Source organism: Drosophila miranda, chromosome XL (assembly GCF_003369915.1).
Source record: "Drosophila miranda strain MSH22 chromosome XL, D.miranda_PacBio2.1, whole genome shotgun sequence".
NCBI classification, from domain to species: Eukaryota; Metazoa; Arthropoda; class Insecta; order Diptera; family Drosophilidae; genus Drosophila; species Drosophila miranda.
In genome coordinates, this window is record NC_046673.1 from 17,908,279 (window position 1) to 18,152,717 (window position 244,439).

Here is a 244,439-nt window from a genome sequence, read left to right on the forward strand (position 1 = left end):
CGTGTGCTCGTTCTGTGAGGAGAGCGACCTCCGCTGCTTTCCCGATGGCAAAAACTTCTGCCTGGAATATGCTGCATTGGTCCGGTAGCTTATACGACAGCCTTATCTCAGGGTCTGTACAGTATAGGCCCGCTCATACTCCTCCGTCCATCTTGGAGCCGTCTGTGTATATATTGAGGTGCTCAGTTTGGTCCCTTCCAATTTTCCAGTCTTCAGGTCCCAAAGATGTTGTTGTTTTGACGTCAAGGCAAGTTTGGGGGGTCATGTAATCAGTTGATCTGGTCATTTCCCTGCCGATTGAACTATGCCCGTATCCTTGTGGCGATAGATTTCCTGATGCTATGAGGCGTTGTGCTGCCTTTCCCGCAATCAGGCGAGCGTGAATGTCCAGGGGGTCGATTCCGAGTACAGTTTCGAGTGCTTTTGTTGGGGTTGACCTCAGCGCCCCTGTAATACAGAGCAGAGCCTGTCGCTGAGTCTTTTCCATAAGCTAATGGTATGTCTTCTTTTCAGTAGCCTGCCACCACACTAAGGCTCCATACAGCAGAGTTGGTCGCACCACCGAGATGTAGATCCAGTGCATTAGAGCAGGTGACAGGCCCCATGTGCTGCTGAGCATCTTCTTGGATGCATAAAGCGCAATGGTAGCCTTCTTCACCCTTTCCACTACATTGGGCCTCCATGCCAGCTTGCTGTCCAGTACTGTGCCTAGGTATTTCACCTGTGATTTTGGAGTCAGCCTAGTTTGGTCAATTTTCGGGGGGGTCCATATCGGTACCTTGTACCTCTTGGTAAAGAGGATGAGGTCCGTCTTGTCCGCGTTGATACTGAGTCCTACCTCTTCCGCCCACTCACGTATCTCCCTGAGTGTACGTTCCATTAAGGAGCTGAGGGTCGATGGACATACACCCGTAATAAGTATGCTTATGTCGTCTGCATAAGCTGTTATCTTTGGGGCCTTCCTTTCAAATCTCTTTATGAGGTCGTCGACCACCAGATTCCACAGTAGTGGCGACAGGACTCCACCCTGAGGTGTGCCTCTGTGTGCCCCCTTTACCATGGAAGCAGTGCCCCACTCCGATTGCACCCGTCTACAACTTAGGAGATTTTTGATCCAGACGTTGATTGCAGGGTGTATGTTATTCGCTTCTAGGCGACTTGTTATTGCGGTTGTGGCCACGTTGTTGAATGCTCCTGAGATGTCCACAAATGCTCCCAAAGCATACTTTTTGTTGTGAAGGGCGCTCTCGATGGTGGCTACTAGCGAGTGTAGTGCCGTCTCCACTGATTTCCCTTTAGTGTAGGCGTGTTGGTTTGTTGACATCAGTCCCTCTACCTCATTCCTGATGTGCAAATCCAACAGCTTTTCTAGTGTTTTTAGTATAAAGGAGGTAAGGCTTATCGGTCTGTAATCCTTGGGACTCACATGGCTGCACTTTCCTGCCTTAGGGAGGAAGACAACTCTCGAGGTTCTCCATTGGATGGGGATATAGCCCGTACTTAGGCATGCTGAGTATATTGCGAGGAGCCATGGGGTAATAACCTCTTTGGTCAACTGCACCATGGCTGGGAATATCCCGTCCAGTCCTGGTGCTTTTATGCCCGCGAAGGAGTCTATGGCCCAGTGGATTCTCTTAGTGGTTAACAGACCTATTGGAGGGTGCTGTTCCTCGGTTGCTAGGTCCTGATGCTCCTTGGCGTCAGTGACCTCGGTGCATCCAGGGAAGTGCGCCTCCATTAGTGCTGTTAGGGCTTCTTTACTGCCCTCTGTCCACTGTCCGTTGTCTAGTTTTAGTTGGCTCTGTACTGTGGGCTGCTTTGAAAGCAGCTTCCGAAGCCTAGCGGTTTCGGGCACTTTCTCGATGTTGGAGCAGAAGTTTCTCCACGAGTTCCTTTGTGCCTTACGTATTTCCTTCTTGTAGCTCCTAAGTAGGATTTTATATTCCTCATTGACAATCTCTTCGTTCGCTTGTTTGGCGATCTTGAAGAATTCCTTGAGGTTGTTCCTTTGGAGAGAGAGATCTCGGTTCCACCTCCTTGGCTTGGACCTCCTCTTCGTTCTCGAGGGTTTGCACGATGCATGGTAGGCGTTCAGTAACTCGTTGGATAGGGTCTTTAGGGACTTCTCTATATCCTCCGCGGATTTCACTGAGCCCGGATTCGCGAGCTTCGAAGTAACTGTCTTTTTAAACTTTGCCCAGTTTGTGTTCCGTGGGTTTCTATAGACTGTTGTCTTCGAAGGGTGTTTGAATTCGCACTTGAACTGAATGTACTTATGGTCTGAGAAGGATGGTCTTTCGAGGACCCTCCAGCTAGATACCGTAGTACTGTTTCCCGTTGCAAGTGTTAGGTCTAGCACGTTGGATGAGGTCGGACCTACGAAGGTGTGCTCCTCCCCAACGTTTGCTATATATAGATTAGTTGCTAGTATAAAGTCTAAGAGTGACTCACCTCTGTCATTGATGTCGGTGCTTCCCCACACATTGTGGTGGGCATTGGCGTCCGTTCCGATGACGAGTTGATAGTTTTTGGTGCCGGCTTCTGTCACCAGGCTCCTGAGTTCGTCGGGTGGTGCGGGTCTGTCGTGAGCCATGTAGCAGGAAGCCACCAGAAGGCGCTTTTCCTCACTTTCCAGCATCACAACCGTCAGGTCATCCGTGCTGTAATGAGACATAAGGTAAGCATGGATTCCCTTTCGTACGAGTACGACGGTTCTGTTCCTGCTTACCGATGTTGAGTAGAACAGGTTATGATTTGAGGACTTTAGTCCGGCCACTGAATTGCCTGTCGCAATCCAGGGCTCCTGGACTAGAGCTATGTCGGCGAGCCCTTGCTCCATGGCGATGAGGAGCTCCGCCGACGCTACCTTGCTTTTATGCAAGTTGAGCTGCAGCACACTCAGCATGGGTGGCTGGCTCACTTGCACCTGACGGGTTGACTACCAGCGTCAGGTCACCGTCTTCCTCTTCTTCGTCTTCAAGCGCAAGACCCTGGGCGGCCTCCACGATGGACTCGAGACCTAAGTCCTTTTCCACCTCGCCTGCCTGCAGGGTATGCGCGTCCTTGTCCTCAGGGTGGCGCTTTTTGAGGCGCAGGTAGACGCTACCCATGCCCCACGCCATCTTCCCGAACTTGGGGTATAGCAGATCCTCTGCTTCCTTGTTTATTTGGAGGGTCACACATTGGCCCCCCTCGTTGGGTAGTGGGCTACCAATGTGTAGGATCCTCCAATCGGCCGTTGGCACGTCCGCGTTTTGCCGCTGAAGGAGCTCCAGCGCTCGGTCCCCCTGGATTGTGATGGGGAAGAGTACCTTCGCCTTAGGCTTGGACGGGATAAGCTCCCGGTCCACAACCTCCAGCTTGGCCCCCTCCCACATCGCCTCCAGTTGGCAGACCGTACGCGTCAGCCACCTTAGGGTTGGATCATCATTGCACTTCAGGATCTTAACCCCATTTACCCACCCAGCACCATCGAACGTGGGCATTGGGGCGCGGGGTCTTCCTCCAACACCAGCTTCCACTGTGCCGCTGACATCTTGCCGTTTTCCTCGCTGCGGTCGATGAGTGCCACGATCAGATGTCGTTTGGTCACATCGCTGACCTTCGCTTTCGGCTTCGTTGGCTTCTTGGCCGATTTCGGTGGAGGGGCTGCACTCTTGCGCCCGCGTTGCCGCTTGCTCGCTGGAGTGTCCTTAATGGCACTCTCAGTGAAGCGTTGCCTCTTGGTGGCCATCATCTCCTCCACCTTATTGGCATATTCGCCATTCGACGCCCTCATCTGTGGCATCTGAGCATAATGTAGCCGACCCTCCTCTACTCTCTGCTCGGCCCAGGCTAGCTTGACCTTCTCCTCCTGGGAGATGTCTGCTTTACCTTGCAGCCGGCTTTTGATGTTGAGGGCCGCTTTGTATTGCGCTTTGGCCTTCATCCCCTCCTTGGAACGCTTCGGCCCTTCCCTACGCAGGGAGCTGGTGCCTGGTTCCGGCGAGCGGAGAAGGCTCTCTTCATCCGTCCTGCTTAGAGAGAGCAAGCTCTCCAGATCCGTGTCTGTATCGACTACGGCATCTGTGCGGCTCAACTTGCAGGCTACGGAGTGAGTTGTTTTTGTTGTTGTTGTTGTGACAGTAGCTTTACAACTGACCTGGCCTGCTCCCGCCAAGTCTGAGGTGTGACCGCTGGCGACACGCAGAGAGGACTGCTCCTCCCCGTGCCCGCCGGTGGTAGCAGTCACGCTTTCCACCGACGTTTGGGTTGACATCCCAACCCGTGCTTGCTCCTTCTTCGACTCCATAGTTGGCCCGAGGGTCCATACTGGTTAATATTTTTCGGGGGGACCGTTCGTTTTAGGCCTGACCGCCAGGCACCTCTAGCCATGGCCCTGGTTCGGTTCCACCGACTTTGAATCGGGAAGACGCCGGACCATAGCCTTAGCTAGACACTGCATTACCCCGGACAGAGCAAGCGACAGTGCATTACCCTTGTCCGGGGTAATGCAGTGTCCATTGCCCAGCCGGCACCCTCGTGGAGGGTTCAGCTAGAGGATTTTCGCCAGCCTATTAATAATAAAAAAAAAATACAACAAAAAAAAAAAATATACAAAAAAAAAAAAAACGTAACTTGAAAGGCATTTCAATCGATAACAATTGTATTCTGACAGAAGACAGTTTTTCTAGACACCTTATCGGCAACGTAGCAGACACATACAAATATTAGTGCGCATATTATTTCAAAACAAAATTTTCGGTTCCCAAAAATGATTAAGGATTTCGAGTACGAGTACAATCGAAAGCAGAAAGTTTGGGATCCCAACGAAAGACACACACGCGAAGACACACTAACAGAGGGCATTGTGGGCCTAGCTGGCATTGTGGGCGTGACGGCGATTGTGACTGGTTTGGTATCGACGCGTGGAAAGCTGAAATCAGCCGCCTCAAAGGTACGTTCCAATATCGCTAAGATTTTTGGTCGGCCACCAGCCGCACCCAAGCCAGGACCTCGTGCACCACGGCCACTGCTGCGAACCCTGAATCCATTGTGCACCTCTTCATATGACAAAAAGGCCAGCACAGCGTCTGGTAACGAGCCCAAACAGCCATTGAAATTGACTGCAAGCACATTTGATCGACAAGCTCCTGCGGCCGAGGCCGAGGCCGGAGAACAGTTGACTGAAGAAAAAGCAGAAGCAGAAGCTACAAAAGCAACGAATTCGCTACTGGCCCGCTACCTGTACGCATCTGTTGACCAGTATCCAAAGCATCCAATTGATTTGTCGGAAGGTTGTGCTAAAGCTAAGCGAACCACCGCCCTACGGTTCAGGAGTATTGTGGCACCAGAAGAGCAGCCCCTAGCACCCGTAACCGACAGCAGTACCCGCTCAAGTCCGTGTGGCAGCGCCCAACTAGCGTCATTGAAATTAGCTGCAAGCCATTTTGATCGACAAGCTCCTGCACCCGAAGCAGAAGAGACCATAACTGAAGAAGAAGCGGTGGTTGCAAAAGGATCGGATTCGCTACTGAACCGCTACCTGAACGCATCAGTTGGCCAGTATCCAAAGCATCCAATTGATTGGTCGGAAGGTTGTGCTAAAGCTAAGCGAACCACCGCAATACGGCTCGGGAGTATTGAAGCAGAGCAAGCCCCACTTCCAGTGCCCGAAAATAGTATCCCCTTGCCCACGACAGAAGTTGTAAATTTGTTTAAAAAATCGAACTTAGTAGCAGCTGAAATAAGTCGATTGGAAACATCTACGAATTTGGAACAATTTGCTGAGACACAGCGACCAACAGTGACGGCTGAAACGTTGGAGTTAACAGTGCCTGGAACAGTGGAAGTAACAGAAATAAAAAAAGTCACCACTGGAAACGCGGACATAGCAGCTACCTGTGTAAAAGCCGACATAACAGATCCCACTGTAAACGAACATATAACAGCCCCCGCTGTAAAAGCGGGCATAACAGTCCCCACTGTAAACGCCGACATAACAGCGTCCGCTGTAAAAGCAGATATAACAACGGCCGCTGTAAAAGCAGATATAACAGCCCCGCTGTAAAATCAGATATAACAGCTACCGCTGGAAACGCGAAAATAACAGCTACCTCTGAAGAAGCAGACATAACAACTACCGCTGAAAAAGCGAATAAAACAGCTATCGCTGGAAAAGAACACATAACAGAAAGCTCGAAGTTATCAGAGCGCGTTCAATAACAGACAAAGAGAATAAGCAACAGACCAACACAACACCAACACCAACAGCAACAGCCACAGACCGGACACGAACGACAACGATCGGAAGAGCAGCCGATCGTTTCATGATGACGAATTTCAATAAACAGCAATAAAGAGAGAAGAAAGCAACATCCAGCAGCAGAGTAAGAGCACTGTCATGTCAGACAAGAAGAGCACAAGACCGGAAGAGAAACCACAGCGCGAATCATTGTACGTGGGCAGGGGGTCAAGGCAAATCGGTAAGAGAGAAGATCCAACGGAGCCACCAACACCGCTCCCACCCCCGACACCCGAAGAGAAATTCCTGAAGAGAAAAGCACCGCGAGAGCCAAAGCCTGCCCCCAAGAACGATGATGAGCAACCAGCGTCAACGCTGACACGGCCACGAGTTGGCTCCAGCCGAGTGGGCAGCTCCGTGCTGATAGGGGCCCCCGATGAACTGCTCGAGGCATACGAGCAGGCGGTGCTGGAGGCCGAGGCCGAGGCCGAAGCCGAGGAGGAGAGCCAGCAGAGAGAGAACGAGCGTCGTGAATCGCAGCGACGCGGCCGCGTCCGGAAGCTCAGTCCACTCTCGACGCTCGAAGCCGTGCGTGACGGCCTCTTATTCATATTCGGCAAATTCCTAAGACTCGTACGGCGCCTCGACATGCATGGAGGCGGAACCGGGAACAACATCAACTTTGTGGAGGGGCTCATCGACTTCCTGGCGGGCTCTTTGGGTGCGTATACACACGGCGCTGCCGACACAATGGGGCCAATATCAACTCCTCTTGATCTCTTAGGCGGGGCCGCACAGGTGTACGTCTCGCAGCCGCTGGACACTGTCAAGGTGAAGCTGCAGACCTTCCCGGAGGCCTACAAAGGAATGTTCGACTGTTTCGTGAGCACGTATCGAAAGGATGGTATATTCCGGGGCCTCTATGCGGGCTCCCTGCCCGCCGTGGTGGCCAATGTGGCCGAGAATTCGGTGCTCTTTGCCGCCTACGGAGGATGCCAGAAGTTTGTCGCATTCATGGTCAACAAGGAGACAACCAGCCAGCTGACGACCACCCAAAATGCCTGTGCCGGCTCCCTGGCCGCCTGCTTCTCCACGCTCACCCTCTGCCCCACGGAGCTGATCAAATGCAAGCTCCAGGCCCTGCGCGAAATGAAGCACTTCATTGAGCCCAGTCATCCTCAGGATATGCGTACGCCCTGGTCCCTCACGCGGTACATCTGGCGCACGGAAGGTGAGTGCTGGGGCCAGCCCCCACGTACAGCCACACGTCTTTTTGCTGTTGTCCCGCGGCGACACTCGAGTTCAGTTCCCCCGATTAGATTATCTTAGCGTGGCTTTTCAGCAATCAAGCAATTCCTCTCCATAATTCAGCATTATCGCATCGCAATGTGATGTCCGATATGGACAACAAACCCGACACGACACTCCCCTCCACATGGCTCGACGTGATCGCTATGGCGTTGCCAGACAAATCTCTTTGGCGGTTTGTTTTTCAAAATTGTTCTTCACATTCGAAATATTTGAAATTCTTGTCAAAATAATGCTAGCAATTCCATTTGGGGCACAAGAGCACACTGTATCCAAAAAGTTATATTTCCGCCTTTAAGAGAGTTTTTTCAAATCAATTTTCGTTCAGTACAAAGACAATTTCCAAATGGAGACAAAATGTTCCCAAATAGATTCTCAAATGACATACACATCTCATAAAATGATTAAAAAACGGATAGAATGGTAGTGAAAGCTGTTTATAAACTCCCTAACCTTCCAACCGACCTGTGTTCGGAATTAAATCTAGAAAACTGGAAGCGAAAGCCCTTCTCTGTACAATTTTTAGAATCTTATTAGAGTATATTAATGGTAGATTAAAGCTTCCGTATCGCTTCAATCTAATCGAAGCTGAATGGGTTGCTTGTTGTTTTCTGAATAATTTTTCTTAAACAAAAAGAAAAGGCGAAAGAACGCAAAATATTTACTACGCAGCTTTTGTATACAGCGAATTATGAATTACTTGATATTTGATAAGAATATTCTCAGCCTCGTTGGCGGGTTCGGGGCAACAGGGGGAACATGCCACGCATAATGACCTAGCACAAGAGCGAGCGAGAGGAAGATAGGGGAAGTTTGTGGATAATACAAATAGTTGAGAGCGCCCCGCCCCGCCCCAATCAGTTGTCAAGTGGAAAGTTACTGAATCATCTGCTCTCCCTTCCTGCTGGCAGCTGACAGATCAATAGAGGGATTTTGGGGCGGGGGGACGCATGCAACGATTCGGTTTGACTGTTGATTGATGCTCCGTCCTTATCGCGGCCATGTAACGTAGTAATTTCCATAAATAGTGAACGAACGGAATGGCCTTCTCACGTGCCAATCTGTTTCCTTTTCCTCTCTGCTGCCAGTCTCCCATTGCATCAGTTATTTTCCACGCACAGTCCATTAATTGGTTTTAATCTCCTCCACGCGCGCACACAGGCTTGCGCGGCTTCTATCGCGGCTTGAGCTCGACATTCATGCGTGAGATGCCCGGCTATTTCTTCTTCTTTGGCAGCTACGAGGGCACCAGAGAATTTCTGCGCAGGTAAGAGACCAGCAAAACGATACCGGCAACCTGCAACCAGCAACCATTATATTAATTTTTGCATCTCTGCAGGAACAATGAAACCAAGGACGAGATCGGACCATTGCGCACTATGGTGGCCGGGGCCATTGGCGGCGTCTGCCTGTGGACCTCCACGTTTCCCGCCGACGTGATCAAGAGCCGCATCCAGGTGAAGAACCTCAACGCCAGCATGTACGCCGTCGGTCGTGAGATTGTACAACGCGAGGGCGTCCTCGCACTCTATCGCGGCCTGCTGCCCTCCGTTCTCCGCACCATACCGGCCACGGCCACGCTCTTCGTCGTCTACGAGTACACCAAGCGAGCGCTACATGGCACCCTCTAGTGACGCGTGGGCCGCGGGCGGTCTTCGTCGTCGCCGTCGTCATCATTCAACAACTCTGCCATAACTCTGTCACGCATATTTTTTTGTTTCGTTTAGTTAGATAATTTTTAGATATTAGTGGCCTGTCTGTGTACATTATTCAGATATCATATGACTGACTATATATCCAAGCTGTTGTAATCGATATTGATTTTCTGCTGTATGGGTTGCCAATCTGCTCCTGGTCTTAGATTCTGGCCGCCTGGCGTAGACGACGCTTGAGGAAGTCCTGACGATCCGCGGATGTCTCCAGTTCACGCCATTCGTGCCAATAGATCTACGGAAAGCCAATGGGTATTATATGGTATATGTAGATTAAGGGTTGATGGAAGAACATGTACATATATAGAAAATATAAGATCAATTCGATTGGACCAAAGATGTGCAACAGATATGTTGTTCACAGCAGAAATATAATCTTCACTTAAGATCCTAGGTTAGGGATAGGTAGAGGGGGGAGGGCGATCGATGGGAAGGTCAGGATCAAGGGTAAGCCCAGAACAGACAGCTCCACCGTCTTCTTCTCTTCCTCATCGCTACGGCTAAGCCAAAAATCATTGTAGGGGCTACCCATCGGATAACCATGTCCTGTCAGGGAACGTGTGACTGCACTGCACCTTTTTCTGCGGTGATTGCAGTGCTTAGGGGTGCGATTTTTTGTGATATTCGGTCATGTTTGCCCAGTTATGCGACATCGTGGCACTATTGGCCACCTGTTGGCCTTGCATCGGATTACGAAGACTAAATCCGTGATTCTGTAGAATCCCCGTATCTGTATGGCTGCTTTGTAGGGACTTTTTGGAACTTATGTTAGAGCCACTCACCACCACCGGCTGATGGCCCAATTGCTTGAGCTGTTTCAGCTTCATCGCCAGCTGTCCCGTATGCCGGTCCTTGTCCCGTATCACATTGTTCCAGCCGGCAACCACCACGATCACGGTGGCCAGATGCTCATCGTGCTCCCTGTCAGCGCCGAGCAGATGCCGCCTGGTGAGGATCACGCCGCTGTAGTCCTGCGGACAGTCCGCAGCGACGGGGAGTGCACGCTGCTGACGGCGATCATAGCAGAGGACCAGATCACAGCGCTCGTACTGGGGCAGGATGTGCTTGAAGCTGAGGTGCCGGTAGAGGTCGGAAGCCGCGTCCCGGATGTCCACCAGAATGCGATCGGTCTTATTCAGCTTAAAGCGTCCCTCCCGATCGGGTATGTACTGCGTGTAGAGCTTTCCCATCTGCTGGAGCTGCTTTTCGGTGAGTAGGGAGCCCTTGTACACATCTCCGCCCAGCAGACGGGCACATCCATCCAGGTGGAAGTACTCCCGACCGGGCAGGCCGCCGCGGTAGGCATGTTGAAGAAAGCGTGGCTCGAGGGCCACTCCGAGCAGCTCTGCATCGTAGACACCCCGCATGGTGAGGAACTGGAGGCAGTTGCTGAAGCAGCGTGGGTACCGCATGATCTCGTCCAGGCGTTGGCGCATCAGATCGGGCAGCCGCTCGGCGAGGCGCCTTTCCACACCGGACTCACTCTCCAGGTTGAACAGGGCCATGACCAGGCCTATGCGCTCCATGTCCTTGAGGCGGGCCTGGTCCAGCTCCTTCTCGAAACGCTGGAGGATGCGTTCGATGAGCCGGTCATCACAGGTCTGCAGCTCGCAGCCGAGCAGAGCCATGTGGAGGCAGGCCAGCAGGGAGACGCGCTCCACCTGCGGCTCCAGGGCGCGAAGCAGCCGGATCAGCGGCTCCACCTGCGGCAGCTTGCTGCTGTAGCGCAGAACTTTTAACAGGGACACCAGCGTGATGTCCTCCACGGTGTCCAGCTCTCTGGTTAGTCTAGCGAAGAGCTGGTCGAGCAGCTCGGGATTCCGAATCTGCGTCTGGGTCTTAAAGAAGCCCATGGCCATGACGCCCAGCTCCTGGAGCGTCATCTGATCGATACAGCGGGCCAGATTCATCTCAAAGTCGAACATCTCGAAGACGGGGCGCCGCAGCAGATTGCAGAGGAACATGGACTGGACCAGCTGCTCCGGCGGCAGCTTTCGCACCTTGCGGCCCAGTTTCTTGAGGGCCAGCCACACGCACTCCCCGATCCTGGCCAGACCAAGCTGGTACCAGGCATCACTCACCAGCAGCAGCTGCCCCGTGGGCCAACGTTCGATCCTTCGACAGCACTCAATATCCAGTGTGTTCCACAACTCCATGTAGTTTCGTGTCTTGGTCGATTCTGGTGTCGGCAGCTGGCCCAAGGCCCGCAGTGTGTCCAGCAGCTGGTCGTCGGACAGATGGTGCATCTGCTCGCAGTATATGCGGGCAAACGCATCGAACTGTGGTTCACTGATCTGCGTGTCCGTACCCGCACAATGCTGGACGAGGGCCAGGAAGTTCGCGTGCAGAGCGTCGGGACTGAGGTTCCTGTTCGGCTCCAGATAGCCATCCGTGGTGGCCTCCTGCAAGGGGATGTCGGTGGGCCTTAGGATTTGATAGGGTTTCAGGGACTCTGCCAGAATGCTGTGGGCGAACTGATTCTCCTTGTCCGCGAAGATTTTCGCCGGTAAAATCACGGATGTGCGTATGTTACGGTACAGAAGTCGGGGTGCCTGGCGCCCTACACTACGGCAGAGGCAATTGACGCGTGTCCACATGATTCTACACAAATTAATGGCTTCTATTCATTTATCCTGAGCTTTGTTCTTTTAAAGCGCGTTATGAAAATAGGAGGAACAGAAATAGAAGCGAAGGAAAATCAGCTGTTTTTGGAGGAGCTGCCACATCGCTGGAAAGATAATACATTTTTATTCATTCAAAGGAAAACTACAAATCATATAGAGAATGGAAAAAATATTAAATTTTCATAAGCAGCTAAGAGATTACTTTTATATTTCATTGAATTGAATCCACTAAATACTTGATTTAACTATAAATGCTATCGGATTCAACAGATTGATTATGTTAGGGCTGCCACATCACTAGAAAAATATGGTTTAAGCGATTATCTTAGTTTTGACCCAAAAAGAAAAACCTTTTGAAAACAAGACACCTCACACCACCCAATCCACTTTTTCTCCAACTCTTCATCACCAAAAAGCATTTCAAAGCGTTTGAAGCGTTTAATATTTTTTTAAGGCTTCCACTTAGCTAGAAAACGCGTTAGGAAATTCAAAAAGGCGATATCCACAAGCGAAACGACTATCGCTTAGATTCCCTTATTCCTTGATTTTAATCTAAAAACTGGTTGCAAGACGTGAAAGAAAAGTGTAAAGAGGACCAATTTCGCATGATTTCGTTGAAATAAAATTACGTAACAGATCCAAGTCGATATTTTCCAACACTTTAACGATTAAGTGTACGAAATTGGTAAAAATAAATCGGAATGATTGCCAGACTGTTGACGGAAACAGCTGTTTAATATTGTAGTTGTGTGCAGCAGGAGACGCGTCGTTTACCTCGAGCTCAATTTTACAATAATGCTCTCGTTCAGGTAAAACTAAGTTATATTTTCTTTTGTTCGGGCTATCTAGTGGTTACCAGAAAAGATATTCGCTGGCTCATAAATAAGGTAAGTGCTTATAAACAAAACAGTACATACACGCATATGCAGGCCCAGCCCATTTGGCATTTGCAACCGATCCTACAAGGCCTATCTATACCCTCTAGTACCAGGCAACTAGTTCCGCACTGGTGCCGCACTAGCTACCATTCTCACCTCCCTGGTTCCAGATCGATTACCCGCAATGTATTTCAGCGGAGAATTTAATGCATGTCCTAGGGCGGAACCACCCCTGGTTCCCGCTCGATTACCCTTCGATTACCCGTAGCTAGTTGCTCAGGAGGTAGTTCCGAACTAGTTACCAGTAGAAAGCCAGACATACATACATATAATCATGGATTTCCATCAGCTGTTTTTGATTTCCATGCAGTTTCGCATACTAAGTCGCAACAGTGCTCAAAATCACACTTCCACGACTTGGTTTAACGAGTTTTTCCTCAAAAGTCTAGTCCCAAACATTTATACTGGGACTACGGCATGCGTCTTGCCGGAAAAAGAAAGATGAAGAAAGGGCTGATTAATAAAAAACGGGAAAGTATAAAGTGGTGAAAGTGGATGCGTGTAACGTCCAGAAGGAAGCGTTTCCGACCCCATAAAGTATATACAGTATGTACATATGTATATTCTTGATCAGCATCAATGGCGTCTGTCCGTCCCTATGAGCGCCTAGTTTTCAAAGACTATAAGAGCTAGAGCAACGACATTTTGTATCCAGACTTCTGTGATATCGAACTTGCACAAGTGTATTTCAAAACTTCACCCCGCCCCCTTCCGCCCCCACAAAGGATGAAAATCGGTGGCATCCACAATTTTAAAGATACGAAAAAACCAAAAACGCAGAATCGTAGAGAATGACTATTTATTCTAGACTGCAGAGTCTGGACCTGCCCGTATCATTATTATAGCCAGAATGAAGAACACAGTTTCATTTTCTCACGCTCTGTCTCTTTCTAACACACAAGTTTCATGGTCGGCTTTGCCTATCGCTAAAAGTGAGCGACTAGATCTCAGAGACTATAAAAGCTAGAGCAATTAAATTTAGTATCCCCACTCCTGTGATATCGAACCAGCACAAGTGTATTTTAAAATTTCGCCCCACCCCCTTCCGCCCCCACAAAGGATGAAAATCGGTGGCATCCACAATTTTAAAGATACGAAAAAACCAAAAACGCAGAATCGTAGAGAATGACTATTTCTTCTAGACTGCAGAGTCTGGACCTGCCCGTATCATTATTATAGCCAGAATGAAGAACACAGTTTCATTTTCTCACGCTCTGTCTCTTTCTAACACACAAGTTTCATGGTCGGCTTTGCCTATCGCTAAAAGTGAGCGACTAGATCTCAGAGACTATAAAAGCTAGAGCAATTAAATTTAGTATCCCCACTCCTGTGATATCGAACCAGCACAAGTGTATTTTAAAATTTCGCCCCACCCCCTTCTGCCCCCGCAAAAGACGAAAATCTGTGGCATCTACAATTTTGAAGATACGGGAAAATTAAAAATGCACAATCATAGAGAATGACCACATTGCCATTGTTATTGTAACCAAAAGGGACAAATCAATTTGCAGTAGCTACGCAGCGACCGATGACACGTTCTGACTGATTTTCTGTCTCTCTCGCACGCACTCTTTGTCGTGTCGTCAAAGCGCCGTCTGGCGGAAGAGAGCCATACTGACTATGTATCGGGTATAAATGTAGAGTTGCGGTCGCAGCAGCAACTCACATCGTTCCCCCTCGTTTTTTTGTATTTCCCTTTTTTCAATTCTCACGCCAACACCACCCTTTTTATCTCGCTCCCTTCCGTCAGATCTCGCACACTGCACGAAGAATAGCGTGAGTGTGTGCGTCGCCACTGCAATTTAGTTTGTTCCGTCTGGCTATAATAATGATCCGATCTGATCCAGACTCGTCAATCTGGTAGATATGGTCATTCTCTATGATTCTGCGTTTTTGCTTTTCTCGACTCGGTTATTTATGCTGATGAAGAATATATGTATATACTTAATGGGGTCGGAAACGCTTCCTTCTGGACGTTACACACATCGACTTTCACCACAAATGTAAAATATATCCCTATACTTTTCGAGTAACGGGTATAATAAAACAACCGCGACTCCGTTGTTCGTCAATGCTTCGGACAATGCTAAGTCCGTCCCAGAATTCAACAACAATATACACAGTCTTTGTCGAGCTGCAGAAAAGAATTGACTTTCGGTCCGAAAACGCAAAGGTCCCAAGAATCCGGTCCAAGGTTGGATCCGGTCTTAATGCCCTTCTCACATTAGACTTTTCTAACTTACTAGCTGAAAGAACAGTAGCAGCCTTATGGGAAAATCATGCAGTGAGAACGAGAGAAACATATGCATCAGCATTTCTTTCCAGTTGAGCTGGGAGCAGCGATGCGGCAGAGATTATAAATTGTTCCCCTTTTAGATACAATTTTTCCGACTTACTGGCTGCGTCCCTGCATCATCCCTGATACGATCGAAGCTTTAAGCGTAAAAATAGTATGCCCCTTAATCTTATTACATGCTGGATTTTTGGCTTATACCGATATGACTTGTCCGGTCTTCAATTTCTGGCCCAAGCTTTTTCGAGACCTTGACTAGAAATCAAGTTCGCCACAACGATAAATTTTTGCTAGTGTTTGTGGTGTGTTGGGTCACCAACAGGAACAGCTGATTCCAATAATATCGTTTCTTTGCTGCTGCGCTGCCACCCAGATCGACTAAGAATCCAGTCCCAGAACCCCCAAATTAGGTATGCAAAAAAAATCAAATTTAGTTTAGTTTTTACTAAATTGAATTTCGATTCAACTAATTAACCCATCTCTCTTGAAATAATTGTATTTGTTGGGACTGGCTAAAGCATACATATATTTCTCTCGCTCACACTGCATGATTTTCCTATACCATTTTTGTCTGTTGTCACTGCCTTGCATTGAAATGTAGCGCAGAAGCAGGTGACTGAAGCAGATGTTTTTCTGCCAGGCGGTGCTGCCAGACCGCTTGAATAAGTAGAATATCGATTAATTTATGTACATATATCGATATATGTATATTGCTCTGCTGTGCATGCCCCAAGCGAGAAATTTCAATGCTAGCGATGGGCGATTGTTGTTGTTCCGTTGATGGAAATTCGCTTAAATCAAAATTAATGAATTAAATTCTGACCGACTATACACTTTTTAGAAAGAGATTTCGTTAGTGTTGAAATGCTGCTGCCAAAACACGTCTCTGTCTTTTGCCCATGCCCTTGACAGCGACTGCCAATGCGCCATCGGAACGGATTCGGGTTAAAATGCCAAAGAGATCTGCGGCTATTCCCAAGCGTCGGACGCGAGGAGCGATGAACCAGCCAGTGCTTGGGACAAGCGATCGCATCGATTTGAAACCGGAAGAGGAACAGGATAATATTCTCAGTATGGACGGTAAACGCAATGAAAACGGTTAGTTAGCAAGCAGCTATTAAAGCCGCTCTTCCGTCTCTTGCAGGAGACGAATTTGCCGATCTGACGGGGTATGACTATGTGATGAGTCTCGACTCGAGTCCAGATGGCAGCTGCGTGGAAGTTAGCTGCATCACCATCGACCCCACCACTAACGCGACAGCCACGGCAGCTGGTACCTCGTCCAGGGACACCACTACCACTTGCAGAAAACGACTAGAGAGATTTTTGGAGCAGCGACAGCTGATCAAGGCGGTGCGCAAACGACGAGTCCTCTATGATAGCAAGAGTGCGCGCTTCCAGGACAGGGACTTCAAGAATGATGTGTGGCGTAGCATTGCCAGACGCCTATCCATGGAGGTGGAAGACTGCGTTGATATGTGGACCGAGCTGCGCTTCAAATTCCAGTGCCATAAGCGTGACATGTACAACTATAAGCGGAAAATTGTCCAGCGTCGTCCGCCCGGCAGCCGCCCCTTTATGTTGCACGAGGAGGAGATGCTGTTCCTGTACCCGCACGTGACCAGCGATCCGTTGCAGCGGAAGCAGAGCGTAGCCGAGTCTGTCAGCGCTCCAGAGACTGAGTGCGCTGTTTTGCCGGTGGATACCGCACAGCCAGTGACCATTATCGATTTGGATCTGGACGGAGACAGTTACCGGATAACGCGCGATATACGTCAGCTAATCCGTGCCGTAAAGTCCTATCCCCAACTGTACGATACGGCCCATTCCAGCTATAACGATTACCGCCATCGCGGCCTCATCTGGGGCGCCATATCCAATGAGCTGCGGGAAAAGGCCACCAAACTGATGAAATCCTGGCTCGTGCTGCAGACGCGCTACGAGTGGGAGGTGAACCAAGGCCCTGACGAAGCCTCCGAGCTGATGAAATTGATGATTTTCTTAATACCACACGTGCCCCAGATGAAAGATTCGGTGTACAAGACTTCTCAGTACCTGGCAACCGCCTGGCACGATCCCATCGAGCAGTTTCGCAGTGTGATGTCTCTGATCAATATGCTGAAGAGCAATCCAGAGCTGGTCCAGCTCACCGATGAGTATTTGCACCACAAGGCAAAGCCGGTGGCATATCACGAGCTCTGGCAGAAGGTCGCTTACCAGGTGGTGAGCACACCCCAAAGCTGTGAGGTCACCTGGCTGGTGTTGCGCTCCTTTCACAGCGAACTGGTTGAGATGCGGCTGGCCGGCTATAAGCTGCAGGATAAATGGTTCTTCGAGAGTACCATCACCACGATATACAGGACGGTTGTGGAGCGCGCCGTGAACCGCGAGGGCCAGAAGAAGAACATTGGCCTCGATCCGAATATGCGATCGCCCATGGCCACTGTTGCCCTGCTGGACAGTATGACGGACGATACACAAAAATCACAAAAGCCAGCACCACGTATGCCGCTGGCTATTGTCTATCCGTCCGCTGCTGTAAAAGCCGTCTTTCATACTCCAACCCAAACCATTGGCTCCAGTAGCAGCAGCAGCAGCAGCACCACCACTAAAACCCCTACAAACCTAAGCATCAGCTCAGTCAGCAGCAGTAGCAGCAGCAGCAGCAGCAGCAGCAGCACCACCACCACTAAAACCCCTACAAACCTAAGCATCAGCTCAGTCAGCAGCAGTAGCAGCAGCAGCAGCAGCAGCACCACCACTAAAACCCCTACAAACCTAAGCATCAGCTTAGTCAGCAGCAGTATCAGCAGCAGCAGCAGCAGCAGCGCCATCACCACCACCAGCACCACCACAATGGCCACAGCCTCTATAGCCACAAGTTCAGTGAGCACTTCCTGCCCCCCAAGCACCGGGAATGATGGCTTGAAGTGCATGAACGTCTCGAAAACGAGGGTGTCCATTCCGTCGGTTAAGATGCCACCAAGGACTGTACCGGCTGTACAGGATGGGAGTCCAGGGCCTAAAGTACTTGTGGTTCGTTGCAGTCTGCCGATGCCGTCTCAAGCACCCGGATATGGGATACGACCTGGACCTGCTCCTCCTGCTTCCCCTGCTCCTGCTCCTCCTGCTTCCCCTGCTCCTGCTCCTGCTCCTGCTCCTGCTCCTCCTGCTTCCCCTGCTCCTGCTCCTTCTCCTGCTGCTGCTCCTCCTCCTGCTGCCATTAGCTTACCATTAACAAATCCGGCTGATGTTGCCGGTCCAGCAAAAAATGGAAAAAGTACAGGTACCCTGACAGCGACGACATCGATTAGTCCAAAAAAAGAAGCAGCAGCTTCAAGCGGAGCCTTGAAAAGAAAGCGACCGTTGACCAGTGGCAATTACAGCAGCAGCATCGATAGTATTGGCAGCCAGTCCTCGGCCAGCGAAAACGAAACGGAAACCGCATCGGAGTCGAATGATGTGCAATTGCCGGCAATAGCAAACACCCGGCTGCAAATGCAGATCATTAGCAACATTAAAGTGGAGTTTGTGGAGGATTCGGTAGATGGCCACTCGCTGAATATTTATGGCGGGGCCCTGACCAACCGCTACACACTGAATATGGCGCGTGTGGGCGCACTTATTCGAGAGGTGATGGGAATACCGATCCTGCACAGCAGCCATCCGAAGTTGGCGAACAAGAAATCCGAATTTTGGGGCAGTGTGGCCAGGAAATTCTCCATGCCAGGTATACCTTTTGACCTTTTGACCTTTGAGTCCATGCAGTCACGGCACTTTTCCATTATCATTTTTCTAGCCGATGCCTGTCGCGCCATTTGGAAATTCCTGAGCGAAAACATCAGCCTGTTCCCGGTGATCGCGCCCATGCCGAAGCTGATGGGCTCCCACAAGGGCTACAACAAGAATTGGGAGAAATCCGATCGCCTATTCAGAAAATTCGAAGAGGTTGCCCGCAAGAATGAATGGCGTAAGGTCAAGGACCAGCTGCCCCTACTCATGATGCACTTCCGCATGTACGAGCATCTGTACTTGGACATGCGTAGGCCGCGGCCCGGCGAGACGCCTCAGCCGCCACGCGAATACACCCAAGAGGAGCGCGACGATGTATGGCGGGTGGCCAAGACAAGGTTTCCCCAGAGTAAGTGGGATTTTCTGTGCCCCTCTATTCTTTGAGAAAAATAACATATTTGTGCCCTTCAGTCAATCATCAGGAAGTCTGGTCCACATTTAAGTATGCCTTTCGCAATTACATGGACGACCTGGAGATAGGCATTGAGAATCCATGGCCACGCCTGTGGTGGACGGCTTTCGATCAGCTCAGATTCCTTGTGAATGTACGCTATCATCCGCTGGAGCCGTACTACTATATAATCCACAACAAGATCAGGGAGGAGGTGAAGCGTTGCAGTATTTATGAAAAGATGATAGCACAGCCCTTGCAGTCCAAGTTTTCGGCGCACATTGACTGGGAGACATTGCCCTGGGATACCGAAGAGGCCAAGCGTTTGCTGACGGGTAAACTGAGAGTGGAAAAAGTCTTGCCCGAAAATTCTGCTCCAGCTCCAGCTGCGCCTCCTGGTTCACCCCGGTCGCTTCTTCTTCCTCGTCCGACTCCCAAAGTATTTGACGACACGACAATGCCTGATGTTAAAATCAATGGGCTGCAGCAGTTGGCCACGGCAGTCCATACTTCGCCAAAATTGAAACGTGTAACGGAGCGACACCTGCCGATGATATCAGCCTTTGAGGTGACCAGTACTCTGCGGCGATGTCCCAACACCTACCGCCAAGCCACCACCTTCGAGAAGCGCACTGCCTGGATGCAAGCCTCCACAGAACTGAATGCCACAGGTATGTAAACGCAATTGAGACCCCACAAAATGTCAAACTACATATACTACATCCGCCCTCCCCCCCTTCAACCTTTGCAGTGACTGATTGCCGCTTGAGCTTTCAGCACGCGCTACGCGAATCGCTTATCCTGAAAATCACTGATCCACACAAGCAGTGCCAGATGGGGCAGAACTATTATCGCCACATGAATGAGATCTACAAGGAGGTGAAGCCACCGACACAGCCCGTCAGTGCCGGTCAGCTGTTGGTGCGAACGCCCCAGCAGCTCAACCAGACACTGGCCGAACCACCCCCACAGGATAAGCAGTTGACGAAACGCTTCTTGCCCGAAATATCGCTGAACAGCTGCAGTCCCCGTCTGACGCTCAAGAACTGGTCCTATGCCGTTGTTAGTTTCAGTCCTGAAAGCCAGTCAAAGCTGATACAAAGACTGTCCACTATGTTTGCCAAACATGCGCAGGCATCGAAAGAGGCGAAAGCCAGAAGCGAATCCAGCAAATAAAATATTCATCATGTTTATGTTATTGCTACAGTATAGCAATTTATCTATAAGTTCTATGTTCTATGAAGTTATCAAAATTTATATTTATTTATAAGATGTACGTACATTTATCGCCAACCATAATCCGCCTTTAGTGCACTTTAAAAAACCTCCATTATCTGTAAAAAGATTTAAAGCAATATCTTTACTTTTAGCTCAAACGGCATCAGAGATTTCTATAGTTTATATCCAAAAATTTCAAAAAGCGAGCAATAATAAAGCTTTGTTGAACAAACCATCGAATAATCATGTATACATATACATAAATTGAGTACTTAATGAGTAGGCTATTAACAAGACCATTTTAATTCAATTTCAAAGAAATTTGTTTTTAATTCTGTATTTTTGTTCTTTGTCTGTTGTTTATAAACAATTGTTTTTGGGACACCCTAGCTCTAGGAACTAACAAACAATTTTGATAGCCACCCTGTCCCACCTTGTTGGGACACCCTAACTCTGGTTATGGTAATAAAATAGTTCGACATAGTTTCTGTTCGTTTAATGATAGTTTTCCCACCGCCCTGCCGCCCCCGTCATGTCGATGGTGCCGCCCACTTTTATGGGCATCCACGAGGACATCAAAGTAAGCCCCCCACAAATTGGGAGCTAGGACAACGGCCATATGATGTGTGATTGAAGGGATGATTGTCCTGCGCTGGCGCTAAGCGCAGGATCAACTGTAATTCGAATTTAATTGGATGCAGAAAAACGATGTGTAGTGGAAAATACAAGCAACGCAAAGCAAGGAAATTTGATTGGGTTTTCACCAACAGCAACCGCCGTTGTTGGTGTTCTTTGGGCCCGCCGAACCAGCCAGGCGGATACTGCCAGTGTCCTGGAGGACCTGCTCCGGGTCTGGCTTCAGGTAAACCGTGTAGGTGTTAGAGCATTTGGCCTTGTAGATTTCGTATATCTTCAGCGACAGAGTGGCAAAGATTTGGTCAACATTGACGCCGCTTCTGGCGGAGGCCTCACAGAAGGCGAGTCCCTTGCCGTCGGCAAAGGTTATTCCCTCCAATTGGCTGATCTTGCGGCTCTCCAGGTCTTCGCACTTGTTGCCCACGAGGACAATGCTCACGTCCTGCTTGCCGAACGTTTCGATCTCGTCCAGCCAGCCTGGCAAGCTCTTGAAGCTGGATGGATTTGTGGCGTCGTAGACCAACAGAATGCCGTGCACCTCCCGGTAGTAGGAGGGCAGCAGCGGACGGAAGCGCTTCTCCCCGGAGGCATCCCAGATGAGCAGCTGCACAACCTCGCCGGCCACCTCAATGTAGTGTATCCCCAACTCCACGCCCACGGAGCTGTGGTAGTTGGCCGTGAAGCGTCCGCCCATGAAGCGCTGCAGCAGGCTGGTCTTGCCCACGCCTGAATCCCCCAACAAGAGTAGCTTGAAGTGCATCTTGAAATCGGCCCTCGTATCCACAAAGGAGTTCCAGTCTTAGATTTCAGTTCAGGCACCGGAACGTTCGCAAGAGCTCAGACGAAAGGGAACGCTCGAAATGTACTGAAGTGAGAATCGGAGCTGGTGTCGAATGTCCGGAAAAATGTATGTCAAACGTAACATGGATTCATGATTATCTTACATCTATCTAAAGGTGTCTCTAGCATAGAATATTAATGAACCAAAGGACGGTTTAATAGTATGGGCCTCGATCCGAAGTTTCGCTCTACATTTCAGATCTTGTGGCTTTTATTTTTAGGGCCTCTTTCCGGGCAACAACGAAGGCGTATACCCAGGTATTAATCTTCAGGTCTGTCTGCATACTCGATACGATACTCGAAGACTATAGGGGGGTATGTTAGATGTGGCCTGTGTAAAACCCAGCAGGAAGCGCTGCCGACCCCATAAAGTAGGTACATATATAATTTCTCGATCAGCATCAATAGTCGAGTCGATATAGCCATGTGGGTCTGTCCGTCTTGCCTGACGCCTAGTTCTCAGGGAGGGCAGACTCGACTAGAGCCCAGTCCCCTTCCGAAGGATTAAGCTACAATAAAACCGAAAACTTATAATCAGACAAAATGACAAGAAACTGGATCAGATCGGATCATTATTATAGCCAGAAGGAACAAATCAATTTGCAATGATTACCCACGCGCTTACTTCACTCTCTCTCTCTCTCACACACTCTTCCTCGTGCAGTGTGCGCCGTCTGGCGGAGGGGAGCGAGGTAGCAAACTGACTGAGTATCGGGTATGTAAACGTTCCGGCTCGCTGTATTTTGAATGAATCCAAGCATATCCGACAAGCATATTACATAAACATAAATTAGGACGGCACTTGTCAACATTTAAGTATTTAAATTACTAATATTTAGTGCTCACAATTCAAATTGAACTTGTGTACTATGTATTTATCATTTAATCTCTAACTATTTGGTATTATAATTCGAAATTATTTGTAAAATGTGGCCCTCCTTCGCCTCTATAAATCGCTCGACTCGAATGTGAAAATTCTGCTTGATTTTATCGGATATCGGATGGTTTTCCCTACAAAATACTAGACTCCCAAGAGTGTACCTCTAGAATGGAGAAGTCTTGAAAGGTCTTGAAAGTCTTCCCCTCGGGATCCGCCGAAATACTAGTTAAAGGGCATTAAGGGCCGTTAGCCTAACGTAACACAGATATGTACTTGTAGCCAACTGTTTCCTGTAAATGTCCATAAAGATTAACATTAAACGGCCAGTGGGGGCGGGGCCGGGGCCGGGGGCTGAGGCGAGGTCGAAAGTTCAAAATGCTCCAGGACCCCGCGGACTGCCGTCATAATCATTGCCGCATCTGATGGCGATGGCAATAACGTTTGCTCTGGGTGATTAACGCAATTAAACAGGTGCTCAAAATGATGTTTCCAGTGGATTAGCCTAGCCCCCCCTTGTACGAGCTGTACGGGAGGAGGCTTAGCGTCGGGAGTCGAGTCCGAACGACTTGGGGGATGGGATTGGTGGCGGGAGGATGAGGGATGGCAATGTCTACGTCCGCTAATAAGGGACACATTAGCAACATGCGCCACACGTTCGCATTATTTCTGGGCAGAAGAATGGGTGGTTTCGGTGGCTCTCGGTTGGTGGAATGGTGGATGATGGAGTGGATGGTGGTTGGATGGGGATGACGTTAAAATTCCATTAGCATCAAACTGGATGCTGGAGCTTGACCTGGAACGACGGCCCGTCTTGATGCTGGATGGATGGATGGATGGTTGGATGGTTGGGCACCGTAATGGTTGCTCAGGTGTTCGTGGGTATCTGTAGCCGCTGTGGAGGTTCCATTGTTGACTACTCTGTCCCTTGCACTTGTGCAATTGCCTCCAAATGGTTCACATGACCTCTCCGCACACCGCATACCACGTAATGAGGCACTTGCTCGGAGGGATTTACAATTTCAGTTGTTGTAAGACGCTTTCAAAGTGGGTAAACGGATGGATACCCTGGATAGCCTTACTGGAGACCTTTTTTATATCGAAAGTTTCAGGATCAACTTACAGATGTATCTCTCATCATCCTCTAGAACTGCTCCAGATTGCAGCCCTGGAAATCAATGTATTTCCTTACACTTTACGCGTATATTCGGCACCAAGTAGTCCATTTTAATGAACATATATTTATTTTTTTATACTCAGACCTAATTTAGCTTCCATTTTGCTTGATCCAGCGCCAGCGTTCAACCAGCCGAGGGGGGCTTCCGCACGACTCGCAACAACTAACGCTTTAGCTCAATCCTCCTTCATTTCGCTCCTTCATTTTTCTTTTACGATGCCACTTTTCTCTGAGTGTATGCACATACACTCCGTATTCTGATCGACTGCTGGACCATCAACTTTTGAGCCCAGACTCAGCTTCTGCTACCCTGTAACATAGCTGCTGAGATGGCTGGAGGGAGGCTCATTCAGCGACTACAAAAACTGCTAATTGAAGAGTTTTTTTGTTGCGGCCTGGAGTTGTTTTTTTGTGCGTTTCATTTGTTATTCCCATGTTTTATTGTTAAGAAACACAAAGCATAAAAACAAAAACCAAAAAACCCAACAAACAATAAAAACGCAAACTATTTAATGACAGAAACCCACACAAACGGCCCAGAATCGGATTCAGAATGGGTCTCAGAGTCTCAGCATAGTTCAATGGATTGCTACTGGGACACAGACCAGAAACAAGTACGTATCAAAGGCGTATAAATGTCGAGGAATACGACCATAAGATACCCATTATGCCTGTACTTTGATGGTGAAGTGAAAGTGGAATAGAAAGAACCTTTTGGATCGTAATTCTCCATGGAATTGGGTTTCGTTTTTGACTCAAACTGAGCCAAAAAGCCTGTACTTGTAAAACTACTAACCTTCAAACATTGGCTAAACCTTTCTTTACTTTTTTTTCATAGATGGAGACTAAGAATCGGATATCTTGATGTTGAGGAACGTGTGCCGCGACGCAAAACATTCCGATTGGCTTTGGCTGGATAAATATAATAATAATCATATAATGAGAGAACTGTATCTCCAATTTTCTCCGATTTGGGTTGACAGCAAGAGAGAGTGCCAGAGAGAGATCCGCATCCCGACAGCAGATTAGTGTGGAATTCTCTCCACTGTTGAATGAGGGCATACCTTTCTACCACTACAGGGTATTCAGCACAATAAAAAGAGAACACGCCCCGCTTTCGGGGACGAGTAAAAAGTAAACAGAAAAGCCATTAACGGTTGCAGCAACAAAAGCTCTTATTGTTGCTGTTGTTGGTGGTTTTTTATATTGGAATTGTCGCTGGAATTGTGCATGGAAAAAACAATTACAATTTCGCAAAAACAAAGATAATTTGCGAATGAGATCGACGACACGATACAAAGGCAAGAGGAAGAGGGTAAAAGGAAGCCCTTGAGAGAGGGAGAGGAGCCCTGGAACGATCAGCTGGAAAAGCAAAAGTTAGAGCGGGAATGACCGCCTCACCTTATTCAAATACGCCTTGGGGAACAGAGCAAAACAGGGTGATCCGCGAATCGGTTATCCTGAATCGGTAATGGACTGTGGCCCTGGTACTCCTAAGCGGTTAGAGGGAGCACCATCCCTCGCTCTCGCTCTCTCCCAGCGAGACGCTATGTATTATAGGAAAATTCTTTCTCATATTACCCCTGGAATGTCCCAAAGTAGTTCCAAAAGTCTCAAATGGTTGGGTTACCTTCGCGTTCAAAATATTCTGTAGATCACTTTTGGTACATTTAATTTCAATACAATCATCGATAACCTTCCGCATTCGAAGCCAATCAAAAGTATTATTGAGGTCAATGCCAGAAAGCCGAGCACGTTGCATCAACCCAAAAATATGTCAGTGCAAAGTGTCAACAGTTATCGGCGTACGGCCTGAAGTGCTGACCCCCCAAAATCGGTGGCAATTGGGCAGGGGCTGCCTGGGCCTGACCCGACGCACTGACCCAGTAAACGTGCGTAATCCACAAAAAAAACAGAAACCCACGAAATGCAAGAAAAAGAGAGAAAAATCAAAACAAATCTGGTTTCCGACGTGACTTGTTTATTACGCCTAACGAACTTTCTATGGGAAGGGCCGCCACTTGGCACTTGGATAATTTTGGGTACTGCATCCCAGTATTCAGAGTACCGGCCAGACACATACAATAGATATTGATGAAAGCAAATAACAGCTTCCGCCGGCCTCTTCTTCCTATGGAAACAACAATCCAAATTCGGATCTATGGCTTGGTGGGAGATGCCTACAGACATCGACATTCTAAGAAATAGAATCCTTAGGTAGGCCCTCTGTTTCCACCGATTATAACAGATTCCAGGGGTGAGTACTAGTCTAAAGTCATAAAAAACAAGAAGTATGCAGCTTTTTCTCATACTTACATCCCATTCTTGTAGAAATACTCCATTTGGAAGACTGGAAGTATCTGAAAAACAGTTTTGAAAGCTGTAAGGCGCGGCACTACTATTTCCATGAACACTACTGTATGGTCAGGTCAACGAAGAGCTTCTTCTAGTATTGTTAATGAACATCGAAATCTTAGAAGGCATAGTATCGTATTGATCAATTTCTGCGGAATACTTCACTGAATTTCCTCTGCCTAGAAAAATCTGCTCAGAACATTTCACTTTCAACAGATTTTCCCTTGTGTACTTCATAACTCTGGAACCACAGTGCGCCAATCGGTTCGTACTCATCCCGTAATGCTGCCTGGCTGATTTGATATCCTTCCAGAAGGTATTACTATTATGGGGAGATGTTTGGCCTGCATCTTCGATTCCATAAGACATGCCGGGAGCAGTCTTTCACAATTAGAATCACATCATAGAATCACATCATGCCACTATGTGGCAATGGATCTCTGCAAGGGTATCAAAAGCTTCGCCCTTTGAGGCTCGTTTCGCTCACTTGTTGTTGCTGCTATTATCGCACACACTGCCGCTGCTGCTGCTGCTGCTCTGTCTCGGTTCTTCGTTTTGTCTGCGCTTCGTTTCGTTACTTTTGCTTTGCCGTTTCGGGCTTCAGTTCGAGTTCGCACTCGGAGTAGCTGCGCCGCGCCGTGGACCGTCGTTTTTGTCGTTGTCGTGTTGTCGTCACTGACGCAGCCGCAGTCGTTGCCTATCTCAGTCGCTGCGCCGCCGCGCCGCTCCGCGCCGCTCCGCGCCGCTCCGCGCCGGCCGAAAGAAACCGAAACCGAAACGGTCATTATTAATTCGTACGTAGTCGCCGTCGCAGTCGCAGTCGCAGTCATAGTCGCGATCGCCGTTTTGCGGTTGCGGTCGCAGTCGCCTGTCGTATGTAGTTTTCCCTCTCCATCCCATAAGAACCGTTGCAGGCAGGCCGGCGTTTCGTAGTTTGTCGCAGAAGAAGATTTTCCCCCGCGTCGGTCGCGCTTAATTAAATACTCTTATTTTTTTTCTCCCCCCCTGATTATTTTGTGTTGTGTTGTTCCGACAACCCAATTATATATAGCTTTAATTGTTTAATAGCAGCAGCAGCAGCAACAACAGCAACACAAAGAGCAAAACGAAGTAAAGTTAAGTGCGAAAAGTAAAGTAAAGTGAAGTTTCAGTGAGTGAGTGTGAGTGCGCGAAACAATTGGAGCCGCCCCTGCCCCCACAATCCGATCGCCCAGAGGGCTACTGTCCTGTCTAGTACCTGGTGCCGCCTCTATCGGCAAGTTCAAGTTCAAAGAGGGCAGAGAGGAGAGAAGAGGATAGCCACAGGCAGAGCTTCTTTACCGGTAAGCATACACTCAAATTGACAGCGCCCACAACTCTACGTGAGTGGGCTGGCCGACTGGCCGTCTCCTCTTTCATTCTCTGTCCCGTCCCGTCTTTGGATGGCGCTCTCTCTCTCTCTCCCTCTCTCTGGTATGCGTGCGTGTGTGCGTCTCTGTTGCTGTCTCTTTTACTTTTTGCGTGCATTGCACCTTTTTGGGCCGTATTCCCTTTTGTGTCGTCTTTCGCTTTCAATGCATTTTGACACTGGGAATATGGCTAATCGTTCTGGCATTTTGCATTCTCCGCGGCCGTCACCTCTACCGCTACACCGCCCTGCGCACATTCCTTCCACCGTTGTCACATCCTACTCTCCCTCTGCCCCAGCACTCTCTGACATGGATTCGCATGCGCCCGCACCTGATGATAAAACACCAACAATGGTTTTGGCGTACCATCCCGACTAGAGGATGCCCTGTGATCTGAAATTATGGAGAGTACCTCCACCAGTTCTCAAACATCTGTGGTTTTCACATGTGGTAGTCGAAAACAGTACACCCCTGAGATCCCACAAGTGCTGGGTATCCCCAAACATTGCTACGGATTGCCGCTAATCAGCCACTGCCATCTCTCTCTCTCTCTCTGTCATTCTCTCTTTGTCTCGCCTGGTTTGGGAGTACCTACCCTCTACTACTGGGCTCTGCTTATCTCCCCGAATTTGCCGAATCGAAAGAGTCCAAATTACTCGAGATGCTCCTCTACAAACCCGATGACTGCCCCGTCTGATAAGTCCATAAGTACCTACATATGTGTGCGTGCGTGTGCTTACCGCCATTAGTTCTGTGCGATATGGTCTTTCTCATGCAATTTTCTGTTGTCATAGTACTTCTTTCCTATTATCTCTAGCCTTATCAATGGGTTGCGCTCGTTCCCCTGCAGGTAGCAGCCGTACATTCTGGTTCTGTGTTTAGTCCCGATAGCGATCGTGGCCGCTAACTAATGACCACAAGACATTTGTTTACACACAGATATTTATGTACATGTGCAATCTTTTGTGGTTTTCTGGGATCCATTCTGGGATTTCTGCAAACTCTGCTCAAAGCTTAAACAAATCTGTACAAAGAAATCTCTCATAAGACCCAATATATACGACATATATTTGGATAAGATATTAAACATAAAATTAAGTCTCAGCACAGTGAATCATTGCGATTTTTTTACGAAAAATAATTGTTTGTCATAAATTCCACATTTTTCTATTAGATTAAAATATTTTTAAAGGCTTAATTTGAAGGCATTATTTTTGTAAAATTTTTTTAAACGATAAAAAGCCCTCTGTGTTTGTCGGTCAAGGGTCCACCCTTAGGTTGTAATTCTGCGAAAATGTCGAAATTACACTGAGAGATAACGCCTCAAAGAATCAGCAATATTCGAAATGATCTGCAAAGAAAGATGTAATTCAGACCATCTTTGGGTCCATTTTTAACTGATTTTCTCCTGGCGAAACGCTGTAATTACTGATGATCTCCCAATGATTCCGTATGAAATTCGGTGATATTCGGCAGCCCTAAAGCCATGATCTCAGCCATCGCCCACATTCGAATGCCTGCATTCGGCGCTGATCCATCGATGGATCCAATCCACAATGTGGGAGCCGCACTTTTGGTTTTGTTTTGGGGGCTGTGTGTGTGTCGACCAAAGCAACTGTTCCAATAGAAAGCCAGTTAACAAAAGCCACGCTCCGGTTCGAGGCCAGGGCCTGGGAAGACGATCAGCGATCGACGATCCAGCGATCGATCCATCGATCGGGTCTTGTCTGGTCTGGTCTGGTCGTCAGCGTCTAAATATAGATTTCGACCATATTTGTTCGGCAAATATTGGCAATGAGTGTGCGGCAGCCCGAACCTGCCTCAATTCCGTCTCACTCTCTGTATCTGTATCTGCGGTCGCTGCTGCACGTGTTGTTGCTGTGTGGTGGCACCCCACGCGACAATATTCCAGCTCATTTTTTTGTGAGAGGCGGAAGAAGCATGTTTTTTTATACAAGAATTCTCCAGAATATATATATAGTCTGTAAATGAAGCATTAAGGGATTTATCAGGCTACCAAAGGATTAAAGACCACAACAAATATTGATGTTTGAATCTTCTTCCATTTTTCGCGCCTGCTTGACGAATCTTTATCTGTGGGATGGCTCCCTGCCCCTGCCCCTGCCCATCCCCTTCCTTAATAACTTGTAATCTATTTGTCAATATTTTGCCTGTTGCTGCTCTTTAAACATTGTGCGCACAGTATCTGTATCTGTATCTGTATCCCTGTGTGTGTGTGTGTAGGGCGAGAAGTATCTATATCTATATTTGCTTCTTCTGGCCTTCTCGCAGCTCCCTGTACCCTGTCCACCGCCTCTTCCTGGTTGTGTGTCTGCTGCTGCATCCACATTTCAGACATTCAGACAATGCCCGCGTATTCATAAACAAGGCCTCCGTCCATCCGTCCATCCGCTACGCCTGTCCATCCATCCGTGTGTGCCCGTACCCGTGCTCCTGTGGCTGCCACATACATATATATATTTTTTTTTTCAGCAAGTTGGTGCCACTTCTTGCCTTGGCTGCCGTTGCCAAGCGATCGCTTGCTTGCTGCAAACAAAAAAAAACAAAAAAAAATTCATTTTGGTTTTCTTTCTGTTTGTCTCTCCTTCGCTGTCCTGTCTCTCTCTCTCTCTCTCTCTCTCTCTCTCTTCTGCCTGTCTTTTCCACTAATTGTATTGCATTTGTTTGTTGGCTTTTCATGACAGTAGATATTCTGTGGTCTTGTTGGGTTTCTCCGCCTTCTCGAAAGTAAAAGTCTGACTAGAGTAGATATGGAATACAGTAGTGCCCGGAAAACGACTCCACAGGTACAAAGATCCCCTAAGCGATTGGATGGCAATTATATCTATCTCTACCTGTATCTGTAAGATATTTCATGTCGAAAAATCAGAGCTCACAATTATATTTTAAGACATTAAAAATAATCAAATTTAAAAAAAAGATGAATTAAACAAAATTTTAGACGTTTTTTAATTAAAATAAATTATTGTAAAACTCTACCTTTTTGGTCTGTTAATTTTTTAACTAAAAAAAAATTTATAAAAATAAAATTTTTTAAAATGTAATAAGTTTGGTATAAAACATTTTTATTTTAAATTTGTATATCTGAAATTATTCATTTTCTTAAAAATTAAATTTTAAATTTCTTTAAAAAATTTGTACATCTTAAATAATATTTGAAATTTTTAATTTTTTATAAATTTAATTTTACATTTTTATTAAAAAAATAATTAATTTTTTTTTTGAATTTAGTAAAATAAAAATATGATAAGGTTTTTTTTGTTTTTAAGTTTTATTATTTTAATATTATTAAATAGAATCTATAAAATTATTATTAAAAATTGCAATCTTTTCGAGCCCTGCAAAAATCCCATACAATAAACAACACTCAGAAGACCTGACCTTTGGCAACACAATTTGCATTGACTTCAGATACGGATACAAATACAGATACAGATACACGCGTGCAGTGGATACGGACAGATACACAAGTGTGAGATACAGTATCTGATAGTCAACATTAATTGAAGAGGCCTTCAGTGACGCAAATGACGCCCCAAATGCAATTGCTGCAGCAGCACATAGATTGACGGAGACTCGAGTGGCTCTCGATTCGATTCGATTCGATGGACGCCAATCTCCTTTGATTGGGGAAAAGGGCAGCACGAGTGTCATATCAATTGATTTATGGCGTTGATGGAGAGAGATGGATTCAATTGAGTGGCTGGCCAGAATGCGAATCACCTTCAGCCTCAATTCCCCAATTGATTGCCGGACGACGACGGCGACGGCGACGATCATCACATATCATCGTTCAGATGTGGAAGGCCTGTGTGCGTGCTTATCATTCAATTTACAGAAAATTCTCGTTTCTCGCTTCTCGTTTCTGTGTCACAAGAAGAAACGAGGCATCTCCTCAGTCGGCGATAAGTCCAAGAAAAGATAACGCCCGACCCCGAAATCTCAAGCAGAGGAAGATGCTGCTTGTATCTGTATCTGTAGCGGAATGGGACAGCTGCTCTGCTGCTGCTCAAACTAAAACTCATTTCAATTTCACGCTGTTATTTAACCTTAACATAAATTCAATAAATAACCAGAGAAGAGATCAAAACGAAGATCAGACGAAACATTCATTAGACCTGAAATTGATACAAGCCGTTCGTTCGTTCGTTCGTTCATTCGGATGGGATCGCCCTCGAAATATTGATATTGATATTGATTATTGATATTTTCATGCCACAAACACGACGAGTATTTCTCTCTGTTGTGTTGCGCTCCGATGCCTCTTGCCAACAATTTATGGCCCGATCAAGTAGATCCACAAAAGATATTCCAAAATGCCGAATACATTCTGTGATGATAAGCGAATGAGTCTTTGGGGTTTTAGATTGTAAAGCAAGTTCCTGGCTCTCCACTCGAAAGAGCCCTCTGAACGGCTACTAGATTTCACAGCAAAAGCTGAAAACATATTTTCCTATTAAGGAAAGTATTTCTAACAGATGGCCATCGAATAAAGCGTTACCTGGCAACAAACGATTGTTTTTTTTCTTAATGAAAGTCGAGTGAAAAATGCAAATATAATCGGAAAATTAGTGGCAATCCCGGTATTTATAGCCATAGAAAAAACTTATAAATACAATATCTGTAGTTTTCCTATAGAAAGAAACTTTTTTTTACTTACATTTAGATACTAATAAGATATATATCGTATTTAAAATTACAATATTTAATATTTTTAATTAAAAAAGGTCCCTAAAATAAATCTTTTTTATATATGTATAAATTTGCATATTTCATATCTAAATGAAATATTTTCATTATAAGATTAAAAATAGTTCCTAGAAATTTAATTTATATTTTTTTTTTAATATTTATATTAAATAAGTGCTGTATTTTAAATTTTAAATTTTAAATATTTCTAAGCGAATTTCCTGTAATTCCCAAGATTTGATTTAAACATGGGTGTATTTCTTTTTACTATGCCATTGTTTTTCTCAGTGTATGCTTTTTTTTGTTATTAGGTTCATAGTCGCAGCTTCAAATCCTCTCAAATGCTGAGGCGTAGCCAGGGGCTTGGCAAAGATTTTTGTTTTGAGCAGAGAGTCTTCCAAGGTTTCTGGGGGCACAATCGATCAAAAGAGCTGTCTTCTGGTCCAGGCATTAATTTTGACCGAGGGAAAGAGGTCTGTGTGGGCGTGCCGTTGGTGGTTTGGATGGGAATTGATTGGCATGGATGGGATGACACTCTATTGAGTGTTTTGATCTCCAATCAGTTATCGGAATCCTTCACCAGTTACTGGCAAAAGGATAGGCAAGGGTATGCTGTTTTTGAGCAAGGGCAGATGGCTTGCATTTACAAGGAAATGAGTCCAACACAAAGAATCCATTCCGTTTGATCTGGGCGATCAAGGGCTTATTACAACTCTTAATACAAAAGCCTATGCTTTTATTTCTATTACAGAGAAAACATTTAGTGCTGTTAAGCGCACACAATCCTCTGTTATTTGCAGCAACCGATGTGTCGATCGGGTTGCGTCCGCTGTTTGCACGCAAACGCAAGGTGTTGTTGCACTGGATAATTATTTCAAAGCTAAATTCGTGGTTGGGTTGAAAGAAAATTCTTTAAAAAAAAACAACAGCTCGATTTCCCTGGTAAATGTGTCCCTTATATGTTAATGCATCAATAAGTCATCTGTTTTTATTCAATCTGCAATTAAGATGCGTTTTGTTTTCATTTCTGCGAAAACCAATGAAAACCGGATGGGGGACACCGGTGGACAGCCGCCTCCTGGCCTTTGTTCTTGCATTTTGATGATGTTTCATGTATTTCCCCTCGCGGGCTGCCCTCGCAGTTGTCATTATCTTTCGATGTGGATTTCGTAGAGAGAGAACTGAACTTTTTTTCAACCTCAGCAAAAATACGGGTGTGTGGTCGGCACGGATCTTAGAACTTGGGCCCCAATTTGCTGAGTAGCCCCTGTCTTTCTTCTGTGTTCCTTGAATCGGTTTATCGATCTTTGGAGCAGTGATTCATAATTTTAAAGATGGCCAATCTCGTAGAAAGATAGCACAAATGATCAATCCGGTCAAAGAAGGCCTGGCTCCAAGCAAAGGCTCAACAAATACACGGTAGCTGTTGAGGTGAAAGATGAGGTTGAGGCTTCGTTTCGTTGAGGACCAAGATCAAAATAAAGCTTGAGAATAATTGACTTATGTTCCGAATCATGAATTACTCAACCAAAGCCGATCCCACATACTCGATCCCCAAAGAGACGCAGCGATACATCTAGTAGATAGAGAATCCCATTTGAAGGCATCTTCCCCATTTGATCAACAATTTATTCAAGCCAAATAAATGAATACGAGACTTCGGCTCGTTTTGTATGCATTTAAAGCTTTTGTAATGAGCTGCTTCTGCGGCGACTGCGTGACATTTTTTTTTTTTCACGCTTCTCGTTTGATGGCCACCGATTTTTCGGTTGTTTTTTGTTGGTGCGGGAAATGTTGTCGCGAGTCGAATGCATTTCAACCTTAAAGCCGCGTATCTCGTATCTGAACTGTTCACAATTTCATTTGCAATTCAACTTCCGTCAACCGTCAGCCATACACACCGTGTGGAATTTCGAGGCAACAAACAAGAAAGGAGGAAGGCTTCGGACATCAGCGACCGAAGCGTTGATACCCTATGATTGAAATTTAACATATTGAAAAGATGGGACTGACTAGCATTTAGTATACACTCAGAGAAAAGTGGCAGGGTAAAAGGAAACACACAGATATTAATATTAAAATAAATATTTTTTTATAAAAACATGCGGAAATTAAAGTGAACTCACTTTGATTTAAACATAAAATATCAATAAAAAAAAAATAAGAAGTAAAAAATAAATTTTAAAAATATAAATTAAAAAATAAATTAAAAAATAAAAATCAAGAAAAAAATAAAAACAAAAATTTATTTAAGTCATTTTTCATTTATTTAATCCAAGTATTTAAAACTTAAAAATCAAAATAATATGTTAAATAATTACTTTAAATATTAAATATAATTAATTTTAAAAGCTAAAAATATTTTTTTGAAATATGAAATATATTTTAAACAAAATTTTCATATAAATACCAAAATGTAGGTAAAAAAATTTTCACTTTCGGAGTGGAGGCTCAAGGCTTTTTTTTCTCTGGCTGAAGCCGTTCGCTTAGGGGAAATTTCTGGAACAAATACAGTATATGAAATATTTTTCTGTTTTCTGTTAAATGCGGATCAAAAATATATCAACAAAAAAAAAGAGTTTCTGATCTGATTAAAACGACCATACCCTTTTCAAGGGGAACACCCAGAGATACTATAACCAGCTTCAAAATAGTATCCGAAAGATACGACAGATACGACAGATACGAATGAAATGAAATGAAATGGTTATGTAAATGCAGAAACTGAAATGAAAATGTAATTAATGAGCATAAAATGCGGAAAATTGTGGGGAAAATATACGTGAAACGAGTTTTTCCATTTGTCAACATCTACATCATCATCGTGTGCGTAGAGACGGGGGGAGGGGGGGCCTGGGACATTGTCAAATAAAGTTGGGGCCCCACAAAATGTTTGGACAGAGCCAGAAAGAGCCAAGCAATTGCTCTGCACGGGGTTTTAATTAAAAAAATACTTATGTATGAATGTGCGACGAGTGTATCTGCAAGATACATTCAACATTCACTTTTTTTCGTGCCTTTTTTTTTTGGTTTGTTTTTTGTTTCTGTTTTGCTTGCTGCATGTCCGCACATTTGACGGTTTCTCTTCCATTTCCACCATTTTATTATTCCATTTGTTTGCCTGGAAAACACCGCCCCATCTCACGATTCTGCGATACTTTCGATTGACATAGATCCTCGGAATGGGAGTCATTCCCTCTAGACCCCAGATGGAACCCATGGTGCCATGGACATGTCATTCACTTGAAATTCAACATAGATTATGCCCAAAAGGGAGCAGGGCTTACATTTCATCTTCGGTGTCTGGTTCAAACCATTTCTTATATATTTCTGGACCCATTACAGAGATATCCTAGACTGTTTGCAGAAAGAGTGCTACAGAAAATAATATAAGATGGTATTTGTCAGAGTCTATGGCCTTTTCCTTAACGAAGTCTCCCCTGGATTCTGTCCAGCCTTAGCCTTCGTTCAACCTCAATAGTGATCTCATTATTGTCATAACTTCTATGCATATTTAATCTACACTTTATTGTATTTTCTTTATTTTGAAACGCCTTTTGCTGCCCACTTGTGTTGTCATTTGCATCGCCAGAAACCTATAACTCTTTCACAATTTGTTTCAACCCACAGAGCCCGAGAGCACGTACCACGTACTACCGCAGTCCTCAGCCTCAGCCTCATCCTCGGATCTGGCGGGCCAGTCCGCGCCTGTCCGGTCGGAACCATCACCTGTCGCATGAGCAAATCGTGAACGTTAATTAAATGTCAACAGATCCAGCGACAAAGGAGCCAGGCGGGTCGCTGGAGAACGGGGTCCGAGAAGCCAAATGAATTCGAATTGAAATTGAAATTGAGAATCCGTCGGCGAAGAGTCGCGCAACAACAAAATTGCGAAATTGTGGGCAAAATATTTGCATGATTGTCAAATAAATCAAAAGTTTCAAGAAAGCGAAGCAGCCAAGTCACAAAGAAGCGGCGAGATTGGCAAAGAAGCGGCGAGATTGGCAAAGAAGCAACGAGAGAAGAAGGATAGTCACAGCGAGTAGAAGCAGCGAGAGAAGGACAAAGCAGCGAGCCAATCGAATAAGCAGCGGGAGATGTAGCAAAGAACTAAAACGAGAAGAGCAGACAACCAGCGAGAGACGTAGACAGGCCTCCAGAACAGCGAGAACCAGCGAGAGGCTGAGATAAATTCGAAGCAACAACAAGAAGGCAAAGAAGCAGCAGTAAAATGGTTAACGCCGTAATGGATGCCATTGCGGTAAGTAAAAGGGGGAAATAACAAAGAGCAAGACGTCCGCGTCGCTTATTAAATTAAATTTAAAATATAATAAAATTTAATTTTATTTTTGTTGAATTTTTTTCTCCAAATTGTTTTATGAGATTTAAATTGAAAGTGCTCGCTCTCGCTCTCCCTCTCCCTCTCGCTCTCCATTCCCTTCCTCATTTGCTAATAATCCCACTTCCTCTCCATTTCAATCCCTTTCTGCCCTACCTCCTCGCTCCCCACTCGCGTATATTGCCAATTGAAGTTTTGTTTGCACTTCAAACACAAGAAACTCTGCGGTTGGGTTTCCATTTTATTTTCAATTTTTTAGCCCCCTGGTTATTTGATACCCTGCCCTTAAAGAAGGCTAGATGGGTTTTTTGAGGTAAGTACCCAAAATGCGTCGAGGTCTTGTCACCCTTTTATCGATGGTCGCCCATGGGGAGCTATGGATGCGCCTTGTCATGAATATATCGCCCAATATATCGAATTTTTCACATATAAGTTCTTGTGAATGAATTGTCGACCGTGATATCAGCGATGGCTAGTCCACCCGTGAATTCGTCGAGGATTTGTCCGCCATGGGGAACTAGGAACTAGCTACCGTCACGAATATCACAAAGAATATCCTATCGAAGATATAATATCGCTTTTAAATTTCAATGTCCAATATGTCCAAACCCCAAATCGTAAGAAAAATCGATATCGAAACGTAAATATCGCCTTCCTGTATCGATAACCAGCGCCACGTGGCATCAATTTCTACCCAAAATTCCCCCTGCTATAAGGAAGGGCATTCGATGCCTCGGCCATTGATTTTAGTTTTCATTTCTTGTCTGTTTTTTGTCGTTTTTTTTTTTTTTTGGTTTGGTTTTTGCTTGCTTTGCCCACATTTTCAATTTGAATCTGTTTGCTGTGGCAATTGCTCAATTGGCTGGCGGCTCGTCTATGGCTCTGTCTCCCTTGTCTGACCGTCTCTCTGGCTGTCTGTGCCTCTAGTTGTGTGTCTGTTTGCCTGGGAGTGTGGCTCTGGCATTATTACATGCTAATCCATATGTTTAAGTTTTTTCTTTTCTTCCACAAACTCCATTGAGGCGTATACGTGATGCCGATTCGATTAGGAGATGAGGATGAGATGAGATGATGCACAAAGCCATTTTTGGCCTGGAATTTATGCATTATTTATTTTTTTATAAATTATAGAAATATTTAAAAATTAGCAACAAAATTTCCCATAAGCGAATAGCACACAATACCTTCAAACAGCGGCCGTGTGCCTTGTGTGGGATTTGGGATCGGAAGATCTATCGGAAGAATTCTATACAGAATTCGGATGTGACATTCAAATGAAAGAAATTTCCAATTCCCTCTCCATATGCTTGGATTTTTTGTTTGCCTTAGAACTCCCTCCAGAAAGCCTCCCCTCCAGACTGTTGCCAGTCTTTCCAGATTCCCAGATTCTCCACTCGTTTTCCACTTCAGTTTTCGTGCAGCATTTGCCTACAGTTTGCCAATTTCTGCGCCAAAAGAAATATTTATAAATACACAGAAAAACAACACAAGAAACAAAAAAAACAAAAAGGAACTCAAAACGAAGTGGAGATCAAATTAGCACAGAGCGTGGGAGCCGGTTTGTTGTGTTTGCTGGGGCTGGGGGCTGGGGGCTGCTTTTTGGCACTTGGCTTGGGAACACGGGTTAACCATGTTGCATATGAGGCAGGGCAGGGGCTAGCCACAAACCCGTTATTATTGCATTAGCCAAGACAAGACAGTGGAGCGCGTAATTATTGGAGATCGCCACAGTCACAGATCCGCGACAGAGCCACAGCCACAGCCAAGGCCTGCCACCGGCGCGCCGGAAGTTAAGACCAGTTGTGGCAGGTACAGCGGTACCCCACCCAAAACACCCCACACCCAACACCCCACACTCCAATCCGATGCATGCCCCACCACCGCTAGCCGAATGTTTGTGTAACGGAAATTCCTCCGCAAAGAGACACGAAACGACACGAACGACACCGAAGGCTAAGTCCAAGTGGCCTCTCTCTGGGCCATGATTTTGCGAATCAAGTGATTCCCATGAGCTGTCGCCACTTGAGACATCCGTTCATTAACCCAGAATCGAGCTGGAGATTTGCATGCCACTGCAGAGAGGGGGAGAGAGCTTCATAGAACTTAAATACCAATCAATCGCATTGATTGGTCTGATTTTCAATCAAATCGCTGATCGTTTTCATGGCATTTCAAGTTGTAGACTTGCTGCTTGGTTCTGAGTTGCAGTTTGATTGGACAGTAAGTAAAGCTGGACAAGCAGCGAGTAAAAAAGCAGCGAGAGTGGAAGAGAAACCAGGAAAAAAATAACAAAAGAAACCTATGGAGTACAGCGAGAAAGTGCAGAGCAGAAAAACAACCAGCGAGAGGAGAAAGTAAGAAAACTGAAGATATAAAAGAAGCAGCTTCAGATCAGAATCCCAGAAATGAAGAAAAACCAGCGAGAGACAAAGAGAAAAAAGCACAAATAATCAGCGAGAAAAAAGATTTAAAAAAACACTCTCGGTATTTATTACCAGAAACCACATTGAAGAACCTCGCTTCTCTCGCTGCTTTCTTATTTCTCTGTCTCGCTGATGTTTTCTTTTCGCTTTGTCTCTCACATCTTTTCTTCTTGATTTCCACTCGTTGCTCGTCACTAATGTTTTTTCTGCCAGCCACTCGCTAGTTCTTTAGCTACGAATAAAATGACGCCAGAAGCTATGAAAAAATCTCATTTATAATAGAAAAGTGTCCAAAAATTTATCCCTGTACGAGTAACGTGTAACGAGAGATTTTTCTTGGGTTCGAAAGTACTTCGAAGGCGGTTCTGAAACCCCATCTGGACACATTGGGCTTTGAACTTGTGATTGATTTATTGTTTAGCTTCTCACTAGATACCGCCCTGTGTGTTCTGTCTGTGCTACATCTCTCATTCATTTCCATTATTGCAGCTGCTCAGCTCTTTGGCCAGCGATCTGGATGTAATGCTGAACGATCTTCGGTCAGCGCCGAGCCATGCAACAGCGAATCAGCAGCAGCCGCTGCAACAGCCACAGCAACAGCCACAGCATCAGCTCCAATCAAGGCAACTGCTGCAACCGCTGCATCATTGGCAAAGCATTAGCAATAATAATCTGCCACACCCACTGAAGACAATCCGATCCGCACCTCCGACAATAGCCACACCAAACTGCCCTCAGAATAATCGCCGTCGGGTGGCACCCAAGCCCTTGCCCCGGCCACCGCGACGCTCACGTCCGGCCATCGCCAATGCAGCGGTGGCGACGGCGGCAAGGGAGCCTGATGATGCCGAGGAGGATACGGATGCCAGCGATTTGGCCAATATGACATCACCGTTGAGCGCCAGTGCGGCGGCCACACGGATAATGGGCCTCTCCCCGGAGGTGAAGAAGGTGCAACGCCTGCCGCTTTGGTGCCATCCCAATGCGCCTCCATCGGTGCAACCGCGTCCCCAGCGACGTCCCAGCCAGCGCCATCATCATCATGGGTAAGTCATCATCTTATGCCATCCCATTCCATTGTTCTTCATAAGAAAGGAACGCCTCTACAGGTGGCAATGGTCTGTGAACAGTTTATGCTCCGCTGAGCGCTTCATGGGAATGCCAGTGGCATGCATGGCTGACAGCCAAAAGCACTAAAGTCATGGCCAGAATGTGAACTGTGGAGAGAGCAATGCGTTGGGCAACGAACGAGGTCACCATTTCGGTGCAAAAACTCCTGTCCCAGTGGACAATGGGTTGGAGATCCATCTGATCAGTGGGCAAGAGGAAGAGCGTATTGGTGGGAAATAATAAGGGGAAGGGATTGTACTAATCGTTAAAACCGTATGCTTAGGACCAGAGTTGTTTTCACAAGAAAATCGCTCGGATATTTTGTAGGTAGCGATCAGATTTAGAAAATACAATGAATATATTAAAGAACCACCAAAAGATGAAGGATTTAGCATTAAGAAGTTGAGTTTGCAAACCATTCAGGTCCTCGGAGGTGTTTAACAAATAGATCGGGGTCACCAGACGTCATCGGCGGCGGTAGAAGGACAAGAGACGTTGGCTAACATTTGACAAGGGTCGGGTCGGGTCGGGTCGGTCGTCTCTAGCCCGCACTGCTCGATCATGGGGCTTGAACATTTCAAGCTTAACCTTTTCATCAGCCCCCCACACCCACGCCCACACCCACACCCACACCCAGAATCAGAATCAGAACCAGAAAAAGCCACTCCCAGCCGACTACAGCCATTTGCAGTGACAGTCAAGTTGTGGCCACCAGACAAACTACAAGATACAACTAAAATGCGTAACAGGGATACGCCGGGTATGTACATATTTAGATATTTTTGTAATACCATATAAGCGCAATATGTTTAGCATATAAATTATGAGACCCCAGCGCCGAAACCGACTCTATCGACCCTCATTGTGGGTCGTGTGTGTGTGTGTAGGCGTCAAGACATTCTAGATATTGAGGAAAATCCAACCCCCCTTCCGCCCCAACCAATGGCCAAAATGAAGTGTTATATTTTATGTGGCAATGCCGGCGGAATGCCCCAAGAAACAACAGCCGACAAATGTCCGGGAGATGACAGAAACCAAAGACAAATACAATGCTCCATAAACTTGAGTAAATATGAATATGTCTGCCCCCCCCCCCCCCCCCCCCCCCCCCCCCCCCTGGACTGAGAGAGGGTTGAAGGGTTTCTTGCTGACAGCCGGAACCGTCCATCCCCCTCCCCCGAAAGCCTGCTGGTTGCTGGTACAAAGGGTTGTGGGGTGGGTGTGTGTGGGTTTAGCTATTTATTAAATTTGTTTACCCCCCAAACACACACACACACACACACACACACACACACACACACAAGTAGCGTATCCCAAAATGGAATGGTGTTTTTGGGCTTTGGTCTAGGGATGAGGTTACACGAGGCTGGGAATGAGGATGAGGCCAAGAACATGAGCTGCGTAACTAATTTGCCTAAAGTGCACGATGCCTCATCAACATCAGCTACAACGACCACAGCGCACAGTGGCATGCAACACAGAGATATGGTGACGATGCCTGTCGAAGAGTGATATTTCCGCAGGGTTTCCTGCTGGTTGTTGCATTCGTTTCAACCCGTCAAGCAGCTCCTCGCTAGACTCGACTACTGCCGAACCATACTTCCTTCAAAGGCCACCATTGCCTGCGACTTGATGACATTATGCCAGGTGGTACGCTCCCGCAAAGCGCTCTCCTTTCGGGTCTTATTTGGCTCGTTCTGCGCTCCCTCTCTCTGGCATGAAACATGGCTTTCAAGTGATACTCAGCGTAAAATAAGACCCGAAAGAGAGTTGGCGGACCACCCTGTATAGCCTGTCGCGCGCTCTCCTCTTCTGATCCCCTTTAATCCTCTCTGAGCAAGTCAACGGCCATCAAACGGAGACCAAAATACACAGAGAATAATATTGGGAGCCAAGGCCTTCCTCTTAGTTTTCCGGATTTTTGTGGCACCATTTTCGAACCCGTTTCGTGGCACTGTGGCTGGCGCTGGCTGGCACCACAAAAAGTTTTTCGTGCCACCAAAGTGTTTTTGCGGCGGCCCCATTCTTGCCCTCTCGACACTGAAAATTGATGATGTCTAGGAGCAGGGCATCATCACCATCCTTATCATCATCAGGGGCTTGATGATTGTCACAAAGTTTATGCAATTCGAGAGCGTTTTAAGTTTTTGACGCAGTCAACGAGGAGGTGGCTCCTTCTGCGACAGGTGTTTGCTTTATTAACTGTAGACATAACCTCCTCCCTCTATGAGAAGCAGAAACACTGCTAATGCGGCTGACATGTAAACAGATTAACATAATTAATTTATTTGGCTCCTGTCGCGCTAATGTCATCGCCTACTGCCTCAGCGGGGAGGAGGACTCGTTAAGGAGGACTCTATGGAAGGCAACGAAGGCAAAAATCAATCTAAGTGTGGCTCGAAAGGGCTCGAAATATGGCTCGATAGGGAGCCACTTTCCTTTGCCACAAACACCTCGATACTGAGGGACCTTTGACCTGGAGGGTGCCTCCATTCCCTTTCTATCTATACCCACACAAGAAGGCTATGGCAGAAATGTATCCCATGGTTTGAGATTGAGATCATGAATGGCCCCTCATTAAGATATTTGTGAGATCCCCGCTCCCTCTCTCTCGCCGCGAATCGATTGCCAGATGGAATGATTGATCATTTTTGCCTTTTCTCTCGCTGATAGACAGAGCCACGAAAGAGATCTCTTTTGTGTTTATATCAATCATATTTAGTCTGTCTGTCAGTCAGTCAGAGGCGTGCCCAGAGGCCATGAAACACGAACAGATTCCAATGCCAACGCGTTGTGCCTCTCTACGGCTCAAATTTCGCCAAACTCGTGCTCTCGTATTCCATTTACTGTCCACCGTCCACTGTCCACCCACTCATTAGCCAAGTTCTCACTTATTCATCGCACATTTGCCACACGAACGGTGCTCTAAATTTCCCCAGACAATAGACAATGACCAAAGACACAAGACATAAAAAACTGAAACCCAGAAGAGAGCCCAAAGAAATATGTAAGCCCCCCGAACCTTGAGATACCCTTTCGAGAGCATCCTTTTGGGGTGCGATTCAGTAACTTGTTTGATCAAGAAGCTGGCCAGGAGAAAAACATACGAAAACTAAACAAAAAGTAAAAAGGGAAATCGAACAACGGGGACAACATCTAAAATAACATTCAATTTTCTCGCCTGGAACGTTTGGCAACTGAATCGAATGGAAGCGAACGCGGAAGAGCCCCGGGAAGGGGCAGCAAGGATCCCCGATTCCAAGACGATGATGGCCCTTCAGGGAATTATGTTTTTTGGCGCTTGGATATATTTTTTCTACATTGTTGTGTTTTACAAATATGAAACACAATCCGTCAATGAGCTGTAAATCGGATTAAATATAATATATATATATATATTATAGATATTGTGGGTCTTCAATGGAAAGTCGGCATGCCTTCTGGCAGGGCATTAAGAGCTGTGGATGGGGTTGGGGCTGGTGGATGGTGGAAGAAACTTTTCAGTGACGTAAATTGCATATTAAATTTTACATTTTTCATATTTATGCAGCCGCCGTAAAGGCAGTCGTAAAGTGAAAGTGACTCGGTCGTTGGGGACGCTGTGGAGTCCAGGAGGACCTCGAGGAGGACAAACAACATTTCAATTTACGAAAATATTCATTATGCTCAAGTGGCACACGAGGAGAGGAGTCGCGCTAAACGGAAGCGGAAACGTGCCACAGCAGGCAAAAGGTGACCCCCCCTCGTACCCCTCGTTCCCCTGCCCCGAGAGCCACTCATTTGGCCATTGTCAGGCGGTGTTTTCTTCATTGTCGCTGTCGCTGTCGCCTGCCTTGTGCATTGTGAAAACTTTCCATAAAGTTATGAAAAGTCATTCAAGTGCAGAGGAGGACGGAGGACTGTCTGCCACCCCCTTGGCACCAGTGTCCTGCCCCAGAGCCGGGAGCCCAACGACTTTGGAGCACTTTGTGCCCCCGCCAAAAAAAAACTGAGTAAACTCTAAGCTAAACAATAAAGCCGTCAAAAACGTGCAGCCACGACAAGGATAGTGTTGTTGCCGGAGTCTGAGAGAGAGAGAGAGAGAGAGAGAGAGGTCCCTGTACTCCCGTGCTCCTTGGCTCCTGTCACCTCCATCAAAATTTTGATCTAAGCTGCAACGACAAGTGGTTTGAAGTGCCTGCCTGAAGGGTATTCAGGGCATTCTCAATCGATTGGTCGCTCATAAATAAATGAGTTCCGCCTTAGAGCCATGAATATTCCCTCGTAAGTCACCAGCCATCAGTTTAAGGAGGAGTTCTAGTGAAAAGGCATCAAAATCAATTAAAAACTATTGAGTGTTTGAGCTAAAATAGCTAAAATATCATATTACCAATCGCCGAGCCTAGACTCAAGTACACTCAGAAAAAAGAGGCTTTCAAATTGTAATATTTACGATTTTCCAATAGATTTGCACCGAGGATCGAAAAAATAACATTTCAATGAACATATTAGGCTTCAAATTTAATACTAATAAACCCATATTATATTTCGATTAAAAAGGGGTCGCTTAAGTCCAAAACATAGGCGCTGCAGAGCTTCGGGAAGCCATGCTTTTGATGTACAAAAAAGATAGAATAAAAACATTTCCACCAGGTTTTTTTAGGCGATTCAATAGCATTTTATGAGCTCTATGTTTAGTACAAAAGATATGGGGTTTAGCCAATTTTAAGTGTCCATTATGATAGCCACAAACATGGAAAAATTTGCGAACTGGAACCGAATATTCTAAAGCAGTTTATTTGTTTTAAAGAGAGGATTATTGTAGGTTTTTATGGAGTATTTACGGCATAAATTATCTCTATGGGTGTTTTGTTTCCTCAGTTGGTTTTTCAAAGAGACTTTGAGGGAAAACTTTTAGCAAGAATCATATTTCTTATAGGAGAAAATATACCCAAAAAGTGATCTTCTGATTCCATTTTACACTACACCGACTCTAGTCCTGGCAAATGGTAAAAATCCGCGGGGGAACAGTCTAGAAAGAAAAGAGATCACCCCCATTAGCCCAGCTCTAGTCGAAAATCAATGTGGGGTGTCATGCACACGCATGTATATTGTTTTGCTGGGCAATTCTTTGCCCGAAGCGAAGGTGGCGGCAAAAAAGGACATCAATGATTCGTCTTGGGAGAAGTTTTGTGTGTAGCTTTCTCTCTCTCTCTCTCTTGCTCTCTCAGACTTCTGCCACATTTTCTCTCATTGTGTCTCCTTGGGTTTTGAGGCTTAAGTGGAGCTTTCGCCATTACGTTCGACTCCTTGGCAGCTGTGTTTCCTTTAAGCTCATTAACTTGCCGTGCAACACCGTCATGTTGCATGCCCCGTGCCAACACCTGCCGCACGGACCAGACCGGCTTTAATGTCATTGCCAGGACATACACACAGAGTCTGGCATCCGTGGCACTTCAAGTCCACAACCACTCCCCCTCCTCGTCCCCCTACCCCTCCCCCTCCCACGATGCGTTCATGCGTGCCACGCTCCTCGCCGCTCGCTCGTTCCATGGCCTGCAGTAAATAATTGTTGGCCAAAAGGTTGTTGAAACATTTAATAAAACCAATATAAATCATAACAAACACTTAGCCTGACAACAACCACAACCGACAAACGGAGAGGAGGCGGCAGACGACAGACGGCAGTCGAGGACATGTGGCACGGGGGCAACGGCAATGGCAACGGCAACAAAGCGGAACTAAAATTCCAAAACGTTGCCCATTTCTGGCCGCAAAAACTTCAACCAATGCGAGCAGGAAAATTCCGCACCGACCTACGGACACCGGGAGGTGGTACTCGTCCCTCCGTCCGTCCCTCCGTCCGCCCAATGACAGGCGTATGAGCCAAGAGGCAGGGACAAGGGACAGCCGGGAGAGAGATCTCTCTGCATTGCTACGCGTGAACGCACCTTTGGCCGAGACTCTCGCTCTCTCTCTCTCTCTCTCTCTCTCGCTCGCTCGCTCTCTGTCTGCATGCCCAGACACCGCACTGTGGTCGAATGTTCTATGAAAACAGCTGCAAGTACATACCTTTCAAGAACTATACATACAAAATATACTGTATCAAAGGACGTATACTCCTGCGTTGCGAATTTAATTTTTGTGGATTTAGTTTTCAAGAATTTAACTTCTTAGAATTTAATTTTCTAGAGATTTAATTTTTCCAGAATTTAATTTTCTATAATTTAATTTTCCAGAATTTAATTTTCTAGAATTAAATTTTCTAGATTTTAATTTCCTAGAATTCAATTTTCTAGCATTTAATTTCCTGGAATTTAACTTCCTAAGATTTCATTTAATTTTCAAAAATTTGATTTTACAGGATTTAATTTTCTCGAATTTAATTTTCTAAAGATTTAATTTCGTAGAATTTAATTTTCTAGAATTTAATTTTGCAGAATTTAATTTTCTTGAATTTAAATTTCTAGAATTTAATTTTTTAGAATTTGTTTTCCTAGAGATTTAATTTCGTAGAATTTAATTTTCTAGAATTTAATTTCCTAGAATTTAATTTCTTCCAAAATTAAATTTTTTTTGAATTTAATTTTTAAGAATTAAAATTTCTATAGATTTTGTATGATTATGTTTTTCTCCCTGGGGCTGCTTCTTCCTCTCCTAATTTCATCGTACAAATTCCTGAATCTCCCCCAAAGGATGGTCTCTGTTGGTGCCAATCGTTTATGAGAAATTTGTACAGCGAAAAGGCCACAAACGAAAACTTTCTTCTAAATTTCTTTAGAATTTTTGTGGAATAAATACCATATATATTTGAAGCTCCATTTATTTTTTTTCTATTATGATACCCTGTGGCAGTGACCCCGGGTGGCACTGTGCCTGGGGCAGGCTTTGTCGCCTTCTACATAGTTTCATGTCCGTGTCCGTGTCGGTGTCCGTGTCGGTGTCGTCAGCAGCAGTTTCCCCATGGCAACATCTAGCAGCAGCGGCAGCACCAACAAAAATGCGCAAAAAATTAATTGCTCCGCATAAATCAAAAGACTTTGCTATCCGGACAACGTCCCCACTTTGCCTCCACACACACACACACACCAGACACACACACAAGCACTGCCCCAACCCCACTGTGGCTGCCCAGTACCGTGCATCTCCTTTGCGGGTTCTCTGTGGCACTTGTTACTATTTCTGATTTCCATCAGCACTATCCTAAGGCATCAGATCTTAAGATGCAATTTGAAGCTTCATTGTTTCTGCTTTTGCGTCGCGGCATCAAGGCCACATTTTGTAGAGGCAGCGGGGGGGCAGGGGTGAGGTCCAATCACCCCCAAAGCGAACAACAGCTGTTCTCCCATACCCATCGATGGCCGGAAGTTTTTGGCATCGAAACACGCCAGAGAGGAGAAGCACAGGGAGCCGTAAACAAGACGCGGCCCCATCCACCAGCCACACGCGAGTATCTCCCATGGAAGGCACCCACCCACCCGATTCCGCATCGACATCGACATCATCATCATTAACGGCCATCGCTTAAAGAGATGCCTGATGAATGTGTTTTTTATGACTGTCGAGAGCGCCTCTAGAGCGCATCGCCAGCGCTGTTGCCGCACTTCAATCGAAGGTGTTTGTCAAAATTTAGTTTTAATTTCAAATTATTCCATTTAAAGTTTAAGAAAAAAGGAAAAACCTGCCCTTCGCTGAGGTTCCCACTCAGGAAATAAAGAAAAAGTTGTCCTGATTAAATTCCATGGTAGAAAACTTCATATGTGGCTTGATATATCTTCAGGTAAGCTGTTTTTGAAAAGATCTTGCGGGTTTATTGCTAGTTCTAAGTATGGAGATGTGCTTTCTCGTTTCCGGAAAGCTTGGACGGAAGGAATACCCCAGAGGTTGTCGAATCAGGCCCGGCCTAAATGACGACCAGTTCCAAGCAAGCTTTTCTCTGCCTCTAAAGAAGGTTCACAGTGCACTAACGCACATTCCAGTGGAAAAGTCCAGCCATGGTCTGCCACAGAACTCCATTAAACCAGTGTCCATAAGATTCTGGCTGGGATAAACCATTTAGGGGTCTCCTAAGTAAACATATCATGGAGTTCTGCCATGGAAAGAACAACATAAACAGCAGGAATCCCCTACTGATTGATTGTATCGAGCCGAATGCTACCCCTCTGTATCTGTATCTTTTGGTAAAACTGGAGCAGAAAGCAGACCGCGATCTCTCTTAATATTGCTCTCGATTGTGATGAAAGATGACAAAAAAACAAAGAGAGAGAGAGTGAGAGTGACAGCTAGCTGTGTGCCAAGTAGGTGTTGCCAGATCTCACGGCATTGCCATATACAAATTCAATCAGAGATGTCTTTGCACTTGCACACCTTTCACATGCTCTAACTGAATGCTCTAAATTGTCGATCTATTTGTTGCTCCTCATAAACTATAGCTTTTTATGCGGATCATAATTTTCTAGCAGTTTCCCCCGAAGCACTTGGCCAAGGCCGTTAACCGTTGGCCTCTCTGATTGCTGTTGCGCCCTGGACACTAAATAATAGTCCAAACAAAAGTCAGAGACGGAGACGGAGTCGGAGAGCATATCACGCATACGTCAGAGGGTGCCGCCGTGTCGCTCATAAAAAGTAACCATGCATAAAGCGACTCTCAGACCCGAGACCCGAGATCCGAGACCAGAGGCCAGAGTGACACGAGGAGTTCATAAATAATGCTCTAGCGATTTATCAGCCAGAGACAGTTGTAGTTGCAGTTGCAGTTGCAGACTCTGAAGCGAAACACCCAAACACAGACCTCAAAAAATAGAAACACCAACTCCCAAAAGCCGCGACTATTCAAATGCAATTTGGCAATAGTTGTAAAGCCTGTAAAACCATGGGGGGACAAATTCCAGACCGAAACTGGTCTGAGTTCGTTACGGTCTGTGTCTGTATCTGTGTCTGGCTCTGACCCGGCCCACGATCTGTCTGTTTGTTTAGCCCCGTTAAGCCTCACACTAATTACACTTGCGCTTTTTACAAATCCAGCACACACACACAGACACAGCATTTTTCTTAGTCTGGCCACAAAAAAAAACGAAAACGAAACCTCCAACATATATTCATTTTCATGGTCAAAGTGTCAGGTCGAATGGGAATGAGAATGAATGACCAGGACCGGGACCAGGACCAGGCCCAGGCCCAGAATGCGCTACCCTAAATGTGAGTTAGGACTCCCCCAAGCTGGAGGGTACAGACTGTCTGTCTGTGGCTTGCAAATCTTGATTTAATTTCCGGCTTTTAAGCTGAACCTCAAAATAGTTGTGGCCCCATTAGGCTGGCCATTCTGGCGCTCCATTCTCCATGTTTCTGTGTGGCAATTAAAAGCTTGTTGCGTTGGGTTTTCTATTGATAATTTTTAGTTGAAACAATTGAATTTGAACTGGAGCTAACTGAACCAGCTATAACAAGGGATCGCACAACGTGTAGGGCGTCTGCCTTGTTATAGCGATGGCTTAACGACTGAAGCACCTTCTGGCTAAAACATGAAATGATATTGACCGTGTGTGTGTGTGTGTGATTTGTGGGCCTTTAGTCGCGCTTGAAATCCCTCAGGCGCTCACTGACAACATTCTCCAGCTCCTGGACAGCCCCTAGATCTAGTTCCTGCAGCATACACAATACGGCTGTTAGAATATTTTTTTGTCCACGACGCCTGTTGTTGCCCCCCGATGGATAATTGACCAACGGCTGTGGCGACTCCATGTTGCTGTATTGCCAGCTGTGGGTGGAGAGAGAGAGAGAGAGAGAGAGGGAAAGTTAATCCTTCACCCTTCTTCGATCAGAGAGGGTAGCCCTTACTAATCGTGTTCGCGTGTCTGCCATTGTGGTGGTGGCAGTGGGCCATTCCTCAGTCTAGGTGCTTGATGCGGACGACGCGGCTGCTGGCTGCGGCCGTACGATTGCCGGGACATCTGAAGCTGCATCTGATCGTGCACCCGCTGCAACTGCAACTGCTGCTGCTGCTGCTGCTGCTGCTGGTTGCAGTTCCAAGCCTCGAAACCTCTGGAGCTCTGACCAAAGTCCGACGACTGGTAGCTGGCAGCCACGGACACGATGGACGACAGGCGTGCCAGGCTCCTTCCATGATACTCCCCAGAGGCGATGGAGCCAATCGGAGTATGGCTACGGTTCGGTTTAAGTGCCATCGAAGGAGCAGCTGGTGCTGGTGGTGGTAGCTCCTGGTTCTGGTGTCCGGCTGTGAATGGCACAAACTGTACCAATTGTGCCAGCTGTTCCCCCTTCTGGGCACTCAAGCCGCGCCGCTGCTGTTCATCGGACTGCTGAAAGGCGTCCACGGGGTGCAAGGATTCCTCTGGTGGCCTCTGCAAGGCATTTCTGAGCTCCTCCGGAGTTACATCAACGCGATCTATTTTTTGCAGCTTTGGAAAAGTGCGGAGCAGGATATTTCGATACCTGCGAAGAGAGGCCACTCGTTAGGGGGGAGCACTTGTTGGGGGGAGAGTACTCGTTAGGGGAGAGTACTCGTTCAGGAAGAGTAGTCGTTAAAAGAGAGCACTCGTTAGGGGAGAGTACACTCGTTAAGGGAGACCACTCGTTAACAGACAGCGGACTCGTTCAGGGAGACCACTCGTTAAGAGAGACCACTCGTTAGCGGACAGCACTCGTTCAGGGAGACCACTCGTTAAGAGAGACCACTCGTTAGCGGACAGCACTCGTTCAGGGATAATTGGTTAGTTGGATGGTGTACAGTACTTACTCTGCACCAGCACAATTTGCACAAGGATTGGCCTCCAGGGCCAATACCTTGAGATTGTGCAGGTCCCTCAGGTGCTTAATCTCATTGATGTCCTCAATCAGATTCGATCGCAGGTACAGCTGCTGCAGCTTAGTGCAGCCAGCGAATACCTCCAGTGACTTGATCGCGTTCACCGACAGAGCGACTATCTCCAAGTTGGGCATGCTTTGGACAATGGAAACGTCCGTCAGGTCGCAGTTGACGAAATTTAAGTTCACAACTCTTTCGAGAGCAGACTCGCGGGTCTTGTCCAAAACCATTTCCTCTAGTAGAACCCTCATGTTTTGTTTTTGTGTTTTACAGATAAATCTCAACAAAAAGCCGAAAAAAAAATGTTTTTTTTCCAAAACATTTGCTTGTCCGAGAATATGACCGTTTGAGAGACGAAAGTACTGTGATATTGAAGCCTAGACTTACTAGATCTATGAAAATATACTAAAATACACAACCAAAATATTTATAACAAGAAGGCCATGACCAGTAGAGGCTTGAAATTTCTCCTAGGCAAACAGCCACGAGTGAACTCCATGCTCTGTGGACAGTGTACTCGTTCCTTTAAGCCCAAACGAAAGCATTACGTTTTCATGGACCGAATAACCCAGCAGCCATCTATCCCAGACTTTATGACTCTCTCTCTCTGTCTCTTTGTCAATGGAATGCAGAGGACACAAAGGGGGACTGCCACCTTTGGGCCACTCTATTATTTATTTATAGAGAAAGTTGGCAGGGCGTGAGGCCGTGAGGTCCCTTTGCTGCTTGGCCGCCCCTTCATTGTGTGACAAATGAATTTGGGTCAAAAGTTGTGCAAATTAAAAAAAACAAACCAACGAACAAAGAAAGTATCCAAGCGGTGGCTCCTCCATGTGTGTGGGGATATGTCAAAGTTCCTTCAAACACCTTCAGACCGAAAGATTCGTCTCGGCTTTGACCCACGCCCGAATGACATTCAACTGGTCGAACAAATTGCAGTTTTATTTCCATTCACGTAGTTCCCCGACCCCACCACACACATGGGTGGAATGTGAGTGGGAGGGCATCCCGAAAAATGTTACAAAAGATTTACGCCTCCGCCTCTGCAACCATCCCATCCCCCATTCCCCATTCCCCGTTCGTGGGCAATACCATTATTTTTTCAGTTTTCTGGTTTGAGTAATGGATTAGATTTTTACTCACTTGTTTTTTGGGGCAGCACAGATAGTGCTGGGGCTGTATCTCCCTTTCCCCGGCCCGGAGAAAGGGTACGGGAATAGAGTTTAAAAGAACTTTGTAACCGGTAAGAGAGTGAAAGCATCTTTAAAGGCCCAACAGACCTTAAAGGACTCTAGATACAAGGCCAATGGACAACATTCTGAGAGACAAAGTGTTGGTTGAACAAGCTTTAAGGGAACCCAAAAACTTATCACGAGAAATGGTAGGATATTTGAGGAGGGTACCAGCGAAATATTGAATATGTCGCTCATCCAAAAGTACTGATTGGTGCTATGGACAAAGAATATGCTTTCCAATGCAGCCCACACCAGTACCTCCTCTGATTCCACTTCCATCTGATCGAATCTTCCGCTATATGCCATATCCGCCAGTGTACCATCGAAACGCCCATTGGAAGGAGCATTCCACATCTGTTTACGCCCTAAAACTTCTGCCATTAGGCTCTTAAATTGGTTGTCTGTTGAACAGATTTCTTGAGCTACGGGAGACACTGCTCACATTTTTGTGCACCTTTGACTGGTGGCAACTACAGCCACATTGCCGCATAGCTCGGCGAAAGGCTCAGCTCTGAGCTCTGCAAATTTGGTAGTACAGAGACGGTAAAACACCTGTTCGGCGCCTGTCCAGCTGTCAGCAGAAGAAGGCTATAATAGCTGGGCATGCCCTTCCTAAACGACATTTCAGAGATGCCTACATTGTGTCCCAGGAAGATCGCAAACTGTAAGAGCTCCTGGATGGGCAGCGGTACCACAAGAGCCCGAAACCGGCCCTGTGACAGGCTCCTAGCAAGCCTGGCAGCCGCCTAATATACACCTTTGATTGGCCCTAAAGAAGTTCTAACAAAACCACCGAAATTCTTAATTTAAGAATGTCATCTCTTGGCCTACTTTCATGTGGGGTTTCTCCAAACCAAACACTTGACCCTTCACTGGATCGTAGTAGCTCTAACTCGTTTTGTCAATTGTGTGGAAGTTGTTTGCCAGTTGAAAACATTATTCAGTTCGAGACGCACTTCAGTAAATAATATAGATTTTGCAGGTTTTTGAGCATTGTGAGTGTGATTTTTTTTCGGAAATATTTTCAACGATAGGCGGTGAGTGTTCAAAAATGTAAGTGTTGTAAAAAGGAACCGGGTTTTTCTGTCTCGAGTGTGAAAATTGTGTAACTCAAATTCCCGCTTACAGTTCTTTGCCGTTTCCTTCGTTCGTTCAGTCGTTACTTCGCTGTGTTCTCGCTGGATTGTACTCGTTGCGAGTCTCCAAAAAAGGTACATTCTCTCGCATTTTTGATCATTTTTTACTGTTCGGTTCTAATTCTGGGCTTCCATTAGTTTTGTTTGTTGAAGATGATCAAAACTGTGGTGATGCGTGCGGCTGCCGTCTCAATGACGGTCTACTTCACCAATTACGTTGGTTTTTGGGGCACTCCGGGGGACTCCGAACGACTGGTCAAGTCGATAGGTGTGCCTGTCGACGCCATGGTCAAGTGGTTGGCCCCAACGGACTGGCAGGAGAAGAATATCTACAATGATGGCGTCAAGAAGAGTTTTGCGTTCATTTCTCAACTGCCCGAATACATATCGCGGGCCAATCGACGGCTGGCCTATAGCTTCTGTGACTTATCGCATCCAGAAGTGTGGATGTGTCTGGCAATGCAAGATCTAAACCCCTTTGCCAAAAGAGGCCTTGATTCTGAAGCTTCAATTGAGGAAGCTGATGAGAAGCCAGGGCCGGCAGCGGGCGTCGATGTGGACGATGTGAAGGCCGTGAAAGAGTTCAACGACCTGTCCTACTTAAATATGTGGGAGTATTGGAAGCAGCAGTTGCAGGCTTCCGTTCAAAAAACCAAATAATGACTACGATTTCCCACGAACCAATTCAAAAAATACTCCAAATTTTCAATGCAATTTTAAATTCTGAAAAAAAAATCTCTTTATAATTCAATATAGGTATTATTAAACTCTTTCGAACAGCCTTCCTGGTCTCTAGCTTTCCTTCCTTCCTTCCTTCCATTCTTTGCCAGACACACGGCAAACAGTGTCGTCAGCAGTCGACAGTCAACAGTCTATTAAAATGCCAGTCGAGCCGCCAGTCGCATCTACAGTCAAAGCCAAGCCGTGCGAAAAAGGATGTCCCATCCCCGAACCCAAACCCACACCCATACCATCCCCATTCCGCCTTTAACCAAACCGAAGCGAATCCAATCCCATTCCAATAGAGGATTCTCGGGATGTACTGTGAGGGGGTGGGGGGCCGAACATGCGTTTTAATGTGACCCTTGCGGGGTCATAAAAATGTTTGGGGGTTTCTTACCTTTTCCTAACACACTTGTAGGCCATTTTTGTATACTACTACAGGGTACACGTCGAAGCAGTACGGTATACTCGTCACTTCGGTAACGGCCCACTCTCGATAGATCCCTGAAGTACACTGGAGTACAGGGTATCTTGACGCCTCAATCCTCCACTTGTATCACTTTTTCTTGCTCTTGGGATTTTTCCTGCTATTGTTCTTCGTTCAGGACTACGTTTAGACGGGTGATTCGTGGTTTTTCCTTTGGTTTTTGTCGATTGATTTTGATCCGCTTTTATTGTCGAATGATAAACATCGCTGTCGATGGCACTTTACAGGGCAGGACAGGGCAGGGCAGTGGGACTGGGACTGTGGGCCATAAAAACTTTGGTCTACAGGTGCGGTAGCGAATCCGAGAGGTGGAAAGTGGATGAGTGTTTTGCATGGAATTACCTCTATGAATACAGCTCCAAGCAATCAGTAATTGTTTTTACTCTAAAGAAGGTCTTATTGCCATCTGATTAATAACCAAACCGACTTTTTGCTGATGAACTTGGGGCTTCAAGAGTATCGGGTATACCGAGCATCGGGTACAACGAGTATCGGAGATAACTAGTATCAAGTATAAGGAGTTATCAGGAATCGTTAGGGGTACAACGAGTTTAGGGTATAACGAGTATTGGGTATAACGAGTATTGAGTATAACTAGTCCAACGAGTATCGGGTTTAAAGAGTTCAGGATATAAAGAGATTAGGGTATAACGAGTATCAGTCTTAGCGAGTTTTGGGTATAACGAGTATCGAGTATAATACTCTTCGACTACCGGGTATAGGAAATGGCTTTGATGCCGGGGGTTTTTATTTTTTGACCATTGGCTAGTGCTATTTTTCTTGAATTTCTTGACCCAAATTCCCTTTCAATTCTTTGCGGGCTTCCTTCATTCAATTCCCTTTCAATTCTTTCCGATTGTGTGTGTGTCCAACAAACATAATCCGCGTTGTATCTATTTACATATTTATCTGCATTTTGCGGAGGATTTATTTCTGTGTGTGACTCCTGATAAAAGGATACTCCTGGCAGCAGGAGTGCTACGTGCCGCATCTTTTGGCTGACTCTTTAACCGCTTATGCCCTTAGATTTATAGTCAAGGATTTTATTTATGTCGCCTCCTACTTTCTTGCACCATTTTTCATGCGGTTTAGCATACAAAGTGTCTGGCATGGACGAGGGACGGGCGGGCGGGGGGTGACTCGGGCTCTTTTAAACGTTGCATAAAATCAATTTCCCAGCAAAACTTCAAGACATTTGGTTTGATGATGAGGTAAAAGTGTTGCAAGTTTATGTTGAATGGCCATGGAAATGGCAGTCACAGCTGGCGGCGCCCCCAAAAGAATGGGGAAGCTCGGGCTCCCCCGTCAAGAGGGTGGCGTCGGTGGCGGTGGCACATTTGGCGCCCACTCGTGCCATGTCTTGCATATTTAAGTTTCGCCCAACCCCCCATTGTCTTGCGGCTCCAACTTCTGCCATGTCCATGATGTTTCCGTTTTAGTTGTTTTCCTTGTTACCTGAATACTGGATACTGGATACTGGGTATCCTGCCTTCATTAGCAGTCCTTGGTCGCCCTCTCTCTTTTGAATCTATATTTTGCTACTGCATTCATTTCCGTTCACTTTCAATTCACTTCCTGTCTGTCTTCCTGTCTTCCTGTCCTTCTGTCTGTCTGAATCCCTTTATTAATGAACAGCCACTTGATGCCCGGATCTCCACTTCATTCCGGATCCGCTTCCCAAGCGCTCCTCAAGGAGCAGCCAATTAGGACAAATGCGTGTGCCTGTCTGTGTGAATATTTTGTGCTAATTTCCGTTTAATTGTTTAATATGTTGTTTGCATTTTCTATTAGCACATCTTTCCGGCATGCTCATTGTTCTGGCAATTATTAGCAATCCCCTCCTTTTGAGATTACACTCCGGCACGGCAGTGGAGGCTACTAATCGAGTTAATAGTCGAAAATTAACTGCCAACTCTTGATGAGGGTACACCCAACCACCGCCACAATAAAGAGCGAGTGCTTTTTGGGGGGAAGAATGGGTACCCATTCGACTCCAGGTACAACCACTTTCCCATAAGCGAACGACTTAAAGCCTTTACTCTCTGACACCGAGTGAATCAGCTGATCCCTCGAAATTCACTCGTTGCAGAGAACCAACGAGAATCCAGAAACAAAATACACGCTTGTAAGAGCTGCTGGAAAGAAAACATCCAATAAAAAACATATCTAAAAGATGAATACTAAGAATTCACATGCCAGGATTTCGTTGCCATCTTTCGGTGAAAGCAGAAGGCATCTCGATGGCAAATCCCCGAGGGAGTGACCTCCGCCCACCTTCTCCTCCGCTGTGTGGATCTCTCTCTCTCTTCTGCACTAATTTAAATCATTTTAATGGCCAAATACCCCAGCAGCCAGGGCCCAACTAATTCTCGCACAACTCCTAAGACACGGCAAATCCCGAATGCCATAAATGCGGCGCTGGGGCTTAGCAATGGCACCGAAAGGGAAACAGAAAGCAAACCAAACCGCGAAACCATCTTTGGAGGATGGTTTGCTCCCAGCCTTGCCTTGGAAGTTGGCAAACAGACAATGAAAACCGCAGGCTCCATTCGCAGGCTTCTTTCTGTGGACTCCAACCATCCACTGGATGCAAGGAATTCAACTTTCAATTGTTCGCTTTCGCCTGCTTCTGCTTCTGTTCCTGCTCCTGTTTCGGGTGTTTCCATTTCCATTTCCATCTCCCTCTCCATTTCCGCTTTTCTTTTTGAAAGTCGTAATAGAATAAAGTTTGCACCATGGGAATTTCGACTGTTGTTTTTCCAGCTCCCAACGCTCTCCCACCTGACCCACCACCCATTTAGACAGACAAAAGTACATAGATCTTATGTTTCGTTGTTGCTTAGGAGCGTCCTTAGCTTGTTTCCAGCTTGTAATCCACTCAGCCCCTGACAGACAGACACTGCCGCACTCCTTAGGCCTCCCGCTCTTTTGGGATAAAGGTAATCCCAGGCAGGACTCGAAATTGTGAGGGGTTTTCAGAGTTTGAGATCATTAGATGTTCTTGGAATACACAGACAGAAAAGATAATTGGTAGATCTCATTGCTGGCTGTAAAGAATGTTTGTAAGATACATCGTTTAGATACGACATTTAGCTTGTTTTCCACGAAAGATACTCAGAGGAATCAATGACGTGGATGGCGTCTTGTGATGCGGCAGCGCCCCTCGGCTCGGTTGGGCTTCGTTTCTGTTTTTGTAGAACAGATACAAGATTTAGATTGATTTCCGCGAAAGATATTCAAATGTATCTATGACGTGGCTGGCGTCTTGTGATGCGGCAGCGCCCCTCGGCTCGGTTGGGCTTCGTTTCTGTTTTTGTAGAACACATTTGTATGTTTTATTTAGATTGATTTCCGCGAAAGATACTCAGAGGAATCAATGACGTGGATGGCGTCTTGTGATGCGGCAGCGCCCCTCGGTTCGGTTGGGCTTCGTTTCTATCGGGTTTTCGGATCTGGAATTGATTTCAAGCGAAGATATCATTTAATTCTTATTGAATTGAGTCTCCATTCCCTTTCTTTTCCTTTAGAGCATTCCTTAGTCGATTCCTGCGCCCCTTTTGGCCCCTCTCTCTCTCTCGTTTCTGGTTTAAAATTCTGATGGGGAGGAGTACGAGTATCTGCTCACCTACTTACGATGCCGGCTGTCGGCTGTGTCGTCTGTGTCGCCCGTTCTGTTGTCTGGGGTGTCTGCTTATTGCTTTTATTTATTCACTAGACATAACTCCAATCCAATCCCCCTTCCCCTCTCTGGTAGAGTAGTCATGTTTTTGATTTGTTGTGGCCCGACGGCGTTTTAGCAGTCGCAGGTGTTGCCTTCCTTTCCTCTCTCCCTCCCTCTCTCTCTCACTCTTTGGTGTTTATGACAAAAAGTTTGGAGTTTTATGCCAGTGCCGGGAAAAGTATGCAAAAATATGGCCTGCCCTGCCGCCTGTGGGGCATAAAAAACGCCGCCCTAAAGTAGGCAACGATACATTTTTATTTGCCCATAATGTTGCCCGTTATAGTACGGGGTATCAAGTGGTAACACGAGGGGTATTTGGCTCAGGCAGAAGGGGAAAATAATGGATATGAAATGTACAAGATAATCCCCTGGAAATATACCTTTCTCCCTTTGTTTCCTCTCCTGTTTTTCCCCACAATTAGCAGATTTATTCTTAATAAATAAATAAATAAAAGGTTCATTAGCAGATTTATTCTTAATAAATAAATAAATAAAAGGTTCAAGGACCGAAGCCGAAGAACGATCTTTGCTTTCCAATTCCACAAATGTGGCTGTTCTTCGAGTAAATTTATGGGATATTATAGGTATTACTGCCTGCAGATCTGGGATAAAAGTCGCAATTTTTTAAAACCAATTAAAAAAAGTTTTTCCAAACAATTAATGAAAAATTCGTTGAAATCTTTTATTTTATTTTAATATTTATTTAATAATTATAAAAAAAAAATTCCAAGGAATTTGTAAACCTGCTTAAGAAGGGGTATCTTCTAGTCGCTTTACTTTGTAGACATGTAGACATCCTTCTGACATGTTTTTATATGTTTTCTACGAGGGGCAGTAAAACAGCAGCAGAGAATCGAATGGAAATGGCAATGCCGTAGGAGGAGGGAAAAGGAGAGGAAAAGAGGAGGGTGGTGGAGGATTGTCAATCAATGTATGGCCACCGGTCATTGATGGGATTTTGATTTGCTTGTCAGGCGGCGACGATGTCCACCTCCTGGCAAAAGCCAGCGATTAGGCTGCCGCCGCCGTTGGCCATAAAACTAATCAAGTTTAAATGCGATGCTGCCCCATAAATGTTAAGCTGCTTAAATGGACCATGCCCCATGCCCCATGCCCCATGCCACACACGCACACACACACACACGCACAACCCACAGGAGAACTAATTAAGTAATTACTTTTCGCTCATTAAACGAAAACGGAAGAGAAATTCAACTTCAATTTGACTTGATGCTGTCTCTTTGGACCTCGCCCTCTGTCCATCAGCCTCGCACTTCAGCCTTTTTGCCCTTTGCCCTACGCCAGAACTTTTTTTTGGGGTGGATGGGGGGGGGGGGGGGGGGGGGGGGGGGGGGGGGGGGGGGGGGGGGGGGGGGGGGGGGGGGGTAGAAGTTTTGATGCTCATGTATCGATTGAATCGACGACGCTGAAATATTAATGATGGAAGGAACCAGAACCGCTACGGGTAGTAGTCCGGACCCCGTACACGTTTCAGAGCCGACGGAAACAGGAGAATGGCTTAAAAGCTACGGGGAAGCCACACTGGGAGAGAGAGAGTGAGCTTTCAACTTTAAAACTTAAGGGAAAAGCTTCGAAATAGAAAAAATACTCAGGTACCACACATATCCTTTGAAATCTGTCTTTTTGGAAAGTTCTCTTTTGCAAAAAATTAATTGAAAGCCCTTTGAATGTCTGCAAGCTTAAAAATTAGTGTAAACAAATCTTGATAAAAAGTCATCGATGTTAAAACTATTTATGAAAAACATTCAGTGTGATATACTAAGGAGAAGAGTCTCCCCCTGATGTGGGTTATTCTTTCCAGCTCCAACCCCAATCCCTTGATCGGTAAGGCATTCCTGCAAAGGCACAAAAACTTAATGAAAAAATGTACCCCCCAATATCTATGCCGATGGTAGTGCCACCTGATGCGACAAAAGCTTGCCCCCAGTGCCACAAAAACACACAAAAAGTGGAAAAAGGGGAGCAGGGCAAAGAGTGTTGGCAAAATATCAGACACCATAATTAACTTGCTCATAACGCGGCGGCAACAAAGGACGACAACGAAAAGGATATACAAGTACGAGCCAGGGGGGAGGAGGGGGGAGGGGGGACACGCAGACGCCAGATGCTGCCGGTGGCGCTACACAAAAGGGGCAGCATTGCGTGCCACTAGCACTGGATAATTTTTAGTTCATTTTTTTTGTTGTCGCAGTCATTACTCCTTGATAATATCAAGGGTATATTGTGTTCTTGATGTGTTTAAAAAAAAAAGTCATGCACACGACATGTATTTTGCATTTTTCACTTGTGCATCTGATTGACGAAGAACCAAAGTCGCTTACACCATAAATTGTGCCACTAGTAACATTTTTCACGTGCCTTCTGAGAATCGGGTATCCCTTAGTCGGAATAAGCCCTCGAAGCACCATACCTTTTTTGATTCCTGTATTTTGGCGGCAGACGCTGCTGAAAAAGCCGTGCAGTGAAGTGCTTTAAAAAGATAAAAGCCATTTATCACGCATGCACACTCCACACTCCGCAAGGGGGGAAACTGGGGGAATTGCCTTCCCCACAGACAGGTGCACGAAGACGGTGGAGAGGGACGAGAGACGGCAGACGGGAGCGTTCTCATTGAACAGAGTAATCCTCTCAAGGAACGCTTCAAATCCAATGGAATTTCACTCAAGCCACACCAGGAATGCCCTTACTCTGCAGAGAATGCGGGGAATGCCTTAAAAGACTTGGGTACTGGTATTCTTCGAAGGTTGATTCCTCCTTACACAATAATATTCTCAATGACTGATCCAACATCTAATAATCCACTTTTGATGAAAGTCGTCATCGTATCATCATGGAATGAGCTGGAATTCTTATGGCCTTCTTATAATCTTTAATCAACGGAAATATAAAACAACAAATTTCTGTCTATCCATTAAGCTTTAAATGGATTTCGACCTATAATAAATATGCCCAATAAATTGGCCACAAACGTATCCGAGCATGGGCTTCTACATATGTGCTCTAACCATATCCATGTACCCCCAAAATCGTAGGGTAGCCAAAGAATTATTAAGCCAAGACATCGTTGTTTTTTGTGGGCAGAAAAAGGCCTCCAGAAGTCCTCCACTCCCACGGAGGCACCACCGCGTGGGTGTTAAGCCGATCAACAGCCATTAGGTCTGGTCTCTGCCCGACCACAAATACGCACACACACACACATACACCCAGAGAAATGCCTTGACTAAAACTAACAAAAAATAACCTACATTAAAATTACCATTAAAATTTAAGAAATTTTCTTTCTAAAAATGATGAATTTCCAACATTTTTTTTACTTGAACGAAAAGAAGGAACTAACTCCTTTTTTGGGCTGAAATTTGGGCAATATTTTTCTCTGAGTGTACAGTCTCTCCACTCCATCTCTCTCTTACAACTAACGGTCATATCAGGCATATAATTTCCGGCCTAAAAGCATGCAACAGTTTTGCCCACAGTCTGCCCTTTTGGCCAGTTTTTCCGGGCACTTTTCAGCTTTTGGTTTTTCAATGCACGTAGCAAAAGTTAGCCAAAGCCATAAAGCAGTTTTTTTTTGTTTTTTTTTTCTTTCTGGCAATTCAATTTGTAGGAATTTTTGTTATGTTTCTTGAATGGGTTTTGCGGCTCTTCTCTCGGGCTGTGTATCGCAAATAAGCAAAAGGAAAAGGGGACCATTGTGGACGGCTATTACGACCCGTTCTACAGAGACTAAGATCGAAGGAAAACCAAATACTCAGTAGCAAAAATTGAGGGATAAGATTGCTCTTTAAGTGTTTTTAAAGGCATCCTTGGGTCTCTCTCCGGTTCGCAAGACCAGGTGTTCAAAGAGCCAAACTATTGCCATTCTGTTGTATCTGAAGTTTCCAGCCTTTTCCGGGCAAACATTTCCTTTCATCCGAAGAATTCCTAATAGTGGAAGAAAATTTTTCGAGCGCTGTACACGGATGGACGGCTGCGACGCGGCGTTCGTTTTTATCGCATTCGCGTGTCTGACATGCATGCCTCACTGAGGCGGCATCCACCACGCCCCTGTCCCGCCGCCACTTTCCCAGAGAGACAGCACGCAACAGCAAAACAAGGCTGAAAATTGCTACTTTGTCTCGGGGCAGAAATGTGGACTACTGGGTTAATATGTCTATCACTTTTATATGGCCAGTTGACGAGGCTAATACGATGCACACCCACCCACCCAGCGGCACGAGGCCCCCCCAAAAGCAACGCCAACATAAGTTTAAGATTCATTGATTTATGATAATAAATAATATTACAAAATATAAATATATACAATGCCGAACGTCGAACTATTCAGTTTACTGAAATATTAATTTTATCCCATAACTTAATCAATTTTCTATAATATTTCAACGAAAAATGTTCTAAAATTTGTTCTCATTCGAGCTTGAAAAAGATTATATAATTGTGGTAGGAGCTTAGATTAATAAACCACAAATGTACGGCCACTCTGAGAAAAATACCAAAGATACGGGCACATAAAAAGTAGGTAGATCGACGCTCGATCATTGGAAATGGCGCAGGAGTAGAATAAAGACGATCCAATTCTGCCGTTAATATTGTCGTCATAAACTGATTGAAGCCTTACAAATTTAAACCCAATTTCGATTAACTTTGATGCGAAAACCTACCACACAAAGTCCACAAAGACTTCCACAGTCTCTGACATATGTATTTATCTACAAAAAAGAGATCCCAGAATTTTTAAAGCAGAATTTTTCATAAATTTCTAAAAAATATGGTATAAAGATAGTAGAGTTTTTTGTTGTAATTCAAGCTCAAAATCGATTTTTTTTTATCGTTTTTAATATAGATTTTTAGTTCATTTGTTGTTGTTTTTTGAAATTTTTTTTTTTTAAGTGGAAAATATGTACTTTTTTGTACACATGTGTACTGCTACCTTTCGTGGCCACTTTTAAGGGAAAAACGAATTGATCACAGGAGATACATATATAGAATAAATGTTATATATATTTACAAACAGTTAATGGAATGTTATTGTGGAGATCTAGTAGGGAGATCCAGTGGAGGACACCTTTAAAGTCTTCTTTTTCTTGGCGTCTTGGTAATTAGACTTCTGGGTAAGACATTAGAGTGAGCACCAAGGCGTTGCAAAACATCGCTCTTTTTCGGAACCTTTAGGTCCCTCGTTCGAAGTCGCTGTTTCGTATATACTTTGGAGCCTTACCTATTCGCCCTAGGATTCTATTTAAATTAGTTTTTGGCGATATTTTGAAATGGAATACAGGACTACGTACTTTATTAGAAGTACTATGAAAGTGTTATACAAAGTGCAGTTTTTCATACTTTATTCCCTTCAATTAAAGACAATTCTTGGTACCCAAATATGGCTTTTTTTTGCTCTGGCCAGTCCTTAAGGTGTGACCGTTTTAGCCCAAGTAAATGGTAACACTCAAATTGGTTAAAGTTGGTTTTTATTGGCGCGTTTAATGCGAAAACGATATTGCCTGTCATTCATGGATTAGTGTCTGTCATGCAATGACTGAAGGGGGGGGTGGGGGTTGTTTTCTGGTGGTATGTTCTGCCGCTCTTTCTTTCAGTCTATTGTAGTTTCACCTTACCGCATTTCTCTCCGACATTTCTCTGGTTACACTTGTTGTCGCCGTCGCCGTGGCCGTCGCTTCTCTTATTGGATTATGCGCTTTCTCTTTCACACATTTCCGCATTTTCCGCAACTGGAAAAGGCCAATGGACAGCAGCAAAAAGCAGAAAAACCAGACGCGGCAAAAATGCGAATCAAGAGAGAAAATCGCTGGAGAGATGCGAATAAGAAAAAAATAAAAATAAAATAAACAAAAAGCCGGTCAAGCGGGCTCCGGTCTCTACGGCCTCTCCGCGGCTCTGAAATAGTTAAGTCCCCAATTGGATTTCCATCAACAACAGCATTGTTGTTGTTTTAATTAATTTGCATTTGTTGTTGCTGGACGCTGATCGATTTAATTGGCAGTCCTCCTAATTGAAGTTGATTGAACCGTCCCCTGTGCCTCATGGAAATGCCAATAGTTCGAGTGAGACGTGTGAAGGGATCAGCGATGTGTGGGGAATGGGAGAGGGATAGAGTCCTTACCTCATCCTTCAGTCGCCTTGTAGAGGTACCAAAAACTCCACTTCTTTGATGGTTTTCCCGATGAAAATGCTCTGGAAAATGCCTAGGGATTTCTGGGAGCGAGCTGCACCTTCAATAAATGCGCCCTGAATGCAGAATCAGCGTTATCTTCCTTTCGTGCGCAGGCGTCTAACGCTTGACGCTGTCTCTCTGCTCTCCCAAGGCCCACACACTTGCTCTCGCTCTAGCGCTCGCTCTTTTTCTTTCGCTCTCCCTGTTTGTGTGTCTCCTTGGCGCTCTCTGACTCTCTCCCACTTTCTGCGCCTCCTTGGTGCTCTCTAACTCTCTCCCGGTGCCTCCTTGGCGCTCTCTGACTCTCTCCCTTTTTCTGCGCCTCCTTGGCGCTCTCTAACTCTCTTCTAGTTCCTCCTTGACGCTCTCTTTCTCTCTCCCGCTCCTCGTACCTCTTTGGCGCTCTCTAACTCTCTCTCTCTCGTGTCTCCTTGGCGCTCTCTAACTCTCTCTCTCTCGTGTCTCCTTGCCGCTCTTTATTGAGTTTCTTTTGTGCGCCAATAAGACTCTGGAAGCACACGGCGCCGGCGGCAGCGACAGCCTGGAAGCGCACAGTGGTACAAGGTATGCACAGAAATTAGAGTTTGGAGACTAACAAAATAAATTTTGCTAGACCCAGAATGTATCCAAATCCTAAGCCCATCAACAAATTTTAAAATTTTTTTACGGAATCTAGCAGTTAGGATCTTTCTCTATAGTTTTGTTTAAACCAGGCCCTACTAAGAGCACTTTATGCCCAAAACATATGCTATTACCAAAAAAAAAGCTTAAATACAAGCCTTTAGATAGTGGTTTTTCTGCCCAAGAAATTCTTAAAATTTTTAAAGTAAAACCTACCACGGTGCCCCTCTGTTAGTGGCTGCGGCAGCGGCCTCGGCCTCGCCATGTGCCGGCCCCCTCTTTGGGGGCCTCGACGTCGTTGTCGGCGTCGCCGCTGCGTCAGTCCTCAGCAAACTTTCGATGCGAACGCGCGCCCCATCTTCAACGGTCGCTGTCGTCGCAGTCGCAGTCGCAGTCGTCGATCTTCGTGGAGGTACAAAACGCCTCGTATCGTCTCGTGTGTCGTGTGTGTGTGCGTGTGTGTGTGTGTGCGTGTGTGTGTGTGTGCGTGTGTGTGTGTGTGCAAGCGCGATCCATTAAAAGGTGTGACCATTGCCCTGCGATTTGTCCCCACTTTCCTGGAGAGTCCAGTGATTCATTCGCGTTTCGCGAAAAATCGAAATTATACTTCTTCACCCTCCCCCGCCACAAGTTTTTTTTTCCTTTTCTTTCGTTGGTTGATCTTCTGGTTGTTCTGCTTCCATGATCTTCTTGTTGTGCCTCGCTCCGACTCCGACTCTGGCTCTGCCTTTTCTCTATGTATTCGTAACGCTCTTGTGATTGTGATTGTGCTGTAACCCTGGCAAACGATTAACGGTAAACTAAGCAAGACGAAAGATCTTTGGCCGAAGCTTTTGATACCCTTAACCCGCTCGATATACGATATACGTTACAAGTGTATATCGCTTTGCGTACGATAGTTCTACAGATCTTCCAGAAATTTAGTGGCTAAAAAATTGAAGCACTAGTTCTTGAGGCAGTGGTAATGCTTCCACCATATTCCCCCTCTTTAAAAACTGAAATAAAATCATTAACATGATATCTTCCGCAAGAGAAAGAATACCTTTTGTTCTTCTGCCACAGACTCTGTTCAATCGTACTACCCTCTTTCAGGGTATGATGTGACCATGATGACTCTGACAATAAAAAAAAGCACTTTTATTTTTGACAAACGACGCAACAAATCGTTAAAACAAAAAAACAGCAAAACGACAAAGCAACTGAAAAGCAAATGAAATTGCAATTTATTTAATTTTGTTTTTTTGTTGTAGTTCTAGGGTCATTGGCATTAAATTAAGCAAACAACTGAACAGAAGCCAAAACAAAAACAAATTAAAAAGAAAAAGAAATGAGTTGAAGAAGGGAATGGAATGGCAGTTGCTCCAATTGTTGATCTCGCTGGAGTGGGAGTGGTTCTGCGAAGAGCATTCCCCCGGCACGGGGATCCATTAATCATGCAAAATGAGTTTCGGAAGAAGCGTAGAACGACAGCTTCTGGTATTTTCTAAGCTAAAATAACTCATGATGGATGGGTGGGCTTAGGCTCCAGTGATATTGAAACTTTAAAGATCTTTTTCCTTGAAGAGTTCCATCAAAACTAAATCCTTTGATGTGCCCCTAGTTGCCTCCACAATCCATCTTCTAAGCCGTTTCTGGTTTCTGATACTGGTTGATCATATTTGTATTAGTCATGATTATTATTGCCATTTCCAGTTTACTGCCTGCAGATCCTGTTCTTCTGGGCCTCTTCTTCTCTGCCTGAAGAACCGATCCTCTGCTTCTGTGAAGAATATGCGTCTTCATGACTCGTTTCTGCAACTTCTAGTCGAGCATCAATTTGCGGTGTCATGCACACGATATGTATGTTGTTTTTATACAATGGATCGTGTTCTTCTGTGCCTCAATATCCTCTGCCTCTTCTTCTCTGCCTTAAGATCCGATCCTCTGCTTCTTCTCTGTCTTAAGATCCGATCCTCTGCTTCTTCTCTGCCTTAAGATCCGATCTTTTGCTTCTTCTCTGCCTTAAGATCCGATCCTCTGCTTCTTCTCTGCCTTAAGATCCGATGCTCTGCTTCTTCTCTGCCTTAAGATCCCATCCTCTGCTTCTCTTTAGCAGCATTCGCTTGGAAACCCACCTCTGGCATAGATAGACCATCATTTTCTTCTTTATGCCTGTCTCCGACTTCTCTTTGTTCCTCCCTCCATCTGGATCTCCTCTCCGTGATCTCCTATGCCTAAGGCCAAGTCAGATAAGACACAAATTAGTCATAATATACAGAGTGCAGATACATATGTATATCGGCTGACGCGTCGCGTATCGAGAAATTGTTTAGTATTTTTATTTTTGCATTTTGTTTCCAGTGTCTGTGCATTATTAAGTGAAAAAGGCGGAAAACCCGGCGAAAAATATACCAATAAAAATAAATAAATACAAGAGCCACCAAGTTCTTGAATCGGCTGCCCCCGGCGTCGCCCCATGTGTGTGGGCGTCCGCCTGCTCCGGGGTCTATCTTCCCTGCACACATGTATGCACACATGTCTATATATGGCGTATATATCTTCTGATTAGTTTAATTAAAGCGTATTTCAATTGGCGCTGTGCCGCAGTGCTGCGCAGTTGTTGTTGCACAACATTTCCTGCCGCCGCACATTGAAAAGGAGGAACGGAACGGAACGATGACGACCAGCAGCCTTGCAAGACAGATACTGGACAAGTTCTTTCCATTTCGGTGAGTGTCAGCAGCCTCCGAGAGGCGACAGGAGCACCCAATGCAAAAATGCAAAAATGCCAAAATGCCAAAAATAAATATGGGTCAGGCAGGCGTCGACAATACTCCTTTACTCCCTCTCCAAACGCCCCAAGTGCCTGGTTGGCTATTTTCGGTTTTTGTTGGGGGGGCCATAAAAACAAAGATGAAGTCGCTGCGAAGCATAGCCCCCGGGGTGTAACGAACCCACAAATACCCTTTAAGATCGAGTCAAAACGAGGCATTTAGGGCCTTACCTATAAAGTATATATCATTCCAGATACATGAACCATATACTCATTAGTATCCAAGGAATTATGGTTAATGATATGGAATCACAGCCTTTTCTTTTATTGGTTTGTTTTTGGAAAGAAACAAAAGACTTTTCACAGAAAAAATTTCTCTGGGGCTTCCAGATATACTCCTATGGCAAGAAGAGTTCCATCTCTCTGGGGCATCCAGATATACTCCTATGGCAAGAAGAGTTCCATATCTATGGGGCTTCCAGATATACTCCTATGGCAAGAAGAGTTCCATATCTATGGGGCTTCCAGATATACTCCTATGGAAAGAGGAGTTCTATCTCTCTGAGGCATCCAGATATACTCCTATGGCAAGAAGAGTTCCATATCTATGGGGCTTCCAGATATACTCCTATGGCAAGAAGAGTTCCATATCTATGGGGCTTCCAGATATACTCCTATGGAAAGAGGAGTTCCATCTCTCTGGGGCATCCAGATATACTCCTATGGCAAGAAGAGTTCCATATCTATGGGGCTTCCAGATATACTCCTATTAAAAGAGGAGTTCCATTCGGGTGAGCAATCTCCATTCTGTGTGTCACTTTGTATGCGAATGGACAGGAAATGCAGACAGCGCTCAACTAGAGCAACGATCGATCGTGATCGCAGAGAGACAGAGACACATAGAGAGAGAAAGGGAGAAGAAGGAAGCGCTTCAACTCGGATAATTGACAAAGATGAATGGAGGATGAATACAGAACCGGAATGTGGTCTCTTCCATCGATTCTTGTCTTGAGACTTAGATGGAGTATGACCTTTTAGGAGAGAATCCTCTCTTCTTGGTTAGGAAAGTGTTTTATAGATCTACTTTGAGGTATTCCCCAAAGCAATCCTTGGATTCTAAAGACCCAAAATATGGACAATAACGATCTTTGAACCAACTTTTTTTAAACTATGAAATGATCTTTTTGAAAGATCTTATTTATCAGAAGTACAGTAAACCTTTTGCTCTCGACATTTAGATGTTCTTCGGAGAGAGAAGATTGCCCCCTCTCTCCTCTCTTTTATTAGTTTCTTTGTCTTGTGTTTACTTTCGTTTGCAGCTGTTTTTTGGGGGGCGTCGCCGACACGTGAAAAATAAACACTTTGGAGGCGACCAAACGGTCGCAGCTGTTTCTTCTCTCCCTCTCTCTCTCTCTCTCTCTCTCTTGAAAGTTTTCTCTGATTTCCTTCTATGAATCGCGGGGAATCTTGGGCCCTCTGCCTGGCGGCAATCCTTTGGCCCTAATAAACATATTTTCTCATTTGCAAAACTCTCGTTTTTCCCCCCCGAAAGCGCTTTTATCGCATGGCTATAATTGTCTTCATAACAATAACACTTTTGACATTAACAACAATGAGGAAAGCGGCGGGAAAGCGGCGGGAAAACGGGCATGCGGGCTGGCGGGGCGGAAAGCTGAAGGGGGAAAATGGCCCAAAGCATTATGACAACAACAATGTCATAATTTTCCACAATAAAAAGTGTTTTTGTTGATTAAATGGCACAGAAGAGTGGAAAAGCGGCAAAGCGGAATGAGAGGGAGGATTGGTGTGGCATGGTGGCATGGTGGCATGGTGGCATGTGGGGGGGGCGGTGGGGGCCTCCGTCTGCTAATTTGCCATTTTTTTGGAAAATGCATAAAAAAGGGAAAACGGGAAAATGCCCCCTCTTTTGAGTCGTTTCTTTGCTTTTCTGGTGTGAAATACCAGAAATGGAATTGCCCATAATTTTATTGCCTTCGTTTAATGTTTTGTTGGCGCTGCCGGATGGAGCGTATAGAGGAGGACGAGAGGTGGCACGAACAAGATGTTGCAGCGCGATCGAACACGCTCTGATACGAGTCCAGGGACGATCCTATAGGGTACAACAAGTTCCAACACGACTCAAGGGCGATCCCATACGATACAACACGACTCAAGACGATCCTTTACGATACAACACGTTCCAGCAGGACTCAAGGGCGATCCTATACGATACAACACGTTCCAACACGACTCAAGGACGATCCTACACGATAAAACACGACGCAGCCAGACTCATGACGATCTGTGACGATGAAGCACTACTCCACAGGATCAAACACTTACAGCTAGTACCCTGGATTTCTGCAGCTTTGCTCAAGAATCATTAGCATCAGATTCAGGCTCCTCTGGAATGTGCAGAACGTTCACTTGTGACTGGCAATCAGCTGATTTTCGGTTTTCCTACCAGCCACTGGTTGTGCTTGTATACCTTTTCGGATCTATCTACAGCTATCTCGATCTGTATCTATCTGTCAGTGGAAATCGTGTTGCCGAAGGTCAGGGTCTTTAGAGTTTCAGATACAGTTACAAATATCTACCTACACAAAAGCTACCTCCCCTTAGAGCCACAAAACTCATCTGATCTTACGCCACATCGATATTTTGTTGAATTCCTTGGTCCTTGGTTCGTTTCATTCAAAGGGAATGTATCCGATCGCTTAGGGGAAATTATGTGTGTCTCAAGGGATAGGGGAGTAGTGCCATTTTTTCTACATTTTTCACTTGTTTTCCAATAGCTACCAGGATTATTCCTTACACTAGATGTCTCCTCAGGTAATCCTCTGCCCAAATGCAGCTTTTGCTTCGAGGGTTTGCCCCTTGAGGCATCCATCGCTTGGACCCAAAACCTTTTGGGGGGCGACTCCCTTGCCCGCTCCATTCCTGGCGGCCAATTCTTTGAAATGCCAGAGAGAGAAAGTTTCGCGAATTTTGTGGCCATTTCCTTCTTTTTTTGTCAGTCTGCATTTCCCATAAAACGTATGCAACATGTGTGTGTGAGATACAATGTTGCATGTGGCACCAGATGTTGATGAACACTCTGTTTGATCATCATATGAGAGTGGGTTTCCACAAAGATTTCATCATCATTTTCTTTGGTCAACGGTTGAATGGTCTCTGGGAAAAACTGTCGGGGGGAAAAACTCTATTGCCCATGATTATTTGTTTATTTTCTCTCTCTCTCTCTATCTCTCTCTCTCTCTCCCTCTGTCTCCTCTCTTTATAACACTCTCTTTTCCCTTTACCAATTTGCTGGCAGCCATGGCTCTGGTCTCTTTTTGGTTCCTGTGGCAACTTTCGCTTGGAAATTTATTAATTTATCCTCGGGGAGCAATAGTTCGATGCCCCACCCCCCTCCCCCCCTCCTGACAGGTCAGCACTTGCTCCTCCTGTCCACCGCAGGACCTTCAGATACTTTTTTTCCTTTTTTGCGGGGGCGGTCTCTTGTTTCTTGCTTCTGTTTCAACTTCAAATGCTGTTAAGATACTTTTTTCCCTGTTGTTGTTTGTTTCTGTTTTCCCTACTCCTCAAGTGTATGGATGGATGGGGGAGTGTGTGGTCGGGGGGGTGTCCAAAAGGACGGTAGCATTATTTAATTACAGGACTACAGTTGTCCTGGATATTGTTTTTTTTTTTTGTTGTTTTCTGTCGCGCAAGTCGTAAAAATATTTTTAAGCTCAAGGGGCATGGGGCAGAGTTCGTGGATGTCCTGCCAATTGCTTGACCCCATCAATGGCCTCTGGGAGCCTCAAAACAATTTTCGAGAATTTTTACGAAAAACTTTTTAATTATTTGAAGCAAGTGTTTTTTGGTTTTTTTTTCTTTGGTCGTGGAAATTCAATTAATGTCAATTTTTTTTCTTTTTCTTCTCTTTGCAGGTGAGTTTTTCTATCGGTCTATCGGTGGATAAGGTGAATCGAAAGGGATTCGCTGAAGCTAAAAGAAATCGAAAAGTGTATCGAATTTACAGTGATATCGTGCGTTTATCGAACGGTAATCGATGGCGGTTCAGCTCTAAAAATTAGCCAGTAATCGGTTATCGATAAATCGAATACTGATTGTACGTAAGTGATCGATAAAAACTGTCTATTTATTAATTTATCGCTTTTTGGTGAAGGAGCCACCAAAATAGGAGCTCATCGATTGAAGTGAAGCACAGAATACATCAGTGGATAATTCTTTTTACGTAAATTAGGTACTAAACTATCGATTAATTATCGAACAGCAAACGAATGCATTCGTTGGGATATTCAAATAATTAAAGAATATTTTTTAATTTGGATTCTAATTTGGACTATTGCCATACCCAATAATTATGTGTAATTGAATACATGATGTGGGCTATCGTTTATCGTTTAATAATCGATAATTCAGAGATCGGCTCATTGGATATCCCCCCCATCATTCTCATGTTATCCACTGCCTTATCTTTTCACTCCAATTTGAGAGACACACACTGTTTGTTCATGTGTGTCCATGTTGCAGGCATCATCTTGTATGACAAGTGCAGTCGGATTTTTGGATTTTCCTCAAGATTCGCCTCGAGTTATATACACACAGACATTTTCCTTATTTCTTTTGTTGCTTTCCAAACATTTCTCGTTTCTCGGTTCTCCGATTTGACAGTTTGTTTACAATACGAGAATATGCTGCCAGAGGGTGGAGTGTGGGAGTGGGAGTGGAGTCTCCACTGCGTCTGGCAGCTCCTCCATGCCGCATGCGGGCGTGGTGGGTGGTGGGCTCTTGTCATCGCCGGACGTGGGGGGCGGGGGCCGGGGGCCGGGAAGCTGCCTGCCCAATTATGTCAGAAAAAGGCAAACTCAAGTGCAGATGTGAACTTTGGTCTGGAATCTCTACAGACCACAAGCGAATGGAGGAGGGCTGCAATTCCTCCACTACTTTATCCCCCCCATTGAAACGATTTAATTTTCAATTTGATTTAATTGGATTAAACATTTTGTTATGACATTTATACCTATCTTTTTACTCGTCAAAGTATGATTGATTAGGATTTTAGGTACCAATTCTTCGCAGAAAAGTTTCTGATTTTCAGATCCGATTTTTATGAGAGTTTATCAAAGACCAGGGTGAAAATACCAGAAAATATCACAAATAATACATAGAAATACCATAAAATACCAGAATACATACTTAAGATATCAGAAACTACCTGAATATACATTTAAATACCAGACAATAACAGAAGAAATACAGAAAATATCAGAATAAATACACAAAAATACCATATATGACCAGAATATAATGAAAAGTTAAATAAAATACCTACATAAATAGAATAAATACCAATGGCACCTTAAAGATACTATAAACTACTCAATAAAAACCAGAAAAATACCAAAAAAATACTAGAAAATACATTTAAATAAGGAATTGAACAGCCCATTTGTATGATTCCCCAGGCAGAAACGCCTAACCGACCGAGAGGCGCTGCCGCATGGCGCGCGACATGCGATGAAAGCGCTTAATGAGCATAATATTTGCACAACAATGCCAGACGGGGCCATGCCATTTCTATTGCCTCTTTTGGAGACCGACCATTTCATGGCCATTAAAATATCTTTGCGGTGGCATTTGCTTCTGCAATTGTTCTCCTCCAGAATCGTCGCTCTCATTTGGTGTTGCTGTTGTTGCTGCTGTTAATAATTAATCATTTGGCCTTAAAAACCAAAAACCAGAAACGCAAACCCCAGAAATATGCACATTATGTGGTCTAAAAGTCCAAGTCAGAGCCGTCGGAAGAAGGGATAGGGAGTGGGAGATGGAATGCGTGTCCCATGGAAAACCCCCCCGGAAAAGGCAGAACAGAAACCGATATAAATTGCATTATGGGCAAATTAATTGTTTTTACCGGCCATGCTGGAGGTGGGGGGGGAGGCATGGGGATGCCCAAACATTAATAGCCAACCCCGGGAACCGAAATCAAACCCTCCCCCCTCCTGGCAGCGAGCGAGAGGCAGAGAGCGAAGGCCCAAGGACATTAATAAGGCCCAAAGGATGTGGTGACATTAATTGCACAACGTAGGCCGGGGGACACTGGCCGTGGAATAAGGGGTAGTCGGGGGGAGGGGGGAGGGCGGTTACAGCCATTACATTTCCATATAAATATTTATCGCCTGGTGATAATGCCTCCAGGGATGGAGATTCGATTCATAGTCGAAGGCGTGTGAGGAGATTGTGTCTGCGGGAGAGAGAGAGAGAGAGCCTGTCGATAGTTTTTCAATTTATGTTGGGGGTCGAATAACGGCATAAACCGTGTGCTGCTCATGCCCCTTAGTTCTATTGCATTTTCTCATGCCACGTTGACACGTGACTGGAAAACCTATCCAACCTCTCTCTCTCTCTCTCTCTCCCCCTCCTCTTTTCCGTCTTGCAAATTATAATTTAAGCAAAGCCTTTTACCCCCCACCCACTGCCAAAAACATCTGTCTAAGCAGAAAGCTGTGCTCAAAAGCTCATTCATTATATTAATTAATAATTGTGCGAGCATTAATTCTGATTTATTTGTCGCAAAAACCCTCCACGGAATGCGATTGCGCAATTTGTCAACTGGGCAAAGGATGCGGGACAAAACATTCCTGCCCCTACGCCCTGCAGTCAGAAAATACAAAAAACAAAACACAAGAAAAGCAAAAGCAAAAGCAACAGCTGGTCGATCTCTCCCTCCCACAGCTGGTGTATCTCTGCCCGCTCTCTCTCTCTCCCACTAGCAACCCATCCCACTCTCTCTCTCTCTCTCGCTCTGCTTCCCCGCAACCTGCTTGATCGGTCGAGGCCATGCTTCAATGTAAAAGAATACCGCAACAAGAGAAAGAACAAGAAGAACAGTGGGCCAGCATCGACGAAGCGAAAAACAAAGGCGGCGGCGCAACAATAAAAACAAAACGATCAAGACACACAAAACGCAGGCAGGAAGATGGTCGAAGCTGTCGATACCCTTGCGAGTCCAATGGAAAGTCGATGTGGTATAAGAATTCCAAAAGTCATCAAAAGCTAATATCCCCACTACAAGTGTAAAACAACAACAGAAAGCAACTTTTGTGTAGCTTTGCGCGGGGGTGGGTGGCGGGGAATGCGTAGGGCTCTCCCACGTTCAAGTTGCCATGACAATGCCCACACACAAACACAAACACACACACAGGCGAACAGAAATACGTTCCACTTCCTTGGCAAGCTGGCGATCGGCTCTGTTGTGTTGCTCGCTTTGTTTTGTCGCTCGCTCGTTCTCTTGTCTTCTCTCTTGCGCTGGCGCGCCCCCTCGCACACGCTTCGTTGAGCTTTTTGGCCAACGACAGCGACGTCGCTGCATTCGTTACACTCAACAACATACGAAACGAGTGAACATTTAAAGAGCAAACTAAAGTGGATGCCATAAAATGCAGTGAACAGCAAAAAAAAAGGTTTGTTCAACGGTGTACGCATAAAAATGCATGGGATCCAAGCGAGTCGTCAAGCAATGTAAAAGGGGGTCGAGGCAGTAAGGTGAAGTACCGCACCGATCGCGCGGCCTCGCCTTGCTTGTGGCCTGCCTGTCCCTCTTTTGCTTCTTCTTTTAATACACACACAGACTTCTTCGTTTTCTTGCACACACCCCACACCCCCTCATTCGTAACAGTCATCAATGCGCGCTGCCTCTGTCACTGTTTTTGGGTGCGTTTGCAGTGCGTCTTTTAATAGTTGTGTGTGGATGCCGCGTTTAATGTGGCTGCTGTCGAAAATGGTGGGTGGGGGAGGGCTATGTGGCTCGAGGCCTGCATTGCAGTTGACCAAAAACAATGCAACAGCTTTGTTGCTGCTGCTGCTGTGTTTTTTTTTTGTTTTGTTTTTGTTTGTGATTCTGATCAAACCGCAATGCGATCTCTTTCCCTCTCTCACACACACAAACAGTCCACATGTTTATTTCCCCTGTGAAACCCCCCCCCTTCATTTGCGCAATTTACTTGCATGCAGTCGCGGAGTCCACAGCTTTATGCTGTAACTGTATATGTGGGCAGCATCCACTGCCAACGCAGCGCCAGCAAACTCGTTCCACATCGACAGCATCAACAGAGGCGCACCACATGTTTCAGTGCCGCACAGTGGAGCCTTCGGCCATGGCAACTTGCTAAATTAACAACATCTGAGTGTTATTAGAATCATACATGACATCGTTTACCTGAAAGATGGGAGTATGCGCATAGAAATAAAGCAATTGATGCGTACATTCCACTAAAAATTTGATTTTCTTAAAGTTTCCATTGGAATTCTCTATCAGATGCGTATTTAACATGCATTCAAAGTTAATTACTTCACCCACTGTGCGACGGCCCACACAGCACACGTAGTGCGAGACAGACAGAGATAGCGATAACCAGAGAGCGGTCAACTCAGAGAGAGCGAGCGTAAGCATATCAGAGAGCAGGGTATACTACAACGAAGGTTTGGTATCCATCTGACACTTTTGTATGGTCTGTAGTGCCATCACCTCTCTCAATGTCTACTATCCGAGAAATAAATGGTAGGGCTTTAGCCATTCTCCCCTTTTCTTTTGAGTTTTCTGCTGAAGAAACACACGTGCGCATTAGCATGTACATGTGTATATGTCGTGTCACTGAAATCGGTCACGAAACGGTGAGCTCTCTTGCACTGCCTTACCTTATCATAAATGTGCCCTGCGCTTGAGAGAGCTTCAGATTCAGCCAACCGGCTGTGCTTACTCCCTTACGCCTGGGCTCTCCCGCTTTTGGGGCTGCTGCTGCTGCTGCTACTCTGGGGCTTTGCCATGTCGCTGCCGCTGTCGCTGTCGCTGCCACTGTCTCTTTTGCGCCGTCGATTCGTTCGGTTCGTTCGTCCGCGCGGTTTCTACGCTCAATTTTCGATGCGATTTCGCGAATTTAGTGTTGTAAGTCTCGTTCGCGGCATTTTTTTTGCTATTCTTTTTGTTATTGTTATTTGTTAACATGTGTTTGTGTCTTTTAATGCGCCAGTGTGTGTGTGTGTTTATGTGTGCAAGAAGCAAACGATAAGGGAACCCAGTCAAAAACAAACAACAAACTAAATGCCAAATAAAAACTCAATTTTTAATTATTTTATGATTAAAAAAAGCTTTTCGTTTCTATGCGTGTATGTGTGTGTGTGTGGAGCATTTATTTTATTTGAATTCTCTTCAAAATGTAAAAAGAAAAACAAACATAATATCAAAGAAAAACAAAAGAAGTAGAGGATGAAAATAACAACAAAAATGGGCAAAACGCGGCTTTTGCTACGCTGCCGTTGCCGCTGCTCCCCGTCGCTGGCGCTGCCGCTGCCTCTGTTTTGTTTGTGTTTTCGTTTGTTTTTTGGCGCTGCTCGAAGCGGTTTTTGTATTTTACGATACCCTGTATGTTTGTTCCCTGTCGGGGTATATGAGTGCCCGTTGAGGCTCCCAGGGAATGTCCTCCGATCAATCTCTTAATCTTGGATTGATTTCCAAACAAAGGGTACCCCTTGAGTCGCAATTTCAACTATTTTTCTCTTGATGTTTGTTTTGGTTTCAGTTTCCATTTTGCAGCACACGAATTTTCGCAATAAATGCAAATTAAGCTACAAAAAACGTTTCGTCGTTTAGGATTTCTTTTTGGTTCATTTTTCATTTATTTGTTGTTATTATTTTGTGTGCTTGCTGGCCCGCGGCGGAATGTGTGTCGTACATTGTTCGGTGGGGACGGTGGGGGGAGGCACGGCACTGACTCACCTCCGAGTCAGTCAAAGATTCTTCGGAATTATCGCAACTATCTTTGGGCGCGAGAACAAAAAAGATCCCCCCCCCATATATGGTTACTCTTTTGTGCTCTGTGGCTTTGCGATTTGGGAATTTCTTTGTTATTTGAGAGGGTGCTCTTCAAGAGTACTATAATACCCACCATATAAGCCATTTTATCCACATATTTGGGCTTTATTTTATGTGCAATTATCAACCAAATGGGAAATAGATCCATGAGAGATCCGTTTTACTCCACTTTCATTCTTGGAAATTTATTCGTTTTTGATAATTCCCAAAAGCTTTACTTTTCTCGACTTTCCTTGGAAAAATCAGAGCCCCTTCAGAGGGAGACAACATTTCTTCATATTCATAATAAGTATTTTCGTATAGGCCACAAATAGATGTGTACGAGTGTATCGGAACTTAATATTCTCTGGGGGCACTCTTTCCTCTCTGCCCTCTCCCTCTATCTCTCCCAATGCGAGGGGATCATTAGCAAATCAATTTTCAACAACAAATGTGACAACACTTTGGGGTCTGTAGAGGGAAGTGCCAACATGTGCAACACCCCCCCCCCCCCCCCCCACACTCGCTTTTCCTACCCTTTCGCTACATCTCTTCTCGTGTTTCTCTCTTTTCTCTTCACTTGCCAACAGTTTAATGGTGCACAACGAGGGGGGGAGAGGGAGAGAGAATGAGAGAGAAGTTGCTGTTGTTTTTTTTTACTGCGGATGGACAGGGGGAAACGCTGGACCACTTGCGGCAAATTTGTATTAACTGTAAATGAAGAAAACACATGAGATATCGGGAAGACAGCAACAACAAAAAAAAACCACACAAACACATGCAAAATGCAGTTAGCCAGTTAGCGGTTTTTCTGCTGCTCTTCAGAGACGGCAAAAGTCGCTAGTGTGCGAATGGTGCTAGAATTTGGGGCTGCAAAAGTCGCAGAGGCTAGAATTTGAGGCTGCAAAAGTCGCAGAGGCTAGAATTTGAGGCAGTAAAAGTCCTAAATACCTGAATTTAATGCTTCAAAAGTCGCTAACAAAACGCTGAAGCGATTTTTTATATTCTTCCAATCAAAGAAGGAAAAGCTCTCCAAAAAGACACTGAAGCGATGTTCGATCCTGCAAATGCTTCAGGCTGCAAAGACCTCTAAAAGCGGTATTCATTCCTCTAGGAATTTAAGACTGCAAAAGCAGCTAAAGAATCGCTGGGTCTGCAAAAGTCGCGTAGGAAACGCACTCAAATGCACTCGGACAGCCTTTCAAACGCGGTTTTTAACGCTATCAAAACGCTCGTAAAGCGCAATAGCAACTCTTTCAGCTCTCAAAAGCCCTTAAGGGAAAAAAAACAATTTTGAAAGTATTTTGGTTGATTTTTTTTTTTTCGTTGAAACGCTCGAATGAATTTTTCATTTTATTTGCATAGGGCCAGTGGCAGTGGCAGAGGAAATGCAAGAGCGGCAGCGGGGCCGGCAGCGGCGCCGGCAGCAGTTGTCATGGCAACAACAATTTTGATTGAATCGAGTGGTGATTGAGTGCGCTGAATGAATGATTGAGTGTGCAATCTGCTTTTAAATATTTCCTGTAAAATTAATGAAAAATTTTGCTTTTATTTTCAACAAAAAAAAAAACCCTCTTCAAATAAAAAGTGCCAACTATGAAAATGCCAGTGAAAATGTGCTTAATCATGCACAAGGTTGCATTTTAAACAATTTACAAAAAACATTTCCGCCGCCAAAGGTACGTGTCGTCTGCGAGAAAGCAGGAACGAGAGTAAGCGAGAGAGAGAGAGAGAGAGAGGGAGAGAACAACACACAAGAAAAAAAGCCAAAAACTTTTTCTCATGTAAGTAGAGAAAAAAAAAAACACGAAAATTATTATGCTATCAACTCAAAAGAAGGAAAAACTGCACTCAAAAATGAAGAAAAAAGTTTAACACTCTTTTGTGGCACTCTTTGGGGGAAGTAGAAGGTGCTGTGGCACTCTTTGGGGGAAGATCATAAAAGGTAGGCAATGCTGTAGAAGCAATGCCCGTCTTCTGAGGGGAGAGAATACCAGAAAGAGGATCCTCAAGAAGCAATGCCCGAAAACCCCCCACAGGTGTATGTTCCCTATGTATTTACAGGGTATCCATCAATGGAGTGTTTTGACCTCTGCCAGTCGCGACCTGAAAAACCGATAAGAAGGAAATAATTTTCTTGGGAAACTTCTCTAAGAGGGAGCCCTGCCATCGATGAAGCAACGACGCTGACAATTTGTTTGTAATTTGTTTGTTTGTCGCCCCATGCCCCCCCCGGTCCCCGCCCCCTTTTGTATGCCTCATTCCTTATCTATCAATTCGCTGAGCACACAGATGGAATGGAAGTGATTTCTTGAAAGTAAATCGTTGGGGCAGCCGCGGGGCAAAACTCTCTGAAAAGTCAACAAAAGTCCATAATATTGCAGTTCCTTATCTGTGGCCTTTGGGGGAGGGGGGGGAAGGCAGTTTTTGGACTTTCGTTTTCGTCGGCCCACACCTGCTGCCGGTCTTATCGCCCCACCCCTACCCCCACTCTCTCCCACTTGGAGTCGCCACCAATCGAAGATTACGAAAGGGAATTTCTCGTTTATCGTTTATATTTCATGGAATCGTTTAAGTAATCGTAATTGTCGTTCATTTAACTTGTTCTTTTTTTTTTCTTTTTTTTTTTTTTTGGGGGGGGGGAGCATCAATTTTGAAATTGTTTGAATAATCATTTTCTATGACTTTCAATTGGAATCGAATCAAGAATGAAATCTGAAACGATAAAGCTGGAAAATAACGGATAAATAAATATATGATATTTCAATTAATTTTATCCATTTTTGGGACTAGGGTTTACAAATATTTTACTCCGAATTATATGTAAGAGGCGCCGCCCCTGCCTCATCGGATGTTGTCTGAATATTTGCCATAAATAATTATACAAATAATATACAGATATATTTTTGCAGTTTTTGTAGTTTTTATAGTTTTTAGTTCTGCTAATACGCGCTTTTACTGCATTTAATAAGCTATCGGTGTATTAAATAAGCTGGGCGTTGTATGTAATTAGCTGTTTTTTTGTATGAAATAAGCTGTGAGTGTGTGTGTTTTGTATATATAGGTGTATGTAATAAGCTGTGTGTGGTATATAGGTGTATGAAATAAGCTGTCTCTGTTGGATATATGTAGGTGTATGTAATAGGCTGTCTCTGTTGGATATAGGTGTATGTAATAAGCTGTGTATTGCATTTAGGTGTATGTAATAAGCTGAGCGTATACATATATGCCTGCAATAAGCTCTGTGTGTGTGGGTGTGGAGGAGTGTGCATACAATAAATTGAATAATAATAAAACCCAACAAAAAAATGTACCCAAAATCAATGAAGAAATTCCATTTATGGGCCGTACTCTTCCGATCGAGATAGAGAGAGAGAAATCTCTTGGTGCAATGCAACAAGCCGGATGGTGGAAGGCAGAAAGGGGAAAAATTGAAGACGGATTGACCAAGAGAAACGGAGATAAAGAGGAATAGGGCTAGAATACAGCTCAATTCTTTCATTTTTGCATTTATTCTTTTACTTTTTGGCTTCCACATCCGTTCGTTTTGGGAGAATTTTGCGTGCTTTTTCTTTCTCTTTCTTTTGCTTTCGAACAAGACGATGACGCGCCACAAATTGCCGGAGTATTGCGCTTAATGGGGGGGGGGGACGAAAAAGAGCTGATGATTTGCAACGGCGACGGTTGTCGTTGGCAACATTTAATCAAAGCGAAGAAAGAAGAAACGCAACGCAACGAAAACGAAGCCAAGTGGAAGGGAAGCCAAAAGACAAAGCAAACTTCTTATTCTTTTTGTTGTTGTTTTTGTGTGATGCTAATGATAGTTCCAGGCCAGACCCCAGTCCCATATCCCCAAAAGATACACAATTGTTGGGGGGTTAAATCTATCTTTGACGGATGTGTGTGTGTGTGTGTGTGTGTGTGTGGGATGATGCCACCCTCAGCGAAAAAAGGGCATACAAATTGAGCAATAAACAGAATGCACTTTGATTTCTACTTGAATGTATTCAATATTTCAATATTTTATCTAAAAATAATAGTCAAATATTTAAGAATAAATAGAATCGATTTAATTTGTTCGAAATATATTTATTTTGTATAGTATTTATTTTCATATTATTTTATTTTAAATATTTAATTTAAAAATAAAAGTAAAACGTTTAGAATATATAAATAAATCAAATCAATTCAATTTGTATGAAGTATATTTTTTCTCTTTTAAATATGAAATATATTTCTAATTGTTTTATTTTCAATATTTAATCTAAAATTAAAAATAAAAACATTTTAATAAAAAAAAAATCAATTCAATTTATAGGAATCTTATTTTTCGTTTAAATATAAAATATATTTCAATTAATATATATTTTTATATTTTATTTATTTTAAACGTTCAGTCGAAAAACAAAAAAATTCAAACAAATAGAATCAATTATAGCAAATATTTTTCTCTTTTATATATGAATTATATTTCCATTAATATATATTTTCTTATTATTTTAATTTAAATATTTTATTTAAAAATAAAAAATAAAACGTTTTAAAATCAATTAAATTTGTAGGAAGTATATTTTGTCTTTCAAACATGAAATATATATTCAATAATTGGTATACATTTTCATATTATTTTATTTGATTTTAGCTTCTTTATTTATCGTGCTTTTGAGGCAATGCATGACCATCTGGCTCCCTCCTTCAGATCAGATTCTGGTTGGGGCTTAACTGGAACGGCTCCGATGTCTTGGCGCACTGGAGGCGTGCGGCCTCGACGGCTTTGTGGTTAACGATGAACGTGAAGGTCAGGCCGCATATCTTCACCAGCATGTTGTCCTCGAGCCGTGTCGTGTGGCCGGTTAGCAGGGGCTGGCCCTGCACAAAGATGGTCCGCTTGCCGGCATTGGCCACGAGGATGATGCCGTCGTCGCGCAGCCGAATGGTGCCCTGGAGACGGGACACCTTCTCGGCGGCACCCTCCAGCCCGAGGTCAATGTCCACCCTCCAGGCGGAACCCTCATTGCCGTCCCGGCCGAAAGTGACCTCCGGATGCTGGATCAGAAAGCGCACCCGATGGCCGCACAAGCAGGCAATCGTGTTGCTGTCCAGCTCCCGGGGACCGCGGCCGCAGTCGACCAGGACGGACCGACGGGACAGTTCGTTCTCCAGCAAACGGATCGAACGCCTGTTCCGGCGGCTCCGGAGCTCCAGCTCGGCCTCCAGCTCGGCCTCCAGCCACTCGTCGACGGGCTGGTGGACATCGACATTGAAGGCCTCCTCCTCGGCCTCGGAGAAGCTCTGCAGATGGAGCGGCTCTTCGCCTGCCGGCGGGATCTCCTGGTCGGGCAGCAGCATATACCTCCGGAGATCCCGCCAGTACGTTTGCAGATAGTGGGCCGTGCGTTCACGCAAAAAGACGGCCGCATTCTGATCGATCAGCTCCTGAAACCGCCCCAGTGTGGGCGACTCCGTGCTCTTGACCCTCATGATGACTTCCTCCTCCTCCGGACTGAGTACCGCCTGGCCCCTGACGCTGGCCACCGTCTCCGGGTGGAGCTTCTCGATGCGCGACATGGCCGTCTTCGAATCCTTGGACGAGTAGAGCAGCGCCAGCCAGCGCCGATGGACCTCCTTCAGGGAGAACGCGCACGAGAATTTGCACACACTATGCACGATCTTGATGTCGTTCACCCGGTCCATGGCCGTCAGCAGGGACAGGTCGTCGATCGGCATCCAGCGGTTGGTCTTTCGGCTCTTCTTGCCTCCCGCCCTGGCGCGTGGCGTCATTTTCTTTATGGGACGCAGCTCCATCACTTTTTCATCGGATAAATCCATATCCTCGCGCTTGAATTTCGACAGCGACATTTTCCACACAAGATCCAAAAACAAAGAGCAACAAATTATCGCCAATAGCTTCGCAGCGGATTGCCTTTTCCAATTTGGTTTTATGCAACTTTTTTTTGCGTTTCTCTTAGAACTGACGCTCTTTTTTCTGCTGACCAATGCCAAAACAGTGCTGTAAAGAACGGCAAAACGTTTTAGTGTTGTTGGATTGTCAAATATTAAGTCTCTCTCGCTCTCTCTCTCGCTCTCTCTCTCGCTCTCTCTCTCACTCTCTCTCTCGCTCTCCGACTTTATTCGCTTTATTGAATGCAAAAACGCTTTAAGGGCCTTGTATTATCGGACGAAATAAACTTTAAAATGTCTCCTTCAATAGCTTTAGGTTTTTCGGTCTTTGGACGGTTTCCATGGGTGTTTTTTTTCATTACACAAAGAAATTGAAAGCAGGCCAGAGTTATTTTGGCGAAAAAAGGGTATCCAGAACAATCCAGAACGCTTGTCCCTTCGAGAGCCGCAAGAGAGAGGGAGGGAAAGAGAGAGAGATAGTGGATGGTCCTCACCACAGCGGATGGCGTCACTTGTTAACGAATTTTCAGCTTGCATTTGCGTTCCACCCCAAAAATACTGACCTTGAATTGTGGAAAACCTTTGAAAAGTTGATTGCAAATTTCTGTAAGTTTTTTTTTGCACGATTTTAGCAAATTTTTGGTTGCGACTGAACGACACGTCGTCTCTGCCATGAAATGTCAAACAGAAAGAAAGTGTGGCCAGGTCCAGGGTCTCCTTTTAAACACCAAACCGGTATTTACTTTGTCAACACTAGACTTCAAAGTGGAAAATACATTTATGCATAGATTTTTTGTTTCGAGGATTCCAAGGCGCAACCTTTGATGGATTCCCCCCCTCCCTTTTGTGCCATTTGGTGGCAGAAAATGTTCATTTTCCTTGGACTAAATGAAGCGTTTAATACACTCCCCCCCATTGGGAATCCTACTCTCTTGGGGGCGTGGGGCCACATAAAAATATATACAAATTGATTATAATCTTTCTCTTCCTCGCGGGGAAAGGCCAGCATTAAAATTGAAAGTTAAACTTTTGCTGTTGTGGGGTAGGGGTGGGGGGGAGTTGGGCGTGTGTGCGGTGGACCGGGAAAAATGGCTGTGAAAATGAGAAAATCTCAGAGAAAAGAAATGTCAACGAGCGTGAAAATTGAATTGCGGGATCCGCAGGAGGGTCGCGGGCGGCGGGCGGAGGGCAATAAAATTAAACGAACGGCAACGGCACACACTCGATGGAGGGGGGGGCCACAAACACAGATCCTGGGTGTCCGTTCGTTTAGGGGAAATTTTACTGAAATATTGATATGCCCCGCCCCCCCGCCCTCTATGGGTGCCATGCTCTGGCTATGCCCCACCGTATTTAGAGCGACGTTGCCGCATTTCTATTATGCTGCCTGCCCCTTGAATTATGCCGCCAACTGCCGATTGATTTGCTGTTAAGTGGCGCAAACAAAGGGGGGGAGGGGGATGGGGCCAGGCAAGAGTTCCCTGGTTACCTGGCAACAGTTGGTTGTGGCCGCAGTTTTTGTTGTTGTTGCCACATACATAATTTCATTGTTTTCATAAAGATATTTGTGGCAACTCCAGAGCCCAGGCCCCAGCATAAAATTGTTTCCCTCAATGGAATTTTGGCCAACAAAAATCAATTCAGAATCGAATATTCTGCAGAGTTACAGAATATATTTTAGTCTATTATTATCTGGTTTTAATTTATAATTATTTAAAGAAATATTGTAAAAAAATGCCAGGTCTTTCATGGGCCATTTGCTTATGGGAAATTCGTGCTGCACAAGGCTACAGGGTATTCAAAGCTGCGACCATCATTTAATTTTGGTTTATTTTGTTTCTTTTCTTTTGATACGTTTTTTTTGTTGTATGTGAAAGTGGCATGTCTTGGGGTTAGGCCTGAAAAAATGAGGCAACTGCAGTCGTTCATGCGGCACATGGCGCTTGGTGGCTGAAGCTTGAAGCCTGGCCTAGTAACAGACTTTGGCAGGGGCGAAGAAATGAGTATTTTTTAGTATTTTTTAGTGTTGAGCAAGAGAAAGGTTCCATTGTTGAACACTGCATGAGGCATTGCTCAACACTGGAATGTCACTCTGACGCATTGGCGAGAGAGAGAGAGAGAGCGAGAGAGCGAGAAAATGCCAGTCATGCCAAAGCTTCGATATGGCACAAGTCCTGGCCTTTAGACTCTATTTTTACAGAGCTAAACTGTACCTTCCTTCTTTCTTTCGTTGTTTTGAGTCGTCCATTACTGCCATTAGTGTTGCATAGCGGCTCTAAGTGCAATAAACGGTCTGTTTAGCACTGAAATAACCATTGAAGCATGCTGCCAGCCAAGGAGCCGACGAACCGCTTTAAAGTATCTTGTTTCCATCCTCCTGCCACATCCATCCTCCGGCAACTCAATTACACATATTCGCCTCTCGAGGCATGTCCTAGCGCACGCTTCAGATGGATGCAGATGCTGCCTCCACAAATGACCACAAAATGATGGCTAGGCGGCGGCTATGGCTCCAGCCACTACCGGTTATGCTCCAATTTGGCTTCGAGGCTTCGGGGCTTCGGAGCTCATAATCATCTAAACGCATCATTACAAAAGCGAATACCGAATACCGAACAGCGGACAGCTAGTTCTCTGGGGCTCTGGCTCTGCCTCCGATGATGCCCCACTGCCTGCTACGAATGTGTCTGCGTCTGTGTCTGTCTCTGGTGTGGCATGGTGTGGTGTTGCCTCGGGTGGAAATTTGCTGGTGCATTTGGAGCCGTTTCAAGTGGAGAAAATAAACCTATAAAATAAATGATACCCATTAATCACAAAAAATCAAAGAAGAATCTAAAAATAATGCGATTTATGGCTAGTTTTTAGATTTACATCAAGCTATAATCGATTTTTGTGTGTCAAATTTTTTTTTTTTTACTAAGAAATAAAAATAAAAACCCATCAATTATTTTTTAACTTGAAATAAAAATATATAAAAATTCACATTAGAATTTTTTTTTAGCAAGAAATGCAATAAAAAAAACGATACGAAAATAAATTAAATCACGAACTAAAAATAAATTAAAATTGACATTAGTAATTTTTTAACTTAAAAATAATAAAAATACATAGAAATTCACATGAGGAATTTTTTAGCAAGAAATAAAAAAAAAACAACAGGTATTAAAAATAAATTAAAATTCACATTGGAAATTTTTTACCTACAAATAAAAATACATACAAATTCACCTTAAGAAATTTTTTTAGGAAGAAATAAAATAAAAAAAAAAAACAAATAAGAAATAAATTCAAATTCTCATTAAAAAAATTGTTCAAGAAAAATAAATAAGAACACGAATAAAAAATGACAATTCATATTAGGAATTTTTTATCTAGACATAAAAAAATTAAAAATATCACATGAGGGTTTTTTTTTAGCAAGAAATGCAATAAAAAACCACTAATAAAAAATATATTAAAATTTACATTAGGAATTTTTTCACCAAAAACTAAAAAAAAACCGCAAAGAAAAAAGAGATAAGAAAATCTGTCCAGGAATTTTTCTCCAAATAAATAAAAAATTTATATACAGAATTTAAAAAAGGAAAATTTTCCATTGATTTATCGATATGCCGATTGATTCCTTGATATTTAAAAACTGTTTAATTTCTACTCCGAGGATTAGTCCCGGCCCCAACAGATTTATAGAGATGAAAGCCAGCTGGGGCTGGCGTGTATACCCTTTAGATGCCACACAATTGCTGTGGCATCATCATCGGCAGCAGGCAGGCAGGCAGGCAGGCAGCATCATTGTGAGGGCGTTGCTCATTAAATTTCCGCTCTCTTTGGAAAATGAAGTGGCTTTTCCAGTGCATCCGCCTGCCGCCTGCCGACTGCTGCTCCTGCCTTTGGCTTTGGCTTTGGTTCTGCTCTGCAAACTCATAAAATAACTGTAATTGTTTGTAGCTGCAGCGGCGTTGCCACACTTCATGGCGGGAGTGGACCTTTCGGCTTACTTGTTGCCACAGAGTCACGTTTTTTTGTTGTTGCTCCCTGCCACACAGAAATCTTTGAGCCATGGAGGCAGCACCTGCCATCTGCCACCTGCCGCTGCCAGTAAATGGCCAAAATTTTCTGGTTCATTGTGCAGGCATTCAAACTGTAATCAGATACTCATCGCCCTGCCCCCCCCTTGTGGATGGTTGCTGCCTCTTCTCTGTGTCTGTGTGGGTGAAAGACGCGCCTTAAAAAAGAGATACTCCTCACGGTGCAAAAAACCACAGAGATTTGCGATTTATTTAAGGGATTTTGGGCTGAAAAAAATACCTCATCAAATCATTCGAAATCTTTGGGACTTTGTCGGGTGCTACTTGTGGAAAGTATCCTTGTTGGTCCTTGATAAGGGCTCCTAATCATTAATTTGGGTAAGCGAAAGGGGCTGGGACCCATTTATATTTGGGCAGTAAAAATCCTTCGATAATCTGCCTTTTTTGAACACCAATCGAATGGATCTTTCACATTCCGTTCTTCTCATTTGGAAGCCTGCCCCGCTCCCCAATCGAGAACTGATCCAACGACAGCCTTTACTTTATTTTGCGGCAAGCTGTAGGGAGAGAGAGACACGATCTGTGGCACATTCCTCACTATGTGTGGCGCTCACCATCGCGCCTCTCGTTTTGTCAGCTATTTATGTTGTTGTTGTTGTTGTTGTTGAACTTTTACAATAAGTGGCTGTGGCACGGGGCACTGGCCAGCGATGGTGGTGCGGGCGGCGGGTGTCGATTGGAAGGTTAGTGAGCAGGGGTAGCCCCCAGAGGGGGGCGGTTGGGGGTTAGATAATTATTGCAAAATCGCAACGACGACTTTTCGAGTGTGGATTGTGGATTGTATTTGTGTATCTGTTTGTGGATTGTTTTTCTGAATGTATCTGCGTCTTTTTTTTGTGTGTGGATTTTCTATTCATTTGTTGGTGGATTGTATCTTTATGTGTGTGGACTATATTTGTGTCTGCTTGTGGGACATATGTCTGCATATGTATGTGTGTATGGCTTAGCTTTTTGTGGACTGCATTTGTATCTGTTAGTGGCTAGTATATGCATTTGTATGTGAATCGTATGTGCCACTGTTTGTGGATTGTATGTGCATATATTTGTGGATTTTATATGTATTTGTCGAGCCTTCTTTTTTATTGCATATCTCGCCCTCTGATTTCCATTTAATGCTCCATAAAAATAACAACAAAACATAATAAAAAAACTAAATGAAAATCCGCATTAATTCCATGTTAAACACTTCTCCCGAAGCCACTAAAAATCTAGCAATAAAAACATATTTTTAGAGGGGCAACCAAAAAAAAAAAAGCAGAATAGAAACAGAAACAGAAAGCAAAGATATAGATAGACAGAATTAAATTTTGTAGCGATTTAATTGCCAGATACACATGTAGATACCCATTCTAACGGTGCGGCCCATCGATTTGACCCAGAGACACCAGACACCAGACCCCCAGATACCAGGGTTGATCCCAGAGAGCGCAGACCCCCGAAAAGATCAATGTATTCCCGCAGCGACATTTATGCTAATTTCTTTTCGCATTTAATTTGGAGATACATTCAGTCGCCCATTCATTCGTTCATTCATTCATTCACGTGTGTTTTCTATGCAAATCGCACAAAGAATTCAACGCGAAAGTGTCGAATGTTATAAATCAAACATGTAGATACATAGATACATACGATACACGGGAGTGTGCGTGGGAAACACCACGGATCTGCAAGTTCCGCATCAGAAACATCTGTGGGATGTTGTTTGTGGCAGATTGAAACGAGATCGATGTATCTAAAGGCGAAGATATTCGAGTTCTAAATAATAGATCAGTCCAGAGATGCATTTGTAAGTCGATACCTTCCACATAGAAGGCTGGAATATCAGTCTTTTCCTGGTAAATAGTTTCCCTGAATTTAGCTAAATTCCCCACCCAATAGATACATCGTTTGAGTATCTTTTGCCAGTGAGGCTTGTCTCGACGTACAATATATTCGTATGTGTGGTATTCCTCTTTAATTATAGGGCTCCTCCCTCTCTAGCCCTCTCTTTTTCTCTCCCTCACTCTCTGTCTGTCTTTCCAATTAGAACTTCAGTGACGTCAGCCCCCTCCCCCCTCCCCCTCCTCGTTCTTCTCAATCTCATTATTCGGTTACTTCTTGTGATCTTTTGTGCTGCCTTTCGTCGTTTCGTTTCGTTTCGTTTGGAGCACAAAGAAGACGGTCGATCGGTCGACCTCTTTTCTCTTCTACATGTTAATTCCCCCCATACTCCCCCTTCCCCCACCATGCCTTCCTTCAAAGAGAGATACCCTGTAAGTGGCAGTGGCTTTGAGATCGATTCACGAAAGCTGTCTATCTGTATCCTTTTGCTTGTGGGAAATTTGTATCTCAACCTGATGGTAGCTCTACAATCGGAGTATCTGGTGGGGGCAGGGGGAGGGGATTGTTTCTGCATATATTCTGCCGCTCTGGAGAGAGACCGAGAGAGGTACCGTTGCTCTGTTGTGCTGCCGCCTGAATGGCATCCACTTGCGTTCCACGAGGGCGCAGCGTAAAAGTTGCTGAACAGGTTTAGTTTTTTTCTCCCCCTCTCTGTTCAGCTGCTGCTGCCGTTGTTGCACTTTCATATTTTCATTGTATCCTACGGTCAGCTTTTGCAACGGGCAACTAACGAATTTAGTTGCGCTGCATTTTTTCGTAGGCCACTAGCCGCCCCGCCTCGCCCCGCCACGCCCCTCTCGGCCCCGCGCCGGACGAGACCGCGCGTATCGTATCATAAATATCTCAACGCCTCTGTTTAGTGGCGTGTGTTTTGCTTTTCTATCTGGCGGGGCGCCTTTCACCTACACGTCTGCGAGTATCTGCCAGATGCAGATACAAATTGTGTAAGCGTGGAATTTCATTTCATTTCGTTTCCTTTTTTTCGGCTTTTTCAGCCATTAGCCAAAAAAGCCAGCCATAAAAATATTTCACAGATATGTAGATAGAAACTCCAGAGAGTTCATGGATTGTTTAGGGCGTTACACTGACTTTGCGCGAAAGATACTTTTTGTTCAAAGACATATATTTGAAAGATATTGTATCTTTTATATGTACATATCTGAGAATTCCAAAAAGATACTTTTTTTTGAAAAGACATTTAAAAGATACATTGATGTCAGCAGATATTGTATCTTTTATATGTATATGAAAAGTGCTAAAGATACTTTTTTCAAAGACATATATTTGAAAGATACATTGATGGCAGCAGTTATTGTATCTGAGAATTGCTAAAAGATACTTTTTTGTTCAAATACATATTTGAAAGATACATTGATGGCATCAGATAGTTTATCTTTTATATGTATCAAAAAATTGCTAAAAGATACTTTTTGGATCTGATATCTGATGGATATCATTATCATTATTTGACTCTCAAAAAGGCCACTACATATTAGATCTATTAGATGTTTCTGCCAAAAGTATCTGCAAGATACTCGTACTTATTCCCATCCAAAACCCCTAAACATCAAGGGGATTGGCGCCCATCTAAAAAGCATCTCAAAGATGGACAAAACCACCTTGAAGGGGGTTCGTATCTCTTCGTATAATGAAAATGTATCTGTTGGACAAAAGATACCCGCATAGCGGATACCATATACCAGATCACCCACATCCACTCAAAAGTTCATTTTGGACACCTCATAGGCCGCACACGCCACACACGCCGCACACATGTATCTCATGGTTGCCCACACTAATTTGTATCTTTTAGATACTTGCCAAAGTCACCATCAAGCCGATTTGGTAAATATTTCATTGAATGCTCCTCATTTCCGTCGCACACTCGCATCTGACGGATACGAACTCTTTCTGGCGTTTTTTTTTCAGTTCACAAATCAACAAAAAAAAAAACGTTTGAAATCCCAGGCAACAAATTAAAAATTCATAAAAAAAGTAATATACAGATACCCCCCACCCCCCCAGCGGACAAAATAAAAAACCAAAATTTACATTTACATAATTTATAGACCCCTCTCCGTGTGTGTGTGTGTGTGTGTGTGTGTGTGTATTTATTTATTTCGATAGAAAACATTGTTGTTGGATTCTTGAGCTGCCACAACGTCTGGTCATGGACATGGCGTGGGTGTGGGCGTGGTATGCGTGTGGGTGGTTGAGGGCGGCAGGGGCCTTGAGCTGAGCGATCAGCCCTCCTCCCCCACAACCTCCTCCTCCTTCAATCTCAATGAGGCACAACCGAGCGGTGTCGAAATCAATTTGGCTAATGTTGTCACAACAGAAAGCAGTCGCCAGAGAGCGGGAGAGCAGGAGAGCAAGAGAGCAGAGGGGCGGTGGAGCAGGAGAGCAAAAGAGCAGGCGAGCAGTGGAGCGAGAGAGCAGGCGAGTGGTGGAGCAGGAGAGTCCACAGCTTCGAGATAAACTCCACACAAAGAGGAGTCAAAAAACAATCAAAGAGCAGCAAATTCTGAGCCAGGCACGCCGCAAACGCATTCATTGCAATGCGAAATCAATTACACCAAAGCCAAGCGAATGGAAGGGCAGCGAAGGGGAAAGGGGAACGGAATGGTTGCGACTGATACCACAGAATAGAATGCTGGAGGAGGTGGACAGAGCCCCCCCTCCGCGTTGGTGGCTGGTTGGCTGGTGGAACACGTCGCGCACGTGCCGAGCGCACCGCCGATAATTTGTAGTAACAAGGCAGACAAAAAGCAACCACCAAAGTGGAAGAACCCCCCACAGAGATACAGATAGAGGGGAAGCTGGGTGAGGGTTGAGGGAGAGACACAACCCCCCACGAAATTGAAAAATTACTAAACGCAAAAAAGAGCGCGCGGAACGTGAAGCAAAACATGAATGGGAAATAAATAATACAAAAATAAACACAAACTATGAGATGGATAACTCTCGGACAAAAAAGAGCACTAAAAAAGGGAGATACTAAATTGTTTTTACTTGAAGTCGAACGTCTGTAAGCTGCATTTTTTATATTTCGAACTTGAACGGGGGAGCGATGGCGTTCAGGGAGCACATTTCTTAAGAACCTTTCCCAGTGATCGACAGAGGAACTACTGAGCGACAGAGGAGCTACAGACAGAGGAACGACAGAGGAACGACAGAGGAACGACAGAGAAACGACAGAGGAACGACAGAGGAACGACAGAGGAACTACTGAGCGACAGAGGAACTACTGAGCGACAGAGGAGCTACAGACAGAGGAACGACAGAGGAACGACAGGGGAACGACAGAGGAACGACAGAGGAACGACAGAGGAACGACAGAGGAACTACTGAGCGACAGAGGAAGGACAGAAGAAGGACAGGGGAACGACAGAGGAACGACAGAGGAACGACAGAGGAACGACAGAGGAACGACAGAGGAACGACAGAGGAACGACAGAAGAACGACAGAGGAACGACAGAGGAACGACAGAGGAACAACAGAGGAACTACTGAGCGACAGAGGAACGACAGAGCAGCGAGAGAGGAACGACAGAGCAGCGAGAGAGGAACGACAGAGGAACCACAGAGGAACGACAGAGGAACTACTGAATGACAGAGGAACGACAAAGGAACCACAGAGGGTCGCTGGTCGCAGCCGAATGGCTGGTCCGCTCTCTCAACGCGCTCGCTTTTCGGGTCTTATTTAGCTCGGTACAACAGCTAACTTCGTTCTTCACTCTCCCGCATCAAACATCGCTCTCAGTGGTGCTGAGCGAGAGACGAATCACCCCTTGTTATTCCTTAAGCCTCCTCCCCAGTGATCGAAAGAGGGTTCGACAGAGGGCAGACGAAAGTCACAACGCGCTCTCTTTTTCGGGTCTTATTTTGCTTGGTTCCCCAGTGATCGACAGAGGGTTCCACAGAGAGTCGGTCGCAGCAATGAAGGACAGAAGGAACAGCCGACAGAGGGAGATCGAGAGAGCGGAAGAGCGAAGTTGTCGTCCATGAAAGGCAGATCGAAAGCACATGACAATTTCGAGGGCACCACGCGAGTGGAAAAACATCAGCGAAATGTAAGAACGGGAGCCAGCCGCCCCGCTGTCCATCTTCGACATATTACATATTAAAAAAACAACAAACAAAAACAAAAACAAGTGAAAATAGTCTGCCCGGTGAAGTGTTGGGACTATGGGATACCTCTTGTCTCTTGTGGATTCATTTGTTCGTAGAGACCACAGCATACCCGAGCCGCTCCACGACAAACGGGGTATGAAAATATTATTATTTTGACTTTTGAACAGAAACTGGAAGCAGCAGCAGTGGGGCTGTGGGGGAGGCAAAGCTCAAAGTTTATTGCATTCCACTTAAGTCGATGGAGTGTGTGGGGGAGGAGGTGGAGGGGGGCGGGGGGAAGTGGGAGAAAGGGTAGTCCAAAGAGGAGGGAGTGACAAAGAGGGAGATGAATGATTGCAGGGCATTCGACATTAGAAAACATTTCTATATGTGTGCGTGTTTTTCGTTGTGTAAGCGATAAGCACTCATTCCCTTATTCACTCACACAATCCAATCCACTCGCTTGCCCTCAAATGAATCACACACACTCGCACTCACACGGAGTGGAGTGGAGTGGAGTATTCATGGGATTGCCCTAATGGTTTCAGAGATGAAAGATGCACTTATGTACATGTATTCCTCTAACACACTCAATGCACATCCGTATGTATTGCCTAAGGATCGAAGAGTGGCGAAAAGCATTCATTTGATTCATCAACTGCTAAAAACTATGATTAATACATACATAGGCTAGTATCTGGGATTATGATGGGGGAAATACATAGAAAGATCTAATCAAAAATGAATCACATAGGAAACCAGAGGACGGGCATCTTTTGAATCATCTTTTTAATGATGAATGAATTGGTTATTTGCCATGAATATCTCAAAAGTTTGAGTAAGTTTTTCGGCCCACTCGAGCCCAAGAATTGTACAAAAACAACATACATGGCGTGTGCATGAAACCGCACATTGATGCCCGACTCGAGTTCCGATGTGGAACCACTTTGCTGGCGGTCTTTTTGTTGTCTGGTTTTGGCCTTGAAATCGATCACTATTCCATATGCCACAGAGCACACACGGCTACTATCCCTCTCTCTCTCTCTCTCTCCATAAAATTCGCTATAAAAACCGCCAACCGCCAACCGCCAGCCGTCAAGCTTCAGCTGGCAGCAAGCCCAAAATCTCAATGAATATCTGTCTCGCATAAAGCGATTGGCGAGTGGCGTTCCCTGTCACGAATATACGGCCACGAATATCTATGGTATATCTATTTAGGGTAGAAAAAAGTGCCTCAACGATTTCCATATTTGGTTGACAATTTGTTGACAATTGCGTTTCACACTTTGCATAATAATCAGAGAGAGAGAGAGACGAGACGGAATGAAGAGAACTACCAACTACCAGCAAACTACTCTCGAGAGCAGTTAAAGAGGAGCAGACAATTTATGGAAATATATTTACAAGAAAATTCTGTTGGCAAATGAATCAGAATCGAAGAATCGGAGAATCGGAGATGCAGAGAGAGTCCGCATCACATATGTATGGAATAACTTTTGAAATCGCTTCTGTCTGGCTGTAATCGAAACGCTTCGCAGCACGAACATACATGCATTGCCTTCATTTGATTGTAATTGTTGTCGTTGCCTGTCAAGTGATTCAGGTAATTGCAAAATGCGGCATATCAAACCGAAACCCCCTGCCCACAGCTGCTCCCATAATAACCGACAATAACCACATCGCATCGCATCGGATAGCATCGCATTGCGGATTCGTGAAAGTATCAATTATACTCTGGAACTCTGGAATCACTTAGCATTCAAATTGCAATGTTTTATGAATCGAAAATGCGATTAAATGGGAAAGTACATGCATTTGTGGGCGTGGAAGAGGAGAGAGGAATGATGTCCATTCGCTTATGCGAAATTTGTGCAGCGTCAAAGAATAATACAGTATGTTTTAGAGTTTTATGATTCCGGGGTACGTTTAAAGTGTGAAAGGAACTGTGGAATGGACTGTGGAATGGACTGTGATACGAGCTATGGAATGAGCTGTGGAAGGAACTATGGAATGAGCTGTGGAATGAGCCATAGAATGAGCTATGGATTGAACTATAGAATGGTCTATGGAATGAGCTATGGAACGAACTTTGGGATGAACTATGGAATGAACAATGGAATGAACTGTGGAATGAACTATGGTATGAACTGTGGAATGAACTATAGAATGGACTATGGAATGAACTATGGAATGAGCTATGGAATGACCTATGGAATGAACTATGGAATGAGCTATGAAATGTCCTATGGAATGAACTGTAGAATGGACTATGGAATGAGCTATAGAATGAGCCATGGAATGAGCTATGGAATGAAATCCAATGGCCTGTTTCATATTCAAGAAACAAAATCATTTTGCAATTCCAGTGGTTTGTCCTCTTTCGTGGTTGTTCTGTCTACTCTCTGTGTATTTGTTTTGCCTTCCGTTTGGCATTGGGGCAAAACTCTTGACGATAAGCGGAAGCGCTCGGCGACAAATCTCCAAGAATTGGACATTATTTGGTTAACCGAATGATGAAACATGCACACATTGGACTTCCCCTGTGTGTGAGAGAGAGAGAGAGAGAGAAACAACAAATAAATAAATTGAAAATTCACTCGACCACAAAAGACGACGCAAAATGGACCGAATGTACCATGCCCCATGGCTTTTAATGGGGTTTCTTTTCGAACAACAAACAAAATGGGGAAAAAAACCATAGCTGCAATCGTTGCTTATCGTCAGAAATTGTTACTGAATGAATATACTTTTGTTGTACTTATTCTGGACTTTAAATAACACAATTGATCTTTTAGATCAATGATCTTTCGATCAGATACATTTGGATTTGCCCCTAGAAGTCGTTTACTAAAATCGCAAGTCGTTAGTCGTATTTTGAACTGGGACTCTGGTAGAATCTTGCCAATCCTATAGACCTGCCTTCATTGCAGCATCGCAGAACATTTGATGGGGCATAAACTCCTTCTCGGAGTGGACTTTGAGGTTCTATTTATCCGCTTATCCCTATGTAGGCCCAGCATGAACCTTTTAGGGCTATATCCCTGTGTTCAGGGACTTGAGAGTGGGACTAAGAGAATCATTCGTTATGCTCGAAACAGTCATGAGAGCTGTGGATTCTAGAGTATCTTGTCTTTTGGCATCCGCTGTCTCTGTCGCTTGTGTGGAGAAATGCATAATAATTTTGTTCCACAAAACGAAATGCGATACTTCCACACAGAATGTCAAAACAGAACAGAACAGAAGACACCAAGCACTCAAGCAATATTATTATTGAAAATTCATAATACAACAAACTGTTGCCCACTGTGGAATGTTGTATGCCCTATATTTACCCTGGATGTCCCATGTATCTTAATGTTGAGGCACGTGTTCCTTTATTCTTCTTACATCTAAGAATGGTCACATTTTGAAGCTCCTGGCCAATGGACCAATGGATGCTTGAAGGGTATGGGGGAAGGGGATGGTGACAGATGGCAGGTGTTGCCCCGCTGTGACAATGTTTTGGCTTGGCATTTTATTGGTAATAACATTTTAAGGAGCCCTGCACCGAGTGTGGGGCTCATCGGATATGCAAGGTATTAAATGTCGGAATCAATAAAAGAGATTGACACATGTGTGTTTGTGTGTTCCTTCATGAGTTGTACGAGTTGGTAGCATCATAATTTTCGATTCGATTTCATTCCGTGACACTCGTTCTCTAATCCAAAGCGAATTTACAGCACGAGAATGTCGCACGAGACGGCCACAATCGGAGAAGGAGGAGTAGGAGGAGTAGGAGGAGCTCCATCGGTGGTGGAGTGCAGCGATGCCTCCACCAAGGTGGAGGTGATTGTCTACACAAAGTCGGACAAGACTCTTAAACAGAATATGAACGCCAAGGACGAGACGCTCAGGAAGCGCACATCCCTGATCATTGTGCCACAGCAGGTGGACGGAGACGATGATGATCCCAATCAGAATCAGATGCAGATACAGACCCATGCCAATGCCACATCTAAGGAGGAGGAACTGCTGCTGGAGAATGGCAATCGCAATTCGATTGCCAGCATGGACAGCAATCAGTCATCGGCCTCCAGTTCAAGGACCAGCAGCAACAGCAGCAGCAGCAGCACCACTTCGGAGGATGCCCATGCCGCCTATGAGGATCTACAGAACGGCAACGCTGGCCCACCCGGTCCACGCTCCATCTCCAGCGCATCCTCCTCCGAGTCCACCTCCTGCTCCAGCTCTGTGGACTACTCCCTGCGGGAGCAGCTCAAGAACTTTGCCAATCGCGGCGAGGATGTCACCGAACGGCAGTCGCTGCCCTCCAATGCTGGTCTCCAGCTGTTGAAGGGCATCCCGCCGGGCGCCCTGCACTACGATGCTCTGCTCAGTCCCCAGGAGGCGCCCCTGGGCAGGCGGTACGCCGAAGTGTCGCAATTCAAGGCACACGGCAAGGCGAGGTAAGTCTCCCTTAATCCCAAGGCGTATCCAGGGTCAAATGGCACCTTACACTCATATTTATGTGTTTTTCTTGTTCCTATCCACTGTTCCACTAAGATTGAAAGAGAATCGTAACTCTTGAAGAACTGAATTTCATAGATATACCGTACCATACATCATATACAGTCATGCATTTGTGTTTCATTCCGCCGTTCCACTACGATCGGCCAGTAAATTGATATCTAGGAGAGTAAAACTTCAAAAAGAAATCGTTCAAGAAACTATTCACACATATGTATGTACATAGCTATTGTATGTTCCATTCCCCCGTTCCACCAAGATATAGGGATAAATTCCCCTCTTAAAGAAATTAACTTAAAAAGTAGCCCCAAGAAATCCACTATTGTGTATTTGATGTTCCATTCCACCGTTCCACTTTGATTACAACGTACGTTTCTCCCTTTAAGAGTATAACTCCAAAGGGAAACCTTCTAAAACTTATGTTCCATTCCACTATTCCAACACGATTGAGAGGGAATTGCCTCCCCCTCCCAAATAGCTCAACTTCAAAAATAGCTCTTCCAAAAATCATTTTCGTCTCGAGACCGAGTGGCGAAAGATCTTTTCTGATGAAAGATAAAAGGTGACCTAGTCTCCGGCCGGCCGGCCGGCCTCTCTGCCGCTCATCGATGACATCCACTTCAGGTTATGTGCAACCACAAAGCACTTGGCTGCCACTCCCCCAGTCGCCACTCGAGCGGTTCGTTCCACTCGCAGTCGTTTCATTGTTCGGCGGCAAACGATGTCAACTGCTTGCTCAAGTCTGCCAAGAGTGCTGCCTGCCACATCACACAGCAGGCATCCCTGCAGACACGACACCCCGGGGCACATCTTTGGGGGGCTGCACATGCTGCACATGCATAATACACAACTTAATTAGTATTACTACTTTATGGCACCCTCGAGAGGGAGAGAGAGGGGGAGGGAGAGCCCAGGACGACACCCAAAACGAGTCGTCTACTGAGTAAAAATCTAATAATGGTACATTCCACACACGCATTTCCACATTGCCACATTACCATATCAAAAACGGTTTGAGCTTTGCTTGTGTGCCCGTGGGGCACAGACAAGGCCGCCCTTCCCCTGGCACTTCATCAGGAATGCAGCAGTCTCTCTCTTCCATGAACTCTGAACGTTCTGAACTCTTGTGCACTCTGCCTTTCCGATGTGTCAGCTGTCAAATGAGGAGAACGGAAGCACTCTTTTGGCAGCCATCGACAACTATGTGAAACTTTTTGAAAGCTGTCACAACTAATTTGCATACACAGAGTGCCCTCGACTCTATCCAGACCAACACTGGGGTATCCCCCCCATCACTGTAATCCTCTACAATCCAACCGCATCCGCATCCGCATCCTGGCAGGCGAGACCCACCCGCATGCGAGTACTATGTACTTTTCTGTTTTGTTTTCTACTTTGATTTAGAACCAAGCATTTTCATCTTTTATTGTGAAAGAGAACGAGCAAATATTCATGGGAAACTTTTCGGGGACAACTCGGGGATGGATGGACGGGTGAAGCGAAACATCCTGTGTGTCCAGGACCAAACCTCACTTCCCAGTGGACTTGAACTTTTGCATTTGTTTCGAGACTAATAATTGAGTTTGCTCTCGTCGCCCCAAGATTGGGGAGGAGGCGCGATAAAGATAAAAAATATATTTCAAGATTAAAATAAAGTCGTCGTAATCTAATCATAACTCAAAATCTTCTCGGCAATGCATTCGGTTATCAGTGGAAGCTGATCTTTCCTCCGAATAGAGGCCATCAATCAAAGTACAGTTGCTTACAAAAGTGAACTCGTGAACTAGTTCCTAAGCTAGATAGTTCCTCAACGAATCTTGGCCTTCAGACAGCAGCAGGAAAACATTTGAGGGCACTCCGATGGCAGTCGCCACTTAGGTGGCAGTGGGAGCGCCTGTTGTGGGGGGCGGCATAATTTCCATATTAAGTGGCGCCCCCGAAAAGTAGGCCGCACAGACTTCCATTTGGCGCTTTGCTGTTTGTTTTTCGGGGCCTGCCCCAAAATCTAGTGCCTTGTCAAGTGTTTTATTATCCCTGCTGCATGTGGCTGATTCGATGTCCTGTTTGTTCGTTCTGTTTCGTGTTAATTTGACATGATTATGTCAGAATGTTTGTCGAAACAGCGCATTCCTTTTCCCTCCCTCTGTGATCCATCAACAGACCGGGTGGTCGGTCGTCCTTCATCTTTTTTTCCGGCCTGGATTGGACTGGAGGAGGAGGCGGCAGCAGTGTCCTTGAGGCGCACAAGGAGTTTCTTTCTCTCTTTTTTTCTTTTCCTTTTCTGTTGCCGTTTCTTGTGCGGGGAAAATTCATTAATAACATTTTGTGTGGGGTCCTGTCGTATAAATATTGTTAAAATGGCGTAAAATTGCCCGCTTTCGAGGCGTCACTCTATGACGATGCGAGTCCTGTGCTTCCTGCTTCCTGCTGCCTGCTGAAGAAACAAAATGTGTCGCAAATTAACCTTTTGACAGCTGACTTCTCACTGACAAATGGGTGGCTCCCAGGCGAAACGGAATAGTCCTTTAAGGCAATCGATGGCCTGGCCACTTGTGGAACAGAAAGGAAAAAGAAAAACGGAGGTTGACACTGAAGTTTGACAGCCAACAAAATAAGGGGCGGGGGTGAATATTTAAAGAAATTTACCAGATCGATTTATGTGTCTGGAGGGTTGGAAAATAATGAAACCAATTCCAGCTGTTCGCCTGCGGAGTTCTGGATAAAATATACCACAATATACACTTTTTATTTTCCACTAGAAAACATTTTTTTTTTTTTTCTGATATTTATATAATAAAAAATAAAAAAACAACCATTTTTTTGCATTGGCTTATTATTTTTGAATATTACTTTAATCAATATTTGTTACATACCAAACAGTCCATGAAAAAAGGAATAAAATATGTATTGATGCCATAAAAGGGATAAATTAAATTTGAAATATTACTTAATTAATTAAAAATTAGTTTGTTTTTACTATTTAATCTATTTCATATTTACGAGTATTTATTTTTAATACTTTATTTATTATTTACGTGTACTATTTTATTTTATCTAATTTATTTTTTAATATTTCAATTTATTTATTTTTTTACTATTTAATTTATTTATTTTTACCAAATAATTTTTTTATTTTTTACAATTTAATTTATTTATTTGTACTATATTTATTTATGTTTCACTATTTTATATGTTTATTTCAACTAAATAATTTATTTTTTTACTGTATAATTTTTAAAATTCATTTTTACCAAATAGACACCGTTTTAGCGACTGCTGATCGTTTTTTGTGTGTGAAATGAGTTAAAGCTTCGATAAATGCTATCGATAATTATCGCTACATTAATCGTGTTAATCGTATACAATTTTCTATCGAAAATAAAGACGTTTTGCACTCTTTCGGGTTGATTTGAATATAAAATATTGAAAAATCGATTGATTCTTAATTTGACAGCTACGAAACGCACTGTACTGCTTTCCATTAAGGAGAATAAATCCAAATTCCTTTACTAATTTCCCATTTTCCCATTGATTTATTGCAGAACAAGTGAACCGCTATCATCGGTGGCCATTGGGGGGCTCACAGCCACACCACAGACCAACGCAGAGTCGTTGATTGGCGGAGAGTCTGGCCACACTGCCAGCACCAACAGCACCACCAACAACAACAATAACAATAACATAAATAGCAGCAATAACAATCACAATGGCCAACAGTCACAAAAGACCCAACAGCAGCAGCAGCAGCAGCAGTCGAGCCTTCAGAACGGAGTAGGAACCGGTGGCTCCATGACGGCGTCGGCGGCGGACTCCTCGAACCAGAACGGAGACAGTCGCAGCCACCGGCACAGCAGCAGCCTGGAGCCGACAACGGACATCGACGATGCGGTGGACATGGCCCATGGCGGCGGTGTCTTCGAAGACGACACAGAGGCCCTGTTGCCCAAGTGCTCGCGCCAGTCCCGAGATGAGCTCAGTCAGGTGAGTGTCCGCTAAGTGGTTCTAGAGACCCAAAATATATGGGATATATAAGGCTTGAGATCTTGGTAAAGCCCCAAAGCTTATGAGCCACTTCTAGTAGAATCCCTGTCAAAATTTCCCATCAACGAAAGGACATATTCCACAATCGAACATCGATGGCTCTTTCTAGGGTTTTTCCTGGATTCAAATATGGGCAAGCCTCTCATTTCAAATGGGTCTTTGCCAACCCCATTTTGTGGTCTATGGCAAAGACTAGGTTCTTCTGGAAAATCTGATATTTATAGAGCAAACTCGAATCATTATTTAATGGGACACAAGAGGATGATATGATATGGCCACTATTCCCCAGCCAAAGTCAGACTGGGGCTCATTTTTCTGTAATCTTGGATAATGGCAACTAATTTTGGGGAGGTTTAGGGAGGGCTGTGGATGCGGTGGACCCATGGTTATTTGTCGAGCCTTAATTCGAGCCGCTTTCCACATGTGGCAGTGTGGCTGTGGCAGTGGCAGTGGCAGTGTCACACTCTAAGTGCCAATTACGCAGCCTGCCGATGGGCCCGTCTCTGGGGTGGTTCTCTCCATTCATTCGCATTCACATTCACACTCATTCATTCATAATTTGCTACGTGTTGCCCGGCTGGGCCTCAAGAAGAGAATGGGGAGTGGGAATGGTGGGATTTGGTTTACTCCAACCAAAAGATACCCACTAGCAGAATTATTTAATGCTTTTGGCACTCTTTGATTAAAAGTAAAGGTAAGTATTGGTTTTATACAGGAATGTAGCAAATAAGATGGTTCTGTTTTTCACATTTCACATGATAGCATCGATATTTGCCTCTCCGACAGAGGGCACACACTGGACGTGGAAGAGGGAGAGAGCGGGTGGCTACACCCTATAATATTGAGCCGATCTCAACCCAATTCGACAATCTGGTAGATATGGTCGTTCTCTATGATTCTGCGGCTTTGTTTTTATGGATTCAGTGGGATATCTCAGGAGCCAGTGATGGCTATAGCGACGGGGGTTGCCTGTCTTATAAACCAAGGATCTGCCATCTTTATGGTAACCATAGCTTCGTTTACAGCTCCGTTCTTCCTGCTGGTCCAACGCCAGCCAATCCATTCCCAACCCATCCCTCAGTGTTTCGTTCTTCATTATGGAAGATTGTTCGTGCGTGCCAATAAGAGCTTTTACCAGGCTTTTCTTCTTCATTAATAACTGTGAATCCTTTTACGTTGTGGGCGTGTGGGGCAGAACAGCCCTCTGTCTGTCTCTGTCTGTCTCCGTCTCTCTCTCTCTGGCTAATGGCTTGTAATTTCCTTGAGGGCAAAAGAGTTTTTGACAAGTCAATTTGTTAGTTAATTTGATATGCGTTGCTATGCATTCAGGCTCCATTTGAAGCTAAGAGTGGAGTGCAGTCATGCGTTCTAATTGCTTCATAATTTCCATACATACCACTTGTGCCAGGGCTTGAGCTCGAATTTGGCAACGTTGCCGAACTTCTGAACGAGAATGGGGCGCAGGGCTCTGCCAATCTGCTCAAATATGTTGGCAATAAAATCTTAATACGGCGAGACGACACACAAACAAGTTCAAAGTCGAAAAACTTGTCTGTGGGTGTGTGGAAACCACAATTGAAGTGACCAAAGGAGATTGCCAAGCCCGGCAGTGGCAGTGGCCAGTGGCCAGTGGAGACATGTGTTGCACTTCCTGTTGCACGCTCGCCTGCCTTGTCGTATTGATTCCACTCCAGACAGAGACAGAGGCCTCCTCCATTCCACATTCCTCGTTTTTTGGGCCATTTATGAATATTCAATAAAAGCAGCAAGAGGACAGCGGACAACGGACAGCTGTGGAAGGTGGCGATAAAAATGTCTGCCCTGGTCGCAAGTGTTGTCGGACAGACAGCCCTAAAAACACGACACACGTGCAACATATGAACGGTGGCAGGCGGTGGCCAGGACACGACAGAACCGACTCTCTGCCTCGTCTGCTGCATACAAAAGTTTTTATCGCCAGTCGCTGATCAGCAGCCAGGAGCCAACCAATGCTCCTGCTGCTGTCCTGGAACTTTATTACTTTCATTATGCTTTATCCCTGCTGGCAATGCTGTCGTACCATCGGCCGCCTTTGGACCATAAACAACTTTGGGCTCTAATCTCCCCCTGGCCTCGGGCCATGTCGAGTGGACAGCACTCATCCTGCCACCTGGTTTCCTTTTCTTTTTTTTTTGGGGTGGGGGCGGGCGAAGCAACTGTTTGTACAGGTGCACACACGTTTTTGCTAATTGCAGCGGTATTAGTGAGGCTTTGTCAGCGGCTTAGAGAGCATTGCCAATCCCCCCTTTTTTGTTTGACGTGACTGTACTTTGAGCCGCTTGTTCTATTAGGGTTTTTATGACCTGCTTCCGAAGGGGTTACTGTGTTCATGCAAGGCGGATTTAAGGGTAAACCATTTGGGAAATATTTATGTTGAATCGACTTCAGGAAGAGGTTTCAATCGGGAGCCAGGGCAGGGGTACCTCATGTTTGAATTTGAATGCATGACGGTGGGGTCATAGCACCAATCAGCACTTTCGGATGATCGGAATATTCAATATTTGGCTTGTACTCGAAGGCGAGATGAATCCTTTGTTGATTTCGTTCATTTGGAGCCTCTTGCAGTTGAGATTAACGCAATACCGACATGCTCACACGCACATTTTCGTCATTCTGTGGTCGTCACCCTCTTGCTTTATTCCTACGACGGCCCAATGCCATTGTACCCTGTAACACCTACACAAATTGAGCAAATGTGCCAAATAGAAGCATACAAAAATACTGAAAATCCGATGGCAAAAATGTGGATCGTAATACGAGAGTTCATAATACTTTACGACCTTCCGTTGGGGAGGAATAGAACCACCAGCACCGTGAAACGAGATTTGTATGTATTAGATTAAGTCTTTAGAATATTTTCATACACAAAAAGTGCAAGTATTACACCTCTGGGGCCGTTTGCTTATGGGAAATCTTGTAATTGTAATTACATTTTAATGATTTGGGAGTTCAATTGTCAAAGAATTCTTTATAACCTTGCAATTTTGTAGCTGCTTAAACTGTATGCTCGATTTTGTTGTAGCCTTCCCATCCGAGTGTCTGTCCGGCTAACCGAACAAGGAATCCAGCAAGCCGGACAACACGATGCCGCCAAGTGCCAGCAAGAGGCCGCTGGCAATGCCCTTGTAGAGGAGCATGCAGGTCTCCAGTCGTTGGCCCTCCTGCGCGTTGTATGCCAGCATCTGGTCGGGGGTCATCTCCCGAAAAATCGACTCTCCGTTGGCCAAATGCTCCAACTCGAAATCGGTCAGCAGGGTCAACGGGTTTTTGTCCTTGTACTCCTTGATCCACATCTGTATGATGGTCTCTTTGTTCATTGATATTTTCGTCTTGATCAGCTTCTTGAGCGACTCTCCATCGTTGCGATCCAGGCTCTCCTTTTGCTCTGCGATAATCTGCTGCAGGAAATATTGTGCATTGTCCAGAGTGGTTCCCTGTGTCTGCGCCACCAACTGTTGCAGGAATTGTGGTGCATAACGCACATTCAACTTCTTTTCTCTGATCAATTCGAGAATAGCGATTCTGCCTTTACGAATCAACAGATCTTTTTTAAGCTTTTCCCTCTCCCCATCAGCGTCAGTCAGGGCTTGAACGCTGTCCGCCTGTTGCCATATAATGGATTCTTCGTCAGAAGACCACTCCTTGCTATTTTCACGCCTTTCAATGCCATTTTCTTGAACATATTCATCCTTCTTCATGGCTTTCTCAGGCACTTCCAGGTCATAGTCCTTCTCCGCTTTGGCATGTGGCATTTCCAGATCCTGTCTTTTCTCTGCCCCACAAATGTCTTTGGGGAAGGCTTCTTCATCTTCTATCTCATCCACAAACGTTTCTTCATCGGATTCTGCTTCCATTTCCTGCTTCAATGCTTCTTCCCGAATTTCCTTGTAGGACTGATTATCCTGCTCATTGACGTTGATTATTTCTTCGTAGGACTTCTGTCCACTGTAGAAATCCTTTCTACTCATCGCCTGCCTTTGCGATTGCAGGAATTACTCGTATGAATGATAAGAAAGATGCCACAAACCTGCTTAAACCATCTTCAGGTTGCTTCGGGGATATTTTCAGTACATCTATCGGTTCTCATACCCCCCTAGTATGAATTTCAAATCGAACGACAGAACATCGTAAACAGAAAAATCATGGCATATTTTAACTTCAACTTTTCAGGTAAAATGTTTGCCGATATGTTTGTCCATCCTGGGTGGGGTCCTGTCCTGTCGAGCGACCCAAAAAAACCGCAGCAATCAGGCTTGAAAGGTTGTACATGCAATATTTTTACCTGTCAGAGGCAATGAGGCGTCTGGATGAGAGCCACGTCCAAAACATGATTGTCCATGTCCTGCGGTGGAGACAACCTGCCTTTTTTCATGCCCCGCCTTACCGGCTCTCCACTCTCCACTCTCGAGCTGTGGCACACACTAATGAAGTGTGTCCTGGAATTTCGTTGTTCATTTGCTTTAGCTTCGTGTGAAAAGTGGTACCGGACGACTGGCAGGAGGAGTCCTGCGACACCCGTCAGGGCTCTTCCATCTCCGGTTTCAATTTTGCTCCCTTTTCTGATGGCACCGGACGCATCTCTGGTGTCTGTGTGACTCCGCCTAATGGCTTTGACTTTTTGACAGCATCAGGCTGTGTACCCTTCTGTATGTCCCTCTGTCCTCACTCCCAGTCTCCCACTGGACTCTGTCCGTCGCCGTCTCCGTCTTCGTCGTCTTGGGTCTCTGGACTGCTGGCCATCGGGCATTTAATGGCATATTTTATGTGCCGGCTTATTACTTGAGCTGAATGTTTATTGCATTTGCCATTTGTCCGTTTTGGGACATTGCAATTGCACTGTTGGCCATTTTCACTTGTTAATTATGCACTAACACCGCACACTGAGCGAAACAAGTGGCGATTAGATCATGAATCGTGCAACGTGCCATCAAATGTGGGAGGCCTGGCAGGGATGTGCCATGGCAATCGCAGGATCTTTGAAACATTGCAGCGAATTCCTATTCTTCCACTGATTTAAAGCCAGATTTGTATGCATTTCTGATGGTAAATGGTAACGTTCCATTGCCAAAATTCCCCGTTCCAATGTAAGCGCCATACTGACTGAGTATCGGGCATACATTTTAGTTCCTCCTCGTTAATAATAAATAATATTATTATCTTTATCCAATGATCCAATTCCATATTTCGCATTCTGTTTTCCAAGGTTAAGTTTTCACTGTTCCCGTTCCATTGTTCTCCACTTTCCAAGCTTATTTTTCAGCCTCTCGTAGAGCATTGATCAGTTTTCTAATGATCCATTACCATTGGTTCCAACCAACCAATCTTCATTATCAATGGTTGCACTCCATTCGCAGCCTTTGCTTCTTCAAGGTTAAGTTTTAGTTGTTAATGTTTCATTCCTAATATTTCTCTTCCTCTAATATTCAATCCTTGTCATTTCATTTTCCATTTCCATTGTTTCCACCCATAAAATATTGATTATTATTGGTTCCACTCTATTCCCCATTCCAATATTTACATTTCGCTGTTCCATGTCCATTCGTTACTTTACTATACTATACTATTCGTCCTTTACTATATTTGTGATATCTGTACCATGTTTCGAGTGCGACTCTCTCAGTGCATCTTTTTGGTTGCATTTCGGGTGCAACGTTGCCGAATTTCCATTCGTCTTCGCGAGGGGGGGGGGGGGAGGAGGAGGAGGGTAGGCCGGAGGCTTTGGCTTTCCGTTAATTATGCATTCATAGTGCGGCGGCTGCACTGGCACTGGCGCTGGGCATCAAATCGACAACATGGCGCTTCAATTAGCCCATTCGTCTCGCTCTCATAACGGAGGGGAACGGCGTCGTAGAACCGTTAGAATCAGCATGTGCTGACAGCTGTAACTGTTTTCTGCACACACTACTCGACTCTTGCCATTCGCCCCGTGCCTCTCGCCACTCGCATCTCCCCACTCGCCTCTCGCCACTCGCCACTCGCCTCTCCCCACTCGCCTCTCGCCTCTCGCCACTCGCCTCGCAAAATTTTGGAATAGGAGGATGTCACAGTCGGCACAGACAGAGAACTCTCTGTCTCTCCTCCATCTGTCCTTCCGTCTGTCTGTGGGTCCCCAGGACTCTCTGTTGTTGCCATTGCGGTTGGGCCCCACATTTGTTCCCCGTTTTTGAGGCACAGTCCCGCTGTGCTGCCACTGCTGTTGCTGCCATTAAATGTAATTCTCTGTGGTTTTTATGGTTTTTTAAAACATTCAACAACATTTTACGTGGCTGCTATTTATCTTTTATTTCCACGGATGTTGCACAGGGACTCCCGTCCTCTGGTCTGCTCTGCTCAGCTCTGCTCTCCTCTGTCCCATCCTGTCGCGCTGTTGCACGTTTTGTTGCGGCGCTGCGTCAGGCAATAATTCAGTCTCGAGTGCAATTTGCCCGCATGCACACATCGCTAGAGAGATGGATAGATATATAGATATACTCTTGAATGGATATATATAGAAAGAGAGCAGGACACGTGCAGGGCTCACCTTTCGTCAAACTAACGGCAAGGAAGGCTGCCTGCTTGCCTCTGGGCCCCACTATGGGGTCTACACAGAAGTCGAAGTCCAACACCGAAAAGGGATCACTCCGCTTGGATTCAAGTGAAGGAAGGTCCAAAATACCAGAAAAAGCAGCAGCACAGCGGGACAGGGCCTCATAAAGGGAACCCATTGGCTCTATAGAAGGGGATCAAATGGGTTTTTGGGCAGTTTTTCAGTTGAAAACATAAGGGATATTCGTGGTCAAGGATTCTAATATCGATTTCAGGGAACCCTGGGGCCATATTTTAATGTGATTCAATTTTGAATTTTTTTATATTACATATTTCTTATAGATTATATTTATAACCAAATAAAAAATGGTATTACAAATAACAAGAAAAACAAAACAAATTTAATAAATTTTTGTGGATTTTAATTGATTTAAAATTATAGGCTTTAAGTTTTAAGGATTTAAAAAAAAAAAATTATATAGAGTACAAATCATTTGGAAATATGTGCCTGTTTCACGGAGGTCATTTTAGTTTTATTTTCGATTTAAAATCATTCAAATCTTTGCCTAAAGCAGGGCAGCTTTTGAAGTATCTTAAAAATAATCGAACACCCTCTAGAGATCATTGGGAGGGTCGTTTAATCAAGAGAATTCTATGGACCAACTTAATTTAAAAATTCCCAATTTATGTATTCAATTTATTTTTGTGCACTAATATCCAACGAGCCGACAAAGGCCACAAAATAATTATGCAATTTGTTGCACAGTGTAGGCGGAAGCTGTGTGTGGGCGTGGGGGCGGGTGTGTGTGATTTTTATGAAATTAATTTCACGCTTGGACCCTGGACCCTGGCCCCTTGCCCCTGGCCCCTGGATGTCATCGATAAGAGATGCTTTATGCAGCAGGGACTTTGATCCCTCATCCTTTTCGCACCCCGTGACACACGGCGACGTTGGGGGGGGGGAGGGATGGCTGCTGCTGCTGCTGCTCATATGACCCGTTATCTGGCGGATCAGGCGGAAACAGGAAACGTGGCTGTTTTTTTTTTGGGAGGGGGAGGAATACAAATCCCTTTCAAAATTGATGCCCTGATAGCCTTGAAAGCTCTGGTTCTGGCTCTGGCACCCACTCTCCCTCTCCCCCTCTCTCTTTCTGTCTTTTTTAAGCTTTAAATTATTTCTTTATTTACGGGTGATTTAAGGAAAGTCTCCGTCACGCTATAAACCCACACATTACCCTTTCATATACAAATGTACTCCACTGTTTGATTAAATTGTTTCGGAAGTTTGCCATTTGCTGAAGGATCTTTCACTTAAGCGCTGAGTGGCGTGTCCATTAGGTATAAAGAACTTTTGAGGAGTTTCAAAGATGGTTTTGTTTCCCCTGAAATCTCGTACTCGGGAAGCACAAATCAAACATTATTTGAGGGGTAAATGGGAGGGGATAGGTACTGAAACTGCAACTGGAACCCAACCCAATCCAAAGTGTGCGCCAAAGACAGGCCCAGAATTTTCTCAGCCCTTAAAAGAATCTCTCGATGCGACTTCTGGTAGTGCAAGAGTCCTCCAGATGCTGTGAAATGGACCATCCTGTCTGAATGCCAATTCCCTGCACTCTACAGAAGGAGATCTCAGTAGGTCTTGGGAAATGGGAGCCACAAAATCCGTCCATTGGAGGTTGGCTTCAAAAAAATTCTTTATAAAAAATATCAAAAGCTAAATATCCTTTGTAATTGTGTCAGTTGTATGTTAAAGCATCAATAAATCAACTATATTTATTCGATCTGCAATTAAGAAAGTCCAGTACGAACCGGCGACTGCCTGTGGAGTATCTGCTAAGCGGTGGATAGAGATACAAGTACAAGATGGAGATACAAGTAGATAAGTTCCCCTTCATCTCCCACTCTGTCATTCCGTACCCCTTTTGCTGTATTTATAAACCCTTTTTTCCATCTGTTTTCCTCCGACACTTGTGCTCCCAGAAGTCAAATCTAGTTTAAGGTAACAGCCAAAGCCGGCTTGCAGAGTCTTCTGACCACAATAAATGCCAGATCCAATAGGAATTAATTCTAATTTGAAGCATCGCCAACGAAAAAAGAGGGCGACTAGCATCTTTCTTGGCCTTCTTCTTGGCTCATTTCGTGGCAGAAGCAGTAGTTTTGTTGTTTGTCGCATTTGACAAATTGTCATTGCCTGCTTTTGGGCGGCAGCGAATAAATAGTTGCTCCCCAGCTTCCCTGCCACGCGTTTTTCCTGGTTTCTTGTGTAATTTATTAAATGCCAGTAGCTGGCAACGAAAGGACTCCTTCCAGGATGCAATGTGTGAACAGGGACAGGCTGGGAATTTTTATATTGCCATTGAATTTTGGCCAAAAGTATTTCCACCAATATTGGCAGGAATCGAGACACCCCAGACATCGACAGAGTCAGAGTCAGAGCCAGACAATTGTTTGCCAATATTTTTAGCGGAAAGGTGGAAAGGTCTTGAGACTGGGACTGGGACTTTCAACAGCTGCCAGAACGGAAGCCGAAAATACTTTCTTCGTCTGTCTACTGTCTGCAGTCTGCAGTCTACAGTCTCGTGGCTGCTTCCGCTGGCCGTGAAAGTGTTGGCCCTGGGTCTGGGCCAGGAGTGGCTGTCCATTGTTGCGCCAAATTTAAAGTCGCAAAAGGCAAAACCCCCACCTCCCACCCCCCACCCCCAACACATGAGGACACCAGGCAACACAGCAACCCTCATTTGTGGCACTCAAAAATGCAGCCCGGCTACTCAGAAGTTGTATTTTTTTTAAGGTTTCTTTGGGGGTTGCTCCTGTGAGTGAGCAGAGAACTAATCCCAACTTAATAAGAATCGTTTTTGGAGCCGGAAATAGATATCAAGATCGAAAGGGAATGCAGCAGCGCCCCTCGGTCGGGTTGGTTGCCAATTTGCACATGACTTTGAGAATTAACTACTGGATAAACCATCAAATTAATGACTTTTGAACGTCTGCCAAAGCACAGAGCACTGAACAACGATGCCAAACAGTTTCTAACCCAGTCGCTAGTGGGGGGTTTTTGGGGCCCTCCACTCGAGGGTGGGGGGGCAACGGCACCCAAAAAAGGGACCGCACCGCACTGATGTAATAAGCAATACTTAGGACCTAATGCAGGGTATAAAATATGCGCAGCATTTACCTCACACACACACAGCCCTCTCGGTCCCAGGACACACTCAAGGGTTGTGCTGCCTGCCTGCTGCCTGCTGCCTCCTGCAGTGCGCGCTTTCTTTTGCCGCTGCTGTGATTTTTGATTTAAGCATAATTTCGCAACATTTCCCAGACCCGAACCCAAACCCGAAACCCCGCTGTGAGCTTTGAAAAATTTCAAACATTTCTTCAAGGGATTTGCGCAATTTTCCCTTTTTTTTTTTTGTTCTTCTTTTTATTTTTTGCGCTGTCCTGCCCTGCCCCATGTCTCCATCATCTGCTGTCTGCTGGGGTCTTCTCTCGCATTTAAATGGTTGGCAAATAAACAGGCGAACATTTTGCATTTACATTTCCATTTCATTGCGTTTTGTCTTGAGACGACTCCTGTCTGGGATGTCTGGGGTCTCTCTTTCTCTGCTTCTGTGTGGCAGCAGCTTCTTGGTTTCATTTCCTGTCGTTGTGTCAACTCTGCGTATGATTAATGCGTCAGAAAAGGGACGCAGACAGCTGCGAATGTAACCGAAACCCGTGCAACTTGATCTCCACTCCACTTCACTCTGCCGTCCAACCGCTCCTTTGCTTTTGCTTAATAAATGACATCAAAAATTAAATATCGCTGCCGGCACCGTAAATCAAATTTACACACGGCCCCCTCTAGTAGCCGTGGACGTAACCCATCCGTCTATCTAGATAGATGTAGATGTAGATGTTGTATCGTATCATCGGAAAAGGTGAGTCAGGCAACCCAATCTGACACTCGGCCAGAAATAACTCAATTAGTGACCCTTTTTTTGCCGCCTTATTTTTTGTTTTTTATTTCTTATGAACCCGCGGGGGGGGGGGGGGGGGTGTTATCCATGGCCATGACGCTGTTGTGGTGGTAACGAGCGAGCCACTTGACTTTTTGCCACAGCCCCTCGACAGGCACTTGGAGTTTCTACCAACGCCCTGCCCTGCCCTGCCCAGCCCTGCAGGGCCATCATGAGGCCACAAAAAATAGTACATTTTCTATAAATAAAGCAATGGTGGGATCCGGCCAAATTTATATATAAGGAACCCACAAAAAAAAACCCCCAATAAAACACACATTTCCATATCATATTTTCTGCATATAATCTACCTGCATCTAATCTATCTATCTATCTATCTGCATATATCCATCTATCTATAATCTATACAGAAGATTAATTTAATTCTTAAATTACTTTAAACATTTTGCATTAAATTGTATTAAAGCTATTAATATACTAAATTTGTATATATATATATTTTTCTTATTTATATATTTTTCTTTTTATATATTTATTTATTTATATATATATTTTATTTATATATATTTTTTATTTATATATTTTTTTTATTTGTATATATTTTGTATTTGTATATTTTTTTTATTTATATATTTTTCTTATTTATATATTTTTCTTATTTATATATTTTTTTTTTTATAAGAAAAATGTTTCACGATAAAAGTTCATCCGCAAAAAAAAAAAATAATAATAATATAGTAATTAGAATAGTTTAAAAAAAGGTATAAATAATTTTTGGGCAAACAAAAAATTCCATAAAATTATGAACACTGAAATCGGGCCAAGAATTCTAAGCCCCTCTGGCCCCTTAATCCCGTGCTTAGGCTCCGAAAGTCCATCTCAGCAGCACTTCAAATGTGCCATAAAATACGTATGTTTTATGTTTTGAAGATCGGCTTCCAATATAAGAAAATATTGGTATTTTCCTCAGGCAGAAATTCGCTGTAAAAATGTCACATAAGCGAGTGGATTCCATTCCAACATTAACCATTTATCTGACAGATACAGGCTCTCTTTGGGCATCTCCCTCTCCAACTTGTGTGGTATTTATTTTCGAATAATTTTCATTTGCATAGGCATTCGCCTTGGCATTCCATAAAATTATGAACACTGAAATCGGGCCAAGAATTCTAAGCCCCTCTGGCCCCTTAATCCCGTGCTTAGGCTCCGAAAGTCCATCTCAGCAGCACTTCAAATGTGCCATAAAATACGTATGTTTTATGTTTTGAAGATCGGCTTCCAATATAAGAAAATATTGGTATTTTCCTCAGGCAGAAATTCGCTGTAAAAATGTCACATAAGCGAGTGGATTCCATTCCAACATTAACCATTTATCTGACAGATACAGGCTCTCTTTGGGCATCTCCCTCTCCAACTTGTGTGGTATTTATTTTCGAATAATTTTCATTTGCATAGGCATTCGCCTTGGCATCAATTTTTGGCATCGCTAACGCTCTGCAAACATCATCATGGCATGACAGAGGGTGCCACAACACACTCCCCTCCCATTCCCACTCTACTCGCAGTCTGCACTTTTGATGCGGCACAAAAGTATGCTACGATATGACTGCTGTGCCACACACTCCACTCCCGCAACCACCCAGCCAGAGAGTGAGAGAAAGAGAGAGATAACTTCAAAGCCAGCCCACGGCAATTTTCAATTAAAAACGCCTATGCCACTGCCACTGCTGCTGCTTTGTGGATGCCTCTTCTACAGCAGCAGAATTTTTCTGTGCCCTTCTACCCACCGTGTACCCCGTTATGGGGCGGGGAGTACACACCTACGAAGGCCTGGGGAAGGCATTTCATTCCAAGACTGTGATCCAAGGAAGGGGTATCTTATAGTCGCTTCATCTCTGTTTTTCGCCTTGTTTGCTGTCGTCCCGGCCTGCGGCTACTGCTGCTGCCGCTCCTTCTCTTGCTACAAGTTTCGGTAGGCAGGCAGGACCTGGCCCTGGGCCTTTGCCGCTTTTAAAGTTGCGTCCCGTAACAATTTTTGATGCTCTGACATGGAATCGCACTCAAAAGGAATATGGAGGCATGGTGTAATGTGAGTGTGTGCATGATGGATGGAGGATGTTACAAAATATGGCCAATGGCAATGTGTCAAGTGTTGGCAAAAGTGCTGTCCCTGGATTGCAGCCAGCTGCTTGGAGGAACTTCATTTCAGTTCCCTGAGCCCTGAAAATGGGCTTAAAGCAAGGCTTTTAACAGTTGCGATTGGATGGAAGAGGAGGTCCTTAACATGTGAGAACGTTCTTTGGTTTTCCAGAAGTAAAAAACGATCGCCCTTTATTCAAACCCAACCGATAGGAGCACATATCGACACTTTCAGCTTTCAAAAATGACAAATAACAAATATTCCGCTCATCCGAAAGTGATGATTGGGGCTATTGAACCATTGAACGGCATTGCCCGCGGCTCAAACCTGTTTCTGAGCCCCAATGGAAACTCTACGATCTACTCGTGTATCTAATCTATATCCTTTTCTCTATCGCTTACAGTCACGCACATCTCTGGTGTCCAGCTCCGAGGGCGGCATCCTGGCCGAGGGCGAGACCTCCAGCGAGGATGAGCGCGACGAGGAGACCAGTCGCGATTCCAGCGACAATTCGCCGCCCTGCGATCTGGAGCAGACGGAGCGACTGCTTCTCACCCATCCCATGTGGTTCTTGCCGGACCTCCAGCGCTCCGGTGCCGTTCATCTGCTCCAGGGCAAGGAGGAAGGGGTGAGTGTCCGAAAACGCGCTCAATGCGATAATTATTAATTTATTGATTTAGCTTAATGAGACAATTTGCGGACAAACGCAATTTCTGCTGGTCCTGGGGAGTGTGTGACCACATACACGGAAATTTGCACAACAATGAAACCAGGGGGAGGTGGGAGGTGGGAGGTGGGAGAGGGACAACAGACACAAAAAACAGATTCATTCATTCATTCGTTGGATGGAATTTACATAAACAAATTGCAATCAATTAACGAGTCCTGCCCTGATACACGGCTCTGTGGACAAGGGAGAGCGGGAAGATTCATTAATATTGCGACAGGGACAACAATGCGAAGCCCTTTTAATTGTAAATGTATAAAGATAAACAAAGAAATGTGTAGCCAAGAGCCCGGGGTTTAGGGTGAACCCGGTCTGGACTGGAATCACGACTCTGCTTCGCTTGCAAAATTCATTGAAATTTATCTGAGTCGAGCAGCCAATGGCAGACAATAGAGCAGGGAGCCACAAAAGGCGACAAGAGACAAAAGGCAAGCCAAGCCAAGCCAAGCCAAGGATTGGTCAGCCAGGAGACAGGACTGGCTCCACGTCCGTGGCCATGGACTGACCATTTTGCGATTGAAAGCTCTTTTGCATAGACAATTGAAATTACAAAATGTGTGTGTGTGGGGGATGGCTGATGGCTGGAGCAGGTATTGCCTGTTGGGGGGGGAATGTCCAACAAATTGTACAGATTCAATAAGGTGGACACAGCCAGAGAGCCTCAGAGAGAGACTGAGCCAGCAATTATAACGTGTTTAAGCAGTTTGAGGTAAAACTCATTAAGGTACCAACATTCTCCATTTCTCAAAAGCCTGGCCAGCCCTCAGCCTGAGCCTCAAACTCTGCTTTTGCCCCTTTGTGGGAAGGGCACGGAAACGCAGCAGAGTCAGAGGCATTCCATGCCGTTCATTGTTAATAGAAAAGATGCCTTATAATACCCAAAAAACTAATCGATAAACGCTTGATTGAATAGCAATCAGGGGAACAATGGAAACAAAACGAAAAACAGAAGGGAGTGAAAGGAAGGAACGTATATTTCTATGCAGGAAAAAGATGTTGTTGACAATTTTTGGAACAGTGGAATGGAACAAGTAACAGATTACGCGCCGCACGGCGTCGCTTCATCAAGTGCTGGCATGCCTTCGTCTTCGTCCTGCCAGGGTACATCAGACGAGATGGCAAATGGCACGCGCGCCACTCGTTTCAATGGAAATCTGGCTCGTATTCCTCTTTTTTTTTTTGTTTTTTGTACCGGTTTCTGCAATTTTCAATTGTCGAACGCGTCGTAACAATGGCTCATTGATTGCAATGCAACTTCCTCGTTACTCTTTCTTCCCTTTGATCCTATTGTGTGGGGGGTTTGGGAGACACAAAGTTTTTCGCCAACTTTTGCATTTTGCTGGCTGCTCTTTCAGTGCGTTTCCCCCTCGTACAAATCTGTCTGTTGTGCCGCTCTTTGCATCTCCCTTGAACTCCATCTCTCTCGCTCTCTCTATATATATATCTGGCTCTGTTTCTTGCTCTGCCTCTTGCATTGTTGCTAATTGCATGCGTCGACGTCGACGTTGGCAATTATACGGCGAACGCGTCTGAAAGCTCCTTTAAATCCCCATTAAGGATGCTGGACACACAGCAGCCATGTGGCCCAGTGCTCCTCGCCCGCCTATTTTCATTTGTTTATGCGTTTAATAAAAAGCCATTTAATTGAAATTGAAGTAGAGACGGGAAACGGGAAACGGGAGACCCCCCATTGAACGATTGAACGATTGAATCTCTCCCCACCGAGGGTTACTCTTTTTATGTGTAAATGTTTGTAATTAAAAATCAATCAATATGCTTGGAACTACGACTGAATCGAACGCTGGACAGAACAGAAGCAAACCGAAGCGAACCACTGCTGCTACAGAGAGAGAAAAATTTAGGAGCTTTGTGGAAGAAAATAAGATTTTGTTTTGAATTTGAAACAAGACGAATGGAACACGGTATGAAATAACCAAATAGGAACGCTTGGAAACTGAACAACGAGAGGAGAGTTCTCAAATTGGAATGCAATGGAATGGAATGCCATATCTACACAAATACCAAACGGATGACTGGAAATACCAGAATAATACCGGAATACTCGATTCTTATAATTCGGAATTTCTTGTAGTGTCCCCCCCCCACTCCGCCGCACTGCCTGGCCTGCTGCATGCAACAACAGAGAGAGTCCAGCGCGTAACCTGAACCATTTGCCTGCCTGGTATTTTAATTACTTGTTGTGTCCAGCCTTCCGCCTTCCGTTTCCCCTCATCGAAATCGAACCTGAAAGCTGAACAGATTTTTCCCCTGCTTTTTTTCCAATAGACTCTCCCATTAATCATAAATGCTGAGGGGGGCGGGGGCGAGCAGGAGGCATGGTCACATGTGCGTATGCTTCGCATTTCCATCTCCATTTACTGGCCATGCCCCCCACGTAAAATACTTTTTCTGTTCCATCTGGCAGCGGGATTTGTTATGCCGACCACAGAATGTAATTAGCAGCAAATGTCGAGCCCTGAAACACTCTCTCTCCCTCTCTCTGGCTGATGGACCCAATCGATGTCCGGCAGGAGATGTGTAAATGGAGCGAGTGGGGGCTGGGCTGAGTCAACAGCTGGGGCAATCATTAGATGTCTAGGGCGATTACTGCGAGGTCCGTCCGGTGGGGGGATGCCACCTGTACAGTAAACGATGAAGCATTGAATACTCGCCACAAGGTGCCTGTATTGGAGCCAGGGATCGGAATAGATATTTAGATATCACAGATATTTGATGCGAAACTCTTGAAAGTCAATCAATGTCATGCGGAAGCGCTCCTCGGTCTATCGGAATGACTCTCGGCACGATGTTTCAGGCATTGTCTTACGATTCTATCAGCTCAAATTTAACCGAAGATTGTACATATATCCCCCAACAAAATAAAGGATGGATCCCATTGTTAGGTGTACTTGTACTTTGTGGACTTATGGCAAGTATTCGCCTATTATTATGCCCCATACGATCAAGACGAATGTTCTCTGTATTTCTCTTTGTCATCTCCATTTTCTCAAAGATGCATCTGCCCATCTTCAGTGCCCATTCCAGACTAGACCTTAGAGGAGTACAAATTATATCACCAGATATCAGCCTTTTGCTCTCTTCTTTTAGTCGAGACACGTTCTTTCTATCGGTGTGCGATATATATTGTTTATGGACTCATGGGATATGTTTTCTCGACTTCGAATTAAGGTCCCAAATAGACCAATCTGTCGAAAAAACAATGCGGCTTTCGCGAGGCCCAACAAAGCAAGCATAACAGGGTGCTGTTACGCGCACAAAACGTGCTGTTAAGCGCAAGACACAGGGTTGATTTGACTATTGCATCAGCTGTTCGTGAAGCTTTATTTACTGTGAAGTCTGTCTTCTCTTCTTGACAATCTTTTTGTCGAGCAGAAAAATGCATCCATCCAAAATGCATTACGAGATCTGTCGCTCGTTTCGAATAAGCCCCAAATCGTTTCTTGATTCCCAGCCTTATCCAATAGATCCCCTGCTGCCTCATATTCAAAATTCCGCATGATTTATCGGTTAGCCTTTTCCAACTCCATTCATTGCATTCACATATTCATTGCGTATTCGATACGAGTGTTTGACCAGAACATCCTTTAATCCTGCATCGAATGTTTTGTTTTGATATTTTTCGTAGTGTTTCGTTTTGGAACTTCTTTGACTGCATTTGATTTATGAGTTCCGTATCGAGGCCCAAATGAAGTTGTTAAGCTGCAGTGGCAGGGCACCGCATTGACATGCTTAAATGGCCAATAGACATGGCCAAAAGCAGAGCGAGAGAGGGAGAGCGCAAGGCGGAACCGAGTTAAATTGAATCTTTTTTTTTTTTTTTGCGGCTGCGGCTTTTGGAATTTCCTCTGTTTGGCATGTGTTTCAATGTCACCCCAAAAAGGTCTCAGCTTACATGGCAAAAAGTCAGACATTGTTAAATAAAAAAGGAGAGGGAAAGGAGAGCCCGGGACCGGGGACGAGGGACCAGGGAGACAGACAGTAGCCACATAGGCGCAGACAGTTTTTATTTATCACCCAAGCGCACATCAGGAGATGAAAAAGGAGAACATTTCTATATGGGATTCCATGGGATTCTATGGTATGCGGGTGCCAGGTGGCAGTGGCTGGCACTGTGTCCGTGTCTGTGTCTGGGGCAGGGGCAGGGGCAAATGGCCCATCAACAACAGGCACAACAGTCAGTCAGTTAGCCAGCTGATGAGACGATAAGGGCAGCAGACAGCCAAAGGATGAGTGGCAGGCCGCAGCCTCCATGCCATGCATCGATGTGGCCAAAATTATATTAGCAGCCCCCCACCCCCCCCAGACACTGAGAGAGCTTAAAGACCTACTTGAATGTCAATCGACTATGAATAAATGTTTCGCAATGCATAGAAGGTGTTTTTCCATCTTTGATTCGAATGAAACATTCAGTTCCTTCATTTATTAAAGTCTCAACAAAATTATATTATTATCCAAAAGAATAGATCAAAAATATATATAAAAATCATTGGATAAGAGATTTTTCTCTCAAGTCTTGTTCTTTCGTTCCATTTCCATAGTTCCATACAACATATTGTCAGCTAATCAGCTGTTCTCATGACGCCAGACGCAATAACGCAATCGATATCGATAGTAATCGAGTTCTGCCATCGATTTGTATTTTTTGTTGCAGTTTTTTGGAGGTACCGCTCTGCTGCAGATAATACGATTGTCGCTGCTATTGTTAGGACCTCAAAAGAAGAGTCTAGACATGCCTAAAATCCAAGCCTAACAATGAGGAAGGAGGCACATCGCTAGACCCACGGAGAGAGTGTTGCACAAGTGTTATTTTGGGACTATTTTGGGATAAGTGTTGCTTCCGCCTCACGACCCATAAATTGTCTACTTTTTGTGATTTTGCGACTTCATTTTAGAGATCGGTTTCCTCCGAAAAAGTGGGAATGGAATCCACAAACCCTTCTGTCTCTCTCTCTCTTGCCATGCTGTGTGTGCCTCATGGCGTATACGCAATGGACAGCAGCGGGGGCACTGCCACATTGCACTAATGAATTATTAACAAAAATCCATAATTGACAGCCGTTTGTCAAATGAGTTTAATGCACTTTCCCCGAGTTTCTGGCGAGAGGAACGCACCATCCAGCAAGGGGAAATCGGCTTATGGCGGCCGTCATCGTCCACTCTTGAACTGTGAAACGAAAGCCGCTTAGTGGAGAGGCAAGCTGCAAGGCGGGGGTGGGGGGCGGGGCACGGCATGGCTGTTTGAGGCACCACAAAATGGCCAAATGAGTGCGGATGAAGCGTCATTGTTGTTGGACACCAAATTCAATTTTCTATGCAAAGCAAAGACAAAAGACACCCAAAAATGAATCTCAATGAGAAAGAAGAAACTGACAACTCTCTCTCCCTCTCTCCCTCTCTTGGTCTTTGTCTCTGTCTCGTTTTTGCTCCGTTTTTTATGCATCCCGCGGAGCTGCGTTGGGGGGCATTCCTCGAGGGGACACGCTCCTCGCATTACCAATTTGAATAAAATATGAGATTTTTATTATATGGCAATGAAGCGACCTCCTCCTTCTCTCTCCCCTCTTCTAATGACCAGCCAATGGCCAGATAATGGCCGGGTCCATGCCAAGGCATAATTTCGTTATTTTATGCAAGTTTCTATTGGAATACCCTGGACTAGCGGGGCATGCCCATTTTTGTAGCCAAAGCTGACAGGGATTTCCCCCCCCAGCACTCCCGCCAGGCCATCAGATCTTCGATTTGATCTTGAGTGTAATAATCATAAGGATCCCAAACTGTTTCTGGAACCAGACCTAAAACGAGTGCAGGGTCTCTGGCACTTGCCAGATATTTCCCTCTCGGTCCCTCTTGGGCTTACAAGACCTGTCGTTAGCCCTAGATCTATTTGGAATGCCTCTAGTCCTTCGATATACGAATAGCAAAGGGTATCTAGTAGTCGACGCCTGGGCCTGGAGGCCATCCCTTATTGTGTCCGAACCCCACAGAAACCGCCGACACTCATTAGGCGGCTATCGCCGTTCCCCCCGGGGCCCAAGGGGCTTTCGAGGGGGGGAGTAGAGGGTCTCATTATACCGCTTCGTGTTGGGTTTCAGTGGCGGTACTTTGCTGCGTTTTTCAATGCTCCCGTGACCCCAGAAAGTAGGCAAATTTTCTTGTCTTTAAATAAAAGACAAAAACATTGAATCAGGGAATGACCAGCAAAGGCAGAAAAACATCTAGAAGATGGACTATAATACTGGTAAGTATTTCCAGTGATTTTTGTACCCCAAGATATGCACAAAAGTTTGCCAGAAATTGAGATACTTTGGGCTGCTGCAGGCCTCAGGCCTCATGGACTCTCAGCCGCTTCTTGAGCGGCTGCATCGGACAGAGATATCACACTTGTGAAGGCCTACACTCCTCTTTCCTCCTTCTAAGGTCGAGGCCTCCACACCACTCTCCTTCTTCTTAGGTCGAGGCCTCTACATCACTCCACTCTCTCTCCCTCTGAAGCACCAGCTAATCCCGTCGCACGGGGCATCCCTGCACTCGAAAAGGATCAGAGACCATTGGCCACCACAGGCACTTTGGGCATTTGAAATCCCAAAAGACCCTACACACAGAGAGACACGCACAGCCACACAGCCCCACAGCCACAACCCTTGCCACAGCAACGACCGAAGTCATTTCACTCGATTCCACTCGACTGCAGTTGGCTTCCGTTTCGTTTCGTTCCGTGCCGTTCCGTTCCGTGCCGGCCATGACGACCATTATGCTGTCAAGATTTGTTGTCAAGCATTTTGATGGCCCCCTGATTGATAGACGGCATTGCACTGTGCTGTGTATACTCGTGTATATATATGGAGGATAGAGGAGTAACTGTTTGAAGCATGATTTGATGATTATAGACTAGACTTGGCGCTTGAGCGACTCTAGGCAGTCAGCCAGCAAGCCCGCAATGAGTCTATTTGCGGGCCAAAACTTGATTACAAACGATTCACGGCCCAGACAACCAGCTGGTTGCCAGCAACGGCAACGACGGCTGCACTTTCGACCACAAAACTGGGCAAAAATGGAGTCAGAGAGGCACAGACACAGACACAGACACAGACAGCCAGCAGCTGCGACACGTTGCGCATTGTGTGTGTGTGTGTGTGAGGGCTAAAAGGGGTGTTTCTGGCCAAGAAAATGGTCCCAGTTCCCGTATAGAGAGAGGGGTCGAGAGGACACTGCGGACATTTCTGGGGAAAATGCAGGCCCCAAGGCACGCGACGAGAAATGGAAACCGGAAATGTTGTTGCCTGCCCTGCCCCCGCCCCCGCCCCCGCCCCTCCTCTTGTGTATCAATGCCACACATCGCGTATACCCTGCCACAAGTGACAATTGCTGAGGGGAATGGGTGGGACGTGGTGGGGGGGTCCAACATCCCGGAAATGGGTGCAAATGCGACGAATCGTTTTTATTTTGGATATGTTTCTATCTCTCTCTCTCCGTGTGTTGCTGTTGTTGTTGTGTCTGATTTGCAACGCCGCAGGGAATCCTCGCCGAAGTCTCGGCTCAGATGGATATCCTCCAAGTGTTGGGGTCGCCCCAGAGGTGGAGTGAGGTGCGAACATTACGCGGCATGTGCTGGCCATTGCACAATAATTTACATGCAATTAAATGCAAAATAAATGCAAAGAGATAAATGATTATACGGCAGCAGAGAGCGAGGGAGAGCGAGAGAGAGTGAGTGAAAGTGGGAGAAAGGCAAATGGAAATATCTAAAAAAAAAAAAGCTTTAAAAACAAGTTCAGCAAACAGAAATAAATTCCTAAATTAAAACAACAAAAATTTAAAAAAAATGTATCTAGGATTTTTTTTTGTTTTTAACTCTAAACTTTTTATTTTTGATCCCTGATATTAATCTTGGAAATATCTCGCAGCCATCAAACGATTATTAAAACAAAATTTGCAAGAGAATTTAAAAATTAAAAGTTTTAAAACTTAAATTGTACTTAAATGTTCTTTAGAAATCAAACAAGATCCAACAAGTTTTCGATCAGTTTTTAGAAGTCAAAACCAGCTCGAAACGAGTATCCCTTGGGGCGTATCTATTCCTACAACGAATGGTACGAATCATACGGAAACCCTCTGATCCGGAAGCGATTCTTTCGATTTACTTAAGAATTTATAGACGTATGAATATAACTAGATAAAAACTAACACTATTCCGACTAGAAATCTCCTGATTTTTTGGTAAATAACTTGAAGACCTTCCTAATCAGTTGCTGCTTGAAGTCTACCAGTATTTATTGGACTTATTGGACGAATAGGCTGCCTCATCTCTGCCTCAATTGTGCAAATCCCATGGACATGGAAATTGAAATGCAAGCCGGAAATTAAACCAGGCGACGGCTCTGTGTGTGTTTTGCGGTCACCGAAACCGCATCCATTCGAGGTGATGGGGAAAAGTGCAAGTGGAATGTACGCCAGGACCTGGAACTGGACCCGGACCCGGACCCGGACCCAGAGCTGGCTGGCTGGAGGAGTCAATGAACTGCAGAGTGCAAAAATGCATTTGTAGGCCTTCCTTGTGCCTTCTTATGCGCCAGACGATGCCTAAAAGCATACAAATGGCAAAGAAAAGAGGAGTCCTCTCACATGGAAGCGTCTGCAAAATGGAATGCACATAAAAGGCGTACACCTGTACACCTTGAGGGAAAGGAAGTCGCTTTCAGAGCAACTAAAACCAATGGAAATACTTAAGCACGTCTAACATATAATATAAACGGCTGCATATTGTATATGTATCTTTATAAATGATATATGGGGTGTGTATTCTGTGGCCAAATGCCGTAACGCCTTTTTATTGTTCGGTCACCAAATGAAATTTGTCAATTCGAGCCAATAAAATGCAGGCACTCAGACACATTCATGAATGCCGAACACTCAATCCCACACTGCATACGCACTGCTACAGTGCGTTGCGAAAACTATAAGGCGCTATAGAGAAGACAAGGAAAGGCAGTACAATAAATGTACCCGCAGTAAATATATTTTAAGCCTTTGGAAAGTGAACTTCTGAAGAGATTTATGAGAGGCAGGCACGACAACAGTAAGAAGAAGCAATAAGCCTCGTCATGCACACGAAATGTGCTTTGTTTTTGCATTCTCCGTCTCGAATCGAACAGCAATCCATGTGCTCCGTCACGCACACGACATGTGGTTTGTTTTTTGGTTCTCCGTCTCGAATCGAACCGCAATCCATGTGCCTCGTCATGCACACGACATGTACTTGGTTTTTTGCATTCTCCGTCTCGAATCGAACCGCAATCCATGGGCTCCATGGGCATGCTCTTTGGCACTTTTCGGTCGGTTTCCAAAGAATCTATCTCGGAGCGATGGTAGCAGTATGTGCCCATCATTTAACCTTATTGAAACGCACTGTATCTAACAATTGTATGTTCTCTCCTTCTCTCCCTGTCTCTGTCTCTGTCTGTGTTAGAATCCAAGTATCCTTGGGCAACCTTTGAGCATTATCCTTTGGCTGCCAACGTTTTACTTTCCTTGGAGCCGCTTTCTCCTGCTTTCCATTGGATTTTTCCTTTCCTTTTTTCATTTTTGTTTGTCTACCATCTTGTTAGGGCATTTTTACGGTCATTTTTGTGCCTCCTTCTCTGTTCTTCTGTCTCTCTCTCTGTCTGTCTGTCTGTCTGCCTGTTTCGTGATTTCTATAAATTGCATTTTCCTGATGGTCAAACTCTCGATGGACACGGCTTCCCCTTCAAGCGATGGTGCCTTTGTGACCGCATTATTAAATCAGTATAAAATGCTCGGCACTGGACTGTTGTCTCCTCTGGCTTCCTCTGGCTTCCTCTGGCTTCCTGTGGCCGTAATGGAATCAGAAAGCCACCCGAAAAAGTATGCTTTAAAAACGTTGCAGCTAAATCAAATCAACAATCCAACCCCAAATGTTTAGAGCCCCCCATGAACCCCACTCGATTCATTGTGAAGGAGGGGAATGGTTGGGGGAGGGGTAGGGGTTGGGTTGGGTAATGGGGGCACAGGAATCCCAGAGAATCGTCTTCTTTCAACTGCTTATTGAAAAATTGTGCACCACTCGCACAGAAATCATAAACAACGCCGCAGGGTGCACCCCCTGCAACCCCCGAACCCCCGAATCCCCGGGTGCCCTGGCATTTATTGAAATCTCAAGAAGAGAAAAAAAAAATTATACATACTTCCATAAATACATATATACAGGAGAATAATACGAATACTGTGAGGATGGTGGGCGGGGGGTGGAGTGGTGAGTGGGGAGGGGGTATACTTACACGTATAATTGCATGCTTTTGGGGTTGCTGCGTGGCTGCGAAATTGAAAAGCAAACACAACAATGCACTGCCGGGCGACAGACAAAGAGAGAAAGAGAGACAGAACAAATGGTGGGTGAGGAGAGGAGAGGGGAAAAAGCACTTGAGAAGCTCTCGCCCCGAAAGCATTTCCGTCTTAATTCCTCTTCAATGGCAAGCCGAAGTCGAAGATGTCGAAGAAGCCGAAGATGTCAAAGATGCCGAAGGCCGAGGCTCGTGCCAGCCGATCATTGCGCCAACATTGTGCATGATACAACATGTTCGATCACATTTAGAGCCCGACTCAAGCCCGCCTGAAGCCCGCCTCAAGCTCGCCCGAAGCCTGCCCGAAGCCCGCCTAAAGCCCGCCTAAAGCCCGCATAAAGCCCGCCTAAAGCCCGCCTAAAGCCCGCCTGAAGCCCGCCCGAAGCCCGCCTGAACCCCGCCCGAAGACCGCTTTGCTGATTCAAGATGTACGCTCTAAATATCGCCCTCTGGGAGACTCGTTTCGATCATGCTCTAAGGCGATCATTCGACCAGCACACAGCTGAAAATAGTGCCACAGGAACTACCCGCCAGCATCAGCAGTAGAAAGCATACAGTCCTTTGGAAACTTTGGTTTTGTATTCCTACAAACACATGGCTATCCTTAGAAGAGATTCGAAGCCTCACAGAATCCCAAAAAAGTTAAATTCAGAAGAATCGAACATCCTCGATTACGAACTTCCATGGAACGAAGTTTTCTATATAAAGAACACTGCAATGATATATTCTACGAATTCCCCTTGAGGTTCGCTTCGACTTCGAAGTTCGACTGTAATATTTATTTATTAATTAACAATTATCTGGTAATAATGAAACTTAGATACAAAAGGAGGATAGCAGGAAAGAAGAGAAATTACAAGTTTGTTAAGTTTAGGTGATGGTAAATATTACATGCTATTAGCTTAAGGTATAGTTCAGGGGATAAGGTATAAAAAAGGGAGTTCAAGTTGGGTTTTATGACTCTTAAAGGGTTTACATAGGGCTAAGCGGATTGGCTTATAATACGAACGAAGGAATATCTAGGGAAACAAACAGTTCTTGTACATATAAATCAATAAGTTCAGAACGTAATTAAAAGGTTTCATAGGATGTATAGATACAAGGAAGCAACGAAATTATTGATCAAAGATAGTAAATGCCTACGTATAAATATCGCATTGCAACAAACCATCTGAAGGTGGAATAGTCCAGATGGAACTGAAGGATAACATTTTGGCAATTCGTCTTCGTTTCTGGCTAACTTATTAAAATTGAATCGACGGATTTTGTTGTGGGGGAAAAACTCTTTGTAGGGACATTTTGTGGCTTGAATCAAAATCGGTCCCAGGGTGAATTGGGGGCGATTTTGGATTCGGGAATGGCCATTCTTGGGTCTTTGTGCGTGACTTTAAGTACAATTCTCATTATGAAAAGTTTTCACAGACGATTAGCAGCAGGGCGGGGCGGGGCGGGGCGGGGCGGGACGGGACGGTCTTGGGCACACTTGACCAGGTCTCTCGATGCTCAAGATGCCATCCCTTGGCCGGGCATCCCTTGCCACAGGCCAGCACCAACTTCGCGATTTGTCGCAGCGTCTGCAAAGTTTTTCCAACACGAAGTGGCGCGGAGAGAAGGGAACAGGGAATGCAGACGAAGAGGAAGTCATTGTTGCATGCAATGGAATGCCAACAGGGGGGGTGGGGGCACAGAGGGGCACAGGGAGGGTAGATTTATCATCCATAAGTGGGAATTTATGGGCGAATTGTGAACGCAACATTTAACGCAAAAGACTCACTTAACTGTTGAATAATTCTCTGGATATTACTCACTTTCATTCGGCACTTTTCTGTCCACTTCGCAGACGTTCATTGTGCGCGGCTCCAGTCAGCCGAACACGATGGCCGTGTCGGTGCGCCTGCCCCAGGACACGGGCCCCTACATCGAGCACTATCTGATCCAGTCGCACGACAACGTCCTCAGCCTGGAGAGCTCGCGGTTCACGTTCGCGTCGATACCGGCTCTGATCGCCCACTACGCCCAGTGCTGCGATGAGCTGCCCGTCCAGCTGATGCTGCCGCGGGTGCTGCGGGAGGCCAACAATCGCAAGAAGCTCTCCTCGCTGGCCCTGCTCGGCCAGGAGTTCTGGAGCTACGCCAGCAGTCCCGCCGTCCTGGGTCCGCCCACGCCGGTGGGTCCCGCAAGGGCAACGCCCCAGGACCTGCTGATGATGCTGCTGGACGCCAAGTCGCCGCTCTCCCTCACCGAGACGAGCGGCCTGGGCACGGCCACCTTCTTCAGCGATGCAGCCCCAAAGCCCCCGGCAAACGGTGCGACCGGCAACGGGAACGGGACCGGCAATGGCAACGGAAACGGAAACGGCAGCGTGGGGTTCTTCAGCCAGGCGGGCACTCCGTCGGACACGACAAACTCCAGCATGAGCTCGTTCACCACCAGCGGGGGCCAGCACATGCAGCTGCTTAGCCCCAATTCCGTGGACTCGGTCATTCTGACCATGTCGCCCGTGGAGGGCCAGGGGCCAGCCGGGGGGTATCTGCCGCCAGGCGTGCCGCCGCCAACGCTTGTCTCCAGCCCCCTGGCCGGGCCGGCGGCAGCCGTCGGCCAGCAGCAGATGAGCACCTTCAAGGTGCTGCCCATCGAGACAGGAGGAGCAGGGACAGTCGGGACAGTCGATCAGGTGCGTCCGCAGCGTCCGAAGCCGCCGAACACATTGAATCTCAAGCCGCCGGCGCCACCGCTGCGCTGGTCCAAGCCCCACTCGCCGGATCAGCTGAGTAATGGGAACAGTAACTTCACGGTGACCACCACCGTGACCTTCTCGATGGACAGCGGCAATGGCGGCAGCGTAGGAGGGGGTGGCATCGGTGGCATTGGAGGCAGCACCGGGGGCAAGTTTGTGGAGGTGACTACGCCCGCCTCCAGTAATCCCTTCAACGCTTTGCTCAATGGCCAGGCCGCCACCTTCCAGACGTTCTCCAAGCGCCTGTCGCCAGAGGGCGAGTGCAAGGACACGCTGTCCTCGCAGGGCTCCTCCTCCACCAACGACAGCCGCTGGCAGCTGCACTCGAGCCGCGACTCCAGCCACAGGAAGATCCTCTCGCCGCAGACGCCCAACAGCAGCAGCAGCGGCGGCGGCGGCGGCGGTGGCAAGTCGCGCAAATCACGGGCCAGCAAGGAGTCACAGCACTACAAGGAGTCGGACATACTCGAGAGCCCCCCGCTGCAGTACTGCGCCAGCGCCCTCAGCGACAAGATCAGCGACTACGAGGATGTGTGGTCGCACGATCCCAGCGACAGGGCCAGTCTCTTGACCAGCTTCAAGCCAACGCCCCAGGACCACCCAGGGGTGATGAACCGTCGACCCGATCTGCTGGCCGAGACACGTAAGTGGCGCCCGTCTCTCCGCTCTCTCTCTCTCTCTAACTATCTCCCTCTCCCTCTCTATCCTTAGCCAGCACACCCACAGCCCAAACACTGCCGCATCTGACGCCGTGCGAGGAGGAGACCATCGCCAAGGACAGCAGCCAGCAGCTGTTGCAGTTCTCGGGCGATGCGCCGCCACGCTCTCGGGCCGGCCTGCTTTTGACAAATCTGAGCCTAGCCGGCGGCCAGGCAGCGGTGCCGCCAGCCATGACGCAGTCCCTGACCGAGCCGGCGGACGATGGCGGAGACACGACCCCGACAGCGGCACAGACGCCGGGATCGCGCAGCAAGCAGGGCAGCCCCTTCTACGCGGAGCCGGCGGATGCACTGCGACAGGCGGGCGTGACCAGTGCGGCCACGGCCATATTGCGGCGCCAGCATCGCAGCCAGGTGATGCACGCCAACCAGCGACACTCGGAGCCGCTCAAGGGAGGTCTGGGCGGCACGACGGCCGCTCTGCTGCTGCCCAGCGACCTGGAGAAGCTGGCCGGCAGCCTGGACGAGCTGAAACAGAAGCCGCAGCAGCAGCAGCCAACGACAAAGCGGCCACGCAACCGCATCGATCACTGGCAGCTGGACAGCAGCTGGGAGTTTATGGCCAAGCAGGACACGGCAGGAGAGGCATACGACGCCTCTGTGCACGAGTGGCAGGAGAAGGAGAACTCGCTGGGACGCGAAAGGGATGGGGGCCAGGGCAAGAAGAGGCCGCCGCTGACGGTTCACCAGATCATTGCCAAGCGACTGCCGGACCTCAATCTGCCGGAGCTGGTGCGCTGCTCGACGCCACCGCAGACGATGGCCGCTAACGCTACCGCTACTGCTCCACTACAGCCGCTGGTCCAGGGCCAGGAGAAGGAGGGCAGCGGCAGCCAGAAGTCATTCCAGAGCCAGAACGGCGGGTGTCGCCTCTCCTCGTACGACAATGTCTTCTGCCAGAACTCGATGTTCGGTGGCATCGATTCGGCCCAGTCCGACGATGGCACCATATTCTCAGAGCCCTGGGACTCGTCCCAGTGGGACTCGTTCCTACCCCATGACGGTGAGTGGCTCCCCAGGTGTATCTAAGGCCCCATCTAATCTGCTTCTGCCTCCACAGACACCACCCTCAATTCGGACACCATTCATCTGTCCAAGTGCAGGCCCGCCCTGTCCGAGGACGATACCATTGTCGAGGAACTCAGCAGCACCAAAGACGGCAGCACCAGCAGCTGCAACCAGGACACGCTCAAGGCCAACAGGAACGGTGCTGGACACCACAACCACAACAATTGCAGCGGCAAGGCCACCAGTCGACCCAAAGTGGCCACCATTCTGAGGAATCCGAGCATGCGGGATCGGGATCGTGAAGTGTTATGTGAGTATTTGCTGAGGGTATCAAGCGCAATGCGAAGCGCGGGGGGTTTCTAAGGGTGAGTCGGAAACGTTGCCGGAGAATCAGGGATCACGGACCACGGATCACCCAAGGATACAGCCAGCTGAAGGTGACTCAAACTCGGACCTTTACCCAACACAGCCCTGAGATCCTGCGCATCCTGGGACGAAAGGAAATCTGTCTAAATTCAACGATCTGCTGATCAAAGAATCAGCTAGACCCAGCGCTGAATCGGTTCCCAGAATCCTATCGAAGCGAAACTTTCACTGCCACAAACTGAGCGACCAGTAATTCCTTTTCTCAGCGTCTTCGGTTCCAGATTCGATAGGTTTTTTGGGTGGGCACGTTCTAAACACCAATTAGAATTGAATCCAAAGTTTATGAAATGAAATTGGTTCATGGAACCATCTCGTTAGATCCCTTCTATATTACCAGTTGATATTTGGCTCTTTTCATATTAAAATCTACCTTTCATGATGCTTGATGATCTTCTACAAAGATCTTAATCTGAATAGGTGATGGTTCTGGAAATTCCACCATTCCACATTAAGGAGATAATCTCAAAGCAAATGTGTGTCAATTCAGATTGAAATACTCCTCGATTCAGCTCTAATCGGACCGGACCATCCACGCACCTTCGTCTCGCATTCATCGTCGTCTCGTGTGCGTAATGTACATAGTATATATACGAGTATACAGCATTTAGTATTACGATGATGATGATGACTACACGATCACGCTCAATTGCAATCAGTTGTTATTGTTGCATCATACGCTCCATTCCATACAAAACAGAACAGAACGGAACATCCATGGCCACCATGGACAACTTGAGAAGTTGACTAAACAAAAGCACGAGCCCGCTGATTATAGCCGCTGCTGGCATCGTCATCGTCATCGATTGGATCGATTGAGTGCACGGGGAACACTGGCGGAGCAGCGGAACAGCGGAAAACAAAAACAAACAACAAATGAATGCGTTCTCTTTGACGCACCGATGACTAGGGTTTTCAGATGATGAATATCAGTTGAGGGGGGGTCTCTCCTTCGATATTTCATCGATAGCTCGCATATGCAGATCAGTACTCGGCTGAGTATCGTATTGTCGCGGCACGTGAGCCTTGACCGCGTTGCCGTTGGTACAGTGCAGTACAGTACTGTATGGACCCGCATCGTCAACTCTTTTTTCTGCCCTCCGCTCTGGCCATCGCCTGCCGCCGCCGGTTCCAACTGGAATCCAGCGACGTCGCTGCTTATCACAATGCAGCAGCAGCAGGAGAAGCAGCAGCAGCATCAGTAGCAGCAGACTACAAAGCCTTGCCGAAACTTATCTGCCGCGCAACGACTTTGAGGCCGAACCCAATTCCGATCCCGATGCCGATGCCGATGTCCAGCGATGTCCGCAGTGACTATTTCTGCGTCGCAGTTAGCCCGCCCGCTCTAGCAGAAACCAAACAAAATTTGATAAGTTTTTGTATGTAGAGAGAGAGAGAGAGAGAGAGCGAAAGAGAGTAAGAGTCCGAGAGCGGCGCTGCGCTGCGCTGCTGCAGTTCTGCCCGCGTCTCGCACTTTGGAATGTAAACCGATGCCGCCTTCGTTCGTTTTTATCAGCGTGCGCGATTTTTACCGCGCCGAACATTGAGTGAAGTTCTGTCTGAATGGGATGCGTAATTGATATAGTGTGTGTATATAGTGCACACACGCATCCCTGGCTGATGTGTACACGTGTGTAATGTGGAAGTGGCATCTATTTTTGGGTCACTGTATGGCAAACAGCAACAAAACAAACCATCGTCCAGACAACAAAGGCATCCAAACTGATGAAATGCAAACAGACGGCCGCGCGAAATCTATTTCTGGTTATGGTTCTGGTTTTGGTTCTGGTTATGGTCACATCTTAAAACTCACTCTATGCGGTCCACCCCAATTCACACGTGCTAAAAAGGGCAACAGAGTCGCAGTCGCAGTCGCTACTGCAGTCGCTGTTCTGCTGCCGTTCTGCTGGCGTTTGTAGTGCCATTTGTTTGCTTTTGGGCATTGTAAAAGCCTATAGCCGCGAATTGGGCTGGCAAAGGTGGGAACGCCATGATAAGATATGTAAATCTTTAGGAAAATCTACTAAAAAATAAATCCAGGGGGTTCACTGATCCCACCAAGGTCTCTCCCACTCCAGCAGGAAGACCATGGAATAATGCCTTCCATCTGGGGCTGTACCCTCAACCCTAACCTATAAACCTCCATTTCAAATTTTTAAGGTCTTTCCGAATTGCGCATCAGACACAAGTCCTAAAACGCTGATGCAATTCAAGCGTTCCATTACAACAGAATCGAACTGCATCGAACATAATCGACTCCTAGCGGGCCAGCCAGCGTGTCTGTGCAAAGTAGGGGCCCTGATAAGCCAGACAGAAGTGGCCGACAGATACCAACCTGTTGAGATCTACCCGACACCCTGAAATGGCTCAATCATTGACTGGCACAGGTACTCGGAATGGGCTAAAATATCACTACCTGCAGTCCCTGGCCGAACACGTGTCAGAATGATTGTTTTGGCTTGGATTGTAGTGGGTTTTCGGGCCACTTGGGACTGGGATTCACCCCGGTCGATGGCTCATACTGGGGCTGGGGCCTGCCCCCGATTTCCACTTGAGTCATGGCATCCTCGCCGACGACTCAGAGGCCGTGCGGCGATAGCTTGCGCAACTGTACCTACAAAAGGGGGCTGGAAAGCAACCGGAAATTCCCGGAAAAGGATCAGATCTTGCATAATTTCTACCTGCAAAGGAGATTACAAGAAACTATCCGCGTGCATTCCGAGTATATAGAATGGATATGGGCTGACCGAGCGGGCTGTAGGAGGCTGGCCTTTCGCTATCTTTTGTTCGGTAGACCCGCGGGCAGTGCAGTCCGTGACGGCGCCGTTCCGCTGTCGCAGTCGCGGTCGCTGCCAATGCCGCTGCCGCCGCAGTCGACGTCGTTGCGGTCTTATAAACTAATGCAAATGAAGTTCAGAATTAGTTTTGCATTGGCCGCGTTTAGAGCAGCAGCAACAGCAGAGAACGGAGAAAAGAGAACACAGAGATTGACAATTGAGAAGCGAATCCAGGAGAAATCGATACAGAGGAGCACGCCGCCCGTTATCGATAGACAGAGGCCAAGTTGGAACACAATCGCCAATCGATCCGCATCTGCATCTGCATTCGCGTGTGCCGATGAGAAACCTGCGTTTCCGCCAATTCGTATTAGCTGGCAAAAATCGCTTGAGAATCCATCATGAGCTGGTTCAGAAGATCGTCGCGTGCACAGACCGGGAGCCAATCGGAATCAGATCGGGATCAGGATAAAGATAAGGATAAGGATAAGGACAATGTGAATGGTAAACCAGACATGTCGAAATCGCTGAGCAGCTTGGATGAGCAGCGCATCGAGCGACTGGAGCCGGAGGAGTTCTTTCACGATCCGGACCATGTGCGACACTACAAGGAGGAGGCCATGTTCCTCAGCATCATGGCCGAGTGGGAGATCATCGAGCATCCGCCGCAGGGGAATTACTTTTCCGCGGACTTTGAGGAGGAGCTGCTGCAGCAGAGAACTCAGCCACAGCCACAGTCACAGTCGCAGTCGCAATCAGATCTGCCTGGCTCTGGCTTGGACTCCATAGAAATAAAGGAAAAGCCAGCAAAGCGCAGACGCAAGCGCAAGTTCCTGGAGCTGCTCTTTGTCGACAACATTCAGACGGGGATTGCACTGCCCAGCCAGGGCATGGGACAGGAGCAGGCGTCGCCGAGTTCCGTGCTCTGTAAAAAGTCGAAATATGCCAGCAGCAGCCTGTCCCTCAGCAGCAGCGGCTCCTTGGCGCCCCATGGGCCGGCCGCCACGACGGCCACCTGTCCGCAACAGGTGCTCAAAGACTGCCGCATCAATCGCACACAACTAAAGACTGAGGCACTCGCTGGCTCCATAATGGGGGCCATCGGCAAGTGCCCCAATCCCACGGCGAAGCCGCCCACCGTAACCAGCACCCAAGAGATCAACAGGGACACGGACAGCTGTCATCCTGGAGAGCTCAACACCTGCGATCACTACGACATCAAGCAGTTCTTCCACCTGGACGAGCGGGGCAATATTCTGCTCAACATAACGCACATCGTGGAGTTCCGGGCCTGGGGCTTGGCCCTCCAGGGCCAGAGCCGTCGTCTCTATCGACGCTATCGCCGGGGCTGCGAGTGCGCCGACGAGGACTATTGCCGGAAACGTGGCTGCTGCTATCTCCTGCGCCGCCTGCTCAGGCTACTGTGTGAGCTAATCGTTGGTAAGACAGGGATTCCAGTGGAGGGAGGATTGAGGTTGGGTTCAGGGATGGGCGATGGGCGATGGGCGATGGGCAATGGGCGAGGGGCGAGGCGAACTAATGCCAAATCCTAATCCTTGTAATTGTTTTCTTGCAGGTCACCCCCGCAACAAGATGAACATTCAGAGCAGCGGCCCCGGCGACTCCCTGCGCGCGTACACGCTCCAGCTGGCCCAGGACCCCAGCTCCACCTTCGCCCGCAACATCGAGAACTTCATCAGCTGCACGAAGGAGTCCCGCGAGGCGGCGCCCCAGGTGGTGATGCGCAACATGCGACAGTTCATGAGCGGCATGAAGAACTATCTCGTGAAGCACGGCGAGGGCAAGTTCCATGCCGAGCTGGAGTCGGCCCGCGGCCGACTGAAGGCCGACGAGTTCCTCAACCTGGACGCCATGCTGGAGACGGTGATGCACCAGCTGGTGGTGCTGCCGCTGCGCGAGCACCTCTACGGGATCTTCGTGGACTACTATACGCGCAGCGAGGACATTCAGCTGCTGGTCCAGAACGTTCGCTATGCCTGCGAGCGTGAGGCGGCCGACTTTGGCATCCGGCCCACGGTCACCCCGCCCTCGCAGACAGCCCTGCGACTGATTGCGAACCTGCTGCTGCGCCTGCAGGAGGCGGAGCTGCCGCTGGACAAGCTGGAGCTCTTCCTGTGCGTCATATCGACGGTGTTCGATGCCACGGGCTGTCCCCGCGGCCAGCAGCTGGGTGCCGACGACTTCCTGCCCGTGCTCGTCTATGTGGTGGCCAAGTGCGGCTTTGTTGGGGCCGAGATTGAGGCCGAGTTCATGTGGGGCCTGCTCCAGCCGACGCTGCTCAATGGGGAGCCGGGCTACTACCTCACCGCCCTCTGCAGCGCCGTCCAGGTGCTTAAAACGTTCATGGCCTCCGAGGGCGAGAGCGGCAGCGGATCCCTAGACGTGAGTACACACCTCCCTTCATTTTGAGTGGCTTGAAGCTAATCTCTTCTCTACTTTCTCTCCCTCCACACAGTGGCGCTCCAGCTGCCTGCCCGCCTGCTCCAGCGTGCTGCGGGTGATCATTCCGGATGAATGCAACGGCTCGCTGCAGACCCGAACACTGCCCGTGCGACCGCACACGACCACGCGCGAGGTGTGCCGGATCATTGCCCATAAGGCACGGATCACCAATCCGCAGGACTATGCCCTCTTCAAGCTGGTCGACGGCGAGGAGACGCTCCTCAGCGACGCCGAGTGCCCGCAGGATGCCCGCCTGGCGGCCAAGGGCAAGCACTGTATGCTCGCCTACAAGCGGATCGATGCCAAGATCGCCTGGCCCACCACACAGCCGGCAGGACATTGAATCCAGCATCAGAATCTGAATGTGAATCTGAATCTGAATCAGTATCCTTTCCTGCCCTGCCCTGCCCTGCCCCATCTTGCTCACTAACCAAGCATATTTGATTAATAATTTATTATTATTACATTAAAATATACTTAGTAGCCTGTAAGTAAAGCTAATTAACGCTAATTAATTAGTTAACATTTAATGTGTACTAAACAACAGTATTGAGTTAAGCGTCGTTTTTTTTATCATCATCAACCTCCTCATCCCGGGATCCGGGATCCGGGATCCGGGATCCGAGACCCGGCAACCCATCCCTGTACCAATCCGTTTCTTTTTTTTTGCTAATAAATAAACATACATATATCTATGAAAAATACGAATAAAACATATACATGAATATATATATATATTATATACGAGAAAATATACGATATATAAACACTTAGCGAGTAGAGATCCGAACTGCACAATACAACCGAATGGAATAAAAGTCATCTGAACGAATCTATACTCTATAATCGACCGTATCATATCGGTAAATAAAATAATCACACCCCTACCCCTCACTTACATGTCACTGCCACTGGCATGTGGGGAGGCGCATCCTGGAGACCAAAATCAGAGTTCAATTACAATTACAATCACAATCACAGCAACAATCAATCCAATCCAATCAATCTTGGCATGCACATCGGACCATCAGACTATACACGAAAGGCATTTAGTGGGTTTCTTGAGTCTTTTTTTTCATGTAAGGAAGAACTTAAAAATAAAATAAAATACATACATACATACATATATCGACATATTAACCAATACATTTTAATAGTTATGTACTACTAAAAACATCTATGCTCACAATCCCCTCTATATAAAGGACTATTTTTTTTTTGTATACTTTGTAAAATATGTGACATGTAATCCAAAAATAGCGAACAAACAAAACAAAAATCAATAAAAATAACCAAAAATTATTTCTTATTTCGATATTGTAACTGGAATAAAAGCCAAAGCATACTTTTGGGCTGGCGCAGAAGCCGCTCTATCGGGCAGGCCCAAAAGTAGGCAGCGGCTGCTAGACAGCAGAAGCCACAACACTTTTGTGGCATGCTTTTGGGCGGGCACAATCGATTATTGGGATTTGGATGTAAAATGGAAAGTCTTGTTCGCTGTGAACACGGTTATATCACTAACCATACAGTATATACTCGTAGATGTGCCAGTTCATACACCGAATATGTGCCAAACGAACTTTCTGGACTAGATCCCAGGGACTTCGGCTCCAGCCCAGCAACGCTTTGCTTGTGTTAATACAACATAAATAATATTTCTGAACACAAATATGTGATTGTATATTATGAATGCTGTTGACAGCATCTATGCTTTGCAGATCTACGAGTACTACTGTACGGTTAGTGGCTATATTCTATTACTCCACATGAAAAAAAAAAAAAAAATATATATATATTCTATTATAGACACCGTAACATCCCAAAAGTGGTGCATACCCTTAGGCTGAAAAACAATAAAAACTACGGATACATATCTGTACATATCTCATCCGAAAGTAACAAAAAAAATAAAGTACATCAAAATATAAAATCCACAAACTTTGCCAGGAATAAATTGCAGATACACCTTTTTCTGAATATTTGTAATCCGTGAGATAATTTTTGCCATTTTTTGGCATGAAAAATTTACTTCTTGCCTGGGACACACAATTCCTATCTCTGAAAAAATGTCCAATCTGTTGAATGGAGGTAGTTTCGTATTTGTCAGATACTTGTACATCCATCTTTTCAAATACATAATCCTCAATACATAATCGATTAAGTATTATAGCACTTTTACTTTTTGTCGCTTACGTTTTTTTCATTTACAATATTTCAGACTAGTTGGCATCTTTGAGATACATTTTTACTTATGTTGATCTGCCATATCAATGAAAATTAGTTGGGTATCTGCATCAAACGATCCGGACCGTTCCGTACATGTGGCCTACTCGAACGTACGTACCCGTACTATCCGAAGTACCGCTTATCCAGATCGAAAATGTTATTTAGCTGCACTCCTCGAGTACTCTCTTCGTGGACTCTATAATTAAATTGGCTAGACTTATCGCAATCTGAAACGGCTCCGTCTAAATATGGTGTTTGAGGATTCAAGCAGATTTGGCTTTGTTTTTGTGCGGGACTTTGGTGGGGATCACAGAAGGCAAAGGCTATCGCCGGCCCACCAGTTGGTACTTATGTGAGACGCTAGCCACCATCTGTGGACTTGAGTGGCCCCAGCCCCAGCCGTAGCCCCAGCCGTAGCCCCAGCCGTAGCCCCAGCCCCGCACACAAGTCGAATAACAGTCGACACGAAATCGAACAGACGGCGCGACAGATAACGATAATTGATGATGATAGATTAGCATTAATTATAACATATAGATTGTTCGTACTGCCTAGGGGTCGTGCATAAACCCCGTGTATGCGGATTTATTGTCGCCAGTATTTAATCCTCGGCTCTCCTTTTCTGTGTTTGCCCATTCATGTGCGAGCATGCATGTGTTACTCTCCCAGAAATCAAAAAATAGCTAAATCAAATGTCGCCAGTTAATCAACTAGTATCAGTATCAGTGCTGAATCCGCTTTGTTTTGATGCCAATGCGAATTCGGGGCGATAAGGACCACACACACACACACACGGCGATCGACTGACAGACAGAGAGACTGGATCCAAAATATTTCGCAACGTGTGCAAAAAATGATACCCGAGCACCGTGCCGGAGCAGCATCCAACGTCTTGGGTGCAGACCCAAAGTTCAGACCAATCTCGTGTCCGATCGTGTCTTTTGTTATGTTTGGGCAGTCGATTCCATTGCTTCGATTCGCTATCGTCCTGGCAGTTGTAAATTGTTTCAAACTGGAGTTTGAGCCATCCATAAATTACTTACTGGTTTAATTATAAATAGATAGGTGCGAGTAGGTATACCAGAACCCAATCTGGAGACAGCGTTTATTGCCCGAGTCGTGATCGCTGTGGCTCTCTCTCTCTCTCTGATTTTGATACTCAAGTGCTGGCCTCTTATCAGCTCGTCCCAGCACAGAGACGGCTGTAGAAATGTTGCAATGACGCGATAATAAACAATTATTTGCACGCCGTGCGGCCCCAGTTGCCCGGGCCCCTGGCGACGGACTTGCGGACTTGTGGACAGGGGGATCCGGCCAAAGGGGCGCCCCAAGCACAAGTGGCCCGAACTAGAGACTAGAGACGGGGAGGGGATGGCGGCAGGCTGGGAGAGTTGATAGGTAGGCACAGGGCGGGGACTGTGGGGCGATGTTTTGATTAAACGATCCTAAGTACAGCACGTCAGGCGGAGAGCGAGCGACCGAACAACAGGCAAACAGTAAACAGCGAAAACAAACGATTGTCGAGAGTAAATATATATTGATTATTGCACGGATCAAGTGGGCCGTTTGATAACTTTCCCCAGCCCAGCCCCCACCTCCCCACAACAAGGAGAAACCCACTCCCAATCGAGGGGCAGGTGGGCGGGCATCAGTGTGTCATAAAACATTGGGACGAGTTCCGACGATATACATAAGACTTGAGGCAGTCGTTTGTGAAGTTTGCGAAGTACCCGACTGGTCGAGTCGAGGAGTCTTATCTTCTCTCATTCTAGGAATTTCTTCATCTGACAATAAATCTTTAATGGGATTTCCCTTAGAGCCTGAAGGAGAATGCAATTCCAATGAATGCAACTGACAGATAGCATATTCCCAGAACAGTTTTTTGTGGTCGGCACTCGAACAAAGAACTCTGAATCGATCCGATAAGGCCACGATCGATTGGCAGGACTGAAAACTGTTTGACCCACCCACGCAACCCTCCTACCTTTGGCCCACTCCCAGTCCCAGGCCCAGGCCCAGGCCCAGGCCCAGACCCAGACCCGTGCTCATGATCGCGATCTTGCCTTTGCCCCTGGACTGGAGATGGGGCTATTACGCATACGCCTCGTGCGCACCCAGACAAGAACCGAAGAGAGCGAGAGAGCTGGCCAAAAGTGACAGAGAGCAAACGAACCACAGAGAGAGGTAGAGGTAGAGGTAGAGAGAGAGCGAACGCGGTAAGAGAGAGATCGGGGCCGACCGAATTTCGGATGGACAGCTCCAAGATCAGCTCCAAGCGACGGCAGTTGTCATTTCATTTGGGTTGGGGCGAGCGAGCGAGCGTCACGTTAGCTCAGGGCATCCACGTTCACACATCGCGACGCTGTCGTTATATTCTTGATTGTTTTTCTTCTTATTTGTTTTGTGTGTGCTTCTCTCTGTCTCCGTTGGAAAAGATCATCATCATCGTCATCTTCCGTTGATCTGCGCCGTAGAACAGCATCGCCGATCAGTTCCCTTTGAGATCCGTAAACAAAAAGCAACGCGATCGCGCCGACTAGCCGCACTCGACTCTTTCCAAGTAATCCGCACAGAACGCGCAGAACACACAGAAGGAGGCCCAAGCCCAGCACAGCCATGGAGGTGTACACGTCGGACAGCTCGGACACGGACTCGCGAGAGCAAAAGACCATCGATTTTGGCCGCATGAGTCTCGACCTGGCCACGCTCGAGGATCACCTGACATCGCCGCAAAAGGCCCTGCTGAAGTCCAGCGGCGACATCGAGACCATGCTACTCAACCACAATCGACTGGTGGGCCTGCCCCGGGTGCTGCAGCAGTTCGCCAACCTCAAGGTGCTGGATCTCAGCTCCAATGCGATCACCCAGCTGCCGGACGCCGTCTGCCAGCTGCCGCTGGTCACCCTGATCGCCAAGAACAATCTGCTGACCAACTGCTCGCTGCCCAAGTCGCTGCTGGCCAAGCAGGCTGGCGGTGGCCACGGCCACAGCACCCTCAAGGAGCTCAACCTGAGCGGCAACCAGCTGACCCACTTCCCCGAGCAGGTCACCGAGCTGCGCCACCTCAAGTATCTGTATGTGGGCGGCAACAAGATCACGGGCATCTCGAAGGACATTTGGAAGATGCAAAGGTAAATAAATGCAAATTCTCACGGCCCACGGCCCAACTGAAGCCATACGCGAGGGCGAGGTGAGACGCCACTGTTGCCAGGCGTCTGGTCTGGTCTGGTCTGGTCTGTCCGGTCCCTCCGTCCGTCCGTCCGTCCGTTCGTATAGGAGAGAGAGAGGGGAAAAAGTCCAAACAACTAGTATCAGGCCCGTCCGTATGTTTCGTATGAGAACTGATAACAAACACCCTGAGAGCCCCAAAGCACTTGTGAGTGGAGTGGCGGAGTGGAGTGGAGTGGAGGAGTGGACTAGTCGGGTGGTTGGTGGCATCGTAAAAGCCAAATCTATCAAAAACACGTACTCGACTCGGACCTAAAACGATTTGGTCGAACCATAAATATACGGTACCCCGTATATTAATACAATAATAATAAACAAAAGAAGGCAAAAAAAAAATTCCGAATATCAATGGAAAACAAATTAAAAAATCGAAATTGGAATTAGTTATCAGATTACCCGGACTTTGTGGCGGAATTCGCAAAGTCGGGTGGTTACGGTGGGGGCTCCGGGACTCGGACACGGACCCTGCTTATGAACATGCCACTCCACTCAGAGAACGTACGTGAAGAAGAGCAATGCTGTATGGCGCGTGACGCAAGAGGAGATTCTATAGCGAGGGAGTCATAGTATGGGTGGAGGTCTGTGGTTGAACCATAGAATAAATAGTCCAAAGATCTTTCTGCCATGCCCATGCCAAAGGGTGTATTTATTTGAATTTGAGGCAGTTCTGTCTTTGTCTGAAGCGGAGATGGTAGACGGTGTGTGCCTCACCTTTTACAAATACACTATGCAATCTCTTGCTCTCTGTTAATCAGTCTTTCTCTCTCTGTCTCTGTCGCTGTCTCTCTGTCTTGATTTAAGCAGTGTTGAAATCGATACGTTATGGGACAGATTGGCTTTTGTTTACACTGAAAAAAACAGAAGGCGAGGTTTCAAAGCACCTGGTGGTTTTTCCTTTGTTTGAAACCAAAGAAAGCTCTGAAAGATGATACCGGTTTAGGGGAATAGTTGCGAATAGGGAGGGCTCTGAATACCCAATTTCCATGAACTAATTTTCACCCTTCCTCGCCGCAGCCTGCATGTGCTGTCGTTGGGCGGCAATCTCATCAGCGAGGTACCGGATGCCGTTGGGTCACTCAGCCAGCTGCAGGCCCTAGTCCTGTGCGACAATCTCGTCGAGAACCTGCCGATGAGCATTGCCCGGCTAAAGAACCTCAAGTCGCTGCTGCTGCACAAGAACCGGCTGCGCCACTTGCCCAAGGACATTGTGGCCCTGAAGAACCTAACGGAGGTAGGTCTCCCCGTATTCCCCGCAATATCTGTCCTCTAACCATGGCTCTCCTTTGTTTTCTTCTCCATCCCCTAAACAGTTGAGCCTGCGCGACAATCCGCTGGTGGTGCGCTTCGTCCAGGACATGGCATTGAAGCCCCCAACTTTGCTGGAGCTGGCTGGCCGCATTGTGAAGGCTAGTGGCCAGCGGCCCGGACCCTACGACATTCCCCGGACCCTGGCCGAGTACCTGAACAGCGCCAACTGCTGCGTGAACCCCAACTGCAAGGGCGTGTTCTTCGACAATCGCGTGGAGCACATCAAGTTCGTGGACTTTTGCGGCAAGTACCGCGTGCCGCTGCTGCAGTACCTCTGCTCCTCGAAGTGCATCGAGCATGAGGAGCCGGCGCGCGGATCCAGTGCGAGCACCAGTGCAGCGAGCAGCGCCAATAGCGGGTTCATGATGCGCAAGGTGCTGCTGGGCTAGGCCGAGCGTCCGGCCCGCCCGCCCGCCTGGCCCCTGGCCTGGACCTGGCCCTGGCTGGCAGCAGGAGTGCCATCGGAGCGCCGTCGGTGGCTAGCATCGACCGGAGATCGATATCGGAGACGGAGATCCATTCGGTTTAAGGCCGCGGCCTCGTGCCACCAGCTCTGGCACGGCACCGGCTGTGGAGTTTGGCGGCCGCCGGGCCCGGCCCGTCCCACTGGCTCACTGGCATCCATTGGCTTTATCACGCTATCAAGACAAATTTGATCTAATTTTCTAAATGATTATCGAGTCGTACCGTTCGCTTTGTTGTTGTTCTTTGCTTGCACGTTTGTTTGTTGTTTGCTTGTTGCTATACCCCCTAGCCCCTCCCCTTCCCTATTGCCTATTCCCACCAGACTACTACTATTAACAATCCAATACCAAAGAATCGAAAGAATGCCTTTCATTTCGCTCATCAGAGCAGAATATCAGCGAGAGTTTCTAGAATGCAGAATCTATACCCAAGGGTTCATTTGCCCATGAAAGATACAGTGGTGAACCTGATGATCCAGCACATCTGTATACCAAAGAAGATCGGCAATGGCTGCACTTTAAAGAACATAGAATTTATACCCAAGATCTGGCAGATCTTATACCCCACTGCAGAGCAGAAGATAGTTTACATGGTTTACAGAACGTAGAAATCGGTGATGGTTTTCATTTCGTGCTGAACGATGCTTTACCGCTCTAAATGTAGCGTGTCATCCGGCAGTGCCCCTCTGCCTGGGATACGAATGGTGCCAGTAATGTAGTAAAACAAAAAACAAGTTTCGATATATTCTGTATAGATAGTTTATTTCGTGTTCAAACCGCTCACAACTTCCACGGCTCGTGCTATGAAATGCTCCTAAAACCTCTGGATTACCAGAGCTTAAAAGGAAAACTTTCGGCGCTGGGACACGGGACACAGGGGAAACTCTGCCCACGGGACATAGGACACAGGACACACACACACGTAAAGGAAAGGGTTGAGAGAAAGGGCATGGTATGGTATCCTTCGGAATATCGGATAGCTACGCATATCGCGGTGTATTGGACTAAGAAGTACATATTAAAAATACATATAAATACGACGACGACGACAGATTCTGTGAGCCGGGAGTCAAGAGTTCTGTTACACATGGGAGGAAATACGATACATGATAAATCGATGGTTGGGATGGAATGCTCATCGGCGTCTAGTGTTATTTTGGCCATTCACTTTACTCTTACTACTAATTGGAGGATAGAGACATACTATTTGAGCGACTGAGGAGTGGCAGAGTGTTTTTTAGATGCAGATGTACGAGTAGATGTAGGATCTAGATGTGGTTCGGGGTTGTGGGTTAGGTTTTATCTTATAATGCTAGTTATGTATATGGATTATTACGGATGTATGTAGTTATTAGTCGCTTGGAATTGGCATGGTTTACTGGTCCATCACCTCCTGGCTGGTGTCATCCACCTCCATGGCGGCCATATCATCCTTGACGGCTGCCTCTTCAGTTACCATTTCGCCGCCAGCGGATGCAGCCTCCTCGGACATTACCACCTCCTCCCCGTCGGCCACAGAGGCTGCGGCTGTTTCCTCATCGGCCGGAGTGTCCTCCATCGGCTGATCGTTCAACGCGAGTGCTGGTGGTGTGGCAGCGGTGGCTGCCTCCTTGGTGACTTCTGGCGGTGTTGGTGCGGGCTCATCGTCAGCTATGGCTGACGAGAGAGATTTCGGTGCGGCCTCATCGTCATCGGCATCGGCATCGCCCTCAGCTGGATCAGTTGACTCAACGGGCTCGACGGGCTCTTTGTCAGCTTCAGAAGCTTTCTCGACAGTCTTGTCGGACTTTTTCTTATTATCGATGGACTCCGATGATGGTTCGGCAGTGGCCGGTACCGGTGGCGGCGGCTGCTTCTTGCCAGCGGCCAGTTCGGTCTCAGTCTTTTCAGTATTCCGCTCCTTGACGTCGGCGGTGCCCTCGGCATCATTGGATTGGCCGGGCTTACCAGCTGGTGATGCCTTCTTTGCCGATGATTGTTTGGGATCCGGTGTGGAGGCCGTTTTCGGCTGTCCTTCTTTCTTTTCCTTTTTAGCGGGAGTAGATGTGGATGTCGACTCTTTGTCTGCGTCCCTATCATTATCCTTTTCGGTCTTGGCCTTGGCTTCACCCTTTTTCCCCTCAGCGAGGCCATCGCCTTCATCGGCAGCGGGCTTGGGCTTTGGCTCGACTTTCTTGCCTGTTTTCTCGGCCTTTTCGATCTCCTGCTTCTCAATGATCCTCTCCGGCTGCGGATCGGCAGCATCATCGGCATCGGCATCCTCCTCCTCCTTCTCATCGGCAGTTTCTTTGACGGCTGCCTCAGGAGATAGGCCGGCCTCATCCTCGTCGTCTTCATCTGGACCACCAGTGGGATCACTCTCGGGGGATGCTTCCTCATCGTCGTCCTGCTCCTGCTCCTGCTTTTGCTTGCTGCCGTTGAGAGCCTGCTTGGCAGTCTTCACATCATCCTCATCATCCTCGTCGGGCTCTTCGATCTCGGCTGCCTCCTGGGGTGCATCGGCATCAGTCTCATCCTCGTCGTTCTTCTCATCATCCTCGTCAGCATCATCCTCAGCGTCCTCGGACTTGGCTTTGGTGGCCTGCTCGGACTCGGCGGCCTCATCCTCATCTTCAGCGGCTGCATCGGCATCATCTCCCTCGTACTCCAGCTTGGCCTTCTTCGCCTTGGGCTGGATGGAACCCCCGTCCGAGCGCGGGCAACTGGCCTTGGCGGCACCACCCCCACCGCCGCTACTGGAGCCCTCACCACCGGCCTTGCCGTTGTTGAAGTGAGCCGCCGCCGCCTCGTTCTCCATTTCAATATCGATGTTGACCTCCAGGGAGAGGTCACCATTCACCACAGAGTCCAGGGAGTCGCCGTTCTCGCTTTCCGTGCGTTTACGACCCGGATCAATGGTGCTGACCACTGCAAGATCAAGGACTAGGAGTAAGAGGTGGACGTAAGATCCCAACCTGATTTCGGCATAGCACTTACCCAATATGTTCTTCTCCAGGGCCCGCATGAACTTGTCGATGCGCGAGTACTGCTTCCGAGGATCGATGAGCAGCTCGCAGAGTCGTTGCACGGTAAAGGGAGCCGCATTGAACAGGTCGAGCCGCTCCAGAAGCGACGATTTCATGGTCTCGTAATTGAAGGGGTCCACGTTCGGATAGTTTGGTATCTCTGTGTGTGGTGGAACAACAACACACGGGACATGGGTTATGGGTTGTGTGAAAGTGACCACTGGCTATGGAACCTCGTTACCTTCCAGCCGGGGTGAGTCCTCATTGAAGTGCTTGATCACGCTGAGCAGCTTTTCGCGGAACAGATACTTGAGGCTGGACCACTTGAAGAGGGTGTCCCCAGTCTTGGCCACATACTGCAGATAGTCCTCCAGCTCCTTGGGTATCTCCTTCTGCTTGAGGCGGGTGAAACGCTCTAGGATTTGTAGAATCTCCTCGCTGTTCTCCATAGTGACCATCAAATTATTGAAGGGGGAACTGCAATAATTTGTGAGTTCGACAAAACTGCAGATGAAAAACCGGCCGGCTGGAAAATTTTCCTCGCATTGAGGTAGACACACAAAAATCCGACACCGAAAACCGATTCGACTGGAGTCGCTGTCGCTGTCGAGTCGGGTCGAATGGAGTGGAGTCGGGGTTTTTGCGAATCGGACGCTGGTTTGTAGGTATGCGCCGAATCAGCGGCTGCCACAATGGTGGCGGCACCGGCTGTGGCAGCAACAAGAGTAGAGTGCCAGCCAGCTCGACCGACCGGTGGCAGAAGAGACCCGACCGACTCTCCCCTCAGAGCATCTGCATCTCACTCGGCAGCATTGAGAGCAGATTATTGGTGGAGGACACTTCGTATACAAACAAGTTATGCTGCTGCACTCACACACACCGCACACACTCAGACACACACAAGTAAACACATGCAGATACATGCACATATATGCAGCAAAAAAATCGGCAAACCCTGTCGTCTGAATACGAACGAGTGTGTGCATTGCACTGGCAACTGCCTTCGCTTTTTTTTTGCTCATTTGCCGCTTGTTGCAGTTATTGTTTTTGGCATCTGCGCTTCTGTACTGCCGGCAAACCTACCACTTATCGGTTGCAGCGCTAGAATATTTGTTTCACTCCCCCCGAAACTCACAAAGTGCATTCGCTATTCTCACTTGCACTGCTTGGCTGGGCTGCTGTTGCTGCTGCTGCTTTCTTTCTATCACAATCTTGCTCTTGCTGAATCCTTGGTGAAAAATGAAAAAGTTAGGTTGGGATCAGTGTGACCCGCGGATTTATCGATCTGTATACGGTATACGGTGTGACGTTCACAAATATACCGAAACTACGTCTTCAATTTCAAAATATACCGGAAGCATATTGACATATTATTTGTATCCAAGTTGCTTCATATTCCTCGTTTTTGATATTCGGTTGAACATTACTAGCTAGCTAGCACTCTCAGCCCTGAACAAATAGTTTTACCCGATAATCTAATCAGTTTTATATAAAAGTGGTTAATCTTAAGTACCATCTTTACTGGAATTGTTTATAAAATAATGTCAAATCAACAACCATTTTCACTAAAATTTCCTAACATGGTAACTACTCGCTAGCTAACATTTGCTACATATTAACTACATCTTAATGTAATTACCAAAAGCGACACCTGCCTGACATGCCTTTTATTCAACATTTTTGAACAAATTGAGATTTTGGTGGCAAACGATCAGGAATTCGATGCTGATCACGAATTAGTATTCGATGTGCCCTGGGACATGGCTATAAATGGCTATACGGTTTCTACATTGGTGCATTGGTCAAGAGGGTAAGTCCATAATGCGTCTTAAAATATATTGGAAAATACTATGAAAAGTATAAAACTTACGAGGTGTGTGATCTAGACATGGTGGCAAGAAAATAAGAAAATCCGATAATGTATACGGTCTGACCCTCATTTTACTGATTGTATATTCTTCTTGTAGATCCTAGCCATCTATCCCCTGAATTTAAGAAACACCACGATTTCTTTCACCTGAACTGCGCTAAAATTTGTCAATTTAGTGTTTTTCGGTGGAATATTAATATACCCTTGGTTTACAATGTGTTAATATTTCTCCTTCAAGGATTGGAAACCATATTCCTCGGGACATGAGTCTGGCCCATACAAATTGAATGTTGCCAACGGTAAAAATATCAATACCTTCTAATATATGTATATTTATTCCCCAAATCCATGCGACCTTCACACACAGCGTATTCTTTCCAGCCATAAATTAAATAAAATATTGATTTAATGTAGAACGATATTCAACAGCTTCAAGGTAACTCGTGCTCTGATTTCGAACGAATCTTCATCCCCGTGGCACCAGCCTCTGGTGCACCATGAAGGCAATCGGTATGGCAATAATGCCCAGAAGGATTAAGATTACTTCAGCGACATCCAGCATTGTGCAAATTTAAGTATTTTACGTTCAAGAAAATATATGTTGAACAATGTAATGTCGATGCAACAAGTATCGATAGGCAATACCATTAGTGTCAGTGGTGCCAACTATGCAGAGTAGACGTTCTCTGTAAAACGATCGTGGGGAGAAACACTAATATAAGTTATTAAAATTAAATTATTAATTTTGCGGTAAAATCTGACTACAGATATTGAGCAGCCAGAACGTGGATTTGTATCAAGATTGTACCATAAATACGTATATGCCAATTCAGCATTTGAGCATTGAGAGGGATCAACGGCTCAAAAGGGTCAACGAATATACATACATAGGTAGAAATCCAGTTGATAAAGTGGAAAGAAAGTGGATGATCATATGGACATGGCATCACATTAACGGAGAAGAGAAGTCAATTCCGTATACGGATATGCTTTATTCCTGAGATTTATTTCGGGATTTATTTTCAAGACTTTGTCAGGAATAAAAGCATGGTTTTGGTACGGACTGAAACGCCGTCCTACCAGTATTATCTTTGTGATACCTAATTCCTAACTGAATCCCGGACGATCCAGTGGTTCATATTATAGTACATGAAGCCCCATCTCTATTTCCATCGCCTTGGCAACGACCAAATACCCTTAAGGCAGGCCAGCTTTACAGCTCCAATTAGATGATGATGGTGCTGGACTGCGATGCGTCCCAAGGACGAAGGAAATAAAATGTCTTATAGACTGCTAATACTGCTACTTTGTGTCGTGTATTTAGTGCATTATTTAGTGGACTAACTAGACTAAGATAGAAGCTAGGCTTGGGCATTAGGTGTGCGGCTTGAACTGCGGATTGTGGGAGCGGGCCATCTTGGCGGTGAGCCACTCCTCCGCATGTCGCTGCTTGATGTGCACGTACATGTTGGACCGAGAGCGGCACTCCTTAGGGCAGTGCGGACAGTTGTACAGCTGGAGGCCCGTGTGGATGGCCAGATGCTCGTCCAAGTTGCGCTGCTGCTTGAAGGTCTTTTCGCAGTACGTGCACTGGAAGCTGGTCGTCAGCTTGTGGGCATACTTGATGTGAGCGCGTAGCGCTGTTCTCGAGTTACACGTCTTCGAGCAATGGGGACAGGCCGTGTTGGTGCTGTCGTGGGTGAAGCGGTGCAGCCGCAGACTGTGCTCGTTCTTCAGCCAAACACCGCAGACGGGGCATTGCATGGCAGGTGCAACTACGCCCTGATGCTCGCGCAGATGCCGCTCGAATGAAGGCTTGAACTTGAACTTTTTGCCGCAGATGTCGCACACATGTCGGTGCAGGTCCTCGTGTATGGACTGGATGTGCCGGCGCAGCCGATGGACATTGGCAAAGCTGTGCGACACCAAAGCGAAAGAGAAGGACACAACGGGGGTTAGAATGCGTGATGCTCCCTATCTCACTCTCAGTCTCACTCCCGAGAGTCTGTCTGTCTCGAGCATACTTTTTATGGCATATGTGGCAGATGTGCTCCAGCGTCGCCGTGTCGTGCTTCGCGAGATGGTTGGCCAGGCGTCGCTCACTGCTGAAGGTGCGCTCGCACTTGGAGCAGGGGAACTGCAGCACCTTGTCGAGTTTCTCCACCTTGTTGTGCACCGTCTCGATGTGGGTGGCCAGATAGTCCTGCGAATTGAGAGTCTTCTGGCAGATGGAGCAGCTGTTGGGCAGCACCCAAAAAGAGACATGGGAGGAGCTACACCAACAATACGCACACGCCCCGCGGGCTTTACTCACGTGAAGAGCTTGGGATTGACGTGCTTGCGTATGTGGTCCATCAGCTTGGAAGCGCGTGTGAAGACCTTATTGCAGCACTTAATGTAGAACTCGCGCTGGTGGGCCTCCAGGAAGTGCACCTTCAGCTCGGACAGATACTTGCCGCTGAACTCGCACAGGTCGCAGTCGGCGTTCATGTAGCTGGCAATGACTTCCTCGTACCGCTTAGCCAGCTGGGCCCGCGAGCAGCCCTTGGGCTTGCGCTCGAGCGCTGCCTGCAGCTCGCTCTCCTGCACTTCCGTGGGTATGCGCTGGCCAGGCGCCTTTCTGCGACGCCCTTTGCTGCCCTCGCTATCACCCCGCCCAAGGAGATAATTCAGCTCCTGAGCTCCGAGTGAGCAGGTGTCTTCCCGTGTCTTTGTGGTGCGGGTGTGGGACCTGCGCTTTGGCTTCAGCTTGTCCTGCAGCTTGACCAGCGGCTCATCTGCAAAAGGGGAACCGCTTCAAATGCGGGGGATTCAGATGGGTATCCGGTAAGCTTATGGACTTACCATCCGAGGTGTTTTCTTCGGGGACCGGTTCGCATTCGAACTCGCTGTCCGTCGCCTCGATATGAGAAGGATGCCCGTCTTCCTCGGACAAGTAATCAGTCGGCTGAATTTTGATATCGCCAGGCGGCGCCTGTGGCACCTCGACACTGTCCACATTCACATCTAGAACACTGCCCAGCAGGCTGAGGTTGTGCATATCGAGGGGCTTTTCGTCCATTTCGACTGCCACCAGCGGCAGCTCGTCAATGTTGACGTCCACATCTACCTCGCCCGTCCACTTCATCGCCACACAGTCCACGTCGACGGTGAGGAACTCCTTTTTGAGGGTGCCCTGCTTCTGTTCTACCAGCTGCCAGAAGGTATTGAAATCCTCCAGATGCTCACAGCACTCGGTGCAGACACTCGTCGAGATACTGTCATCGGGCGTGATCTGAAATAGGGCCAGCAGTCAGGAAAATATGGTTTCACTCGCCGCCCACTTGCCTCCAACTGCAGGAATTTGGCAATCATCTTGACCAGAGTCGTCTCCGCCAACGTCTCGTTCGTTTCGAACAGGAATACGGCATTGCTGGGATTTATGGTGCGCAGGCATAGTCTGCAAATCATCTTTGCTGGGAAAATACAACAAGTTAAATGCACTTTTTTGCTGCTGCTGCTGCTGTAAACAACATAATTAGCGATGTAATTTGAAATTAGAGATGGGTGGACTTTCAACTATAATTGTGGGTGGGCAGCCCAGTAATAGTGGTCCGGCAACGCTAGTTCATATCATTTTCCATTTTGTAGATGCAATGCATTCCCAACAATTTAATTAATCAAGCAAAATCATACATTAAATGTTAACAACTCAGGGAATTCACGTAGCTAGATGAAAAATGTTCACCGTGCAGATCGATAGCTATGACTGTGCGCAATCGATAGTTCATGCAGCAGTCATTTATGGTATGGCAACGCCCGCCGCAAAATGGCAAAAAAATAATACATACGATTTAAAACTAATGGACAATTACGTATTACGTGAAAAGAACGCAACATAAATAATCAAAGTTTAATTGAAACGCAGCCTAGTGCAATCAGGCGCCAATTAATAGAGCGTGCGTGCGTGTGTGCTGAAACACCAATAAATAAGCATAAGAAAAGTGATTCAAACGAGTATCCCGAACACTTTGGGCCTCCTCTGATCCGATACCATTTTCCCCATCCATACACTTGCAAAAAAGCGACAGCGACCCATTGCCGAACAGAAGGGGGAGCAAAAGAGCGAAAGAGAGAGTGAGTGCGCTGACAAAGCCAGTCCACAGCCAGCGCAACACAGCGAACGTGCGACGAAGAGGGACATATCGAAACGAAGCCGAGAAGAAACACAAATTTGACTAAACCAAATCCAAATAGAATCGAACATTTGTCAACGCTAGCCGCCTGGCGCGTTTTGTGCATTAAACAAAGGCGTTCAGCGAAACGTGTTTGCACTGCAAAGCATTTCGTTTCGTTGTTTTCATTTTTTTTTGTGCAACCAACACGGCTGGGGCTGAGTAAGCGCCAGAAAGAGTGCAAAAAAAGGAGCCAAGGAGCAACGAACTGTGTTTGCAGTGTGTGCGCTGCGTGTAAAAGGGTAAGCTCTATGTGCCAACTGCCTCGTTCTCTCATACTCGCGTACGCGTATGCGTTTTATTGCTGCTGTCAATTTTCGCACGGGCTGAAAACCCTGAAAATATGGTTGTCAGCTCGTCGGCGAAATTCTTTGGAGTCCATCCTCCTCTCATGTTTTCGGTCAAATACGCATTAAAGGTGTGGGAAAAACAAATATGTGCAGACGTTTTATTGAATATATTATGCGACAAAGCAGCAATATTCTCCTGTTATCTCGCTCTCTCCCACAGGGTTATCCGCCGTTGCAGTAGTCGGCGGTGCCGCAGGTTTACGCCGTATTGATTCTCTTGAACATGCTGTGTATGACACTTGAGTAATTTGTGAGCAATTTGCAAACTAAATTAAGGTGCGTCAGAAGCGTTACTATCAAATAATTTATTAATTTGCCAGGTGTAGAGTTGCACGCCACTCACATTATATGAGGCTGTCAATCTGGTTCGATTTTCTGAGGCGGTGTGGCAACGCTGACCACACGCACGCAATACATGCGAAATGTGTAGCTGTGTGAAACTGAAGAGGAAGAAGCACACGGAAGAAGAAGCAGCGGCAAACTTCATGTTGGATGGTGGAAAGCAAACTGAAACATTTTAAACAAAAGTAAATTAGGGAGCTTGATAAATACGTAATAAATATTGGCTTAATTGTCTGCAAAAGTAAAAAATTAAGGGAGAACAAACACTTTTTCTGCATTTAATTTCTACTTTCCAACCCTCCCTCTTTCGGTCTAACAAACCAAACGCCAAGTGCTGTGTCTGTGTAAGTGCCGTATTTATACGGTACTTTTTAGAATGAGTTTTAAAACTTTTTTTTCCTGATCGTTTGCGTAGGAAAGTGTAACTAAAATATCCAAGTGAAAAATAAAACAAAAAAGAACCGCATACAGCGATTAAATAATAACTAACAAAGCCATCCTCAGCGTCGTACTCGTCTCACTCTATCGCTGCGTTTTTGTGTACGTGTATGTGAACGCGTGTGTTAGTGTGTGTGTGTGTTTTGTGTGCGCGCGTGTATTAGTGTGTCCGCTTATGAATGGTTGTTGTTATTACAAAAAGGAAAAAGAATTGTTGCCAAGCATTTTATTGTTTCGTATGCACATATGTACACCCCCCCCGCCTGTTCCCGCCGGGCCACGCCGCACAAAAGAAACCAAACTAAAAATTGCTTACACTACAAATGTTTGCCACTTTTTATATTTGCCTATTGTTGGCTTTGGAGAGAACTTGTATTGCTGTTGTTGTATTTGTTGTCAGCCATTGTTCGCTCGTTCCCCGCACCCCCACTCCTCTAGCCACCAATTATTACAAGACGCCACCGCAAATACTTCTTTCCAATGCGTTGCCGCTTCGGCTCAGTGTGCTGCTGTGCTGTGTTCTGGCTGTGTGTGCGTTTGTGTGGGTAGCAATCAAAGAGAGCACTGCATACAGCCGTCCCGCTCTGCCTGCCGCCATGCCTTCGGCAGACTCGTTTGCTTGTTCTTTTAATGGAACTGGCGCTAGCCTGCTCACACCAAACATTAGTTGGTTTGAAGAGGTGCGAGAGGGTGGCATCTCGGCATCAGTGAATGCAATGCATTGCCTGAGAGTGTTGGGGGTGGGTGGGTGTAAAGAGAATGGTTTGTCCACCAAAACAAAAGCAACAATGGAAAAATTGCAGTAAACAAATTGTGGCCTAACACTCTCCCTTTTTCGTTCTCCCTCTCTCTCTCTGTCTGTCTCTTGCAGCTCACCAGAAAGACTGAAGCAAGAAGATTGCCCAATCAACGATCCCCAAAGGTAAGACAGAAAGGGAGATATACATATATATTGAGAGAGAGAACGAGAGTGCGAGCACAAGCACAAGCAACAACAACGACAAAGGAGAGCGATAAATCCACATCAACATCCACATTGAGATCCAAATCCAGCGCATTGAGAGAGCGAGGAACGCGGCGGCGGCGTCAAGGAAGCTAACGCTAATGAGGATCTATTGGCAGCATGAGTACACTGGGGGGAAGTAGGGGAGAGCGAAATGCCAAGCCCAAATTCACAGCGTTGGATATAAATCGCATGTACAAGAATAGTCGTGTAAGTACAAATCATATACATATCGATATGCATAAATGTCCCTCTATAGTCCCCATATATGTATATACATACATACATATATATATTTACTGTTTGCTGATTCCTTGACTTCCTCTCCCTCCGCCTTGCGCAGGGTGAATCAAGTGAACCATCAGCACAGAAGAATCAAGTGCCTCGTAAACATGGTATGCAAATCTTGGGAAAAGTGCCGTCCGCTAGGCGACCACCAGCCAATCTGCCATCCCTGAAGGCCGAGACCAACACCAGCAGCAGCAACAATAATTTCCTAGTCTCAGTCGAAGGTGAGTTGAGCGACAGCAGCAGCAGCAGAAGCAGCATCAACAGAAGAGTACTCTCTATATATCCTATATGTATATCCCCTCTTAAATAACAGCAGGATCAGGCTCAGCAGGAGGATCTAATAATAGCCACAACAACACCACTGCCCACAGCGGAGGAGGAGGAGCAGGCGCTGCCGGTAACGGCGGTGGAGGAGCAACAGGAGGCGGTGGAGCCTCAACAACACCTGGCGTAGGAGGAGGTTCACAGCAACTGCAGCAGCAACAGCAGCAGCATCACCACCACCACAACAACAACGTCTCAACGAGCAACGCCGGCAATAAATTCGGCAGCAGCAATAGTAGCACTAGCAACAGCAACAATAACGTCTCCTCCGGGGGCGGCAACAACAGTGCCTCCTCTGGACATAGCCACACTCACAGCGGCGGCGGCGGTGGCGGTGGCCCCGCTAATAGCAACAAAAACTACAAGCTCATCAATAACTCGGCAGGCGGACCGGGGGGCAGCGGAGGAGGAGGATCAGCAGCCGGCGGTGGCCATTCGCTCAACTCACCCAAGTCATGGTCTGCCATAACCACAGGACACGAGAGGGGCCAGCACTTTGGTCGCCAGCCCCAGCATCATTCGCAGCAGCAGCAGCAGGTGGTGCCCCACTACCAGAGTCCGCAATTCCAATACGAGTTCCCCACACTGGACGGCACAGTTGGCAGCGGCGGAAGCGGTGGCGGCGGATCGAGCGGTGCCGGTTCCGGATTGGGGGGAGCGCAGTCGGGCAAGGGACACTACCAGAACCAGGCGCATCACTCGAGCTCAATCCAGCAGAACCATCATCACTCGCATCACTCTCACCATCATCAGCAGCAGCACCAGCACCAGCACCAGCACCAGCAGCAGCATCAACAGTCGTCGCACCATCGGGACTACCACCAGGGCCAGGGACAGGGACGTCAGTATGGCGGGGGATCTCACCACTCGCATCGCGACTACAGAGATGGCAACGACGACGTCGGCGGTGGCGCTGGTGGCATGGATCTGGGCGAGATGAGCCTGCGACCACAGAACGATACGGCCACCTGGCTGCAGCAGCAGGAGAAGGCGGCCAAGAGTGCTGCGGCTGCCGCAGCGGCGGCGGCGGCCAACTCGGACCTGGCGATGGGCCAACAGGGCCAGGGCCACCATCTGATCGCCGGCAACGGCGGCGGCGGTACACCTGGCGGCGGGGGTGGCGGCGGCGGATCAGGGAACGGAGGAGCCGTTCCCCTGCCCATACTTTCACTTATGCCCTCGTTCATGCGCAGCGGTGCCCCAATGCCCACATCGGCGGTGGTTGCCGGCGGCCTGGGCATGGGTGTCGGCGGATCCATGGCCACCACGGTGGCCTCCATTCTTGCGGGCGGCTCCGAATCGGGTCTGCCCACCCACTACCAGAACGGCATCCTTGGGGGACGGGCCGCTTCCCCGGCCGTTGGCGGTTTTCGTGCCGCCAGCGCTATACCGAAGCGTCCTGCGGCCTCTGCCTCGCCCCCACAGGGCATGGGCACTGCGACGCCACCCCAACAGCAGCAGGCGCAGCAGCAGGCGAACGGTGGCGGACGCAAGGAGAAGGACTATGTGGTGGAGCCGGAAGTGGCCCAAATGCAGCGCCCCATTATCCGCGAGGAGGATCTGGAGCGCTTGAATGCGATAGCCAAGGACGACAGCTGGACAAAGCAGGATGATATTGATTATACCAAGAAGTTGACATTCTCGGACGACGAATCCCCCCCAGAGGATCATCTCCATGGCGGCGGCTCTGGCAAACAGCAGCAGCACCAGCAGCAGGGCCATTCCCAGACGCAAGCCTCCACAGCTGCCTCCTCAGTATTGGCTGGCAAGATGGCACCCTCCTCCGTATCCAGCTGGCAGCGTGGCAAGGATAGCAGCGAGCGCGAGTCCCTTCCAGAAGGGTGCATGGACCAGCAGCAGCAGCAGCAGCAACAATCGCAGCAGCAGCAGCAAGACATGCGCCAACAGAACGGACATCGTGGCAGTTCTGGTAATGTTGGGGCACCAGTGGCCGGTGGCATTGCCCTGGACGCCAGTGTCTATGAGCGAGTAAAGCAGCGCAAGGAAGAGGAGGAGCGTCGCGAAATGGAGCGGAAACAGGCGGCGGCCAAAAAGCTGCAGGAGCTCGAAATGAAAATGAACAGCAAGAAGGCAGCAGCGGCGGCTCTGGCCGGCGAGGGACCCGCCTCGTCCTCGGGCTCTGTCTCCTCGAATGAAGCGCAATCCCTTTCCGCACCGCTGGGCAATGTCAGTGAGGATGAGGGCGGAGGCCAGCATCGTCGCCCACGCGGCAGCATCTCCAGCCTGGGCAGCGGTGTGAGTCCCGTGACAACTGGCGGTGGCGGCGGCGGCGTGTCAGGTTCTGGCTCGCCAGCTGGCGGTGAATACGGCCAGAAGGGCGTGTTCCTTACCCACTTTCAATCGAATTTACCACCACGTTTCCAGCGCCAGCAGCAACAACAACAGCAGGCCCAGCAGCAGCAGCAGCAGCCACGCTTGGAGAAGAGCGCCTCGGCCAGCAGTGCTTTCGATAGCAATTCGCGCTACCTGCAGAAGGGTGGCGTGGGATCGGCCAGCGGAGGAGGAGCGGCCGCTGGTACCGTGGCAAGCGGTGGAGGGGGACGTGGGGGCTACGCTCAACGCGGTGCCTCCGGTGGAGGAGGAGGAGGAGCCGCTGGTGGGGGCTACGGACGCAATCGTCACGACAGCTCCAGTGCCCGAGAGGAGCAGGATGCACTGACCATCGAGCAGCAGCAGCAGCGGTTCACCCGGGGACAGCAGGAGTACAGGAGTCAGGTGCAGTCATTGCCGCGGAGCATTTCGGAGAATTCGCATCGCAAAACCAGCGTCTCGTCGTCGACCGGCGGCGAGGAGTGCGCCATCCTGAGCCTGGGCTCGTGCTCCTCCTGGGCCGAGCAGACCGATGCCGAGCAGAAGGTGCACCACAGGCATCGCGACGAGAGCTTCTCCTCCACCCACAGCCACGACTCGTCCGTGCAGATTAAGATCCTGCAGCGTCCGGCCCGTCAGCCCAGCCTCAGCGAAGAGGCCATGGCCCCTGGTGCCGTTGGCGGCCAGCAGCAGAAGCAACTGCTGCCTGCCTCTCCATCGCTGCACAAGCCCGCACCTGCAGAGATCATGCCCACGCAGATCCTGCGCCGCAGCGTGGAGCCGCTGGACAAGTCCGATGACAAGTCAGAGGAGAAGCCCGATGGCGATGGCGACAAGGCCAAGTATCAGCAGCAGCAGGCGGCGTCTGGCAGCAAGCAGCAGCAAGATGAGGACAAGGCGCATCCCAGCGCCGCCGCCGGCAAGCGCCCCAGTGCCAGAGGAGGAGGAGGTGGCGGCGGATCTGTTGGAGGTCGAGGCGGCGGTACACGCAGCTATGCGGCCAGCGCTGGAGGAGGCGGAGCACAAGCAGCATCGGTCGGAAGTGGCAGCTATCGTGGCGGAAATAGGAGCGGCAGCGACTGGGGCAGCCGCAGCAGCGGTGCAGCTGGCAGACGCTACTACGGCAGCGGCGGCGAGCAATCGGAGCACTCGGAGGATGTGGATGAAGACTGCTACAGCAGTGGAGGTGGCGGAGGAGGAGGAGGTGGAGGTGGTACTGGCGCAGCACGTCGACGTCCGGAGGATCCAGCGGGACAGCCGTCGGCCAACAAGGCCGGCTTCTCGCCACGGGGAGAGCCCTCACGACGTGGACGCGGTGGACTTAGCAGCGGTGGTGGTGCCGTCTCAGCGCCTGGGTATCGCCGTCCGGTAGCCGCAGGATCCGGCACCGGATCGGCCGGCAATGCCGGAGGTGCTGGGCGCGCGTACGGACGACTCGGCTACGAGGAGTACGGCAAGCGCAGCTCAGATTCGGAGGCGGATCTGGCGGACAAGAGCAAGCACATGGCCAAGGACGAGAAGGAGGCCTGCGGAGCCGTAGGCGAGGAGAAGGACTGCAAGACTGCCACTTCAGCCCCCAGCCACAGTCACAGCCACAGCCAGCACACTGCCCTGGTCAAGGAGGAGGCGCAAAAGGATTCGCCAGCGCGCATACCTCCCGGACTGGCTGCCACCGCGGCAGGAGGAGCGCCCACGGCCCTGACCAGCGGCGTCGCGACAGGCGGCGTCCCCTCATCGCTGGGCTGCTCAGCCGATCTGCTCGAAAAGAAAAAGGCCGGCGGCGACCCCTCATCCGTCTCTGTCATCGGCGGTCCGTGCGGCAGCAGCGAGAAGGTCATCAAGCTGGCAGCCATCGGCGAGAAATCGCCACTGGTGGCCGTCAGCCTGGGAGTGGGTCCCGGTTCTGCTCCGGGTACAGTGCCCGGTGGCCAGGGAGCTACGCTCCTGATCGACGGTGCCCCCGTCAACACGATCATCTTTGAGAACTCAACGTACAAGCAGCAGCAGGTGCAGCAGCAGCAGGTGCAGCAGCAGCAGGTGCAGCAGCAGCAGCAGCAGGCGGTTGCAGCGGCTGTGGTCATTAAGCCCAACAGCCAGCTCTCGGGAGACTCCACGGTGGACAGCCTTTCCAGTGCCTTGTCCCAGATGAGCTTCGGCGGCAAGTCCGCCACGGGAGCCGGCGAGGAGGCGCAGGACATGAAGCTAGGCTTCACCTTCGGAGATGATCCCTCGCCCCTTAAGGTGGATACCATGGACAAGGCCTCCGCCAGCCAGCAGCATCAGCACCACCAGCAGCAACAACAGCAGCAGGCGGCACAACAGCAGCAGCAGCAGCAGCAGCAAAATAATTCAACGGCCGATCTCAATATGAAGATAGCCAGCGTGAAAAAGGTGTGGGAGTCGGCCACACCGATGTCGGACGGGCCATCGCCCTCGCAGGTGCAGGTGCAACAGCAACAGCAGGCCCTGCCCTTAGGCCAGCAGCAGCAGCAGGCCATGGCCCAGCAGCAGCAACAGCAGCAGCAGCAGTCGCTCGTCCAGCAACAGCCGCTACAGGTCCAGCAGCAGCAGCAGGTGCAACAGCAGCAGGTCCAGCAGCAGCAGCAGGTCCAGCAGCAGCAACAGCAGCAGGCGGTGCAGCAGCAACAATCTGTGCTGCAGCCCCAGGGGGGCGACGATGGCAGCAGCCACATGAGTGCCGCCTCGTTTGTGGCCGCGGCGGTGGCTGCCTCCCAGCAGCACCAGCAGCAGATGCCCCATTATGCGGTCTCAGCGGTGCACATGCAGAGCCACCACCACCAGCAGCAGCAGGCCCAGCACCATCAGCACCATGCGCTGTCCTCGCCGGGGCCCGTTCCCGGTGTGCATGGCTATGGGGGTCATGGATCGCCCTTCGATGGCGGCTCCTTGGACCAGCAGTTCCAGCAGGAGGACTATCCCAGTCCCCAGCAACAGCAGCAGCAGCATCAGAAGGCCAAGCAGCAGAAGTACCTGGGCATGTCTCCGCCCCCCAGCCAACAGCAGCAGCACTCCCAGCAGCAACACTCGCAGCATCAGCAGCACCAGCAGCAACAGCAGCAACCGTTCTACCAGGCGTCGCCGCAGTTCGGTGTCGGCGGCATTCCAACGATTCCCAGCCCGCCGGCCGTGGTGTTCAATTCGTCGCAGATGCCACCGCCGCCGCCACCGTCGCAGGGCGGCAATCTGTATGCTCCATTCCATTCGCTCGATCATTCGAGCCGCTCGCCCGCCTATTCGGCGGCAGCGGCCGCACACAGCTTCCCGGGCCACTATGCGGCAGCAGCGGCGGCGGCGGCGGCAGCCGGTGGCCCCTTCAACGTCAATGCGTACGCCATGCAGACGGCCCATGGCGGCAACATGCCCCAGACGGCGGCCACACCCGACATGTACTCCAATCTGTCGTCGCAGTTCCGTCTGGGCGGCGGACCCGGCGGCCCAACGGTCGGCCCCTTCGGTCAGCCCAACTCGCAGCAGCTGAGCAATCCGAACGCCGCGGTGGCCATCATCTCATCTAACAGCAACTCCATGATGTCCTCGGGAGCAGCCAAGCCGCCTCAATCCAGCCAGCAGCCCATCGGGGCCATAGGCTCCAAGTCGGCGGGCAGCGGCGGTGGCCCCGGCCCCTATGCCACCACCCAGCAGTATATGAATCTTTATCCCGGCCCTCCGCCCCAGCATCCGGGCCAGGGCGGACCCCCGCCGGGCGCCCATCAGCTCCAGTCCAACAGCTACTACTCGAATTCGGCGCCAGGCGGTCCCAGTGGCCCCCAGTTCTATGGTGGACCCCCGCCGCAGGGCAACGGAGGTGCGCAGAGCTACGGCCTGGCCACAGCCGCCGGCATGTACGGGGGCCATCAGGGCGGACCACCCGGCTCCAATGGGCCGCCAGGCGGTCCCCAGTCACAGCACACGATGGGCAATTTCAACACGCAGTTCATGAACTCCCCCTTGCTGACGGCCAGTATCAATCAGTACCGAGGAGGACCCACGCCTGGAGCGGCCTACCTGAAGAGCAGCCAGGGACAGGGCCATATGCAGGACTCGGTAAGGACTACAGCTAGCGACGCAGTCAGATGGCGGCGTAGAAAGAGAATCACCTAAATGTGTGCACGTTCATTACAACACTTATCCATCAAATCCGATCCGCACAGTTCAAGCACCAATCAAGAATCTACAATCAAGAAAAATCCTTCATCGAATTATCAGCCAACTATACCAAGTCTGATTGCTCTAGCTTTAATAGTCTCTGGGATCTGTGGATGACACAGAATATTGTTCTTTGCGGTAGGTGGGGCGAAATTTTGAAATGCACTTGTGCAAGTTCAATATCACGGGAGTGTGGATACCAAATTTGGTTGCTCTAGCTCTTATAGTCTCTGAAATCTAGGCGCTCACTTTTTGCGATAGGCAAAGCCGACCATGAAACGTGTGTGTCAGAGAGAGAGAGACAGCGAGAGAAAATCAAATTGTTTTCTTCACTATGGCTATAATAATAATACGATCTGGTGCAGATTCTGCACCCTAAAAGATATAGTATTATTCTTTTTTGGTGTTCTCGTATCTTTAAAATCGTGGATGCCACAGATTTTCGTCCTTTGTGGGGGCGGGGCGAAGTTTTGAAATATACTTATAACAGTGACATATCACGGAAGTCTGGATACACGGAAGTCGTTGCTCTAGCTCTTATAGTCTCTGAGCACTAGGCGCTCATTGGGACGGACAGACAGACATGGCTCAATCGACTCGACTATTGATGCTGATCAAGAATATATATACTTTATGGGGTCGGAAACGCTTCCTTCTGGACGTTACACACATCCATATTTACCACAAATCTCATTTTGAGTATCGGGTATAAAAAGATATAGTCTTTAATCGCTAATCTATCTGCCTCCTAAATAACCGCCCACCAAACTGTGTCTCTTGTCCTCCCCCTGCAGATGGGCCGACAGTTGAAGAGTCCACTCAGCGCTGACATGAGTCTCGGCCTGGCCAAACAGGTCCAGTCGCAGCCAAGTCCACCGCACCACAAGAACTACGGCGCTGTAAGTGTTGCTTCCTCCACTAACCAGAATGATGCTCACTCTCTCTCTTCCTCTCTTCTCTTCTCTTCATACAGTGGGATCTGCAAAACCAGGTGCTGCAGCAGCAGCAGCAACAGCAGCAACAACAACAGCAGCAGCAGCAGCAACAACAACAACAACAACAACAGCAGCAGCAGCAGCAACAATCTCAGCAGCAACAGCAGCGCCAGCAGCAGGGCGGTAATGGCGGCAACGGACCCAACATGAACGCCCTGGGCGGACGTGGCAGCGGTGCCGTGGGCAGTGGCAGCGGAAACGGTGGCGGTGGCTCTCAGGTGGTTGGCGGCAACGGCAGTGGAGGTGGCAATGGTGGTGGAAACGGTGTTGGCAGCGTTGGACAGAGTAGTGGCAACCAAGGTCGGTACCCCACGCCCATTCAGCGACCCAACAACTATCCGCAACAGCATCCCCAACAGCAGCAGCAACAGCAGCAACAGCAGCAGCGGGATCAGGCGGCAGCAGCAGCGCAGCGCGCCCAAAACATGCGGCAGGTGACCGGCGGCAATGGAGGAGTGGCAGCGCCAACCAGTGCCGGTGGCAATGGCAATGCCCCAGTTGGACCGCCGGGCGGTAACGGCGGTGGCGGTGGCAATGGGGGACCAGGAGGAGCGGTGGGCGGCGGCTCAACCGGCTCCGCGGTCGGCTCGGCGGCGGCGCAGCTGAGCAAACCCTATTATGCCAACAATGCGGCCGGCTCCGGCGGTGGGGCCAATCGCGGGGAGTGGCACGCCAACTGAGTGGGGCAGAATCCTTCGCCCACGCCCACGATCATGCCCACGACCACACTCAATACCACTCCAGCGGACCCCAGCCACAGCCACAATCACAGTCCCCCACCTACAATAGAAGAAAATACACACACACAAACGTGCATACAGGCATAGAGGAAACGGGGAATAGTGGAAGGAATGCGCATCGAAGGAGATCAAGAAAAGCAAATCAAGGAAAGGAAAGCAAAGCAAAGTAAAGGAACGATAACGATAACGAATGTAGGAACTGTTGGAAGCGAAAGCAGAGAGGAGAAATATTTACTTATCCATAAAAATAAACGTTAAGCAAAAAGTAAAAGTAAAAGTAAAAGTAAAAAGTGAAGAAGGAGGCAGCAGGCAGAAGCCAGAAAGCTATCGAAATCGAAAGTTAATAACACAAACTAAAAGAGATACTAGCGCAAGCGTAAGAGAAAATGTGAGAGAATAAAGGGAAAGCAGACGCGGGAGCAGAAGCGACGAAGAGCGAGAGCGAGAGACGAGTAGAGACCTAAAAAAGCTAACAAGAGAAACAGAGCTGCCAAGAATAAGACGGTAAAAGTAAACCGCCAGAGAAGAAAGCAATCGAGAGAAAGGAAAACAAAACAAAACAGTACTCGGTAAGAAAACCCTCAGTAAATGAGAAAGGGGAGAAATGCAAACGCAAAGTGAGAGAAAAGCGTTCAAAGGGAAATTTAGCAACAGCGAAGAGGAGACACACAAAACACAAACCCTTAAGAAAATTAGAGCAGGAATAAAGCATAAATGGCGTTTAGCGAGGAGGAGCCATCGGCAGGAGGATCGGCAGCAGATGTTGATTTGATGATTGTTGGCAGGTCCTCAGGGAAGGGAGGCGGAACGATGACGGAAAATGCAAATCAGAGATAGTAAGAGATAGGTACCCCATCCCCATAAGCAGCCCTGCCCCTCTCCGCAACACCGCCACACCGTCACCGCCGCAACAGATGAAAACGGAAGCAGCAGCAACAGGAGAACAGGAGCCCGAAGGAGCAATAGAAAATGGAGAAATCGCAAGAGAATTACTTATTAAACAAAACACACACACATACACACACACACACAAAACGCATACATTACACAGACACACACAAACACACGAACACGAACTCATATAAAAACATACTTACATAAATAGCGGAGTGTATTTTTTGTCAAACAAACTTACATAATATTACTTTTACGTTTATATACTTATTATTTTTTTGTAGTAGAGTCTCTCTCCCGCAACGCCCCGCCCCGCCCCGGCCCACCCGTCAATGCTCTTCCCCCCCAACTAAATCCCCAAGAAAAACAAAAACCAACAAAAAACTGAACATTTGGCACTGCGTATGCTTTAATTTCTTTATACATAAATACATAATACATATACATAAATATTGTTTAATTTTTTTGCAACACACAAAAAATCCACTAATAATTCTAATTTATGTTTATGCTACAATATAATACATTATATATATATATATATACATATATACAAAACGTAACCCGGGGCTCTATCTACTCTATACAAATCACATCTGAAAGAATGAGCGAGGAACGAAGAACGAAGAAAGTGACGAGAAAGCGAGCACGAGATGATACCTACATACACATATAGAGAATATATAGAGAAACGAAGAGAGAGAGAGAGACAAATGAAAAGCAGGCAAGCTTTTAAGTTTGATTAAGCGCAAAAATAAGTTTAAACAAGTAAAAGCAAACAAAATACATTATAGAAATCTGTATGAACAAAAACAAAAACCGAAAACCGATAACAGAAACCAGAAACAATAACAAAACAGCAATAACAGGCATTATATATGTAGCATTATACAGACATATGAGTAATTCCTGATCCCGATCATTATCGTTATACAAGTTCCCCCGCCACCCCGTCAATATGGCAGCACTGCTAAACGAATAACGGTATCCGTATCCCCCGGTATCCCAGGCTTTAAATTGAAAGTGTTCAGCGCAAATCGCACATGGGTGGCAACGCCGCCACCACCCCCTATCGCAGCCAGACCTGCCAGACATCGCCAGTCAGCAATCGGAAAGAACTGTAATCGAAATGAAGAACGAAACGAACGTTTTATGCTCAAGGGCGCAGTCACGTAAATGAGAGAATTAAAAGTAATGTATGCTGTACGAGAGTGACGTAGCGAGAATGAAATTTAAACAATTTATATAAATGTGTAATTCATTATGTAACTGTAACTTAACAAGGATATGATATGATATGATCTATGTATGGGCATTAACGATACACTCACACACACACACACACACACACACACACACACACACACACACACACAAAACACATACGCATGCATATACAAGAATACGAGTATATATATATTATATATAGAAGCAAAAACGGTTCCAATTTTAATGAAAACAGGATCCCCACACACATACACTCATACAAATTCAAACATACTCTTGCTCGTACAACAGTAATTATAACGATTATAATCGCACACATCCCAGGGCGACGACGACGGTGGGAGAGCCGCAGAGATCTCTTGCTCGCACACCCCACATCCTCCACACACCCCCCCCACACGCGCTCTCAGCGAATACTAAGAAGGGTTCGTTGGAGGGAGATGGGAGATCCCTGTGGCCCGCCCCCGCAGTACACAATCCCAATGCGAATATGTAGTAGAAATATAGACAAAAACCAAAACAAAAATCAAGCAGAATAACTGCGACTGCTCTGCGCACTTTGCTACGCTGCTTCTGTGCTGCGCTGCTGCTGTAAAGCGCAAAAGAGAAAACGCAATAGAAAAAAGCAATGGAATATAGCGGTATATTAAATAGTCCACACACACACAAACACACACACAACCAGACTCAGTCACTCACTCCCACGCACCCGAATGTCACCCTCTCACTCACTCAATCACTCACTCACATACGACCCGCCCCCAAAACGGGGAATTTGCAAAGCCAGGCAAATAGTTTAGTTATTAAAATAACACGGAAAACGAGAAGAAACAGAAGCATAAAGAGAACAAAAGAAATGAAGAGGAAAGCGAAACAGTTAGTGGATAACAGGAGAATATAGGAAGATATAGAAAGAAAACCGAAACCGAAGCAAACGCTTGCTATTATACAATACATGTAAAAGGTAATTACATAGCATATACAATTGATAAATGATATAAACACTAATTTATACCTACAACATATATTTTAAATGCATCAAGAAACCCGTTAGGGCTGATTAACATACAGCTAAACGGTCGAAGGACACGTCAGTCAGGCGAGGAATAGGCCCGGCCAGCAGGCAGATAGGAGAAAAAAGAAGAGTACAGTACATGAAATATTTATACGAAATATATGTAAACCATTTTTACATTCAATTCATTCAAATTAATTTTTAGCAATACTGAAATTTCGATAAAAAAAAAAGAAAACAAACCTGGGGCCCGCCCCAGATCCCCCTTACCCCCCGTGACCTCTCCAACCAATGAACGAGAGGGATCTTTCAATTTCGATCCAAATCTGGGGCCCGCTCCAGATCGATTGCCCTTACCCCTAGCCTCAACCGATGAATGAGGAAAATTTAAAGCAAGTTTGAAATGAAATAAAACTTTAAATAAAATATTTAAAAACAAAACAAAAACCCCAAAAAAAAACAACGAACAAAATTTGTTGAACATGCTGTTTTAAACCTACTCTGTACTTACCAATATGTTTTCCACATTTTACTTCTTTAGGAAAACTCTCTTCCAAAATATAAAATAAAGAAAAGGGACAGAGCATGGGGCATGGGCATTGGTCAAGAGGGCAACAGTACTTCCACATTGAGGTGGAAACATCTGAACATTGGTGGATAATGTTGCATAGTGCATCAAACCCGATGACGAGCATGGATACTCGTGTGAGAGGAGTTCTCGACGGACGGTAAGAATAATGGTTGCACAAGCAAACGCCATATTTTTCGTTAGATGTACAACAGTTCTTGGATCTTTTAATTATAGAAAAGTGCATGAGCGCAAGCTATGAACAATTATCGGTGTATCTATTCGGAGAAGTTTGGTGCTCTGTCTGTTAGGTTGTTCGATCTTCACATAATTCGAGGAGAATGATTAGGGTGGATCCGACTGGTTGCCAGAAGAGTCTATAAATTATGCTTACGAGAATAAATACAATCTGTGAATAGGTTTATCTAAATTATAAATTGGTCACAACAGAAAAAGTTGTTGGAACATATATGAATGCTTCTGGCAGTGAAGTCCGCAAAAGTTAAGGTGTTGTTCTGAAGGGAGAGCAATGAAGAGGTTCAGTCTGTGCATACATGTATTAATCCTCTTTTTCCGTTAGAAAGGAGTGGATGACCTGAATTAGAGCGAGATGACAGATAGAAGAGAACTCCTGGGAGATGGGCAAAGTGAGCCACAGGCGCACAGACCCCCATATCGGTAAGCACTTAAATTATTCTCTCACACTGAGATTTGTTTGGCAGCCGGCTGCCATCAAGAAACAATCTAGCCTTCTCCTGTCGTGATAGATCATTACATAAGCTATTTGGTTCAGTGAGTTACATTTTCAACTTATTTATTCCTTCAAGGTCTTGCACTACACATAAAATTACATGGCCTCGATCCTGCGGCGCCCGATCTGTGGTGTTCGGATCACAGCATTCGGTCCCTGGGTCCGATGGGGCTGCAGAAGCACTTGGTACGAGAAGAAAAAAAGGCAACGGCAACCCTCTACTTCTTCTTGGGCTTCAGCACCTGGTAGGCAATCACCAGTCCCATCACAGCATATGTAGCCTTGGCCACCTGCAATAACCATAGATCAAGAGCGTGTCATAACACTTGGACGGCATAGATCTGCATATTCATGTTTGCGGAAAAGTACTCACATTGGCGCGGCCGCTCATGGTCGAGCCATTGAATATTTTCGACATGCCGGTCAGTTTCTCGCCTTCACCAGCCATTGCTGCAAAACAAGGTAATGGGGTTATCTTTTTATATTTTCCATTGATTGCTATCGTCTACTCACTTTCAGGTTATTTTTCACGATTTCGAGCTGTTGAAAATGGGACAATAAAAAAATGTACGCCGAGTTATGCAATTTTACTTTGATCAAGTTGTTACATGGCAACTACGCGGTATGTACACATTTGCTACATAATGGCAGGAAAAAGATGGTGTGGACAACAGGCCAAACGGCCCAGAAAATGCAATGCATGCTAGGTGATACCCACCCCAATTGCTCAATATACCTTGAAGACAAACAGCGAGGTGAGGCTCCTGTGAACCTTGCCATTTGGGTTATCTTTTTTTGCCTGTTGACCATACCCCTTCGAATGGCCCACTAAAAATTACGACTCATTTTTTCGTTGCAGGAGAGAACAGCAATGTGACCGTCCGACCCGCAAAAATACCTCCGTGGAAACACTTTTTGACATGCCTTTTTTCCATTTTTGAAAAAAATTGAGATTTTGATGGCAAACGATCAGGAATTCGATGCTGATCACGAATTAGTATTCGATGTGGCCTGGGACATGGCTCTAAATAGCATTTATATTTGGTTCCTACATTGGTGCATTAGAGAAGAGGGTGAGACCATATTTAAACTTTGCAAGGTGTGTGAGCTAGACATGGTGGCAAGAACATCAGTCTGACCTCGAACTTAGCGATAAAACTTACAGAAATAGACCGAAATTTCAGAAATAGACCGAAATATATACCGATGACAAAAAAAACCCTTGGTAAGCACTTACAATCCAGATATTCTAGAAATATGGATTTGTGATAAAGTCGTCGACAAAAATATTGCACTGAAAATATCGTACCAAAACTACAAAATATTCCCAAAAAAAAAAGCAGTTTCTAACTTGAAGAAAACAAAAAATAGATGAAAATTAAAAAAAAAACGGTCAAAACAGCATTTTCCAAGTCGTCGCAAGCCATACCTGTAGATATAAATAAAAACTAGTAATTGCCAATCTGCGGTTCTCACCAGAATTTTTACAGGAGTAAGCTTCACTCCAGAACCTAGTACTGTCGCTGATAATTTCTCTCTTTATTTATTTGTTGGTCTCTCTTTGTATTTTCATTCAATTCCTCAATATTTTTATACCCGATACTCAAAATGAGTATTGGGGTATATTAGATTTGTGGTAAAAGTGGATGTGTGTAACGTCCAGAAGGAATCGTTTCCGACCCCATAAAGTATATATATTCTTGATCAGCATCAATAGCCGAGTCGATTGAGCCCTGTCTGTCTGTCCGTCTGTCCGTCCGTCCGTCTGTCCGTCCCCTTCAGCGCCTAGTGCTCAAAGACTATAAGAGCTAGAGCAACGATGTTTTGGATCCAGACTTCTGTGATATGTCACTGCTACAAAAATATTTCAAAACTTCGCCCCGCCCACTTCCGCCCCCACAAAGGACGAAAATCTGTGGCATCCACATTTTTAAAGATACGATAAAACCAAAAACGCAGAATCGTAGAGGATGACTATATGTTTTAGAATGTAAGATCTCAACCAGATCGTATAATTATTATAGCCAGAATCAAGAAAACAATTTCATTCTTTCTCGCTCTGTCTCTCTCTAACACACAGGTTTCATGGTCGGTTTTGCCAATTGCAAAATATGAGTTCAAGGATCTCAGAACCTATAAGAGCCAGAGCAACCAAATTTGGTATCCACACTCCTGTGATATCGGACCTTGACCGTTTCGTGTCCAAATTTCGCCACACCCCCTTTCGCCCCCGCAAAGGACGAAAAACTGGGGCATCCACAAATCTCAGAGACTATTAAGGCTAGAGTAACCAAATTTGGTATCCGCACTTCTGTTAGATCTCACTATAAAACGTATGTCTCAGAATTTCGCCCCACCCCCTTCCGCCCCCACAAAGGACGAAAATCTGTTGCATCCACAATATTGCACATTTGAGAAAACTAAAAACGCAGAATCATAGATAATGACCATATCTATCAGATTGCTGAATCTGGACCAGATCAGATAATTTTTATAGCCAAAAGCAACAAATCAATTTGCACTGGCTTCGCAGCGCCCGACGTCACGCTCAGACTGATTTTCTGTCTCTCTCGCACGCACTCTTTGTCGTGTCGTTTAATATTAGCTGCGTCTGCCGAAGGAGAGCCATACTGACTTAGTATCGGGTATAACTGTAGAGTTGCGGTGTCCGCAGCAACTCACAACGTTCCCCCTCGTTAACTTTAAGGTATGGCGCACAAGATTTGTTTTACGGAAAAAAATTCAACCTGTTTTAGAATTTCATTATTATCTGGTAAACTAGTGGCAAATATCGTTAAAAAAAAATGATGAGCCTGCCACATTTTCACACAGAGCGACTGCTCCCGTTTTCGCAACACAAAAAGGTCAATTCTTCCCACCAGGAGGCAAAAGAAAGGAGTAAGAACCGTGACCCACGTCTACGTCAACACCCCCAAAACGTACGATGACCAAGAAGGCGGTCAAGAACCGCGAAACGCGAGTGTCTTTCGCAAGACAAAACCTCCCGCAATTCACAAATTTGTATCGCAGTTGGCCGCATTATCGCTTTCTTGCTTCGTCCGAATCTGTGGTAACTTCCCAACTGCCAACACCAACGCGATTCTTTGCCACTCGCGTTTCTTGACCGCCTTCTTGGTCATCGTAAAATTTGGGGGTGTTGACGCAGAAGTGGGTCACGGTTCTCACTCCTTCGTTTAGCCTCCTGGGGAGAAGAATTGACCTTTTTCCACGCTTCTCGGTGCGGCTGGTGCGACTGCTCCCGTTTTCGCAAGACAAAACCTCCCGCAATTCACAAATTTGTATCGCAGTTGGCCGCATTATCGCTTTCTTGCTTCTTGCTTCGTCCGAATCTGTGGTAACTTCCGAACTTGCAACACCAACGCGATTCTTTACCACTCGCGTTTCTTGACCGCCTTCTTGGTCATCGTAAAATTTGGGGGTGTTGACGCAGACGTGGGTCACGGTTCTCACTCCTTCGTTTAGCCTCCTGGGGAGAAGAATTGACCTTTTTCCACGCTTCTCGGTGCGGCTGGTGCGACTGCTCCCGTTTTCGCAAGACAAAACCTCCTGCAATTCACAAATTTGTGTCGCAGTTGGCCGCATTATCGCTTTCTTGCTTCGTCCGAATCTGTGGTAACTTCCGAACTGCCAACACCAACGCGATTCTTTACCACTCGCCTTCTTGGTCATCGTAAAATTTTGGGGTGTTGACGCAGACGTGGGTCACGGTTCTCACTCCTTCGTTTAGCCTCCTGGGGAGAAGAATTGACCTTTTTCCACGCTTCTCGGTGCGGCTGGTGCGACTGCTCCCGTTTTCGCAAGACAAAACCTCCCGCAATTCACAAATTTGTGTCGCAGTTGGCCGCATTATCGCTTTCTTGCTTCTAGCTTCGTCCGAATCTGTGGTAACTTCCGAACTGCCAACACCAACGCGATTCTTTACCACTCGCGTTTCTTGACCGCCTTCTTGGTCATCGTAAAATTTGGGGGTGTTGACGCAGACGTGGGTCACGGTTCTCACTCCTTCGTTTAGCCTCCTGGCGAGAAGAATTGACCTTTTTCCACGCTTCTCGGTGCGGCTGGTGCGACTGCTCCCGTTTTCGCAAGACAAAACCTCCCGCAATTCACAAATTTGTGTCGCAGTTGGCCGCATTATCGCTTTCTTGCTTCTAGCTTCGTCCGAATCTGTGGTAACTTCCGAACTGCCAACACCAACGCGATTCTTTACCACTCGCGTTTCTTGACCGCCTTCTTGGTCATCGTAAAATTTGGGGGTGTTGACGCAGACGTGGGTCACGGTTCTCACTCCTTCGTTTAGCCTCCTGGCGAGAAGAATTGACCTTTTTCCACGCTTCTCGGTGCGGCTGGTGCGACTGCTCCCGTTTTCGCAAGACAAAACCTCCTGCAATTCACAAATTTGTGTCGCAGTTGGCCGCATTATCGCTTTCTTGCTTCGTCCGAATCTGTGGTAACTTCCGAACTGCCAACACCAACGCGATTCTTTACCACTCGCCTTCTTGGTCATCGTAAAATTTTGGGGTGTTGACGCAGACGTGGGTCACGGTTCTCACTCCTTCGTTTAGCCTCCTGGGGAGAAGAATTGACCTTTTTCCACGCTTCTCGGTGCGGCTGGTGCGACTGCTCCCGTTTTCGCAAGACAAAACCTCCCGCAATTCACAAATTTGTGTCGCAGTTGGCCGCATTATCGCTTTCTTGCTTCTAGCTTCGTCCGAATCTGTGGTAACTTCCGAACTGCCAACACCAACGCGATTCTTTACCACTCGCGTTTCTTGACCGCCTTCTTGGTCATCGTAAAATTTTGGGGTGTTGACGCAGACGTGGGTCACGGTTCTCACTCCTTCGTTTAGCCTCCTGGGGAGAAGAATTGACCTTTTTCCACGCTTCTCGGTGCGGCTGGTGCGACTGCTCCCGTTTTCGCAAGACAAAACCTCCCGCAATTCACAAATTTGTGTCGCAGTTGGCCGCATTATCGCTTTCTTGCTTCTAGCTTCGTCCGAATCTGTGGTAACTTCCGAACTGCCATCACCAACGCGATTCTTTACCACTCGCGTTTCTTGACCGCCTTCTTGGTCATCGTAAAATTTGGGGGTGTTGACGCAGACGTGGGTCGCGGTTCTCACTCCTTCGTTTAGCCTCCTGGGGAGAAGAATTGACCTTTTTCCACGCTTCTCGGTGCGGCTGGTGCGACTGCTCCCGTTTTCGCAAGACAAAACCTCCCGCAATTCACAAATTTGTGTCGCAGTTGGCCGCATTATCGCTTTCTCGCTTCGTCCGAATCTGTGGTAACTTTCGAACTGCCAACACCAACGCGATTCTTTACCACTCGCGTTTCTTGACCGCCTTCTTGGTCATCGTAAAATTTTGGGGTGTTGACGCAGACGTGGGTCACGGTTCTCACTCCTTCGTTTAGCCTCCTGGGGAGAAGAATTGACCTTTTTCCACGCTTCTCGGTGCGGCTGGTGCGACTGCTCCCGTTTTCGCAAGACAAAACCTCCCGCAATTCACAAATTTGTGTCGCAGTTGGCCGCATTATCGCTTTCTTGCTTCGTCCGAATCTGTGGTAACTTCCGAACTGCCAACACCAACGCGATTCTTTACCACTCGCGTTTCTTGACCGCCTTCTTGGTCATCGTAAAATTTGGGGGTGTTGACGCAGAAGTGGGTCACGGTTCTCACTCCTTCGTTTAGCCTCCTGGGGAGAAGAATTGACCTTTTTCCACGCTTCTCGGTGCGGCTGGTGCGACTGCTCCCGTTTTCGCAAGACAAAACCTCCCGCAATTCACAAATTTGTGTCGCAGTTGGCCGCATATCGCTTTCTTGCTTCGTCCGAATCAGTGGTAACTTCCGAACTGCCAACACCAACGCGATTCTTTACCACTCGCGTTTCTTGACCGCCTTCTTGGTCATCGTAAAATTTGGGGGTGTTGACGCAGAAGTGGGTCACGGTTCTCACTCCTTCGTTTAGCCTCCTGGGGAGAAGAATTGACCTTTTTCCACGCTTCTCGGTGCGGCTGGTGCGACTGCTCCCGTTTTCGCAAGACAAAACCTCCCGCAATTCACAAATTTGTGTCGCAGTTGGCCGCATTATCGCTTTCTTGCTTCGTCCGAATCAGTGGTAACTTCCGAACTGCCAACACCAACGCGATTCTTTACCACTCGCGTTTCTTGACCGCCTTCTTGGTCATCGTAAAATTTGGGGGTGTTGACGCAGAAGTGGGTCACGGTTCTCACTCCTTCGTTTAGCCTCCTGGGGAGAAGAATTGACCTTTTTCCACGCTTCTCGGTGCGGCTGGTGCGACTGCTCCCGTTTTCGCAAGACAAAACCTCCCGCAATTCACAAATTTGTGTCGCAGTTGGCCGCATTATCGCTTTCTTGCTTCGTCCGAATCAGTGGTAACTTCCGAACTGCCAACACCAACGCGATTCTTTACCACTCGCGTTTCTTGACCGCCTTCTTGGTCATCGTAAAATTTGGGGGTGTTGACGCAGACGTGGGTCACGGTTCTCACTCCTTCGTTTAGCCTCCTGGGGAGAAGAATTGACCTTTTTCCACGCTTCTCGGTGCGGCTGGTGCGACTGCTCCCGTTTTCGCAAGACAAAACCTCCCGCAATTCACAAATTTGTGTCGCAGTTGGCCGCATTATCGCTTTCTTGCTTCGTCCGAATCTGTGGTAACTTCCGAACTGCCAACACCAACGCGATTCTTTACCACTCGCGTTTCTTGACCGCCTTCTTGGTCATCGTAAAATTTGGGGGTGTTGACGCAGACGTGGGTCACGGTTCTCACTCCTTCGTTTAGCCTCCTGGCGAGAAGAATTGACCTTTTTCCACGCTTCTCGGTGCGGCTGGTGCGACTGCTCCCGTTTTCGCAAGACAAAACCTCCCGCAATTCACAAATTTGTGTCGCAGTTGGCCGCATTATCGCTTTCTTGCTTCGTCCGAATCTGTGGTAACTTCCGAACTGCCATCACCAACGCGATTCTTTACCACTCGCGTTTCTTGACCGCCTTCTTGGTCATCGTAAAATTTGGGGGTGTTGACGCAGACGTGGGTCACGGTTCTCACTCCTTCGTTTAGCCTCCTGGGGAGAAGAATTGACCTTTTTCCACGCTTCTCGGTGCGGCTGGTGCGACTGCTCCCGTTTTCGCAAGACAAAACCTCCCGCAATTCACAAATTTGTGTCGCAGTTGGCCGCATTATCGCTTTCTTGCTTCGTCCGAATCAGTGGTAACTTCCGAACTGCCAACACCAACGCGATTCTTTACCACTCGCGTTTCTTGACCGCCTTCTTGGTCATCGTAAAATTTGGGGGTGTTGACGCAGAAGTGGGTCACGGTTCTCACTCCTTCGTTTAGTCTCCTGGGGAGAAGAATTGACCTTTTTCCACGCTTCTCGGTGCGGCTGGTGCGACTGCTCCCGTTTTCGCAAGACAAAACCTCCCGCAATTCACAAATTTGTGTCGCAGTTGGCCGCATTATCGCTTTCTTGCTTCTTGCTTCGTCCGAATCTGTGGTAACTTCCGAACTGCCAACACCAACGCGATTCTTTACCACTCGCGTTTCTTGACCGCCTTCTTGGTCATCGTAAAATTTGGGGGTGTTGACGCAGAAGTGGGTCACGGTTCTCACTCCTTCGTTTAGCCTCCTGGGGAGAAGAATTGACCTTTTTCCACGCTTCTCGGTGCGGCTGGTGCGACTGCTCCCGTTTTCGCAAGACAAAACCTCCCGCAATTCACAAATTTGTATCGCAGTTGGCCGCATTATCGCTTTCTTGCTTCTAGCTTCGTCCGAATCTGTGGTAACTTCCGAGCTGCCATCACCAACGCGATTCTTTACCACTCGCGTTTCTTGACCGCCTTCTTGGTCATCGTAAAATTTTGGGGTGTTGACGCAGACGTGGGTCACGGTTCTCACTCCTTCGTTTAGCCTCCTGGGGAGAAGAATTGACCTTTTTCCACGCTTCTCGGTGCGGCTGGTGCGACTGCTCCCGTTTTCGCAAGACAAAACCTCCCGCAATTCACAAATTTGTGTCGCAGTTGGCCGCATTATCACTAGATCTGCCAGTGGAAGACTCCTCCGTATCTGTGGTAACTTCCGAACTGCCATCACCAACGCGATTCTTTACCACTCGCGTTTCTTGACCGCCTTCTTGGTCATCGTAAAATTTGGGGGTGTTGACGCAGACGTGGGTCACGGTTCTCACTCCTTCGTTTAGCCTCCTGGGGAGAAGAATTGACCTTTTTCCACGCTTCTCGGTGCGGCTGGTGCGACTGCTCCCGTTTTCGCAAGACAAAACCTCCCGCAATTCACAAATTTGTGTCGCAGTTGGCCGCATTATCACTAGATCTGCCAGTGGAAGACTCCTCCGTATCTGTGGTAACTTCCGAACTGCCATCACCAACGCGATTCTTTACCACTCGCGTTTCTTGACCGCCTTCTTGGTCATCGTAAAATTTGGGGGTGTTGACGCAGACGTGGGTCACGGTTCTCACTCCTTCGTTTAGCCTCCTGGGGAGAAGAATTGACCTTTTTCCACGCTTCTCGGTGCGGCTGGTGCGACTGCTCCCGTTTTCGCAAGACAAAACCTCCCGCAATTCACAAATTTGTATCGCAGTTGGCCGCATTATCGCTTTCTTGCTTCGTCCGAATCAGTGGTAACTTCCGAACTGCCAACACCAACGCGATTCTTTACCACTCGCGTTTCTTGACCGCCTTCTTGGTCATCGTAAAATTTGGGGGTGTTGACGCAGAAGTGGGTCACGGTTCTCACTCCTTCGTTTAGCCTCCTGGGGAGAAGAATTGACCTTTTTCCACGCTTCTCGGTGCGGCTGGTGCGACTGCTCCCGTTTTCGCAAGACAAAACCTCCCGCAATTCACAAATTTGTATCGCAGTTGGCCGCATTATCGCTTTCTTGCTTCTTGCTTCGTCCGAATCTGTGGTAACTTCCGAACTGCCAACACCAACGCGATTCTTTACCACTCGCGTTTCTTGACCGCCTTCTTGGTCATCGTAAAATTTGGGGGTGTTGACGCAGAAGTGGGTCACGGTTCTCACTCCTTCGTTTAGCCTCCTGGGGAGAAGAATTGACCTTTTTCCACGCTTCTCGGTGCGGCTGGTGCGACTGCTCCCGTTTTCGCAAGACAAAACCTCCCGCAATTCACAAATTTGTGTCGCAGTTGGCCGCATTATCGCTTTCTTGCTTCGTCCGAATCTGTGGTAACTTCCGAACTGCCAACACCAACGCGATTCTTTACCACTCGCGTTTCTTGACCGCCTTCTTGGTCATCGTAAAATTTTGGGGTGTTGACGCAGACGTGGGTCACGGTTCTCACTCCTTCGTTTAGCCTCCTGGGAAGAAGAATTGACCTTTTTCCACGCTTCTCGGTGCGGCTGGTGCGACTGCTCCCGTTTTCGCAAGACAAAACCTCCCGCAATTCACAAATTTGTGTCGCAGTTGGCCGCATTATCGCTTTCTTGCTTCGTCCGAATCAGTGGTAACTTCCGAACTGCCAACACCAACGCGATTCTTTACCACTCGCGTTTCTTGACCGCCTTCTTGGTCATCGTAAAATTTGGGGGTGTTGACGCAGACGTGGGTCACGGTTCTCACTCCTTCGTTTAGCCTCCTGGGGAGAAGAATTGACCTTTTTCCACGCTTCTCGGTGCGGCTGGTGCGACTGCTCCCGTTTTCGCAAGACAAAACCTCCCGCAATTCACAAATTTGTATCGCAGTTGGCTTGCATTGAATAGGGGCTCCACGGCACCGTTTTGTGGTGCAGCACAATGACCAAGGACAGTTGTTGGCTGGTTCGGTGCTTGTTGCGGTGGTTGCTCACGCTGCTTCCGAGCCCGAACGCTGCGTCAACGCACTGGCAGCGAAATACTATAAATACAGCTGCGCCGCTGTCTCTGCATTAATTTTTTTTTTTTTCTGTCCATCGAATTTTCATATATTTTATACTCCTGATAGTTAATGCTATTTGTTAGTTGTAGTTGAATAGGGGCTCCACGGCACCGTTTTGTGGTGCAGCACAATGACCAAGGACAGCTGTTGGCTGGTTCGGTGCTTATTGCGGTGGTTGCTCACGCTGCTTCCGAGCCCGAACGCTGCGTCAACGCACTGGCAGCGAAATACTATAAATACAGCTGCGACGCTGTCTCTGCATTAATTTTTTTTTTTTTCTGTCCATCGAATTTTCATATATTTTATACTCCTGATAGTTAATGCTATTTTTTAGTTGTAGTTGAATAGGGGCTCCACGGCACCGTTTTGTGGTGCAGCACAATGACCAAGGACAGTTGTTGGCTGGTTCGGGGCTTGTTGCAGTGGTTGCTCACGCTGCTTCCGAGCCCGAACGCTGCGTCAACGCACTGGCAGCGAAATACTACATCTGCGCCGCTGACTGCATAATTTTTTTTTCCTGACTGTCGACGGTCGATAGTTGACCGCGATAGGCGATCTAGTATTTAATCTATATCGATAGATGGTGAATTTCCAGCCACGAATGAACGGGCATATTTTCGGCTACCACGAGGTGCCGCCATAATTTAAGCTTCACTTTTACTGTCGTTAAGATTATTTGGCAACATTGTGCTAGGTTATGACCGATGTATTTATAGAATAAAACAGAACCAGTGCCAGTACCGGCAATCAGCCAGCATAACTGCTAGCGCGGATTTAATTGCTGCTATCACTAACCATACAGTATATAGATGTGCCAGTTCATACAACGAAAGCGTCACACACTGGCTAGCGCGCTCAGTACCCCAGAGTGACGTCATCATGAGAGAGAGAGCGCAGAGAGAACATCTTTGCATATGTTCGTACACACGCAATATGTTTCGACAAAAATATGTGATTGTATGCTTTTTCAGATTTATTGAACTCTCTCAGGTCTGGTTCTGTTTTGCCACCAGCATGTTTTAGTGTATGGGTGCACATGCATTCTCACGTACTTTGCGTGTGTGTGTTTAGTATTGCTGGCCGCTAGAACTGAAATTTGAGTTTGGTTCTTGTTTTGGGTCTTTTGATGGACTGACCTACCGCCACAAAATAAATGAAGAATGGGCAGGGGGTGGGGGTATGGTACACTAGGGCGCGGGAAATGAAATAAAAGCTGTTATTTGTTTGATGTATACCACAAAATATAAAATATTACAATAATATAATTACACATTTATTTCCTTATTTTAAACAGGTTTATTATAAATTATAAAAATTATGCAAACGCCGTCGGTTCTCGACTTTTTTGTTTATTATAACTAAAACAATGATGTATCTAATTATACAATATAAGAAAAAATATATATATACTTAAATAAATTTGCATAAATATATATATTTCTTTCTATAAATAGAGGATATGCCTTAAGAATGTTCATATATGTAACTATATATATATATTTTGTTGTACCCTTGTTTTTTAATGGTGCGTCGGATAGTTTGGGCTGAAACGGTCTTTCCGTGGCCGACAAATAATTCAGCTTTTAATTCCGGTGCACTGAGTCGTGGATTTTTCTTCACTTTCTTTATGATATCGGCTTCTTCGCGCTTAGTCAACTTGTTCGGTTGTCCGGTTTGCTTAATTGATGCGATTCTTCCTTCATTTTTGAACCTGCGGACGATGTCACCGATCGTATTCAGATTCATTTTCAGAATTTGGGCAGTTTCTTTGTAGGTCTTGCCCTCTAAATGCAACTGGAGCACAAGTTTTCGCTGCTCCAAGGATGAATTAATCCCTTTACGGCCCATTTTAATTTTAGGTGGAACAATTCGATTTAGCGGTGTGCTTGCTGATCATGAATGTAAGTCAAGTGTTTGTTTTTCGGGGAAACCCATTTTTTGTGCCATTTGGGGCTATTTGGAGTTGCCACAGGGTTTTATAATGCGATTTCCCAAAAATGCCGAATATTAAAGTAACGCAAATTTTGAGCTTTTTTTTTGTTTTATTATATTTTCTCTATTCATTTAAAATAAAATCATTATTATATATACCTCTCTGAAAAGGTAAAACTTCAAGCTTTATTCCCTCATTAAAATTTTTTTATTTTTTTGTAGTTTAATGCATTTTATTCGCGTTTGAAGTTGAAAAAAAAAATGACGAATATTAAAGTTACCCACTGTAGATCTTACCGCGCTTCTCGGTTTGTTCTTGTTCGTCTTGCGAAGTAAATTGGTAGTCTCTCTTCATGTCGAACCAATTCCCATCGCCACCTGCATTAGCAGGGGGGAGGGAGGCTGACATGAAGAGAGAACCGTTTTATTTGATTATACTCTTTAGCATATTCTACAAATAGTTTCGCGCCGGCTGCTTATCTACATTACATGTAGTTGCAGACGTGGCTGTAAATTGGCAGGGTAACATTTGTTACGGTATTGGCTTATTTGGTATTTTTTAACAGCTATCGATAATTTGGCTAGATGCCAGGGTAACGCTAATCTTATTGCTACTTTGTTTACATTGTTTTTAATTTGTTTTAATTATTTCAGGTGGAGTATGCGGCCGTGGAGAACATCATTACGCCTATTGGTCTCGTCTTCGGCTGCGAAGTGGAATCCTTGCGAGTGCCGGCGCTAAACTGGGACTGCAGGACAGCATCAACAGGGCTGAAGCTGGCCGAGGTCCAGTGCATCGTCATTCTGGATGTGGGTTACCAATTTCTGTGAAGGTGAAGTGGTTTCGTATCTGTGGAAGAATAGAAAGGTTTTTAGTTTCTTTTCAGCCGCCGCCATCATCTGGATTCTGGAGCTGCCGCCGTCCATCATCAGGTTCTCTGCTAGGGCCGTCATTTGCCTGCGTAGCAGCTGCATTAGCGCTACTGCGGCTGATTTCCATATTGTGTGTTGCAAACGGATTGCGCAGCCAGTTCTCGCGTCTGACTTGGAGCAATATTGTTTGGATGGCTGTCAGGCTTCTGTTGCTGTTTGGATTGTGCTCTTCTATCATTGCGGCATACCTTGGCCTGGCCAGCCTTCTTGGAATGTATGGGTGCGTTGCGATCTCACAGGCAAGTAAATTTGTGTGCTGCATTAACCGAGTGTAGTAGTTCCTGCAGAGTCTGTTATAAACTTCTTCCACAGTTGCTACTTGGAGATCCGCATGCAGTGCGTTGTTGCTCACATACCAGGGAGCATTTGTCATTGCTCTGAGAGCTTTGTTTTGGATCGTCTGGAGCTTTGCCATTTGCATGTTTGAAGTCAGTGGCCCCCAGACTGGCATGGCATACTGCCATATTGGGGCAATCAGCTGCTTATAGAGGAGGACCTTTGGAGGTAGTGGGAGTTTACTGTTTCTGCCGATGATCCAGTCGAGCTTTTTGATCCGGGCCCTTGTTTTAGTGACAACAGCCGCTACGTGCTTATTGAAATTGAGCTTCGTATCCATCTGTATTCCTAGGTATGGCATGACGGGTTTTTTGGCCAGGAGTTGCCCGGCTAACCTTGGAGCTGGAGTGTGTAGCTGCACAGGTGAGAGAGTGTGTAGAACATGAGCAGTTTTTGCAAGACTGATGGTTATTCCCCATTTCTTAGACCATGATAATGCATCAGCCAGGAGCCGCTCCACATTTTCGTTGGCTTGTTTTGGACTTGGGGCAGATACGAGGTATACTGCGTCATCAGCGTACGTTGCTAGCATTTGGGTTGAGTTTGCGTGTCTTGGTGGCTGCAACATGTCGGCAGTGTAAAGATTGTAGAGTACTGGGCCAAGTACGCTTCCTTGCGGCACTCCAGCGGTTATGTGCTTTAGGCTTGAGGTGATGTTGTTGCAGCAGACGACTTTGAAGCTTCTGTCTGAGAGATAGCTGGTGAGTAGAATGTATAGATTGTCAGGTATTACCGTTTTAACTTTGCAGAGAAGACCCTGATGCCAGACTCGTATCAAAGGCCTCCTGGATATCCATGTACACAGCACTGCAATGCCGCTGCGCTTCGTTGGATCTGAGGATGAATTGCGTGACTCGTCCGATTTGCTGTTCCGCTGAGTGCTGATTGATGGTTTGGAATAGCCATGGCAAAGCTTTCTTCTTCAAAAAGTCGTTTGAGGATGAGGCGTTCAAGGATTTTGGAGAAGCCTGTAAGCAGGCTGTTGGGTCTGTAGGACTCAAGCCTATCACTCGGCTTTCCTGGCTTCCTTAACATAGAGATTTTTGCGCATTTCCAGGACTTTGGGAAGTGGCCGAACTGCAGAGCCGAGTTGCATATCAACAGCAGATACTCGATGGGGGATGTTGGCAGAGATTTAATGACGCAATTGTCGATAGTGTCGAAACCGGGTGCCTTTTTCGTCTTGAGCTTCTTAATTTCCGATTTGAGTTCCTGGATGGTCACAGGTCTGATTATTTGAGCAGCTTCATCTGGACCGTTATCTTGTAATACTGCGTTAATTTCTTCTCTGTCTTCTAGGTCTGCCGTGATCTTTGGCGTGAAACGTGCTTCCAGGTGCTGCGCAAAGGCCTCAGCTTTTTCCTCCGTAGTTTTGCACCAAGGGTCAGCAGGAGCTTGCTGCCCTTCCGCAACGTGCCTTCTGACTGGCAGATTTGGGATGGGCTGTCTCTTGATTGTGTTGGTAAGCCGCCACAGTTTCTGCATGCTGTACCTATCAGTTGGGTCGATGTCGTGTAGCAGTCTGTTCATTTGTTTGTCTTTTTGCAGCTTGATCCGTTTACGTATTCTGTTAGTCAGCTGATTGATAGTGCGTGCAATGAGGGGGTTGGAGCACCTATCTTTTTGGTTGATTTTGCAGAGAATTCTTTTGATCTTGATCGCTTTCAGCGTTTGCGAGTCAAGATGAAAGCTTTGCGGTTCGTACACTGTGTGCTGGTTACTTGAGGTTTGCGAAGCCAATTCAGCTGCAATGTAAATGTTCTTTTCAAGGATAGCCATCATCTATGTCGTCGCCGTTGTGAAGTTCAGTCTCCAGATGGATTCGCTGTTCTAGGTGAGCTTGAAATCTTCTGATATTTGCATTTTTTGGTAATAGTATCTTCTTTTTTCCATATTCAGGTCTCAGGAGGAGTCTAATAATTTGCATGTTGTGATCTGAACCTAAGTCATATGATGTTTCGATGTGGATTAAATTGTGTCTAATACCCTTATAAACCGCAAAGTCTATAGCAGACGGCATATGTCGTCGATTTGAAGGGAAATGGGTGGGGGATCCAGTGGCCAGTATGTTTTGGTCGTTTTCCTGGATGCATTTCAGAAGTGCAGCCCCTCTTCTGCAGGATCTTGCATTGCCCCACCACTGGCTTTTGGCGTTCCAATCCCCAGCTACGATAAATCTGCTACCTAGAGAGTCAAATACCTGTTTAAATTGTGTATCAATCCATTCGTGTGCAGGTGGACAATAGATCGCACCAATGTTTATTGTTTGATGGTTTTTTATTGTTGCAGCTATGGTGCACATCTGGATGGAGTCCTCTCTTGTTGGTGCGAGGGAAATGTGCGGGATGTTGCACTTGATGATTACCGCGGCTCCTCCTCTGCTCCGGTTCGACGGGTGGTTTGCCATGTAGACGTGGTAACCATCTATCACGAGGTTTGTGTCTTCTTTTAGATGCGATTCCGATATCAGTAGGATGTCTATACTGTTGCCTGCCAAATAAGCGTTAAGTTCAGGGAGTTTGTTTGGAAGCCCAGCAGCATTCCAGAAAGCGATTTTGATTAAAGGGGAATTACTATGCATTTGAGGTCTCATTGTCGTTTGTGGGTGGTGGGAGTCGTGCCATAACTCGGTACAGTGTCTTCTCGATCATGGAGAGCCTAGCTTCAAGGCTCGGTTGGGGTTGTGTCTTGTTATTAGTTGTCTCGTTCCTTCGATCCGTCTGCACTTGTAGGAGAGTGATAAGCTTGTCTAGCTTCTCATTTAGGCTGCTGAGGTCAGCCTTATTGTTGTTGTTGTTGTTGCTGCCTTGCGGGCGATTTGCGCTCTTAAATCGGCCTGCGCTCTTGGAGCGATTTCGGCTGAGGTGCTTTATGAGCTGCTCCTGCAAGCATGTACTTGGAGTCAGCTTCCTCTTTGACCTCGACCTGCGTTGCTGTTGTAGTTTCTGCTGCGCTGGGAGGCTCGCTCTGGCGACTGCAGCGTAACTCAAGGCCTGCTTTGAAGTGCAGGGTGCTTCTTCTCGTGTACGGGAGCTAAGGGCGTTCATCTGCTGAGTGCGTGGTTTGCTTGGCTGACGACGACGTCGGCTTTGGCTTCGGTTTCTAGGCATTGGAAGGGCAGGCATGCCCAGGTCATGTAGTAGCTTGTTAGCTTGGGCAAGTTCGCTCGGCTTCTTGCGCAGCGCTGCACTTCTAAAAGCGGTGCAGCCCCTGTAGCTGGCTGGGTGAGGGCCGCTACAGTTTGCGCATTTAGCCGGCTGTTGCAAGGGTTTTTGGCAAACTATTGAGGAGTGCTGCCCCGCGCACTTAACACACACGAAGTCATTTCGGCAGTAATTGTGGGTGTGTCCAATGCGTTGACACCTGTGGCACTGGACAACTGGGCCGGTGTTCCTCTGCACCTCGACTTTAACTCGTTGGCCGCCCATATTTGTAATACTCAACGCCTCAGCGTTGTTTGGCCTTGGTTCAAGTTGAACTACGAACATGTTGAGGGGCTCATTGGTAGCTCGTCTCGTCATGCCCCGTATGAAAGTGGCTGTGTGGCCGTGGCTGGCCAGTAGTCCAGTGACGAATTCGCTTTCGGTGGTGTGGTGCAGGTCCCTAATGACAATTCGGTATCCTCTCTCAGACTGTAGCTGGTAGGAATAGGATGGCGTGGTACAGGCCTCGTCCCTGTAATGTCTTTGCAGTACCCTGAAAGATTGCACGTCACTGCACATGACGCGTAGTCCACCTGCCGAAGTTGTCTTGGTGTGGAACTTTTCTGCTGGGATTAGCTGCGAGATTTCTTTAAGAGTGGCGGTAATATTGGTGATTTTGGTTAGTACAATTGGTGGCGGCTTGGGTGGCCGAGTTTCAGTTGCAGGTGCCCCCAGGGGCGGTGCGGAGCGCGTGTCGTGGAGTGTGGAGTCTCCACTGGAGGGGCCGGCAGCATTTTGTGTGGCCGCTGCTGGCGCTCGCTCTCTCTGTGGGACTCTCGCTGGTATGCCCAGGTCTTCTCGGGTTAAACGACTGGCTGTTACGTCAGTCATATCCTCGTCAGTAGTCAAGTCCATGGCACTTTGAGGTGGCTGTGCTTGTGGGGACTTGACTACTTTTTTGGCAGCTTGGTTTTGGGCATTTGACTGAGGGGACTGCGGGGTTGCAGGCCTTTTGCCTTGGTTGTTGAATTCAACCTCAACAGCGGTTTTTCCCGGGTGGGAGGCAAGGGGTGTATTTAGACTTACATGCTCGCTCTCTGACTCGCTGGAGGAGATCACTGGCATTTGCTCGTCATCATCAACGCACATTAGTATCTTTTTGTAGGATTCTCTGGTTGGGCATACAATTCTGACCATGCCGTCGTCTTGGTAGTCAAGAACATAGTTTTCCACTCCCATGAGGTGGTCGCAGAACCTCCTCATTTCTATTGCATCAGGCAACTTGCCTTTGTGCACGCGTATTATTGGGGGGGGGGGCGGTTTTTTAGCCTTTCCCCTACGATTCCCGCGATCTGCCATAACTGGTCAGCAGTAGGAACAGTAGGAAAAGTACTATTTTTAATAGTAAATTTGATTTTAATTTTAATTTGGTTAGGAGCACGTTCTTGTTTTGTTTTGTTCTTCTTCTTCTCGGTGCGGCAGTACTGCAAATTATCCATCTGGAAGAGCTGTTGATTCAAAGAATATTTTTCTTTTTTTCTGGCATTGGGGGTTGCCGGGTGCGGTTTTGGCTTCTTATGTTAAGGCGATTCAGTAATTTTCGTTTTCTCTATCGATCGATTAGCTTTCGGCTTTCACGTTTTCGATTGTCGGTTGTTGGCTGGTTCGCTGCTTGGTGCGGAGTTGCGGTGGTTGTCACGCAACTGTTGACTTTAGCGGGATCGACGATGGCGGGTGTTCCTTTTTGGGGCTGCTTTTCTCGCTTCTTCGCTTCATTAGAGCTGCCAGTGGAAGATTCGCCCGAATCTGTGCTGACTTCCGAACTGCCATCACCACTAAAATTACCCACGCGATTCTTTACCATTCGCGTTTCGCGTTTCTTGACCGCCTTCTTGGATATTGTACGTTTTGGGGGTGTTGACGTAGACGTGGGTCACGGCTCTCACTCCTTGGTTTTGTCTCAGGACGAAAATCTGTGGCATCCACAATATTGAAGATTCGAGAAAACTAAAAACGCACAATCATAGATAATGACCATATCTATCAGATTGCTGAATCTGGATCAGATCGGATCATTTTTATAGCCAAAAGGAACAAATAAATTTGCAGTGCCTACGCAGCGCCCGACGACAAGTTTAGACTGATTTTCTGTCTCTCTCGCACGCACTCTTTGTCGTGTCGTTTAATATTAGCGGCGTCTGCCGGAGGAGAGCCATACTGACTATGTATCGGGTATAAATGTAGAGTTGCGGTCGCCGCAGCAACTCCCAGCGTTCCCCCTCGTTTAAATATGGGTTCCGTGTCCATGATCGGAAATCATATTCTTTGATTTTGATATTCCGTTATTAAACCAATTAATATTAATTACTAGATAGCTAGGACATTCAGCACAGAACACACTGAAATCTTTCCACAAAAGAAAAACAAATAGATTTGTTGAGTAGGGCTCATAATGCACTCGCAATTCAAAATTGTAACTTAAACTTAAGCACTATTAGTCGAAGATTTAAGCCTTCAGCAATCAACCAGCAAATTTTAGAGGCATTAAAATCAATAATGTTAAAATTCTCATTCCTAAGTACATTATGTCTAGGAATTTGGCTGGTGACATGATTTTTTTTATTAAAAGCAGCCTCAACAAATGGACTTCAAAACTGAAATTAAAAAAAAAAAAAAACTAGAAGATGTATTCCTTATGCCACTGACATGGCTGCTTGCAAATTCGAGGGGACCTATCAAATGTCAACGGCAGCTTGGGAAAATCTCATTTAATTACTAGGCTGTCCATTTGGTTCCTTCAACTATATTCGGCTGGGTGCTTGTAATCTAAAATAAAAACTCATTAAAATTAGAATGCACCTGCTGAGAACCGAAAGCTGGCATTACAGATTGTCAAGAAAAAAGGCAACCAAAGGAGGAGAATGCAAGAAAAGGGTAAGAAAAATAAGGGAACGCGCAAAGCGTCCAGGATCGAATCTGTGCATACCCTTTCAGATGCATTGTTGCTATGCCATCAAAATGTTGGTATTTCGACTTGCTTTAAATGCTGGAGTTTGTATGTATTTTCCGTAGGATATACAAATATGGAATCAGACAAGCTGTATGCACTACGATGAAGAGTATAAATGCCTTTGGATATGCTTTCTGCGTCCCAAACATCTGATCGGAATCATACTACCCGATTTCTCAAGAATGAGGCACAAAAATAAAAAAAAATATGTGTAATTAGAGCCATGACTGGCATTTGGGCGCTGTGCCTGCACACATATCCTCCCTCCGCCCTACTCTTCAAAGATGCATATTAAATATAAGTTGTTGCACTTCACCCACACCGCTGCCGCTCCCATCCCAAACAAAAGCAAGAGCAAAAAAACAAAAAAACAAAATAAGAAGGGAAGAAGGGAAATTAGAGATTCCGCCCTGACATGTCAGCAGCAACGGGCCAAAGGGCACGCCCATCTGCATGGCCTGGGCCTGGGCCTGGGTCAGCGTCTGGCTCTGGTATGACTCTGGAATGTGGTATATAAGCCGACTGAATGCCAGGAGTCAGATTATAATCCCCAAGATGGCCAAGAAGGACGAGACCAACTCCCTTCGCGTGCAGATACTCGTCTACAGCCTGATGGGCATCGACCTGTGGAGCCCCACGGCGGTCAACGATCGTCACTTGGTCACGTTCGTGACCATGGGCCCACTGTTCGCCTTCATGCTGCCCATGTTCCTGTCCGCCAGGGCGAACATAACCGAGGTGAGCCTGCTCTCTGACACGCTAGGCTCCACATTCGCCAGCATGTTGACCCTGGTCAAGTACCTGTTGTTCGTCTACTACCGCAAGGAGTTCGTGGGCATGATCTACCGCATCAGGGGCATTCTGGAAAAGGGTGAGTCACGTCTGAAGGCCCACAAGCACACAAGAAGGCATTTTCGATCCTGAAAATACCTGTTTCGATCTTCCTCAGAGATCAACGTGTGGCCGGAGGCCAAGGAGATTGTAGACGCGGAGAATCGCAGCGACCAGATGCTGAGCCTGACCTATACGCGCTGCTTCTGCATGGCGGGTATCTTTGCGGCCATCAAGCCGTTCGTGACCATGTCCCTGGCCCTGCTGCGCGATGGGGGCGACGGCAGCAAGCTGCATCTAGAGCTGCCCCACATGGGGGTCTATCCGTACGACTACCAGGTGATGTGGTTCTTCGTGCCCACCTACCTGTGGAACGTGATGGCCAGCTACAGTGCGGTGACCATGGCTCTGTGCGTGGACACCCTCCTGTTCTTCTTTACGTACAATGTGTGCGCCATCTTCAAGATAGCCAGGCAACGGCTCGTCCATCTGCCGGCTATGGGCGAGGCGGATCCCAGGGGGGAGCTGGAGGCGGTGGTCCAGGTGCTGCTGCTGCACCAAAAGGGTCTGTGGATAGCCGATTTCATTGCCGATCACTACCGGCCTCTGATCTTTCTGCAGTTCTTCTTGTCGGCCCTGCAGATCTGCTTCATCGGCTTCCAGGTGGCCGACCTGTTTCCCAAGCCCCAGAGCCTCTACTTTATCGCCTTCGTGGGCTCCCTGCTCATCGCCCTCTTCATATACTCCCGCTGTGGCGAGAACATCAAGGAGGCCAGCCTGGACTTCGGCGACGGCATCTACGAGAGCAACTGGATGGAATTCGCGCCGTCCACCAAGCGGGTCCTGCTCATCGCGAGCATGCGCGCCCAGCGTCCCTGCCAGATGAAGGGGTACTTCTTTGAGGCCAGCATGGCCACCTTTTCAACGGTGGGTAGAATCCACCCTCGTACTCATCTCCTAATGGGATCATTCTTTCACATAATTTATTCTCTGTAGATTGTCCGCTCGGCCATGTCGTACATCATGATGTTGCGATCCTTTAATGTATAATTTGAAGGAGATCACGAAACCGCTTTAGGTCGAGAAGGCACCAAGAATAACGGGAAGAACACCAAGAAATACAACTGAAAAGAGAGAAAACTTTACAAAAACTAAACTTAAAACACTTTAAATGGGAAATCGAAGAAGCGGAATAGAAGCATCCCCCTGCTATGCCCCAGCATTTTTCAACGAAAGCAATTTCGTTTTCGTGGAGGGGGAGGAGGAGGAGGAAGAGGGGAAAAACCTGATGCGAAAAAATGCAACAATAAAAAACGAAAACACCATGGAGTAGGAGAAAAAACGACGAGTGGAAGGAGGGACCAAAGACAAGGACTCATGATGTTACGCCTCTTTAATTCTTCAAGTGGCAACTCTTCCACTTTTCCGTTCCCACTTCAGCTAGGTGGAAATTTGGCGAATTTTCGTTTTAGCTGCAGTCCCAGATCCCAGACTCTGATTCAGACACGCCATCAGTTTAATTCACTTTCGATTCGGCCAGTCGGAAACAACAGCACACCCAACATCCCCCTCCACAAAAGTCTTGTCTTTTAGTTTTGAGATTCCGGCAGCCTTGGCTCCAAACTTCTCGCCAACTTTCCGCTAACCTGTCCAAGAACTTCCTCTTTTTCTAATCAAGCCAAAAGCCAAAACCTTCCCCCTCATTCCTCAGCCGTCAACCTACTGGACATGACCTCTCTGTTTTCGAATCTCGACTGTCGAGTTGTATTTGCTGTATCAATTTATCAGAAAGAGAAGAAAGAGTTTCGCTAGGATCGGATTGCTCAACCGTTTTGTTTGCCATCGATTAGAAGGAGTATCCACGAGTAAGACGATGAAAAGGCAGTTCTAGGTGAATGTTAAATATAAGGAAAAAAAGACCAGGAGGTGTACCTACCCACACCCACACCCACACCCACACCTACCTTCCTACCAGACTCTCCTCATGGTGGAATTTTGCAATCTTTTTTGTTTTTTGTGCGTTTGTTTTGCAAAGGTGCAGGCAGCAAAGGAAAGAATTCCACGATGAATAGTTTCATCTGGTTGGATGCACCTTTTATTTTGCGCCCTTGATGGCACTCCCGCCTCGGCCATGGCTCCGGTGCACCATAGACAAAAGCTGACTCTAACCCCGCTTTGTGCTTGATGCTGGTTATTTTAGTGAGTCCCCTAGGGGACTCCATATCCTTATCAAGGATTAAAGTGTCCGTTAACATGAGTGAATGAGAGGGGACTGCACGCCTGCTCCGACAGTCTCCGATTGGCCATCCAATACATAGCATATCTAACGTAGGGAAATTACAGCAGGAAATAGAGAAAACAATTCCATGCAACAGCCCCTATCCACCCCGTTCGAGCTTTCATTTTTGTCATTTTGGCATCAAGCATTTAAAGTGTCGAAAATAGAACTCTGGCAAAGGCTTTACTTGTGCAATGCAAATTAATGCCAACAGCAATCAGATCAGATTGTGACGTAAGCATCTCGATTCTATGATTGGGCATTCAGTGACGATTCCTACGTGCATCTCCCTCTGGAATAATGGTTTCCTATCAACGCCATGCAGCTGGCACTGTTTATCTCTCTCATGCTTTCACATCCTCCGGCAGCTCCACAGCAATGAAAGTGTGAGAATACAGTACAAATTACGCCGTGCTCTTGTCCAGCGTTGAGCCACCTTAATGGGGAGTACAGCCTGGAATTAATTAAGTTTGTTGTGTCATAAGCGTCGCCTTTCTCTGATTGGGCGCTCAGTACATAGCAGAAAGCTGTGACTACAATGCCAAACATGCATCTCTCCCTCTCTCCCTGAACCCACATCATGCTTCGGCACCTACTGTGCACCTACTGTTTATCTCTTTCCTGCATCCATGCATGGCTCCTGACAGCTCTATGTCCTTAAAAGGCAATGCTGATTCCATGCCACTGTGGTCCAAGACCCGGCCTAAAGTGGTTCCTTGGGTAAAATGTTTATTATATGTAATCATAATTAACAATAAATGCAGGAAGTCAAATAATTTGTGCAACTTGTTTTTGCTTCAAATTTCCCATTCAATTTGCTTAGTTTATGTTTATTTGCATAGTCAATAAAAACACACCCATATTAAAATGAATTTAATTCGGTTTTTAAATATTGTGAAATTAAATATAATTCACTTTGATTGAAACATAAATGTATTAAATAGTCTTTTTAATGTGCCCATATTTAATCTATATACAAATAAAGCACCTAAAAATAAATAAATAAATATAAAAAAAATAAAATATAAATTATTAAATTTGTAGAAGATCTATCAAAATATGAAATGTGTTTATTCATTCCAATAATACAAAAATCTTAAGTTTAAATATTAACATTAAATATATAAAAACTATAAACTAAAAATAAATTAAAAAATATATAATATTAATAGTAAATTACAATTTCAGGTGTTTTTTCCTTGGTCGTGTATTAATTATTCCCACTTTTTTTCGGCTCCCGACACATGGTCGATTGTTGAGGGCTAGTTTATGTACAATAGTCGTAGAACATTCGAGAGCTTCTGCGTATACATATGTATGCATAAGCTTTAAGGCATTCCAAAAAGGGACTTTGACCTGTGTATTTTATTCCATTCATTTCGTATGTAGATGGATATGTACATCCACTTGAAAACAAGTATTTACTTACATTATTTAATTTCAGCTTTGGAGCTTTGCGTTTTGGTTGCAGTTTTCCTACCATTTATGGACATGGCATCAGGTGGCAGAATAAATATAAACATATATATTGTCTAGATGGTACATTAAGAACATTAAAAATTATTTTTCATGTAAACTTAGATACATAGATACTGCAGCTTTCCTTTAGAGGCATACCATTAGGTGCGGTGTCCGAATGTGTACAGGCACATATGTGTGTGTAGAGTACAATATCATATAGCATATATGGTTTTAAAGATATCTAGCCAAAGCTTCAAACTATTTTTTTTGAATATTTCTCAGCATAATTTATTAATTGATTTTGTTTGAAGAACCGAAGAACATCACCACAAATACTGTGTTTTATCCGTGTATGAAATTAAAAAACAAAGTATTCGATATTATACAAATTATCTTTATCGGATTTTATTCAGGGGATTATCATCAACGGCTCTATGGCCGTGGCAGGACATCTTCTGGGAAAAGAAGTCGACATTCCACTGGAAGGACACTAGTAATGATAGAGAGAGTGATGGATGTACACTCACAGAGGAGCTGCAATGGGGAAGAGCTGTTCGAAATTTGCGGTACACATTCGAGTGATTCAAAGGATACAAATCCCAAATCACAATCAGATCTTCAGCACCTTCTTCTTCTTCTGGGAAGTATGGCCTGAGGTCCCGCCGACCCTGGAGCAGGGCTCAAGTCTGACACCTCTGACAGTCCCGTTCTGGCTCTGGTTTGGTCTGGTCTGGGTGGTCTGACTACTCTGGGAAGTGATCTGCTGCGAGCTCCCAAAGCTAAGCATCGATGCCTTGAGGGAGAAATGTCTGTCCAGCCAGCAGCGATGCAGTCCCATCTTCATGTAGTGCTTGGCCCCCGAGAAGTGACCTTTCAGGCGGCGGAACAGGGTGCGGGGCGAATCGAACTCGTTGGGCACCATGCCCTCTGCGGTGCTCTCGAAGTAGCTGAGCAGGGGGAACCAGATGCGCGTCCGGCCGGCGTCGCTCTGCATGAGGGATCTGTTGTTCGCCAGCGTGTGGTAGTAGAGGAACAGGCGCGACGTGATGTAGAAGCCCACGAAGACATCGATGGAGTAGTGCTCGTGGGCGGCCAGTATGAAGAAGACCCCGAACATGTTCAGCAGCCAGGTGAACGTGTGCAGGTGGTACAGCGTGCGTGGCGTGTACTCCGTGATGAAAAAGTTGAGCATGGTCAGGGTAACGGTGTGGCCACTGAACATGTAGTCGCCGCACGTCCGCACGCCCTGTATCGACATGCCCAGTCCGCTCCAGATGCGGTAGGCCCGGCCCATGCGCAGGACCATGGAGTTCGCCGCGTCCCCGCTGTCCTTGTCGATGGCGTAGTCCTTTTGGCTGCACTTCAGATGGGTGCCCGGCACACTCAGCGACGTGATCAGCATGGTCACGCAGCGCAGCAGGAAGACGGTGCCGGCCAGCACGCAGAAGCGCCGCAGCATCACCATTCGGTGCTTGTGGAAGATCAGGACCAGCACCCACAAGGTGAACAGCACCGAGCCGGTGATCTCGCACATGTCGAAGGCCCAGGGAATGTGCGGCAGATTGTCGAGAAAGATGTCCGGCAGCGGCGGGTAGCGCTCCATATCCGGCACGTGCTCGTGCACAATCACCATCACGAACGACGTTATCCAGGTCACCACAAACGAGTAGCCCAGGCTCAAGGCCGTCTTCGAGTACTCCGGCGGTATGTGGGTCCTGGCCATGCGCCCATGCCTCTCGCAGCGGGACCCATCGCTGGGGCAGTGCACCTCCTGCTGCCGCCCGACCTGCGCCAGCGAATTGGACCTGCTGCTCTTCACCAGCTGCTGGAGCTTGCAGACCGCCAGCCAGAACTTTTTGAGCTCGCCAAAGGCGAGCTTGTAGTCGAGCCTGTAGCGCAGCTCTCTGATGTCCGATTCGGTCAGGGACAGCAGGACCGATCCGTCAATGGACTCCGCGCGCAAGCAGTCGCTTAGAACCCTGGAGAAGTGCTCGCCATTGGCCCAGCTCACCACATCGTCCAGTCCCCATTGAGTCGCCTTACAAGGATCCACATCCACGACGCCGCTGTCTTTCTTCGTCTTGATCGCGGTGGGGGTGTCGCCCTGATCCTGCGGTGTTTCCCCTGCTGCCCCGGCTCTGCCGTCAATACGTTTCGACGAGTCTTGATCGTGGGCCGAGACCTGCCCACCTAGCACCTCTGCTACTGACTTACAAATCTCACCGTCGCCCATTGCTGAACCTTTCCCTTTTCGTTCCTTGAGGGTTTCCATGGGCTTATAACACGTCCTGCAATTGTTGCTTTGCTGTCAATCTGTAGGTCTCTGTCGATGAGACAAAAATTTACTTATGCCTTTTTTGTGTAAGTGGATAAAAAGCAAGTGAAATGGGCCTACTGCTTTGATTTGAGGTTTCGTTCAAGGAAGAGAAGTTTCTGGTACTACCTATGGATTTATTATTTACATTTTCCTGGGTATCCCCGAATGCAGTTTTGCGGCAAAATGTTGATGGTATTTTTGGGTTTGATTTTCGACTCTTGCCCCCCCCGACTCTTGCCCCCGTTTTAAAATAGAAACGACTTGTTCTGTTTTGCCAAATTGAATTTATTTGTACGCATTTCACTCCATCTCCCAGTCCCTCTGGTCTACTCCCCCCCATCTCTCCATGCACACACACACACACACAATCCATATGTACACTCGAATGCTGTGAGTCGAGGAAAAGGGGATGCGAAAGGCAGTGAAATAGCGGGATTGAGATGTCCTTGCTGCTGGTCCTGGTCATGATTTATTGCATCGTAACGCGAACAAGGAAAGCAGCAAAGCGGCGAAGCGGCAAAGCGAGTAACTGTTAACTTAACTCTTGCCCCAGCAAAAAATAAAATATTAGTTGACAGATGTACATGCACGGTACGGTAGGACCCCCCCCCCCTCCACCGTGCTGCTGCATCCCCCTCTGTTCCGGTGCTTTATGCCACACTCTCGCCCTGGGATTTGGGGAATTCGGAATAAATAAAGTGCTGGAGTAGCGCAAACAAGAGCAACAGATGGAAAAACAAAACAACAACAAGAAAATAGAGCGTTATACGAGTACCGACTCTGGGAAAGCCCTTACCGACATACGCGTACTTACAATTATGACTTACAATGTGCACTATCTCGAATAAAAGAAAAAAAGGAGATGGGACATTCTTGCTGTCTTTGGCCAATTCTAAATGAAATATTTAATTATTGAACTGGAATTGGATGCAAAATATCATCAAAATGGGGGAGAGGAGGAGCTCTTAAATCTCTGCTGTCTTCAAGTGCAACATTCCCTTTGCCACTGCTGGGAAAGTTTTGGACAGTTTTGGCAACAGTTCAGGGACACTTTGGAGCTGTGTATGGAACTGGGTATCGGAAGGCATAGCGTGGGGCATTGTGTCAACACTTTTCAACTGTTTTTCACTCAATTAGAGAGCTATAAATAACCATCTCGACGGATAACCCTTTCCAGCGCAGCCTCCCCCACATTGCACACGATGGATTGACGCACCACCGTCCCACACGCTGGCCGTTCTTCGTTCTTCGTTCTCCATTCTCCATTCTTTTTTTCTTCATTTGCCGCTGCTATGACCAATTAATGCATGCGACAACAAGTGTAAATAGGTTTCTGTTTCTGTTTCTGCTACTGCTGAGAGAGAGAGAGAGAGACAAAGGGTAAAACAACAGCAGCGACAAATTGAAAGGACATCACGTATACGTACGAGTGCAGGCACAAAGCAGGGCCAGATACAGATGCAGATAATGGAACTTGACATGCGATTGCATCAGGCCTTGTTGAATCTGGCGTTCGCTCTCCCACGCTCGCCTCCTCCACGTCAGAAAATATTGACGACAGTACACCGCAACGAAGCGACGCAAATCCATTTATATCAACCACAGCCTATTCCATTAGATCCCTGATGTTCTGCTGACATCTGACACAGACCTTTGGAAAATATGCTATACTCAACAGAATGGCCTCTTAGCCATTGACTAGAATTAATTCCAAGATAAGCCTGAATGGAATTCAAAACAGACTAGTATTATCTTTTAACTTGAATTAAAAGATCAGCGGGCGAAACGAAAGCATCGTGCATCAGCAGCCTTATTTATGTCCACGAGTCCCTGGGCTGCTTGAAAACAACTTGAAAAACATAGCTGGAAAAACAAGCAAGGGGGTGGTTCAAACAGCCACCTGGGTTGGGAGGGTCCGTATTTATGCAGACGATGGCAAAAGCATCGCAAAGAGATCCGATCTACTGTTGGTCTCAAAGATGAGCCAAAGCAATTCCCTTGACAGCAATCGGTAATAGAGAGAGCTGCCATTAGAAATGATGTAAAAGCAAAAAAAAATACTCAATTTATGCTTTGGCTATTGCCCAACCGAATGCTGGGACAGCGAGTAGCTTTGCATTGGTGCCTGGCCTTACCTGCAGATATCCTCGCAGGACAATATGGTAGGTACCTTTAATCATTACAGCATATGGTAAATTATTTGTTGTTATTGGAAAGAACTCTCTTTACCAGCTGAGAGAAGTGCTGCTTTCCACTTTGTTGCGATGTCATGAGGGTCCTAATGCCAGCCAGTGCCATCCCCAATCCCTTCAGCATTTAGAGGCGAATGCGGGGACACTCTCATGAATAGGTACGAGCCTGAGATGGGTTCAAATGAGTGTGAAGGAGTGTGGAGGTGTGGAAGGGGTAGGAACTACATAAACTCGTGACAAAGAAGGGAAACAAAGTAACGTAAGAGCTTAACGACCACGACCATAACGCAGCAGCAGCTGGAGTGGAGATGTTCCAGTGCCGGACACAGACACGGACATGCTGGGTGGTTCCGCCAGCAGCAGCGCCTTGTAAAGCCAGAAAAAGAAGATTGGCTTAAGGGTCCGGGGCTTTTCGTACCCATGCAGATCCAATGTTTCCGATTTTGCAATAAAGACCATCTTCACGTATGTTTAGATACAAAACGAAACAGAAGAGGGACTGCAAGTGTCTGGTCAAACTGAAAGTACCTTCTGTGAGGGTATACATCGAGTAAGTAGAATGGAAGGCATCAACGTTTATGTGTTTTCACGTTTAACGCCGTTTGGCCGGAGTTCTACAAGGTGGACGAGGACGAGTAGCCGTATCCGCAGCCGGTGACGTCGAGGGACGGAGACGGAGGCGTAGCAGCGGCCGTTGTCAATGATGATGATTTATTGCCAGCCAAAATATTTATCGCACTAGACCTCACAACACTGCAGGCGGAATTATCATGCATACGCAGCCACCATGGCAGCCAGATCCCGGACAAAGGAGCGCCATTGAGCCACAGAGCCATGGAGCCAGAGAGCCAGACCCAAAGACCTATGTATCTCCAGCTGCACTCAAATGCTTGCACCCCTAGGCGACCGCTGCTCCTTTTATGCTTCTTTTGTATTGCACTTGGTTAGAACTGGCAGTCTCATGGCAGATCTGATTGAAATGGCTTCCTTGGCAACGCCAAAGTGGCCGGGCCGGGGCATACAAAATCTCGTTTGTTTAGCAGGCCCCCCCCCTCTCCCCCCACCAAGGCTGCACCTTATTTTGGTATGTATTTCAGGTGATTCCAAAGAGTGTCCTCGGGCGCCACTTTAAAGCCTTCGCTTTGACAGATTTTCCAAGGTTTTCCAGTTAAAGTAACTGACGCCAGGGGAGTGGAGTGGAAAGGAGATGAGAGGAGAGGAGATGAGAGGACTGGGCTGTCCCGTGGGCTGTGTAATTACTTTTCCCGTCTGGCATGCAACTGTCTGTCCTTCAGTGTCCTTTTTTTTGGGTCGGCTGCTGCCGGCCCCTCGCCTTTTTTCCTTGCGGCTCCACTTGTTGGTCATGTGACGCTTCAGAGGAGGCCGACTGCCTGCCAGCAGGAAGTTCTTTGAGAAGGGCCAAAGAAACAAGGAAACAAGTGTGCCGCCCAGTGTGTCAAGTTCAAGGTTGTATTCAGCGCGATTGGCTTCATTACCCCTTTGGTAACTGGAAAATCCCTGCAAGAGCAGGGCTTCTCAGATGGAAAAGTGGATTGGAAAGAACGCAAATTGGATTAATGTTCCAATCCAATCCACCATCTTCAATGTCCATTGAACAGAGACTCTGACTCAACTGAGTTTTACCCATTTCAAAACGTAAAAAGACACAAATTTTCGTAGAACATAAATTTATTGAACTGCAATGCCGTTTTCCTGGGAAAACGTCATAGAATATACATCAGGTAAACATCATTTGTACTGGAATCTCCTTGAGAGCCCTCCTAGAATTAATCGAGCAATAACATTTCAAATAAAATATGTGCGCAATTGATGGTAGTTTCATTCCAAGAAAATACTTGTAATTATTCTTGGGTGAAAATGCATAGCATACCATATGCCGGATTGCAGGAAAGTGTATCTTAAATGTTATAATTTCAGTTATTTAAAATATCATACGATTACGATTGTAGCACACAAAAGGCATGTTGTGAGACTTGGGGATTAGATGCCAAAGCACATCATTCCCTTTTCCAAGCACAAGCATTGGGGAGGATGAGGATGTTGGGGGGTTGATTCCGTGAGACGCTAGGGGTCCGTCAGAGCCCCTAACAGAGCCCTAACAGTGCGCTAACAGCGTGCTGTAGATGCCCTTGGCAGAGCTTTCTCCGAAAAGCTTTCGGAGCGACGACGGCGGTGCGCCAACAGTTCGGAGAGGCGACTCGATTCAACAGCTGGCAGCGACGCGGGGAAGCAACAGTCGGTAGAGCACACAGAGCCGTGGTCGATTTAAAATAACGCGTCCTCCAGCCCAGAGACTTCAGTTCCTGTTCAGCACTTGTCGGTTACGTTTGCAGTAAACCGAACAGCACCCAGCGAGGCAACAATATCATCAGCAACCAACAAGCATTCGCCAGCAACCACCGGAGATTCACCACGTTCAGATTCAGAGTCCCAGTGAGGCAGCCGCCAAAAGCCAACGCCAACGCCAAAGCCAACGACAACGACAACGTCATTGAAAAGAAACCCGTCTATATCGATATCGGACCGAATCCAACAGCGACAACAATCGCGACGAACGAAGATCGCAGATCGAAGTATATTGACAAGTGCCCAAACATATCCACCGACTAAGAGGTTTGGAATCATGTTCTGTACACTGTAACTTTTTTTGGCATATTTTTTTTATTGTTTGAAAGTGCGTGCGTGCTGAGAAAACTTTATGGTTTTTGACAGAAACAAACAACAAAAAAAAAAAAGAAAAGAACGAACAACAAAAAAAAAAACAATGAAACTTTAAGAATGTGGAAATCGAGCAGAGGCTCTGGCCAGAGGTCAGGTATCTCTTCGAGGCCTTGGGGCTCCGCCAGTCTAGTCCAGTCCGTGCCGTTCCGTCCCCAGCTTTATATCCATTATAAAGCCATCTCTTTTTTGTGCTTTCGAAGCGATTGCCGCTTATGCTGACCTAGGCAAAAAATTGCATTCCATTTGGGTTCGCTTTTCTTGGTTTTCCTTGTTCTCTCACTTTCTTTTTTCTGGTTTTCCTGTTCTTTTCGGGTTAATTTTCGTTGCCTTTTCATATTTGATGAGCATGTGTGGGGGGTAATGGTGGGCGGGGTGCCGTGGTTGTAGCGACAATGTTTTGCTACTATTTCCCCGGTGTAAGAAAGGACCTGCTGCTGCTGTTTTCCTGCTTCCTTTCCGCCATGGCACCTTTTTCGGCACCACAGGCAGATGGAAGGAGGCTGGACTCCGTTCATCCTTTATTTATTATGGGGCAAACAGTCGCAGACCAGCCACCCCGCGCAGACCTTTGTTATGCATGGCCCGTGTGAATCATTCATATGCAAATGCTGTGAAAATATTCATTTTATATTTTCAACCCCCATGCTAAATCCATATATCTCTGTCAGTGTCTGTGGTCAGGGGACTTTGAGGTGGCAGCCAGCCAGCCATGTGCAGATCCACATTGCGTCCATCAAGTGTTGCCTATTTATCGGCTGGCTGGCTGGCTGGCATTGTTTGGCCAATTACGGCCAAAAGTAGTTCATTAGCGACCATGACTAACTGCTTCCACACTCTAATCTAATCGCTGCCACTTTCAGCCATCGGACATCAGCCTGTTAGCCCGCCAACAGACAGGAACATAAATGAGTTGCGATTCTTTGTCCGTCGGTCTGGCCATTAAAACTATATTATTTTTTAATTACTTGCATTTGGAGGTGACACATGGACGGTGGCAGTTGATCAATTGTCGGCCCTGTTGTCTGTTCTGTTCTGTTCTGTTCTGGTCATCGGTCCTGATGATGATGATTTAATCCCTGCTTGTCCGCCCTCGACAGCAGCTTAGCACTTGGCCATGGATGGGCCAAAGGGCCAAATATTTGGGGATGGCTGAGCCTTTTAACAGCCCTATCTGTACATTAATTGCAGCCGATAAGCATCTGATTCAGTTAGTGCGAGTGCAATTTTCATAATGCCTTTCATTGGCTGACAAATCCTATAAATGCATATCTTTTTATATGTAAATAAAAAACCGTTTCAGCTTAATTACATTTAATGGAAAACTGAGTTGCATACGAATTTTAAGGGCAATGAGAGCTGACTCTTATGCCGATTTGGGTCTGATTCCATTAGCCATCAGTAACTCTATTGCTGGTATCCCTGGGGGGCACCGTTCTGATTTCACACCCAATTAGAGAGTGATTCCCACACCCTAGTGACCCGACCCAGGGAGACACGCAGAACAAAAGAAGGTCGAGTCGAAAGTTCCTCTGCCACACACTGCCACATTATTTCGTCTTGAAAAGTTATCAGAGTTTCCAACCTCCCATCTCCCACCTGCGATGGTCTCCCAAATATTGCGGCTAATTTAGCGCAAAAGCAATAAAAGGAGGAAAAGGCCCAAACTCAAACGGGGGAGCAGAGGAGCAGGGGCACTAAGTACTAAGCCGCTTTCCACCAGCCACACGGCAATTAATTTACATTACATTTTCCCTGTTTTTCTTTTCGTTTTCGCTTGCTTCTGTCTCGGTTTCTGTTTTTAAGCTTTTCTGCTTTTCTTTTTGGGGCCTGCCTTTGGTGGGAGCCTCGGCACAAAAGGCACTGGAGGCTGTATGTATGTTAAAAAACAATTACAACACTTTGGGAATTGTTCGACTGTTCTCATCTCATGCCATCTCTTCTGTCATGTGTCCTGTCGTGCTATGTCCCATGTCCCGGCCAGGCAGGAAACTCACTCGCCCGCAAAGCGAACTGCCAAGGAACTCGAACTCTCAGACAAGAAGAAGCCGCCTATTGGGGTTGAGTAGAAGGATGTCGGACAAGTATCAGGACAAGAAGATCGAAACTTCTGTGGCCGTAACCCTCAACGAGGATGCCCAGGTGGCCAGCTGCAGCTTCAGAGCCGGCGACGAGGCCGCTGGTGACGCCGGAGACGCCGGAGCCGCTGGAACCGATGCAGGAGCCGACGACGCCGCAGGTGCCGACGGAGGAGCTGCAGGCGGTGACAACGGAGCCGCAGGTGCCGACGGAGGAGCCGCAGGTGCCCACGGAGGAGCCGCAGATGCCGACGGAGGAGCCACGGCAACCGAGGTAGGAGTGGCTGTTGCAGCTCCGTCCTTGGTGGTGGTACACCGGGATCCGGAGCAAGGTGGGGATGTGGATCGCGACAGGGAATCATCGCACGGCGACAGGTGAGTCAGTCGACCCATGTGGGTATCAACATCCCTATAGCCCCCCATCCCGCTAAGTTTCACCGTGTCCTGTGTGTCCCCTACGCCCCCTGTGTCCCGTATGCACCGTATGTCCCTGTCAATATCCATTAGCTAATTGGGCATGCGATGTCAAAGAACAAGAGGAGTCAAGAGTCGAGAGAGCCTCTGCCGAAGGTGGGCCAAGATGGCAGCGAACCAGCCAACGGGCCAACGGGCCAACGGGCCCAGCCTAGTCTGACCCGACCTGGTTAGGCCCAAAATTAAATCAGCCTAATTACCATAGCATGCGTATGTGTACCTTTAAGTGTTTGGAGCATAACCCATCCATCCATCCATCCATCCATCCATCCATCCATCCATCCAACCATCAGTTCCCGTTCCCCCGAGCCACCAGGCATGCATGCAGCCATCTTGCCTCCTTGGGCTCCCGGTGTAACTCACCTTGAAGGCACTGTACCATCCCATATACCATAGTATATTTTCCACCCTCCTTTGCTCCCTTGCCTTCCATCTTGGCGGAACGTATCTTTAAGACTCTATGATAAAAAGTATTGATTGATATATTGATTTGCTATGGAACTACTCGTACTCGTATACTCCCTGCTCCCATTTCCCCATACGTATAGTGTGTCTACTCTGTCTATCTACAATCTACTGATCCCCTCTGATTCTCGATCCTCTGACAGCTTGTAACCCCAACTAAATTCCCAAACCTCGTATCGGTGTTGTGATTATACATAATTATGCATAGACCTTATTCGATAGCAAAATTAACTTAACATAAATAATACATGGTATATAACTATACCTATATATCTATAGCCATACACATATATATTTAAATATATATCTTTTTTTTTATAATCTATCTGTAATCAATAATAATTATAATCCTCAATATCTCCGCGAACTGCCCAACTATCTGAACAATGATGTGCGTGCGATTTCATAAGGTATCAATTTTGTGTTTTCCATTCAATGATTTACTGTGCGACATTTAATATTGAATTTAACCATCAATTATTTTGAAATTGGGACAAAATCTTAAGATTATATTCAAAAATACATTGGACAGCAGATCAAATCTCTGAACGGAGGATCTTGGGTTAAGAATCCCATTCAGATTCTTCAGATTTGAATCCAAACTCCCAGCCACACTTTACCTGAACTTTACATGAATATAACTTTTGGAAACTGAAGTGTCTCTGCCGCGAACATATTGTGCTGTTGAAGTGGGTCTCCTTCTTGGCGGGGTCGGTGGAGGAGGCTTCTATATATAGATGAGATTAGCGAATATTATACCAACGGCAACAGGCACTGACAGCAGGCACTTGGCACTTGGCACTTGGCACTGGCATCTAAGCCCAGTTAATTATGCTCCCCAGCAATTAAGCAGAAGATGAGGCAGTGCAGATTCAGACGAAAGGCTTTGCGGCATCGACACACACACACACACACACTCACAGAGAAGGAAAGTTACTCAAACAGGCTCCGACACGACACTCATAAACTCGTTGATACTGGCGCACTCAGGAAAATTCGCGATAAGTCGGGTTGCCTACCTTTTGAAGCCGCATCTTACGAGTATCCGGCAACATTGTTGACAGCGAAACGCTTTCCCAGTTTTTAGCTAATTATGACCCAATTAGTCAACCAACACCAGCCAACCGACCTCCGCAGTCGCACTCCTTTCATTCTGGCTTAAATAATTGGCTTAGCTGTGGGTTAAGGCCAGATAGTACGGCCATTTAATGATGCTGTTCTAGGGGTAAATTTGTGCATCTTCGGAGTAGGAGTTGTAAAGCGATTTAATCTTTAATTGATCCCTAATGGGATCTTTGTCTTTGTCCATTGCACTTGTTGACCTACGACCTCTGGCTTACACTCCAACAAGTAGCTCTCAACTCTGAAAGTTGCTCAAGGATGGAGGTATTTCTAAAAGGCATCGCAATCCTTGCAGCTACCTTGAATCTGTTCTTTTGAATGGTGTTCCTGAACGGGAGTTTCTTCTCAAGTTTTTTCTAGTATTTCTGGCCTTTATTCACTGCTGAAACAGGGCTGAGACCCGTTTTCGACTAAGATATTCATCTTGGGGCACTTTAAGTCGAACTTTAAGCAAACTTTCCCGCTTGAAACTTGTGCACTTTGCATAGCATAGCATTTGTGGCTATGATCTTGACCTCTGCAGAGATTCAAGGTCTCCACTCAATCATCAGCAACGCCTCAGAGTCAGACTCAGCCTCAGCTCCAGATTGAATTCTGCAATTGACATTTTGTGGTGGGATTGTTTGGCTTCGATTAAATGCCTAATTGGTGAACAGAAAAGGCTTGCGGCCTCAAGTGGCACGCCACAAATTGCAAATAAGATTTACATAGAAGTAGCAGTAGGAGACGGACTCGGACACGGACACGGATTCGTACTGAAGTCTTCCTTTCAGTGAAGTTTGTCAGTGATGCATGCGGTGATATACGCACCAGCTGCTGCTTCAAGATTGCAGCTGCCCCTTGAGTTGTGCTAACAAATGGTTGAACAATGACAAGTTGTCCCAAAGGGTTAGCCAGTCAGTAGCCAGTAACCAGGGACCGTCGACAGGACGTCGACAGAGATGGGAGACAGGGAGCAGCTGCTTTTGGTATCGCTTGGTAACCGGGGCTAGTGTCAGTGTCTAGCCCTTGTTGACTTTACGAGCATCAATTTTTCAAGGAACAACAGCCAGGAGATGGGATGGGCCAGCGTCAGGGATTTGGATATGAATGGCATAGAGGACGGGGAAGGTATTCACGAGCATATCCTGATTTCTAAGAGATTTGACAGCATAATTAACATCACTTTCTCATGACGTCCCTTTCCTTTTCTTTCCTTTCCCCATTGTGGAGATTTCTGTTGTTGCAAAAATCCAAGGATATGCTCTTGCCTCAGCCTTAATAATATCATTAACTGGGCTCCGGCTTCGGCTTCGGTTCAGTACGGCTTGGATTGGCTTGGACTGTACTGGGTGTCCCTTCGTTTACTTGTTTTTTTGTTTTCTTCGCCTCTGCTGCCAGAATGGACAATGAACCAGGCTCGGATACGGAACGTGAGCTGGCTGCCAGATGAGTACCCATACCCCCATACCCCATACTCCGCTCCATTCTCATTACCTGTTCCCGGGCCTTGTGCCAAATTGTTAAGGGAAATTATTAGCTATAAGCTATTTTGCATATTTTGATTCATTTTGGTGTAAACTCCCAATTTATCCGAAGGCCTGGAGGAGAATTAACCAATTGAGAAGCACAAATGGAGGGATGGAGGATTGGGAATTCATCAGTAAATAGGAAAATATGGATGAAACTTACTAGTTGAGACTGAAGGCAGAACTTCCCCTGCAAAGCACACAGAAGGATGTTAGACCTGGCGATATCGAGTACCAGGCTGTTTAAAAATGAATCAAGGCACAAACAGATAAGAAGAGTGGCTGTGTGCTGTGACAGCCAGTGAATATTCAAGTTGAAGCCATCGAATCAGTGATCAAATTTGTATGAAGTCGACTTCCGCTGCCGTCAACATCGCAACCCGTTCGTTCAATGTCTCGATTTGATGTCATCGCCCCCACACAGCAGCCCAAAAGATACACGCACCCCCGAAAGGACGAGACCAGCCACAAGTGGAGTCCCCTATTCTCTGGCTGCCTCCTCTGCTGGCCCTGCCCTTGGCTGCCCTTAGCCCCTAGCTGCCTCCTCTGGCTTCTTAGTTATGCAAATCTCATATTTTGGCAAAGTTTGTCGCGTTGCCATCGTTGCTTCTTGTATTTAGTATCTCAGTATCTCAGTGTCTGTATCTCAGCACTCGTATCTGTCGGATGCCTGCGTGTGGGTTGATGCGAATTATAAAGTTGCCTTTTATTTTGTTTTGTTTGATTTTATGTAATGTTCATACTTGTTCTTTATGACAGTAGAACCCGCGTTAAAAGGGCGCAAACTCACGACGTTCTACACTCCATTAAAATCAGAAATCCTGAGAAATGGAGAGGTATACATACGTATACGACGTGGAGTTCAAGCCCGAAGTCGAAATCGACATCTGTTGGCTATCGACTGTTGCTCACGCAATCGAATCCGATTCAATTGACCAAACGGGTAGCTAATGCCATTGCGAATGCGATTTCTAATCAACTGTAAGGCTCTGGCTTTGGCTTGGACTCCGTGTACGCGTATACCTGTTCAAGGCAGAGCATAGCAGGGCAGCTTGGGTTCGGAGGTATGTTTGTGACAGGCAGAAGGGCTGAGCGGCAGAACGGCAGAAGGGACTGGTCTATCCATCTGTACAGTCGCAGAAATCTGGGCAGAACTCTCCTCTCTATCCAAGTAGGTGGGCGGCCCCATAGTCGCAGTGCCCGAGTGTAGTGTGTACTTGCACCTGTGTTCTCGGAAGGCGAATCCGGTTCAGTGATTTACTGTCGATAATTCCAGCCAGCTTGGAGCTTGGAGCTCGGACTTTGGAGCCCGCAGCCCGCAGCCCGCAGCCCGTGGCGACCAGTAGACTCCGGACACATTGGCGTTCAGTGGATTCAGTGTAATGCAAAAACCAAAGCCTGGCTAGGCCAATGCCAATGTGTCCTTGACTACGTGGTCGTGCCGCACAAGCACAACCACAAACCAAACGCATGGTCAGAGGTAACCATTGGGGAGCAGAACCCCAAACCAGTTTCAATAAAATTAACTGAAGCTGTAGCTGGAGCAGTAGCTGCGGAGAAGCTGTAAGAAGAGAACCAGTTTCTCCAATGGAAGCCACACACAACGGCACATGGCAGAGGGCCACGGCCACAGGACACAGGACTGATGGCGGCAGCTCAGGGAGGCGGAAGGAGCAATTGGCCGAAATGGTATTTGAAGTAAAACCCAGAAACGTGACGAAATTGCCAAACGGAGTCGCACGCATGCCACACAGCATACCGCACAGGACACACGCCACCAACCCGTGTGTATACTCGCACGTACACATATACATATACACCTATACACCCATACTCGTGCGGTTAGCTGTGGCTTAGGGACATTGGCTAAAGGCGAGAAAAAGCCGCGCTAAGGCCAAGGTGAGCCACAGAAAGTGGCGGGTAGAAAAACCCCAAATGAAAATGAAAATTAAATCACCGTTTCTGTCATGGAGTTTAAGTCCTGAACACAGGAAGGCATTCTTCTTTTCCGCTAGGGATGGTAAACATCAAAATAATACAAATGAAAATATGAAATTCCCTAGAGAGATTGAAGTATTCTTCGATCTATAATCCTCAGACCCAACATCGACAGAGAAATCGATTTTATTAAGTGAGATATTGGTGATATACTTTTCGATTTTATAGGCGATATTCGTTAGGACCTATCTCTACTTCGTATCGCTAGTGAGCTCCCCAGAGAACCGCCCATCTCACACTGCCTGTCGAACGCTTTCTTCTGTTAAAACGCCCTTCTTGAGGACCACCCCCCTTCTCCGTTAACCAGCCAGGCGCTTGTCTAAGCCAAATTCTCAGCATGCCACCCGTTTTCAGGCTAAGATAAATTTTTTGCATACATTTGTGCGATTTAAGCAAATAATTACATGCAGACATGCCCCCTGCGTGTGTCCTTGTGTGGGCCTCTGGAAATGCGTAGATGTGCACAGAGGGTGTGGGTGTGGGTGTGCCTTTCATGACAGTCATTGTTGGCTGCCACGCCCAGTGGAGACGTTGGCATTTTGCCAGTGCACTATGGGAAATTTCGACACTTTCTGTGGCAATCATTTCCAGGTGAAACCACATTTTTTGGTTTAGTTTTCTATTTGATGAGAGTGTATATTTGCAAGAGGAAATTGTTTTGGGGTGAACCCACTTTTTTGGGCTTCTTCAAATACTAATTTTCGTCACAAAATTTTACTCGTTAACAATTGCATCGCATAGAAGGACCAAATCTACAGTTCAACCTCTCTGATTTGAATCTATTCTACAAAATGCACTTGAATTGCTCAATTTACCGCTGCTTTAGCACTGCTAGAAAACAGCTGTTTTTGTCAGCTGTTCACTAAACAGTGGCGCGCTCTGTTAATTTCTTGTAATTATTGTTTATCGGCTTAAAACATATTATTTTAAAGACTTTTATGGCCACAAAAAGGGTCGAAACTTCCCATAGTGTTTGCTGTCCGCCTCCGCTTGGGGATCAGCTGGTAGCCGGAGATGGATGCTCCTATCCAACAGGATGGCACTGTCAACAGGGACATCATCATTAGACAGTCCGAGGGGATTTTGAATTCAATTTCGATTCGTTTGCCTAATTTTCAGTTAATGTTCCAGGAAACCAAAAAAAACACAAAAACTAAGGGGCAAATCCTTCAGAAAGCAGTCTTGCACGATGCAAGACTATACATACACACGAGACCGTCTATCCGGCCGTCCGTTCGTCCATCCAGTCATCCATCTATCTATCACATACTTGTTGGGCCATTCTGTTTTAGGCCTTTATTTTGGTCGTCTCATCATCGATTTTTGCCGCTTCACTCGCACTCTCACACGCACACGCACAACGCACAACGCAGACGCACACACACGTCGATATGGTAACGGTAATAAATCGCCATTGAAATTTTTGTCGCTGAGTTTTCTCTTTTTCGTTTCACGCTTTTCGGTTTCGCTTTCGATACCCGGTATTCGCTAACGAGTCTAGGGATATATGTATGCCTACGTTCCTATAGATATAGATTGTAGGTAAACGGACTAGTATGCCTTTTTAGTCAGTGGCTGAGAGAAGTGGGTATCAGCCAGTCGAGACGCTCGCAATTGGGCCACTTGGCTCTCCATTTCACATTGATTGCTGTGATAGGGCCCAGTTGTTGTGGACAGGTGGCAGCCCCCCAAGCAGATATGATTTGTCCAGACGGCAGGGGCTGCCTTCTTTTGGGGCAACGCAACTATTTTCGGCGCCGGAGCCGGAGTGATTTGGATTCACTTTTAATGTGATTTGCGGGTGATTGAAATGGCGAGTGGATTGAATGACTGTTTGATCGACTTCGAGGTGGACCCGCTCCGTCACATCTACTCTGGGGATTTGCTCTGTATTTTCGAGGTAAAGTTTCCCCCTTTGAAGTGCGCAAAAGTTATTTCTTTTTTCGTTGTCACACAACATTTATTGATTGCTATCGATTAGGCCTGCGTGGAGTGGCGTGGACTGCGTGAAGCGTGTCTATGCCGCCAGATGCGTGAGCGAAGCAGGCAGAGAGGTGGACACGAGGCAGTGGCAAGTGGCAAGCGGCATGTGGCGAGCGCAGTTCAAAGTCTGACGATTGGCATTTCAAAAGCACACGCGCCTCGAGGTCCCCGTCACAAAAATGGGGGACCCCAAGGAGCCAGAGACCCAGAGAGCCACAGAGCCACAGAGAAAAGCGCAACAAATGTTTTCCTTCCTGTCGTCCGCACCCAAGAATTTTCCGCCACTGATCCCCAAGCGTCACCAGCAGCTGCTGTTCTGCACTCAAATGTTGTTTTCCTTTCATTTATGACCTCGACGGAAAATTAATATTTTTCCCAGATGCTTCTGCCATTGCCACTGGCCCTGGGCCCAACCCTCTATGTGGAGAGCGTGTGGCTTGTGGATCCATTTTAGTGCATTGTGTTTCCACAAATTGGAAAGCCATAGGAAAAATTTGATCAACATCAGACATAAAGTATGGCCAAGGCGAGATAGTTCTTGGGATAATCAATTGAAATATAATATGATCCTAGCTACCGGAAATGGTGGGGCTGTGGGTCAAGGTAGCGTGCGGAGCAGATGGCAAGGAAAAGAAAGGCAACAAGAACTTTCTGGCACAGTAAATCTATTATTATATCGCATCTAAAATTATGAGTAATTAAAATGAGAAGGGCATTTGAAGTTTGAAGTTGCCGGAAGAGTGCTGCATCCGTTGGTGCTTGTTTTTGCCGATGTTGTTCTGAGTGCTTTGACGATTTCCGTTTCCGCTTCCGTTCAGTTACATCCACTTGTTGTTGACGCTGCGCGTGGCCATTGTGTGTTCAGAGTGTGTTTGTGTGGGTGGATGTAGATGATGTAGATGCAACCGGGTCCGCCCTCTCAATGCTCAGTGGTCAGTGGTCAGTGGCAGTGGCAGTGGCAGTTGTTCTCGTTGCCTGTTGACTGTTGCCTTCACCTGCCAGTTGCTTGGACCAAACCTGCCGCCTCCCCTATCGTCATTACATCTGAGAGCTCACAGCTCACAGCAACATTTTCCATTTCAATAAATCTGTCCGTGTTTACGTTTGTTTGTCTTACTGGCACGTAAGTTGTATGTAAGTCGTCTTCCAGGAAGATGCAAGTGCAGTTGGCAGGCGACTCACATACACTCAGATACATGGACCGCACATACCTTTTGATTCCATTAATATCGTCGCCAGCATCTAAGAAGGAGCCCACACAGAAAGACATCAGTTGCATGATAGGATCCTTGGCCTCGTGGCCAGGAGACGGGGCTCCTGTTTGATTTTGCCATGAATCTCATTCCCTTTATTTTGCTTCGAATGTGGAACTGGTTTTATCAGTTCCAGCCACAGAAAGAGATACAGATGGGGGACCATTCTCTCTGTTCATTCTTTAGTTGTCAGCTGCAGGATTTTTAGACACTCGCACGAGCTTGGACGGCAGGGACGTGGCCCCCTTTGCTGGCTGTTCAGTGATCAATGTTGCGCTGAAAGTTGATTAATTTGCTATCCTGCCACTTGAGACAGGGTCTGCCTTGGACCGTTCCCATCGGCAGCCGCGCCACCGAGTCATGGCAATGCCGCAGAAATTAATTACCGGATTATGAGACAATTTCATTGGCTAAACGGATGCTGCCGCGCACAAGGGCGGCGCTCCCACACCCCAAGGTCCCCTCGAACTTCATTTTTTGTTCAATTTTCACATCTCTGACATTTCTGAACCTTTGCTTGGGTCTCGTACTGTCCGGGATTAACATTTAATGGCCAAAGGTCACGCACACAGCGCGATGGGCGACGGGCGACGGGCGACGGGCGATGGGCGATGGCTGACGGTTAATGGGCGGGAAGGTGTGGTCAACCTCTGGCAATCTCTATGGCAATCCCTACGATGGAAACAATATCGAGAGTGCCAGTCCAGAGACAGAGACAGAGACAGAGATAGCGACGAGGGCATGCCTGTGGCATCTCTGCTAAATTAAGTGCCCAACTTAAATAACTCGAATTAAACATTAATAGCGTACTTAAAAGTTTCCCTTCGTTTTCGTTTTCGCCTTCCCTCTAGTTCTTCCTTCTAGATCCGGCAGTTTTTCCTGCCGTTTCGTTTGCCCGTTGTTTTGTGTGTGTTTCCCGCAGTTTTCGTTTATTAACAGATGGCTGAAATTTCTATATTCTAACTTTTCTTTGAGGGGAAAGGTCAAAGGTTTGGCCAGAAACTGGATTTTCCTAGGCAATCGAATTGATTTCGAGGCAGATTTCTGGAGGCAGTATTCTGGCTACTTAAGAAATCATTTAAAACTTAATTGATTTCCCGAGTTTCCCAAAAGAGAAATAGGCGAAGGGGTGAAGAAGAGGGGGCTTTGCTGTGCTGTGTGTGTGGGCTGCTGTTGATTGGCCTCTGAAGAGTGCTGGACTTTACGAGCAAAGTGGCATCACAAAATGGCATTTCCATGGCACCATAGTAGGAATTATGGCCCAGCTCTCCTTTCAGCACAGATTATCGTGAAGTTGCAGTTGCAGTGGCAGCTTCCATTCCAGCACAGGTCTCACAGGTCAGCTCCTCTACCTGTTCCCCTTTGCAGATCATCCTTGACTTGGGTATTAATTTTACGCTTCCCAGGGTCCATTCTATTTCGTACATTATTTGCTTTCAATCGAAGCATCATATTCCTATTATTTACAGTCTGCAGTACAGTCCATTGTTCAGTTCGTTTTCCGATGTTGCCCCCCCTCTTCTGCTCCATCGCAAATTCCGGATTAGTCTCTTGTCTCAAACTGTACTTGTGAGCAGTGGAGACTAATTCAATAAGAAAAATGTTGCACGTCATTTCTCTTTAGGAGAGACAGAGATGTTATTGGACTCAAGGAGAAAACGCGATTCCAGTGCGCTTGAATCAATTTGAGAATTTCCACGGCACCGTGAGTACGGCGGCCACTTGAAGGCAGCCAAGCAAAACCCTGCACTACGTTTCCGCAATGAGTATTTGTCTCTGCCACACTCCCTCCGCCATCCGCCTTCCAGCCAGTCGCTCTTCATGTTTCATCTGGTCGAGATGTTGTCGGCTTAAGTGCCGCATTTGAGGCGCCATGAAATATGCAACAGCCTGCTCAAGAGCGCTTCAAGTGAGCAGAATGAACATGCAATGCAGACCCCTCCTCCAGGACTCTCTCGCTGCCTCTCTCTCCAGGCCATCATCCGGCTGCCTCTTAGAGATATGAATGCAGGCTGAAAGCTGTGGTCACAGGACGGGGCATCAGGGAACAGGGGCTCATATTTATTCATCCTCCAGCCAATAGCATAGGCCATTGTTTTTGTACACCGATTGATATGTTTCGCACACGCTCTGAAAGACTGAAAGTGGGTGCACGTCGCATCTTGATTACCTTAATGGACAATTCCTTGAATGTAAAGTCAATTATGTACATACACTCTATATATACAAAATATCAGTTCCTTTGATCTTTTTGAGCAAACCGTGGCATAGTACACTAAACAATGTGAAAGCCCAGAAAGCCCAGCTTATACCGCATACAGGCAGAGCCATCTAAATCATATATTGGGAGAACGCACTCGCATTGTGTGTTGGAGCTTACTTAAACGCATACATTCAAATGGGCTAATGTGATAAACGGCACGCCTAGGAGACTCTGTACACCGTCGGCGATGGGGCTCTGCAATCAGATTGCCGCCCACACATGCCGCACGCGAATCCCAGCCACTGGAGATCAGCGATGTCCCTACAATGGTCTGAAGCTGAACACACTTGGCCGCATTGCAGCGTATTGAAGAGCACGATGATGATGATGATGATTTAAGGGAACTCACTTTGAGTAGTGGTGACATTTAAATATAGATTAAAAAGTTACGCATACGACATGCTGGCACAGGAAGTACAAGATGCTGCGTTGCTGTTGCGTTGGCTGTTGCTGTGGGGGTGGGAATACGAATAATTTGGAGAAACAGAGTCATGAAAGTCAAGCCCAAGACCCTCCCTGGGAAGAGGAGGCACACAGACACACACGAAGAGGGTTGGGCAGGACGAGAGGAAGAAGGGTTTGTGGGGCGGGGGCTGCAATTTAGCGCGACAACAATGGCGCCCAAGTGGCGCCATCATTTCTTTCTCTGCCTTAATTTTCTCTCACAGTCGTGTTTTTCTTTTTTTTCGTTTTTTGGGGGGTAGGCACACAAAATTCTGAATGTGTATGTGTGTGTTTTTGTGTCTCTTTGTGTGCGAGTGTTTGTTGGTGTGTTGTGGTTCTGTTTTATGACGTGTAGTGTAATTAAAAACTAAAAGCAAAGGGAAACAAACAGAGTCGAATAGGGACTAGAGAGAGGAGAGAGAAGCCAAGACATTTTCCCAAAATTCATCATATAAGAATGATATAATAATAGGAATAATACTATAACATGCAGAGTGTATCCGCTGACAATCCTAACACAATTTCTGTCGATAAATATTTGGGTACACCAAAGGATTGGCAGACTCAAACTCCTAAAACCTTTACACAAATTCTAAAAATACTGAATCGTGACTGGAAATGACAGCTAAACCAATTGCAAAATGAAAGGAGGAATGTTGCAAAGATTACCGAAATGAAGTATAAGCCAGAAACCATCACACCTTGGTCAACTTTCTCTAAAGAAAAAGAAGGAGCTGGGTTTTTGTTACATAGTTTTAGCAAATACTCAAATATTACATTCCTGTAGCCAGATGGTAGCCTTTTCGAGCTCATAAAGTGGATATGTTCTTAATAAAATATATTCTTACTCTTACACAGAGATAATGTATGTATATATATACTGAGTACCGGGTATTATAGTGTCGTATTATAGCTTAAATTTGAGCAGATGATAATGGTGGCATTCTGTGTTTATATCAACAATCAGCACTTTCGGATGAGCGGAACAGTCAGTATCTGACTCGTACTCGAATGCGAGGCGAAGGAACAAAGCAAAAATAAGTTAATAGCCCATTCGCACTTGGTGGAGCCGTTTGGGAGACATGTTTGTACGTATTTGATAACAATGGACCAATTTATAACTGTAGTAAGAAGGGAAAAATGTCCTTTGTGAATGCATCCACTTGTGGAGGGATCCAATGAGTGTTTCAATCAACCATAAGCTGTGGTATTCATAGTGGGTTCTGAATGGAAATATATAAAAAATTAAGAGAAAACCCATGAAAGTATTAACATAAAATAAAAAATGCATTTACGAATTTGCATAAAACAAAAAATGCATTATTAATTTTTAATTTTATGTTCATATTTGGGATTTTGAAAACAATGCACGTTTTCAATGCATGTATTCTTCATTTGATTATAGCCAATTACCGTGAAAATATGCCCATAAATATTCAATTAAACAAAACTGAAGCCATCGTTCTTTCATGGGAAAATTAATCAAATACGAGAGGATATCAAAACAAATACTTAAATACACAGTCACGACCAGGCTGTTGATAATTCCACTTTGCTGTCGCTAAGGATGGCCAGAGTCTCAGAGGCATCCCAGGGGCCGTGGCTTGGGGGGCCCCCGAACACAACAGACAGCCGACAAATACCCAGAGATAGAGATAGAGATAGAGATAGACCACAAAAGCAATCTCATCATCGACACTTTTTGCTATTTATTTTCATTATCTTTCCACGAACTAATCAAATGACTGAGAAAAACAAACGGACAACAGCCACAACAGCAGCCGACAATTAGATGGGGAAGCTGCGGAGCATAATCAAGAGCCGCAAAGTTGAAATTGAAATCAAATTGCCAAGGATAGGGCCCGGCAGACGGCTAGCCAGGGTATGGGTACTGTTAGGAGCAGTACTGGAAAGATGTGCTCCCTTTCGCAGTAAGGAGAGTAATCACGGGGGAGCCAAGCAGGGACCATAGAGCAGCAATAGCCCCAATAAAGAGGAGGCGGTTGCTATGCCGAGTCTTAAGATACCCTTGTAAGTCCTCACCGATAGGTATACTCGTACTCGTACTAGAATCTGTAAGGATTACAGGATGTACAGCAGCTCTTGGCATAGTGCTCCGAAAAAGTCATCAGAGGTACATATAACTGACTGGCTAAATGGCTATATATTTATATTGATCAAATATTTGTATACTTCGTGGGGTCGGAAGGGCTCAGAGTGTCCTCTGGATATAAAAACGCCAACACCAGGATGGGCATCATTAAAATGCGATGCATCAACGCTCGATTCCTGGGTGTGTCTGTGTGTATCTGTGTGTGGTGTTGGTTGGGCCGTAGTGTGAGAGTGTATCTGTGCGTGTCTGTTATTGTTATTCCCCATCATTTCCCCGGGGCTCTGACACGGTGCTCATAATTAAACGCATTTTGTATTTAATTATGAGACGACGAAAACAGCCCAGCCAGAACAGAGCTGCTGTTTCATCCTTCATCTGGCTGGACAGCCCCTGTCTCCTCGGATGCGAAGCCCTCGCACATTTTTGCATAATCATTTTCGGATTCGAACAAAGCCCTCGAAGTGACTAGTTGGACAGTAACAACATCAGTAGCTGTTCCAGCACAGAGCTGGGTCAGGGCTGGGTCAGAGCTGGGCTGCCAGGCGGAAGCAGTCCGAAAAGGGCCAGGAAGAGCAATGAATTGGTTCTTGTCTAACAATTAAAGACGCTCTTAAGAATGCCATGAAAAAGTTATGTCATTACACTCCCTGTCTCTCTCCCTGTCTCTCTCCCTGTCTCTCTCTCTCTATTCATATTCTCTATTCATTGGCTTTGCCCTTGCCTTGAATCTGTGTACGAATATTACATATGTATATGTCGTTTGGTCCACAAAGAAACTCCTGCTAAATGCACACACACACACACAGACACCCTTACCATGTGTGGACTACGTTTTTATGCCTTTGAGTTATTTGGGAACTTTCATAACACAAATCCTTGCCAAATTTTTGTATACCCTTGCCGCAACATCAACAAGTGGCATGTGGCATTTGTCTGTTCTCTTTTGCGAGTCGAAACTTCCCAGTTTTCGAGGGTTGACAGGGTCAGGGTACACACTTGTTCGGTGCCAGGGCTACCATTTCCCTTCCGCTCCCATAAACAAGCTCGTGCGTAGTCAGTCCCCTGGTCTGCTTATTGTTTCTGCATGCGGTGTGTGGTTAATTTTATTACCGCCATTGTTCTATTGTTAACGCTAGCTCTCTCTTTTTTTTTTGTTTTTACCGACCATCCAGTTTCATGGATTTTTGTGGGTGAGAAGTTGCATATACCACCCTCCCTGCCTGCCGCCCGATCCCGAGTTTGCGTTTGCGTAGTTCTAGTGCGAAAGGTTTTTCTACGAATGCAAACATAAAATTAAAACAAAAAATAAAAGCGTTAATTACACTAAATCATGATGGAAACTGAATGCTGTCCGTGTGTGCACTGTGTTAATGTTACCCGCAGCTTTATTATATTATTCCGAGCCAATTTGACTTAATTGGACGGGTTCTCGCACTTTTGCCTTGACGGCTTGATGGCTTGATGGCTTGATGCCTTCATGCGTACGAGTATTCGCATTTCACGCATCCATTTTCCATTAGCACTCGCTGAGTGAAAAGTTGCTGGCTGTCGTAAGTATTTAGCCCGAATTTCGTGAGGCCTTCTTAATCCGCACAGAAGTTGCAGTAATCCTCTTTTCGATCCATTATGTCCTGCAGCGAAAGAGCTTCGGAAAATCATCATAGCCGGAAAGGTTATGGTACGAGTGTTTCGATTTGATTTGATTTGATTGGGCCAACGATTCCAATGGTTCCTCTTGAAAAACTTTATTAAAAACATACATTTGTGGGTGCCATTGATTGATCGTTGCTTTCGAGGGCATTTCGAGGGCGGGCCTTGCTGAATTTGATTTCACTGTGCGCTGGAGTGATGATTGCACTTGTTTGGTTTTCCAGTAATATTGTTATTTATTGCGGATCCTTTAATTACTTTCGCTGGCGAGAGCCAACTTAATTGCTGGGATTGTGTGGACTTCCGGTATCACTGGCCGCGGGCAGAACCGAGCAAATACCAGCAATGCAGAGCATAAGTGCGGCCAGTCGTAATTGGAATTTAAATCAAAAGGTAAACTAATTTGGCAGCCAACAGACAGGCCGCCTAGCCTCCTCCTGGTATTCTTGGCATCCTGGGCTGTCTCTGTACCCCCCTGACACCGCTCAATTGTCGCTGAAATTGAGGCACAATTTGAGGCGCGTTAATTATGCATGCCACAAAAAGGGGCATCAACTAGCGAGGGTGGCACTGGAGTTTCAGTCGGAGGAGCCTACAAGGGCGCTTCATGTGTGTGCGATTTGGGTCACACAAACAAAATCAATAGAGCGGGCTGCTCGAAGGGGACGGGCCGGGGAGCAGAACAACAACTGGAGCCGGTCTGAGCCGAGGCACAGGTAAATTGCTTTGGCCACTCGGGTGAACTCTAGCAGGAGGGGGATTTTCATTTATAAACAGCACAGTTTAAGCTATTTTTCAAATCAATTTTCAATTTCTATGCAAGAGAAATGAGACAAGAGACTGAAGCTAAATGGAATTTCCTTTTCTCTCTGTCGCTCTGTCTGTCTGTCTGTCTCTCTGAGATGCCAAATGGAAAGTTTCCGACTTTAAAGTTTAAATTCGATTTCAGCCAAGCGTTTAGGGCTGCCCGCATTTAAGCGATCTGCTGGCCCTTCCCCTAAATCTACATCCCTGCAAATCCCTGGTCCCGTCCACGACTGTGCCTCAGGCGTAAGTTAATTCGTTTGGACGGACCCTCGGACCGACCCTGATCGCCTCTGATGGCCGAGAGCACCAGAGGCCAAACCAGAAGTAGCCAAGGAAAGAAAGAAATACAAACACGAAATGAAATCAACATTTCTCAAAAGAGAGAGCTCGTTTTGGCCTTTTAGATACTCTCTACTGGAGAGGTATGAACGGAGCAGCAAAGCATTTGCCACGCACAGAGGGGGTCAGTCGACCAGGATCTGGTGTCGTTTCTGTTTCAGTGGCAGCTTTAGCACATTTGGAGGTCGAAGAGTGGCTGGGATGGGTATAGGCAAAGGCTAGGTATAGGCAAAGGCTAGATATAGGGTATTCAACACTACGGATTTCCCACTTCATCCATGTTGGTTGTTGCTTTTAACCGTTTTTGGTTTAACGCAAACAACGCAAAACAAAACAAAACAAAACAAAACGCAAAGCAAACACAATACCCTCCACTCCCCACTCTCCTCCACTGAGTCGGTGGCAGGAGTATGTGGCAAGGCAAAGGCGAGGCATTTGTATGTAAATATAAAAAAGTTCAAAGCACATACACTTAACGTGCTCAAACACGCACTAGTACACACTCACACACACACACACACACGCACAGAGAGAGAGATGGTAGATGGATTGGCTCACATGGCGGCTACTTGATGTTGCTTCTGGTGCCACAGATTTTGTTACGCTTCCCCAACACTTCGCCCTCACTCGGGCTAAGCGTTTGCTGAGGGGACCAGCGGCTAGGTGTATGGCGCAGACTGGGTGGCTTGGCATGTGGCATGCGGCATGTGGCACGTGCCACTGCATTCGAAGCGAGACCATCTGAAGTGCAAATTGGGTATCCATCGAACCATTGTTTGTCTGTTTTCCGGCATGCGAGTACTGGCTTTCCTTGCGGTAGTTTCAGTCCGCGACTATCTCCAGGCACTGTTTGCCCATTGAATTTTACTGTTTCATGTTGGATTTTTCCCATTGCCATTCTCCTGTATTTGATGGCAGTGCGTAGTCCGGCAGCGTGTTGGTGGTTTTTTGTTGATTTTTTATCGCCTGTAATTCTGTAATATTTTATGGATACTTTTTGAAGATTCTAGGGGTATTTGCTTGGTACTTAGCGGATACATCCGGCATTGGAAGCCTGTCGAGTACGTCTAATTGCAAACCACAACACAAGATAGTCCGACAACTTTGTCGTTGGCTGAAAGCCGTTGCTAAGTTGTTGCCACAGTCACTTCTACTTACATTCCCACTGGCACGCTCCGCCCCACCCCGCCCCGCCACGCTCCCTGTGGCAACAGCTACAGGCCCAACTTCCAAGTGAAATGCCCTAAGTCGGCCAAACAGAGATAGACTCCCAATGCCCCGCCACTGCGACACAGACACGGAGACAGCGACAGAGACGGAGACACATATTCGCACACATTCCGAGGACCTGTGTACACAGCTGCGGCTCATTTGATCGCTGGGCTTGGCCAATTGGCGGTGGAGAGGACTTTGTGGCCAAATATTTGCCAAAATGTTTGCTAATTTGACTGGAGCTCCCCCTTGCCACACGCCGCTCGTGTGCTTGTGTGTGTCCCGGGCGAAAAGTTGCCAAGACGTGAAGCAAAGTCCTGGTCTTTCCTTGGATCGACATAATTAAAACCGGAACGGAGGCCGCAGATGGAGAAGGAGTGCGAGCCTGAGTTGGTCACGAAACCGTTGCCTACTTATGCGGGCCCGGCACTCCAATCAACCAATCAATATCCGCCCAAAGAGCCCCAAATGGCCAACCAATGGCAATGCCACTAGCTAAATCTGATTTTTGACAGCCTTGGCCACTATTCGACGACTATAGAAAAGGTGTATTTGTGTATATGGTTTTGCCAGCTATGAAATTGCATTCTTAATTCCATAAATTCCATCCCACAGCGTAAACAGGTATGTCCAATCCTCTGGAGGATTTCTGTTCATCTGTTCATCTGTTCATCTGCAAATTGACTTGAATAATTCTTTGTGGAGAAATCTGTTATGGACTTGGACTGATGCAGTTGTGTTTCGGTTTTAATTGAAACCGCTTTACTGGGCTTTCTGGAACCCAAATGTGCCCCAAGGTGGGGGAATGGTCTGGCTGGGGCTGAAGCGTCTGAATCAATAAGCCAGTTTAAGGGCTGGATCTGGAGTTGGGTGCGGATTCGGGTTCGGGTTCAAGTGTGAAGAAGTTTCGGTTTTATTTGGCAGCCAACTAGCTCTTCAGGCTCCTTTTTGGCCATAAACAGGCCACTGTCCTGGAATACATGTGTGTGTGTGTGGATGTACGCAGTGTATGCTTCGAGCGCATAAATTTCCATTTAATGAGGGTGTGTGTGTGTTCATGGGTATCCCTTGTGTGTGTGTGTGTGAGGGTGGGAGCAAGCATTTCGCTTGTCAGCCCCGAAGACTTTGAGCCTGGCCAACAAGTTTGTTCCATTTTGCAGGGCGGCTGACATTTTGAGTTATTAATACACAGAGTGTCACACGCACACAAATGCAACAGGACTCACCTAGTCACGCATATGGACACATGGACATGGCCCACACATATCCCGCATATCAATATTTATCATGGTAATGGATAACTTATCGATTTGCATGGCCAGAGAAATTGAATTTCCCGCTTTCCCGCCTAGACCACTCTCCTCCAGCCTTACACTTTCTGTCTCTAATCCCATTCGGAAAGAATAACATTCTCCCTATGCCGCCTATAATCGTTTCTCTAAGATGCTTACAACAAATTCAGAAGAGTATCCCTAGTTTCCCTTTAGCCCTACCATCCCGCCCCTTTCAAGCCACATTCTTCGCATTGATCACAAAAACTGTGGCACTTTATTGAGTTTATTCTGACTGTAGGGGGATTTGCATAGCAGAAGAGACAGAAAGATTTGGCCACAACTGCGAGGCAGTGGCTGTGTGTAGGTTGTACATAAGTACCCGTAAATCCCCCAAAAGCCGCACCACTCTCCGTCTATCTGTGGCCGGCCCGGGGCATAAAACTCATTAAATTACAATAAATGGAATATGCCAAACACACAAGCGGTCCGACAGTCGACTCCACACCGGAAACGTACACAAGAAACGTAATAAGCGAGCCCCCAGAGTCGGAAGATGCGGCCACGTAAATAAATGAAAAAATTGAAAACTTAACAGCCAGAAAAGGCCGCGGGGCTCGCATGGACATACAGTGGGATGTGGGCAAATATTTAATTAATTGCACATTACCATGATATGAATATGAATAAATTAATTAAGTATGGCCCATTGGTGTCTTTTGATACCCTGCCAGGGGCAAGGGATATTCGATTCCAGACACTGATTTGTCTCATTTCTTCTTCAAAGACAAATAAGTAGGGGGCGCAGGGGCGGGGCTCAGTTAAATTATATTGAATATTTGATATTTAATCATATTAAGAGTATTTCTTTGTCAAAAAAACCTTTCCTCTGGCACTCCATTTGAGACGTATGTTTGATCGGGGATCTAATCTGACCATGGCAGACTTTTAATAGACAAATGAAAGCTCAAAGCGGGCAGAAATTAATAAATCTTTTTCCCAATTTGACTTTCAAACGGAAAATATAGTAAAATGCGGACAAGGCGACGACAAGTTGTGCATTCTGGCAGCCGAGTAGTTGAATTTGGATGTAGTTTAATTGAGTCTAATTTCTCTTCAACCATAATTGGAACTTTAAACAACAGTTCAAAGTGTTCTTCAAATCTGAAAGAGTTTCCTGGGGATATTGGGCTGGAATTTGGCTAGAGTTGGATTTAAATTGGGCTTAAATTGATTTATCAACATTTATTTTGTAACATGTAACATATTCCGCGAAACGCACTGTATATTTGCTGTATAATATGTAAAAAGGACACCTACAAAATTGTATATTTGTGAATGCGAGTCCCTACTTAAAAGCGACAATTGGCTGGTAGCCGAAACTCTATCGTATAGCCCGATGAAATCTCAAAGTCCCCATCCTATCGCATCCCCCCCTCCCAGACACACACACTGCCACCAATGCCCCAGCTGCATGCCACATAAAGTGGAAGAATTAACACAAAGGAAGTCCTGCCTGCGTGCCTTTCTGGCTTTCTGGCTTTCTGTCCAACTGTGTCAATATCGGTGTGTGTGGAATGAGAAAAAAAAAAACAACCAAATCATCATTTAACATTTGTGTACACAGCGACGCGAGCACAAAGGCTTTACGAGCCACTAAAAAAGGGACATCAAAATTACATAAAAAAGAAAACACAGCCCCAGGGAGCAGACGGGAGCTGTGCTTCGGCAGCGTGAAAAAAAAACTGCATTCACAGATACACAGGACACACAGCAGCAATAACAACAACAACAGATGCGATAATGAAAATGCTGCCCCAAAAATATACATAAATATACAGAAAATCGCTGGGGGGCCAATGAAGGCAATAAAAACGCCGTCCCCCCCAGAAACTGAAATCAAATGAAACGCACCGAAATGAGTCCCAGAGTAAAGAAAAGGGCTGCGATACCGAATCCGAAAAATTCATATGCACATCGATATTTTACATTGCCCTAGGATGTATAATTAAGCTGAACTTAAATCGTTTTTGGTTGGTTTTAAATCTGGTTCTGGTTTTGGTTCTGGTTAGATTTCCATTTCCCAGTCAACTTTGCAGTTCGCAGATATTTGTGTACCATGAATGTTCAGTTTTTACAAGCTGATATATTAACCATTGGTGGGTTTTCCTATAATTTCCTTTGCCAGTAAATATATTTTAAGAGGAAGCCAACAAATAGGAAAAAACGGAATGTGTAAGTATATGATATATGATATGTTTATGTGCTCAAATTGAAATCTCAAGGTCGCCATTGGTAATCGTAATTAAAATAATCCTCTATTGAAAATCTGAATGTTTAGTTGTTCAAATTAGACCAAAATTTGTACAAAAACAGTCTCCGGTGAACACCGGAGGCCATTGGCCTTCAATTGGATCGGAAACTATTTGTAAGCCTGCTACTTGGTTTTGTGCTAGAATGTTTAGTTCTTTCGGTTAATGAAAATCTAAATGTTAGCTGTATTAAATGTGCTATGATTTGGCCAAGACGGGAACTCCGGGGAACCCTGGAGTCCCCCTCCAATTGCCAGTTCCAAATTCCCCTATTTGTTGCGAATGTTTTATTGCGTCCAAGTTTGGTGTGAAAAGTCTGTGGAGACGTATAGAACTATCATTGGGTAACCAGCTTATTGTTTTTCCGCAATTACCCCGCCACTGTGTTTACTTCTCTGTGGCTCCTGCTTCTGCTGCTGCCGTTGATGGTGTTTCATTGCCTCGGACAATGCGACATTCCCCCAACGACGGCGGCACGGAACGGAATGACGGCAACAGGAGTACGAGGAGCACCAACTGTAACAAAACTAGATTGCGCCGCCTCACAGACTGTATCGAGCTACTACCCATCGGCGCTAGTCTGAGCTGTAGAAATCCCGTGTGCAAGCCATCAGCAGGCCCCATAGCAGCAGGAGCAGGAGGCGGAGGAGGACGAGCAGGACGAGAAGGACGAGAAGGACGGGAAGGACGGGAAGAGCGAGAAGAACGAGAAGAACGAGAAGGAGAAGACAGCTCGACAACATCGAGCTCGGCAGCAGGACAACGGCAGCTCGAACCATTAATGCTGGGCGCCCCTCTGTGGACAATCGCCCAGATAGAGGGGGCCGCGGTCTTAGACAGTCTCTATCGCTCCACGAGCTTTCATAGCGAGGAATGTCTACTGGATATGGAGACCGGGGAGGAGTTGGATATAGAAACGCACCGGCAGCAGCAGGAGGAGGAGCCGCAGAGGGCAAGGGAACTGGGCCAGGAGCACAGGTAGTTGGTCCATTATATACGACTAAGCAAAGAATCACAAGTACAAGTACAATCAAACAACTACAACACCAAACAATCACACCACATCAGGAGGCAGATACTCGTACACTCAAACAGATACAGATACAGATACAGAAAGAGAAACAGAAACAGCTGCAGATGTAGTTTGGGCCACCCGGGCGTATGCTTAATGTCCTGTTAAACAGCGAGGAGGAACAGCAGCAAACACACACAATAAAACCAGCAAGGATACGAAAAGCGAAAGAAGAGATAGTTTTAAGGGTCGAAGACTGCATACCTCCTCCCAGATACTTGTCATCCGATCTTCCGATCATCCGACCTGTTGGCAGCTCTCTCTGCTGTGAAGAAAGACCTGAAACAAGGGCAAGGATGCTGCTGCTGCTGCTGCTGCCGATCAAGACTATACCTACACACATACTTAATCTATACGTACACACATACATAAGTACATACATAAGTATATGCTCTGCTTAGCAAGAGTCCATTTAATGACATATCAAATCTACTCGTAACACTCTCTTTGAGGGAGTCTGCCACGAGTATTTAGAATGATTAAGCTAATGTAATGTCCAGCTCAATTGTATCCATTAGATACACACGTACATGTGCCACCTCCTCTATCTACATCTCCACACAGGAGAGTATCTTGTCCAGCTGAAGCGTCTCTCAGCATTGTTGGCCTGCTCAAGGGTTCCAGGACCTAATTCAAGTTAAACTCGACTCGAAATCCACTCGGCAAATCTGCTCACATAAATCAAGGCCCACAGCTTCCGTGACGCTGAGGGTGAGGGTGCGTCTGTGGCTGTGGTCTCATTAGCTTGCCACTTGTTGCATGCAAGACGGAAACAACAATGCGCACTTAATATCAATAAGACAATGTGTCAAGCCAAAAGTCAAGGTTCACATGGCTGATGGGAGTGGGAGTGGGAGTTGAAGTGCGGGAAGTGGGGGAGTGGATCTACTTGAGTACGCGACTTACCTTCCGCGGTTGCTGCAGCATCATCAGCGTTTGGGGGAAATTCGGCCAGCGAAGCAGAACGTTGGATTGGAGTCCCCAATGAGCGATAAGTGGATTAGGTAACCGCAAGTAGTGCTTAGCCCCAGCCCCCCGCCACAGCACAGACACCGACCCCGACACCGACAACAACACAGACACCGACTACCCGGCTTTCGAGTGGGGTCCTGGGGCCAAGTTGAAACTCAATTTGTAGGGAAATTGAGCAATTACTGCAAAGCGTTTTTCTAAACGGACGATACACTAATTGTGTGTCCGTGTGTGTCCGTGTGTGGGGCAGTGTCCGATTGATACGACAGCTAATTGTCGAGCATACATTAAAAGTTAATTGTTTCGATTGCCATTTTTTTCGAGTTTCCAATACGAATATTCAACCGCCACACACGCGATCCTGCCACATTGCATGTGGCATTCCTCTTAAGAACGGACGGACGGACGGACAGGTTCATTAAAATCTTAACGTTGGAATGCCCCGCGGACTTATCTACGGCTTGTACAGAGTACAGAGTACAGAGTACTCGTAATATACTGCATGTCAACTTGTCAGACTACTGGAAGTGGCCTGCTAAGTGGCAGGACAGGCTGGATCCATTTAAGCCAATTCCCTTGACAGCTTTGGGCGGTAAAAAAGCAGCTGCCCTTAAAGCATTCGTGCACTGGATTTATTAGCAAGGAAATAAACAATCCAGTAGGTGATCGGTATACTCGTATTGAGTGACTGTCAGGATTCAGTGATATGTGGCACAACTATTCGCTGGATGGCCATTAATCACTGGATGATGCCAGCGAAATGGCCAGAGGGGCTGAGGGGCTGAATAGTATAGGTATATTTATATATTTAAAGCACACGCAACTCCTGACAAGCGAATCAATCAAATTAGCCAAGAGACTTTCAGTCGCGCTCTCGCGATCTTCAGGCAGATGGACAGGACAGGACAGGACTTGTTCATACGCACCATTCAATCCACCGCAATGCAATTAAATCGGAGGAAAGTGCGGCTTGGGTTGGGGCCCAGATGGACGGTCAGATGACAGTCAACACTTGGCTTTGTCAGCAGGAGGGAAAAGTGGCCTTGGCTTTTGTTGACATTGTTTTCATTTGATTTACCTGTTCCCCATCACGACTGCCACATTGATTTCCGCATTATCCTTGATGCACAACCTCTGGCCAAGGCCTTGAGCTGTTAATTGGCTTACAATCACACCATGAAGACAGCAGTGGGCAGGCGACCACAGGCAGATCAAGTTCAGCCTCCTGGCTGGGTTAATCGATTGAATCGACCTTGATGGGGCACGGCCACGGGAACGGGCACGGACACGGACACGGCTTTGACCCGGATGCATTGACGTCCATTCATTGCATTAGCATCCTCCTTGCTCCCCATTAGTATACGTTTAGGGGTCCCCATCGGCTAGGCAAACAAGTCTGCCAGCTTAATTAACGACAATCAAGCAGAGCCACTCTTCATCCTCCATTGCCAGCATTGTGCTCCCTTTTATATCTGTCCTGCCACTCATCGCCTGTTTTCCAGCTCCACCTCTTTGCTCGGTGGCTACCCTCCGGCAAATTAAATTGGTATTTAAGTAGCCTGGGGAAAAGGAAAGGCTTGCCGTGATTGGCCTGCCCACTCATCCGAGTGGGGACCTAAGCCCTCTCCTCGACGGTCAGTGGGCGGGAATGCATCTCAAAGGCAGATACAACATTTTAATGTAACTTAAACTTGCATTTATGTACAAGCACTGCTGGATCTGGTTCGGCAGCCCACGATGCCCTTCGATGGAATAATCCATGATTTGGGGTCCCAGACCGTGGCAAATGAACCCGCCCTCGGAGCTGGCAGCCACAACCGTTAACCGAAACTTTTCCCATGGCTGCCATTTCCAAGGTAGCAGCTCCCAGAGGTGTCCAGAACAAACCACGCTCCGAAATTAAATTTTAATTATGAGCTTAACAAACACCCCACCCCAAAATCAGCCCAAACCAGGGATCTGTGCTCTTTACAGATGCTCCATTCATGCAGCTATATTTCCAATATAATTGCAACCACAGTGGCATCGCCCAGTCCCACATTCATTCAAAATCGTTTGGCACAAGTTTGACAAATGTTAAGCATAAAAGATAGGACAGGTCGGACAGGACTGTCAGCCAATTAATTGTTTGCAATTGACAATTTGCGGCGACAGTGGAACAAATGGCCAGGGGTGACGGTGGGGCCGGGGGGGGCAAAGTTTTCTATAAATCTACCATTCGGCGGTTTGGCGGTTTCCCGGTTTGCTGGTTTGTGTGGCAGCATCTGTTCGGATTGTGCACAAAGTTAGCCCGGATATACATGTAGAATAATTTCTCAACGCAAGTGTCTCCTGCACCCCTGCACGAAAGAACGATTTATCAAAGGAAATGTGGGGCACAATCTGCCCAGCACTGGGGGTAACAAGTCTTTGTGTATGCTGCAGAAACAATTTTAAATTTTCCCCTTAAGATTTTCCATTTGAAATGAAAGGACCTCCCAGATGGGTATCAGCAAAGACTATACAATGCCAAGATCCAATATCTTATATGGCATGAGCTACGAAGAAGTTGCTACGTCTCTGACCACCGTCGCCACCAGCCCCTAAGTCGGTCCCAAAATCCTGCAACAAATAGTCGAGATCTCGATCTTAGTCTGAGTCTCGAGCACCAGTTTTTTCTTTGATCCTGTTGCAATATCTTGGTATTTTATAGTCTTTGGTACAAGCCCACCTTTAAGTCAAAATATTCCTTAACCTCCTTTTCCAATTCCATGCCAAATAATCAAACTAACTTTAAAGGAGTCTAGAGTCTAGAAAACACCCATATCATCAATCAATTTACCCGTATTCTGGAGCACAGTTTCACTTACATAATTACTTAGTTCAGTTGCACGATTCTCCCTGCCAAGCCGCATCTGTGAGAGCACAGCCCGCTATAGAGAAAGTGAATTATCCTAGAGCAACTGCATTTTATTACTCTACTGAGCATATTCTTTTATTGGAAACTAGTTTATCTACATATTCCTTATAACTTTATTCTGTAATCGATAATCCATAATCTTAGACGATATTTTGAAACCATTTCTTTAGTATTTCGTCCACACTAATTTATTTATTTATTTGAAAGCAAAAGAAATTTTATTTGAATATGTTTGCATAATGTTCCGACCAACTAGATTTTAGTCATTTTTGTATTGCTATTAGAATTAGAACTAGAACTAGAGTTAGTATTAGGCAACATACGAGTCACTTGTATTATTCATCGACGCTCAGAATGTCCCCGTTTAGCCTGCGGAATGTGCTTCAGTAATGGTTCCCAAAGGGAAAGGACATCTTTTTGACTCAAATTCCTATTTGAATTCTGTTGAAATTAAATTTGCACCATTTTGATGGCGAATCATCAAAATGAAACTAATTAAAACACTTAGGCCAAAGAGCTGGAACCTAATTGGAACCACTCCCCACTCCCCGCTCCCCGCGGCCCGCACCCTGGTGCATGTGTCGCAGACTGTCCTTTCTTCCTGTCCCTGGATGGCGACAGGTACAGTCAGTTCGGGCAGGCATTCTAATTGAATATACTCGTATCTGGCATTTCTAGCATTTAGTTGCAAAGCCCACTTCATAAGTAGCCAACAAGGACGCACACCATTGCCATTGGCCATTGGCTGTGCAACATCGGCTAATTGCCCTAACTTCCCACGGCCGGTGGGGTAGCCACCGAACCTGACTAAGTATCTGTTTTAATGCTCAGCTAATGGGGTCAGTATGGAACTTTTTAAGTACGAGAACAAAATTCGAACAAGTGCGCCTAGGGGAAACAGTTTCCACCAAGCTTATTTTTTGATGAGCGGCCGAATGATTGTGCAGGACAGACAGTGTATGGCAGTGGGACCACTTTCAAACAATTTTCCAATCCTTTGTCGGCTCAAAAGCCCAATCTTTCCTTTCCCTGTGTGCCGCCTGCCAGGCCGTCCCTGACAGAAATCAATGAATGCCCGGACCACAATTCGAAAACGTCACCAAGGCCCACCAGGTCACACCGAGCAGAATTGACTGCATTTTAATGTAAAATGTAGGCCCTTGCGGAGTTCTCAGAAGTCATGTCGATTCGCCGGGGGGTGCCATGAGAGAATTCTGTGCCGGACATGTGTCGCAAACGACCGGCGATTGTGGCAGGCCTTTAATTGTACAACACATACGGCCTGAAATGCACAATCATTCTCAAGTGAAGTGTTTAATGTATGTTATTAGCTATTCAAAGAGGAAGGCATACGCGCCTTTCCTATGGCCCCGTTTGGGTCACGGCGGGTGGGCCCAATTAGTTGTGTTTTTCAATCGAACTGGTTGCAGCCATATTCAGCTGAAATAGTACCTTACAGGAAGATACTATCTACTTTCGCAGATCGGACAGCATCTTCATATTTCAAGCTACTTCATCTCCATGCAGCACGAAGCAATGTCTTAGAAGCTGAAGCATAATCATAGGACTTTAGAGCTAGGAGAAGATACCATTAGACATCGCTCTCGTTTTGTTATACCCTCTAATGTGTGTCTTCTTTGGCATTCCGCACAGGTCCATAGCCAGGGACGAGTTCGGAACGCAGCGCGTCTACAAGAAGACCTCGCCGAATTGCGTGCTGACTTTGTATCTGCCGACGCGCGAGATGACGCTCACCGGGGACAAGGCGGCGGTGCTACGCGGGATTCTCTTCGTGGACCCGAAGGCCATCCAGGGATATCGTGTGTATGCCCAGCTAACGCTGACCTTTCGGTAAGGCTAAGGCCATGGGCCCTGGCACCGGTCGTACAAGCATTCAACATCAGCAGCAACAGCAACATAAGCACCATCCGCAGAAGCAGCGACCGCAACTGCTCCGAGAAGAGTAACGGCGTGATGGAAATACGTTTTGCCCTTGAAACAGACAGCCAGGGACCGTCGGGATAGTTGACTGCCGGACTGCCGGACTGCCGGACTGTTGACTTTTAACTACTACTGACCGAATACTTGTCTTGGCTGTCAGCTCCAATGGGATAGTAACTTTTTCGCTGTTGCTGTTGCTGGCTATGCCGTTGCCGTTGCTGTTGCTGTTGCTGATGGTGGACGCTGGCCACGGGTGTTCGACTGAGTGTCCTTCTATCTTCGTGGTTCCTGCAGCTATGGCCGCGAGGATGAGGAGGTTATGGGCCTGCGTTTCTGCAACGAGGCCATCATGTCGCTGCATCAGATTTGGCCACGCCTCCAGGAGCCAGCCCCGGACTCGCTAAGCCCCTTGCAGGTAATCATCGTAATTGAAACAATGCATCTCTCTGCCCATACCGCCTCCTCCTCTAGCCACAGCTACTGCCCGGTGCACTCTCCTCCTGGACAGCGGCATCTGGCGACAATAGCAGCCATTGCAAGTCCTTGACCAGCCGTAGAGTGCAGTGCGGCAGATTAACGGGAAGGTTTGCCTGCCAAAATTGATGGCGGGGATGGTGGATGCCCCAAGGTCCCGCCACTCGCCACTCGCCACTCTTTTCGACTGCCCTCCATCAATCCATTCTTGCCAGACGCCTCACAGCACTGGCCCATCAATAATTGGTCCAATTACAGAGCCCTGCAACGCCATCACTAGCCACCTTGGCTTTGGTCCGGCCACTGCAGATTCTCTGCCTCCCAGGAGGAAAATTGGAGAGGGAAATGTGAAAATATTGATGCTGGGCCAGCTAAATTGAATAGGACAGAGACAGGGCCAAGGACATTACAGAACGGAACAGTATAGCCGTTGGGATGTCTGTCTTCAGTTTGAGTTCACCTGCTTACCAGCACTGACACTTCCGTCAATCTAGTTCAAGTCTCCATCTATGCTGACAAGAAACATAAACCTCAATCCAAAACAATTCGGAAAGATGTCAGATGCAGGGCATCAATGCTTGCCTTCAAATTGAATCAAGAAGAGTCACTCAAGAATGTTTTCAACTCCCTTCCGGGGACATACTCGACTGCACAATAGCTGAAATTTCTTCACTTTTCCACTTAGAGTATCCTAACATCGACTTGGCTCTCTTCCGATTGAAGTCTCTCGAGGTCTGCTACTCGGTCGTTGTCAATTTTTATGACCAAAACGTTCGATTCATCGATGCATCGCCATGGATTATGTAGGTCTGAGTCAATATATTCTCCCTGCGATGGAGAGAACCGCGGATGCACTTAGGCCGATTGAAAATCCATTCCATTTAACTAAAAGCCAAACAAGTGTCTGCGTATTCTTTTTACATTGTTTTCGGGGCCCCTCGACTCCAAGGGGGCCGAGCAAAAAAAAATTTCAACTTTCAGCTTTCGGTTCTTGTTTTTGTATTGAGTTTGACATTCACATTTCGGACAGGCCAGGCCGCAAGCCGAACCAATTCGGTTAGCCAAATGGCTATAGCCCACAGCTTCTGCATAATGGACTCCACCTTTAGGGTCCGGGACTCGGGACTGGAGGCGGTACAGACAACACAGATACACGATACACCCACACACAAGGGCACGCATAATTAAATAAATTTGATTTTAATAACCTACCGAATGGCAAGCCGACGGCGCACGGCGGTCCATCCAAAAATAGGCCTCAGCAAACAGGAATGGTGACAGGGAGCCAAACTTGTTGAGGGATCAGGCAGTGGCAGTGGCAGTGGCCGTGTCCGGGCATTGATAGATTGAGTGGAGCGCCAGCAAAAAGAGATTCCCAAATGATAGATTATAATTTGATGGCAGATGATGTTGCCCCGGCAACCAGCTGACCCAAGAAGGCGGTCAAGGAAAGCCCAAAGAAGAGCAGCGAAAGGTGTAAAAGCGGATCCGACCCCAACTCGAAGGCTCTTCGAGCAAGTCCCGGGACTGTGGCACTGGCACTGCCAAGGCTATCAAGTTTGATAGTTCATGAACTTGATTTGATTTCCTGCCTTGGAAAACTTTTGCCGCAAAATATTGCGAGTCTGAGCGCCAATCCGACTTTAAACGTCTTTGTGGGTGGCGTGGCGTGGCGTGGCTTGGAGTGGCTCTGTGTCCTTGTGGTTGGCTCTGCCGTTGCCTTGGGCAACCTGGGATACGCGTACACGTGCCAGCGATTAGTCGTGCAAATCCACCTTCGAGTACGAGTATATGCCCAAGTGAATGGATGTACACTGGAAGGAAAGAACTGGGAATCCAAAGACCATTACTGAAGCCAGCCGAATCCTTTCCAGAAGAGATATATGTACATATAGTGGCCATATTTCGTTCAGTGTACGCACAGATATATTTCTTAATAAAATATAATCAAATGCAAATGGAATACTCGAATGCTGGGTCAAGAAATAATACTCAAACAAACAAAGACTTAGACAAAGCCAGAGATACAGATACAGAAACAGACGCGGAGACGGAGACGGAAACGGAAACGGACGCTGAGACGGACGCTGAGACGGACACGAAGACGGACACTGGAGTCGTAGGTTATCGTTATCGTTTTCGTATTTCTTTTGGCCTTCTGGTAACAACACTGCGCCCGCAATGCATAATTATATATCTGCCTTTGACTAAACTTTGTCCCAAGCACAGCCTCCTCCATACAGCTCTCCATCAATGCACGCGTGTACCCATAGTAAATATGTATATTGTACGAGTACGCACCAGATGTGTATCGCGTATCGAAGTAACTGGCGCAATTATGCGGACTTCGGTGTCGTGTTTCGCCCTGCACCATTGGAAACCAATCAAGATGCTAAATCTCCATGCTACTACTGAATCTGGCCCTCTTAACCATACCCATCTTTCTCTCCCCAGGAGGCCCTTATGAAGCGTCTCGGAGGTGGCGCCCACGCCTTCACTTTAGTGCTTAACGCTCACTCACCACCAAGCGTTCAGTTGGTTCCGGCCAAGCGCTATTATGGGGCTCCAATCGGCACCAGCTACGATGTGCGTTGCTTCATTGGTAAGTGATTCGCGGGCGCTGCGGGAACCACGGGTCCAGCACGGGGGCACAGAGGCAGGTGTAGCGACACCGACGGGGACGAACGAAGGGGACATCGAAGGGGACACCCACGGGGACAACTACGGCGACAGACTCCGAACGTTGGGCGATAGTTTATGTTAGGCGATAGTGAGCTCTGCAGGGGGTTAGGTTTTGCTTTGGCTTAGCTAGGAAAGGAGATCTCCAATACCATCTAAAACACAATTATGAGTCATAATGTACCATCAAATGCAGGAGATAATACTCATAATTCATGCTCATTTGTAGCCAAAGGGGTCATGGCATATCTAGGGACAAGGCTACAGTGGTAGATCGTTTATAGAGCTGTCTCTACAGCAAATGGGGGGGGGACACGTTAATGGGGGGCTTGTATTCTGACTGTAGAATGTGGGCAACCTTTTTGGCTTTGAGTTTCCTTGGGAAGGGGTTACGATGGTGTACGATTGGGTGCGGGCTCGGACTGGACAGGAGACGGCAGCGGACTGGCTACGCTTGCAGCACTTATTTTCACTGTTGGAAACCCTGTTGTACTCACCTCAATCGACCCTCACTCATGTGCCATCCAAGATCGAGAAATGCAGCGGGAGAAGGTCCACATCACCTCGTACATGCGATGCCGCCAACTAGAACACTCGCCCGTCCAATGTATATGTATATGCATATGTATATATTGTGTACTCACTCGTCCTGGTATTCGGCCCGATGAGTGCCTTAAATGTTTGTGATTGATTTTCGTGTCGTTCTTTTGGTTTCTTTTATTTGTGTTGTATTTTTTGTTGTTTTTGGGCTCTTTGGAAAGCAGGCAGCCGAAAATAATACAAAACCAAAACAAAACAAAACAAAAAAATAAAAATAAAATCAATATTAAATACTTCCCCAAGGAGAGGCCCGCACCACATTCAGCTTCAGCTTCAGCTCCGACTCCGGCCTCCACTCAAATTCAGATTGAGATTCCGTTGATATTTTCCTTGTTGTCGGTCCGTGGACGGCGCCTGCGGCAGGGGGCATTCCCCACTCGTTTCCGAGGATATGCAATATCCTGTTCAAGGCAACTGTTGCGACCAAGATGACGAGTCCATCTGTGGACGAGTCTGGATAGTTCTGTCGGTAAAAGCCGCTTATCCCCAGCCTGCCTGCGCCTGCTCCTGCCCCACGAGCGGCCACTGATCCAATTGTGTCAACCTGCTGAACAGCCAGCACATCCCAGAGCAAGTCCAGGCCAGCAAGGAGGCGGAATGGCTGGCATGTGGACCTCTCGCACTCCCGCAATTATGTGGTTGACATCCGTAAGGTGACTGCTGGGTCAGCATTCGCCTTTCCGTAGGCCTGGAGCACGGAGCTGAACACGGAGGCGGCGGCGACCAGATGTCCGATGCGATGCGGTGGCCAACTGGCCATTGGTTTGTACAGTGCGTTTCAGATGTTTAAGCCAGTCCAATGTCAACTAAAGAACCATTATCCATTGATTTCCGATATTAATATGATTCGGAGACAACATTTCCTCCACTCTTTGAGCATTTTTCAGAGTTCCAATCGAGTTTATTTAGTATTTTTCCAGCACAAAGTATCTGTTACTGAATGGTATCAATTTTCAAAATGATTCAGCCAATGAGGCTATCCGTTTAAGCAATTACTATCGTAATCTGACTTATCGGAATATCAAAATAATCGAATTATCACAATCAATGATACCACTAATCGAATGGCTAAAAGTGCATTGTCAAAGGAGCACTGTCAGCCTTCTGCATTCTGCATTGTATCTGTTGCTGTTTTTGAAACGCACTGTACTGTATTTTTGTTTTTTGAATTTGAACCAGCTCTTGATCGTTCCCCCTCTCCATCCAACCCGTATCCGCAACCCATAGATGTCTTTGTCTACGAAGAAATGATACGTATGGAGGCCGTCCCTAAGAAAAGGCAGAGTCGTCGATTCTCTCGCCTTTGCGAATGCTGTTTTGCGTGTATGTGCACAGCATCCGACGAAGGTAATTAGATCGTCGGGTCGGTTGCGGAGCTCCGATCAGATCGGCTCCGATCGGTGTCGTGATCGTGATTATTCCGTTCCATTCCGTTTGGTTTTTGCAGTTTGGTGTTGTTGCTTTGCCTTGCTCTCCCCCTCTCTCTCTCTCTCTCTGTTTCTCTCTGTCTCTGTCTCTATTTTAAATTCTATTGTATTTCTGTCTCTGTTTTATTATTGTTTCTCTCTTTGCCCTTGCAGAATGCCATTTAGCTAAGAAATTTTACTCAAAAGTCCGTCCGTCGTCTATCCATCTGAAATTTGATATAAATATTCTTCTAAAAGATATAGATACACACCGAATCGAAAGTATAGAACCCGTAATTTATTCAACGAAACTCCAGCTCGGAATCAATTCAAGCTGCACTCTGCAAGGGTATCTGAAGCCTCGGCTCTCGAGGCTAGTACTTTCCGTATCTGTGTGCCGTTCGTGCCATTGTGCGAATGTGTGTGTGTGTGCTTGGATCTACGTATTTGGTTTTTCTTGATGTTGACTCTCCACTCCACTCTCCACGCCTCATCCTTATCTTTTCACTTGATCTACATCCTTCCATCTTTCCCCAGTATCTCTATCATTTCTGTGTGTGCCATTTCCATTTGTTCCATATTCCATGTGTATTTTTTTTTTTTTTTTTTTGCAGTCCGTTCTTGTGGCCGCTCGCCAGCCTCCAAACAGATGGCATTCCAAAGATTACAAAATATTACCTTATCATTTCTGGCATTCGCACAATCGACCGACAGTGTACGGACGCCCCTTGAACCCTCCCCTCCCGGACACGACTGAAATGAAAATTTGTATCACAAACACACACAAAAACCAAAACAGAAAAGACAATATTTGGCAACACTTTTTTTTGTTCCTCAAAATTTTGAGCACCGGCGGCGGCAACGACAGCGGCAGCAGCGTCCAGCAGCTCTCCCACGAGGCCAACCAACTAAAGTCTCTTTTTCTCTTTCCCTGTCTCTGTCTCCGTCTCCGTCTCCGTCTCTGTCTCTCCCTCTGTGTGTGTGTGTGTGTGGTTCGCTTCCTTGGCAACCTTGAAGCTGACAAGACCGACGAGAAGTTCCATCGGCGGGCGTCGGTCAAGATGGGGGTGCGGGTCATCTACCGCACGGACGTCTTTCAGCACTCGACCACCGAGCACTTTGCCACCTGCTCTGGCTGCCACCATCAGGCCGGGCGCAAGTCGTCGCCGCCGGCCGCACCGTCCAGCGCCACTCTCCCGGTCAACAGGGAGACCGCCGAGCAGCAGACCCAAACGCCGACCCATTCGCTGGGCTCCGGAACCGGATCCGTATCCGGATCAAAGTCGAAGGGCAAGTCCGAAAGGGGCGAGTCTTTTCCAAAGTTGCGCCTGTCGCCGAAGGCGTTCCGCTTCAGCGGCCGCTTTGGTCGCAGCAAGAGCGAGATCGAGAAATGCCCACCGGACTCGTTCCACAACTACAGCAAGTCCTTCCAGGAGGTGAGTGTCCCGAGAGTAGCTGCCGTTGCGGTCCTAATTTGTGCCAATCTGTGTCCTAACAGCATCACTGCGACTGCATGTTGGCGCCTTTCAGCGGAGCCGGGGTATCCGGGGGCATTGGCAGCATCACTCTGGGACCCGACGGCGGGCCGCAGGGCTCCGTGGACAAGCCGTTCCTGCTGCACGACGGCCGGGTCGGACTAAAGGCCAGCCTGGACAAGGGCTGGTACACCCACGGCGAGGACGTCAATGTGACCATTGAGATACGCAACGACAGCCGCAAGACGGTGCGCAAAGTGAGGGTGAGTACGCGTAACGACTTTTGCCTTTTGCTTTGCTCCACTTCCCCACTTTCCCACTTGTCCGTGTCCTTGTCCTTGTCCTCGTAAAGTCCTGTGTCCTCTGTCCTATTTCCACACTCTATTCCTATTCCACTTGGCCATTTATTTACGCTCTTTCCCAGTCACTGCCATGCCTAACAATGTTGCATTCATGACTATCAATTCATATAACGTATACGCAGTGTGGTGCGGCCGCTGGTGCGGGTCCATTGCAAAACTGTTGCGTTTTGGTCTAATCATTAAAAATGCAAAGAGAACTGCAAATGGTGGTAATGGTGGCTGAGAACGAGCGCACACCTAATGGCTGGTTCAGGTTGCGCTTCCTCCCCATTTGCCGCTGTCAATCAACGGAATTATGTGCATCCTCGCAATCGCATTGGGACTGTGATTGGGATTGGGGCCATGGCATTGCACAACACACACACACACACCCCCCCATGAAACAGGCATAAAAACGGCGTTGGCATGCATACCAGCATATCACCAGGGAGAGATTGAGGACGGGCGAGAAATTGAAAGAGGCAGGAACGTGGTGAAAGGAGCACCAGGAACAATACGGATGGGTGTCAGGGTGGGCGCTTGGTTGGGCACCTGCATCGAGTACCGGGGTCATGTTATGACAGTAAATCAAACAGTTGCCTTGGGTCCTGAGGCCCAGTGCCCGGGCCAGTGCCAGTGCCAGACCAGGGCCCAACTCAGTTACAGCTACTGTCAGTGCAAAATGGATAGCGATGTGGCTGGATCTGCACCACTAACCTCATCATCATCTTCCGAAGCCGTACTATTTAAATATTTGGCAAAGCAATGACTCGTGCCACAAAACGAAGGGAACAGAGCCTTCAAACAAGCAGGCAGATGCGTTTCAATCTCTGGCATTTATTCAAGTAAAAATAATGCAACCAAATGAGAAAAAAAACGATGTAAAGGCAAAGGCAAAGATGAATCAACTGCCCTTCAGTTATGTCATTAGAAGCAAGCTCCGCTCTGCATTGAATGCGAATCGAGTGTTATGCAACAAGTTTGAGTTCCTTTGGGTACTGTGATGTGCATATGAAAAGATTACCCATACGCACTGGGGAACAAATCAGGCAGAGGGTCGTATTAATCTCCAGGCCAGGGCAAAGCTGAAATGAAAATTGTGTTTATACACTTTGTGGTGATTTTCCACACATACACAAAACCTTCAGCTGCCTTTTCTCTGTCTCATCTATATTGGGCCCCGAAGGGCGGTGCGTTCTATGTGGCTTCCCTTTTTCGCAGCCATCCTCGAGAACCGCTTTGACTAGGCTCTCTTTCGCTCGGAGAAGGCTTGGGATTTCCCTGCTGGTCGATTATTTTCATATTTTCACTCATTAGTCGTGCATCATCCGGCCTTCGATTGCACATTTATTTGGCTCTGGCTACCCTGGTTAGGGTAGCAGGTCAGTGGGCAGGGAGACTTTATGGCTAACTGCCCGCAAATTGGTTGGCAAGAAGCCAAAAATCAGGTTACGCCCAACTGCCGTGCCGTGCCGGGCCGTGCGGCTCCTGAACTTTCCTTTTAATTACGCGCCGGATATTACGCATTCAAAGAGTGAGGACACAATGGAGGGGGCTAAGGAGGGCTAAGACTATGAAAAAGAGACACAAAGCAACGGCCACAATTGAATGACAAACTGTTGGAAAATGGAACTGGAAGCTAATGAAAAATGCATAATGCAAGAACACGACTCAAGTCTGAGTGAAGAAAACGGCAGCAGGAAGCCAGAGGCAAGAGGCAGGAGGCACGAGGCAGGGAACTGGGGGCACAGTCCCAGGCAGACTGGAGGCGAAGCTAGTGTATCCTGAGGGCCGGACTTGAGTGCGCAGTGGAAAATGTTTCATGGTGCTGGCTGTCAAATGTTATTGTTTATATTTATTGTAACCGCAGTATTTTCACAGCGCATTGTTCATTGATGATGAAATTGATGAATGGGACACACTAGACGACACAGACACAGACACAGACATCCACATCGATAAAGTCGGAGACAGGACACAAGTTATGACATTTGCACATATGGAATTGACTTGCCAGCCAGCGTAAATAGTCCCCAAGCTATCAATGGTACAATGTATCGAAAAACGTGCAGATGTGGAACTGCTCCAGGACTCGGAGGCCATTTCTGGTTAGTTCGAAGAAAAACACGGGCTGAAAGGTGGCGGAAATGCGCATGCAATTATAATCTGTTAGAGGCAGGTCCCTGATGTCGGTGACTAGGCTAGGAGCCACAGCAGTCAGTCAAAGGGAAATCGCTGCTTCCAAGCACGAAGACAAGAATTTAGACCATATGGAATAGTTGTGAGGTTGAAAGGGGACTTTCCATTTGCCCAGAAAGAGGCTACAACCGTTGGGGTTTATCTGTGTTATCCAGCTTATGGATGCCACATATTCCATATTCCACACGAAATAAAAGCTGACACACACTCGTATGGAAAAGTAAATGGTATTTTCATTTGAAGTTGGCGGTTGTCCTGTTCTGGCCCTGACACTCTGGCCCCCCCTCACATCTCTTATGCAGTCGCATTGATTCGATTTGATGGTGTCCTCTGTTTTCCAAGCAGCAGGAAAGTATGCTATACTTTTTTTCGGCTACCGCTCTTTCCTCTTCGTCGTGCACTTTGCGCTTTATTAAATATGTATATTTATGGCTGGCTGTGTGTGTGTGTGCCTGCGGGGAAGCTCTGAATGCTGAATGCTGAAATTGCTTTGTACTTGTTCGCCATTAAATGTGAAAAGTTACCCCAGACGTGGGGACACTGCCGAAGAAAGAGGGAAGCCTGAGAGCATGAGCAGTCCAATGGAAGGTGCGGTCTTTAGCTAGTTCGGACATTTGCTGTTCAATTTCGAAACACGAGCAGAGGCAGAGAAGCCGGCCACAGCAACAAGTCCTTGGGGCAGCCAAAAAGTCAATCGAATACAAAATGCTTTTGGACCAGAGCCAATTGAAAGTCCCGCAAGTGTGGCATAAAAGAAATATCCGCATGTCTCGTTGGGGGCAAAAAGAACATTTAAATGTTGCATGGAAATGAGAATTGTCGGTGAAAGACCGTGATTTCTCGATTCGTTTAAAGAACGCGCTGGAAACCCATTGAAGGAGTTTGTCGAGATTAGATCTCAGGCCCGCATCCAGCTATAGAAACCGGCCCAGGCAATGCCTGCTTATTGTAAATCAAATCAAATCGAATGAAATGGAATGGCACCGAAGCAAATCAAATTGAATTGAATTGAATACCCGTACAGTTTTCGCCCTTGAAGTTTTTGCAAATGAGTCACCAGAAATGTAATTTTTGGTCAATTTCTTAGTCCTGAGTCGGCGGTAAGCTCTTTAAAGAGTCCATATTCTGCCTGGAAAAAATCGATGAAGGCACAGTTTGCTTGGCACAGATTGGCCGTAACAGGTATTAAAAGCCGACATTGATAGGCCGCCAATAAGTGAAACCATTCCGGGGTTTAATTTCTTTCTCTCCCATGTGTTTTCGATCCTGTTTGTGGCTGGGTTTCCCTGCATGGATACTCGTATTATTACATGGCCACTTGAATGGACGGTAATTGAGTGCATTACCGTTGATTGGGCGGGAGATTGGGAGACTGAGCCAGGGCCAATAAAATAATGCTTGACATTGCTGGCGCTTGTCCAAAGCAAACAGGACACGGCCCAGCCTTCGGACTTTGGTGGCTTCAGAATGCCCTTGACGAGCAGTCCATAAGGCGGAAAGGGACCCCAGCTCGGAAACAGAAGGACTCCACGAAAGTTAGAGCATTTATTTGCTCCTCCCTGGTGGCTTATGTGGATCTGCAATGACTCTTGTCACTGTCTCAATGACCTTCTCACACACACATCTCCAACGCCTCATCTCCACTCATCGCTAACGTTCTCTGTTCTGTTCTCGTTGGGGGGGAGGGACAGGTCTGCGCCATTCAGCATGTGGACGTCTGTATGTTCAACAATGGGAAGTTTAAGAATGTTGTGGCTGACTCGGAGCAAATCTCGCCGCCGGTGGACCGTACCGTAAGCCCGGGTGCCACGGTCAATTCGGTGGTGGTGTTGCGGCCCCAGCGCGGCCAGACCAAGAACTGGATCGCGCTGGAGGACTCTCTGCAGCGAAGCACCGAGCCGGACGAGATCACTGGGGAGATAGCCGCCTCGGCCATACGGCCACCCCACTATGTTGTACCGAACGTGCAGCAGGCCGGGCAAGCCCTGCCCAGTCCGGCCATGGCCATGCCCAGCGCCGACATGCCGCCACAGCAGGGGAACGCCACCACCACGTCGACGGAGGATCGGAACATCTTCGCCATCTATGTGTCTTACTACGTTAAGGTGAAGCTCACTCTGAGCAGCATGGGTGGCGAACTGTCGTTAAAGCTCCCCTTCGTACTGGTGCACGTGGATGAGACCAGGCGCCCGGGCTTCGCATCGGCCACCCTCGGCGAGCTACGCATCGAGATGGAGAAGCTGGCGCTCCACGACGCACCCGCCGGGCGGCGTGCCAGCCGCCGCGATCCCCCCTTGGGGGCGGAGAGCGCGGACGGACCGTCCACCAGTGCCGCTGCCACGGCCAGCTCGTCTGGAGGTCACCTCGACCGCATCGAGTCGGCGGACGACGAGTTCCACATACACATTCCAGTAGCTTCCGCCTCGCACAAGCGGCGACTGCAGCGCAGCGAGACCCTGGCCAGGGATCTCGAGGAGAGCGATGAGCACTTGGCCGAGCCGCTCGAGGACCAGGAGGAGCACATTGTCCAGATCCATCCGTCGCAGGAGCCCATCCGGGTGGAGAGAGCACAGCAGACGGATGACGAGCAGGAGCGGGCTCAGGCTCAGGCTCAGGCACCTGGCGCCGAGACTGGGGCCGTGCCCAAGTCCACAGATGTCTGATTCTGATTGTTGTCCCAGATGTTTGCCAAGCGCAAGAGAAAGCCATAGGGGTGGGGGGTGGGGATTGGCAGAACGTGAGCGGACTAGCGTACGAAGGGTAATGGATGGTTAGGGGGAGTAGAAGGGCAGCAGGGGATGAACAGTTGAGGCGTAGAGGAGTAGCAAGGGTCAGAGGCCAGAGCGAATGGGCAGAAGAAAGGCTGAGAACGATGTGAAGGGTAGACAGGGGGTGCAAATCTAAGTAGTATTAGCCATTAACTATATTTCGAATAAACACAAAAAGAAAAACAAAACAAGTTTCAGTTTCGGTTTCAGGAGCCCAGGACTCGGAAGAGTTCCAGGCTAACGCCCAGCTCAGAGGTTGAGAAATATGTTAATCAAATAAAATTAAGGAGACCCACATATGGTTTCCACGATTGAGACATGCGATTGAAAGACTTTAGTCGGTGTAGAATTAGGAGCTGAAACCACACAGAGAATTCCAGGCTGCCAGGCTGCTAAGATTCGAGGATCGATCGAGTGGAATGGAGTGGAGTGGTATTCGTTTTCAGAGTATTTATATTAGTTATGGTGGAGGTCCTACAGTGTTTAGACAATGAAAACCAGGTGAAATTTTTTTGATTCGAGCTAGGATTTCAGTCGAAACTGGATAAAGGATGCGGAATGCAGAATGCAGAATGCAGGATGAAGGTGGAAAGCAAAGTCGAACTTGGCGTTGAAATACCATAGAAATAGCATCTGTGGATGGTACGTGGATAGAGCTTAGTCATAAGATAGTAAGCTAATATGTATGTGTAAGAGGACATCATTGGATGTTCGATAGTTGATATTAATCCCAATACAATGCAATGCAATGAATTTATGATATTGCTGACAAGATATACATAATTGAAATGAAATTGGAAATCGCTTGGATCTAATCAGAGAATCATGGCGTAAATACCATCTGTGTCGAATGGAAATTGAAGAGAATTGGTGGCCAAACCAACTAAACTTAATCAACCAATACTAAATAATACCGTACGGTACTGTACGGTACTGTACTGTGTGTTTTTTTAGACTCGTAAGTGAATGTGTAGTTCAATGAAATACAATATCATATACAATTCTGATTGATGTGCAACTAATACTACAACAACTACTTATACTAATATACAAGAAGAAAACAATTACAAGTACAGCCACAATATACAAGTCCCACACAGATACATACATGCATACAAGCAAGAAATAAGTATTCTATAGAAATCTATGTCTACAATATACACATATACATATGTAGGTACTATATTGTATTCCATACTACAACTATTTTATGTGTATTTACAAAACGACAAAACGACAAAACAAAGAAAAACTAATTACGAAATAACCAATACAAAGAAGCCAACAAAACAAAAAATAGTATACAATTTAGTGCTCGTTAAATACGAAATACGAGATACAAATACCTAAATCTAAATGTGAAAATCTTGTTGCGGTTTCAAGCAAATGAACGTATTTACAAAACAAAACACACACAACACCTACATATGTACATCCAATGGAAACAATCGCATATCGGTGCGGGTTCAAGGGCCCCCAGACCCTCAGAGGTCCCGGCCCAACTCAACCAGAATTGAATTCAATCTATGAATTAATTAATTCAATTAGGAAATGCAAATCAAGCACGAGCACAGGCAAAACCAAAGCAAAGCCAAACCAAACCGAAAACCAAACCAAAAATAAAAGCGCGTGGAGGTCGACGAGGCATAGAGACAGAGGCCGCCCACATTCATAATCGAGAATATGATTCATCATAGTGCAGCTGTACTGTAGCCAGTGCAGGGACGAATTTTCGGAGAAGCTCCATCTCGGTGTACTACGACCCAGAACAAACGTCTACAATAGCTATAGTTTTTGAAAGTTTATTGAAGCCTCGCGATGCTTCGATGCAGGCCATTTACCCAAATCTGCCCGATTGAGTCCCTATATTTGTGTCCTTTGGATGTGTCCAGAGGTTGATATACGAGTGTGTAGTCTGGGATATGGCCTGGTCCGAACCATCAACAATGAAGCACAAAACCAAACACGAAAGTAAATTAATGACGATTTTAAATGCATATTCATATGAATTTATCCAAAATCCAAGTACATATATGTAAGTGTCTAGAGAGTTATTGGGCAACACAAAACACACGACACGAAATCCATTGAATAAGCCAGAATTTATGAATTTAGCCAGGTTGGGGCGCCTGTTAACGGAGTAAACTCCAATTAACAATTTAGCTAGAGAGCCAACCGACATGCACACACATACATATATACTCATATTAGACAAGCTATACTCGTACATAGATTAGGGGCAAATACTCGAACAATAAGGAATACATACATAAAGAATACAGAATAGTAATACAATAACCGATACTATAGCCGTTCATTGTCGTTCATCGTTCATTGTTATCGATGTGCATTTTTTTGTGTGTGATTTCAAAAACAACTATAAATCTATATACAAGTAAACATATGTGATGCATTTCTATGAGTACACTGAGGATGGAGATCCTACTTCGCATACACTTGGGCATACTCTATATACAAACAAAGGTATACACGGCAAAAGCAAAAAGAACTATATTATTATACATGTATATTGTATACCTACCTACCTACCTACCTACCTACCTACCTTCCTACCTACCTACCTACCTACTTACCTACCTACTAGATGGCTATTTAGAACTAAGTCTTGATCAAATACAGCATACATCCATGCATAGATACATACATACATACATACTCTATAATGTACGAGTTGGACTCTAAGCGAAGCTTGCCGACACACGTTTTTTTGGTGCTGTTCTCTTGATGGGCTGGTCTGTCACCAGGCTCTGGGGCCAGATAGGAGTGTGGGCCTCTTGATTGATGGTCCACCGCAACAAGAGGGGGCACAGGGCTGGTTTTTGTGGGCTCCGGGGATCTGGGGACAGACAGACCGCACTAGGACATCCGAAAACATAATACAATAAATGTTTAGCATACAATCTAGCCCGAAATTCTGCTTGTTTTCATTCTCTCTTTGAAATTGCCGTGGATTACGGTGGATTGGTGTGGCGCAAGGGGCGTGCCTTACCCCAGCGGGAGTTCTATGGTATTTGGCCCTGGCCATCATCTGGCTGACCATTAAGCGAACTAGCGGGCTAACACGGCTTGGCTTTCTGGCAATCAGCATGGAGCTACAGCTACAGCCCCCCACGTCAACCGAGATCCGAGACCCAGCCACCAACCCCCAAG

The 244,439-nt window shown here is 46.7% G+C and overlaps 17 protein-coding genes and 2 long non-coding RNA genes across 37 annotated transcripts; 10 read left to right on the top strand and 9 right to left on the bottom strand.

Annotated features, from left to right (window-relative positions):
- Positions 1–6,360: 6,360 nt before the first annotated feature.
- On the top strand, positions 6,361–9,346 carry LOC108163746 (mitochondrial ornithine transporter 1). Of its 3 annotated transcripts, XM_017299217.2 has the most exons (4): positions 6,361–6,944; positions 7,008–7,454; positions 8,693–8,798; positions 8,871–9,346. In XM_017299217.2, the coding sequence occupies exons 1-4, from the start codon at positions 6,383–6,385 to the stop codon at positions 9,160–9,162; spliced, it is 1,407 nt and encodes a 468-aa protein (XP_017154706.2). In that variant the 5' UTR covers positions 6,361–6,382; the 3' UTR covers positions 9,163–9,346. The 3 variants fall into 3 exon arrangements, with proteins under 3 accessions (XP_017154706.2, XP_033249998.1, XP_033250025.1); XM_033394107.1 differs by lacking the exons at positions 8,693–8,798; positions 8,871–9,346 and adding an exon at positions 7,595–8,686; XM_033394134.1 differs by lacking the exons at positions 8,693–8,798; positions 8,871–9,346 and adding an exon at positions 7,566–7,659.
- Positions 9,239–11,950, bottom strand: LOC108163741 (FAST kinase domain-containing protein 5, mitochondrial). Its single transcript, XM_017299204.1, has 2 exons — positions 10,026–11,950; positions 9,239–9,478 (listed from the first exon to the last, which is right to left on the bottom strand). Exons 1-2 carry the CDS (start codon positions 11,838–11,840, stop codon positions 9,389–9,391), a joined length of 1,905 nt encoding a protein of 634 aa, XP_017154693.1. The 5' UTR covers positions 11,841–11,950; the 3' UTR covers positions 9,239–9,388.
- Positions 11,951–12,600: 650 nt separating this feature from the next.
- Positions 12,601–20,757, top strand: LOC108161083. The gene is made up of 6 exons (XM_017295339.2): positions 12,601–12,754; positions 15,940–16,178; positions 16,243–18,828; positions 18,898–19,239; positions 19,302–19,952; positions 20,033–20,757. Exons 2-6 carry the CDS (start codon positions 15,998–16,000, stop codon positions 20,455–20,457), a joined length of 4,185 nt encoding a protein of 1,394 aa, XP_017150828.1. The 5' UTR covers positions 12,601–12,754; positions 15,940–15,997; the 3' UTR covers positions 20,458–20,757.
- A 502-nt stretch (positions 20,758–21,259) lies between these two features.
- LOC108151777 (GTP-binding protein ypt1) lies at positions 21,260–21,895 on the bottom strand. Its single transcript, XM_017280624.2, has one exon. The coding sequence runs from the start codon at positions 21,893–21,895 to the stop codon at positions 21,260–21,262; it is 636 nt and encodes a 211-aa protein (XP_017136113.1).
- A 5,252-nt stretch (positions 21,896–27,147) lies between these two features.
- On the top strand, positions 27,148–137,148 carry LOC108157844 (protein sprint). 6 transcript variants are annotated; one of them, XM_017290066.2, is made up of 11 exons: positions 27,148–27,257; positions 27,453–27,706; positions 36,113–36,743; positions 39,734–40,290; positions 101,911–102,349; positions 115,473–115,697; positions 128,016–129,555; positions 129,624–130,634; positions 130,692–130,949; positions 135,416–136,242; positions 136,316–137,148. In XM_017290066.2, exons 3-11 carry the CDS (start codon positions 36,714–36,716, stop codon positions 136,643–136,645), a joined length of 5,217 nt encoding a protein of 1,738 aa, XP_017145555.1. In that variant the 5' UTR covers positions 27,148–27,257; positions 27,453–27,706; positions 36,113–36,713; the 3' UTR covers positions 136,646–137,148. The 6 variants fall into 6 exon arrangements, with proteins under 6 accessions (XP_017145555.1, XP_017145554.1, XP_033248929.1 ...); XM_017290065.2 differs by having other exon boundaries at positions 27,151–27,706; XM_033393038.1 differs by lacking the exons at positions 27,148–27,257; positions 27,453–27,706; positions 36,113–36,743; positions 39,734–40,290 and adding exons at positions 65,663–65,680; positions 67,609–67,772; positions 67,828–67,976.
- On the bottom strand, positions 49,706–51,529 carry LOC108157940 (uncharacterized protein F09G8.5-like). The gene is made up of 3 exons (XM_017290087.2): positions 51,090–51,529; positions 50,171–50,785; positions 49,706–50,090 (listed from the first exon to the last, which is right to left on the bottom strand). Exons 1-3 carry the CDS (start codon positions 51,407–51,409, stop codon positions 49,901–49,903), a joined length of 1,125 nt encoding a protein of 374 aa, XP_017145576.1. The 5' UTR covers positions 51,410–51,529; the 3' UTR covers positions 49,706–49,900.
- On the top strand, positions 53,300–54,311 carry LOC108157968. Of its 2 annotated transcripts, none has more exons than XM_017290117.2 (3): positions 53,300–53,446; positions 53,522–53,604; positions 53,668–54,311. In XM_017290117.2, exon 3 carries the CDS (start codon positions 53,683–53,685, stop codon positions 54,187–54,189), a length of 507 nt encoding a protein of 168 aa, XP_017145606.1. In that variant the 5' UTR covers positions 53,300–53,446; positions 53,522–53,604; positions 53,668–53,682; the 3' UTR covers positions 54,190–54,311. The 2 variants fall into 2 exon arrangements, with proteins under 2 accessions (XP_017145606.1, XP_033252637.1); XM_033396746.1 differs by having other exon boundaries at positions 53,300–53,430.
- On the bottom strand, positions 82,443–84,470 carry LOC108157922 (microspherule protein 1-like). Of its 2 annotated transcripts, none has more exons than XM_017290071.2 (2): positions 84,347–84,470; positions 82,443–83,892 (listed from the first exon to the last, which is right to left on the bottom strand). In XM_017290071.2, the coding sequence occupies exon 2, from the start codon at positions 83,739–83,741 to the stop codon at positions 82,578–82,580; it is 1,164 nt and encodes a 387-aa protein (XP_017145560.1). In that variant the 5' UTR covers positions 83,742–83,892; positions 84,347–84,470; the 3' UTR covers positions 82,443–82,577. The 2 variants fall into 2 exon arrangements, with proteins under 2 accessions (XP_017145560.1, XP_017145567.1); XM_017290078.2 differs by having other exon boundaries at positions 84,278–84,470.
- On the bottom strand, positions 105,331–106,570 carry LOC108157950. Of its 2 annotated transcripts, none has more exons than XM_017290106.2 (2): positions 106,476–106,570; positions 105,331–106,419 (listed from the first exon to the last, which is right to left on the bottom strand). In XM_017290106.2, the coding sequence occupies exon 2, from the start codon at positions 106,414–106,416 to the stop codon at positions 105,496–105,498; it is 921 nt and encodes a 306-aa protein (XP_017145595.1). In that variant the 5' UTR covers positions 106,417–106,419; positions 106,476–106,570; the 3' UTR covers positions 105,331–105,495. The 2 variants fall into 2 exon arrangements, with proteins under 2 accessions (XP_017145595.1, XP_017145587.1); XM_017290098.2 differs by having other exon boundaries at positions 105,331–106,423.
- A 3,667-nt stretch (positions 137,149–140,815) lies between the features above and the next one.
- Positions 140,816–143,889, top strand: LOC108161810 (leucine-rich repeat-containing protein 58). The gene is made up of 3 exons (XM_017296173.2): positions 140,816–141,659; positions 142,771–142,987; positions 143,067–143,889. The coding sequence occupies exons 1-3, from the start codon at positions 141,145–141,147 to the stop codon at positions 143,451–143,453; spliced, it is 1,119 nt and encodes a 372-aa protein (XP_017151662.1). The 5' UTR covers positions 140,816–141,144; the 3' UTR covers positions 143,454–143,889.
- Positions 143,890–144,269: 380 nt separating this feature from the next.
- Positions 144,270–147,806, bottom strand: LOC108161792 (serine/threonine-protein phosphatase 4 regulatory subunit 2). Of its 3 annotated transcripts, none has more exons than XM_017296152.2 (4): positions 147,669–147,806; positions 146,775–147,010; positions 146,505–146,693; positions 144,270–146,450 (listed from the first exon to the last, which is right to left on the bottom strand). In XM_017296152.2, the coding sequence occupies exons 2-4, from the start codon at positions 146,989–146,991 to the stop codon at positions 144,904–144,906; spliced, it is 1,953 nt and encodes a 650-aa protein (XP_017151641.1). In that variant the 5' UTR covers positions 146,992–147,010; positions 147,669–147,806; the 3' UTR covers positions 144,270–144,903. The 3 variants fall into 3 exon arrangements, with proteins under 3 accessions (XP_017151641.1, XP_017151633.1, XP_017151650.1); XM_017296144.2 differs by having other exon boundaries at positions 147,617–147,806; XM_017296161.2 differs by having other exon boundaries at positions 144,270–146,435; positions 147,617–147,805.
- A 547-nt stretch (positions 147,807–148,353) lies between these two features.
- On the top strand, positions 148,354–148,983 carry LOC117188597. Its single transcript, XR_004472690.1, has 2 exons — positions 148,354–148,702; positions 148,771–148,983. It is a non-coding gene; the product is annotated as an uncharacterized LOC117188597 (long non-coding RNA).
- A 714-nt stretch (positions 148,984–149,697) lies between these two features.
- LOC108157017 (transcription factor grauzone) lies at positions 149,698–152,107 on the bottom strand. The gene is made up of 5 exons (XM_017288827.2): positions 151,731–152,107; positions 151,248–151,677; positions 150,718–151,180; positions 150,428–150,640; positions 149,698–150,318 (listed from the first exon to the last, which is right to left on the bottom strand). Exons 1-5 carry the CDS (start codon positions 151,851–151,853, stop codon positions 149,778–149,780), a joined length of 1,770 nt encoding a protein of 589 aa, XP_017144316.1. The 5' UTR covers positions 151,854–152,107; the 3' UTR covers positions 149,698–149,777.
- An 87-nt stretch (positions 152,108–152,194) lies between these two features.
- On the top strand, positions 152,195–164,938 carry LOC108157033 (neurogenic protein mastermind). Of its 3 annotated transcripts, none has more exons than XM_033392562.1 (6): positions 152,195–152,859; positions 154,619–154,960; positions 155,094–155,262; positions 155,355–161,761; positions 162,658–162,762; positions 162,837–164,938. In XM_033392562.1, exons 2-6 carry the CDS (start codon positions 154,871–154,873, stop codon positions 163,536–163,538), a joined length of 7,473 nt encoding a protein of 2,490 aa, XP_033248453.1. In that variant the 5' UTR covers positions 152,195–152,859; positions 154,619–154,870; the 3' UTR covers positions 163,539–164,938. The 3 variants fall into 3 exon arrangements, with proteins under 3 accessions (XP_033248453.1, XP_033248460.1, XP_033248456.1); XM_033392569.1 differs by having other exon boundaries at positions 155,358–161,761; XM_033392565.1 differs by lacking the exon at positions 152,195–152,859 and adding an exon at positions 153,408–153,494.
- Positions 164,939–168,090: 3,152 nt separating this feature from the next.
- Positions 168,091–168,673, bottom strand: LOC108164799 (ATP synthase membrane subunit DAPIT, mitochondrial). Its single transcript, XM_017300724.2, has 3 exons — positions 168,567–168,673; positions 168,427–168,503; positions 168,091–168,343 (listed from the first exon to the last, which is right to left on the bottom strand). The coding sequence occupies exons 2-3, from the start codon at positions 168,499–168,501 to the stop codon at positions 168,272–168,274; spliced, it is 147 nt and encodes a 48-aa protein (XP_017156213.1). The 5' UTR covers positions 168,502–168,503; positions 168,567–168,673; the 3' UTR covers positions 168,091–168,271.
- An 11,745-nt stretch (positions 168,674–180,418) lies between these two features.
- LOC117189069 lies at positions 180,419–180,871 on the top strand. The gene is made up of 3 exons (XR_004473135.1): positions 180,419–180,503; positions 180,565–180,720; positions 180,787–180,871. It is a non-coding gene; the product is annotated as an uncharacterized LOC117189069 (long non-coding RNA).
- A 6,695-nt stretch (positions 180,872–187,566) lies between these two features.
- On the top strand, positions 187,567–189,431 carry LOC108153834 (odorant receptor 9a). Its single transcript, XM_033397339.1, has 2 exons — positions 187,567–188,203; positions 188,282–189,431. The coding sequence occupies exons 1-2, from the start codon at positions 187,786–187,788 to the stop codon at positions 189,157–189,159; spliced, it is 1,296 nt and encodes a 431-aa protein (XP_033253230.1). The 5' UTR covers positions 187,567–187,785; the 3' UTR covers positions 189,160–189,431.
- A 2,848-nt stretch (positions 189,432–192,279) lies between these two features.
- On the bottom strand, positions 192,280–194,282 carry LOC108165594 (sphingomyelin synthase-related 1-like). The gene has a single exon (XM_017301671.2). The coding sequence runs from the start codon at positions 194,172–194,174 to the stop codon at positions 192,513–192,515; it is 1,662 nt and encodes a 553-aa protein (XP_017157160.1). The 5' UTR covers positions 194,175–194,282; the 3' UTR covers positions 192,280–192,512.
- A 4,353-nt stretch (positions 194,283–198,635) lies between these two features.
- On the top strand, positions 198,636–243,463 carry LOC108165082. Of its 5 annotated transcripts, none has more exons than XM_033393103.1 (10): positions 198,636–199,045; positions 201,135–201,603; positions 222,941–223,420; positions 229,039–229,236; positions 229,621–229,741; positions 232,255–232,402; positions 234,259–234,426; positions 235,503–235,921; positions 235,984–236,223; positions 240,192–243,463. In XM_033393103.1, the coding sequence occupies exons 2-10, from the start codon at positions 201,224–201,226 to the stop codon at positions 241,161–241,163; spliced, it is 3,126 nt and encodes a 1,041-aa protein (XP_033248994.1). In that variant the 5' UTR covers positions 198,636–199,045; positions 201,135–201,223; the 3' UTR covers positions 241,164–243,463. The 5 variants fall into 5 exon arrangements, with proteins under 5 accessions (XP_033248994.1, XP_033248995.1, XP_033249001.1 ...); XM_033393104.1 differs by having other exon boundaries at positions 201,139–201,603; XM_033393110.1 differs by lacking the exon at positions 234,259–234,426 and having other exon boundaries at positions 198,637–199,045.
- The last annotated feature ends 976 nt before the right edge of the window (positions 243,464–244,439 follow it).

What these genes read in the sequence shown, in the direction of transcription:
- LOC108163746 (XM_017299217.2), top strand. Translation starts at nt 6,383, where the DNA reads ATGTCAGACAAGAAGAGCACAAGACCGGAAGAGAAACCACAGCGCGAA. An exon ending in CTTCCTGGCGGGCTCTTTGG is followed by an intron (nt 6,945 to 7,007) that starts GTGCGTATACAC and finishes TTGATCTCTTAG; the next exon opens with GCGGGGCCGCACAGGTGTAC. An exon ending in ACCAGAGAATTTCTGCGCAG is followed by an intron (nt 8,799 to 8,870) that starts GTAAGAGACCAG and finishes GCATCTCTGCAG; the next exon opens with GAACAATGAAACCAAGGACG.
- LOC108163741 (XM_017299204.1), bottom strand. Translation starts at nt 11,840, where the DNA reads ATGTGGACACGCGTCAATTGCCTCTGCCGTAGTGTAGGGCGCCAGGCA. An exon ending in TGGGCCATCAGCCGGTGGTG is followed by an intron (nt 9,479 to 10,025) that starts GTGAGTGGCTCT and finishes GGCTTTCCGTAG; the next exon opens with ATCTATTGGCACGAATGGCG.
- LOC108161083 (XM_017295339.2), top strand. Translation starts at nt 15,998, where the DNA reads ATGCCCTTGACAGCGACTGCCAATGCGCCATCGGAACGGATTCGGGTT. An exon ending in CAAGACAAGGTTTCCCCAGA is followed by an intron (nt 19,240 to 19,301) that starts GTAAGTGGGATT and finishes TGTGCCCTTCAG; the next exon opens with TCAATCATCAGGAAGTCTGG. An exon ending in CACAGAACTGAATGCCACAG is followed by an intron (nt 19,953 to 20,032) that starts GTATGTAAACGC and finishes CAACCTTTGCAG; the next exon opens with TGACTGATTGCCGCTTGAGC.
- LOC108151777 (XM_017280624.2), bottom strand. Translation starts at nt 21,895, where the DNA reads ATGCACTTCAAGCTACTCTTGTTGGGGGATTCAGGCGTGGGCAAGACC.
- LOC108157940 (XM_017290087.2), bottom strand. Translation starts at nt 51,409, where the DNA reads ATGAGGGTTCTACTAGAGGAAATGGTTTTGGACAAGACCCGCGAGTCT. An exon ending in GCAAATTGTGCTGGTGCAGA is followed by an intron (nt 50,786 to 51,089) that starts GTAAGTACTGTA and finishes CTCTCTTCGCAG; the next exon opens with GTATCGAAATATCCTGCTCC. An exon ending in CAGACACGCGAACACGATTA is followed by an intron (nt 50,091 to 50,170) that starts GTAAGGGCTACC and finishes CTCCACCCACAG; the next exon opens with CTGGCAATACAGCAACATGG.
- LOC108157968 (XM_017290117.2), top strand. Translation starts at nt 53,683, where the DNA reads ATGATCAAAACTGTGGTGATGCGTGCGGCTGCCGTCTCAATGACGGTC.
- LOC108157922 (XM_017290071.2), bottom strand. Translation starts at nt 83,741, where the DNA reads ATGTCGCTGTCGAAATTCAAGCGCGAGGATATGGATTTATCCGATGAA.
- LOC108157844 (XM_017290059.2), top strand. Translation starts at nt 97,589, where the DNA reads ATGTCGCACGAGACGGCCACAATCGGAGAAGGAGGAGTAGGAGGAGTA. An exon ending in TCCAGGGCAAGGAGGAAGGG is followed by an intron (nt 115,698 to 128,015) that starts GTGAGTGTCCGA and finishes TCCACTTCGCAG; the next exon opens with ACGTTCATTGTGCGCGGCTC. An exon ending in CTCGTTCCTACCCCATGACG is followed by an intron (nt 130,635 to 130,691) that starts GTGAGTGGCTCC and finishes CTGCCTCCACAG; the next exon opens with ACACCACCCTCAATTCGGAC.
- LOC108157950 (XM_017290106.2), bottom strand. Translation starts at nt 106,416, where the DNA reads ATGAGTAGAAAGGATTTCTACAGTGGACAGAAGTCCTACGAAGAAATA.
- LOC108161810 (XM_017296173.2), top strand. Translation starts at nt 141,145, where the DNA reads ATGGAGGTGTACACGTCGGACAGCTCGGACACGGACTCGCGAGAGCAA. An exon ending in GACATTTGGAAGATGCAAAG is followed by an intron (nt 141,660 to 142,770) that starts GTAAATAAATGC and finishes TCCTCGCCGCAG; the next exon opens with CCTGCATGTGCTGTCGTTGG. An exon ending in CCCTGAAGAACCTAACGGAG is followed by an intron (nt 142,988 to 143,066) that starts GTAGGTCTCCCC and finishes TCCCCTAAACAG; the next exon opens with TTGAGCCTGCGCGACAATCC.
- LOC108161792 (XM_017296152.2), bottom strand. Translation starts at nt 146,991, where the DNA reads ATGGTCACTATGGAGAACAGCGAGGAGATTCTACAAATCCTAGAGCGT. An exon ending in GGACTCACCCCGGCTGGAAG is followed by an intron (nt 146,694 to 146,774) that starts GTAACGAGGTTC and finishes CACCACACACAG; the next exon opens with AGATACCAAACTATCCGAAC. An exon ending in CCTGGAGAAGAACATATTGG is followed by an intron (nt 146,451 to 146,504) that starts GTAAGTGCTATG and finishes TCTTACTCCTAG; the next exon opens with TCCTTGATCTTGCAGTGGTC.
- LOC108157017 (XM_017288827.2), bottom strand. Translation starts at nt 151,853, where the DNA reads ATGATTTGCAGACTATGCCTGCGCACCATAAATCCCAGCAATGCCGTA. An exon ending in CGAAGAAAACACCTCGGATG is followed by an intron (nt 151,181 to 151,247) that starts GTAAGTCCATAA and finishes CCCCTTTTGCAG; the next exon opens with ATGAGCCGCTGGTCAAGCTG. An exon ending in TGCCACATATGCCATAAAAA is followed by an intron (nt 150,319 to 150,427) that starts GTATGCTCGAGA and finishes GGTGTCGCACAG; the next exon opens with CTTTGCCAATGTCCATCGGC.
- LOC108157033 (XM_033392562.1), top strand. Translation starts at nt 154,871, where the DNA reads ATGAGTACACTGGGGGGAAGTAGGGGAGAGCGAAATGCCAAGCCCAAA. An exon ending in TTTCCTAGTCTCAGTCGAAG is followed by an intron (nt 155,263 to 155,354) that starts GTGAGTTGAGCG and finishes CTTAAATAACAG; the next exon opens with CAGGATCAGGCTCAGCAGGA. An exon ending in AGGGCCATATGCAGGACTCG is followed by an intron (nt 161,762 to 162,657) that starts GTAAGGACTACA and finishes CTCCCCCTGCAG; the next exon opens with ATGGGCCGACAGTTGAAGAG.
- LOC108164799 (XM_017300724.2), bottom strand. Translation starts at nt 168,501, where the DNA reads ATGGCTGGTGAAGGCGAGAAACTGACCGGCATGTCGAAAATATTCAAT. An exon ending in CCATGAGCGGCCGCGCCAAT is followed by an intron (nt 168,344 to 168,426) that starts GTGAGTACTTTT and finishes TGGTTATTGCAG; the next exon opens with GTGGCCAAGGCTACATATGC.
- LOC108153834 (XM_033397339.1), top strand. Translation starts at nt 187,786, where the DNA reads ATGGCCTGGGCCTGGGCCTGGGTCAGCGTCTGGCTCTGGTATGACTCT. An exon ending in CAGGGGCATTCTGGAAAAGG is followed by an intron (nt 188,204 to 188,281) that starts GTGAGTCACGTC and finishes GATCTTCCTCAG; the next exon opens with AGATCAACGTGTGGCCGGAG.
- LOC108165594 (XM_017301671.2), bottom strand. Translation starts at nt 194,174, where the DNA reads ATGGAAACCCTCAAGGAACGAAAAGGGAAAGGTTCAGCAATGGGCGAC.
- LOC108165082 (XM_033393103.1), top strand. Translation starts at nt 201,224, where the DNA reads ATGTCGGACAAGTATCAGGACAAGAAGATCGAAACTTCTGTGGCCGTA. An exon ending in GAACTGGGCCAGGAGCACAG is followed by an intron (nt 223,421 to 229,038) that starts GTAGTTGGTCCA and finishes CATTCCGCACAG; the next exon opens with GTCCATAGCCAGGGACGAGT. An exon ending in ACAGCAAGTCCTTCCAGGAG is followed by an intron (nt 235,922 to 235,983) that starts GTGAGTGTCCCG and finishes GTGTCCTAACAG; the next exon opens with CATCACTGCGACTGCATGTT.